Genomic DNA, 247,707 nt, shown 5'->3' with positions numbered 1-247,707 from the left:
TTTTCTGGTATAATCAGATGTTTGGTAATATAAAGAAATGACCAAAACATTTCTCTAAACCTTTAGTAAATCTTTAATAGAGTTTAATTTGAAAAATAAATTTATATTACATGGGATTTTTTAGATCGCAGTTATTTTCAGATACAGATATACCCAAGTAAACTTAGTTCTAATTTACATTGTGGATGAGCTGAAAAATCACTTAGTGTTGTGGGTTTTTTTTCCTGTCTGGTCGCACAGTGTTGTTTCCAAAATTCAGCTTTTCAAGGCTGAACCATATTGGCTTCCTTCAATGTGATGATGTAATTCAGGATGAAAGCTCCCCCATGAGTACGAGCTTGCTTGACTGTTCTTTTCCATAGTTCTGTCATATCTGAAGAAGCCAATGTGGGCACATGCCAGTTTTAGAATGGAATTTCTGGCACAGCCCACAGTACACAGCCAAACACAAACAAAAGCTGAGAAGATAATCAGATAAGAAACTACCATTGAACTTTCTGTTAATCTATTCAGAGGTGGAGACTCCTCAAATCTCTTGTGACTAATTATATATATAATTTTGTCTGCACAAACTTTAATAAGGCAACATTGGAGAAGGCTGCACTGGTTATTTCCGTATGTATTGGAATTAATTGTTTTATTTTGTGTGTTTTGTTCTTTTCTAAGTGCAATTAAACAGGTTCAGTATATTTTTCAACAGGCTCTTTGCATTAGCGAATTTTCTTTTTAGTGTGTATGATGTCAGCAGGTGGATAAAATGTGAGAACTGTGGCAGACTCAATAAAAGGAAACAAATTGAATTAGAAACTTTCTATTAAACTGCGGTATAAAGCCACTTTGTAGCAATTTGCAGTATATTGTATCTTTCTTCAAAATGTAGAGAAGGTATTACTGATGATATGAATGGTAGGAAGATGTATTTTACAAGTATACAAAATTGAATTGTAATTTAGCATTATGGGCCAGGTGGCAGTAGACAGATGAACCTGCTGAGATTTTTGAAGGTTCCGATTTTTGAATTGCCTTAAAAGCAAGAGCGCTGAAGTTACCATGGCCACCCACCAAATCACATACCATACACCACACCTAACATTGGCCTCATTTGGTATAGATTTTAGTTACCTTATATCTTGTCCATTGGCACAAAACCATTTTTCCAATTTCAAATACAGTGAAGCCCTCTAATCTGCCAATTCCCGTTTGTATGTCATATCTAGACAGTCTGTTTTTATCTTAAGTTATTGGGGGAGAGGAGGGGGCAGGTAGAATGTCTGTGCTCATCAAGATATAGATTGCCAGTCCTGGGGAATGCAACTCTTTTTTTCCACTTTTGAGACCATTGTTAAGACCAAACACACACAATTGAGGTGTATCATGGATTAGATGTAGATCAGTAATGTGCCTTAACAAACCCTCTTCCCATCCTTGCAATAGGATTCTCCATTTCCTGCACTATCCATCATTAATGCCTCTCTCAGTGAGATGGCAAATGTGTCAAATTATGGGTATTTTCGTGCGTTGGGCCCATACCTATTAGAGGATTGGGCTGAGATTGACCAAATTATTTCACATAGGATCCCTATCACCAGCATCAAAGCCTTTATTCCTATAGTTTTAAAAAAAAAAGCTATGCTGGATTCAAAGCTAGAATGCAGGTGAAAGGGCAGTGTACTAAGAAGATGGGAGCATTTAAACAATGAGACAGAATATTTGTTTCCCTCTCCTCCACACACACACTTTAATTATCTATAAAATAAAGGAGGCAGGATAGAGAGCAGGTGCTAAGAATTTTCCTGTGATCCAACAAATTAGTATTTGGCATGCTGTTTGAAGTCTAGATCCCTGGGAACGGGTGTTTGAAGACCTATAAAAGATTCTTCCTCATTCATGTATACTTCACATACAAATTAACAGGCTGCTATCCAATTGAACATTGTCACCTTGAGCCTTTTTCATCTTGAAGCAGTCATGGAAGTCCTATGATCATCCCAAACCCCTGCTGCATATAATATCCTAATAATTCTAGTTCTATGCTTCAGTTCTTTTTCAACACTAGGATAAAAGCTCTTCATTTCACTGTTAATTTGGGCCTTTGCAATGGTTAAGCAGCAGTTAGTTACCTACTTAATCCTGCAACTCTTTTTAAATCTGTTCTTTTAAGTCTTTTTTTGTGGTGGTTTCAAACCAGCAGTCTTGGTGTCGGTACAATGATTTTGGAGCATGGCTTATTTTAGTCAAGATGTGCATCTAATTTTGTTGCTGCTTCATTTGAAGTTACTTTGGCTTCAGTCAGTGTCAACAGCTGTCTTTTAAAAGCAGAACATTTCTGTAATCAGCTTTTCTTGTAACCTGTACCCGCCAGTGGTACTAGACTTGTCTTCTTGTGTTGCATAGGCTTTTCCTTGAAATTCTTAAGAGGACTCATTGTGAATTCTTGAAATACTGAAAAGTCATCTTGAAACAAATGAGTGTCTCACCTGGCCTTCCACACAATGCAGATGAGAAGTGGAATTAGTTTTGTACTCAAAAGACAAAAACATAAGCGCTCCAGGTCGGATAGAGTCACCCTTAGGACATTGTGGCCACTCCTTGGATCATGCTACCCCAAAGCACCAACCAAGTCGAATTGTATGTGGACATAGGGTTGAAAAGAGGGTGTTCTACTATTCATACAACTTCTCCAACTCATCATAAATCTTCAATGTCCACTCAAACTAGCCTCAGTGCTGAATTTAGTTTGAGCAAAATTTCGTTCTGTTTTGTAATTAGATATTTTCCTACTAAAAACTGCTTTAGGGGTCTGAGCATCTTTATTTGGGTACATGAACCTTAACTAGCTGCAAAGTACTGACTGAGACTTAAACTAATTGATGCAGCCCCAGATATAGCAGTGATTTCACCTCCAATTGGTGAGTTTTTAACCATCACTCAACCATACCCAGGTCCCATGTTCTTGTGTGAAGCTTTTGATGAATACCCCTCTCCTCTGAAAACCTTCTAATGGGACTGCAACACCATCTTCAGTATTGACATCACTTTCCTTCTGCCACCCCTCAGACCAGTAGGTCATTATTTCTACTGATACGGCTACTGGAGAGGCTCTTGGCTGCTATGATGAAATAAAATACGTTGTCCTTATCCCTCTAGTGCTAAAAACAAAATTCCTCTGATGAATATAATCTCCTCAATGTGGAAAACTTGCTGTAATGATTCCTGCATACCTCGCCATGAACTGAGTCTCTGTCCTGAACCTATTAGACCTTCCTTGATCGCCAGCAAAATGAAGTGAACAAGTCTGAGTCTTTTTCTTGGCACAGATCAAGGCTGGCTTAGTTGACCAGGGCTGTATAGTTCCTATGCCTATACCTATACCTGTGTCACTCTTTTGACTTCCTGTATAATTTTCCAAATGCTACTAAAGTGTGACAAGATGCCTGTTCAAGACAAGAGCTTTGTTTCTTCTTATCCAAAAAGTTGGACACTTGAGGAGGAGGGGTATGCAGTTAGCTACCTGCCTCTGTCTGGGACAACCTACTTATATATAATATAAAATATCTGGTAAGTTAATGACTGTTTTAGGCTATTAAAAATCATCTCTTCCCTCACCCCTTTTTGCTTGTTTAATTTCTCTCCCAGTTCTTCTACCTTCTGAATGTTTTCACTCAGGCATGGGGCTGGATTTTCTGCGCACTGATTGTGAGTGGGTCGAAAAGTAGCCCAAAGTTCCATGGTACTAGCGGCATTCAATACTCCAACTAAATTGCCATTATTCATGTGTGAACCTTGATAGTAAGTGTTGGCAGGGCATTTGACTGCAGGAGGGCATCACGGTCTGTTTTCACCTGATGTCCATGCATAGGCACTGGTCTGTATGGCTCAACTACTCTGTGACTAAAGTCACTGAGCCATTGGGAGAACTAAAGTAATTCTAGGTCTGTTGTAATTCATTGGTCTCAAACACCACTAAAATTGTAACTGAAAATGTTATGTACAATACAGCAATTCTATTCTCCAGTAGTTGCATTGATGGGTGAGGTTTAAAATAGTTTCAGAACATTGCATGTGGCACAGACCAATGTGACTAGTGAAGGCTGCCTGTATACAAATCCTGTTTGTCCTGAAATTCCTAGTGAATCACATCATCTCCAATACAGTTGTGCTCATTTATGAGGAAGTTGTATTTGTTTGTAGTTGCCTTTTGTTCTCCTACTGTATTCCCGAGGCTGCTCCCTAGGCTGCTCAGCTGCTGATGCCAATCACCAGTTTCAGAACACAGTACTGCTTCTTCTCCCTCTTACTGTCTTTTGAAAGGAAGCAAAGGAACTCAAATAGAGACAGAGCTTTCCCAACGTCAGTAGTATGAGTGAAAAAGTTACATTAAACTATAGTCCTATTATAAAAAAACTAGAAAGATCAGCAATCAGTTATACTTGTCTTTTATTTGTCCAATTTTTTAGGAGTATTTTCGTGTTACACTCACTGCGAACCAGCCATCAGTTTTACTGTATCTGTACACTCTAAACATCTGATTATCGAATTGAATAGTTCAATCTGACAGTGTCAGCCCAAAATTGAATTATCTGATTAGACTGTTTAAACATAAAACAGAAACTGTCCATTTCCAGGTTGGAATGTTAATGAGAATAGAGGGGGTTTCACTTGTGATGGTGTAAGGGATTTTTTTAATTTATAAGAATGGCAATTATGTCACTTTTAGGTTTTTGGTGAGAGAGAGAATGTCTGGAATTCAGATCTCCCCTGATCTGTGGAAAGGAGATCATGCTGAGTGTGCCTTTTAAATGAAGTACATTCTAGAGCACTGTGCTAGACAGCTACCATGTGTATCGCCATATTTATCGTTCAGTTCAGTGACAACTCCCAATTGGCAAAAGCAAGTTCAAGACCTTGAATTTACACTTTGTTGTTCCCTAAAGTAAGTATTTCTCCAATTTGGGCTAGTTTTTCTGGGGAAGAGAGGGGGTTGCTTATTCACAGCATTGAATGTGCCTCCTGGTCAACAAGGAGTGGATTTATGGTGGAGGAAGGTTGGGTGAATGGCAAGGGAGGAGGCCTAATTTTATAATTGTTCAGCATTACTGAATGCAGAAAATAATTCACTGTAATAAAATGCTGGTTATTCTTTGATTTGGCTTTTCAATTCTAATTCCCTTAATAAATTGCATATGTCAGGCGATCCCTGGCTGTAGTCAGATCACATACCTGCAATGGACATGCTGAGTGTTGGCCATATTGATTATGACTGTCACGGCTAGTGGAGGCCTTGTGTTCAGGGTTCAGGTAAAGTTTGGGAACAGGAACTCAAATGTCAGCAACATATTGGAAAGCAACATCACAGGAAGAAGTCGCTCTTTTTGGAAGGTACTGAAGTACTTTATATCTTAAAGCCCACTGGACAATTGAATATGGCATTCTCAAAAAAATTGCCAATAAAATGTTGCCCCAATTTCTTTCTGCCACACTTCAGACCTTTAAAGCTATCAATGTATTTTCTGCGATCCAAGTGCAATTGTACGAATACCAACTGCTCTTAGGTCTGTCACTGCCCATCATGAGAATTGCAAAAGGGAAGCAGTTTTGCAGATGTTTCATTTTGCATTTAGCTCAACTGGTAAATAGAAAATTCCGTTTGTGAATGAGTCGTTTGTGACTTATATAGTCAAGGATGGATAAGTACACCTCTGTGAGTTGGGTGTGAACCATTTCAGACTGTAGGTGAAACCCTCCCCCACCCCATGATGGCTGTAAACAATTCTGTATTAAACAAAGTTGTGCGCACTTTTTACCGATTTTCCCAATTTGGTGGGCTATTCGACTGTACAAGAATTCCATTTTTACTACCCAACAAATGAACAGGAGCACCATACGCTATGCAGTACATACACTAAGGGTTAAACTCTTGAAGTAAAACCCCTTCTTTATCAAAGGACCACAGCTCTAAGTATATACAATGACCTGGATAATGCAGTCTACTTCTGATAATTCAAGTCACTTTGATTAAATTATCTAATAATTCAATTTTTTTTAGCCCAAACAACAATTTTGTGAATTATAGGAGTAGACTGTAGCTGGAAGCTTGTGCTTTGTACACAATTATCTGGTTAAGGATCCAATGATTTATTCAAATCTGTTGCCACATTCTTTTGATATCCCACGTTAATAATTATACAAATTGTATTATCACTTTTGCACAATCTTTTTCAGTCAAGAAAGTGGGATGTGAGTCAATCTCCTGGGTCTCACTGTGAACACCACTTATATGTTTCATGGCCACAGTCCATCCCATATTGGCCTGATCCAACAACTGGTGTTTCCTCCACCCGATGGAACTGGCAGAATTAAGTGTCCTAGGATTGAAATCTGTAAGCACAGGGCTCTTAAGAGACCAGAGCCGGGAATTTCCTTGGAACTGCTCCTGCTCCGCCATTGTAACTTTGCTGGAAGTGCAACGCAAACCGTGTTTATGCACGTAAACGGGATTACCGATGTACTTCCGGCAAAGTTACAGCAGTGGAAAGGGACCAGCTCCGAGGAAATTCCCTGCCCAGGTATTCATTTATAAAAGATGTCACTTCCCATATATTTGAATCCATTAGCAAACAATTAAATGCAAGCAGCCTTTATAGTGAGACACGTTTCAGTATCCTGCAGTAACCCACTCATATTTAGGGGAATATTATTCTGCATTATATTAATCTAAATTATGAAGAAGTATTTGAGAAATGGGCATCACCGCATTTGTCTTTCATTTTGCTGATTTTATGAAGCTCTATTATGTTCATTAGAGGAACCTTACCTCTGTTATGAGGGGTGTATTCTCTCAACTCCTTCTTACACTGCAGAACTTAGCTGATGCCTCATAGTTCTAGTATGTTAGAGAATGTCTCAAGAATACAGCCTCAAATTAAGATAAGTGCCTCTGTCAAACCATCTGAAGGTATGTTCGTAGGAAGATGATGCGCAGACATGGTGTTAACAGGACCCATTCTCCTTTCACTGCTTGTACGGCACCAATGCATTGAATTCAGTTTCCTTCACAGAATTCTGGCCAAGATGACCAGCCTGATGGCAGAGCAGTTTGTTGCCTTTTGTTAACCCTTAATATTAAATTAAAATCATTTGTAGGATTTTTGTTTTTCCTTTTCCAGATAAAGAGTGTGTGATGTGATTAATGTATTTTGCAGTTAATTGAGGCACTTGTAATATATTTGTTGTACCAGTTTGTAACTCAAAATTACATATAGTTTTGAAAAACAAAACAAAAATCTGTGCTTTTGTATGTAATTATAATCTTTATTACACGTTGCATTAATATTGGGTGAGTTGTGAAAAGAAAATGATTATTTGATATATTTGTTTCTGAACCATTATGGCCTTATTTGTTGGAACTTTAGTCTTGAGATAAATCTGTGATATATAGTTGTACGCCGTTCTGTATCGGAAAAGTAAATATTGTATTTTGTATAAACAAAAAAATGCTTAGTTTTGTTGTAAACTGGGTGCTTTGATCAGCTTTTGCTGAACTATGGACCTTAAGAGAAGGAAGCAGTGTTTGAGACTGCGCTGTTTAATGTTGTGATTCAGCTTGGGGTGATATGTAAGCATTTGTAAGAGTGTTTAGTCCTGGTGCAAAAGCTGTTTTCTACTTTTTGTAGTGTTTCTTTTAAATAAAAGAGCAGATATAACACATTAATTTGCTGCTGTCTTTTACTTACAAGCATTTGGAATCTCTGATTTCTAACCGGTGCTGTACCAGCACAAGTGCTGAGGCAGAAGCTGGTCCCATCCCAACACAACAGCTTGTGCCTATATAGCATATTTTAATATATCCAAAATAATGTCCCCAAGCACTTCACAACAGAGAGGAATGTATATCCAGAGTTAGGAGAAATGTTAGAATCATAGAATAGTTACAGCACGGAAGGAGGCCATTCAGCCCGCCGAGTCCATGCCGGCTCTCTGCAAGAGCAATCCAGCTAGTCCCACTCCCCCACCCTATCCCCGTAGCCCTGCAGATTTTTTCCCTTCAAGTACTTATCCAATTCCCTTTTGAAAGCCACGATTGAATCTGCCTCCACCACCCCCTCAGGCAGTGTATTCCAGATCACAACCACTTGCTGTGTAAAGAAAGTTTTTTCTCATGTCGCCTTTGGTTCTTTTGCCAATCACCTTAAATCTATGCCCTCTAGTTCTTGACCCTTCCGCCAATAGGAACAGTTTCTCTCTATCTACTCTGTCTAGACCCTTCATGATTTTGAATACCTCTATCAAATCTCCTCTCAACCATCTCTGTTCCAAGGAGAACAACCACAGCTTCTCCAGTCTATGCACGTTACTGAAGTCCCTCATCCTTGGAATCATTCCAGTAAATTTCTTCTGCACCCTCCCGGAAGCCTTCACATCCTAAAGTGCGGTGCCCAGAACTGGACACAATACTCCAGTTGTGGCCGAACCGGTGTTTTATAAAGGTTCATCATAACCTCCTTGCTTTTGTACTCTATGCCTCTATTTATAAAGCCCAGGATCCAGTATGCTTTCTTAACCGCTTTCTCAACCTGTCCTGCCATTTTCAATGATTTGTGCGCATATACCTCCAGATCTCTCTGTTCCAGCACCCCTTTTAGAATTGTACCTTTTAGTTTATATTGCCTCTCCTCATTCTTCCTACCAAAATGTATCACTTCACACTTTTCCACGTAGAATTTCATCTGCCACGTGTCAGCCCATTCCACCAGCCTGCCTGTGTCCTCTTGAAGTCTATCACTACCCTCCTCACTGTTCACTACACTTCCAAGTTTTGTGTTATCTGCAAATTTTGAAATTGTGCCCTGTACAGCCAAGTCCAAGTCATTAATACATATCAAAAAAAGCAATGGTCTTAGTACCAACCCCTGGGAAACACTACTGTAAACCTCCCTCCAGTCCGAAAAACAACCGTTCACCACTACTCTGTTTCCTATTACTTCGCCAATTTCATATCCATGCTGCCACTGCCCCCTTTATTCCATGAGCTTCAACTTTGATGACAAGCCTATTATGCGGCACTTTAGCAAATGCCTTTTGGAAGTCCATATGCACATCAACCGCTTTGTCATCAACCCTCCCTGTTACCTCATCAAAAAACTCAATCAAGTTGGTTAAACACAATTTGCCTTTAACAAATCCATGCTGGCTTTCCTTAATTGATCCGCACTTGTCCAAGTGACTGTTAATTTTGTCCTGGATTACCGTTTCTAAAAGCTTCCCCACTACCGAGGTTAAACTGACTGACCTGTAGTTGCTGGGTTTATCCTTACATCCTTTTTTGAACTGTTGGCGGGGGTTACTGATGGCATGGTTGAAAATAAAAATTTTGAGGTGACTTCAAGATCACAAGAGATGTGGAGGCCATTCGGCCCACCTTACCTCGTCCATCTGGAAAGACTCTACAGTCCCCCTGCAAAGCTTTGTTTGTTAAATTGCTCCAGGGTTTTTGCCTCCACTCCCCTACCTAGATTCCACATCCTGATCATTCTTTCCGTAAGGAACTTCCAGACATCAGTTCTAAATTTTCCGGTTTACATAGAATTGGTATAACTAAATGATCCAAACTTAGTTTAAAGTTTAAATAATTTCTGGTAGATCTCCCCATCTATTCAATGGTTCCTACACTCCAAAAGGAATTCACTGTATAAGCTGTTTAAACCATTTTGATGTGATGAGATGACTACACTTCATTGGCTTTGAGGCACTTTAGAATATCCTGAGGTCGTGAAAGACACTATATAAATGTAAGTTCTTCCTTTATTTCATATGCATTTCCAAAGATGTGCTTTTCCAATAGTGCTGTGACACCATACTGCTGAAAAGATTTAGAAAGTTTCAGTAACATGTAACAAATGGTCAATTCACCACGATAAATATTTGTAATGGATGTTAATATACACTGAGCAGTGAATTTTCCTGCAGTTCACTATCCAAATTAAGAAGTAATGGTAGCCAACATTTATAATCTGTGAGCTGCTGCATCACATGGCATTCCCACAACATCAAAGAAATCAGTCCCTGGTAGTAATATCAGGCCCTCTGAATTTAATACAAGCTTTTCTTTGAGCTACACAAAAGCAGACAGAATATATCGAAGCACAAAAGCACATTGAAGAAACCTGTTGCTGACATCAGACTGCTCACTAAATATCTCAACTCAAACAGTGAACACTAGACATCTATTTTGGTTCATGTTTAATGGTTTCTGCTTCCAGTTGATGTATCAACATTTTAGCCCAGGTCCACTCCCATTCTCCTTAACTGTCAGCTGTGACTCAGTTGATAGCATTCTCATCTCTGAGTCGGAAGGTTGTGGGTTCAAGCCCCATTCCAGAGACTTGAGCGCATAATCCAGGCTGACACTTCAGTGCAGTACTGAGAGAGTGTTGCATTGTCGGAGGTGCTGTCTTTTGGATGAGAAGTTAAACTGAGACCCGGCCTGCCCTCTCAGGTGGACATAAAAGATCCCACGGAACTATTGGAAGTAGAGCATGGGTGTTCTCTTCGGTGTCCTGGCCAATATTTTTCCCTCAAGCAACATCACTAAAGCAGATTATCCAGTGCAAAAACAAGGAAGTTATGCTAAACCTTTATATATTACTGGTTAGACCTCAGCTGGGGTATTGTGTACAATTCTGGGCACCACACTTTAGGAAGAATGTCAAGGCCTTAGAGGGGGTGCAGAGGAGATTTACTAAAATGGTACCAGGGATGTGGGACTTCAGTTACGTGGAGAGATTAGAGAAACTGGGGTTGTTTTACTTAGAGCAGAGCAGGGAGATTTAATAGAGTTGTTCAAACTTATGTGGGGTTTTGATAAGAGTAAATAAGGAGAAACTGTTTCCAGTGGCAAAAGGGTCAGTAATCAGGGGACACAGATTTACAGTAATTGGCAAAAGAACCAGAGGTGAGATGAGTAGAATTTTTTTTACGCTGTGAGTTGCTATGATCTGGAATGCACTGCCTGAGTGATGGAAGCAGATTCAATAATAACTTTCAAAAGGGAATTGGATAAATACATTAAGGGAAAAATTTGAAGGGCTATTGGGGAAAGGGCAGGGGAGTGGCTCTTTCAAAGATCCGGCAAAGGCACGATGGGCCAAATGGCCTGTGCTGTATCATTCCATGATTCATTATTTCATTGTTGTTTGTGGGACCTTGCTGTACTCAAATTAGCTGCTGCATTTTCTACTTTACAACAGTGACTACACTTCAAAAGTACTTAATTGGCTGTAAAGATGAGATGTCCTGAGGTTGTGAAAGTTGCTATTTCAATGCAAGTTCTGTCCTGATGAGTTCCCTATCCCAGTTTCACTCAGGTGGTTTTATTCTCTCCTCCAGGATGTTAGTATATAATCTAATTGAGGTTTAGGTTTTACTTCCAAATGTACTGATTTAAAGTGCATTATAATTTTATGCAGGGTTCCAGGACCATGCCAAAGCTCTGATACATTGAAACTCAAAGCTGCTTTCTGTGCCCAATCTGCCCTCTAATTCTGTAGCTCTCTCCTTTTCGGGTAGAAAAATCATCCCATCTGCAATCCCTAGACTTTCTGCTTCTGACTGGAACTTCACCTCATTTTCCAAATCTTTGCCAATGTCAATCATATTGCAGAAAATACTGCAGCATCAAGCCGTGCTGAGACTGGCTAAAATTGGTCAAAGATATTCAGGTTGCTAAGTTCTGATTCAGCCTCTCTCTTTATGGCTCTTTGTGTTTTACATCAATGATGCGCCGTACTGCACTCGGGCTCCATCCTGTGGATGTAGCCGAAATTACAGCGGCATGCACTCAGGCGCCTCCTGTGGCTCTCCCCGGTAATACAGCGGTCTGCTCTCAGGCTCCCTCCTGTGGATCTCTCCGATATAGACGGTGCTGCTCTCGGGCTCCTCCTGTGGTTCGCCCTGGTATTCCAGCGCTCCTCCTGTGGCTCTCTTCGGTACTGCAGCGCCGTGTTGCCGGCTCCACCTTTGGCTCTCCCCAGTATTCCAGTGATCTGTTGGCGGGCTCCCCCTGTGGCTTTCCCCGGTATTACTACGATCTGCTGGCGGGCTCCTCCTGTGGCTATCACCGGTATTACAGCGCATTGCTCTCGGGCTCCTCCTGTGGCTCTCCCCGATATTACAGCGCCTTGCTCTCAGGCTCCTCTTGTGGCTCTCCCTGGTATTACAGCGATCTGTTGGCGGGCTCCTCCTGTGGCTCTCCCCGGTATTACAGCACCTTGCTCTCGGGCTCCTCCTGTGACTCTCCCCGGTATTACAGCACCTTGCTCTCGGGCTCCTCCTGTGGCTCTCCCCGGTATTACAGCACCTTGCTCTCGGGCTCCTCCTGTGACTCTCCCCGGTATTACAGCACCTTGCTCTCGGGCTCCTCCTGTGACTCTCCCCGGTATTACAGCACCTTGCTCTCGGGCTCCTCCTGTGGCTCTCCCCGGTATTACAGCACCTTGCTCTCGGGCTCCTCCTGTGGCTCTCCCCGGTATTACAGCACCTTGCTCTCGGGTTCCCTCTTGTGGCTAACTCCGTTATCGCAGGTTGCGGCCCGCGTGTGCCCTCTCGCGGGGCCGCGCTTGTTTTAAAGCCGCGCGCCAGGCGCGCTCCCTCACTCGGTTTTAAAATGGCCACCACGGTGTTCCCGGGCGTGCGGCTGGTGTCGATCGGGGATCAGAACGGCGAGATCCAGCGGCACTCGGATCAGCAGCCGCTTAAACTGGAGATTAAAACCACCCAGGACAGCGCTTTCATCAGCCTGTATAGCAGTGAGTAGCGGGAGAGGCCGGGGCTCGGCCCCCGGAGGGAGAGGGCCTGCAGGGAGAGGGAGCCGGGCGTAGGGGGGGTGCACAGAGCGGGAACATTAATCAGGTTAACCCGGGGATTGGATGGGGCCTCGATAACCGCGACACAAAGAGCGGCCTCGGGCTGGGGCTGGGGATGGGTCCCTAGCAGCGCTGGGAAAGCCCGCGGCCTGGGCCGTTTGGTCGGAGATCCGCCGGCGGGTTGGTTCGTCCCGAGTTTCCGGGTTCGGGAGCCGCGGATTTGAGGCGCGCCGAAGCCCGAGGGTGAAATTGGGGCCCGGAACCCTCCCCAAGGCATTGAGGTGCCCTGCTGGCGGTCCGACCCCCCCCCCTCCCCGGCTGCCTTTGGACTCCGGAGCCCCGGTGATTTGTCCAGGTTCAGGGTGTCCGCCTGAACTCAGTCGGTAACTCTTTCCCCACTCATAGTCGGAAGGTGTGGGTTCAAACCCCACTCCAGAGACACATAATCCAGGCCCACACTTCAGTGCGGGGCTGAACGCTACATTTTTCGGGTGGATGTAAAAGATCCCTTCGGTTCTATTCAAAGAAGAGCTAGGAATTTCTCTCGGTCTGTTCATCCCTCAACCAACATCGCTAAAAGATTATCTTGTCATTCATCTCATTGCTGTTGGTACCAGCTGCTTTTTGGTTACATGTCACTTGAACTCCTGGGCCGCAGGAACATGCTCTACTTGGTCAGTTTTTCACACTTCCCATTCGACTTGTCGATCCCTCTGTAGCTCTTTTCGCATTCACTGTGCCTTTTTTTATTTCTTTTATTTCTTTCATTGTCTCCTGTGCATTATCACTTCTGCCGTTTTCTGATTCCCCACAGTAGCACTTTACAGGTCACACTATGTCTTTTTCCCCTGTGTGTGGTCCTTATATCTGTGTGTTCCCTCTCCCTTGTTATGTTTCTTAAATGCTGTTCATCTGTAATATCTTGGTTCTGAGGAAAGTTTTATATTTGAAATGTCAACTGTCGTGTTTATTGGTTTTACCTGACCTGCTGTGTATTCCCAGTGTTTTTTGTTTTTGTTTCAGGTTTCCAGCATCTGCAGTATTTTGCTTTTTGTGCTTATAGATTGGGTTTCTCCTGAACACTTGTAGGAGTTGCTGCAATTTGTAATTGTGGTTTGAAGGTGCTAGCTCATTCTAGTAGATTGTCATATTACATATGTAATAAGTACCAGGGACTAAGCTTCGAAGCTGTAATTGGGCTGAGTGTTGGTGACACTGTAAGCCAAGAGAGGAAGGCATGAATAATTTAAAAAGCTACTAATGTTGAGGCTGAGTTTTGCGATGTCCCTGTTATCGGTCCTATGTAGTGCTGCTTTCGTGTCAACTTTTAGCAGCTCTGATAATTTGCAGAACATATGGAATCCTGACACTATCCAATTGCAGGAGAAGACTGTGATACTTTGTGACAGTTACTGAACATCCTAGCATGATTCACATCTCTGTGAAAAGATTGCCTCCTTCCCCAGTCAAAACAATTGCCCTATTAACTCATACTACAGCTGTAGGTGATTGTTCTACTTTTAGAAAAAGTAAATACTTCTGCATAACCTGGAACTCAGCAATGACAAGATGAGGAACTGGTAGGATGGCCTGGATAGTCTTTAAAAACAACTTTGTTGTTGTTTTAACATCACCCAGAGCCTGTAAATGTGTAATGGATCCATTTGTTCTCTGTCTGCAAGCTAAGTGTGAAAACCTGTTCAGTGTAGTGAATGTAAGGAATCTTACAACACCAGGTTATAGTCCAACAATTTTATTTTAAAATAAAATTGTTGGACTATAACCTGGTGTTGTAAGATTCCTTACATTTGTACACCCCAGCCCATCACCGGCATCTCCACATCAGTGTAGTGAAGGCAGCAGATTCGGGCTACCCAGGGCGCTCTCATTGATCAGCTCCTCGACTAGATTGTCCACAGATAGAACTGCCACACGCACCACTTGTTCGATGCATGATCTGCATAGGTATGTGTTATAGTACACTGCACTGTCCGCCTGTCCTGTCCTTGCTAGCCTACATCGGCTCCTGGTCCCCCAACACTTAAAATTTTAAATTATTTGTCTTTAAATATCTCCATGGCCTTGCCCTATCTCTCTAACCTCCTACATCCAGTTCCATCCTGTCCTTTACTCCAGACTTATGTGGCCCCCACCCTCTTGGCCCACTATTAGCCGCTGTGCCTTCACCTGCCAATGTTCCACTCTCTGCAACTCACTCCATAAACCTCTCTATCTTCCATAAACCCACCCTTTTGACCAAGCTTTTGGTTACTTCCTAATTTGTCCTCCTTTGGCTTTGCGTCCATTTTTCATATGCCTCTGTATAGTGCCTTGTACTGTTTTTTCTATATCAAAGGCACTATATAAATGCTCACTCTGGGGCTGTTTTATAAGAAAACTATTGCAGGGCTGAGCTGCCCAACCTTTTTAAAATGGAAGGGATTAGTAAAAATTGAGGAAATTGTGATAGTGCTTCTAACATGATGCTCAAAAGTAGAAGTTTGCTGTCTTCATGGAAGGCAGCTGTCTGAAAATCTCTGCCTGTGTTCCTTTGATGATCAGCCTTTGGACTCTTTCTGTTTGAGAGAGAACCTGGCAGCAGTAACAGATCCACAGGAAAGCCCATCCAGAGACCCTGCACTCTGACTTCTGTTGGCCTCCTGTCCCTTCTTCACTTAAGTATTAAGTTTGTCAACGTTTGTGGGTTGCAATTGTGCTATTGCTGAGAGTGTGTCGGTCAGGAGTGCACTTGTACCATTTCCGAATGTTCCAACAAGATGTATAAGTCGGCCACAGAGCTGAACTTTGATAGATGTGACGTCTCTCAGATATGTGGGCACCTCTGCTATAGTAGTGTGTAGAGCTGCCCCAGTGCTGCCTTTGTTCATGTCAGACTCTGATTCTGTGTACTTGGAAATGCCGTTCAGGTGTGTGGAGTAACTAGTTCCCCTTTCCTTGCTGGTGTGCTTTGAGCCAGATGTGAACTCATCCTGTTCTGACTTTAAACTGGAAAGAACTTACATTTCTATAGCGCCTTTCACAACCTCAGGATGTCCCAAAGTGCTTTACAGCCAATGAAGTACTTTTGAAGTGTAGTCACTGTTGTGATATGGGCAACATGGCAGCTGATTTGTGCACAGCAAGGTTCCACAAACAGCAATGTGATACTGACCAGATCATTTTTTCTTTGTGATGTTGATTGAGGGATAAACATTGGCCTAGACCAGGGAGAACACCTCTGCTCTTCTTTGAAATGGTGCCATGGGATCTTTTATGTTCACCTGAGAGGACAGAGGGAGCCTCAGTTTAACCTCTCATCTGAAAGACAGCATCTCCGACAATACAACGCTGCCTGGAGTGAGTTGAAGCCACGACCTTCTGCCTTCGAGGCGAGGTTGCTACCCATTGAGCCACTGCTGACATGGCTAAGATATAGAACCGAGTGCATCTGCAGTTCTATATCCTAAGAGGTCAATTTGAGCCCAACATAGGGTTGGCCATTTCTTTGTGACACTTCTCTGAGGTGACCCAACTGAAACCAGTGACTGCTCTAAGCAGTGTGCTGCTACCCTGAGTGGTGTCACTGGGACTCTTGAGGGGAGAGTTTCTTTAACTATTTTGGTCTCAAGTGGCCATGAGCTTTCCCTGGGAGTTCTTGCTGTGTCTCTACTGGCCCCCTTAACTCCTGTGTTGAGCTTGACGCTGTGCTGCGTATTTTGTTTTTAACTCTTAAAAATAAAACATAATTTAAACTTGGCTCTTAATGCTTCATTGAGGAGCCAGATGTTCCCAGACAAAATGAGTTCACTCTGTAGGATGGCCAAGCAAGCTGCAGAATTGGTATATCGACGGGATGAATTATTACACGTTTTGCATGCTCAGCACTCAAGTGCACATTCATTTATCTTTCAGGCTTGCATATTCCTCACTAGACGTACTAGTTACTGTCAGTATGCTGCCTGCGGACAAACCTTTTAAAACGGTTGTAAATATTCATGTTTTTTTTCAGAATTGTACAAAGTCTGGCTCCATATTACTGGGGAATATTTTTATTACAGCTTCATATTACTGGGGAGGGGGTTTGATTGCAGGTCTATTACTTGGAGGGGGGTTTGTTACAGCTCTATTACTGGGGGGAGGGGGGGTTTGTTACAGCTCTATTACTGGGGGGAGGGGGGGTTTGTTACAGCTGTATTACTGGGGGGAGGGGGAGTTGTTACGGCTGTATTACTGGGGGGAGGGGGGTTTTGTTACAGCTGTATTACTGGGGGGAGGGGGAGTTGTTACAGCTGTATTACTGGGGGGAGGGGGGGGTTTGTTACAGCTGTATTACTGGGGGGAGGGGGAGTTGTTACAGCTCTATTACTGGGGGGAGGGGGAGTTGTTACAGCTCTATTACTGGGGGGAGGGGGAGTTGTTACAGCTCTATTACTGGGGGGAGGGGGAGTTGTTACAGCTCCATGACTTGCTGCAGATACAGATCCTTAATTCCAAACACGGGTGTCTTGGAATGTAGAACTGTGAAAACTAACAAAATTGGTCCTCATGATGATATGATGGGTCCTGACCAGTCTCCATTCACATGAAAAAAATGCTCTCCTGGCCACTTGTAATACTTGTGGTTCTTAGTGGGAGTATTTTATAACGTTTTTAAAAATATGTTTCTCATTTAATGTATATTTTGTGCAATTTGTTGTTTCTCCACATGAGACACCTAGTCTAACCCCACTGATTCTCCACACCCTTTAATGTTCCTCTTTCTCAAGCAATTATCTAGTTCCCTTCTTAAAAGTAGTCTTGAGATGTTTAAAGAGGACAGTTGGGGTAATTTTGAAGTATAGTGCTGTCTCCTTTTCAGCAAGTGATGTGCCTTTCTAAGGGATGTTGTAGAGGCAGCTTTGCTCTGCTTGTAACCCTACTGTACCTGACTTGGGTGTGTTTGATGCTGACATTGGGTGAAGGGTGTGTGCTTTTTTCCCCCCCCAACACTGACATCCCTCAGCTTGAAAAGCGGAAAAAATTTAAAAAGCAGGGAATGCTGTACATGGAATGTTGTGTTACAGGGTGAATTGCATTTCTCTTACTTGAGTGTGTTCAGTGGATGCTTCTGGGGGCAGTATTCTATTAAAAAGACCTGATTTGGTTGGCTTTATTTAAATTTTATATATGCTTGGATGGTGCAGGAGACGTAAGTGATATTGTGGGGGACAAGTTCTATAAAGTTATTTGTAGATTATTTCTTTGTAGTTGCTGCCTATCTCTGTGCAGTTTATTTATTTGGGGGGGAAGGGTTGTGTTAATAGTTGGGGAAAACTTCACCAACCAGTTTGAGAAGGCTGCGCCCTTCCTCCTAATGGGCAGGTATTTGCTAGGGGCAGTCAGACTGGGTGAACCTGTACCTGGTGCAGCCGGCAGCCCTGAGTGTCCCAATGGTTGATGTGTGTCTCAGGGTCTCGGAGCCACTTGCCTTCTATGTCTGGAATGGTGCCTTGTGGGCAGGGCATTTTAAAGATGAAAAGGGAGCTTGCACTTACCTGGCACCCAATCATCTCTCTCCGAAACATCCTAAACACTTTGCATATAATGAATTACTTTGAGTGGTGTCACTGTTACATGATCTATTTCTCATGGTGTCCGTTGAGGGAAGAACGTTGGCAAGGACAGCAGGGGAATTCCCTGTTCAGAACAGTGGCAGGCAGGCACTGTCTTGGCTTAACATCTCGTCCTTACAGCACTGCAGTGTCAGTCTAAGACCTGGAGTTGGTCTTGAACCCATAGCCGTCTGACTCAGACGGAAGAGTGCTACCAACTGAACTAAGCTGCCACATGCATTTGGGGAGGTGTAGACCCTTTTTTAAAAAAAAAAATATTTCTAGGTATGTTTTTATAAACTTTATTCTCTTTGGGGGCATAAGATCATGTTTGAGCAGACGGTAAGAACCCTCGCTTCCCTGACCAGACTACAATTCATTTAAATCTGACATTCACCTAGCCAGTCTGAGTCAGCTCCCCTTCTGTACTCCTCTGGTGCATTCCAGCAAGATAGTGCTTTTGATGGTCCACAGGCTCGACCATCCAATGCTCTCCTGGCCAGCCTCCCACCTTGCACTCTCCGTAAACTTGAGCTCACCCAAAATCTGCTGCCCATATGCTAATTTGCATCAAGTCCCGTTCACCCGTCACCCCTGTGCTTGCTAACCTACACTGACTTCTGGTCCAGCTCGGATTTTAAAAAAAATTCTCATCCACGTGTTCAAATCCCTCCATGGCCTCGCCCTTCCCTACCTTTGTAATTTCCTCTGGTCCTACAACCCTCCGATCTCTGCGCTCCTCCAATTCTGGCCTCTTGCGCATCCCTAATTTTCATCGCTCCACCATTGGCGGCCGTACCTTCAGCTGTCTAGGCCCTAAGCTCTGGAATTGCCTCCCTAAACCTCTCCGCCTCTCTACCTCCCTCTCGTCTCCTTTTAAGACGCTCCTTAAAACCTACCTCTTTGACCAAGCTTTTGGTCACCTGTCCTAATATCTCCTTATGTGGCTTGGTGTCAAATTTTGCTTGACAATCACTCCTGTGAAGCACCTTGGGACGTTTTACTTCATTAAAGGCACTATATAAATGCAAGTTGTTGTCTAAGCATGTGCGAGGACTTGAAGCTGCAGCACCCTGACCTGGTCCCTTTTGGCATCTGCATACAGCTTTATTTAATCCGGCCCTGCAAACTAGCATAGCGCGACCACAGGCTGTGTGTCGGTGCAGGTTAATCGTAGGCCTCTTAGTTCATTGGGGGAGGGAGGTGATCAGAAATGGAGTTTTTACAAAAAAAACCTCAAATGTGATGCTACCTTTGTAGGAACAGTCCTGGAGCATTACACATATTGGACGTGACTGTACCTCTCCTGGGATTGAGAGAGAGAATGGACAGACAAACTCCCTGTCTTAATGTTGTTGCTCAGTGGTGTAAGGTGACTAATTAATTCCACATGTGTAGAAGTGTGTTGAGGCTGCACCACACTTCAGGTAACGTTACAGCCTGGTTTTTAAAATCAACATTCAGGAATTCCTACGCCAGCACAATGTTACTGTGAGTATGGCAGAAGCAGGATAGTCCTGTCCTCCTTGGGTTGGTGAGAAGAAAGGTATGTGGGAGGTTTTTTTTTCTCTCTGTCCTACAGACATAGGTTAGAAAAGATTCGAAGTCAGTGAGCAATAGGTGGTGGTTAGTTTGTACAAACTGATTCATTATATTTTCCTCCTCTTTTTAGATGGTGAGTTTCTGACTGAGCTGGGCTCTGAGGTACAGCTGACCAGCTTACACTCACTGTGCCACTAGATGTTGCTGGTGTGTTGGAGCTCTCGCACTGTATTTACACAATAGTGGATTTGGGATAAAGGTGGCATTTTTTTCTCCATTTTATCTCCTCTCCTGAAGATGCAGGTTCCATCCGCACCCACAATTACCGTCCCAAATTAGCCATTATTATGTGTGCCCTGATGGTGAGTGCCAACAGGCAGTCCACTGCAGGGCTGTCAGATAGGGTCACAACTGAGCCCTATCTTGTCTTCACTCAATGCCTGTAGGCATGGGCATGAGTGGAAACCATGGCTGTGTTTTTCTGCTGATGCTGAGATTGAGGTTAGCTAACTCTGCAGACTAGGAGAATCAAGCTATATTTATTTGGTGAATGGCACCTGGTTATTGCCTCCTCTTAACAATTTCCCAGCATAAAGCCCCTGTAGCTTTTACCAGTGACGTGTGATTTGATTCATATTGTGCTCCTTTTTATATTTAAAAAAAAAACACAGATTAGCTGGCCATTATCACATTGCTGTTTGTGGGACCTTGCTGTGTTTCCCTACATTACAACATTGACTATACATCAAAAGTGGCTGTAAAGCGCTTTGGGACATCCTGAGGTCGTGAAAGGTGCTATATAAATGCAAATTTGTTGGTTCTGTGTACCTGGTATCTCTCAGCCCCTGATAAAACCCTCCTCCGGGTAGTTGCTGCTCTTCTGGTGAAGCAGTGGACGCCCACCCTGGAACTATGATCATAGGCTCATTCCAAGATTCAGGATGAAAAGAATTGAGTATCAGGAGTCAAGGTCAACAGTACGGACCCTGCGGAAATATTTAGATTTCCAGGTGTGTGCAGTTTGTAGTAATACTGCAGCCAGGCGTGGGATAAACTTGGTGAGGAACAAGGTAGCACAGTGTTTACAAGCCCAGTCTATTGTCTTCTAGAAGAAGAAATGCGCAGTAGTGGTTGGGACGTTGGGTAGATACTAAAAGTATGAGTTATAATAGTTGGTGGGGGGTGTGGACCGTGGCTTCCTGCGAGATTCTGGGAAATCGCTTTAAAATGTTCCGCAACTGCGACTTATTCACTTGATGGAAGTGCAAATCGATTTTAAAAGAGGCTTTGTCTCCGATGCACTCTCCGCAAAGGGGCTCACGCAGCTTCTGCTGAGAGTCACTGAGCACTTTGTTCCACTCTGTGTGCTACTGTATAAGCGGAAATTGAATGAGAAGCCAGAACTAAAGTTAATATTAGGTGGTGTCCTCTGTGTTATGTCAAACTCCCATGATGATTTAAAGTACAATCAGTGATGGTCACCAGCTCCTGGTATTTGGAGGCTCCTGTTTCACCGCAATGTCTGATGAGCCATTTGGTGGGCTCCATGCCCAAAAAAAAACTTCCTTTTCCGATCAAGGGCTATTATCTGATGTGTTACCTGCTAAAGTTTTATTTTAATGTTGCTTTTCTCCTACACTCTGAAAAGCCCCCATAAGACCCTTTTATCAGCATCTTTCCTTCACAGTCCTTTTAGGATCAGGAGCTGATTGACTGAGTGGAGATTGTGTGTGGATGAAAGCACATCATTTGTTTCCCTGCTCCAGCACCTTGAACTCGGGAATTAGTGGCCTTATGTTGACTCTGTTTAGGAATAAAATACCAGACTCCTTTTTCATAGGCCTTGCCAATGTTTGTATAAATCTGCTTCCCAGACGCACATCTGTTCACTCAAGGTTCCTGATCACAGATTTCAAAGATCATTCATTGTGTCACTGTGATTACCACACATCTATTCAAAAGGGCAGCGTTTCTCAAACACTGCACAATGGTGACTGGAGGGTGCTGAGATTTCAGGATCTCCTGGTTAAAATGCAACGTTTATTACCTTGGGGAATCCTGTGTACTGGGATCCTTTTTGAGAACCCATTACAAAAGTTCAGAAAGTAATTCAAACTTGGGTGAGAAATTGATATTTATCATTTTAGAAGTTTTGTGGATTCCTAATCTAACATTGAAGTGAGAAGCCTCTCGGATTCCTCTAAAGCAGAGTGAATAGTCCTTTTATTTTCATTCTTCACCAACCCCCCCCCACAAAAAGCTCTGATGTGAGCTAAAGACTCGACCATGTGGCAGCTGTGTCTCCTCGATTATTCTCCTTTTATTGTCCTTTAGAGAATATAGTTTCCTTCCACATCTGTTGGTCTTTATTCAGAGAGAACTACAGGGCTGGCAGCCTGATTATCCTGAATGTGAACATTTGCATTTAATGGCTGTCGAACAGTTGGCTGCAATGAAGTACTGAGCCATGGGTGGTATAGCCAGGAGCAGGGAGTCTCGAACCACACTCTTTCATGCAATTCCAGACAAAATAGTTTCTCTAAGTGTAATCATTGGTAGCAGCGTGCACAGCACCAGTTTGGGAATGCAGTGCAGAGGTGCAGACTCCCTCTCCCAGCCAGTTTGGGACAGCAGTGATGCAGTGCAGAGGTGTAGTTTTCCAGTGTCTTATGCAGTGCATCTGTATCTATCACGTATACATGAGCAGTGCAATGGATTGTTGGGGCTTTCTTTGTGCGGAGTTGCTCTTCGATCGATCTCTCTGCAGAACCAACTAGTTTATTATATGGTGCAGGAGTCTGTATAATAACATTAGCCAACACTCGGTTCTTTTAATGATGCCACATAAATCTTATTGATGGTTAGAAGCAGAATATGGAGAAGGAGATGGCCAATCACTGGGTTAGCCTGCTACAGGGGATAGCACAAGTAATTTCAAACTGCAGTACACCCTCATTCCTCTAAGTCCCAGAGCAGTGATAATGGAGCTTGTTTTGGGGAATACTTGCTTTCGAAAGAAACAGTGAAACTAGGAAAGCTGCATATTGAGTCAGATAGATGATTAGTCTGTCACTCGGTGATAGTCTGCTCACAGACTGCTGATATCCTGTATATTGAACACTGTTTGCCAGGGTATTTTTTTTTTCAGTGTTCTGATATTCATAACATTTCTGTTTTTTTACCATCTGTAACTTATGAGCAGAAACCTGTGGCCTCTTGTAAATATTGGGCTGGACCTTGCTGTTTTGGGGCATCTTGCGACATACCTCGTTAAACTTTTTCCTGCATCCTTCAGCTCGAAAAATGTTTGCGCTGGAAGTGCGCGCCTCTAACTGCGTGGGTGGCGAGGGCAAGGGGGTATCTGGGCCCTTAGTGAACGACGGGACTAACAGTCTATCTCCTTACCAATCAGATTTAAGGATTAAGAAAGAAACAGAGGAACAACGGAGAAGGAGGGTGAATTAGAGTCAAATCAGGTACAGAAAGAACTAGAGAGAGGGGAAGAAAAATTGGATTGTGAGAAAGAGACAGGAAAAGTAGGAAAAAATTTAAAATTTGACATTTTTAAAATCTCTAACAACAATTCACTACATGCAGGAATAAGATTGAACAGTTTAAATTGTCCCCTATCTAGACCAGAGAGGTTGTTTTGCATTGCATTAACAATTATCACCTCATTAAAACAGTTGCACTGTTAAATTCCAGCCCTAACTTTCTGTGGCAAGTTTAATGGGCAATTAATATGCAAATCCACCAAGTTCTTAAAAATAATGGGGAGGTTAAGAGTGAGAGGCCGTTTTTGCGAATTGCAAGTCCTGAAGATTCACAATTCATGGCATATCTCAATCCCCTGAATATGCTGGCCGATTTTGCATTAATAATTGCGTGCATCATTAACACGTCATTTTTCGAGCACGATCCAGCCCAATGAATCACTATGTGTCCGCTGTCCTTGTATTGGAATAGCTGATGCTAGCCTATCTGAAGTGAAATGCAGGTTGGCACTGGGCATCAGTGAACTAAGAGCACCAAGGAGCAGGAGCAGGTTGGAGTGCTGGCAAGGGCACCTCCTAGGGGAGGGAGAGAGACATCCCCCTCCAGTGCTTCCCAGCTGTTGGCTATACAGGCATTGACCTGGGAGCAGAGGGGTATGCCTGCTATCTTGACTGCAGGAATCATAGGAACAGCAGGAAGCCATTCAGCCCCTTGAGCTTCTTCCACCATTCAATTAGATCATGACAGATCTGTGTTTCAGCAGTCACGAGCACTCAGTTCATGCTCATTTCTAAAACTGGGTGAAAGAACAGAAGAAAAAGGATTAAAATTGAAGGGACTGACTTGCCCAAAGGTTTGTATTAAAAATAGTTTTTTTAAAAATCTTGAAACGAATCAGCCCTCCAGGGATTTAGAGAATGAATTCTGCATTGATAGTTGGCTTTGCATTCGCTGAGTGATTGGATTTAACCTGGAAATGTTGTATTTGTTTCTGAGCTAGGTGTCTGGATTACAGAAACAAATGAGGAAATTTGGGACCTCGCACTGTACGTGGAATATGGCAAATGTCTTTCCTCTGATGCGCTTTCTCTTTCCCCCCCCCCCCCCCCCCCCCCCAGCTCCTTTTTGTACATTCAGTCCCTACTGTATGGGTGTCTGAGGCATTGCCGCAAGACTGGCCTTCCTCAGCATTGCCCGTCTTCAGTGGGAGCTGTGGATAGTACACCAGCCGTTCATGCTGTATGTGGATATCCTAACTGCTGTTCGGGTCCCGAAGTTCTAATTATGCGCAGATTAGTGCAGTAGCGCTATTGGGGCTGAGACTCTTTAGTGTTTGAAAGTAGCCAAGGGAACATCTGTACTTGCCGGAAAAATGCATGCTTCATACTCTCAATGCATCAGTTCCTGAAATATTTCAAGAGCAGAGTGCCCCCATTAATGTTGTACTACAAAGTGAAGTCCGAAGTTAAATCGCAATAAGTAGTTCTGATGATGTAAGTTTTCAATGGTCACTTTTATTTGTATTGTGTGTGGGGGTCACTCTTTCCCCACTTTGTCATGTAGCTGAAAATTTGAGTCTACTTGGGAGCGAACAATGTGGAGCCAACAGTATAAATCTCTGCTTGGTGTCAGCTTAACTCAGTTGGCAGCATTCTCACCTCTGAGTCAGAAGATTGTGGGTTCAAGCCCCACTTCTGCAGATGAGTACATAATCTAAGCTGATGCTCCAGTGCAGCACTGTCTTTGGATGGGATATAGATATTTGCGTATTAGAAGAAGAGCAGGGATTCCTCCTGGTGTCCTGGATAACATTTCAACCTCAAGCAAAGACAGATTGGGCAGGGGAATGGGACTAATTGGATAGTTCTTTCAAAAAGCTGGCACAGGCAAGATGGGCTGAATGGCCTCCTTCTGTGCTGTACCATTCTATGATTCTAAGTCTAGAAGAAACTGTTTTATTGCTCGTACTGTTGAGGTGATTTTCATGTAGGAAGTGCTCCACCCTTGGAGGCAGGAAGGGCCATCATGTGCTTGCAGAAATTAGGCTGCCATTTTACTCTTGCAGTGGCTTGTACAGGTTGACAATGCAATATTTTTGTCTCCCTCCCCCTCCAAGCCATTGCACTGCACAAAATGACAATGTTGAAAATATGGCTTCGGAGCAACTGAGCATGTCCGGTTTTATTGCTTCTGAAGTCAGAATGTATGGGGCTGGATCCTGTTGTGGGGAACATCAGCAGAGAATAGGCCCAGAAAAGTACAGCTTCTAATCAATGCTGAGATTCAGAAACAGTCAGTCTGGGTAAATGTCATCACAATCACCTACCCTTCTGCTGTTTGACTACCTGTTTATCAGAGAGTTACAAAGGCCCATTGATTGGGGCCTTGCCTCACACTATTGATGGCACTTAAGTATAAGGGGCCCACACAACTGACAACAGCAGAAGCTCACTATTTATGCGGGTTTCCTGATCTGCCTTTGGAAAAGGTTTGCAAAACGCCTGGAGTCCTTTCAGGGCACTGGCACAAAGCAGCATCATGCACTGATACACCTGATTGTCAAAATCAGTCGTGGGATGCCTTCTTATTAAAAAATAATAATAATACATGGCTGTTGCTTTTCAAATCCAAATTTATAAAGTTTCCCCAAGTATTTAGTGCATTCAGCACATCTGTGAAACTACATCAGGCCCACAGCATGGCACAAAATTATAGGTTTGAAATTAAGAATTGGGAAATCAGTTTGGGGCAGTCAACGACTTGCGCTGAAATCTGTTAACAGGCTCAATATGTCTTATAAATGTGATGGGTTATATCTATGGATCAACAGAGGGAAAGAGAGTTGGAGGGGTGGAGATTTTAACAGATTTCAGTTATGTTTGTGCAACACTCCAGGATCTTGTACAATGTTCTTGCACATTTTATGGAGTTGAGCAAGGCTTAAACAACTTACCTTTACACGGGCCCAACAATAACCGTAGAACACCCCCTAGCACATGATTGGCACATACTTGGTTTTTGTATAATGTATATTTATATATTTTTTTCCCTCCTGGTATTCTGAATAGCTGGAGATGGTCAGCATGTGATCCGTCAGGAATAATATCAGATTTATTTTTCTGGCCGATAGAGATGGTAACTTAGATAATATGTATCTGGGAGCCCGGGTTAATTCTGTTTGGGAATATCTTCTGAGAGCTGGTGTTAATTTTGTAGTTGAGTTCATTTTACCTTCGCGTGATTTAGGGTTTGATTTTGTTCAGAGGGCGGGTGGCTCACTTAAGGAACAAGAGCCACATGTCCCCTATTGTCAGTTGTCAGGTACCTTACTACATGCTATCCACTCATTATAATTGAGCTTGGGGCAGTGTTTAAAGAAACCAAGGGCTCTGGGTCTTCCATGAAACTCGCATTTAGGATCAGGGAAGAGCTTGAGTTTAGGTTGAGAGCACGTTCGGGAGTGTTCCAAGAAAGATGTGGCAGCTGAGTTATGTTTCTCTACTGGCTTCTGTAACTGGAGATGAGAACATCAAGAAATGTATTTAATCTTCTGTATGTGCCCCTCTGCTTCCCCGGGTATGTGTATGTGTATCTGGCAGCTGGAGTCCATCAGTGGTATTGATGTTTGGCAGAGTTATAAAACATTATCATCTATATGGTGTAAAACCACCTATCAGTCTTTGGATCCAAAGCGTATGCAATGTGATCGATTAGGAACGGAATACATTCCAGTTAAAACAAAGCTAGGACCAGTGCTGATTACAGTAACATCTGTGCTAAAACTGATAGTTTTAGACAGTACAGAATATTGTTACTGCATTTCTGTAGGTATGGGAACATCTGCCTGGGGGGAGCTTTTAGATGGTAAAAATTGTCCTCTGCTGTTAACCAGAGTGGTATTTCACTGATGCTGTACTGTGCGTAGCCTTTTTAACCTTGATGTGGTCTCTTTAATCCTGCAGATGAGACGATTTGTGTGTTTAAATGTGCTGTGAATAGGGAGACGGAATGCAGTCGGGTCGGCAAACAATCCTTCATCATCACGTTGGGATGCAGCAGCGTCCTCCTGCAATTTCCATCACAGAATGGTAAGGGCTGTGTCTCGTCTCTTGTCTTGGGCAATGAAACCTGTAATGTGTTGGTTCAAAACATATAAAAGATGTAGCATGTGGCTTGGAACTGGTGGGAATGTTTGTTATATGAACTTGTCCATTGGTCATCTCCCCTGCTGCTGTAATAACCGTGCCACTTGTGGACAGGCTGTAACATTGCCCTAGCACGGGGAGTTGCCCAGATGACTTATTAATCAAGACCATTTTTAATCCAATGGAATTGTGTTGAAAAACATTGAGAGATAAACAGAATTTCAAATTTTTACCATTTTTAACATTCTTCCTGAATTTCAACCTAATTTGTTGGGCCTGGCTGTCGGCCTAAAACACATCTGTAGCTGGGAGGCGGCCAGCAACCCAGAGGACAAGTTCAAATCCCATCATGGCAATTGAATTCAATATTAAAAATAAATCTGCTAATGTGTGGACTCTTAATGCCCTCAGGGCAAATGGGGATGGGCACTAAATGCCAATGTCGCCCACAACCCAAGAACAATTTTTTTTTTAAAAACATGGTAAATATCAACCTATTGGTGTTTAAAACCAGCAGACTCTTGAGAGGTGAGAGAGGGAAGATCCCTCTGTGGCAGGCGGCGGGCTGTTACACCCAGTAAATAGGAGGCACTTACTGTATAGTATGTTGGAGACTAGTCCTTTTTTCCATCCAATCCTAAACTCTTTTTCTCTTTCCCCCCCACCCCCAGACTCTCTCCATCATTTTGAGGGTCATCCATTGGCTGGAAGGGCCAAGGATTTTGGTGCTGTCCTGTAATCCGTTTAGTGAGAGGAGAATGTCCAGCTGCTCCTGCCTTGCTTCAGTCCCACAGCTATCGAGCAGCACAGCTGAGAAGTGGCCATGTTTGCACAATCAGGTCTGGTGGGATTGAAAGGCCAGTGGTCAAGGCTGGGATTTTAACTTTTTGGTTCTGGTGCCAGAGCTGCTGGACTTTCCCTGAAGCGACCCCAAAAAAATTCAACTAAAATGGCATGTGTTTCTCCCTCAGTGTATGCAATAGCTGAGTGTTTGTAAACATTGTTTAAATGTTCTGGCTGTGCTCAGTTCCATTTGTACTGTCTCTCTAGAGTTCTACTCCTTTTTTAATATTCTGAAAAACTGCAGAGGTCACAACCTTGAACGATCTGTCTTCAGTGACCGAACAGAGGAATCTTCTGCTGTGCAGTATTTCCAGGTACTGTCTCCTAGTCTGAGTGTATTTTAGTTGTCTTTTTTTAGGAAAGCTCATGGCAAAGTTCTTGCCTCAGTTCTCACCTCCTTTTAGTTATCAATATTTTTGTCTCTCTTCCACCCCCCTGTGCCCCAGTTTTCTTCCCTTCTCTCATGAAGACACTGACTTAGTGGGGTGTTCACTCTGGTACTTTGCCCATAATGCTGTTTTTCATTTGTAAGCCTAGATAGCCAGTGTTGTTTGACTGTGGAGGGCATCATAGTTCTCGCCTGATGTCCCCATTTTTACATTTTCCATCCATCACAGGATCATGCCAAAAATGTAGCTACAGAATGTGAGAAGAGAACATGCTTATCAGCAGAAGTGTTCTACTGGGCTGCATACTTAGAGCTTGTCAGCACAATGACTAATTTCTTGTTATAAAGTAATATTCCTAAAAATAAAAATTACATATTTACTTCAGGCTGTTTAAGTCTCTGTCCTCTTCCAGTTCTATGGATACTTGTCACAACAACAGAATATGATGCAAGACTACATACGAACAGGCACCTACCAAAGGGCAATACTCCAAAACCATGCAGATTTTAAAGACAAGGTAAGGACTCTAAGATTGTTTGTGTGGGGAGTTGAAATGAGCAGCCTGTCTTTCATGCCATTCTGTGCTGTACCATGAGTGTATATCTTGCTCTTAGTGCTACTTTGAAATGAACATTGACATACTGCATCTGTTCATAGAACGATGCAGCACAGAAGGAGGCCGTTCGGCCCATCGTACCTGTGCCAGCTCTTTGAAAGAGCTATCCAATTAGTCCCACTCTCCTGTTCTTTCCCCATAGCCCTCCAAATTTCCCCCCTTCAAGTATTTATCCAATTCCCTTTTGAAAGTTATTATTAAGTCTGCTTCCACCACCCTTGCAGGCAATGCATTCCAGATCACAACTCATGTTTTTTTTTTAAAAACTTCCTCATGTTGCCACTGCTTTTGCCAGTGACCTTAAATCTGTGTCCTCTGGTTACTGACCCTTCTGCCACTTGAAACAGAATAAGGAGAAACTATCAAAAACAAACATGATTTTGAACACCTCTATCCAATCTCCCCATAACCTTCTCTGCCAATGGAAAGTGAGTTCTGTCGAATTGCAGTTTACCCATGTGGTAAGTTGAGGTAATAACTACTACTGTGGTTTTTCAGTTTCTTTATAATCTTGTGCAACGCCTAGTCAAGCAGCGTTTCCCCTTCCTTAAAAAATAATTAATCTAAAACTGGATTACGTTTAAAGTGGGGGGAATAGAGACTTGCCAGACAGTTCAGTGAGTAGGCTATTTAGCCTCTTGAGCTTGTTCTGCCATTTAATGAGATCATGGCTGATTTGTGACCTAACTCTTATATACCTGCCTTTGTCCCATATCCCTTAACACCTTTAGTTAACAAAAATCTGTCAATATCAGATTTAAAATGCGGTGCATCGGGTAACATATTTAGTCATTGAACTATCGGGTCTGTGCAGAAAGCTGATCTTGCCTAGGGAGATGGGCTGTGCTGCAATGGGCCACAACATCCTGCGAGGAAAGGGGGGCCAGAGGCAGGCCACAGTTGGAGCTCCATGCTGGTATTAAGTGGCTTCTGCTGGAAGTGTGTGTAGATAGAATTATGGTGGAGCTGTGATGCTCCATCTAGTTGAATAGTCTCCTGGGGAACTCTGGCTGGCTATGGAACAATACCCAGCGTGCTTCGCTGCCTTTAGGAGTACTGGTGGGGATTAGAGAATTCTTACAGGGAGTGTATTTTATACTACATGGAACGCAGAATGAACTGTTTTGCCCATGGTGGGGGGAGAGAGGGTGAAATGCAGCACTGTCTAAAAGGTGCAACTGCAAATGCTTCTTTGCTCACTGAGCACCTGTGATTGTTGGATAACCTTACTGAATGGCTAACAGTTAATAAGTAAACACTGATCTCTTACAGGTTGTATTAGATGTGGGCTGTGGCTCTGGGATTCTATCATTTTTTGCAGTGCAAGCAGGAGCACGAAAGGTGTACGCAGTGGAAGCGAGCACCATGGCCCAGCACGCTGAGGTAAGCACACCATTTCTACCTCTCTGCCGCTTGGTGCTATAAGATGTAACTGCAAAATTATTAATCTCTGCAATTCTCCTCTGAGCTGTGGTTCGTTTGTGCTCATGGAGACTTGATGTATCCGAGTCTGGAAGTGGGAGCTTTTGTTGTCTGTATTTTTTGTTTACTTGATTGGCCCAGTAAAGACTGAGTTTGTGTGGTTTTGGTTGTGTTCCTAAAATGCAGGGCATTTTAATGGTTGTCGATATTATTGATCCACAATTGGGCGAACTCTGATTTTCTTGCTGTACCAGTATACATCTTTGTAGGGGAGGGAATGGTTCTCTTCCCACCCTTGTGTGCTGTGATGTCAGAGTTGCTGTCTTTCAGATAAGATCTTAAATCGAGGCCCCTTCTGCCTTCAAGTGAATATAAAGGATGCCATGGAACACTCTGTAGATTTGTCTCTCAGCCAACACTAATAAAAATAGATCAACTAATCATTTACCTCATTTGTTTGTGGCTGTTCCTGTCGGATGACAGCTCTTCGGAATTTCATAAGAAAAAGAACATAAGAAATAGGAGCAGGAGTAGGCCAATCGGCCCTTCGAGCCTGCTCCGCCATTTAATAAGATCATGGCTGATCTGATCCTAACCTCCAATCTAAATTGCTCGGGGGTCGCGTAACTATTTCGTAAAAGTTCAGATAATTACATTTCTTTCTCTGAGTTATTCACCAGTGGTGCTGTAAGTCTGTGATCCTGAAATCGTCAAACTTTGAATCCTGATCATAGTGACTCATTGGCTGTGTTTGAGTGCTGGGGAGGTTTGCATCTACACAGTGCTTTAGCTTTCCAAACTCTGCCAATTAAGACCTCTTTAAGCAACCAAGCAAGTTTGACTGGGCTGAGTCACCCACCCCTGTGGCACTGGGAGTGGCTGCCATTCAGAGTCTGCGATACCTTTTGGTTATTGGGCAATTTAGGAGTTGAAGAGTGATTAAATAATGTCATGCCTAACCCAGTCTTCCGTGAGATAGTATTTGTTCTGGAATAAACACACCAAGAACATGAAACATGAATGTGTTGCAATAAGCCAATGGTGATAGATCCCTTTTTAATAATCACAGTGTAATATGTGTTCTTTAGAGTCTGTGGGTGAGACCTCCCCTGCCAAGAGAACCAAGTTTTATTCAAATACTGGGTCAAACACGCTATTCTGTTGGTCTCTAAAGTTGACTTTGCTCACGTGTCACAAGTTAGCGTACTGAATTGGAATAAATTGTGTATGGGGTAATTCTGTAGGTCTGCAGGAAAATGTTTTGTCAACCCTTTTTCCACCCATCCAAGAAACTACTTCCCAGTGATTTTGACCATGAATAATCAAAAATGGAAAAATGTTGATTTTATAAAGAGATGTTAGATGCAGCTCCTCTACTAACCTGCACCTACTGTTCCAGACAATTAATCTCAAACTATGGAAGTCTTGAAAAATGGAGTTACATTTGGCTGACTTTAGTGCTAATGTATGTTAGAGAGAGCTGACCTACTGATTGTTACCCTTACTTTTTTTTTTCCTTTTCCCTCTGTTTTGTTTCCTCCCACTCCCGTCCATGACAACATTTACGCATGGACTGTCATGGATTTCTGACTGCAGCTCTATGCATCCAGCCACGAGCTTTGTGCTGAAGTCTTGCAGCCAAGCACGTCCCAAACAAAAGGCCCGTGCGACCCATTGCTAGACGCAGTTCACTATTTGAGATGCCCTGCTGTGTAATAATTGCACCTTAATACAGAGCAGGGAGCTGCTTGCTTTGAGTGCAAGAAAAGTGGGGGAAAGTCCATTCGGCCCACTGAAGCTTAACCCTCTGGAATGTTCTTTTAACTGGTTGTCATTGCACAGTTTATAGTTTACTATATGGGGGTCAACAAAAGTCTGTGTGTCTCTACAATTGTTCTGTTTTAAATATTTTCCCTCCAGTAAATCCTCTTAGTATGGATTTAAATAATATCGTGACCAGGCTCCGAGAGATTCCCTGTAGAAGGTTGTATCTATTGCTGTGCATCATCCAGATGGTGCATATTTTGGGGATCAACTGGATGTTTGAGATTTAGAAAGCTGTTCAATACAACCTCAAAGTAGGGGAGGAGGAGGAGGGTTTATTTTGGAAGGTGAATGTAAACTTATTACCATGTTGTTAGATATATAAAATGGAGTGAAATGGGTGGAATCATAAAGATATGCCAAGTCCCTATAACCAGCAGACTCATTACAGACAAAAGTATGATGGGCTTGTCTAAAAGTTTTGTTCGGTCAGCTATTTTTGAACGCGGGTTTGTACTGTCCTTTTACTGTATATACTTGTAGACCATTAAAACAAAATGGTGAGCGTCTCCAAATGGATTCCAAAGCTGTTCCTCGTGAGGTCAATTTTATTTTGATGATTTGCTCACGTTGCCTCCATCTTTGATACCGCCACATGGCTTCATCACCACTACTCTTAGCTAATGGAATGATGTAACCGTGCAACATGTGCCTCTCGGGGCCAGGAATCCCTTTACACCCTGCATTTAAACTCTGATGCAGATGGTGTTTGAGTCAGTAGGACTTAGCATGTAATTGAGATGAAAAGTCAGTCTCAGCTGGCCTGTACTCCCAAGACAATGGCCACAATGTGCTGCTTATTTGGCGCTATCACTGTGGATGCAGGAAATCGGTAGAATCATATGATGTTGCTTAGATGAATCCCCATGGAGCTCATGACAATTCAGGCACCACTTGGCCACAACGATAGCTTACCCTTATGGTGGTCATTTACTGAATTAACTCCATCAAAACTGAATCTTGAAAAATATGAAAGTGAGAGAGACCTGGCAGTATGGGCACACTTACTACTAGCCTGAAAGCATACTGTGGTATGTAACTCAGTCTTTATAATAACCAAGTTGTTTATTTCCTCTGATAATGGTATACCAGGAGTATTATGTTCACATTTTGATCTGGCCTTGTCCACATCCTGGTTCTTCCACCAGTCTTGATGCCAAGCACTGAAATGCATGTTATGCACTCAATCCTAGGTTCGCAACCATGCTGTTGGAAAAATGTTACTGGGGTGAGCTTGTTCAGTGATGGCAAACCCATCACTGCTACTGAGTCCGCAATAAACCAGGAGGTTCTGGTGTTTTCCTGTCCCTGTCTGCAAAAGGTGGGGTGGGCGGTGGGCTTTGAGAAATTTAGTAAGAGAAATCAGCTCTGTCCCCTGCATTTGTAACCTGGTATTGGGGTAGAGTACTTACTAAGAAATGACAGATTTCCAGACATTGCCTGGCACTAATGAGGATGATGGTTATTTTTCTTTGGCAGCTGCTGGTGAAGAGCAACAACCTATCGGATCGCATCTTCATCATCCCAGGCAAGGTGGAGGAAGTTAATATCCCGGAACAGGTTGATATCATTATCTCCGAGCCCATGGGCTACATGCTCTTCAATGAGCGAATGCTGGAGAGTTACCTACATGCCAAGAAATGGTTGAAACCGAATGGTAAGATTGATTCTGGATGTGGAGAATGGGTGAAGTAGGTTGGTAAATGGAGTGGTAGAGCTACACTACGGTTTATTTAAAAGTCAGAGGCTTCATTTCGGCCCCGCTCTCCTAAAATCTCAAGTTTTGAGTGCATTAAGCCTCTGTTTAAGCAACTTCCAGCTTCATGGCTTTATTAAATGGAATAATGTTTTGAAAATTAATTTTAATCATTTGTGCGTGTGTTTTTGATTCACTGTTGTTGCTTCTATTATCAATGGACCACTGACTTACAATGTGATTGGTCAAATCTTTGCCCGTGCTCCACACAACACATTACAAAATGATTCTTATCCAGAAAGGAGCAGCATAATTTTTCTGAGTGCACATTTGATTCGAACTTTGTTCCTTTCCTCCCTCTCCTGCCCTCTATAGAACCAGCATGTTTCATCCCCAGTGAAGAGAAGAGGATGGCAACTTGCTCCCAGTGCTGTGTTAATACATGTTTTGCTGCCTGGTCGTTTATCTTTGATTTAGGGAGGGAGGGAGACAAGAGAAAGAAACCAACCAACTGCCAAGAAGTCTATCCATGCAACACATCAAATTGGCAACATTTCTTGACCGTGGTGCAGGTGAAACCATTCTGAAGACTGGTTTTACCCATGTTAAGTAACATGGCAAGGAATCTCTGTCAATCTGACTGGCAGTGCGGCCAGTCAGCAGGACGAGTACTTGCTACATATTTTTCCCCGTTTCTCAAGTTACTATGGTGGTTGGAAAAGGTGAGGGATAGAGATTGAGTCGTAAAAGCATTGAAATGTGACCTTTTTTTTTCCCCCTCAAGATTAATTGCCCGATTTATCCAGCCATGCTGCTTTAATGCCTGTCCGAATGTACAATCCATTGGATTCCTGGCCCAGCTGCTACAGAGACCCAGAAGACTGCACATTGTGCTTTTTCAGTGTTCTTTCTGTAGTTTGGGAGCATGCTGGGAAGTGTTTCACGTTCTGACAGTTCCAGTGTTAAACACTTTAAAATAAAGACTCTCTACCCCCCATGAGCCCAGCTTCATTAAAAGCAGTCTATGGGCTTGACTTTTGCAAAAACAATATTTGACCACAGGACTTCTGCACATTTAATATACATGTGTTATCAGGGCCTCCCATCACTGAAGGTGCTGAAAGGTATGTAAATGAAATGCAAGGACTGTTCTGTAGTCAGGTGATCTCTTCACACCTAGGTTCGTAAATTTGGTCTGGTGTGGATAGCTGCACAAGGTTTTTTTTTCTGGCTATTTCATATTTTAGTTTTTCACATGAATAGCTGGAGTGCTTCCTCCCTTCGTGTACCTCAAAGTGGAGTGCTGTTGCTGACACGTGTTTGCAACTCAAATAACCACCTGATATCTGTCTCCCTTGGAAATCTGTGAGGTGAATCATTCTCTGTCAAACTGCATGCATTCTTGTCGCCACTGCTGCAGGGTTTATGTAAACCTATTTCAAAAGGGCTGGGAAAGTTTGCATCTGATGGGTGGGCCTCAAATTGTGCATTAAATTTATCTTTTATAAAATAGGAGACCATCTGATATTGGCTCCAAAAACTTTAGTGAGTGGAAGGTGACGATAGAGATGGTAATAGTCAGTTATTGAAATGCTTTGAAAAACAGTTGCACAAATTATATATTGTGTGATGGTCTGTATTAATGCAATAATGGCATAATGAAGAATCACTGCAGGTAGGAGAATTGTTTTGTGCAGGAGTGCAGGACCGGTTGATAAAGAAGATTCAGTTATCCAAGTGTGATAGTTAATTTATTGGCTGTAATCTGTGCCTATAATTGTTCCTTGTCTGATCCACAAATATTATTAGTCTCTTATTCAGGGCTGTTTTTCACTGAAGTATTTGATGTAAGTTATGACTACTGCTTAAAGGAATACTCCAGGAGAGACCCGTACAAAAATCATTCTGCTCTTCCTGCACTCACTGTTGGAAATAATCTAGGATGACGGGAGTGCTGGGAGTGTGAAGAAATATAAACTGACTGCCTGCTGGGAGGGATATATTAAACAATTGGCTCAGCACTGAAGCCAGTGAGAGAACAGGGACTCTGGATTCAGCACTGCTATGAGGTCCTCTAGTCCTATAAATGAGCATAGAAATATTGTGGCTAATATAGAGGGCAGCTGTTAGTGTAACTGATTGTAATTACAAATGGAGCCCAAGTTTTTTTTCTTTGCCTTTTGTTTATGAAAGAACCTGCAGTTACCAAGTTTAACAAAAATACAATTTGAGTGACTTTTCTCTTTTTTTAAAAAAAAGTGTTGGCAAATCTGAAACATTTGCCCCCAACGTAGATGCAAGATTATGACTTGTCATTCTGATTTTGACTGTATTTGGGGCTTGTGCAGCTGTGCGTTTTATTGTCCAGGTTTATGTTCCACATCTGATTTCTGTGTGTAAAAATGTGGTCTGGAACATTTCTTATTAACACACTTTTTAAGATTTGCACATGTATGTTGCAAGCATGAGTGGATGATTTAAACAGTCAAGGAATTAGAGTTAAAGCAATCAAAAATACAGATGGACAACTGACTGGCCCAAGAAAGAGATGGCAAGAATATGTTGAACTGTATGCCAAAGAGAAAGGGCCAGTTGATATTGAAATAGGAAAGGAAGAGGAGGTGGAAGTTGATTTGTATGGGCCCTGACGTCCTTGAGTGTGACGTGAGGAGGGTCGCAATAAGTGAGCTCAGGAATGGAAAGGCCACAGGTGTTGATGAGATACCGGCAAAATTAATTTAAAAACAGGAGAGAGGAAGCAACAGACAAACTTGCTGATTTGTATAAAGCCATGTACTTGAAAGGGGAATGGCCAGATGATTTCATGAAAATCATGATACCTGGAGGGGAAAAGCTATGTGCTAGTAAATGTGACAAGTCTTGTACCATCAGTTTGTTTCCCTATGCCTCAAAGATTATGCTCAAATTACTTACAAAAAGGTTAAGAGCAAATGCGGAACAATACTTTGGCAAAGATTAATTTGGGTTTCGCAGAGAATGTGGAACAAGCGAGGCATTAGGGATAATGAGAGTTCTGTGTGGAGAGGGGTATAGAACATAATCAGGAGGTGTAAGTTGGCTTTGTAGATTTTGAAAAATCCTTCAATAGAGTGAACTGGATCAAACTAATGGAGGTACTAAAGCATATTAGTGTGGATTGGAGAGAGAGATTCCTGATGATAAAGGTTTTATATATGGGACAAACTGCAAGTGTTACGGCAGCAGATTGAGAGTGATTACAAGAGGAGTGCGATCAGAATGCTGCTTGCCATCTGTGGTGGTCAATGTGTGTGCAGTAGCAACGGTAAGAGAAGTGCTTAATCAGGTAGAGGAAGGACTGAAAGCTGTCAGATTTGCTGATAAAGCCTTGAAAGCAGGTACCATAAATGGACTACAGTTGGTAGATGGCGTGGATGCTGCAGTAATGGATTATGGAATGAAGATCATTGTGATTAAGACCAATCCTGAAGGTTTCTAGGAATGCAGATGAAAGAGTGAGCATTTTAATAAACAGTTGGACCAGGTGAGACAGTTTAAATATCTGGGAAATATAATTATTAAAGATCGCAGATGTGCCAAGGAGGTGAGAGCAAGGATTACAATGGGAAAAGTTGCATTTAATAGAAGGAAGAGGATATTGACTGGACAACTGAACAGTGAACTGATTAGATAAGAATTTGATATGGAGCAAGGTGGTGTATGATGGACACTGAAAGAGGAGGAGGTCAGGCTTCCATAGTGATTTGAAATGTGGGTTTGGCGATACATGGAGAAAGTAAAGTGGATAGACAAAAGTAATGAAGCATTGGCAGTGATGCAAGAAAATGTAGTTATCAGTAAAAAAGCAAATGAGTTGAATTGTGCATGTACAGAAAGAGGTGTTGGAAGGGCAAATGAAAGGATAAAGACCAAGAGGGGGAGAGAGGATGCTTCTGGATCACCTGGAAAATGGGAGATTATGTGGAGAATTGAAGAGAGAAGCAGAAGACAGAATAGTTTGGAGAAGGGAGAATGAAGCCGGAATCTGCTTTAGGCAGACTAGTATGATGATGCAGAAAAACAAAGTGCCTGAGGAGAGAGAATCAGGTCCCACTAATGTCATGTGGTGGTGCTGTTACTCTGCCACTCTTGGCTTCATGTGGGCATTGACAAAAGCGACAGTATAACTTGATTCTGGTCCCAGTCTCCTTCCTGAGCACGTAGTGCCATTTCCAGGAAGCTACATCACACTAGGTTCAGTATAACCCCAGCCTAAAACAGCACCGTTCCGGGCAGATGGATTTACCTGTTCCTCCTCCTGTGTCTAATAGACATATTGAATAAGTAGCAAATCTTTGTGCTTTGTTCTGCCTCCAATCATCTATCATAATTTGGGATCCACAGCAGTATTTAATTGGCTGTAAGAGGCTTGCCAGGGGGTGGGGGGAACGTGGGTTAGCTTTCTGGTATTTCATTGGCTACAGGTTTTTTTTCTTGGTTTGCTCGTTGAGTTCAGTATTTTCTATTTTATATCAAAGCTTCCCTCATTAACAACTGTGTCACAAGAGTTAAACCGACAGGGGCAGCTAGCTTTGTGGAATCATACACTAGCCATTTAATGATATTTGACTGATTTCAAATTGCTGTGATTTAGCTACATTTTCCTTCCTCAACACCATGCCTAGTTGTGCCCATTGCTGATGGTGAGTTCTGTTTGTCTGTTGGAAATTGTGTGTATGAAAAAGGGCAGGGTATTCCACCAAATGGAACACGGATGGGAGGTGTGACTATTGTTTTTTAAATTAGTATGTGCCATAGGCTGGCACAGGATAAGAGACCAGTGCTTAGATATATGTTCCATGGCTAGATGGAATGAAATTGATTTTGCTTTTGGGAATGATGAACCTTGTGTGTGCCCATTCATGTAATTCACTCTGCAGGAAATGAAAGCTAATGTCTTTGTAAGGGAATCTCCGATGGGGGTGCCATCAGTATTGGTTGGTGATTCCCATCTCAGTTTATCTTTACCTTGAGAAGCAAGAAAATCTTATTAACTGGTTCTGTATTGAAGATGTGGATTGGGAATTAGAAGGGATTACAACTGAAAGATGGTTAAAGCCATCATTAGAAGAGCTTCAAATTAAGTGTCACTTGTAACACTTAGATCTTCTGATATAACCCACTGTTTACAGCCCCCTTTCAAGCAGAGAAGTGCTGTTGATATCTGTATTTATAACCATCTTTCACCCTCTATTTTCTAGATTAGGTAGTAGGTGTATGTATAACCTCTTCACTTTTTTTAAAATTCTAAAGTTGTAGATTAGCTTATATTTTTGAATGTTATAACTGAAGGTAGCAATGCGTTTACAGGTGACTCAAAACTTTTGTTTTACCCAGCGCTTAGTACTCTAAAACCATTAGAGCTTACCTGAGAGTAGAGGTTTTGTGTGGAATCAGGAGGTCTCCAATGGTGTCATAAATTGGAAGCTTGGCCTGTGACATGCTCTCTCCCCTTCATTCAAGCTTTAGTTCAGATGAAGTGTTTTCTAATGAGATTTTGTGTATCTGTGTATTTAGAGCATTGGAAGGATTTCTGTGTTCATTGTTGTGTGCTGTTTATAAGTCGTGTGTGTGTGTATATATGTGTAAAGCATTTGAGCTTTGCAAGAGGAGCCATTAAGTGGGCTGAGGTACAAATTTTTTTTTAATGTTTTGTTGATCTTCTCAAACCTTTAACAAAAGTTCAGTGTTATTCAAACGTCAAGTGAGAGACAGCCACCTAGATTTATGATGCATTTTATTAGGGTCTGAGAGTGGTGGTGGTGGGGGGGGGGGGGGTGATGGGGGATGATTCTTTTTGTTCCTCTTTAAGGGCTTCTGTCCCTGTGGAGCTGATGGATGGGTGGTGGAGAGCATCTGAGTCAGGCTTTGCCAAGTGCTGTTGATAACTCTGTTACTGGCTGACAGGCTGTGTAATTGAAGTTGATTGAGCCAGTTCTTTTTTGTCCCCATCTCCAGATGTACAGAACAGTAAAATGCATTTTTAATTTCTTTAAATGCACCGTCTAGTCTTTAATCTGGCCAGACAGCATGATTAAAGTGCAGGCTCCAAGATGAAGGGCAGTAATATATCAAAGCCATGTTGCTGTTTTGATCCCACCAGACTCACCTCAGCTGTATCTCCCGAGAGATTAATTTAAAGGATGTACCTTTTTATTTGGAATGATTTATCTTAGCAGCATTGCTGTTGAATGCTGGCTTTTGATTAGGATTTGGATTTTTCTCCCTGCCTCCTACCTGTGCACAGTCCAAGAAATTGAAGCTGTCACACACTGCGTAGCCCTAGAGCATGGATGCTTCCTTACCTCTTATTGATAGTTACCAATCGAGCCCATTCTTGCCTCCTCTAAAGCAGCTCCATTTAAATAAATATATCGTGCTCTCTCTCACGTGGCCCTTGTGAGGTGTCTGTCATGTGAAGCACTAAGTTAGAGTTCACCTGGTGAAAGCTTGTTGAATTAGCTAGCTAAAGTCTTTGCCCTAATGTGTGGTGTTCTTGCCACTGTGACTAGTTTAAGAGAAAAATGCAGTGATGTAGTGTGTCCTTTTTTTTTTAATGCTCCTCTTATTGGGTTTGACAAAGGGAGGGGTGAGGAAGATTCCAGGACAATATTAAAACAATGCCCTCTGGTTTAATTCAGGCTCCTAGCACTGGATGTCAATAGTGAATTTAATGATGCTGCTGTCTTTGGGGGAAATTACTGCAGCAGTTTGTTTTTAAGCTGTTCCTAATTGTAACGGTGTCTTTGAGTGTACATGTAGTGTGTATTATGCAAACACTGGTGAATATTTTTAAATTCTGATGCAACTTTTGAATTTGGACCAGTAGCTTTAATGAGACTTGGGTTTGGAGCTGGATTCTTAGCCTTGACTGATGTTCAGGCTTGATGGTAAGGTGTGCTGGTTCTTGGCTAATTGACCTGATCAAGCTCTGTTTGACGTTCAATGGTATTTAATCCTCTTTTCCCCTCCTAGTTGGTTGCTTCTTAAAATGCATTGGTTTGAATTTTTTTTGAAGTTGATAACTTGTTCCAAGATAAGGAAGTTCTACCCATTCTTCAGTCCACTTGGGCATGAGCTTCTACTGTCAAGACAATGGTTGGAGATCTGGCTACAGGCTACCTGCCAGTGTGCCATTTCGCCATTCAGTAGGAGGTGTGAGTTACTGAGGCTGGACTCCCAATCTCTCTACCACTGTCCCCAAAATGCCAGAACGTGCCACAACCTCTACTTGGCATTCCTCCCTTGGCATGGCTCCGATTGGCATTTGAACATAGCTAGGCATGGAATCAGTTTCAACCTGCTCCTGGTCACTGAGTGTTCCTGCTTGGGTATTCAGCTGTCCAATTTGACTAGTTTTAAATCTTTCAAAACTTGAGAAGTGTCTGCCCCTGGTTGTGCATACCCTGTAGCCTCTAGCCTTACCTTGGGCCCCTCTGAGTGTGGCATTGGGCTAGTGATAATTCCCCTGTTTTTTTTTAATGGCTTTAGCGCAGTGTGCCACCAAAGTTTTCCACAAGCTGCCCAAACCTATTTTACCAAGACAAACTGGAGATTGTTTTATAGCAGCATTGAGTTTAGTCCAACTTCTGATGCACTACTGTACTCTACTCTTTCTTTCTGGCTTCATCATTCTGTCCAGATTAATTGCAGTTTGACTTTTGTCCTAACTCCCCTTCCTGTCACTTGTTAAGGTCTGGTTGAGTGGATGGGCAGGTGACCAGCTCCCACATGGTTGCTGCCTTTGCTAGAACTGGTTAACTAGCCCAATTTTACCTTGGTAATAGGGCATGTGGCCTTTGTTCTACAGCCCATGTTGTATTACCAGAGGCACAAATACACACGTTGCTAATGCATTGTACTGGCCTAAAATAGCTAGACCTACTTGGGTTTGTTTTTTGCCATGGTGCTGTAGGACTAGAGAAAGAGTTGAGGATGAATTTGGTGGCAATGATTAATGAATACTTGTGTTCTTTCCAGGTAACCTGTTTCCAACCTTGGGTGACGTTCACCTTGCACCCTTCACAGATGAGCAGCTTTACATGGAGCAGTTTACAAAAGCAAACTTCTGGTGAGATTGCTGTTCTCGTGTGGGGGGAAGGGGTAGTAATGAGACATTGTATAGTCCGTTTCCCTCAAGTAATTTTTCTTTCTAGTTGCTTTTGACTGAAAGCTGTGCACAAGATGCACATTTTATTTTGGAATAAAATGTTAAAATAAGTAGCCTGTGAAATATTTAAAGTATTTTATACCCGAAGCTGTTTCTGTAGACAGTGAAATATCTGTTTTCATCCTGCTGTATAATTTAAGAGCTCCTTTTCCAGCATTAATAGCTGTGCATTTTACCCTTCCTGTTACTCGTCCGCTGAGTCTATCAGGGTACCCTTAAATGTCCCATTGTATTAAGAATTTAGTTGAACCTCGATGGCATCCCACACTGGAGATATCGTGTTTTTTTTTTAAATGCTTCCTTTTAACTTCTCTACACTATTCTGCAACAGTGACTGTCTCCTAGGCTTCAGCCTGCACCATGTTGCAACTCGTTAGAACGATGAAACCTGTATAAACGAACACCTATGTTTGATGCCAGGTATCAACCATCCTTCCACGGTGTGGATTTATCAGCTCTGCGAGGCGCTGCAGTAGACGAATATTTCAAACAGCCTATTGTGGTGAGTGTGTTGGAAAATAGCATCATTATTTGGTGCCAACTTAAAATATTTTTAAGCCCGTCTAACCAGGTCACCAGGTTTGATTTACAAGTCTTCAGTTAGCTGACTTCCGATGGGCAAAAAGCTGGGATACTACATCTGGCCTTGATGTCTTGGGCTTGTGGGGCAGAGGGGAGACTATCCAGTGACCAGAGCTCTAAAATATGTATGTGAATGTTTGGTGAGGACTTGGCTGCGCTACTATCCAAAGTCAAATACCATGCCAACATTGTGCTGTCCAGGCTCCCCCATGATGAATAGCCATCTGGCTTATCCCAGACTGCGTTGGCACGTCCAGAATGGCATGAGAGAAGTTGGGGTGTGGGGGACATTTATAAAATTTTTAAAAAATCTATGCCATGGGAAGGTTCCAGGCAATCTAAGCCTGTAACCCAACTATACTATGGAGTAATTAAACGCATACGGGCCCTAGATTGGTTTATGATGTCTCTTGTGGCCCCAGGCTGTGTGTTAGTGTGAGCTTGTATCTTTACAAGTAATACTGACTTCTTCTCTGGTGTTTTTAAGGACACATTTGATATCCGGATTCTAATGGCCAAGTCGGTGAAGTACACAGTGAACTTTCTAGAAGCCGAAGAGAATGATTTGCACCGGTAAGATGTCGAACTCAGAGTGAACAGTGCTGATGGAATACAAGTCCCAGAGAATCGTCACACAACTCCTGTGTCTGGGGCTGGAGTCACAATGAACCGGGCTGACGGAGCACCAGTCACACAGAATCGCCACACAACTCCTGTATTTATTGGGGCTGGAATCAATTGGCTGAGATCAGGATTTGCTTGCAGGACCGCTAAATTTCCTGATTATTGCAACAGCCAATCCGTTAATGTTATTACAAGGGCGGAAGTACTGTAATTTCACGAAAATAACCCAGAAGGTATATCTTAAAACAAAATGATAGATGCAGTGAGGGTTATGTGGGCGACTTTTGTTTGCAGAAGGCCTGACCAGTTCGATTACCCTGCAGTCACTGGTAAGTTGATGTGAGAATGGAGATGGCTGAATCTTGTATCTGTGTGTAAACAGGCAATTGTGACAAATGTACACGTTATTAGGCGTTTTTAACCAGTGAGTTTGTATAGCACACCTTGGGTGAGTGACATTGAGCCAAGGAGTGCACGCAGTGTACTGTGGCTTTTTTCTGTCCTCATTTACAAAAATGAAAAATGTGGAAGGGTGAGATTTTCGTGAAATTACAGTAGGTCTGCTCTGATCTACTTCTGCCTAGATCCACACCGCATCCAATGCCTGGTTAATGTGGCACATGGTGATGCTGGCCACGCTTACCTCCAGTATCGACCAGGTGTTCTGCAGTCCCAACTCTCTCGACTCCATTTTAAGTGTTTTCACTGTGATCTCCTTCTTCACCAGAAAGAGTCATGGAAATGATGGCTCTTTCACAGTGTCAAATGGAGAATGATGGATATCTGGGAGTGACAAGGCAGTAATCAAAGGGGATATAAATTACTTCATAAACTGTGAGCAAAGCATCTGAACCCGAGATATGCCATGTAATGGCTCCAGGGTGTACTTTTTGTGTTTTTAATTTGTGCAACATATTTGAGATGGCTTTTAAGAAATGTTTTTTGTCACTGGCAACTTTGTGGGCACAGCCAGTCTGCTACACACTAGTTATCACTGCAGTAACAGCTGCGTTGTAATTACTGCAAGATGAAGAAATATTGGGGTTGATTACTGCCCATATTACTAACTGTTGTATGTTATGGAAGTACAGCCAGTTATGGTCTGTTGCACAAGTGAAACAATGCCCCAGACCTTGCTATTGTTGCTGAGGTACCTTGTCTTGTGCTACTGATTATTTACCGTTCCACTTTTATACAGTGTGTGCGGATCTTGCAGACAGCTGCACTCCTAGAATAAATGCTTCTGAAAACCATTTATAGATTCCACAGCAATTTTTTTTAATTACCTTAAATGCCACAGCTTAATTACAATAAGGTGATAATGTCTAATCATTGCCATTTTAGGCAATTGCATGGCATTGCCTGCAGTCTCCCCTGCAGCAGTTCCATTGCCAAGAGCAGCTAGGCCTAAATTAACGGTGAAGGAGGAGGTGTGGAATGCTTATTTCAGATAACTTTTGGACCTTGGAATTTCTCTGCCACTTCAAGGCTAGAATTAAAATGATCTCTAGAGCTACTTTTGTAGAAACTAGACCCAGACTCTGTTTTCTAACTTTTCTCCTGTTTTATAACAGCTCTGAGGTACTTTGTGTGTGTGTGATGCAGGAAACAGAGTGTCCTTGTACATGCTGCCTGAAACGTGAGCTACAATAAAAACAAATTGGAGTCAACTCGTCTCTTTTTTTCCCAAGTGTTTTCATCTCTTATTTCTTGTTACAGGATAGAAATTCCATTCAAGTTCCATATGTTGCATTCAGGGTTAGTCCATGGTTTGGCATTCTGGTTTGATGTGGCCTTCATTGGTTCTCAGTGAGTATTTTTTTTAAGTTCTAAGTTGTATAAGTTGCTGTTAATTTAGTTGTTGCGAGGAGTGGATTGAAGTTTATGGGGGCTGAAAGTATGTATGTTGCCAGGACCATAGACGTGTTTTTTGTGGAAAGCAATGAGCCAAATTTGAGTAATAGGAACAGGAGTAGGCCACTCAGCCCTTCGAGCCTGTTCACCATTCAATTAGATCATGGCTGATCTGTATCTTCACTCCCATCTACCTGCCATGGATCTGTAACCCTTAATTTCCTAGCCTAACAAAAATCAATCTCAAGGTGAAAGTGCAGCTCAGTATTAGAGGCCCAACTATCATTGGAGGTCAGATGAATTTTTGTGAGACTTTACCATGGGTCAGGAAATTGTGGGATAGAAGGCAGATTGGGCATGATGTAGACTTTTCTTAATCCATGCTGTATGTTTGCCTCACAGCCTGCATTGATATTGTTTAAAGGAAACCAGTTAGTGAATCTAAGTTCGATGTAGGTTCTTCTGATCATGAACTAAGGTTTTGTTTCCACGTTAACTTTGCATTTGTTCTGTTAGCATGTGCTGACTTTGTTCTATCTCTTTCAGAATGACCGTGTGGCTCTCGACTGCTCCAACAGAACCGTTGACTCATTGGTACCAGGTTCGCTGTTTGCTTCAGTCACCACTTTTCACCAAGGCTGGTGACACACTCTCTGGGACTGCTGTGCTAAATGCCAACAAAAGGTAAATTATGCACGTGTGAATTTTTTTTTTAAATCTGGAAATGTTGACACTTCATTGTGATGGGTCCTTATTTTAAAAGTTCTGTAATTTGAGACATGGGGGGGATTATATTAAATAAGGCAAGCAACCTCTATTTTTAAAACTTGCACATGTTTGGCTATAATTTTTATTGACCTGTAAGATCCGAGGTTTGTAACAGAGATGGGAATAGAATAAAGTTAGATGACTGAAACCTCCGTAGACTCTTGACACTGCACAGGATGTGAAACCACTGCTGTCCATGAACCTCATCACTAAATTGCTATCTGTTCTTTTAGTCCCTGAGCCTAATGGATCTTGTACTTTACTCTTTTTCTGTAGGCAAAGTTATGACATTAGTATTCTAGCCCAGGTAGATCAGACGGGTTCGAAATCTAGTAACGTACTCGACCTGAAGAACCCCTTTTTCAGGTAAGTGTTGCTGTCCGATGGTTCTTTCATCATCGTACAAACTGAAGAAGTAGTCACTCTTATTCTTATATTTTTCTCTCGTCTCCTTTTTCTGTTCCCGCCCCCAACAAAAAAAAAGCAAGCATGCCTCCACATTGTCATTCCCATGCTGCCCAAATGTGTTTTCTGATCATTCAGCTGGACAACATCCAGGCTTGGGCTGATAAGTGGCAAGTAACATTTGTGCCAGATAAGTGCCAGGCAATGACCATCTCCAACGAGAGAGAGTCTAACCACCTCCCCTTGACATTCATTGGCATTGCCATCGCCGAATCCCCCACAATCAACATTCTGGGGGTCACCATTGACCAGAAACTTAACTGGACCAGCCACATAAATACTGTGGCTACAAGAGCAGGTCAGAGGCTGAGTATTCTGCGGCGAGTGACTCATCTCCTGATGCCCCAAAGCCTTTCCACCATCTCCACTTGCCTGGATGAGTGCAGCTCCAACTCAAGAAGCTCGACACCATCCAAGACAAAGCAGCCCGCTTGATTGGCACCCCCTCCACCATCCTAAACATTCACTCCCTTCACCACCGGCGCACCGTGGCTGCAGTGTGTACCATCCACAGGATGCACTGCAGAAACTCTCCAAGGCTTCTTCGACAGCACCTCCCAAACCCGTGACCTCTACCACCTAGAAGGACAAGGGCAGCAGGCACGGGAACAATAACACCAGCACGTTCCTTCATCGTCGCTGGGTCAAAAACCTGGAACTCCCTTGACATCACTGTGGGAGAACCTTCACCACACGGACTGCAGCGGTTCAAGAAAGCGGCTCACCACCACCTACTCAAGGGCGATTAGGGATGGGCAATAAATGCTGGCCTCGCCAGCAACGCCCACGACCCATGAACGAATTTTTTTTTTTAAAAAGTACCGTTGGCTGCATCTGTGAGGATATCCACTACTGAGAAAGATAATGCGAATCTCGGGGTGAGTCGGGGGAGGAGAGAAATCAAACCACCCTCTACTCCTGCGTGGAAGTAAACGGTTTCTGAAAGGGGGATATGAAACCACCAAATATTTTGTTTAACGCACATTCCTCAAGAACAGAGTTGAATTATAATCGTTGCCTAATAATAGACATAGATAAATTATCGCAGCAATTTAAAATCCTTTGAATATCATTAAATGTTTAGTATATGATTCCACAAAGCTGGCCGCCCCTGGCTGTTGAAATCTCATGACCCAGTGGTTAATGAGGGAAGCTTTGATTACAAAATAAAATAGAAAAATGCAAAATAATGGGCTCAACGAGCAAGCTAAGAAAAAGAAACCAACAGCCAGTGAAATACAAGCAAGCTGAAAACCCCAAAAGCTAATAAAATACTGCTGTACAAAAGCAAAATACAGCAGATGCTGGAAATCTGAAATTAAAACAGAAAATGCTAGAAATACTTAGCAAGTCAGGCAGCATCTGTGGAGAGAGGAAGAGTCAACGTTTCAGGTCGATGACCTTTCATCAGAACTGGAATATGTTAGAGATGAGCAGCTTTTAAGCAAGTAAAAGGGGCAGGAAAAGAACAAAAGGGGGAGGTCTGAGATAGGGTAGAGGGCAGAAGTGATTAAATGTAAAAAGTGATGATGATGCATGGCAAAAGAAGGTGATAAATGAGACAACTATAGGAACAAAAGATGTTGGTGTAAATGGTTACAGCAGAATGGCAGAAGAGGAGGGAAGCATGGAAAATCTGGCAAAGAGACAGTTCCCATGGCCCGGGTATGTGGCGGAAGAAAAGCAGATAGACCCCAGGGGGTGCAATAGGGGATCACCAGTCCACACCACCTCCACTCCCAGTGGCTCTGGTCCAGCCATTCTCCATTACCAACACCAGCGGTCCGATAGAAAATGGGAGCAGTGGTTTACGTCTAAAGTTAAACTCAATGTTTTGACTATGAACATTGAGCTCCTCTTCTGAGCTACAAATCCTTTAGGGTCTCAATTACACCACAGCAGCTAATTTTGGTTTTGCACTTTGCATTCATTTTAACATCCCCTTTTCTGTCTTTATGCTATTTTACTTATCTTAAATATTGAATGGTAATAGCACTGGGGCAGAAGAACTGGACTGCAGCAGAACTGCATTGGGTGCAACAATTTTGTCATTTCAATTCTGCATGGTAAATAGATGCATTATGTCATGCCCCCTCTCCTGCCTCTCAAACAGAAATCAGCAAGTCTGAATAGTTTATAATTCCATGTGGCTGACTATTTTTAAAGGGGATACCGATACTGTCACTCAAAGTATAGTTGGCTATATGCAGAGCCACCAGCACATGTCCGAAAACTATCCTTGTATGTTTTAACAGAGTCAGCTGCTATAGATATGAATGGTGGAGGAGCAAAGAAAAGTTGGGGGTGGGGGGGGTCATAAGTGACAAAGTAGTTGGTGTGGTGGAAGGGGAAGGAGAGTCCAGGAAAGAACTTGTTCAAAATATTCCCCCATTTTTTTTAATAAAAGAAATGGTAGTTCACCTTAAATTTATTTTACTTTTTTTAACCTCCCATTATCTTGCTGACGTAGAGATGCTCTTTCAACTTGTTGGAGAGTCCAAAACTGGGGTTATAAATGTAAGATAGTCACTAATAAATCCAATAAGGAATTCAGGAGAAACTTTTTTTTACCCAGAGAGTGGTTAAAATGTGGAACTTGCTACCACATGGAGTAGTTGAGGCGAATAGCATTGATTCATTTAAGGGAAAGCTAGATAAACACATGAGGGAGAAAGGAATAGAAAGGTATGCTGATAGGGTTAAATGAAGAGGGGTGGAGGAGGCTCTTGTGGAACAAACACCGGCATAGACCAGCTGGGCTGAATGGCCTGTTTCTGTGCTGTTAATTCTATGACGCAGTTTGCCCAGTACGACCACCTCCTCCTTGCTAAGCATTTAGTGACGTCAATTACAGGGACTGTTCCCATGTGTCCTGGAGTAGTTTCATCACAAGCAGCGGGGAGGGCTTTGACCATATTGCATTTGGAGCTGCCTGGTCCTCTTGGGAAAAAATAGGCTAGGAAGCAGTCAAAGAAATTTTAAAGTGAGACTTTTTTTTGTAAAAAGGGGCATACTTTAAATAAAAGGTACTCCACCCCCTGCCCCTCACTGCTTGTGATGAAACTGCTCCAGGACATATGGGAACAGTCCCTGTAATTGACATCACTGGAGGAGGAGGTGGTCGTACTGGGTAAACTGTGTCATAGAATTAACAGCACAGAAACAGGCCATTCAGCCCAGCTGGTCTGTCCCCTAACTTTTCTTCCCCTTTAATAGCATATATTTGTGTATTTTATGTGTCTTTTCAAGAATAGATAACCTGTAAGGATTAATTTTGTTTCCTGCCCCCAGGTACACAGGAACAACTCCCTCACCACCCCCAGGTTCACATTATACATCTCCGTCGGAGACCATGTGGAACACATCTGCCTCGTACAACCTTAGCTCAGGATTGTCAGTGTCCGGTACAGTACACTCCTCCTCCTCACTCTCCGCCCCGAAAAATATCAGTAACTTTAATTCAGATCCCCGAATTTAGTTGTGTATTGCATAACTCATGAGGTGTTCCTATATTCACCAAGGGCCAATCTTCAAATTTGGACATATTAAAAGTGGTAACTAACAGACTGCATTTGGTCTATATCCTGGAACACTACCTGGCTGCAAATGTTAAAAATTCAGCTATTATTCAGTTGTCTTGAGTATTCACTGATCCAGCTTATCCAGTTGGCTGTTTCAAAACTCTGGGTTGCCTTCTGCATCTCGTTTTTGTTTTCATCATCTTTGTTCATCCCTTTCTTTTTCTCTGTGATACGTGGAGGATGCTACAATGGATTAGGTGTCCAAGGAAGTGGGACCTTGTTCCATTCAGTGCTACTGTTCACCCTCTGATCCTGTGGGCTTTGATTCTGTAGATGAGCCCTCTGGTCATTGTCCAAGAGGTCACCATCCTGATGTATAGGCAGTGTTTCTTCTCCAATAGCCAATTTATGCCACCATGTTGTGGTTTATAGATGTTTGTTTTGGGCTGACTGTGGGATTGTTTTATTTCCCACAAAGTTACTGCTTTCTCTCGCTCCAGAGGTCACACCAATTTGTTGCCAAGCACACGTTCTTCTCGATCCAATGGCAGTAATCATTTTTTTTTAATTTTCTTCATCTCCCTGCAATTAAATTTCTCCCTTTTTTTCTTAATGCTCAACATTGTCAATTGGTGAGATTACACCAGGAATCTTCTATTAAAGGCTTGTTGCTTCTGCGGTTCTTCCCGTTGGTAAACTGGGTTTATCCCAGTTATATATGGAGGATGCTTTCCATTAGAGGGAAGAATCCCTGCTGGGTAGGTGATGGTTGTTTTTTTTTTAAACGCACAAATTTTTAACATCCTAAATCCAGCGTTCTGAACCAAGAATTTTCAAAGTAATGGCACATCCTCTTCATGGAATTGTTAACAGTGTACAGTAAGATGCTGCTGGTTCTGTGTGCTGAAATGTAGATGGAATGAGTTTGTTGAGGGATCTAATGATTTTTTTTATAATCCATGCCAAATTGCCATTGCTGACGGGCAACAATGGAATGAATGATGCTCTGCTTTTTACTTTTTAAGGAGTTCCGACGGCATATGACCTTAGCAATATAATTGCCAGTGGACCTGCAGTCAGCCACAACAATCTGATTCCATTAGGTAGGTACAGAATAATCTCCTGTTTTTCAGTTTTGTAAGTCGTAGTATTTTCACAGTTGGGTGGGAACGTTAATAGTCAAGCCTAGAATTGATCAAACTCCAAACCAAATTAATTTCAACGTAACCCTCCTCCGCCGTCTTGGCTTTTCTGCCAAAGGGGCTTCAAGCCTTTAAGTAGCACTCACCTGTGTTATGATTCAAGAGCATGTGTTCACCCAGGACTGCAGGTGGCAACATTTCTCGTTTCTCCTACAAATTAATGCAGCAAACTTGGTCCTCAAGAGCTTCGTCTCTGGGTGGAAGCTCAGTTCACAAGTGCTAAGTTTCGACTTGGTACACTTTGTGTTTGTGTTTCTGTCGATCACAGTCCTATGCGGCGCTGACCCAAATTCTAAATTAGCTTGCACCAGAAGGGGAGCCACTGTGCCAGTCATCACAGTAGGTTTCCATTTTCTCAACCTTTAACATCTGGGTTTGGGAGGTTATACTTTGGTTTGGGGTTTGTCTGTCTCTATCCCAGTTGTGTGATCACCTGGCAGCAGGTTTATAACTATTCAGTTATCTGATTTGGATAGCTTTAGATTTGAATAGGTTAAAATAAACTCTAGATTTGTGATTGCAAAACACTAGTGCAAGTGGAAGCAAAATCCAAAGTATATTTAGAACCCATCTTGAATTGTATCCTATTGAAGGATTACTCTGTGACTTGTACTGTAAGCCTGAAATATATGGCATCAGAAATAATTCTGCCATATTCCCATGGCCAGATTGCTCATGGATCTCATCCAGCACAAGAATCCCATATTCCCCTGGCTAATGAATGCTGACCTGAGACCCTGTATGGAAACATTGAAGCAGCCAGATGCTTCCCCACAGGATTGGGGGTGGTGGGAGACAAAGGAGGGGTCATTCCTGAACTGTTGTGTACTTTCTGGAGGCATGGGACCAGATTGCCTGCCTCCTGGCCTTGAATGAGACACAGAACTGGGCATGGGGCCAGAAGTAACTTGTAAGGGTAATATTCTATCTTAAAATGAAAATAAACCACCTAGGTACAACTCCATTTCACATTCGAAGAGGACAGGCAAAAGATCCATGTCCAGTGTTGTGCTGACGTAGTCCAGCCTGGTTCTCCGTCCAATTGTCCCTTCCTCACTACAGGAAAATGCCTGATGAGTATCCTGTGCCTCTTCATGACAGCCAGCTCACATGGTGAGAGTCCCAAATGTAGATAATCTGTGATGGTATGTAAACATAAGAAGCTGCTAGGTGTTTCCAGAAGTGTCTATTTAACACAGTTGAAGCCTGTTGGCTTATTGGTACACGCTAGAACACAGGATGAAGGGAGACGTGGAAGAATCCTGGACTGCTTGTAGTTTGAGGACATAGGATTACGTCAGAGGTTAGCGGTCGAAGTTGTAACTAATTGCAGAATATTTTAAGAGGGAAGCTGTCCTTTTGATCTTTAACTTGTGCTTCCTGCAGTGCACCATGTAAAGGTTAAATAGTGGCCTGTTCTGTTGAGTTTTTTTAAATTAGCCCACCCTGCTACACCAGTGACAGTCTTCGATTCGGTGATATGTTAAACATGGTGAACAATCATATTTGTTACTTTCTAATATTAGTGGGAGGGACAGGGTTGAGTGGGTTTGTGCACCCATATGATATCTAATGTCGGACAGAGGAGTCCCAGTCGTTAAAGGTACTGCATAAAATGGTGGGTATGATCTAAAGCTTCACTACTTTTGCTGATCTGAGCAACTTTTATTTTAGGTGTTCTTAGCTAAAGTGATAAATGGGGCATAAGAGACGATCTAAAGTTTATTTCAGTTTAGCACAACTTTTGATCTCTCACATTTTGCAGTATTTCTTTAGCCCTAGTGTCTTTCCAATCCCTCATTAATGTATTTAGCTTGGACCCAGAGGGAAATGAGCAAAGCTAACCCTCTATGAAATACAAGCTAAATAACTTGGTGTGTGATCTGATCAAAGATGAAAAATGGGCAGGTGGCACATTGGGTTTGTGTATTATCCTCTAACCCCTGGGCTTGAGTTCAAATTTAGTCAGACCCATTTGTGCCACTGTTTTTGTTAAAAGAAAAGACAGGGCAGTGTCCCTACAGCTCTGTGACTGAAACGCTTGGAAAATAAGTGCATTACTGGAGTATAGATTAGAAGTGTGCCATTTTAGCGGGTATATTGCAGCCACTGGTGTGGAATGGGCATTCGGCAGTTATAACACTTTTATATAGAATTTACAGCACAGAAACAGGCCATTCAGCCCAACTATGCCTGTGTTTATGCTCCACGTGAGCCTCCTCCCACTCTATTTATTTCATTTCACCCTATCAACATATCCTTCTATTCCTTTCTCCCTCGTGTCTTCCCCTTAATTGCATCTATGCTATTTGCCTCAACCGCTCCATATGGTAGTGAGTTCCACATTCTCACCACTGAGTAAAGAAGTTTCTCCTGAATTCCTTATTGGATTTATCAGTAACTGTTATATTTATGGCCACTAGTTTTGGACTGGACCCCTCCCCACCACCCCCCCCCCCTCCCCCACTTGTGGAAATGTCTTCTCTACATCTACCCTGTTGAACCCCTTCATAATTTTAAAGACCTCCATCAGTTCACCTCGGTCTTCTCTCTTCTAGAGAAAAGAGCCCCAGCCTCTTCAGTCGTTCCTGATAGTTGTACCATCTCAGTTCTGCTATCAACCTTGTAAATCTACCATGTAAATTTAGATTAGAGATTTTTGTAAATCTTTCCTCTGCCATATTGTTTAGCTGGTCACTACTTAGTCTAGTTTCGCGCACTCTGGCCTTTATTAATCCAGCAGTCAGTTGTTGCTGATGCACCTTTTTATGTTTTTATTGTGTGCTGCCTATGTTTGTGTAGCTGATGGCCTAATTTGCCATGTGTAGGCTGTTGCTTTCTTTTTTCCATTCACTTATCCTGTAGTCTTGGGAGTTTGGTTCTCTGCCATGATCTAGATTGATTCTGTGCCATGATCCATGTTCACTAGATTGATTGCTGGGATGAGAGGGTTGGCCTATGAGGAGAGATTGCGTACAATGGGCCTGTACACTAGAGTTTAGAAGAATGAGAGGTGATCTAATTGAAACATACAAGATTCTGAGGGGGCTTGACAGGGTAGATGCTGAGAGGCTGTTTCCCCTGGCTGGAGAGTCTAGAACTAGGGGGGCATAGTCTCAGCATAAGGGGTCAGCCATTTAGGGCTGAGATGAGGAGAAATTTCTTCACTCAGAGGATTGTGAATCTTTGGAATTCTCTATCCCAAAGATCTGTGGATGCTCAGTCGTTGAGTATACTCAAGACTGAGATCGATAGATTTTTGGACTCCTAAGGGAATCAAGGGATATGGGGATCAGATGGGAAAGTGGAGTTCAGGTCAAAGATCAGCCAAGATCTTATTGAATGACAGAGCAGCATCGAGGGGCAATATGGCCTATTCCTGCTCCTATTTCTTGTGTTCTGATCTCCTCCACCATGCTCCTTATCAGTGAAATCTACACGTCTTCAAAATGAGAGTTGAACAGTATTGGCCTCTTCTTCTGCCCCAGCACTGATGAGATGGAGCCTTTCCATTGAATCTTGTAACTCTAAGAATCTAGAACTGGTGAACGCAGACATCTGTAGCAGCCCGAGTTTGAGTGATGCACAGCACTTTTGTATAACCCTAATACTTATCGGATAAGCTTTGTAAAAAGCTCCCAGAAGTCGTGATTAATTTTTTCAAGCCTCGTTTTGGGAGGGCAAAGGGAAAGAGGGGATGGAGACTCTGACATCTTACAAGGAGATCCTGGAGACTTCTGTTTCTGGGTGCCCAAACCACACTAAGCTCCCTTCCTTAATGTACAAAATATATTGTCAAAGTATATTCACTTTGAAACTTTCTCAGCATGTAAAATCCTTTATGTATATATGCATGTGCTCTTTCAGTCGATGGGTTGCAATACCCACAGTTCCAGATCATAGAGTAAGGTTTTTTTTAAAATTATTTCTTTAAAGTAGCTTTCATGATCCCATCCAGTTCTCTGCCAGTTCATTATTCTTCAAGTAAAATTGTACTATGGGAAAGGACAAGTGTGTCCATCATCTTTGGAGGGGGATGGTGAGGTTTTCCCTTTTAAAAGGGAAAAACATTGAGGATTTTTTAATGGTACCTTCATTGGAACTTCTGACTAACACCAATTTGCCTCAGTTTGTGAGTTATGTGGAACAAGTTTCTTCAACACTGAACCAGCTGTTTATAACTAATATATAAACCAGAATATGTATCACATATAACTTTTGAGCAGTTCCTCTATTGTCTTCCCTGGCACTGGTTTGTTTTAGCATTGGTCCAGGAAGAGCTAGCTACTACCAGTTAAATATTCCACAGCAGCTGAAGTAAATCAAAATCTCCTTTTTAAAATTTGTGGTGCTTAAAGGATCTGCTCAACATGCCAGATAAAACAAGAAAGGCTTGGTGATGGAATCGAAAGTTTAATCCAGAGCACCACTTCAGGTTAAACCAACATTTTAAGACAAGGAGGCATGGAAACAGAGGTAAAAGGCGTCAGGAAGCACTTCAGAGTAATGAGTACCTGGAATGGTCGTGGTAGGAAAGTGAAGGCAAAAGTTGTTGAAGATGCAGTTAGATGTTGTGATGGAGAGATCTTGGCTTTCTTTAAAAGGTTAGATGGACTGAATGGCCTCCCTTATCTTGAACCAGCGTTCTGATGTCAGTAATAGATTGACATGCCATGTGTTTACATGGGTAATTTGAAACTGTAAACGCATGACGACTGTTTGTTTTGATTGGCGGGATGGGGGGTGGGATTTACCCCAAATCTGATGCTGGTTTTAGCAAAAACGAGTGGTCAGTTTATGGTGCTCTTTATTGAATCTTTTTTTCTGGCATTTGTCAGTTTGGGTGTTGCTGATAGTTGTATTTTTTTCAACCTGACTGATAGGAAAGTAATTGGAAGTCATTGTTTCAACACCTGCTCTCCCATCAAGTTCTGGTGAAAGTGTCAGACTGCATGATTTAGTCGGAGGAGAGGATAAACTAAAATAACTTTGTGAAAATGCTTCTTTTTTACCTACGACATTTGCTATATAACTAGTACAGAATTCTACAACTACACTACACAGTAACTTTGCCCAATAAACCGCAACCCATCTCCCCTCTATCCCCCCTCCCCCCTGTTAATTCCTGATTTTATTTTCCTCTATTACCCCCCCCCCCCCAACACACACAATCCCATTCTCATGTTTTTAAAATTTAGAACAATAAAGTCCAATAGGGTCAACGGTCTGTCCTCCCAACCACAAAATAAATAACTCTAATTTTGGGGTGTAAGCCTCTATTGATCCTGAATCAAAATATGTACCTTTTTTATTTTGTATTGAACTTGGATAGACTCTAACCTATTCTGCACAAAGTGAGAATGCTTGGTTTTAGGGTTGGTCTAACTCCACTTTCCTATAGTGTCATTGTAACCTCCATTTGCATATAGGGTTGGTGTAATCCCAGTTATTTTAAAAAGACTCCACTAAAATGCTAAGAACAGCATTTCTGTTAGTTCTTCACCCCAGGGCAACCATAGTATTGGATAGTGACTGGGATTTGTTCTACACTATTACCCATGTGTATGTCAGTGATATCACTATTTCCAGTCTTCACTGAAAGAATAAATCACCACTGTGTTGTCTACATTCAAAAATTCTATTTTCAGAACAATATAATGCAGTATGTGTTGTAACTCATATGGTGATATGTTTTTCATGTTTCTTTCATGCTGTGATGGCAAGCTGCTAACTTAGAGGTGACTGATTTTTTTTTTTGTTAAAAAAAACAGCAGGTGTAGTTTGAAGTCCCCCATGACCTGCCTGTTTCTATAATCTTGTCTGGCAAAGTTGGATTGCATTTGATCAGTTTGGTCTTGGCCACGAGCAGGACGACCACGACGGCAGAGCATTTCATCTAGTAAATGCTGTGGGGGGAGAAGAGTTGTGATACCATATTGTCTAATTCGTACCTATTGGCAGTCACGTGCAGAGAAGTCTGTAGACTTGATGTCTGCTTAAACAGGGTTATGTTGAGGCAAAATGTGTGGTTCCATTGACCCTGTAAAAGGGGATGAAGGAAAATGTAATTGGCATCCTTGATTGATTGTGTATGGGCAAATACCAAGTTCCGTCTAGTCTCTGCTGAGTTAACTGATTTCAGTTGAAGTCACAATACTACAGGGGGTTAGAGACACATCAGCACAGTTTCTCTTTCCCAAGTGCTGTCCAGTGACCTGTGTGTGTGGACTTTGGGACTGGGCTCAGTTGTGATTCTGCCCACCCTTCCCCATCAGAAAGCGTGCAGACACTTACTGTCTGGGCTTACCTGAAGAAAGACCACCTGGATCAGTTTCTGGCAGGAACCGGATCCATGTTGAATCGTATCCCGGAAGGAATCAGCACCTTTAGCAAGAGGAGAGGCGGACTTTTCACAAGTTAATCTGGAAGTGAGAACAAGTGATTTTCCACACTTCTCTAATAGTGTGCAGCATTGCAAATATTCATGACCCTCTTTTGCACAGCCATGAGCAGGAAGATGTGTGATTCTTGAAAGCTGTAATAAAATCTTGTTTTGAGTGATTTTAATGGACTGGGATATTGTAGTACAGATCTGCCTTCCACTGTAGAAAGCCCACTACCCTGAAATTATGATTTAATTCCAGTATCACTGAAGTACCTTCCACTTACTGCCTGTCAAATTCAAGGGCATTTCATTCCTTCTCGATACATAGAAACCCTGGTCTAAACATAACTTTTATTGATGATCTAGACATGTTGTCAACATTCTGTTGTACTAGTCTGACTGCTGTGGGCATTATGGTGAACACAGCACTGGCACCAAACATTGTTGACCTTTAGTGATGCATTATTGAGGAATGAGCTTTATGCTTTGTATGGTGCTTTTCCCTCCCTTTGTTGTATTTTACTGGAAGGTTTCTCTCTCCTCCTCTCTTCACAGCCAACACTGGGATAGTGAATCACACTCACTCAAGACTGGGATCCATTATGAGCACAGGATTTATACAGGGTAAAGACGTGGCCCTGAACCCCTCTGAGGCTTGACCGGTCCAATGAAACTTGCCAATGGAAACGCAGCTGCTTGGCTCCAGGCACCCCTAGCAACCTGTAGCCAATCCAGTTCCTTCTGGGAGCAGGATGGGCAGACTGCACCCAGGAGCCGAATGTGCAATGAAGGGTTTGGCTGGTCTGCTTGAAACGATACACTTTGCACAGGGCTGAACTGAACTATCAGCTGTTGAATGGTTAAATGCATTATCTGAACACCAGCTGTGTCACAAGTTTAACTGTGCACACTCTCTACCAGTGCACTTCAAGTTTTGGTGTCCACGTTAATCCCTGAAACACTGCAAAACAAAAAAAAAATACAATATTTCTCTCCTTTCTCTTCCCCCCCCCCCCCCCCCCCCCACACACACACACACACACACACACACACACACACACACTTTTTCATTTATATATGGCCTAACTCTAAATTGAGGTGCTAGACCTAATAGTTCAAAGAACTGCAGTTTCAGATAATCTACCTGGACACCATAAGTGCCACTTCTTAGAGAATGGCAGGTTTGTTGTTTCAGACTATGTGGGCATGGGTGGACAGTGCTGTCAGTTCCTGCTTTAGACAGGAGATAATTAACTGGCATACTGAATTATGAAAGCTGAATATTGCAAACTGAAATGCTTGTACAGCTGTACACTGCTGGGGAGGGAGGACTCCAGGCTACTGTCATGTTGACGTAACCTTTTCATGGTGAGCAGAGGCTGATTCTGCCATGGCTCTAGGAATGCTGTTTTACATTATCCCCCAATGCATGGTTGTTTCCTGAAGCTTGTCTTGGCAACCAGGCTTGTCTTTGCTTCTAATCTGTGCAGTAAAACACAAATTGGGTAATCTGCCATTTAATGGAATCTTAAATGTTCCTCCTACCAGTCAGACCCCATTTCCCAGGTCTTGGTCAATACCACTGATTGAAGCCTGGGATTTATTTTGATTGTCTGATGCCCGCTGTATTACCCCTGCTACTTAATGGTGTACAGGTAGTGACCTTGGGCTTTTAATTTTATCTTAAACCACAAGTATCGCAAATTTATTCAGTATGGTGTCTGCATCCATTGTGACATTGAAGTCCTCCCTCAATACTAAAGTGGTAAATGGGTAATAGATTAAACTCTTAAATTTGGATTCTAAACAGAATATGCTGAAAATACACAGCAGTTCTGTCATCCCCCTGAAAGGGGACAAGATAATTTGACATTTCTGGTGTAGACCATTTGTTAAACCGAAGTGTTAACTCGCCCATTCTCATCATAGAGGCTGATGGGTCTGCTGTATATTTCCAGCATTTGCACCTTGGCCTTCTATCTCTGAAATTTGTGTTGATCTCCCTGTGCAAGTGTATCTCTATCTCTCTATCTCTCGCTCTCTCCTGCGATACAGACCAGCTCTTCAGTGTTACAGCTATAGTTCCAACCCTCCCAGGGGATCCTCGACACTGAAGATGCTGTAACTCAGAATTGGTTGGTACTTTTTAATAATGAAGTGCCAACTTCTGCCACTCGATGGGTCTGGTGTGCTTGGTAAACTCTGGTAAACTTTTGTTAACAAAGCATGCCAGAGACCTGGAAGTGCCAGAAAAATCAGTACAGTAGAGTCTTTCTCCTTTTTTGACTCCTCCAGTACTGTATTGGATCCCCTGCAGAGGAAAAAATGGCTTTGAGTTGGAATCTTGGCTGTAAAGTTGGCTGTTTATGACGTTGATGGGATTGTTTTGTTCTCCGCATGGCTCATCATCTTCCAGACTCCCTTCCCTTTAGGAATTCCATTGGCAGCAGGCTGCTACGGGTGCCTGGAGCCGGATTTCTGTCAGTAAGGTTCATAGCATGCTGGTAACTATGCAGTGTTGATTAAAGGCCCTGTGTCTTCCCGTAGCTCATGGTGGGTATATGCGTCGCTATTGGAAGAGTCTGGGCTTCCAACAGCGACAGGAAACAGTGAATGGGTGTGTCCAAAAGACATGATCCCCTGAGCATTGGTCCATTTTGGGCGTTATTTTTTATACTAACAAACAAGATGACAGCACAGGGTCTTTAACACACACATCTTTGTTTTTGGCTTAGAGAATTCATCTCTCTGTTTTTAAAAAAAAAAAAGAAAAACAGTGCAGAAAATAAAATAAGGTGTAGTATTGCTTGCCATTTTAGTAACTGGATCATCCCATCCTTACCTAATCTGGCTTGGGGGAGTCCTTTAAAATCTGAAACCAACTCGACCATCAAAGATGTCTTGAGGTTACCCTCTCAACGAGGAAACCAGTCACACATCAAATACTAGAAGGTTGTCTTTTTAAGCTGCTGAATAACAGGATAATTTTTGTAGGAGACACATAGGTTTCTCCCCACCCCCCCTCCCCCACCTTCCCTCCTTAATCGAAATGTTGAAGCTAATTGTAGCGTTTTTTTTCCCCCTACCTAACAGTACAGAACAGGAATTGATCAGCACGACCCACTGCCGCACTGTGCCTTGCCGTTATCCTATGAGCCACTGAGAATTTTTTTTTAACATAACTATCGGGGCCTGCATACTGACATTTGAAACACGGGACAGATATGCAATTTCATAGTTGCTGACATGGCACTGAATCTGAATACTGAAATTTCCCCATCTCCCTTCGCCCCACCCACACTACTGGCAAAATAATTAATTTATTACAAGCATATTACTGTGTGTGTCCATGCAACTTCATTGCAAGTGGATGCACCAGCAAAATAGCTTGGGGGGGGGGTGGGGTCTCAATGCCTCTTAGTGCTCTTGGATGACAGTAGCATTCCTGCAGCATTCAGAAATGGGATTAGATTTATTTATTTGTTTTTCATGGTGCTGTTAACAGAAATGGCTGCATTATTTTGATATAATGGGACCTGGTTATAAATTTACACCAGCTCTCTTCCTGACCCCCCAGCACAAGCTACATTACAGTTTGACTCTCCCAGGTTGGTGTACGCATGATAAGTTCTTCCGTGACTGAATTAGATACTCCATTAAACCCCTTGGCCCTCAGAGGTTTACTTTTCATTTATCTTCAGTCATTTCACAAGTGGCAAAGCTTGGCACAAACTGTATGTTTCACATCTGATTGGGATTAAAAGGATGTAATTTAACCCAAATGGAAGAGGATCGTTCTGTCAACTTGTTCAGAGAAATGCTATCTTGCCATAACCCTTCGAGACTTCAGTGTTTCTGCACCAAAACACAATCCAGCATGACTTTGATTTCCCAGCTTTCTAAAATAAATTGTGAAATACTCGTGCTCAATCTGTTGTTCCATGTAGTACACCCTCTTTTTAAAGCTGCATGTCCACAGAAGTACTCCTTAAAAGGGCTGCTGGGAAGAAATTGAATCAGTTTGCAAAGCTTGAACTTTCATTTTTTTTTAACATTAATGAGCATTCCCGCAGTGTCTGATCCTGTAGCTTTCACATTTTCACTGGCCAGTTACCCTGTGGAATCACAACCTCATGGTTATAGTGTTCTCTAAATGTTGCTATTTCCAGTAACTAACTTGCTAAAAATCGTTTTTGAATTGCATGTAGTTTGTGTATTTTAATCATAAGTGTTAAGATTTTGTTTAAAACCAAAGAGGGTTGGGTACTATAGTGGACCTCTGGGCTAGGGAGGGGGAAATGACCACAGTTCCTGCTCCTGTTCACTTGAAGTGACCCCATTTGGAAGTGCGCGTGCAATGCCGAGGAGAACAGGAATCGGCTCAGCTGTGATGTCCATCTTTCTCCCCTTCGCTGCACCCCTGCAGACACTCTGTCTCAGACTGCACGTTAATGAGTGCTCGGGTAAGGTAGTATAGAGCAGCCAATTCCCAATGAATCGAACCTTAGCCGGAGTCAACTCTCGAGGGAAAAGAGAAAATTGGCACAAAAATCTTTTTCAAAAATCTAGGTTTATGCCATCTGGGCTTCATATTGTTGACACCTAAATCTAGCTTTGTGCTAGTAAGGGGGTTAACAGTGTTCAATATCACATGGACAGGAACAAATTTATATACCAGATATGCATCAACTAAAAATGTAGCCCTGAGTGGGATTGAGTTTTTATGTTTTTCTGAAGGGAATAGTGTAAAGGAATGTGCTGTCACTGGTGCCTTGTGATCACCATTGGTTTTCTGCAGCAAAGGCCTTCTCTCCATCTTCTCCCCTGACTGGCAGGATTGTCTCAGTCTTGATTCATCTCTATGGCTGTTTTCAGTGCTGTGTCTATAGGCTCAATTGGGATGGCTTGTTTAGTCTGGTGATTCGCCTGACCCATCCACTGTCCCAGCCACGGTAAATGGGTTGAGAGCTGCAGACAGTCCTAGAGGGACATGCGCTTGGGAATCCAGCCGCCCTACTGCTTGAGCAGTCAGCTAGCTGTCTGAATCTAGGAGTTTGCTGCAAAAGGGGATGTGTTTTGAAAGTTGGGTAAGGACATTAGTACTCAAAAGGATTGAGTTGCCTTTAAAATGTAAGGATTCTTACCTAGAAGCCCTGTGTTTATGGCTGTTCTTTGTTCTGTTCTGTTTTAGGGTCTTCAACTGGTGGACAAGGTGGAGTGATTGCCAGTAGCAGCCACTATCCAATCAACAGTCAGTTCACCATGGGTGGCCCTGCCATCTCCATGGCTTCTCCAATGTCCATAAGCACCAACACAATGCACTATGGGAGCTAAGAGTTCATGACACCGCCTCCGACCTTTTGAACTGACACTTCTGAGAGAAAAAAAACCAAATGCAGATTCAGTTCCCTCTCCCAAAAAAACAATCTCTATGAACTGTCCAAATTCATTGTCCATGGATTTAGCAAAGCCTGGGGGTGTGTGAGTGTGAGTGTGAGTGCGTGTGTGTGTTTTGTTTTTACCATGGAAGTGACAAACATGCAAATTCTTTGATACCAGACTTGTAAAGTTTTATATATTTAAAAAAAAGGGGGGGGTGAGGGGGATAATAAATGCTGTCTGATCCTGCGATTAGAGCCTGTAGTCAATAGATTTCCTCCCTAGTTTGTCTTCTAAAAGTGCTGCAGATAGTGATATTAACACATCTTCCAGTACAGATTTTTCAGTGTGATGGGGCAGATGGCTGATGGGAGGTTTTTTTTAACCTGGTATGACCTTGTCTCTCCCCTCCTTCTCCATTTTCCCTAACCCCCCCCCCAAAATAAACAGATCACTTAAGGGTTTTAGGTTATTAGAGACCGTCAGTTGGAAGTTTTGAAAATGACGATTACTGAGTTTGGGTGTGAACGTACTAAATATTCTAAATGTTTTGGATATTTAGACATTTTTGGTTTAAAGTTTTGGGATTTATTTTTTTAAGAAAGACAAGTTCCTTAAGTACCAATAGACTGGGTGGGAAATGCTCTTCCGAACTCCCTATGAAACTGTAATGAGTGAGAAGCTTCCAGGTTCCTTTTGTGGAGGAACAGTGTTTTTGCAAAACTGGTGGGAGTTTTGTAGCTGTAGTAAAGGAATGGAATCCAAATGTTTGAGTTTATTTTCCTGTTCTTGGTGCCTGTCGGATTTGCTTTTGCCTGCCTGCTTTTTTTTTCTTTTTGACAATTTTGCAGGATCTCCTTAAAACCAACAATGCTAGCCTGGTAGAACCAGTGCTGTTTGTGGAGTAGCTGAGAACTTCACAGCGGCAAACTGTTGCTTATCAGTGTGAAGAGCAACGGTGCACCAGCCATCTCTCCACTGGATCCAACACGAATGGGACTCGGTAACACTTTGGTTCTATTCCGACATGCTGACTTTTATATTAAAGAGGGACTGGCGGTCACCACTACGTCTTTGCCTTTCTGTCTGACCGTTTTATTTCTCAGTGCTACACGTCCGGCGCTATTTTGAAACGCTAAAACTAAAGTGGCGAAGCAGTTTTGAGTCTTGAGTTGAAACTGAACTGGCAGTAGGCCAGTGACCTGTGGTGCCAGTACTGCTGCTGCTGCTCTTGGAATGGTAGGTGCCATACTCGTGATGAAACGGATCTGACTGCTTCGGTGCAAACTTTTCTGTGTACACGTTGGGTTTTGCCTCCCTATACATGTCAGAGATGCTGCTGAATTGGGGTAGACGTGCTCTCTAGCAGTGGGACACCATGGTTAGGATATGGGATGTTGTACTCCACGCTCCAGGTAAATTTAACTCTAGTTGCGCGCACCCTCCTATAATTAATTTCCAAATTTGTAGATTGAAGGGAATGAATACTTCGCTTTTCTATCAGGTCTTATAGGGAACGAAACTGTTTTGCCAGCATTTCCTGATTGTAACTCGCAACAATGTCTGTATATTTCCATTGAAATAGTTGTATTATTGCTGGCAGCAATCTCTGATAGACGGAAGAATTTCTTTAAACTCTGCAGATTGACTGTAGATTCTAGGTGTCTTGTCATACAAGATGTTTTACTTGGAAGAGGTGATTCAAGCCAACCTGGTTCCTTTCCTTTCCAAGATCTTGTGCCCTGACTCTGGTGAGTTCTTCGGCTGCTTTCAGGTTTCAAATGTTCATTAATGCTTTTGCTTTGTGCAAAAAATATCCAGCAACACAAACAATTGAATTGAATTGGGGGGGTGGTGGGGGAGAAAGGTGGGGAGAAGGGAGAAAAAGACTATTGGTTTCCCTGTATGGTTCAGTGTGTGTGCAAGGGGACTCAAAGTTGCTGTAAACGCTGATGGTCCTGGCAATTTTGTATTTGATATAGTGACTTAAGATATTGAGGAGCAGGGTAAAGTTGAGATGAACTGGTCAGCTATAGCTTTAGTTGTGTGTGCGTGTGTGTGTGGAAGAACTTCTGCAATAAAACCTTGTCTTAAGTCATCTATTTTCCTTGATGCCTTAATACAACAATTGAAGGTGTACCCAGTAGGAGGTGTTCCTTTACCTGCATTTTTACCTGCAAATCTAGTATATGACACAATTAGCAAGAGCCCCCCCACCACCCCGTGTGGACTGGAGTGGGGGAGAAAAGAGAGGTATTGGTTGTGCTTCTGTGCAAAGTGAGTTTACTTATATTGCAGAAGTTTGTGCGGGATATCTGGCCAAAGGCTGAATTATCTGTTGCTTCATGCACAAAAGATTGACTGTGTTTCTGGCCCATTTTTAAAAAGCTTCTGGAGCTCATGAGTGCCATTGAGATTCCAGTTTTATTCTGTGCAGGTGACCGTTTCATTGTTCACAGGATGGATGTTTAAGTTTTCACTTATGTGAAGTGATTGTCAACTGGGACCGTAGGTTTCATATTTTAACCTGAGCTTAAAGTTCAACAAGGAGCTAGACATCCACAGAACACTCTCAGGCTTGCTTTTGGAGGGTCATTTTAACAAATTTGCACCTAAAAGTGCATGAATTATGGGTCTCTTGCACTGTTACAGTAACCCCTGGGGAGACAGTGGTTCTTCAAGGAGGGTTGACTATAGGAAGTGTGGGATCTAGTCTATCAGCATAGAAGCATTGCTGTACAAACATCAGCAATGACACATGTGAATGTTCCTTTAGGTTGATTTTTATTTTTATTTTTGGAGCAGAGGAGTGTTAACTGTTTACAGTCTGGAGAAACATTCTGTTCTATCGTTTGCATCTCACCGGGTTGAATCCTAAGTAACTCTTCACTTCAATTCTAAAACACTGCATGCAGATGCTGCTGATTATTTTGAAGGCTATGAAGAACAGTCCGGTGAAGTGAAGCATCTCCCTCCCTCCTGGCCCCAGTAAGATTGGCACTATTGACTTTGTTGGTGTGGTTGCCTGGGACTGAGGTATTAGTGTCTGACTGTTAACACAAGTACTGAGAGCAGTTTGGAGCAACATGCTGCAAACTTTCTGCTGTTTGAGCACCTCTGTAAAGGGCGTAGCTGTGTCGATGCCATCTTCTTGTAGAAGGATCGTCTGATGAGTTAAATTGAATTTCTTTGCACTATGTTAATATTCACTGCTAGTCTAGCACCATCATTATTTGCTTTAGTTTCTCTTTTTCCTCCCCACCCCCTTAGTAATGTTCAACCAGTGACTGTTTTTACCCGCCCCCCCCCCAAAAAAGAATCAATTACTACAGCTCCCAGAGAGCAGAACATTTGGATTTTAGTGCATACTGACTGAGCACTGCCTTTATTGCACAATTGTAAACAATTTTACAACACCAGGTTATAGTCCAACGATTTTTATTTGAAATCTACAAGCTTTCGGAGGCTTCCTCCTTCCTCGGGTAAATGTCAGGAGCTCCTTGAAGCCTACGCATTGAGTATATCAATGTGTAGGCTTCAAGGAGCTCCTGACATTTACCTGAGGAAGGAGGAAGCCTCCGAAAGCTTGTAGATTTCAAATAAAAATCGTTGGACTATAACTTGGTGTTGTAAAATTGTTTACAATTGTCAATCCCAGTCCATCACCGGCATCTCCACATCATGGCTTTATTGCACACTGACAGGAGCCCGAGAGAAGTGAATCGTGCCTCAGGGCAGCTAATGCATCCCACAAGTGAACTGTAGTACCATCCATTAATGACTAGTGGATAAGACGATTGTAGTCTCCCTGCCCCCCCCCCCCCACACACACACACTCTTCTAGTCCTAAACTATGACCTGAATTGCTAGTCCTGTACGTGAGTATATGGAGTGCCTGTATGTAGAGACCAGCCACACCTATGCAGTGTCCAGATTGATCTGATGCGAGGTAAATATGCAGCTATCAGTACGTTTTCGGTTTTGTGGTTATAGGATCTTTCAGTTGATACCACACATCCTCCAGTCACCTGGGGGGTTGTTTGTGGGGGTGTGACTTTTTCCTGGATTTAGTTTTCAGTTTAAATCCCCATATGATATAACTTGTCTTTTTTTTGCAACCTGGAATGACTTCTGTACAGTCGGGTGGTCCTAAGCTATTTGATGCATAATGTTTCTACTCCTAAACCACACACCTCAGCTTTGCCCATCATGTGCTTGCTTGACCTGGACAGCAAACATTATTGTAGTGCTTCTTCTGATGGGTCAAACCAGCATTAGTCTATTAAGGGCTGCCTGATTTAGACTGTTTGTGACTTCTTAACCCATGCCAATGGGGAGGTGGGAAGGGAGAAATATATAAAATTTATATTCAGACAAGCCTGAAACTAAACATTGGCATCCATTGGAATCCAAAATGCTCTGCTCAATATATAGAGAATACTTCTTATGTGATGGTCAGTTATTGGAGTTCTGTGGTGTGGAACTCTCGAGCTATATAGGCACGATTGAGTTGTTGACTGTGCACAGCTGAAGGAACACTTGCAGTGTATTGTCAGGTTTATTGGAGTGAACGATTGCTGAATCTTGGCACAATGTGTGCAGCCTGTAATTCTACAACTCTTGCGCCAGTGGTCCTGTGTCAGTGTGATCCCTAATTGAGTATTACAGAGCAGGCATGACTTCAACAACATCAGCCGTGACCTCCTCAATTAGGCAGCTTTTGTAGAATATTTCTACAGTAAAAAGGTTTTAAAAAAATTAAGAGTGGGTAAGGGTTTAATGTGATAAATTATCACAGCGATGGCTGACAGCAAGGATAATTGATCTGCGATTAGCTGGGCAGGTGTTACAGTGTAACTGGTGAAACTTGAATGGAGCAGTTCAGAGTTACTAATGTGGATCCCATTTGAAAGCTTGGGATTATCCTCGTGTAATTGGTCCCTTTTTGTAGTCCTTGTACAACCGCTTGCAGCTGGGCTTGTGGGTAAGCGAGCTGTGAACAAATACTTTGGAGAGTTGTCAGCACCGCTTCACACTCGCCTGACGAACTGGACTCTGGTGAGACTGCCCTTGTAAATTTTTTTCCCTGCACCATTGGTATAATGTACCAGGCAGAATTTTTATTCTGCATTTGAACTTTTGTGGTTTAAAATCTTCTCCTACTTTACAAATGAGGCTTGTTATTGACCCTGAACTATTCTGGTTAATCCATTTACAGCTATCCTGATCCAACCCTTGCTAGAGGATTTTACCAACATGTAGTTTAGTGTTTTAGTGTAATCTAGAAATGTTTCTGTAGAATGGGTAGACCTTTGTTCATCTGTGTTGTGTGTAGATTTTATTACAGCGACATGAGATTGTTAGACCATGTTAGAAAATCATAATCCTGTAATACATGAATTATCAAATAAAACACTAATATTACATGGTTTGTGAGTGTTCTTTATTTGATTTTACTCTTCCCCTGCCTTCACGCTAACTCCAAATGGGAGAATGCAGTGTTCTGGGTGGGGTTTCTTCTGTAGCTGCTGATGATGCTGATCTGTGATCAGTCAGGAGATATGTCTTTACAAACCAGGATCGCTCGTGGCCTGCATTTTGCGAGGGAAGACTAAATCGCCTCCATGTGTAGCACTACCAGAGACTAGTGATGTCAGAACGGCCACTAAGGGGGGGTGGCATTTGAAACTTACGCCCTAACTCTCCTAAACCTCTGATTAGATGGCCGAGTGGGTAAATGGGCTATCCTGTGTGGTACTGAGCTTCACAGATGAGGATGGTTGCAGGTTCGATCACTGCTCAGCCATAGTTGCAGAAGAGACATGGTTGACTCCAGTGCCCCTGGGTGAAGGGTAAGAAGTTTGGCCATGGTTTCCAGGATTTCCATTGACTCCTGTAAAGTGGACACTAGGTAAGGACAGGACGATGCTTACTCCTCTCCTTACTTCCTCCCCTACCCCTCCATTTCCCCCCCCCCCCCTTTCTTCATGCATGAGGCTAGACAGTAGCTACCACAGGGATGTATCCCAGCATGAGTTGGTGCCCTAAGGATAAAAGACATGGGTGCCTGGTAACAGAGCACATAATTTACTAATGTATGCCTTGTACAGCAAATCTGTATTAAATTTCACCTAAATATGGAGCTCCTGAACTTGTCTAGATCCCCCTGTGAGTAAGACTCTTACAGCAAGAGAGGACAGTGTTAATGTAAGTCACTGCTGTGCCAGTTAGAAAAGAGGGCCCAGTACATGCTCTACAGGCCAAGCGCTGCTTATGAGCTCCCTTTTTAGATGGTGCACACAGTGCCTACCAGGCCCTGAAAAAGGCTGCTCCCTGATAGTTGGATTTTGACTGATCATGTATAAAACTTGCTTCAAACTGGTGGTGTCCTGAACAGAAAACTAACTGAGTAACCTGCTCAATTCTGTGAAATGAATAGAAACTCAGCTTTGGCAGGCCAGGCCATTTTCAGTGAGTTCTGGAGATTCTCAGAAGCTATTTTGGCAATTTAGCAAGTATATCAGTCTGTGACTGGAGCTTAACTCTCACTTCAGCAATAATCAGATCCCAGAGCTGTCAACTTTACAACCTCCTTATGCTGATGGAACCAGTGCACTAGCTACCACTACTTTCCCAGCCACTGCATGAGGGTATGGCAGTATAGTAGTAGTATGATACTGGACTAGCAACCCAGAGTTTGAGTTCAAATCCCACTGTGGCATGTTGTGAAATAGAATTTAATAATTTGTGGCTGCCATGCTTTTCTTTTAAATACCTGGTTCACTGAAGTGCCACTCAAATTGTGTGTGTATGGGGGGGGGGTCCAGTTTCTCCACCCCCCCCCCCCCCCAAAATGGCTATGGGGATAAAGTACACCCAATATAGACCTGAGCCATAAACTACAGGAATGTTTTATGTTAAAGTGCATTAGGCTGTTTCTCAACATTAAATGTGCTTTAGAAACACATAGTTTAATGTTTAATGAGCTGACTATTATTTCTAACTGCTCGTCATGCCTTGCTAATGGATAAAAATGTGCAGATATGGAGATCTTGGCTGTGATGCTTCACCCAGCTGATTGGTCCTGGATAAGCTACTAAAATGGCTGGTAATGCAATGGCAGCCAAGCGTGAGTCAGAGAGAGACTTTATCAATAATCGTGCAACAAGTAAGGTCAAAGCAGGAAAAAAATGGCAAAAAGTTAAAATTAAAGGCTCTTTATCTGAATGCCCGGAGCAATTGTAACAAGATAGATGAATTAATTTCACAAATAGAGATAAATGGGTTTGACCTAATAGCCATTACAGAGACCATTGGACAGAGTATTAATCATGAAATAATAGGAGCTTGTAACAAAGGAAATTCAGTCATCATGGGGGACTTTAAACTGCAAATAGACTGGACAAATCAAATTGGCAGAGGTAGTTTAGAAGACTAGTTCATGGAATGTATTCCAGACTGTTTCCGAGAGCAATATGTCATGGAACCAACCAGGGAACAGGCTATTTTAGATCTTGTATTATGCAATGAGATAGGGTTAATTAGTAATGTCACAGTAAAAGAACCTCTGGGGAACAGTGATCATAATATGATAGAATTTCACAGTTTGAAAGTAATGTACTACAGTGAAAGTAACATACTAGAGTCTTAAACTTAAATAAAGCCAATTACATAGGTATGAGGGGTGAGTTGTCTAAGGTAGATTGGGAAATTAAATTAAAGGGTTTGACAATTGAAAAGCAATGGCAAACATTTAAAGAAATATTTCAATATTCTCAACAAACATACATTCCATTGAGAAATAAAAACTCCATGGGAAAAGTGATCCACCCGTGGCTAACTCAAGACGTTAAGGAGCTTATTAGATTGAAAGAAGAGTAATAAGCCTGGGGATTGTGTGAGTTTTAGAAACCAACAAAGGATGATGAAAAAAATTGATAAAAAGGCAGAAAATAGAATATGAAAGTAAACTAACAAAATATAAAAATAGATTGTAAGAGCTTCTACAAGTATGTAAAAAGGGAGAGAGTAGCAAAAGTAAATGTTGGTCCCTTAGAGGCTGAGATAGGAGAAATTATAATGGGAAATCAGGAAATGGCAGATGTGTTAAACAAATATTTTGTATCTGTCTTCATGGTAGAAGACACAAAGCATACCAAAAATAATGGGGACCCAAGGGGTGAGAATGAGAAACTTAAAACAATTAATAGCACTAAAGGACAAGGTACTGGACAAACCAATGGGACTAAAAGCTGACAAATCCCCTGCACCTGATGGCCGACATACAAGGGTTCTAAAAGAGGTGGCTGCAGAGATAGTAGATGCATTGGTTATGATCTTCCAAAATTCTCTAGATTCTGGAACGGTCCCAGTGGACTGGAAGGTAGCAAATGTTACCCAGCTATTCAAGAAGGGAGGGAGAGAGAAAACAAGGAACTGCAGGCCAGTTAGCCTGACATCGGTCATCAGGAAAATGCTGGAATCCATTATTAAGGAAGTGGTAACAGGGCACTAGAAAATCATAACCTGATCAGCCAGAGTCAACATGGTTTTATGAAAGGGAAATTGTGTTTGACATTTATTAGAATTTCTTTTTAGGATGTAACTAGCAGGGTAGATAAAGGGGAACCAGTGGATGTAGTATATTTGGATTTTCAAAAAGCATTCGATAAGGTGCCACATAAAAGGTTGTTACACAAGGTGAGGTCTTATGGGGTTGGGGGTAATATATTATCATGGCAAGAGGATTGGTTAAAGGACAGAAAACAGAGAGTAGGAATAATGGGTTGTTCTCAGGTTAGCAGGCTGAAACTAGTGGGTTGCCACAAGGATCAGTGCTTGGGCCTCAGCTATTTACAATCTATATTAATGCCTTAGATGAAGGGACCGAGTGTAATGTATTCAAGTTTGCTGATGATACAAAGCTAGATGGGAAAGTAAACTGTGAGGACATAGAGTCTGCAAAGGGATATAGACAGATTAAGTGAGTGGGCAAGAAGGTTGCAAATCGAGTTAAATGTGGGGAAATGTGAGTTTATTCACTTTGGTAGGAAGAATAGAAAAACAGAATATTTTTTAAATGAGAAATTATTATATGTTGGTGTTCAGAGAGACTTGGGTGTCCTCGTACAAGAAACACAAAAAGTTAGTATGCAGGTACAGCAGGCAATTAGGAAAGCAAATGGCATGTTTGTCTTTATTTCAAGGGGGTTGGAGTACAAGAGTAGGGAAGTCTTATTACAGTTGTACACTGCTTCAGTGAGACCTTACATGGAGTACTGCATACAGTTTTGGTCTCCCTGTCTAAGGAAGGATATACTTCCCTTAGAGGTGGTGTAATTTTTTTTTTTTTTTTATTCGTTCATGGGATGTGGGCGTCGCTGGCAAGGCCAGCATTTATTGCCCATCCCTAATTGCCCTCGAGAAGGTGGTGGTGAGCCGCCTTCTTGAACCGCTGCAGTCCGTGTGGTGACGGTTCTCCCACAGTGCTGTTAGGAAGGGAGTTCCAGGATTTTGACCCAGCGACGATGAAGGAACGGCGATATATTTCCAAGTCGGGATGGTGTGTGACTTGGAGGGGAACGTGCAGGTAGTGTTGTTCCCATGTACCTGCTGCTCTTGTCCTTCTAGGTGGTAGAGGTCGCGGGTTTGGGAGGTGCTGTCGAAGAAGCCTTGGCGAGTTGCTGCAGTGCATCCTGTGGATGGTACACACTGCAGCCACAGTGCGCCGGTGGTGAAGGGAGTGAATGTTTAGGGTGATGGATGGGGTGCCAATCAAGCGGGCTGCTTTATCTTGGATGGTGTCGAGCTTCTTGAGTGTTGTTGGAGCTGCACTCATCCAGGCAAGTGGAGAGTATTCCATCACACTCCTGACTTGTGCCTTGTAGATGGTGGAAAGGCTTTGGGGAGTCAGGAGGTGAGTCACTCGCCGCAGAACACCCAGCCTCTGACCTGCTCTCGTAGCCACAGTATTTATATGGCTGGTCCAGTTCAGTTTCTGGTCAATGGTGACCCCCAGGATGTTGATGGTGGGGGATTCGGCGATGGTAATGCCGTTGAATGTCAAGGGGAGGTGGTTAGACTCTCTCTTGTTGGAGATGGTCATTGCCTGGCACTTATCTGGCGCGAATGTTACTTGCCACTTATGAGCCCAAGCCTGGATGTTGTCCAGGTCTTGCTGCATGCGGGCTCGGACTGCTTCATTATCTGAGGGGTTGCGAATGGAACTGAACACTGTGCAGTCATCAGCGAACATCCCCATTTCTGACCTTATGATGGAGAGAAGGTCATTGATGAAGCAGCTGAAGATGGTTGGGCCTAGGACACTGCCCTGAGGAACTCCTGCAGCAATGCCCTGGGGCTGAGATGATTGGCCTCCAACAACCACTACCATCTTCCTTTGTGCTAGATATGACTCCAGCCACTGGAGAGTTTCCCCCCTGATTCCCATGGACTTCAATTTTATTAGGGCTCCTTGGTGCCACACTCGGTCAAATGCTGCCTTGATGTCAAGGGCAGTCACTCTCACCTCACCTCTGGAATTCAGCTCTTTTGTCCATGTTTGGACCAAGGCTGTAATGAGGTCTGGAGCCGAGTGGTCCTGGCGGAACCCAAACTGAGCATCGGTGAGCAGGTTATTGGTGAGTAAGTGCCGCTTGATAGCACTGTCGACGACACCTTCCATCACTTTGCTGATGATTGAGAGTAGACTGATGGGGCGGTAATAGGCCGGATTGGATTTGTCCTGATTTTTGTGGACAGGACATACCTGGGCAATTTTCCATATTGTCGGGTAGATGCCAGTGTTGTAGCTGTACTGGAACAGCTTGGCTAGAGGCGCAGCTAGTTCTGGAGCACAAGTCTTCAGCACTACAGCTGGGATGTTGTCGGGGCCCATAGCCTTTGCTGTATCCAGTGCACTCAGCCGTTTCTTGATATCACGTGGAGTGAATCGAATTGGCCGAAGACTGGCTTCAGTGATGGTGGGGATATCGGGAGGAGGCTGAGATGGATCATCCACTCGGCACTTCTGGCTGAAGATGGTTGCAAACGCTTCAGCCTTGTCTTTTGCACTCACATGCTGGACTCCGCCATCATTGAGAATGGGGATGTTTGCAGAGCCTCCTCCTCCCGTTAGTTGTTTAATTGTCCACCACCATTCACGACTGGATGTGGCAGGACTGCAGAGCTTTGATCTGATCCGTTGGTTGTGGAATCGCTTAGCTCTGTCTATAGCATGTTGCTTCCGCTGTTTAGCATGCATGTAGTCCTGAGTTGTAGCTTCACCAGGTTGGTACCTCATTTTTAGGTACGCCTGGTGCTGCTCCTGGCATGCTCTTCTACACTCCTCATTGAACCAGGGTTGATCCCCTGGCTTGTTGGTAATGGTGGAGTGAGGAATATGCCGGGCCATGAGGTTACAGATTGTGGTGGAATACAATTCTGTTGCTGCTGATGGCCCACAGCGCCTCATGGATGCCCAATTTTGAGCTGCTAGATCCGTTCTGAATCAATCCCATTTAGCACGGTGGTAGTGCCACACAACACGTTGGATGGTGTCCTCAGTGCGAAGACGGGACTTCATCTCCACGAGGACTGTGCGGTGGTCACTCCTACCAATACTGTCATGGACAGATGCATTTGCGACAGGGAGATTGGTGAGGACAAGGTCAAGTAAGTTTTTCCCTCGTGTTGGTTCGCTCACCACCTGCCGCAGGCCCAGTCTAGCAGCTATGTCCTTCAGGACTCGGCCACCTCGGTCAGTAGTGGTGCTACCGAGCCACTCTTGGTGATGGACATTGAAGTCCCCCACCCAGAGTACATTTTGTGCCCTTGCTACCCTGTGCTTCCTCCAAGTGGTGCTCAACATGGAGGAGGACTGATTCATCAGCTGAGGGAGGACGGTAGGTGGTAATCCTAGATTAATCCTAGGTGGTAATCCTAGATTAATTCCTGGGATGAGAGGGTTGTCCTATGAAGAAAGGTTGAATAGAATGGGCCTATACTCTCTGGAGTTTAAAAGATAATCTCATTGAAGCATATAAGATTTTGAGGGGGCTTGACAGCGTAGATGCTGATTGTTTCCCTGGCTAGCGTCTAGAACTAGGGAGGGTATTCGCAGGATAAGGGGTCGGCTATGCAAGACTGAGATGAGGAGGAATTTCTTCACGTGGAGGATTGTGAATCTTTGGAATTCTCTAGCCCAGAGGGCTGTGGATGCTGAGTCATTGAATATGCCCTACTCCTGCTCCTATTTCTTATATCCTTTTGCTTTCAGGAGAGTAAAAGGGAGAAAAATGCAACAGTGAAAGTTATGCATATACACAACTAGGCTTCTTTAAATACCAGTGTACAAAATATTTAACAGCTCCTGTACAAATCTGCTGTTTGCGCAGATTGTTGTAATGCAGTGGTTGTGAGGTGATTGGCGATGGCCTGGGGACATGTAAGGTGTAAATGCAAGTTCTCTCCATCCAACTCACAATAGCCAAGCCCCTGCATTTTGCCACAGGTAAGTTATTTACTGATAGATCACCAATGCTGCATCACTTCTACGTGCAATAAAGCCGACTGCGAAGGCAGATGTCACACCAAGAGCCCCTGATTCAGATAGTAACTTCCCCTTTAACAACATTTACGCATGCGCATTACGTAGATGGGCTTGGTGTAGCAAGGAGATCAGTCCGACGGCGAGAACATTTCCAAACTGAATGAATAAAATAATGTTTAAAACCGGTCGCCCGGGCCAGGGGTTTTATTAGAAAACAGGACGGTATCCCTGATGCGTCTGTGTTTAGTTCCCCCCCCCCCCGCCCCCCGTTCCAGGTCACGAGTCGAGTTTTGTGGGGCGGAACGTTTCGCGTGGCTTCAAGTGGCGGCCGGAGCGCGGAGGTGGAAACAGATCAGACATGGCGGCCCTGTGGAGGCGGTTCTGCTCCTCGGCGGCGGCGGCGGCACCTGGACGGGGACCTGGTCCCACCCGCGCCGGGCTTTGGACCCGATTCCGAAACAGCAAAGTGGGTAAGAGGCCGGGGCCCCGGATCGGGGAGGAGCCGTTCGCAGGAGCGATGTTGAGAATCCAACTCGCGACATTCGCCCCCCCACCTCCCTCACACTCCCCGCCCCCCCTCCCCTCCCTCACACTCCCCGCCCCCCCTCCCCTCCCTCACGCGCCCCCTCCCCTCCCTCACGCGCCCCGCCCCCCCTCCCCTCCCTCACACTCCCCCTCCCCTCCCTCACACTCCCCCTCCCCTCCCTCACACTCCCCGCCCCCCCCTCCCCTCCCTCACACTCCCCCTCCCCTCCCTCACACTCCCCCTCCCCTCCCTCACGCTCCCCCCCCCTCCCTCACGCTCCCCCCCTCCCCTCACGCTCCCCGCCTCACACTCCCTCACACTCTCCCCCCCCCCCCTCCCTCACACTCCCCGCCCCCCCCTCCCTCACACTCCCCGCCCCCCTCCCCTCCCTCACACTCCCCGCCCCCCCTCCCCTCCCTCACACTCCCCGCCCCCCCTCCCCTCCCTCACACTCCCCCCCCCCCCCCCTCCCTCACACTCCCCCCCCCTCGCTCACACTCCCCCCCCCTCCCTCACACTCCCCCCCCCTCCCTCACACTCCCCCCCCCCTCCCTCACACTCCCCCCCCCCCCCCCCTCACACTCCCCTCCCCCCTCCCTCACACTCCCCTCCCCCCTCCCTCACACTCCCCCCTCCCTCACACTCCCCCCTCCCTCACACTCCCCCCTCCCCCCTCACACTCCCCCCTCACACTCCCCCCTCCCCCCTCACGCTCCCCCCTCCCCCCTCACGCTCCCCCCTCCCCCCTCACGCTCCCCCCTCCCCCCTCACGCTCCCCCCTCCCCCCTCACGCTCCCCCCTCCCCCCTCACGCTCCCCCCTCCCCCCTCACGCTCCCCCCTCCCCCCTCACGCTCCCCCCTCCCCCCTCACGCTCCCCCCTCCCCCCTCACGCTCCCCCCTCCCCCCTCACGCTCCCCCCTCCCCCCTCACGCTCCCCCCTCCCCCCTCACGCTCCCCCCTCCCCCCTCACGCTCCCCCCTCCCCCCTCACGCTCCCCCCCCTCACGCTCCCCCCCCTCACGCTCCCCCCCCTCACGCTCCTCCCCCCTCACGCTCCCCCCCCTCACGCTCCCCCCTCCCCCCTCACGCTCCCCCCTCCCCCCTCACGCTCCCCCCTCCCCCCTCACGCTCCCCCCTCCCCCCTCACGCTCCCCCCTCCCCCCTCACGCTCCCCCCTCCCCCCTCACGCTCCCCCCTCCCCCCTCACGCTCCCCCCTCCCCCCTCACGCTCCCCCCTCCCCCCTCACGCTCCCCCCTCCCCCCTCACGCTCCCCCCTCACGCTCCCCCCTCCCCCCTCACGCTCCCCCCTCCCCCCTCACGCTCCCCCCTCCCCCCTCACGCTCCCCCCTCCCCCCTCACGCTCCCCCCTCCCCCCTCACGCTCCCCCCTCCCCCCTCACGCTCCCCCCTCCCCCCTCACGCTCCCCCCTCCCCCCTCACGCTCCCCCCTCCCCCCTCACGCTCCCCCCTCCCCCCTCACGCTCCCCCCTCCCCCCTCACGCTCCCCCCTCCCCCCTCACGCTCCCCCCTCCCCCCTCACGCTCCCCCCTCCCCCCTCACGCTCCCCCCTCCCCCCTCACGCTCCCCCCTCCCCCCTCACGCTCCCCCCTCCCCCCTCACGCTCCCCCCTCCCCCCTCACGCTCCCCCCTCCCCCCTCACGCTCCCCCCTCCCCCCTCACGCTCCCCCCTCCCCCCTCACGCTCCCCCCTCCCCCCTCACGCTCCCCCCTCCCCCCTCACGCTCCCCCCCTCCCCCCTCACGCTCCCCCCTCCCCCCTCACGCTCCCCCCTCCCCCCTCACGCTCCCCCCTCCCCCTCCCCCCTCCCCCCTCACGCTCCCCCCTCCCCCCTCACGCTCCCCCCTCCCCCCTCACGCTCCCCCCTCCCCCCTCACGCTCCCCCCTCCCCCCTCACGCTCCCCCCTCCCCCCTCACGCTCCCCCCTCCCCCCTCACGCTCCCCCCTCCCCCCTCACGCTCCCCCCCTCCCCCCTCACGCTCCCCCCTCCCCCCTCACGCTCCCCCCTCCCCCCTCACGCTCCCCCCTCCCCCCTCACGCTCCCCCCTCCCCCCTCACGCTCCCCCCTCCCCCCTCACGCTCCCCCCTCCCCCCTCACGCTCCCCGCCCCCCCCCTCACGCTCCCCGCCCCCCCCTCACGCTCCCCGCCCCCCCCTCACGCTCCCCGCCCCCCCCTCACGCTCCCCGCCCCCCCCTCACGCTCCCCGCCCCCCCCTCACGCTCCCCGCCCCCCCCTCACGCTCCCCGCCCCCCCCTCACGCTCCCCGCCCCCCCCTCACGCTCCCCGCCCCCCCCTCACGCTCCCCGCCCCCCCCCTCACGCTCCCCGCCCCCCCCCTCACGCTCCCCGCCCCCCCCCTCCCCCCCTCCCCGCCCCCCCCTCCCCCCCTCCCCGCCCCCCCCTCCCCGCCCCCCCCCTCCCCCCTCCCCGCCCCCCCCCCTCACGCTCCCCGCCCCCCCCCTCACGCTCCCCGCCCCCCCCTCCCCGCCCCCCCTCCCCCCCTCCCCGCCCCCCCTCCCCCCCTCCCCGCCCCCCCCTCCCCGCCCCCCCCTCCCCCCCTCCCCTCCCCGCCCCCCCCCTCCCCCCTCCCCGCCCCCCCCCTCCCCGCCCCCCCTCCCTCCCTCCCTCACGCTCCCCTTCCCCCCTCCCCTTCCCCCCTCCCCTTCCCCCCTCCCCGCCCCCCCTCTCCTCCCCCCCTCCCCGCCCCCCCCTCCCCGCCCCGCCCCCCTCCCCGCCCCCCTCCCCGCCCCCCCTCCCCGCCCCCCCCTCCCCGCCCCCCCTCCCCGCCCCCCCTCCCCGCCCCCCCTCCCTCCCTCCCTCCCTCCCTCCCTCACGCTCCCCTCCCTCCCTCCCTCACGCTCCCCTCCCCCCTCCCTTCCCCCCTCCCCTTCCCCCCTCCCCTCCCCCCCTCCCCTCCCCCCCTCCCATCCCCCCCTCCCATCCCCCCCTCCCATCCCCCCTCCCATCCCCCCCTCCCATCCCCCCCTCCCCTCCCCCCCCTCCCCTCCCCCCCTCCCCTCTCCCCCCTCCCCTCTCCCCCCTCCCCTCTCCCCCCTCCCCTCTCCCCCCTCCCCTCTCCCCCCCCTCCCCTCTCCTCTCCCCCCCTCCCCCCCCTCCCCTCCCCCCCCTCCCCTCTCCCCCCTCCCCCCCCTCCCCTCTCCCCCCTCCCCCCCCCTCCCCTCTCCCCCCTCCCCTCACACTCCCCTCCCCTCTCCCCTCACACTCCCCCCACTCCCCTCACACTCCCCTCACACTCCCCCCCCCCTCCCCCCCCCCCTCCCCCCCTCCCCCCCCCCTCCCCTCCCCCCCCTCCCCCCCCCTCCCCTCCCTCCCCCCCTCCCCCCCCTCCCCCCCTCCCCCCCCCTCCCCCCCTCCCCCCCCCTCCCCCCCTCCCCCCCTCACACTCCCCCCCTCACACTCCCCGCCCCCCCCCTCACACTCCCCGCCCCCCCCCCCCCTCACACTCCCCGCCCCCCCCCCCTCACACTCCCCGCCCCCCCCCCCTCACACTCCCCGCCCCCCCCCCCCCTCACACTCCCCGCCCCCCCCCCCCTCACACTCCCCGCCCCCCCCCCCTCACACTCCCCGCCCCCCCCCCTCACACTCCCCGCCCCCCCCCTCACACTCCCCGCCCCCCCCCTCACACTCCCCCCCCCCCCCCCCCCCCCCTCACACTCCCCCCCCCCCCCCCCCCTCACACTCCCCCCCCCCCCCCCCCCCCCTCACACTCCCCCCCCCCCCCCCCCCCTCACACTCCCCCCCCCCCCCCCCCTCACACTCCCCGCCCCCCCCCCCCCTCACACTCCCCGCCCCCCCCCCCCCCCCTCACACTCCCCGCCCCCCCCCCCCCCCCCTCACACTCCCCGCCCCCCCCCCCCCCCCTCACACTCCCCGCCCCCCCCCCCCCCCCTCACACTCCCCGCCCCCCCCCCCCCCCCTCACACTCCCCGCCCCCCCCCCCCCCCCTCACACTCCCCGCCCCCCCCCCCCCCCCTCACACTCCCCGCCGTCTGCCCCATCCTTCCCTCCCTCGCACGTGCCGCTCCCTGTCTGCCCCCCCAACCCCTTTCCCCCACAATACGCACCTCCCATTCCCCCACTCCTGTAAGGACAGTCAGTTACTTTCAGTTCTCTTGTACACAATTTCATAAACGTTAAAGATTTAGGAAGTCTGTGGATGAATTGGGACAAAAGCTGAAAACTTCGTTATAAATGTTATTTTATCCTCTTGTAGGTTTGTGGACAGGGAGTCTCATTAATGATTACAAAGAGGCCTGTAAAGAGATTGTAGTGGGAGCCAAGGATCATCCAGGGAAAGCAGCTTTTTACTGCACGCTCCTCGCAGGGTCGTGTGTTTGTGGATACAACAACCCATGTGACCAATCCTTTCAAGCCACTCTATTGGAATCGTCCAATCTTCTTCTTATCCTGTCGCCTTGGGTCCGCAACGGCCGTTCGGACCAACACGTCCAGAGTCTGGTGAAGGTCAAAAACCAGGGCCGACTCCGGTACCAGAACCTGCTCATCTTCTCTCTGGTGTATGCAGCTCCTTACGACACAAAGACCAGTATATATGACGCACAATGTGAGTATTTGAAGCCGCGGTGGTCAGACTTTCCAGGCAGGGTTTTAGACATTGGTTTTTTTGGCAAATGGTGGATCCTTAGTTCAAAAATGAGAGACTGGGACATTAATGACGAGGAGTTTGCTTACTTACCTGCTGAGCTTCGAACAATCACACCACAGAACCTCCACTCTACTGAGAATGAAAGACTATTTGAATTAAAATTCCAGCCCGTCATTCTTGAAGAAGAGCACATACAGGAGGGGGGAGGCGGATGACGGACACTAAACAGTCTGCCGCACTAGGAACAAAACACCTAAAATTGCTGAGGATGGAAACCCATCCACATCATCTCGCAGATTTATCCCCCCCCTCCCGGCTGCTTTAAAGTTCTTCTTAACCTTTGCTGTGCTGTTGTAAAGATGTTCAACAATTTAAATAAATACAATCCCCAAAATGATGTTATGTACCGCGTACAATGCTGTGTGAGCCCATTACAAGCATTTTGGTTGAAGTGCTCTAGTGATGCATTGTATTGATACAGAAATACAAGCAGGACGTGGGCTTTTTCTTGTAACTTCCCCATGCTATGAGACAGACTGTTGTGGTGTCTTTTTCCCACCCCCCAAAAGGGTAAGAATATTGAACGTCATCCCATTGACACTCCATGCACTCTTTCCCCCCACCCCCTCACCGTTTATCTTTCTCCTCCCTTTATACAGACTGTTCCTGGGGTACCATTCCGTGGGTGCTGGTAGCCCAAGCGTGAAGTTTGTGAACGTTAATTGCCTATTCAACCATGGAGTGCATCACAGCTGAGCTCGTGCCCTCCCAATTTCCATGCTGCTTTGACCATCTTCCAGCTGCACTTACAAACGTCCGTCTGCCTTTTAGTCAGGGCTTGGAGACTAATTTGGGAGGGGTCTCAAAAGGGGCAATAAAGAACACGGTCATGACTTTCTATTTGAGGAGCTGATGTCGAAGGGTTTCTTGACTCCAGCCAGAAGTTTGTGAGTCTGAGCTCTGAGACTGCTGGTAGGTTGGTTGGGTTAGTTTAAGCCCTGAGATTTCTGGTTTCGTTTGTGGTTTTTTATATGTTAGGAGTTACCCTTTCTGGTCTTCCCTAGTGGCTCTTTTGGTCTCCTTAGTGTGAGCCCTATAGACCAGGGAGGCCTCAGGTTCAATCCCAGGCCTGTGCTGAATTTGCTGATCTCAGCCAGGATGATAAGTAGAATTGGCATTGGTGTCTCTGGTGGGATGGGGAGGGAATCGATAAGTCAGGGTTTTCACCTCTGACTGCCGTCTGGTGACTCCCCCTGGTAAGTGCGTGTGTGATGAGGACAGACTTGGGGCTCCACTGTGACAGCCCCCCATTTGGTTAAACTTGTATAGGATCTTGGTTAGACCACACTTGGAGTACTGTGCTCAATTCTGGTCTCCATATTATAAGAAGGATATAGAGGCACTGGAGAAGGTGCAAAAAAGATTTACAAGGATGATACCGTACTGAGAGGTTCTAACTATCAGGAAAGTCTGAACAGGCTGGGACTCTTTTCTCTAGAAAAGAGAAGGCTGAGAGGTGACCTGATAGAAGTCTTTAAAATTATGAAGGGTTCGATAGGGTAGACGTAGAGAAGATGTTTTCATTTGTGGGGAGACCAAAACTAGATAAGTACATGAGGGAGAAAGGAATAGAAGGATATGTCGATAGGGTGAGATGAAGTAAGGTGGGAGGAGGCTCGCGTACAGCGTAAACACCAGTATAGACCTGTTGGGCCGAATGGCCTGTTTCTGAGGTGTAAATTCAATGTAATTTTTAAAAAAACTCCCCTGCTCTTTGGTGCTATGGGATCTTTACATCCACATGAGGGGGCAGACAGGGCCTCGGTTTAACGTCACCTCCAACAGTGCAGCTTTCCCTCAATTTTGCACTGGAGTGTCGGCCTGGATTTTTGTGCTCAATTCACTGGATTGGGACATAAACCCACAACCTTCTAACTCAGGCGATCGTGCTACCAACTGAGCCACAGCTGGTAAATGGAATGCTGTATGCAGAGGCTAAGCTTTTAGTCTCAGATTTTCCCTTTAATTATGCGTTCTGGTGTGGGTCGAGTGGCATTAACAGAGAAGGTCACAGCCTGCACGTTCCAGGAAGAAGCAGCAGGGAGATTTTTCAATTGATATAATTAAATGTAATTGTGATCCTAATTTTAATATATGGCATTAAATTACCTTCCAACGAATAAATTGCCCCTGATCTCCTAATCTCCCAGAGAGGTGGAATGTGGCGCTGTTCTGAATGGTGACTCATTAACACTGGCTGTTTAACCCAATAATAAATTTGACTACCAAGTAATGCACTTTCTGCCTTTGATGCTGAGGCTTTGCAATTCAGGATAAGGGGCATTTGTCTCCTGGATGTGGTGTACGGCACTTTGCATTAATGAGTTGTGCTTTAGAGTGATTAGAATGTAATATTTCTCTGCACACATCTCTGCTGTGTCAGGCACAAGGTTTGGTGTGCTGCTACCTGCAGTGGGAGGCAGGTTAAATTGAAGTGAGGAATCATCAGTGGCACTCTCATGCCATCAAGTGGCGGTTTCAAGTAGTGATAGTAGAAGCCTGGAAACTAATTACCTGATAGTCAATTCAAGCTAGAATTTGAAGAACCCGTCTCACTGACTCTCCTAATGACTCCATGGGCCAGTGTACAGCCCTATAGAGCAGGAAGAGCCCAGGTACGCATTCTGACCTGTGCTGAGTTAGCTTGTCGCTAACCAGTGGCCCCTGCGTGTGCATGACGATAGGATCAGTTATGAGTGGAATAGAAAAGATTGGGCCGGAAAAATATCCATTAGAGCAGGGTCAGATTTCCTCTGTGTAGAAAATCATTTAAACCCGTTTACAAGGAACTGGTTGTCAAAAAGTACTGGGAAGAAATCATCGCATTGTGTGTGTTAATTATCAGATGCTTTAGCTGAGTATCTATGACACTTTAAGCGTTATAGACTTGCATTTATAGAATGCCTTATCACCTCTCAAAAACATCTTGAAACACTTCACAATGAATTGCTTTGAAGTGCAGTAACTGTTGTTAAGTAGGTAAGTGCACTTTGCACACAACAAAATCCCACACACTGAATTGAGATGAATGATCAGTTAATCTGTTTTTGGATGAGGGAGGAATGTTGGCTGAACTCCCTGCTCTTATTCCAATGGAATCTTTAACATCCACCTGAACAGGCAAACTGGCCTGGGTTTTGTGTCTTAGCTGAAGGATGGCACTACTTCTGCACTGCATCAGAGTGTCAGCCTACAGTATGTGCTCTCAAGTCTAAGAGTGGGACTTAAACCTACAACTATAGCATTAAACTTTTCATTAAGACATGAGAGTTTCAATCCTATCTCCGACTAGGCTTCACCTGCAGGGGATTTCTCTCTATTCAGCCCTGGGTTTGAGACAGTTCTTCACGTGTCAGTCTAGACGGTGTGTCAGCAGGCTGTTTGCACATTGTCACTCCTTCCCCTTGTCCAATGTCCACAAACATGCACTTTTCCAGCTGTGGCTAATGGACAGTAATCTGGATTGGGAACCATCCCTTCATGTAACCTAGGGTGCTGAGCTCAGTTACGGCAACCTTGCTGCCGCCCTGGCTGAAATTAACTAACCCAGCACACATCAAGAATTGAACTTGGACCTTCCTGAGCTGTATGGCTCAGTAACACACCAGCTGAGATAGAATCTTACAGCACAGAAGGAGTCTATTCTACCCATTGTGCCTGTGCCGGCTCTTTAAAAGAGCTATCCAATTAATCCCACTACCCTGCTTTTTCCCCAATAGCCCTGCACATTTTTTCCTTATCAAGTATATATCCAATTCCCTTTTGAAAGTTTAGAGATCCGCTAACTCAGCACAGACCGGGATCGAATCTGGGACCTTCATGGGCTGTGTGGCTCAGTACCATACTGGGTGTTGCATTTATTAACGGAGCTAATAAGGCGTTCCAAATGATTTTTAGTTCACTTTTCTTCCTGCTGCCCATGTTGAAATTCATCGTACACTGAATAAGAACATAAGAAATAGGAGCAGGAGTAGACCATACGGCCCCTCGAGCCTGCTCCGCCATTCAATCACATCATGGCTGATCTTCAACCTCAACTCCACTTTCCTGCTCGATCCCCATATCACTTGATTCCCCTAGAGTCCAAAAATCTATCAATCTCAGCCTTGAACATACTCAACGACTCAGCATCCACAGCCCTTTGAGTCTTAAATGGCCGACCCCATATCCTGCAACTATGCCCTCTAGTTCTAAAATGTGATTGACTGTGAACTGGCCATCACTTAGCTCCAACTATTTTCAGCTCTGTAGAGTAAATGCACTAAGTTTCAGGTTTACTATTTGGTTTTCATTCATTTAGCAGAAATATTCATTTATGTAGAACAGGCAGTTTAAGTGCAGATTCTTAGAGCATTTCAACCTCCTGCAGTGTGACTGAATTGATAACTAATTTTAGGCAGAAGTCCAGCCATTATGTGTGGGACAAGGGCACATGCAGTTTCTTGGTTAATATTTTTCCACTTCTCGCCCCAGCTCCCCTGCAGGTGCTGACTGATGCCAATTTATGGGTTCGAGGGCACCAGTCCCTGGTGTTCAGTCTTCACGTGTGAGGGCAGACAGCGAGTGTCTGTTTGAACATGCTGTTTGACGGTGTGGGTGGTGGCGCAGAACCATGACTGATTCTGTCCCCTCTTTCCCCCCACCCTTCAAACGTCTACAGACCATGAAACTTTCCATCAGGGCCATCGGCCAGCGATCGGAATTAGGAAACAACTGCGATCAGCTAACAGTTTGCATTTTATTGTTCTGAACCTCAGTAGAGTAGATCCTCTTCGTCAGAATTGGTGTAAAAATGTGCCCCCAAAAGGTCAGCTGGTTCTTGGGGGAAACTATGAACAGTTAAAATAACAATGCTTGTCACCAGGATTTTAATGAAGTATGACTCCATGGCCTCGCCCCGCCCTATCTCTGTAACCTCCTACAAGCCTCCGAGATCTCTGCGCTCCTCCAACTCCGGTCTCTTGCGCATCCCCGACTTCCTTTGCCCCACCATTGGCGACCATGCCTCCAGCCGTCTAGAATTCCCTCCCCAAACCTCTCTGCCTCTCTCCTCCTTTAAGACCCTACTTAAGACCCAAGCTCCACTCCCCAGCAAATGGAAGTCCAGTGTCACTTCAGAAAATAATTAAATAAAATCATCATTGAGGAAAATTAAATGGTCAGACAAAGAAATTAAGAATTCCATTTATATAATGCCTTATAAGCCTTTCACGACCTGAGGACGTCCCAAAGCACTTTACAACCAATTAAAGTGGTGAGATGAGAGTGACTGCCCTTGACATCAAGGCAGCATTTGACCGAGTGTGGCACCAAGGAGCCCTAGTAAAATTGAAGTCAATGGGAATCAGGGGGAAAACTCTCCAGTGGCTGGAGTCATACCTAGCACAAAGGAAGATGGTAGTGGTTGTTGGAGGCCAATCATCTCAGCCCCAGGGCATTGCTGCAGGAGTTCCTCAGGGCAATGTCCTAGGCCCAACCATCTTCAGCTGCTTCATCAATGACCTTCCCTCCATCATAAGGTCAGAAATGGGGATGTTCGCTGATGACTGCAGTGTTCAGTTCCATTCGCAACCCCTCAGATAATGAAGCAGTCCGAGCCTGCATGCAGCAAGACCTGGACAACATCCAGGCTTGGGCTCATAAGTGGCAAGTAACATTCGTGCCAGATAAGTGCCAGGCAATGACCATCTCCAACAAGAGAGAGTCTAACCACCTCCCCGTGACATTCAACGGCATTACCATCGCCGAATCCCCCACCATCAACATCCTGGGGGTCACCATTGACCAGAAACTTAACTGGACCAGCCATATAAATACTGTGGCTACGAGAGCAGGTCAGAGGCTGGGTATTCTGCGGCGAGTGACTCACCTCCTGACTCCCCAAAGCCTTTCCACCATCTACAAGGCACAAGTCAGGAGTGTGATGGAATACTCTCCACTTGCCTGGATGAGTGCAGCTCCAACAACACTCAAGAAGCTCGACACCATCCAAGATAAAGCAGCCCGCTTGATTGGCACCCCATCCACCACCCTAAACGTTCACTCCCTTCACCACCGGCGCACTGTGGCTGCAGTGTGTAGCATCCACAGGATGCACTGCAGCAACTCGCCAAGGCTTCTTCGACAGCACCTCCCAAACCCGCGACCTCTACCACCTAGAAGGACAAGGGCAGCAGGCGCATGGGAACAACACCACCTGCACGTTCCCCTCCAAGTCACACACCATCCCGACTTGGAAATATATCGCCGTTCCTTCATTGTCGCTGGGTCAAAATCCTGGAACTCCCTTCCTAACAGCACTGTGGGAGAACCGTCACCACACGGACTGCAGCGGTTCAAGAAGGCGGCTCACCACCACCTTCTCAAGGGCAATTAGGGATGGGCAATAAATGCCGGCCTTGCCAGCGACGCCCACATCCCGTGAACGAATAAAAAAAAAGAAAAAAAAGTACTCTTGAAGTGTAGTCACTGTTGTAATGTAGGAAACACAGCAGCCGATTTGCGCACAGCAAGGTCCCACAAACAGCAATGTGATAATGACCAGATAATCTACTTTATTGGTGTTGGTTGAGGGATAAGTATTGGCCAGGGCACCGGGGAGAACTCCCTTGCTCTTCTTTGAAATAGTGCCATAGGATCTTTTAAGTCCACCTGAGAGGGAAAACGGGGCATTGGTTTGATGTCTCATCCGAAAGTAGGCACTTCTGACAGTGTAACACTCCATCAGTACTGCACTGGGAGTGTTAGCCTAGATTTTGTGCTCAAGTCTGTGGAGTAGGACTTAAACCCACAACCTTCTGACTCAGGTGAGAGTGCCACCAACTGAGCCACAGCTGACGCTCAAGAATTACAGACCCAGCTCAATCCCCACTTTAATTATTTTATGAGGCGTTTCTGGCGCTCGAATGGGAAGAGGAATTGAGAAATTGTTTGAAATTGTTTTTTCCTCTGTACCGCCATGTCAGTCATTGAGAGAAGGGCAGCACCATGGCACATGGCTAGGTACAGGATCAGGGGTGGACGTGTGGATGCCTGGTCATGGTTCTGGGTGGAGGGTTAAGGCTGGTTTAGAGGCTCGGGGTGAGCCAGTCCTGGCCCCAGGATGTTGTGCTCAGTGCGGCAAAACCAGGTGGAGAAAAACCTGAGGATACAACAGCAGCTGGCCATTTGGCCGCGTTCCAGTACAGGCAATGATGCCTGACTTGCATCAACATTACTAGGGTGAGTTCTCCCTGTGTGCTTCCTCCACCAGGATACCGTAAATATAAATATCATAACTTTTCCTCTCCTTTTTTCCTCTGGGGAAGCGGGCAGAAAGACTCCCTATTCTTCAGCTATTTGGAGAGACTAAAGTCCAGGGAGAAGTATTTTTACGCAGCGAGTTGTTATGATCTGGAATGCACTGCCTGAAAGGGTAGTGGAAGCAGATTCAATAGTAACTTTCAAAAGGGAGTTGAATACATACTTGAAAAGGAGAATTTTGCAGAGCTTTGGGGAAAGAGCAGGGAGTGGGACTAATTGGATAGCTCTTTCAAATAACCGACATGGGCACAATGGGCCAAATGGCCTCCTTCTGCGCTAAGATTCTATGAATGAAAAGAGCGACTATTGAGTTCGGGAGAGAAGAGAGAGTCCCTGTTATGGGCTGGGGGAGGGTGAAAATGTTTTCTGGGAGCCACCATGTCTTTCAATTAGCATGGGGAGGGTGGGGCAACAGAGTGCAATTACATAGAGGACCAACCCTGGGTACCTGAGCAGTATGGCTGGGTGTGAGTCTGCAACCTCTAGGTCAAACAGATGGGACAGACGTCCGGGCTTGGAGTTGGACAGCACAGTCCAGCTGTGGTGTGGTCTCGTGAGAAGGTGCTTCAGCCACAAATACTAAATCCTTCACTTGAATCCACAAAACAGCAGGTGGATTACTGACTCGGTATACAGACGACCAAGAGAGAGAAACAGAATTACAGAGTCATAGAAGAACAAAACACCATTTTAAAAAAATAATTCTGTGAGCAACATCTGGGGAGATTGCTATTTATATATTTTTACAGTATTGATTTAGATATTGAAATATATTTGATCTATTGGGGATAGTATAATTTATGATATTGGAATGATTTATCCATTCATTTTCTACATAAATATTTTGTCCACAGTTGGCTCTCATGACCTGCTGATTGGATTGATTCCTCCTATCCATGTGAAAGTTAATCATCGTTCTCCTGATTACCAGGGACTAATTCCTACATTCCTGACATAACCATCAATCTCGAGCCAAATACATGCCTCTCCAAACCAATGCCTCCCTTTTATCTCTGAACCCCTAGCCGAAGCCACCCGCCATCACTTCTTTCCAGTTATTTCTACATCTTTGAGCAGGTTGGAGCCCTGAGTTATTCTTCAGGTCTCCATTGACAACTGGGAGGAAAAGTAGAATGTAGGCATACAGAGAAAGAGGAATTATGTGAGACATACAGGATGCCAGCAATAGAGAAAGAAACTGACAAATATAGAGAGAGAGTACAGATACACAGGAGACACTTAAAATCATGGACAAACAGATAGAGTCGACAAGAAAAAGTGTGGGAGGCATACAAAGAGGGAGATAGAGCGTGAGACAAAAAATTAGAGAACAGAACACAGAGACTTATCATAGAATGATATAGAAGGCAGCCATACGGCCCATCGTTCCTGTGCCGTCTCTTTGGTAAAGCTATCCAATTAGTGCCACTCTCCTGCTGTTTCCCCATAGCCCTGCAATTTTTTTCCCTTCAAGTATTTATCCAATTCCCTTTTGAAAGTTATTATTGAATCAGCTTCCATCACCCTTTCAGGCGGTGCATTCCAGATCACAACAATTCGCTGCACAAAAAATGTTTTCCTCATGTCGCCTCTGGATCTCTACTCAATCAAAACCTTTCATAATTTTGAACACTTCTATCAAATCTCCTCTTAACCTTCTTTGCTCTCAGGAGAACAACCCCAGCTTCTCCAGTCTCTCCACTTAACGGAAGTGCCTCTCCCCTGGTACCTAGTAAATCTCTTCTGCACCCTCTCTAAGGCCTTCACATCCTTCCTAAAGTGTGGTGCCCAAAATTGAACATAATACTCCAGCTGAGGCCTAACTAGTGTTTTATAAAGATTTAGCATAACTTTTCTTGCTTTTGTCCGTTCTTCATTTGCCAGCCTTCACTGAACGTCATCAGGCTATTTGCTTGTGTACTCTTTGCCTCCATCTATAAAGGAGAGAAAAATAATTTGCCCATTAGCATTTCTGCTGGAGATGGAGTTCGGGTAGTGAGCTGATGGCAGCATCTTTTACTGTGAATTTACTTGGACTTAACACATTTCTAATATTGCACCCTGAACACATACTACGTTCCTTGGAGAACAGGGCTTTCTATAAGAGACCTCTAATTTAACAAATACATTTTCTCCAGACTCTACTAATACTTTATCCCATCTTTTTTCTTTCAATTTTTTTCTTCCTTCTCCTCTCCTGAAGATGTTGACTTCTTTCTGGGCCCCTGTTCCACGGACAGTATCTCACCCAAGTGGCCATTCTTCATGTGTGAGCCTCCACAGTGAGCGTGCAATTACGTAGAGGACTGGGCTGGGCTACCTCTGAGCAGCAAGGCTGAGTGTGGGTTGTGGGTCTGGATGGAAGCTTCAACCTCAATGTCAACCAGATGGGACAGATGTTAACCTGGTGGGTTGATCACAGCCAAACAAGACATGATTCTCCCCCTTCACCCAACCTCCATACCTGGACACTTCCAGCAGGACCATCGGATACCAATCAGAGATAAGTACTCTTCCCAGACCTGTGCCAGTTGTAGAACCCCTATCATATCCCTGCTTGAGATCAGCACAGGCTAGGGATTGAGCCCAGGACCTTGTTTTGTACGGCTGAGCTACTTGCTAGCTGAAGTATCAGTGGCGCCCTGGATTCATCTTTTTAATCCTACATGGATTTAACTGAAAGAAAATGCAGCTTCATTTTCAAGGACTTTTCAGAAGATAAAATTTATTGTTCAGTCAGAGATATCAGTGTGTCGGGAATTTAATGCTTCCTTCTCCCCCCTCTTGTTTCTGCTTTACTGAATGGTTTGCCTTTAATCTTTTTACTTTGCTGCTGCTCGGGACAGAATCTGATCTGTATGCAAACAGCAGAGAGAGCCCCGATTGGCTAATGAGACACTGTAATCCATCCTCATTATTCTCCTCATGTCCTTGGTACTGAATCAGCAGAGAGGGGAGTGGCTGCACTAGAAAAGCACAGCATCACTTCCCCCAGTCAGCAATTTTGCATTTCTCGGGCTCTGGTCATCATGTTCTCTCTTGGCCAGATGGTCACCTCTTTTGATTTCGGAGGGAAGTGAGGGAGCAGAGAACTACATACATCTCCCCAGCATTCCCGCATGCCCCAACTATTCTACCCCTACTCCACCCTATCTCATCTGTTCGATAGTGACAGAAGTGAGCATAGCCTATCCTCTGACTTCTAAGTTGATTATGTTAGACACCATAATTACAGTGTTTTAAACCTGATTAATGTAAAAGGCTGTTACAAAGTAGTCACCTGTTCCACGGGAGCATTATCCAAAAGCTGCAGTTTTGTTCTCTGGCTACTTACTTCAATTGCAACATTTTATTCCAACTATCAAATTCAAGCATTTGAGTGAGACAAGTGATTCAATTCTAGGAGGGACTTAACGAGATTACTCCCATCCTAGGAATGATGTTTCAATGTAAAACAGAAACAGTGAATTTCTTTGGGCATTAGATCTTTTGTTCTCTACTTACCCAATGGAATCTTATTCAGCAGCATCAGTTCATGTGCAATTTTTCTCTAAGTCTCCTTCCCTTTCCTGGGCCACAATGATTTTATTTCCATTCACAGCCTCTACTGTCCAATTCATTTAATATATTTCAATGAAAACTGGCCTAGATACAACAGTGTCAAAACCCCTTCTCACTATGCTCTTACATATCCTTCTGTTGTACTCCCTCTTCCTTTCCATTTAGTTGCTTTGAATTTTTTTTTCCTATTTCAGCAGTTTCTTATTCCTCTAGGGAGACTATTCTGTGCTCACATATCAGGCCACTTGGGTTGTCATGTTATCTTTTCCTGTTAATTACTGGAACATGATTTCATTTTGTAAAACCTACTCCCTCCCCCCACCCCATATTGATATTTGTAAAGGCTTACTCCTTCCAACATAATGGGCCAAATCTTGCTGGAAAAATAACGACATGTTAACGAGGCACGCTATTATTAATGTGCAAACCGGCCAGCAAGTTCAGGGGATTAAGAGATACGTTGCAAGTCGTAAACCTCCAGAACTTGCTGGTCTTTGCTTTGCACAAACAACATCTCACCCTTGGCCTCCTGGTATTTTTAAGAACTTGCTGGATTTGCACATTAATTGCCTATTAAACTCGTTGCAGAAAGTTAAGCCTGGTAATTAAGAGCATAAGTACCCTTTTAACGATGTGATAATTGTTAATGCAATGCCAATCAACGTCTCTGGCCTAGAGAGTGAGCAATTTAAACTGTGGGGTCTCATTCCTTCAGGTAGTGAATTGTTCTTTGAGATTTAAAATTTTTAAAAAATGTTTTCTTTTGTCTTTTTTTCTCCCTTAATTCAATCTTTGTTTCCCTCTCTTTATTTCTCCTTCTGTACCTGATTTGACTCTAATTCACCCTATTTCCTTCTCTGTCATTCTTGTTTCTTTCTCAATCCTATAAATCTCATTGATTAAGGAGATACCGTTGGTCCTGACGGTCACTAAGGTCCCAGATGCATGTTGCCCTTGCCACCCCGTTATAAGCTTGCACTTCCAACAAGTTACGGTGGAAACATTTTTCAAGCAGAAGGGTGCAGGAGAAAGTCTAACTAACGGCACACTGCGAAATGCCCCGGGAAAGCAAGATTTGGCCCATTCATGTTAGTTGATCATCACCAAATTTAATAGTGACTTCCTACCATCAGGAATAGCTCATTAAATCCAAATTGGCTGCTTCAGTTTTCCTGTGATCCACAATAATTTTGAAATCGTTTAGTCATTTGATAACTATTACGCTTCGTATCATATCCTAATGTGGCTGTGTCACGTAAACAGCTAGTCCATTCTTGGTGAGTGGGCCTGGCCCTGAATTGATGATTCAACCATCTGTCAGTCCATAGGCTGATGCTCTCATGTGGTTTGTTAACAAAATTTGGTTGTTTTGAATCTTTCCCAAAATCTGTTCCTTCAGTCCTATAATTTGCAATTTTAATATATCTTGAACTTGCCACCAAAACTGGATAGCACAGTATAATTTCCCAATTATTTGCTCCCAGATCTCCACTCCTTCAGCTGTTTCCATCACACCCTTTCTACAGTTTGCCTATTGTTGTGTGTGCCTTAGGGTTTACCATTAATCGACCAATTGTGCACTGTTGTTCATACCCTTATCCAATCTTCCTCCACAGTCTAGTGGCTAAAGTCCATAACAGGCCTGAATTGTGCAGTTTGTGTGGGGGAAAATAGTCCTGAAACTTGGCACGATACTCTGAGGTACTCAACATTTTTAGATTACACAGGAGAGGGCCTTGGTGAAACGTCCCCTAGTGGTTGGAAAGGGTTAATTACGGCCAGCGGGTGATTTGTCCGCACGTGTGATCATTTTTTTTATTCGTTTATGGGATGTGGGCGTCGCTGGCAAGGCCAGCAATTATTGCCCATCCCTAATTGCCCTTGAGAAGGTGGTGGTGAGCCGCAAGATAATGTGGAAATGATGTTGGTGAAAGCAAAACTTGACTCAACTTGTACATTTGAGAAATTATACTTAATCAAGGAAATATAGCAAATGTGGCACCATCTAATTTAATTGCTGTGTGCTGTGTGCAGAAGTCTCATTGGAATGATCAGCGTTTGAAAATTGTACTGTCCCTTTTATATACTTTTATCAAATTTGGCTGCTTGAAACACTGCCCACAACACGATTCACCACAGAATAGATGTTAAGACTGCTGTGCACAGATCAAATTCCTATTCTAACATATGGCCAGCTCCTCTACCATTTAGCAAACAATTACAATGGAACTCACCAGACAGATATGGAGAGAGCCATTTCATGATCGTGCTAGGTGGAATGGTAGAAATGATAGTTCTGAAAGCAATTGGAACTTGAATGGAGGGCAGTGGTGAGATTAAAGCAAACCTCTCCAGTGCAGGAATTGCACCGGCTTACATTGCTGCTCTGTAGTTACTGCTGTGTGATGAGGAGTTACAAAAATACCTCACCATAGATGGGTACAGGCTGGTTCGAAAGCACTCGTATGTACCTACCCCTCTCCATCACTGCAGTAGTAGATCCTTACCCTAGTAACCTGGCACCAGCGTCATAATTTTTTATGCAGTACTATTGACTCACTCTTCCCCAACTACCCAATACTGTTGCAATTGTCAATATGCATGCAAATGATGAGCCATGGGTGGACTTTGATATGTACCGCCATGGGCCAGCTCAGCAGAATCGGAGCACTGGCTTGACCTTTGAATTCCCTGTGGTAGGGGACTTCACCATGTGCACTGAAACTTTAACCCAACTTGTCTTATTTTTTTTTTGTTAGATCAAACGAACTACATACACTGATGTCCAAAGGCCATTAGAAACATAGGGAGTTCGGTTGATAAGCATCCAGGTGGATGCCCAGAATTTTTGGCAGGTAACTTTTTTCAAAGACCGATTTTCTGGACTACCAATCAGCTAAGTGTATGAACAAAATAATGCCTTTGTCAAGAGATGTGGGGGAGCAGTTGGTCACACTGGGAACCCAGGTGCTGAGAAATTTGCTGGCCCAGAAGTAGAGAGGCCGATACATGAATTTGAAGAAGCTAGCTGGAAATAAATTGACTAAGTAACTTGAGACACATCATCATGAACAGGTACATGTTTCCTTTCCCAAGGAAATATCTTCCTGTGTTTGAAGCTGACGAACATGAGAATCCATTTAAGGAGGTATGGCTTGACACTAAGTCATGGATGAAGCTGTAGTATTCTCTGTTCAATGCATCGTTGAGATTAGTCTGGACCAGTGCGGCGGATTCCTAGGAGTAAACTTGATAGAGTCCAGGCTGATGACTGAGCCAATCTCCAGAAAGAAGCTTCCCCTCTTCAGTCCCACCCCAACAAAAACAGTCTCAATGCAAAAGCTTCAGCTAGCATCAATGAACAGTGACTGTACACTCTTAGGATTTTACATTACGTGCAAATCACACAACGATGACGTAGATGAATTCTTCAAGCATGAAAACCAAACATGTCTCCCATCTTTGTCCCCAGTGGACAAGATAATTCTAGGAAGCAAAGCCAACCTTTTGGAATGTTTCCAGATAGCAGAAATAGCGACACCCAAAGCAGTAGTTGCGGTGTCAAGATCCTACAGTGCTGTAGTGGCGCATACACCACAGCCTAATGAGGCAAAGGCATTCAAAGCCTACACAAACTATTTGTGTGTCCTATTTGTACAACCTCAGCTGAACAGCACTCAAAAGAATAGATGTTTTCTGGGATGTGTGTCTCCCGACATGGTGAATACATACACCAACATGAAACTGGCACAGCGAAGGAAATCGGAAGGAGTTTTGGAATAAAACACAGCTATTCAGCAAATGATGGAAACCTGAAACCAAAATAGAAAATGCTGGACATACACAGGTAAGGTGAAAAGACAGATTCATGTTTTGGGTATGTAATTCTTCCATCAACTGAAAATTAAAAGATAAGCAAGTATTTTAGTGAGGTTGGAAAAATACAACAACTAAACATTTATATAGTGCCTTTAATGTTGAAAATGTTCCAAGGCGCTTCACAGAGACATATTTCAGACAAAAATAGACCCAAGCCAAAGGAGATATTAGGAAGGGTGACCAAAAGCTTGGTCAAAGAGATGGGTTTTAAGGAGGGTCTAAAGAGGAGATAGAGTGGAGAGGCAGAGAAACTTGGGGAGGGAAGTCCAGAGAGTAAGACTGAAGGCACGACCACTAATGGTGGAGTGAAGGGATGTACAGAGGGCGAGAGTCGGAGGAGCCATTGCTGGAGATGCTCTGGCTACGATAGGTAAGAGTGGAGCCAAGTGAGGGCAGACATACTGAGCTGGACAATGGAATGGTCAAAGGCTGCGGAGAGCTTGAAGAGAACGTGGAGGATGTCAGGTATGACTTTGATTAGGGCTATTCGGTGGTGTGGCGGGGCGAATGCCTGATTGAAGAGATTCAAACATGGAGTTGCTGGAAAGATGGGCACAGATTTCAGAGGTAACAACTCGTTTATGGACTTGAGATGGGATGGTAGTTTAACAAGGGATTGAGGGTGAGTTTTTTTGAGGAGAAGTGATGACGCTGTTTTTGAAAGAGGGAGGGGGAACCATTTACAATGTTGGCTACCATGGGGGCCAGGAGAGGAAGTTGCGCGGTCAACAGTTTTGTAGGATTGGGGTCAAGAGAACAGGAAGTGGGTCTTGTGGGCAAGAAGAGTTTAGAGAGGGCATGAGAAAAGATGTGGGATCAGAGCTAGTGCAGAACGAAGCATGGATGGAAGGTTTGACATGATGGTCAAGGGAAGGGGGGGAGCCACAGAGCCAACTGAATGAATGGGCACGATCTTAGTGACAAAGATGTCCATGAGCTCCTCACACTTGTTGGAGGTGAGAATGGATGGGAAAAGCGAAAGGAATTTGAGGAGATGGTTAGTAGTGGAGGAAAGAAGCCAGGGGTTATCTTTACTCTCCAGGATGATCCTTGAATAGTGGGTGGTTTTGACAGAGGAAGTGAGCCTTGGTGGCTCTTGGTGTGGTGCAGCTAGATCAAATATAGTGAGAAATAGGAAGATAGAGAGAAACAGTCCAATCACAGAGAGGGAGTTAATAAATTACATAGAATCTACAGTACAGAAATCGGCCATTCGGCCCAGCTGGTCTATGCCAGTGTTTATACTTCACATGAGCCTCCTTCCAGCCCTAATTACTTCCCCCCCCCCCCAATCCCTCTATTCCCTTCTCCCTCATGTATGCATCAAGTCTCCCCGCTTCAACCACTCCGTGTAAAGAAATTGCTCCTGAATTCTTTATTTGATCTGTTAGTGGCTCTCTTGTATTTATGTCCTGAGCCTGGACTCACCCACAAGTGGAAAGTTTTTTTTCCATGTCCATTAGGGTTGTGAACTATGGTTGGACGTATTACAAGACGTTGATCATGTGACACTTGCCCACAGTTTGTAGATATTATTGCATTTACCTTAATTATAGCAGACCCAACCTTTGCGTGGTCTGCTCATGGTTTTGTGCTAGCAGCTGTCACGCAAGAGTTCAGAGAACCAGAAGGCAGCCTGGGAGCAGTCAAAGAAAATACATGGGTGTGAACCACAAATGGAAAGTACGAACTCCAATTTTCTCCTGGGTTGTCAGCAGCAGTGCCCAGGAGATTCATCTTCCATGCGGGAGGGTTGGCGACCCTACTGCAGGATCAAATGAGCTGTCAACATTTACTGTCCAGGTTTATTCAAGAGGAGACAATATTTCCAACAAATGGGGTTAAGAGTCAACAAGAATTTGTGTCTCTGGTGTTATTAGTGCAAAGACAAACCCCTGCTATCAACTGAGATTAAATACACATTCAATATATTTAAGAAATTACACACACATATATATCTATATATAAAAAATGTTTAATATTCTCTTTCAGTTGCTCTTAACAGGAACAGGCTACACTTAATACCAAACAGCCGGCCACACAGTGCATGCAATGAAAGCAGTTGAATATACCATTGTACCTCCACCCTCTGTGCCTACCTTTTTCCTGCAGGACAATGTGCGTTCTTGTTGGTTCATCTCTGCACTTTTATTTTTAGTTTCTGAATGTGAACAGGTACTTGAGCCTGAACGCAAAGTACTTTTCTCCTGGGTTGCTAGCAGCAGTGCCCGGGAGATCAGTCTTCCATTCCGGGAGATTCCTGGACAAACCAAGAAAGTTGGCAACCTTAATGTCCACCCTATTGAACCCCTTCATAATTTTCAAAGACCTCTATCAGGTCTCTTTAGTTCTTTTTCCAGCCTACTCAGTCTTTCCTGCAGTGGTTCAAGGCAGCGGCTCACCACCACCTTCTCAAGGACAATTAGGGATGGGCAATAAATGTTGGCCTTACCAGTTATGCCCATATCCCATGAATGAATAAAAAAAGTTACATCCTCTCAATTCTGGTAACATCTTGTAAACCTTAACATTTAATGATCTGCAAATTGCTCAATAGAAAACTGTTCAATGACGTAAAAGATTACCAGTGAGAAAATGGAAAGACACGAGAACAAAAGAATATGTAAATAGTTAAGAGGGTGAGAAGACATGGGAGAGACCCACACAAACTGAAAGGTGAGAAAAGAGGCAGATGGGAGGTAGCCGGAAATGTAGGAGGTCTTCAAACATAAAATACAACAAACACAGGCCGACATCATGGGCTCAGGTCAACACCATGGGCACAGACACTCTCCCCACAACACCCGCGCCTCCTCCGTGGTCAAGGATCAACAACTGAAACATCAACTTGCCACTCCTCCCACCAGCTACCAACTCACACTCCACTACCCCCGGACCCTTCCTATAGACAAAATGGGGGAGGACCCAAGGTCTAAAGTCACTGTTCAGACCAGAGAGCTGCAGCAGGCCAAGCAGAAAGCTAAGATACTTTTAATTAATTCTTGGGATATGAGTGTCACTAGCAAGGCCACCATTTATTGTCCATCCCTAGTTGCCCTTCAAGTTCCTGAAGCTTGCATTGAGTCTGTTTAAAACAGTGCAGGAGGCCAAAGACAGAGGTCAGGGTGGAATGGGGAGGGGTAATTAAAATGGTGAGTCACATGGAGCTCAGGGTCACACCTGCAGTCAGAATGGAAGCGAGTGGCATAATGGTCACCTATGGAGAAGTTCTGGAGAAGAGACTGCACCGTGAGCAGTAAGTACAGCATACTAGATTAGAGTAAGTACAACCAAACTACGGTCTCAAATGGAAAGTGTGATTCGGCCCTGGATAAGTGTGGATGGAGATGAATGGGCACGTGTTGCCTTTTCTGTGATTGCATGGAAAGGTGCCGAGAGAAGGGGTTTGTGAAAGAGTGAACCAGGGTATCCTAGAAGCAACAATCCAACCAGAAAGCAGGAAGGGGCGGGGAAGATCAGCTTTGTGATAGGGTCATGTTGTCGATGGCAGAAGATAATATGGTAAATGCAGAGGATGTGGGGTGGAAAGTGACAACAGGAGGCCCCACTTTGGAAGGGACATGCAACAGAGACGGAGAAAGAGAATGACACGTTCACAGGAAGCAGGGTGGGAAGGGAAGAAGTATAATCCACCGAGTCACTGGGCTTGTAACAGATGTTGGTGGAAAGAGAGAGAGGAGTAGTCCAGGAAGGGAAGGATCAAAGCTTTGGACTACGTACAGGTGAGGGATGGGTGGAAACTGGAAGCGTAGTTCATAAAATTCTCAAGATCCAGGCAAGAGCAGAAAGCTGCACTGACACTGTTGTCAATGTAGCAGAGGAGGTGGTCAGGGAGGGACCCTGAATAAGATTCATAGTATCATAGTAGGTACAGGACAGGAGGAAGCCATTCGGCCCATCGTGCTTCGGAATCCATTTAATCCTATTCCCCTGCTCTTTCCCCAAACGAAGTGTTCCACAAACTGGACAAAAAGACAGATTTTGCTAGGACCCATGCGGTTTCCATTGCAATGCCTTTTTTCTAGGGGAAGTGAGTGGAGAGGCCACTCTAAATCCTCCTCCTCCTCCTCTTACCTTTAACTGGCACCCACCTGTGCCATATTCTATGGCCTTATTTTGTATGGCTATGTGCATAACTGTGCTTTTCTACATTGAAAAACATTTACTAGTCTTGACTTGCCTTCCCAATCAATCCAAATCCAGTTGGAATTTATTTCCCTCTTCCAGTTCACTAACTCTGCCACACAATTTGATATCATCTGCAAATGTAATTATTTTGTTACCTGTGGCCTCCAGATTATTAATGAATATAATGATTAGAAGGGACCCAGCATTGAAACCTGGGACATCTCACGTGACTGGATTCATTGGGAACCTACCGCATTGAAAATAACCCTTTGCTGATGGGCCCTTAGCCAATTTTTAATTCATCCTCTCATTACTTCCCTCCACTTGCAGACACACCATGAGACACAATCTTTTCACATGGTTTTCTGTTTGGCAGATCCAACCTTCTACAGTTTAAAAACAGATGAAGTATCTGTTCAACTCCTCTGCCATGCCTTTGTCAGGTTATAGTCCAACAGTTTTATTTGAAAATCACAAGCTTGTGATTTTCAAATAAAACTGTTGACTATAACCTGGTGTTGTAAGATTCCTTACATTTGTACACCCCAGTCCATCACCGGCATCTCCACATCATGCCTTTGTCAGCATTTATAATCCTCCCCAAATTTGCAGGGCCATGGGGAAGAGCAGATGAGTGTGACTAATTGGATAGCTCTTTCAAAGAGCTGGCACGGGCACGATAGGCTGAATGGCCTCTTTCTGTGCTGTATCATTCTATGAAGTTGTATCTTGCAATGGTCCTATTGTTCCCAACTGACCTGAAAGATGAAAGAGCTCTTACCATTTCCCATGAGGAGGCAGATGCCTGCCTCTAACTGCACACCACTGATGCAAAAAAAATGGTGAGTACAGTTGACCAATGTTGTGCTTTGTGATCAGTGCTGAACTTTGGATTGCTCCCCTATTGAAAGGAACTTCCAGTATCTAAGTGTCCATGACAATGGCAGGATGTTTGGCCCTCAAGTCCTCGTGTTTCATGTCTTCACAGAGTAGGGGCAGCCTCCTGTTTTACAAGTAGGTACAAGACAACTACTTGAAATGTTTCCCTAGAGATGAATACCACTTCTCTTCACCTTTTCCTAACACCACGGGAAGTCACAGATCTGTTGTACTGGTGTATAACAGGACCAGTGATATCAAAGCAAGAGGCAACTCTTCACAAAAAGGTTCACATTCGAACCAAGGAGGCACTTAATCAGATGAAAGTGTTGTCAGGCTGACCCCACTTAACTAACCCTGGTGATTGGGGACAAAAACACACAACAGAAGGACTAGAAGCAGTCTGTTCCACTTTGGCCAAGGCCATGAAAGCATGTCATAAATTGTAGTATTACATTGGAACCACAAGTATACAAAGGCTGGAAGTGTGCAGCCTGTGCTGGCAAATGCATCGTAGAGTAACCTGCCAGTAACTGGTGGCAGCCTTGGCTCAGTGGTAGTACTCTTGCCAGAGTCAGAAGGTTCTGGGTTCAAGCCCCACACCGCAGACTTCAGTAATCTAGGCTGACACTTCAGTGCAGTACTGAGGAAGTGCTCTTTCACACCTTAATTGGAGGCCCCGTCTTCCCTCTCAGGTAGGTGTAAAAGAGCCCATTGCTCTATTCAAAGAAGAGATGGGGAGTTCTTCTGTTGTCCTGGCCAACAATGATTCCTCAACCAACACTACTGAAAAAACATCTGGTCATTTATCTCATTGATGTTGTGGACCTCCCGGTGAACAAATTGGCTGCCACGTTTCCTACGTACTTCAAAAAGTTCTTAATTGCCTGTCAAGCGTTCGGGACATCTTGAGATCCTGAAATGCAAGTTCTTTTACTGTGTGCAAAGTTGAGTTGGATCTGAGTGCCACCACACCACCAGATTTTAATATCGTTTGACAGGCCTGAAATTGCATTCCGTAATTTGTCAGATATGTGTCTGGATTATATGTAACTGTTTTTGCATTGGAATATGTATCATTTTCAATTGTGCTAGGGCTTTAATTATATAAAATGAAGATATCATGTGTATGTGTAATGGTTCATGGATTAGATAGCCCAGTATTTTTCACCCTTCCCTTACCTCATTCTCCCTTCCTCTTTTCCTGTTCACATTTTCCTCCCTCCTCATCCCTCTCTCCCCCGACATTTCATCCCCTCTCTCCTATTTCTCCCCTAAATTTCACTCCTCTCCCTTCCAACCCCCCCTCCCCCTCCACCCAGTTCTCGTCCCGCCCCCTCCACCCAGTTCTCGTCCTCCCCCTCCACCCAGTTCTCGTCCCGCCCCCTCCACCCAGTTCTCGTCCCGCCCCCTCCACCCAGTTCTCGTCCCGCCCCCTCCACCCAGTTCTCGTCCCGCCCCCTCCACCCAGTTCTCGTCCCGCCCCCTCCACCCAGTTCTCGTCCCGCCCCCTCCACCCAGTTCTCGTCCCGCCCCCTCCACCCAGTTCTCGTCCCGCCCCCTCCACCCAGTTCTCGTCTTCCCCCCCCTCCACCCAGTTCTCGTCTTCCCCCCCCCTCCCTCCACCCAGTTCTCGTCTTCCCCCCCCTCCCTCCACCCAGTTCTCGTCTTCCCCCCCCTCCCTCCACCCAGTTCTCGTCTTCCCCCCCCCTCCCTCCACCCAGTTCTCGTCCCTCCCCCTCCACCCAGTTCTCGTCCCGCCCCCTCCACCCAGTTCTCGTCCCGCCCCCTCCACCCAGTTCTCGTCCCGCCCCCTCCACCCAGTTCTCGTCCCGCCCCCTCCACCCAGTTCTCGTCCCGCCCCCTCCACCCAGTTCTCGTCCCGCCCCCTCCACCCAGTTCTCGTCCCGCCCCCTCCACCCAGTTCTCGTCCCGCCCCCTCCACCCAGTTCTCGTCCCGCCCCTCCACCCAGTTCTCGTCCCGCCCCCTCCACCCAGTTCTCGTCCCGCCCCCTCCACCCAGTTCTCGTCTTCCCCCCCCTCCACCCAGTTCTCGTCTTCCCCCCCCCTCCCTCCACCCAGTTCTCGTCTTCCCCCCCCTCCCTCCACCCAGTTCTCGTCTTCCCCCCCCCTCCCTCCACCCAGTTCTCGTCTTCTTCCCCCCCTCCCCCCACCCAGTTCTCGTGTCTCTCCCACTCTCTCTCCCCCCCCCGCCGTTCCCCACTCTCTCTCCCCCCCCCGCCCGTTGTTCCCCTCTCTCTCTCCCTCCCCCCCCCCCCCCAGTTCCCCTCTCTCTCCCCCCCCCCCCCCAGTTCCCCTCTCTCTCCCCCCCCCCCCCCCAGTTCCCCTCTCTCTCCCCCCCCCCCCCCAGTTCCCCTCTCTCTCCCCCCCCCCCCCCCCCAGTTCCCCTCTCTCTCCCCCCCCCCCCCCCCAGTTCCCCTCTCTCTCCCCCCCCCCCCCCCTCTCCCCCCCCCCCCCCTCTCCCCCCCCCCCCCCCTCTCCCCCCCCCCCAGTTCCCCTCTCTCTCCCCCCCCCCCCCCAGTTCCCCTCTCTCTCCCCCCCCCCCCCCAGTTCCCCTCTCTCTCCCCCCCCCCCCCCCAGTTCCCCTCTCTCTCCCCCCCCCCCCCCCAGTTCCCCTCTCTCTCTCCCCCCCCCCCCCAGTTCCCCTCTCTCTCCCCCCCCCCCCAGTTCCCCTCTCTCTCCCCCCCCCCCCCCCAGTTCCCCTCTCTCTCCCCCCCCCCCCCCAGTTCCCCTCTCTCTCCCCCCCCCCCCAGTTCCCCTCTCTCCCCCCCCCCCCCCCCCCCAGTTCCCCTCTCTCCCCCCCCCCCCCCCCAGTTCCCCTCTCTCTCCCCCCCCCCCAGTTCCCCTCTCTCTCCCCCCCCCCCCCCCAGTTCCCCTCTCTCTCCCCCCCCCCCCCCCCAGTTCCCTCTCTCTCCCCCCCCCCCCCCCAGTTCCCCTCTCTCTCCCCCCCCCCCCCCCAGTTCCCCTCTCTCTCCCCCCCCCCCCAGTTCCCCTCTCTCTCCCCCCCCCCCCCAGTTCCCCTCTCTCTCCCCCCCCCCCCCCAGTTCCCCTCTCTCTCCCCCCCCCCCCCCCAGTTCCCCTCTCTCTCCCCCCCCCCCAGTTCCCCTCTCTCTCCCCCCCCCCCCCCCCGTTCCTCTCTCTCTCTCTCCGCCCCCACCCCCAGTTCCCCTCTCTCTCCGCCCCCCCCCCAGTTCCCCTCTCTCTCTCTCCGTCCCCCCCCAGTTCCTCTCTCTCTCTCTCTCTCTCTCTCTCCGCTCCCCCCCCCCCCCCAGTTCCCCTCTCTCTCTCCTCCCCCCCCCCGTTCCTCTCTCTCTCTCTCCGCCCCCACCCCCAGTTCCCCTCTCTCTGCGCCCCCCCCCCAGTTCCCCTCTCTCTCTCTCCGCCCCCCCCCCAGTTCCCCTCTCTCTCTCCGCCCCCCCCCCCCCAGTTCCCCTCTCTCTCTCCTCCCCTCCCCCCCAGTTCCCCTCTCTCTCTCCGCCCCCCCCCCAGTTCCCCTCTCTCTCGACGCCCCCGTTCCTCTCTCTCTCTCTCCGCCCCCCCCCCCGTTCCCCTCTCTCTTCCCCCCCCCAGTTCCCCTCTCTCTCTCTTCCCCCCCCCAGTTCCACTCTCTCTCTCCGCCCCCCCCCCCAGTTCCCCTCTCTCTCTCCGCCCCCCCCCAGTTCCCCTCTCTCTCTCCGCCCCCCCCCCAGTTCCCCTCTCTCTCTCCGCCCCCCCCAGTTCCCCTCTCTCTCTCCGCCCCCCCCCAGTTCCCCTCTCCCTCTCCGCCCCCCCCAGTTCCCCTCTCTCTCTCCGCCCCCCCCCAGTTCCCCTCTCTCTCTCCGCCCCCCCCCAGTTCCCCTCTCTCTCTCCGCCCCCCCCCCCCCAGTTCCCCTCTCTCTCTCTCTCTCTCTCTCTCCGCCCCCCCCAGTTCCCCTCTCTCTCTCTCTCTCTCTGCCCCCCCCCCCCCAGTTCCTCTCTCTCTCTCTCTCTCTCTCTCTCTCTCTCTCTCTCCACCCCCCCCCCAGTTCCCCTCTCTCTCTCCGCCCCCCCCCCCCCCAGTTCCCCTCTCTCTCTCCCCCCCCCCCCCCCCCCAGTTCCCCTCTCTCTCTCCTCCCCTCCCCCCCAGTTCCCCTCTCTCTCTCCGCCCCCCCCCCCAGTTCCCCTCTCTCTCTCTCTCCGCCCCCCCCCCAGTTCCCCTCTCTCTCTCCGCCCCCCCCCCCCCCCAGTTCCCCTCTCTCTCTCCTCCCCTCCCCCCCAGTTCCCCTCTCTCTCTCCGCCCCCCCCCCCAGTTCCCCTCTCTCTCGACGCCCCCGTTCTCTCTCTCTCTCTCCGCCCCCACCCCCAGTTCCCCTCTCTCTCCGCCCCCCCCCCCAGTTCCCCTCTCTCTCTCTCTCCGTCCCCCCCCCAGTTCCCCTCTCTCTCTCTTCCCCCCCCCAGTTCCCCCTCTCTCTCTCCGCACCCCCCCCCAGTTCCCCTCTCTCTCTCCGCACCCCCCCCAGTTCCCCTCTCTCTCTCCGCCCCCCCCCAGTTCCCCTCTCTCTCTCTCCGCCCCCCCCCCAGTTCCCCTCTCTCTCTCCGCCCCCCCCAGTTCCCCTCTCTCTCTCCGCCCCCCCCAGTTCCCCTCTCTCTCTCCGCCCCCCCCCAGTTCCCCTCTCTCTCTCCGCCCCCCCCAGTTCCCTCTCTCTCTCCGCCCCCCCCCAGTTCCCCTCTCTCTCTCCGCCCCCCCCCCCAGTTCCCCTCTCGCTCTCCGCCCCCCCCCCCCAGTTCCCCTCTCTCTCTCCGCCCCCCCCCCCAGTTCCCCTCTCTCTCTCCGCCCCCCCCCCCAGTTCCCCTCTCTCTCTCCGCCCCCCCCCCCCAGTTCCCCTCTCTCTCTCTCTCTCTCTCCGCCCCCCCAGTTCCCCTCTCTCTCTCTCTGCCCCCCCCCAGTTCCTCTCTCTCTCTCTCTCTCTCTCTCCGCCCCCCCCCCAGTTCCCCTCTCTCTCTCCGCCCCCCCCCCCCCCCCAGTTCCCCTCTCCCTCTCCTCCCCTCCCCCCCAGTTCCCCTCTCTCTCTCCGCCCCCCCCCCCCCCCAGTTCCCCTCTCTCTCTCTCCGCCCCCCCCCAGTTCCCCACTCTCTCCGCCCCCCCCCCAGTTCCCCTCTCTCTCTCCGCCCCCCCCCAGCTCCCCTCTCTCTCTCTCCGCCCCCCCCCCCAGTTCCCCTCTCTCTCTCTCCGCCCCCAGTTCCCCTCTCTCTCTCTCCGCCCCCAGTTCCTTCTCTCTCCCCCCCCCCCCCCAGTTCCCTCCTCTCTCCCCCCCCCCCAGTTCCCTCCTCTCTCCCCCCCCCCCCCCAGTTCCCTTCTCTCTCTCCGCCCCCCCCCAGTTCCCCTCTCTCTTCCCCCCCCCCCCCCAGTTCCCCTCTCTCTTCCCCCCCCCCCCCAGTTCCCCTCTCTCTTCCCCCCCCCCCTCTCTCTCCCTCTCCCCCCCCCCCCGCCCCCCGCTCTCTCTCCCTCGCCCCCAATTCCTCTCTCTCTCTCTCTCTCTCTCCCCCCCCCAGTTCCTCCCTCTCTCCGCCCGCCGCCCCCAGTTCCCCTCTCTCTCTCCGCCCCCCCCCCAGTTCCCCTCTCTCTCTCCGCCCCCCCCCCCCCAGTTCCCCTCTCTCTCTGCCCCCCCCCCCCAGTTCCCCTCTCTCTCTCTCTCCCCGCCCCCCCCCCCCCAGTTCCCCTCTCTCTCTCTCCGCCCCCCCCCCCCCAGTTCCCCTCTCTCTCTCCGCCCCCCCCCCCAGTTCCCCTCTCTCTCTCCGCCCCCCCCCCCCCAGTTCCCCTCTCTCTCTCCGCCCCCCCCCCCCAGTTCCCCTCTCTCTCTCCGCCCCCCCCCCCCCCAGTTCCCCTCTCTCTCTCCGCCCCCCCCCAGTTCCCCTCTCTCTCTCCGCCCCCCCCCCAGTTCCCTCTCTCTCTCCGCCCCCCCCCCAGTTCCCCTCTCTCTCTCTCCGCCCCCCCCCCCGCAGTTCCCCTCTCTCTCTACGCCCCCCCCCCCCCAGTTCCCCTCTCTCTCTCCGCCCCCGTTCCTCTCTCTCTCTCTCTCTCTCTACGCCCCCCCCCCCAGTTCCCCTCTCTCTCTCCGCCCCCCCCCCCCAGTTCCCCTCTCTCTCTCTCCGCCCCCCCCCCCGCAGTTCCCCTCTCTCTCTACGCCCCCCCCCCCCAGTTCCCCTCTCTCTCTCCGCCCCCGTTCCTCTCTCCCTCTCTCTCTCTCTCCGCCCCCCCCCCCCCCAGTTCCCCTCTCTCTCTCTCTCTCTCTCTCTCTCTCTCTCTCCGCCCCCCCCAGTTCCCCTCTTCTCTCTGCCCCCCCCCCCCAGTTCCTCTCTCTCTCTCTCTCTCTCTCTCTCTCCGCCCCCCCCCCCAGTTCCCCTCTCTCTCTCCGCCCCCCCCCCCCCCCCCCCCCAGTTCCCCTCTCTCTCTCCTCCCCTCCCCCCCAGTTCCCCTCTCTCTCTCCGCCCCCCCCCCCCAGTTCCCCTCTCTCTCTCTCTCTCCGCCCCCCCCCAGTTCCCCTCTCTCTCTCCGCCCCCCCCCCCCAGTTCCCCTCTCTCTCTCCTCCCCTCCCCCCCAGTTCCCCTCTCTCTCTCCTCCCCTCCCCCCCAGTTCCCCTCTCTCTCTCCGCCCCCCCCCCCCCCAGTTCCCCTCTCTCTCGACGCCCCCGTTCCTCTCTCTCTCTCTCTCCGCCCCCCACCCCCAGTTCCCCTCTCTCTCCGCCCCCCCCCAGTTCCCCTCTCTCTCTCTCCGTCCCCCCCCAGTTCCCCTCTCTCTCTCTCCGTCCCCCCCCCAGTTCCCCTCTCTCTTCCCCCCCCCAGTTCCCCTCTCTCTCTCTTCCCCCCCCCAGTTCCCCTCTCTCTCTCCGCACCCCCCCCAGTTCCCCTCTCTCTCTCCGCACCCCCCCCAGTTCCCCTCTCTCTCTCCGCCCCCCCCCCAGTTCCCCTCTCTCTCTCTCCGCCCCCCCCCCAGTTCCCCTCTCTCTCTCCGCCCCCCCCAGTTCCCCTCTCTCTCTCCGCCCGCCCCAGTTCCCCTCTCTCTCTCCGCCCCCCCCCCAGTTCCCCTCTCTCTCTCCGCCCCCCCCCAGTTCCCCTCTCTCTCTCCGCCCCCCCCAGTTCCCCTCTCTCTCTCCGCCCCCCCCCAGTTCCCCTCTCTCTCTCCGCCCCCCCCCCCCAGTTCCCCTCTCTCTCTCCGCCCCCCCCCCCCAGTTCCCCTCTCTCTCTCTCTCTCTCTCTCTCTCTCTCTCTCTCCGCCCCCCCCAGTTCCCCTCTCTCTCTCTCTCTCTCTCTCCGCCCCCCCCAGTTCCCCTCTCTCTCTCTCTGCCCCCCCCCCCAGTTCCTCTCTCTCTCTCTCTCTCTCTCTCTCTCTCTCCGCCCCCCCCCCCAGTTCCCCTCTCTCTCTCCGCCCCCCCCCCCCCCAGTTCCCCTCTCTCTCTCCTCCCTCCCCCCCAGTTCCCCTCTCTCTCTCCGCCCCCCCCCCCCCCCCCCAGTTCCCCTCTCTCTCTCTCCGCCCCCCCCCAGTTCCCCACTCTCTCCGCCCCCCCCCCCCAGTTCCCCTCTCTCTCTCCGTCCCCCCCCCCAGTTCCTCTCTCTCTCCGCCCCCGTTCCTCTCTCTCTCTCTCTCTCTCTCTCTCCCCCCCCCCCCCCAGTTCCGCTCTCTCTCTCCGCCCCCCCCCAGTTCCCCTCTCTCTCTCCGCGCCCCCCCCAGTTCCCCTCTCTCTCTCCGCGCCCCCCCCAGTTCCCCTCTCTCTCTCTGCCCCCCCCCCCCCCAGTTCCCCTCTCTCTCTCTGCCCCCCCCCCCCCCAGTTCCCCTCTCTCTCTCTCTCTCTCTCTCTGCCCCCCCCCCCCCAGTTCCCCTCTCTCTCTCCGCCCCCCCCCCAGTTCCCCTCTCTCTCTCCGCCCCCCCCCCCCAGTTCCCCTCTCTCTCTCCGCCCCCCCCAGTTCCCCTCTCTCTCTCCGCCCCCCCCAGTTCCCCTCTCTCTCTCCGCCCCCCCCAGTTTTCCTCTCACTCTCTCTCTCTCTCCGCCCCCCCCCCCCAGTTCCCCTCTCTCTCTCCGCCCCCCCCCCAGTTCCCCTCTCTCTCTCCCCCCCCCCCCCCAGTTCCGCTCTCTCCCTCCGCCCCCCCCCCCCAGTTCCCCTCTCTCTCTCCGCCCCCCCCCTCAGTTCCCCTCTCTCTCTCTCTCTCTCCGCCCCCCCCCCCCAGTTCCCCTCTCTCTCTCTCTCTCCACCCCCCCCCCCCAGTTCCCCTCTCTCTCTCCCCCCCCCCAGTTCCCCTCTCTCTCGACGCCCCCGTTCCTCTCTCTCTCTCTCTCTCTCTCCGCCCCCCCCCAGTTCCCCTCTCTCTCCGCCCCCCCCCCCCGTTCCTCTCTCTCTCTCCGCCCCCCCCCCCAGTTCCCCTCTCTCTCTCCGCCCCCCCCAGCTCCCCTCTCTCTCTCTCTCCGCCCCCCCCCCCCAGTTCCCCTCTCTCTCTCTCCGCCCCCAGTTCCCTTCTCTCTCTCTCCGCCCCCAGTTCCCTTCTCTCTCCCCCCCCCCCCCAGTTCCCTCCTCTCTCCCCCCCCCCCAGTTCCCTCCTCTCTCCCCCCCCCCCCCCCAGTTCCCTTCTCTCTCTCCGCCCCCCCCCAGTTCCCCTCTCTCTTCCCCCCCCCCCCCCAGTTCCCCTCTCTCTTCCCCCCCCCCCCCCAGTTCCCCTCTCTCTTCCCCCCCCCCCCAGTTCCCCTCTCTCTTCCCCCCCCCCCCCCCCAGTTCCCCTCTCTCTTCCCCCCCCCCCGCCCCCCCCCTCTCTCTCCCTCTCCCCCCCCCCCCGCCCCCCCCTCTCTCTCCCTCTCCCCCGCCCCCAATTCCTCTCTCTCTCTCTCTCTCTCTCCCCCCCCCAGTTCCTCCCTCTCTCCGCCCGCCGCCCCCAGTTCCCCTCTCTCTCCGTCCCCCCCCAGTTCCCCTCTCTCTCTCTCCGTCCCCCCCCCAGTTCCTCTCTCTCTCTCTCTCTCTCCGCCCCCCCCCCCCAGTTCCCCTCTCTCTCTCTCTCTCTCTCTCTCTCTCTCCGCCCCCCCCCCAGTTCCCCTCTCTCTCTCTCTCTCTCCGCCCACCCCCCAGTTCCCCTCTCTCTCTCTCTCTCTCCGCCCCCCCCCCAGTTCCCCTCTCTCTCTCCGCCCCCCCCCCCCCCCCCAGTTCCCCTCTCTCTCTCCTCCCCTCCCCCCCAGTTCCCCTCTCCCTCTCCGCCCCCCCCCCCAGTTCCCCTCTCTCTCGACGCCCCCGTTCCTCTCTCTCTCTCTCCGCCCCCACCCCCAGTTCCCCTCTCTCTCCGCCCCCCCCCCCCCAGTTCCCCTCTCTCTCTCTCCGTCCCCCCCCCATGTTTTCGCCTCTCTCTTCCCCCCCCCCAGTTCCCCTCTCTCTTCCCCCCCCCCCCAGTTCCCCTCTCTCTTCCCCCCCCCCCCAGTTCCCCCTCTCTCTTCCCCCCCCCCCCAGTTCCCCTCTCTCTTCCCCCCCCCCCCCAGTTCCCCTCTCTCTCTCTCTCTCTCCGCCCCCCCCCCAGTTCCCCTCTCTCTCCGCCCCCCCCCAGTTCCCCTCTCTCTCCGCCCCCCCCCAGTTCCCCTCTCTCTCTCTCCGCCCCCCCCCAGTTCCCCTCTCTCTCTCCGCCCCCCCCCAGTTCCCCTCTCTCTCTCCGCCCCCCCCCAGTTCCCCTCTCTCTCTCTCCGCCCCCCCCCAGTTCCCCTCTCTCTCTCCGCCCCCCCCAGTTCCCCTCTCTCTCTCCGCCCCCCCCAGTTCCCCTCTCTCTCTCCGCCCCCCCCCAGTTCCCCTCTCTCTCTCCGCCCCCCCCCCAGTTCCCCTCTCTCTCAACGCCCCCCCCATTTCCCCTCTCTCTCCGCCCCCCCCATTTCCCCTCTCTCTCCGCCCCCCCCAGTTCCCCTCTCTCTCTCCGCCCCCCCCCAGTTCCCCTCTCTCTCTCCGCCCCCCCCCCAGTTCCCCTCTCTCTCTCCGCCCCCCCCCCAGTTCCCCTCTCTCTCTCCGCCCCCCCCCCAGTTCCCCTCTCTCTCCGCCCCCCCCATTTCCCCTCTCTCTCCGCCCCCCCCATTTCCCCTCTCTCTCCGCCCCCCCCATTTCCCCTCTCTCTCCGCCCCCCCATTTCCCCTCTCTCTCCGCCCCCCCCATTTCCCCTCTCTCTCTCTGCCCCCCCCCCCCCCCAGTTCCTCTCTCTCTCTCTCTCTCTCTCTCTCCGCCGCCCCCCCCCCCCAGTTCCTCTCTCTCTCTCTCTCTCTCTCTCTGCCCCCCCCCCAGTTCCCCTCTCTCTCTCCGCCCCCCCCCCCCCCCAGTTCCCCTCTCTCTCTCCTCCCCCTCCCCCCCAGTTCCCCTCTCTCTCTCCGCCCCCCCCCCAGTTCCCCTCTCTCTCTCCGCCCCCCCCCCAGTTCCCCTCTCTCTCTCTCCCCCCCCCCCAGTTCCCCTCTCTCTCTCTCCTCCCCCCCCCCCCGTTCCTCTCTCTCTCTCTCCGCCCCCACCCCCAGTTCCCCTCTCTCTCCGCCCCCCCCCCAGTTCCCCACTCTCTCTCTCCGTCCCCCCCCCAGTTCCTCTCTCTCTCTCTCTCTCTCTCTCTCTCCGCTCCCCCCCCCCCCCAGTTCCCCTCTCTCTCTCCTCCCCCCCCCGTTCCTCTCTCTCTCTCTCCGCCCCACCCCCCCCCCCCAGTTCCCCTCTCTCTCTCTCCGCCCCCCCCCCAGTTCCCCTCTCTCTCTCTCCGCCCCCCCCCCAGTTCCCCTCTCTCTCTCCGCCCCCCCCCCCCCCCCCCAGTTCCCCTCTCTCTCTCCTCCCCTCCCCCCCAGTTCCCCTCTCTCTCTCCGCCCCCCCCCCAGTTCCCCTCTCTCTCGACGCCCCCGTTCCTCTCTCTCTCTCTCCGCCCCCCCCCCCGTTCCCCTCTCTCTTCCCCCCCCCCAGTTCCCCTCTCTCTCTCTTCCCCCCCCCAGTTCCACTCTCTCTCTCCGCCCCCCCCCCAGTTCCCCCTCTCTCTCTCCGCCCCCCCCCAGTTCCCTCTCTCTCTCCGCCCCCCCCCCAGTTCCCCTCTCTCTCTCCGCCCCCCCCAGTTCCCCTCTCTCTCTCCGCCCCCCCCCAGTTCCCCTCTCCCTCTCCGCCCCCCCCAGTTCCCCTCTCTCTCTCCGCCCCCCCCCAGTTCCCCTCTCTCTCTCCGCCCCCCCCCAGTTCCCCTCTCTCTCTCCGCCCCCCCCCCCCAGTTCCCCTCTCTCTCTCTCTCTCTCTCTCTCCGCCCCCCCCAGTTCCCCTCTCTCTCTCTCTCTCTGCCCCCCCCCCCCCAGTTCCTCTCTCTCTCTCTCTCTCTCTCTCTCCACCCCCCCCCCAGTTCCCCTCTCTCTCTCCGCCCCCCCCCCCCCCCAGTTCCCCTCTCTCTCTCCTCCCCTCCCCCCCAGTTCCCCTCTCTCTCTCCGCCCCCCCCCCCAGTTCCCCTCTCTCTCTCTCTCCGCCCCCCCCCCAGTTCCCCTCTCTCTCTCTCTCCGCCCCCCCCCCAGTTCCCCTCTCTCTCTCCGCCCCCCCCCCCCCCCAGTTCCCCTCTCTCTCTCTCCTCCCCTCCCCCCCAGTTCCCCTCTCTCTCTCCGCCCCCCCCCCCAGTTCCCCTCTCTCTCGACGCCCCCGTTCCTCTCTCTCTCTCTCCGCCCCCACCCCCAGTTCCCCTCTCTCTCCGCCCCCCCCCCAGTTCCCCTCTCTCTCTCTCTCCGTCCCCCCCCCAGTTCCCCTCTCTCTCTCTTCCCCCCCCCCAGTTCCCCTCTCTCTCTCCGCACCCCCCCCCAGTTCCCCTCTCTCTCTCCGCACCCCCCCCAGTTCCCCTCTCTCTCTCCGCCCCCCCCCAGTTCCCCTCTCTCTCTCTCCGCCCCCCCCCCAGTTCCCCTCTCTCTCTCCGCCCCCCCCAGTTCCCCTCTCTCTCTCCGCCCCCCCCAGTTCCCCTCTCTCTCTCCGCCCCCCCCCAGTTCCCCTCTCTCTCTCCGCCCCCCCCCCAGTTCCCCTCTCTCTCTCCGCCCCCCCCCAGTTCCCCTCTCTCTCTCCGCCCCCCCCCCCAGTTCCCCTCTCTCTCTCCGCCCCCCCCCCCAGTTCCCCTCTCTCTCTCCGCCCCCCCCCCCCCAGTTCCCCTCTCTCTCTCCGCCCCCCCCCCCCAGTTCCCCTCTCTCTCTCTCTCTCTCTCTCTCTCTCTCCGCCCCCCCCAGTTCCCCTCTCTCTCTCTCTGCCCCCCCCCCAGTTCCTCTCTCTCTCTCTCTCTCTCTCTCCGCCCCCCCCCCAGTTCCCCTCTCTCTCTCCGCCCCCCCCCCCCCCCAGTTCCCCTCTCCCTCTCCTCCCCTCCCCCCCAGTTCCCCTCTCTCTCTCCGCCCCCCCCCCCCCCCAGTTCCCCTCTCTCTCTCTCCGCCCCCCCCCAGTTCCCCACTCTCTCCGCCCCCCCCCCCCCCCAGTTCCCCTCTCTCTCTCCGTCCCCCCCCCCAGTTCCTCTCTCTCTCCGCCCCCGTTCCTCTCTCTCTCTCTCTCTCTCTCTCTTCCCCCCCCCCCCCCCCAGTTCCGCTCTCTCTCTCCGCCCCCCCCCAGTTCCCCTCTCTCTCTCCGCGCCCCCCCCAGTTCCCCTCTCTCTCCGTCCCCCCCCAGTTCCCCTCTCTCTCTCTGCCCCCCCCCCAGTTCCCCTCTCTCTCTCCGCCCCCCCCCCAGTTCCCCTCTCTCTCTCCCCCCCCCCCCCCAGTTCCGCTCTCTCCCTCCGCCCCCCCCCCCCAGTTCCCCTCTCTCTCTCCGCCCCCCCCCTCAGTTCCCCTCTCTCTCTCTCCGCCCCCCCCCCCCAGTTCCCCTCTCTCTCTCTCTCTCCACCCCCCCCCCCCAGTTCCCCTCTCTCTCTCCCCCCCCCCAGTTCCCCTCTCTCTCGACGCCCCCGTTCCTCTCTCTCTCTCTCTCTCTCTCCGCCCCCCCCAGTTCCCCTCTCTCTCCGCCCCCCCCCCCCGTTCCTCTCTCTCTCTCCGCCCCCCCCCCAGTTCCCCTCTCTCTCTCCGCCCCCCCCCCAGCTCCCCTCTCTCTCTCTCCGCCCCCCCCCCCAGTTCCCCTCTCTCTCTCTCCGCCCCCAGTTCCCTTCTCTCTCCCCCCCCCCCCCCCAGTTCCCTCCTCTCTCCCCCCCCCCCAGTTCCCTCCTCTCTCCCCCCCCCCCCCCCCAGTTCCCTTCTCTCTCTCCGCCCCCCCCAGTTCCCCTCTCTCTTCCCCCCCCCCCCCAGTTCCCCTCTCTCTTCCCCCCCCCCCCCCAGTTCCCCTCTCTCTTCCCCCCCCCCCCCAGTTCCCCTCTCTCTTCCCCCCCCCCCTCTCTCTCCCTCTCCCCCCCCCCGCCCCCCCCTCTCTCTCCCTCGCCCCCAATTCCTCTCTCTCTCTCTCTCTCTCCCCCCCCCAGTTCCTCCCTCTCTCCGCCCGCCGCCCCCAGTTCCCCTCTCTCTCTCCGCCCCCCCCCCAGTTCCCCTCTCTCTCTCCGCCCCCCCCCCCCCAGTTCCCCTCTCTCTCTGCCCCCCCCCCCCAGTTCCCCTCTCTCTCTCTCTCCCCGCCCCCCCCCCCCCAGTTCCCCTCTCTCTCTCCGCCCCCCCCCCCCAGTTCCCCTCTCTCTCTCCGCCCCCCCCCCCCAGTTCCCCTCTCTCTCTCCGCCCCCCCCCCCCCCCAGTTCCCCTCTCTCTCTCCGCCCCCCCCCCCAGTTCCCCTCTCTCTCTCCGCCCCCCCCCCCCCCAGTTCCCCTCTCTCTCTCCGCCCCCCCCCCCCCCAGTTCCCCTCTCTCTCTCCGCCCCCCCCCCAGTTCCCCTCTCTCTCTCCGCCCCCCCCCCAGTTCCCCTCTCTCTCTCCGCCCCCCCCCCCAGTTCCCCTCTCTCTCTCTCCGCCCCCCCCCCCAGTTCCCCTCTCTCTCTCTCCGCCCCCCCCCCCGCAGTTCCCCTCTCTCTCTACGCCCCCCCCCCCCCAGTTCCCCTCTCTCTCTCCGCCCCCGTTCCTCTCTCTCTCTCTCTCTCTCTACGCCCCCCCCCCCCCCCAGTTCCCCTCTCTCTCTCCGCCCCCCCCCCCAGTTCCCCTCTCTCTCTCTCCGCCCCCCCCCCCCGCAGTTCCCCTCTCTCTCTACGCCCCCCCCCCCCCCAGTTCCCCTCTCTCTCTCCGCCCCCGTTCCTCTCTCCCTCTCTCTCTCTCTCCGCCCCCCCCCCCCCCAGTTCCCCTCTCTCTCTCTCTCTCTCTCTCTCCGCCCCCCCCAGTTCCCCTCTCTCTCTCTCTCTCTGCCCCCCCCCCCCCAGTTCCTCTCTCTCTCTCTCTCTCTCTCTCTCCGCCCCCCCCCCAGTTCCCCTCTCTCTCTCCGCCCCCCCCCCCCCCCCCAGTTCCCTCTCTCTCTCCTCCCCTCCCCCCCAGTTCCCCTCTCTCTCTCCGCCCCCCCCCCCCCAGTTCCCCTCTCTCTCTCTCTCTCCGCCCCCCCCCAGTTCCCCTCTCTCTCTCCGCCCCCCCCCCCCCAGTTCCCCTCTCTCTCTCCTCCCCTCCCCCCCAGTTCCCCTCTCTCTCTCCTCCCCTCCCCCCCAGTTCCCCTCTCTCTCTCCGCCCCCCCCCCCAGTTCCCCTCTCTCTCGACGCCCCCGTTCCTCTCTCTCTCTCTCCGCCCCCACCCCCAGTTCCCCTCTCTCTCCGCCCCCCCCCCAGTTCCCCTCTCTCTCTCTCCGTCCCCCCCCCAGTTCCCCTCTCTCTCTCTCCGTCCCCCCCCCAGTTCCCCTCTCTCTCTCTCCGTCCCCCCCCCAGTTCCCCTCTCTCTTCCCCCCCCCAGTTCCCCTCTCTCTCTCTTCCCCCCCCCAGTTCCCCTCTCTCTCTCCGCACCCCCCCCAGTTCCCCTCTCTCTCTCCGCACCCCCCCCAGTTCCCCTCTCTCTCTCCGCCCCCCCCCAGTTCCCCTCTCTCTCTCTCCGCCCCCCCCCCAGTTCCCCTCTCTCTCTCCGCCCCCCCCCAGTTCCCCTCTCTCTCTCCGCCCGCCCCAGTTCCCCTCTCTCTCTCCGCCCCCCCCCCAGTTCCCCTCTCTCTCTCCGCCCCCCCCCAGTTCCCCTCTCTCTCTCCGCCCCCCCCAGTTCCCCTCTCTCTCTCCGCCCCCCCCCAGTTCCCCTCTCTCTCTCCGCCCCCCCCCCCCAGTTCCCCTCTCTCTCTCCGCCCCCCCCCCCCAGTTCCCCTCTCTCTCTCTCTCTCTCTCTCTCTCTCCGCCCCCCCCAGTTCCCCTCTCTCTCTCTCTGCCCCCCCCCCCAGTTCCTCTCTCTCTCTCTCTCTCTCTCTCCGCCCCCCCCCCCAGTTCCCCTCTCTCTCTCCGCCCCCCCCCCCCAGTTCCCCTCTCTCTCTCCTCCCCTCCCCCCCCAGTTCCCCTCTCTCTCTCCGCCCCCCCCCCCCCCCAGTTCCCCTCTCTCTCTCTCCGCCCCCCCCCAGTTCCCCACTCTCTCCGCCCCCCCCCCCCCAGTTCCCCTCTCTCTCTCCGTCCCCCCCCCCAGTTCCTCTCTCTCTCCGCCCCCGTTCCTCTCTCTCTCTCTCTCTCCCCCCCCCCCCCCCCCAGTTCCGCTCTCTCTCTCCGCCCCCCCCCAGTTCCCCTCTCTCTCTCCGCGCCCCCCCCAGTTCCCCTCTCTCTCTCCGCGCCCCCCCCAGTTCCCCTCTCTCTCTCTGCCCCCCCCCCCCAGTTCCCCTCTCTCTCTCTGCCCCCCCCCCCCCCCAGTTCCCCTCTCTCTCTCTCTCTCTCTCTCTCTCTGCCCCCCCCCCCCCCAGTTCCCCTCTCTCTCTCCGCCCCCCCCCCCAGTTCCCCTCTCTCTCTCCGCCCCCCCCCCCAGTTCCCCTCTCTCTCTCCGCCCCCCCCAGTTCCCCTCTCTCTCTCCGCCCCCCCCAGTTCCCCTCTCTCTCTCCGCCCCCCCCAGTTCCCCTCTCTCTCTCCGCCCCCCCCAGTTTTCCTCTCACTCTCTCTCTCTCTCCGCCCCCCCCCCCCAGTTCCCCTCTCTCTCTCCGCCCCCCCCCCCAGTTCCCCTCTCTCTCTCCCCCCCCCCCCCCCAGTTCCGCTCTCTCCCTCCGCCCCCCCCCCCCAGTTCCCCTCTCTCTCTCCGCCCCCCCCCCCCCAGTTCCCCTCTCTCTCTCTCTCTCCACCCCCCCCCCCCCAGTTCCCCTCTCTCTCTCCCCCCCCCCAGTTCCCCTCTCTCTCGACGCCCCCGTTCCTCTCTCTCTCTCTCTCTCTCTCCGCCCCCCCCCAGTTCCCCTCTCTCTCCGCCCCCCCCCCCCGTTCCTCTCTCTCTCTCCGCCCCCCCCCCAGTTCCCCTCTCTCTCTCCGCCCCCCCCCAGCTCCCCTCTCTCTCTCTCCGCCCCCCCCCCCCCAGTTCCCCTCTCTCTCTCTCCGCCCCCAGTTCCCTTCTCTCTCCCCCCCCCCCCAGTTCCCTCCTCTCTCCCCCCCCCCCCCAGTTCCCTCCTCTCTCCCCCCCCCCCCCCCCAGTTCCCTTCTCTCTCTCCGCCCCCCCCAGTCCCCTCTCTCTTCCCCCCCCCCCCCCAGTTCCCCTCTCTCTTCCCCCCCCCCCCCAGTTCCCCTCTCTCTTCCCCCCCCCCCCCAGTTCCCCTCTCTCTTCCCCCCCCCCCCCCAGTTCCCCTCTCTCTTCCCCCCCCCCCCAGTTCCCCTCTCTCTTCCCCCCCCCCCCCCAGTTCCCCTCTCTCTTCCCCCCCCCCCCCCAGTTCCCCTCTCTCTTCCCCCCCCCCCGCCCCCCCCTCTCTCTCCCTCTCCCCCCCCCCCCCGCCCCCCCCTCTCTCTCCCTCTCCCCCGCCCCCAATTCCTCTCTCTCTCTCTCTCTCTCTCCCCCCCCCAGTTCCTCCCTCTCTCCGCCCGCCGCCCCCAGTTCCCCTCTCTCTCTCCGCCCCCCCCCCAGTTCCCCTCTCTCTCTCCGCCCCCCCCCCCCCCAGTTCCCCTCTCTCTCTGCCCCCCCCCCCCCCCAGTTCCCCTCTCTCTCTCTCTCTCCCCGCCCCCCCCCCCCCCAGTTCCCCTCTCTCTCTCCGCCCCCCCCCCCCAGTTCCCCTCTCTCTCTCCGCCCCCCCCCCCCCAGTTCCCCTCTCTCTCTCCGCCCCCCCCCCCCCAGTTCCCCTCTCTCTCTCCGCCCCCCCCCCCCCAGTTCCCCTCTCTCTCCGCCCCCCCCCCCCAGTTCCCCTCTCTCTCTCCGCCCCCCCCCCCCAGTTCCCCTCTCTCTCTCCGCCCCCCCCCCAGTTCCCCTCTCTCTCTCCGCCCCCCCCACAGTTCCCCTCTCTCTCTCCGCCCCCCCCCAGTTCCCCTCTCTCTCTCCGCCCCCCCCCCCCAGTTCCCCTCTCTCTCTCCGCCCCCCCCCCAGTTCCCCTCTCTCTCTCCGCCCCCCCCCAGTTCCCCTCTCTCTCTCCGCCCCCCCCCCAGTTCCCCTCTCTCTCTCCGCCGCCCCCCCCCAGTTCCCCTCTCTCTCTCCGCCCCCCCCAGTTCCCCTCTCTCTCTCCGCCCCCCCCCCAGTTCCCCTCTCTCTCTCCGCCCCCCCCCCCAGTTCCCCTCTCTCTCTCCGCCCCCCCCCCCCAGTTCCCCTCTCTCTCTCCGCCCCCCCCCAGTTCCCCTCTCTCTCTCTCCGCCCCCCCCCAGTTCCCCTCTCTCTCTCTCCGCCCCCCCCCAGTTCCCCTCTCTCTCTCTCCGCCCCCCCCCCCCCAGTTCCCTCCTCTCCCCCCCCCCCCCCCCAGTTCCCCTCTCTCTCTCCGCCCCCCCCCCCCAGTTCCCCTCTCTCTCTCCGCCCCCCCCCCCCCAGTTACCCTCTCTCTCTCCGCCCCCCCCCCCAGTTCCCCTCTCTCTCTCCGCCCCCCCCCCCCCAGTTACCCTCTCTCTCTCCGCCCCCCCCCCCCAGTTCCCCTCTCTCTCTCTCCGCCCCCCCCCCCGCAGTTCCCCTCTCTCTCTACGCCCCCCCCCCCCCAGTTCCCCTCTCTCTCTCCGCCCCCGTTCCTCTCTCCCTCTCTCTCTCTCTCTCTACGCCCCCCCCCCCCCAGTTCCCCTCTCTCTCTCCGCCCCCCCCCCCCAGTTCCCCTCTCTCTCTCTCCGCCCCCCCCCCCCCGCAGTTCCCCTCTCTCTCTACGCCCCCCCCCCCCAGTTCCCCTCTCTCTCTCCGCCCCCGTTCCTCTCTCCCTCTCTCTCTCTCTCCGCCCCCCCCCCCCCAGTTCCCCTCTCTCTCTCCGCCCCCCCCCCCCAGTTACCCTCTCTCTCTCTCCGCGCCCCCCCCCCCCGCAGTTCCCCTCTCTCTCTACGCCCCCCCCCCCCAGTTCCCCTCTCTCTCTCCGCCCCCGTTGCTCTCTCCCTCTCTCACTCTCTCTACGCCCCCCCCCCCAGTTCCCCTCTCTCTCTCCGCCCCCGTTCCTCTCTCCCTCTCTCACTCTCTCTACGCCCCCCCCCCCCCAGTTCCCCTCTCTCTCTCCGCCCCCACCCCCAGTTCCCCTCTCTCTCTCCGCCCCCACCCCCAGTTCCCCTCTCTCTCTCCGCCCCCCCCCCCCCAGTTCCCCTCTCTCTCTCTCCGCCCCCCCCCCCCAGTTCCCTCCTCTCTTCCCCCCCCCCCCCAGTTCCCTCCTCTCTCCCCCCCCCCCCCAGTTCCCTTCTCTCTCCCCCCCCCCCCCAGTTCCCTTCTCTCTCCCCCCCCCCCCCCCAGTTCCCTTCTCTCTCCCCCCCCCCCCCAGTTCCCTTCTCTCTCCCCCCCCCCCCCCCCAGTTCCCTTCTCTCTTCCCCCCCCCCCCCAGTTCCCTTCTCTCTTCCCCCCCCCCCCCCCAGTTCCCTTCTCTCTTCCCCCCCCCTCCCCAGTTCCCTTCTCTCTTCCCCCCCCCTCCCCAGTTCCCTTCTCTCTCCCCCCCCCCCCCCCCCCCAGTTCCCCTCTCCCTTCCGCCCCCCCCAGTTCCCCTCTCCCTTCCGCCCCCCCCAGTTCCCCTCTCCCTTCCGCCCCCCCCAGTTCCCCTCTCCCTTCCGCCCCCCCCAGTTCCCCTCTCCCTTCCGCCCCCCCCAGTTCCCCTCTCCCTTCCGCCCCCCCCAGTTCCCCTCTCCCTTCCGCCCCCCCCAGTTCCCCTCTCCCTTCCGCCCCCCCCAGTTCCCCTCTCTCTCCCCCCCCGCCGTTCCCCTCTCTCTCCCCCCCCCGCCGTTCCCCTCTGTCTCTCCCCCCCCCCGCCCCCCCTCTCTCTCTCTCTCCCCCCCCCCGCCCCCCCTCTCTCTCTCTCTCCCCCCCAGTTCCCCTCTCTCTTCCCCCCCCCCCAGTTCACCTCTCTTCTTCCCCCCCCCCCCCCCCCCAGTTCACCTCTCTTCTTCCCCCCCCCCCCCCCCAGTTCACCTCTCTCTTCCCCCCCCCAGTTCACCTCTCTCTTTCCCCCCCCCCCCCCAGTTCCTCTCTCTTCCCCCCCCCCCCCCCAGTTCCTCTCTCTTCCCCCCCCCCCCCCCAGTTCCTCTCTCTTCCCCCCCCCCCCCAGTTCCTCTCTCTTCCCCCCCCCCCCCAGTTCCTCTCTCTTCCCCCCCGCCCCCCCAGTTCCTCTCTCTTCCCCCCCGCCCCCCCAGTTCCTCTCTCTCTCTCTCTCTCTCCCCCCCCCCCCAGTTCCTCTCTCTCTCTCTTTCCCCCTCCCCCCTCCCCTTCCCCCTCCCCCTCCCCCTCCCCCTCCCCCTCCCCCCCCAGTTCCCCTCTCTCTCTCTCTCCGCCCGCCCCCCCCTGTTCCCCTCTCTCTCTCCGCCCCCCCCCAGTTCCCCTCTCTCTCTCCGCCCCCCCCCCAGTACCCCTCTCTCTCTCCGCCCCCCCCCCCGTTCCCCTCTCTCTCTCCGCCCCCCCCCCCGTTCCCCTCTCTCTCTCCGCCCCCCCCCCAGTTCCTCTCTCTCTCCGCCCCCCCCCCCCCCCAGTTCCCCTCTCCCTTCCGCCCCCCCCAGTTCCCCTCTCCCTTCCGCCCCCCCCAGTTCCCCTCTCCCTTCCGCCCCCCCCAGTTCCCCTCTCTCTCCCCCCCCCCCCCGTTCCCCTCTCTTCCCCCCCCCCCCCCAGTTCCTCTCTCTTCCCCCCCCCCCCCAGTTCCTCTCTCTCTTTCCCCCGCCCCCAATTCCTCTCTCTCTCTCCCCCTCCCCGCTCCCCTTCCCCCTCCCCCCCTCTCTCTCTCCGCCCCCCCCAGTTCCCCTCTCTCTCTCCGCCCGCAGTTCCCCTCTCTCTCTCCGCCCCCCCCCCAGTTCCCCTCTCTCTCTCCGCCCCCCCCCAGTTCCCCTCTCTCTCTCCGCCCCCCCCCCAGTTCCCCCTCTCTCTCTCCGCCCCCCCCCAGTTCCCCTCTCTCTCTCCGCCCCCCCCCAGTTCCCCTCTCTCTCTCCGCCCCCCCCCAGTTCCCCTCTCTCCGCCCCCCCCAGTTCCCCTTTCTCTCTCCGCCCCCCCCCCAGTTCCCCTTTCTCTCTCCGCCCCCCCCAGTTCCCCTCTCTCTCTCCGCCCCCCCCCCCAGTTCCTCTCTCTCTCTCCGCCCCCCCCCAGTTCCTCTCTCTCTCTCCGCCCCCCCCCCCAGTTCCTCTCTCTCTCTCCGCCCCCCCCCCCAGTTCCTCTCTCTCTCTCCGCCCCCCCCCCCCAGTTCCTCTCTCGCTCTCTCTCTCCGCCCCCCCCCCCAGTTCCCCTCTCTCTCTCCGACCCCCCCCCACTTCCCCTCTCTCTCTCCGCCCCCCCCCCCCAGTTCCCCTCTCTCTCTCCGCCGCCCCCCCCCCCCCCCCAGTTCCCCTCTCTCTCTCCGCCCCCCCCCCCCCCAGTTCCCCTCTCTCTCTCCGCCCCCCCCCCCCCCAGTTCCCCTCTCTCTCTCCGCCCCCCCCCCCAGTTCCCCTCTCTCTCTCCGCCCCCCCCCCAGTTCCCCTCTCTCTCTCCGCACCCCCCCCCCCCAGTTCCCCTCTCTCTCTCCGCACCCCCCCCCCCAGTTCCCCTCTCTCTCTACGCCCCCCCCCCAGTTCCCCTCTCTCTCTCCGCCCCCGTTCCTCTCTCTCTCTCTCTCTCCGCCCCCCCCCCCAGTTCCCCTCTCTCTCTCCGCCCCCCCCCAGTTCCCCTTTCTCTCTCCGCCCCCCCCCAGTTCCTCTCTCTCTCTCCGCCCCCCCCCCAGTTCCTCTCTCTCTCTCCGCCCCCCCCCCCCCACAGTTCCTCTCTCTCTCTCCGCCCCCCCCCCCCCACAGTTCCTCTCTCTCTCTCCGCCCCCCCCCCAGTTCCTCTCTCGCTCTCTCTCTCCGCCCCCCCCCCCCAGTTCCCCTCTCTCTCTCCGACCCCCCCCCACTTCCCCTCTCTCTCTCCGCCCCCCCCCCCCAGTTCCCCTCTCTCTCTCCGCCCCCCCCCCCAGTTCCCCTCTCTCTCTCCGCCCCCCCCCCCAGTTCCCCTCTCTCTCCCCGCCCCCCCCCCAGTTCCCCTCTCTCTCCCCGCTCGCACCAGTTCCCCTCTCTCTCCCCGCCCCCCCCTCTCTCTCCCCGCCCCCCCCTCTCTCTCCGCCCCCCCCCTCTCTCTCCGCCCCCCCCCCCCTCTCTCCGCCCCCCCCCCAGTTCCCCTCTCTCTCTCTGCCCCCCCCTCCCCCCTCCCACCCCCCCCACCCCACCAACCCCCCCCCGAACTCCACTCCCCCCCCCGAACTCCCCCCATCCCCCCCTCCCACCCCCCCCCTCCTCTCCCCCTCCCCCCTCCTCTCCCCCTACCCCCCTCTCCCCCTGCCCCCCTCTCCCCCTGCCCCCCTCTCCCCCTGCCCCCCTCTCCCCCTGCCCCCCTCTCCCCCTCTCCCCCTACCCCCCTCTCCCCCTACCCCCTCTACCCCCTCTACCCCCCTCTCCCCCTACCCCCCTCTCCCCCTACCCCTCTACCCCCGCTCTCCCCCTACCCCTCTCCCCGCTCACCCCTCTCCCCGCTCTCCCCGCTCACCGCTCTCCCCTTACCCCTCTCCCCGCTCTCCCCTCTCCCCGCTCTCCCCTCTCCCCGCTCTCCCCTCTCCCCGCTCTCCCCTCTCCCCGCTCTCCCCTCTCCCCGCTCTCCCCCCTACCCCGCTCTCCCCCTACCCCGCTCTCCCCCTACCCCGCTCTCCCCCTACCCCCCTCTCCCCCTACCCCGCTCTCCCCCTACCCCGCTCTCCCCCTACCCCCTCTCCCCCTACCCCCCTCTCCCCTACCCCCCTACCCCCCTCTCCCCCTACCCCCTCTACCCCCTCTATACCCCCCTCTCCCCCTACCCCCTCTCCCCTCCCCCTACCCCCCTCTCCCCCTACCCCTCTACCCCCGCTCCTCCCCTCTCCCTACCCTCTCCCCGCTCACCCCTCTCCCCGCTCTCCCGCTCACCCCTCTCCCCGCTCTCCCCTTACCCCTCTCCCCGCTCTCCCCTTACCCCTCTCCCCGCTCTCCCCTTACCCCTCTCCCCCGCTCTCCCCTCTCCCCGCTCTCTCCCCCGCTCTCCCCTCTCCCCGCTCTCCCCCTACCCCGCTCTCCCCCTACCCCGCTCTCCCCCTACCCCGCTCTCCCCTACCCGCTCCCTCCCCCCTACCCCGCTCTCCCCCTACCCCGCTCTCCCCCTACCCCGCTCTCCCCCTACCCCGCTCTCCCCCTACCCCGCTCTCCCCCTACCCCGCTCTCCCCCTACCCCGCTCTCCCCCTACCCCGCTCTCCCCCTACCCCGCTCTCCCCCTACCCCGCTCTCCCCCTACCCCTCTCCCCGCTCTCCCCTACCCCTCTCCCCCTACCCCTCTCCCCGCTCTCCCCCTACCCCTCTCCCGCTCTCCCCTACCTCCTCTCCCCGCTCTCCCCTACCCCTCTCCCCTCTCCTCCCCCTACCCCTCTCTCTGCTCTCCCCCTACCCTCTCCTGCTCTCCCCTACCCCTCTCTGCTCTCCCCTACCCCTCTCTCTGCTCTCCCCCTACCCCTCTCCCTGCTCTCCCCCTACCCCTCTCTCTGCTCTCCCCCTACCCCTCTCTCTGCTCTCCCCCTACCCCTCTCCCTGCTCTCCCCCTACCCCTCTCCTGCTCTCCCCCCTACCCCCTCTCTCCTCCTCTCTCTGCTCTCCCCCTACCCCTCTCCCTGCTCTCCCCCTACCCCTCTCTCTGCTCTCCCCCTACCCCTCTCTCTGCTCTCCCCCTACCCCTCTCTCTGCTCTCCCCCTACCCCTCTCCCTGCTCTCTCCCCTTACCCTTCTCTCTGCTCTCCCCCTACCCCTCTCCCCGCTCTCCCCCTACCCCTCTCCCCGCTCTCCCCCTACCCCTCTCCCCGCTCTCCCCCTACCCCTCTCCCCGCTCTCCCCCTACCCCTCTCCCCGCTCTCCCCCTACCCCTCTCCCCGCTCTCCCCCTACCCCTCTCTCTGCTCTCCCCCTACCCCTCTCTCTGCTCTCCCCCTACCCCTCTCTCTGCTCTCCCCCTACCCCTCTCTCTGCTCTCCCCTACCCCTCTCTCTGCTCTCCCCCTACCCCTCTCCCTGCTCTCTCCCCTTACCCTTCTCTCTGCTCTCCCCCTACCCCTTCTCTCTGCTCTCCCCCTACCCCTCTCCCCGCTCTCCCCCTACCCCTCTCCCCGCTCTCCCCCTACCCCTCTCCCCGCTCTCCCCCTACCCCTCTCCCCGCTCTCCCCCTACCCCTCTCCCCTCACTCCCCCTACCCCTCTCCCCTCACTCCCCCTACCCCTCTCCCCGCTCTCCCCCTACCCCTCTCCCCGCTCTCCCCCTACCCCTCTCCCCGCTCTCCCCCTACCCCTCTCCCCGCTCTCCCCCTACCCCTCTCCCCGCTCTCCCCCTACCCCTTCTCCCCCTACCCCTCTCCCCCTACCCCTCTCCCCCTACCCCTCTCCCCCTACCCCTCTCCCCTTACCCCTCTCCCCTCACTCCCCCTCTCCCCTCACTCCCCCTACCCCTCTCCCCTCACTCCCCCTACCCCTCTCCCCTCACCCCTCTCCCCTCACCCCTCACCCCTCTCTCTGCTCTCCCCTTACCCCTCTCTCTGCTCTCCCCTTACCCCTCTCTCTGCTCTCCCCTTACCCCTCTCTCTGCTCTCCCCTTACCCTTCTCTCTGCTCTCCCCTTACCCTTCTCTCTGCTCTCCCCTTACCCTTCTCTCTGCTCTCCCCTTACCCCTCTCTCTGCTCTCCCTTACCCTTCTCTCTGCTCTCCCTTACCCTTCTCTCTGCTCTCCCCTTACCCCTCTCTCTGCTCTCCCCTTACCCTTCTCTCTGCTCTCCCCTTACCCCTCTCTCTGCTCTCCCCTTACCCTTCTCTCTGCTCTCCCCTTACCCCTCTCTCTGCTCTCCCCTTACCCCTCTCTCTGCTCTCCCCTTACCCCTCTACCCCGCTCTCCGTCCTTTCTGCCTGCGAGTCCCAGGCCGCCCATCCCCCACTCCCGCAGTCCCGGGGCCGCGCATGCGCCGTTGCTGCCTGTCCCGCTCGCTCCCAGTTACCGGCGGCTCTCTTTGTTCCATAAACCCCGAGCGGCGCCTCCACTCCAGGTAACAACCATCTCGCTTCTTTCTCCGCCGCGGAGGCCAGTGGCGCGCTGCAGGTTGGTGCTTGTGGCGGTAGCGGCAGTACAGCTTGCCCGGTGTAGCTTCGCCGGCTCCGGGGCTGCTTTATTGTTTAAAGCCGAGTGTGCGCTGCAGGCCCCGCCGCCCGATATGGTGGCGCATTCGGACTAAAATTAATTAGTTTATATTGCGATTAATTCAAAATATATTGTTTAGCCGGGTCAGAACGCGAACAGGGTTGCCTTGCTTTATTGTGCTGATCGGATCATGTATCTTATTCTGTGTTTCTCACATCGGGGCTGTCTGCGTGGGTAGCTGCTGAACAAAGCATTGGAGACTGCTGTCTGCACAGAGATGTGTTTTTTGTTAATTCAAGAAAAAAACTTTTATTACTGTATATGCAGTACTTTTAAATATCTCTTTAATGTATTAGAATAAAATACATTTAAATAATATATTTATGGCAGTTTTATTTTTTGAGTTTAAATTATATATTAATAGATCATGTTTACAGTTTTTTTCCCTTCTGTATTTTCTGCTCCCAACGTGAAAATACAAATAGTTGTTTAGAAGTTTTGTTATGATGATAGTAGAGGAGTCTGTTCCGATTTGATTCGGTGGCTTCATAAAATATGACAAATTGTTGTTTATATTTTTTCTTTAAATCTTTCACAAATGTTCCCGTGAGCACAGAGGTCAGGGTCTGGTTTGTTTATAATTTATGGTTTCAATGATGCCGCGATTTATTGTATTTGAATGATGTGGGTGTTTAGAAACAAAGCTTCAAAGGCTGGGCAAGTTGTATATTACATTTATTTTTAAATCATTCCGTTTGTTTAAAATATCTGTATTTCCCCCTGGGCTGTTGCTGTTGAGTAAATACATTCGGTAGTTTAGAACTCAGGTAGTGTTTAAAGTTTTTTTTTAAGATCGTTTAAGTACAGTGCTTTTAAACACTACAGCATTGCCTCTTGTCTGGAGGACTCGGGTTCAGCGAGGCTCCCTTCCCACCACTGAATGAGATTTTCTATTAGCTGCTGGATGGTCCGTTCCCTCCCCCCAAGTCTCTGGGGGAGGGGGAATTGGAAGGCAGATCTATTATAACTTGCTTTGCAGAACCTGCCTCCTGTTGGGTGCTACTGGGTGGCATTGATGGATGCAGCAGTTCACAGTTCAGATCATTCTGCCTTTCCTGTGGAGATGATGAGAAAGTCAAGAAAAGTTTTTTTTTAAATCACTTTTCTCCCACCCCTATAAAGTTGTGAACTTTTGCTCAAGTGCGGTTCTACAGACACCTCTTCCTGTGGGAGCCCATGTTGGCAGGCTATTTGACTGTGGCAGGCATTACAGCTGAACCAATCCGGTCCTCTCACAAGCTGGATAGCAGTCAGGAATGGGAAGCATGGCCAACTTTCCACTAAAGCCATCTGCTGGTCTGACTTGAGATCAGCAAACTCAGCACAGATCAGGAACGAACTGCCGACCTTTCTGGTCTGCGTGGTTCAGTTGCACATCATGTGGAGCATTTATCCACAATGGATCCCTCCAGATGTGGATTTTTTTTTTGGAAGCATAGCATGTAAGTTTAATCTAGAAAGGACAGTGCCTGCAGCAGTACAGTGTCCTTGTAGTGATGCTCTGGGGAGTCAGTATTGGGCATAAACTTAAATCATCAAGGCAGGGTTTACAATCCACAGCATAGTTCAGAGTTGAGAGCACTGCCGGCTGATGTCACAACCAATTGTTCCGAGAGTGAAGCGCAGGCTGAGTTTCTGAAATGCGATCACTTCTACAGCTAATGGTTAAAAGGCAGAGGGACTTGTCTTCAGTTTGCATTCTTTCAGTAGAAGGCCGGGTTAGAACAGCTCAGTCGTATAGCAATGCCAGCACTTGCTTCACAGTACAGAGGTCACAAGGGTCAAGCTTCAGAGCTGCCTGTCACTCAGATCTGCCAGTCTCATTCGGCATGAATGTTATCTTCTTGTCAGCTGGACCATTAATTGGAGGGGAGACTCAATGGGAGAAGGGAGGAAACTCGTTCTCCTGTTTTATTTAACTTGCTATTTATAAGAATATATTGTGGATGGATATATTTTCCTCCCTGTCCTGCCCTCACCCATCCCCACCCCCCCAAATGTTATCGCCTTTATCCATCTGACCTGACACCCCTACAGAGCTGGCGGGAGCACGTCCTACAGCAGGAGTAGCCAGGGAGTGCCCATGTACAACTCTTGCTCTGGCTTTCCTCCCGGCCCATGTTTTGTGGGAAGACACACTGACCTTTACTTAGCACTTCCTTGCTCAGTATGGCACCCCGGGGGTTAAGAGCTATGTGGAGCATAATTTGAAGCCGCGTTCCTCCTCATTTACCCTTTCTGTCATGGCACCAACACCAACAATGTTGGACGATTCCAGGGCAGTTCGTTGAAGCCCCTGTTTCCTGGGCAGTCTTGCCTTCCAGTTAGGAGGAGGTTGTGCTGTGATTAGTGAACATCCCTTGCCTGCAGCACAGGGATGAAATGTGGCAAAGTTACATTAACCGTAATAGTTTCTTCATCCGAATTTTTAACCGACAACAACTTGCATTTATATAGCGCCTTTAACGTCCCAATGCCCTGCACAGCGTAATCAGACAATATTTTACACCAGAGGTAGAGGTCTAAGACAGAAAAAAATGACTGCTACTCTTCCCCTCCCCCCGTTTTCTCTCTTCCCCCTCCCAATCCCCCGTTTTCCTCTCTCTCCCCCTCTCCCTCCCTCTCTCCTCTTCCCCCTCGCCCTGTTTTTTTATCCGTCCCTCCCCCCGTTTTTTTCCCCTCTTTCTCCTTCTCCCTATTTTTTCCCTCTCTCTCTCTCCCCCCTGCCCTGTTTTTTTGGGAGAAGTCACTGTGTTGAAGAGTTACCGGATCATTGTCTCCAAGCCCAAGCTGATTGAACCTGTTCAGTTTGATGTGAGAATAATTACCATCCTGCTGTCGTGGGAATAATAAATGAAGTTTAAAGCCCTAGATTTGGTTGGAGAGGAAAGACTCGCATTCTTCATGTACACTACAATGACCGGCTCTTCCGGAGTACAGTCTCCTAATAATTCAAAGTGGTCTTTTATGCTTAAAAATAATTTGAATGATCCAATAATTTGAATGGAGGCGGAGACAGCACTATAGATGAAGGGGTGCGGACAACGGGAGCAGCTCTCGGCACAAAGTATCTGATTTGTTTAACAACGGTGTGAACGCGATCCCAGAGATCGCTGCTGACAATATATTGTGATATGTAAAACACCATGTGTGTGTTTTTATCTTGTGGTGGCTGTTGCTGTGGCAACAGGAACATTGGTTAAAGAGATATAAGAGGCTTGCTAGACGTCTAATGTGGCGCATGTGTTCTTAAATGGAAACTGTAAGATGCATCGATAAATTGTAACATTGCTCAGGGTGTTCGCTGGGAGCACCCAGAAGTTGCGGACTCATGCTGACACAAATCACAGGTACCAACATACAAATGAAATTAACTGGCAGGAAAAGACCAGCTGGTCCATCAAGCCTGCCCCACACACATGATGGCTGGAGAATCCTGACTAACCCCCCCCCCCCCCCAGCCATGTAATCCCCTTGGAGAGACACAAAAAACAGTGAAAAACCCAGGGCCAATTATAGAATCGTAGAGTGACGCAGCACAGAAGGAGGCCATTCGGCCCATCGTGCTTGTGCCTGCTCTTTGAACGAGCTATCCAATTATTCCCACTCCCCTACTCTTTCCCGATAGCCCTACAAATTTTTCCCCTTCAAGTATTTATCCAGTTCCCTTTTGAAAGTTGTTATTGAATCTGCTTCCACCGCCCTTTCAGGCAGTGCATTCCATAACAGCTCGCTGTGTAATTTTTTTCCCCTCATGTCACCTTTGGTTCATTTGCTAATTACCTTAAATCTGTGTCCTCTGGCTACCGACCCTTCGGCCACTGGAAACAGTTTCTCCCTATTTACTCTGTCAAAACCCTTCACGATTTTGAACACCTCTATCGAATCTCACCGTAACCCTCTCTGCTCTAAGGAGAACAATCCCAACATCTCCAGTCTCTCCACATAACCAAAGTCCCGCATCCCTGGTGCCATTCTAGTAAATCTCCTCTGCACCCTCTCCAAGGCCTTGACACCTTCCTAAAGTGTGATGCCCAGAATTGGCCACAATACTCCAGCTGGGGCCTAATCATTGTTTTATAAAGGTTTAGCATAACTTCCTTACTTTTGTACTCTATGCCTCTATTTATAAAGCCAAGGTTCTTTTTGCCTTTTTATAACAGCCTTCTCAACTTGTCCTGCCACCTTCAAATATTTATGTATGTGCACCCCCAGGTCTCTCTGTTTCTGCACCCCTTTTAAAATTGTACCATTTCGTTTATATTGTCTCTCCTCATTTTTCCTACCAAAATGAATCACTTCACACTTGTCTGCGTTAAATTTCATCTGCCATGTGTCTGCCCATTTCATCAGTCTGTCTGTGTCTTCCTGAAGTCTGTTACTATCCTCCTCAGGGAAAAAATAATCTGGAAAATTCCTCTGAGACCCCCCCCCCCCCCTCAGGTGATCATAACCAGTCCAGGAGATCACATGGACCATGTTTTATCTATAAAGTCACTTACCTTCTATATGATGTGATTTTGGCCCCAGTCAGGAACTGGTCCAGCTCCCTCTTGAAGGCAGAGAGTCGGCTCCCACCACATCAGCTAGCAACACATTCCAGAGGCTCACTACTCTCTGGGAAAAGAAGAACCGTCCAACATCCAGTCTATTCCTACTCTTCCATAGTTTAAACTCTCGGTGCATGGAGCTGTTCAATGTTGCTGGTCTTCCATTATCAGTATTTGTGTGCACCATTTTGTTCTCTGCTGCTTCTCCCCTGAAGGTGCAGACTCATGCTGGAGTACAGTTCCCCAGCCACTAGCATCCCTCTGGTACTGGACTCATGGGCCATTCCGCATGAGCTAGCTAGTTGCATATCAGCAGGCTATTCAACCGTGAGACATCACAGCCTAGGCTCCGAGGCGCTGATTAGCCTATTCCTATGTAGATCACTCCTGTCCCACGCATGGGACACCCAGGATTCTGAGGCCAATTATAGCACCCCTTGGTGCTGCCCCTAGCTGAGATTAACTTGCTCAGCACATACCACAATGTGAACCTGGCATCTTTTGAGCAGTGTGAATTAGTGCTAAACCCAGGAAGTGCCTTCACTCATTTGGCCATCAGGAAAACTGCATGCAGCAGCACGGATTTCCGTTCCAGTTTGTTCAGAGCATTCTGTTCCAGTTTGGGCCTAATCTCAACACTCATAAGCATCGTGTAGACCACTGTTTCTGTAAACAGAGCACGTTCCTGTGACCTGGAACTTGCTCTTCATTCCCTGCAGTATTCGGGTCAGTATAGACCAGGTGTAGCAATCACAGTAATCATTTACAACCAGTTCTTCCTGCTGACCAGCCTTAGTGAATCTGGCAAGTTTATTTTGAAGTTTGCTGCCAGCTATGTGAGGCAAGCATGGCAGGAGCTGGCAGCTGAGTACCCCATTAAACCACGTTTAAAAGCAGCTCGAAAGGAACAGAATCTGAGCAGGGCAACATCCCTGGTATCTCCCGGTAGCACCCTCAGAAGATTGTGAGTTCAGCCCCGCTCCAGGGACCTGAGCACATAATCCAGTCTGACACTCCTGTGTAGTACTGAGGGAGTGCTGCACTGTCAGAGGTGCCGTCCTTTGCATAAGATGTTAAATTAAGGCCCTGTCCATGTGTTCAGCTGGACGTTACTGATCTTCTGTGGAAGAGCAGGGAGTTCTCTTGGTGTCCTGACCAACACTGGCTGCTACTAAAAGCAGTGACTAGTTCAAAAGTAATTCATTGGCCGTGAAGTGCCAAGTGCGAAGGGGTTCTGAGGATGTGAAAGGTACAAGTTCTTTCTCCTCGGTGGTGGGCGCACCTTTTCAACTAAATTGTTTTTAACATCTGGCAACAATTGGAACATGCATTTTTAGGCGGTCACCAAAACAAACAGCCCAGCGGAGGATTGCAAGGACACAAACAATGGGCTGTGTGTTGGGTAGCCAGACATGGATTATGAAACCACAACAACAACTACTTGCATTTATTCAGCGCCTTGAATGTAGTAAAACGTACCAAGGCGCTTCACAGGAGCATAATCAACCAAAATTTGACACCAAACCACATAAAGAGATATTAGGACATGTGACCAAAAGCTTGGTCAAAGAGGTAGGTCAAAGGAGCATCTTAAAGGAGGATAGAGAGGCGGAGAGATTTAGGGAGGGAATTCCAGAGCTTAGGGCCTAGGCAGCTGAAGGCACGGCCGTCCAGTGGTGGGGCGATGAAAATCGGGGATGCGCAAGAGGCAAGAATTGGAGGAGTGCGAAGATCTTGTAGGGCTGGAGGAGGTTACAGAGATAGGGAGGGGCGAGGCCGTGGAGGGATTTTGTTCTGAAAGTTGTTGAGGGCTGATTGCATTGGAGCCCACAAGGAGGTTTGGCCATTTGCAGAATAACTTTACAGTAGAACAAAGAGAGAACTCACCATTTAAAACCAAAGGTAAAAAGACCCTAGTTTGGGTCAGGCATTCGTCCCGATGGGCTGCTTATTAACAGTTCAAGCGGGGCTCAGGGTTTCCCAGTTCAGAATTTAGACACTCCTCACTGATGAAGTTGGAAGTGACCTCAACAGTAAACCAGTTAATCATCAGCACATTCAGATGGGCATTGAAGAAGAACAGGGAGTTCTCCCGGTGTCCTGAGGCCAACATTCCTTCCTCGACCAACACCACCAAAAACAGATCCACTGGTCGTTCATCTTGTTGCTGTCTGGGGGATCTTGCTGTGCACAAAATGGCTGCTGCGTTTGGTTACATAACAGTACCAGCCTTGCCTTTTTCCAGACATCACACTTTTGCTAATTCCAAAAATGAATAATATGATCTACGATAGAGAGGATAGTCTAACCTATCAACATCTTTTCTACGTCAGCAAATATAATCCTAACTATCACTTTACGAATATATCTCCACCAGTGGAAACTATGGGGGAGAGTTTCCGTGAGGGGGAAGGGGGCGTCTCAATCTCCCGCTGTAACTTCACCGGAAGATTGGCGGAAATCCTGGAGAAGTGGCATGACTGGCTGTTTCCACCCTTTCTCCAGGTTTTCCCACCAACCTTCCGTCAAAATTATGGAAGGAGAACCCCTGTGGAAATACTACCCCTATATCTTTTGTAAATATCTGATGGATGTGCATCTGTATCAGCCTCAAATAAAAGGGTGGATTACCTCCTGTAAGAGTCAAGTGAGAATGAATTGTCCAGCGTGGTGACATCACATCCTGTCCAATGCTGTGATGTCATCCCCTCTTGCTCCCTTTAGTTAGTTCCCACTCACTGGGGATTCTCCTAAACCATCTAAATAAACGTTTTTGAAACTTTACTGTGTCCTGTTTTTGTGTGAAAGGAAAGGCTTGTGTTGATATAGTGCCTCACCATGCCTCTCAGAAATGTCTCAAAACTGTACAGGTTCATTGTGTTACTTAGAAGTGCAGTGACTGTTGTTATGTAGGCAAACACTGCAGCCATTTTGTCCACATTCAGGTGAATGACCAGTTAATCTGTTTTTGGTGATGTTGGCTTAGAAGGAACGTTGGGGAGAGCTGCTCTTCTTTGAATGTTGCCGTGGGATCTTCGACGTCCACCTGACCAGACAGACAGAACCCTGGTTCAATGTCTCATCTCGAGGATTACGCAGCGCCGACAATTCAAGGACTCCCTCAGTGCTACAGTGGAGTGTCAGCCTAGACAATGTGCTCCAGTCCAGTTGTGGGTAGCCCGTGTCTAGATTCTGTAACAGGGATCCAACCGAGGTCCTAGGGCTGAAGAATGATGCTGCAGCAGTTTACGAACCTCATCTAACCTCTCGCTGAGTCCTAGCCCTATAAATTCACATTCATTAGGATATACCAAGTGGTACTGATAATAATCCAGAGCACAATCAGACCAGCCTGCTCTCATTCAGTTCTTAATGACCAATTTACCGTGGTAGGGAACTGGGCTCAGGTTTCGTGTCTCTCCACTCCACCGGGGAGTATTGTGAGGCAGAATTGGAGCTAAAGACGGGCAAGAATAACTTTTAATAAGCAGGGTAAAAATAGGAACCAGCTGGAGGGATGGCGAGCAGTCTACTGATGTGGAATCTGGGGTTCGTTTAATTAAAATTTCCATCTGAGCGGCCACCAATTTGCGTTCAACAGGCAAATTCTTCTCCTCTCTGAGTCTTAATTTATTTTCTTGCCTGACGGCAACTCGTTACAATGGCAGCGAGTAAAACAACCTGGGTATTTTTAGTGCCCGTCGGGAAAGCGCAAAGCTCGGTCAGCCCACGCTGGCTAAACCACACTCGGCCCATACTTCCTCTGACAGCTGGAGTTGTTTGCTGCAGGATTGGATGGCTGAAACAATTAGTTAAAAAAAGGAACGAACCGGTTAACTAACTCCCCCACCGGCATGGCTTGCACACCAGCGCACGAGCACTTTTTGCAAAAGGCTTAATTATCTTTTGAATGGATCTGCTGCATTTGCTGTGACACTGTGATCTTTTTGAAATTAGTAATCTGCAGTCGGGAATAAAGCTAAGAATATCTTGAGTGAAGGAAAGGGAAGACCGTCCAGAGGGGAGCTTTTGTTTAGCTGCGAAATGCACTGCTGTAGGAAAAATTATTGAACTGAATGCCTTCATTTATTTATCCGTAGAGCAGGAGGGTAGGGGTCCTGGTACACTGAGACACTGGGGAGAAGAGAGCTCTTCACTATGCTTCCACATACTCTCAGTCCAACCATTGGGGATGTGGCAAATTGGGGAACGTGTGACTCTGTCTGTTTGCAGCTGGTATTGAGAGAGCCTTGGAGGGGGGGCAGATTGCCTGCATCCCCTTTTTCGGGGAGTGCACAAGGAGGAGTGGTGGGGGGGGGGAGGGAAATGATAGTAAATAGAAATATTAGCTACATGAAACCAGAAGGAACAAGGCACAGAGCTGCCTGTGTCACTCCCCTGAGCTTCAGAGTCACCATTGTGCTGGGGTGCAGAAGTTTGCAGGCGATGAGAAGGAGGTTTGTGCCAGCTCAATGTTAGTGTCCAGTCCTGTGTTTGTAGGTGGGATTGCTGTGTGTGAAAGTAGCACTCTGGTCATTCCTAAACATCTTTAAGTCAGTACCCAAAGTAAATGCAACTCACAACCCCAGGGCCCAACGTGCCATTGGGGCTGATGGGCAGTTATATTATGAAACTATTTGTTAAATAAAACACCCTTATTTTGCCTCAACCCTCCCCCTAAAGTAATGACAGTCTCCTAGATCCAGTTATATTCCTGGCCGTTGTGCACCCTTTGATACCTCTTGAGGAGATCTTTGAACCATTGAGTGTGGTAGTGTAGTGGTTATGGTACTGGACTGCTGGATTGTCGTAAAAACCCAACTGGTTCACCAATGTCCTTCAGGGAAGGGAACCTGCCACCTCTACCCAGCCTGACCTACATGCGACTCCGGTCCCACACTATTCCCTCTGTATGAACCAGAGTGCCCACCACCACTACCTTCTCCTTAGAAAGCCTTCTCAGGCAGCTAGAAACGGGCACTAAATGCGGCCTTGCTAGTGTTGCCCACATTCTGCGAACAAATATGCGAGGGAGCTTGGGTCTTCGCTAACAGTTTAAAATACTCTCCATCCCTTGTATTTATAGAGCACCTTAACACAGCTCCGAGAAGCATCTCAAAGTGCTTCACATGCAATAAATTATGTTGAAATGTCGTACAGTATCTGTGGTTACATTTTGCACGCAGCAAGATCCCACAAACTGACATGAGGTAGCATTGCTCCCAATTTGCCGAGTCTTTGCCACATGAATGACTAGTTACTCTGCTTTTGGTGGCATTGGTTGAGGGAAGAACATTGGTCAGAGCTCACTTGCTCTTTTTCGAATAGAGCCACTAGACAGGCAGGGCCCCAGTTTAACGACTCACCTGAAGGGCAGCTCTTCCCACAATGGAGCAGTCCCTCAGTGCTGCCAGCGTGGATTATGACCTACAATCTTGGAGTGGGATTTGAACCCACAACTTTCGAACGCAGAGGCAATAGTGCTCCCAACTGAGCAACGGTGCCACTTTACACAATGTGCATGGTGTATGGCTCCCTCACTAATAGAGAAACAGAATGAACCACCCTTCCTCGCAAGCAAATGGCTTCATAAAATATACATGTGAATGGAAGCCCTTAAATAAAAACTCCCTCTATAGATCTTAGCACTGTTCACTTTTGTCCAGTTTCTAAAGCTTTTCTAGGACCTTACTTTTTCTGCTCGCCCTAGTTTATAAGATGTTTTGATTCCTTTCTGTCCTATCATTGAGCTGGTACATGCTGCAGGATTCCTGCTAAAGGAAATCCCACCCTAACAGACCCAACCAAAGTGTCCCGTTGGAGACAGCAATGTCACAAGGTCTCTAACAGTAGTCCGAGCTCTCGGAAATCTCCACAATCCTGCGGATGTGTTTTAGTCTCACTGAGTCAGCATTGTCCTGAGGCGCCTGCTTGTATTGTGCAGTGCGAGGACTCGATAGTGTTCTGATTGAAAAGCTGCCATCTTTCTCCCTTGCCCTGCTCCTCAGCAGGAAGCCGGCTCCAGGCTCTGTGTTCTCTTTTTAGTGTTTTTTCCCAACAATTTTCCTCCCCTCTTCTAAAGACACTGGGGGTAATTTTGTCTTTGTGCGACAGTATAAAACGGGTGATATCATGCAAGGTCCACTTCTCTCCTAAAGGACCTCACTCTCCCTGGGGTACTCCTCCCTGGGATGCTCAAATGGCCATTCTTCATGTGTGAGCCTGGACAGCGGGTGGCAAGACTATTAAGCCATGGGAGGCATCGCAGCTGAGCCCAATCCTGTCCTCACCAGTCACTTACTTGGGAAATAAAGGATATAAAGGGATCTGAATAAAAGGGAAATCAGGATTAAGGAGATAAAATGCCACCAGGGCTAATAAAATGGTGGAACTGGCTCAATGGGCAAAATCATCGCTGCCTGTCCTCGCATCACATCCATACACAAGCACTTTCCAACAGGAGTCACCGACCGGAGTGTGATCAGGAATGGGAACCATTCCTCTCCCTAGATTGGGATACTGAAGCCCATTTTAGATTCCCCTCCCCAACCAGTACCCTGGTTGAGATCAACTGACCTCTCACCTCTCTATAGCTCAGCACTGCTGTGTTGGGGGGGGGGGGCAGGGGTGGGGGGGGTTGCTGAGATCCTCATACATGTAGGAAGGGACCTTTCCCCAATCCTAACTCAAGCCACGCTGGATAATTTGGTTGATGGTTGGGCTTATTTTTGGTTTTAATGGGGAAGGCTGTGCCTTGAGAGAGGGTAGAAACCTTCCCATGTTTCCCTGGCCAGCCCTCCCCCTTGATAATGACCGTCAACCAGACACAAATGTTGCATGAAACGTACTTGCCTGCCAACCCACATGTCACTTTCAATTCAGGCCAAGCAGTGTACAGTTGGCTTCACATCAGCGCACACCTAATCTAATCACCGAATTCCAATCTACCAAATCACTTCCCATTCTCTCCCATTATGTAGAATTCCAGTGCAATAAATCATTTCCCACTCAGCTCCTATCACAAATCCTGATCCCAGAACAATGTTTTCTCCCCAATTATTGTGTGCTTTCAGCGCACTGACTATAATCAGTACCCTGTCTAACCTCACCAGACAGTCACAGAATTAGAATCTAATCTCGCACCGTAATGTATTCTTCTGAGAGCTAATGATTGCATATATGGTTAAATAATTGAAGTATTCAGATACACTTTGTACAATTCAAAATCCACATAATTTCTGACACATTTGATCATTTTTAAACCTTTTTCCCCCCATTCTCCCGTTCCCCTCTAATTTTGTCCCCATCTGTCTTGAAGGCCCCAATTTTTGACTGATTGCGCTCCTGCAAAGCGCCTCGGGACTTTTTACTATGTTAAAGGCGCTTTATAAATGCGAGTTCTTGTTGTTGATACGTGCTGGGTGACACTAGGGTGCAGTTCCACTCCAGTACGGTTCCATTCCAGTACGGTTCCACTCCTTTATGGTTCCGCTGGAGTACAGTTCTGCTGGTGCATGGTTGCACAGCTGCCAGCCCCTCTGTGGTGCCATACCCAATTGGTCATTCTTTACGTGGGTTGACAATGAGTGGCTATTCGAACATGAGGGCACATCGCAAATGAGCCAAAAATGGCAAGAGAATAGAATGTCAAGGGAGGTCCATATAAGGGCATTTTTATCCTCCATAGAGTCATAGAAGTTTACAACATGGAAACAGGCCCTTCGGCCCAACATGTCCATGTCGCCCAGTTTATACCACTAAGCTAGTCCCAATTGCCTGCACTTGGCCCATATCCCTCTATACCCATCTTACCCATGTAACTGTCCAAATGCTTTTTAAAAGACAAAATTGTACCCGCCTCTACTACTGCCTCTGGCAGCTCGTTCCAGACACTCACCACCATTTGAGTGAAAAAATTGCCCCTCTGGACCCTTTTGTATCTCTCCCCTCTTACCTTAAATCTATGCCCCCTCGTTATAGACTCCCCTACCTTTGGGAAAAGATTTTGACTATCTACCTTATCTATGCCCCTCATTATTTTATAGACTTCTATAAGATCACCCCTTAACCTCCTACTCTCCAGGGAAAAAAGTCCCAGTCTATCTAACCTCTCCCTATAAGTCAAACCATCAAGTCCCGGTAGCATCCTAGTAAATCTTTTCTGCACTCTTTCTAGTTTAATAATATCCTTTCTGTAATAGGGTGACCAGAACTGTACACAGTATTCCAAGTGTGGCCTTACCAATGTCCTGTACAACTTCAACAAGACATACCAACTCCTGTATTCAATGTTCTGACCAATGAAACCAAGCATGCCAAATGCCTTCTTCACCACCCTATCCACCTGTGACTCCACTTTCAAGGAGCTATGAACCTGTACTCCTAGATCTCTTTGTTCTATAACTCTCCCCAACGCCCTACCATTAACGGAGTAGGTCCTGGCCCTGTTTTTTTAACACTGGAAAGACATTGGTCATCTGTTGGTGGCTGAACTCTGTCAGAGCAGCCAGCCTTTGGGTGTGGAGTTCTTTAGTGATCAGCAAGTTCAAACAGGGGAGCAAACGAGACCATGTTCCTTCCTGCAGAGCTGAAATGCCACGTGGCCCTGTAGAGCAGCAGGTGACAAATAATGGGCAAAGCTCGACTGACCAAGGGGATTGGTCAGCAGATCAAACAGGTCTCGGAAAAGAAGGAAGAAAGAAAGACTTGCATTTATATAGCGCCTTTCACAACCTCAGGCCGTCCCAAAGCACTTTACAGCTAATGAAGTACATTTGAAGTGTAGTCACTGCTGTAATGTAGGAAACACGGCAGCCAATTTGTACACAGCAAGGTTCCATAAACAATGATGAGACAGTGACCACATCATCTGTTTTTTAGTGATGTGGGTTGAGGGATGAATTTGGTCAGGACATTGGGGAGAACTCCCCTCTTAGAATTTACAGTCTTCAAGTCAATTATTCAGATACTTGAGCCAAGGCACTCATGGCGGGGATAGAGGTTAATGCCGAGAGTAATCTGTATCTTTTTATTGAAGGGTAGACGGCCAATTGTCAAAGAGCGCTGCTGAAAGATGTCAACTCCTGATCCTCCGATGGGAGGCACACCTCGTCCAGGCCCCTCACCAGGACCTGGACCATCCCCTGGAGCGATGCTAGGCCCCAGTCCTGGACCCTCGCCTGGCTCTGCACACAGTATGATGGGACCAAGCCCAGGGCCTCCATCTGCAGGTCATTCCATGACTCCCCAGGGGCCTGGAGGTTATCCTGCAGAAAGCATACATCAACTTCATAAGGTAAGGTGGCTTAACTTCGTTGGGGACTTTAATCTTTGTATAGAATGGGCAAGTCAAATTGACGAAAGTAGTTTGGAGGACGAGTTCATGGAATGCATTCGAGACAGTTTCCTAGAACAATACGTTGTGGAACCAACCAGGGAACAGGCTATTTTAAATCTTGTCTTGTGTAATGAGACAGGGTTAATTAGTAATCTCATAGTAAGGGATCCTCTGGGGCAGTGTGTTCATAATATGATAGAATTTCACATTGAGTCCGAGAGTGATGTACTTCAGTCCGAAACTAGAGTCTTAAACTTAAACAAAGCTAATTACATAGGTATGAGGGACGAGATGGCTAAGGTAGATTGGGAAATTAGATTAAAAGATATGATGGTAGATAAGCAATGACAAACATTTAAAGAAATATTTCATAATTCTCAACAAATATACATTCCATTGAGGAATGAAAATTCCATGGGAAAAGTGATCCATCCATGGCTAACTAAAGAAGTTAAGGATAGTATTAGATTAAAAGAAGAGGCTTATAATATTACCAAGAAGAGTAATAAGCCTGGGGATTGGGAGAGGTTTAGAAACCAGCAAAGGATGACCAAAAAATTGATAAAGAGGGAAAAAATAGAATATGAGAGTAAATTAACAAGAAATATAAAAATGGATTGTAAGAGCTTCGACAAGTATGTAAAAAGGAAGAGATTAGCGAAAGTAAACGTGGGTCCCTTAGCGACTGAGACAGGAGAAATTATAATGGGGAATAAGGAAATGGCAGAGATGTTAAACAAATATTTTGTATCTGTCTTCACAGAAGAAGACTCAAAAAACATACCAGAAATAGTGGGGAACCAAGGGTCTAATGACAGTGAGGAACTTAAAGTAATTAATATTAGTAAAGGAAAAGTACTGGAGAAATTAATGGGATTAAAAGCCGACAAATTCCCTGGACCTGATGGCCTACATCCTAGGGTTCTAAAAGAGGTGGCTGCAAAGATAGTGGATGCTTTGGTTATGATCTTCCAAAATTCCTTAGATTCTAGAACGGTCCCAGTGGACTGGAAGGTAGCAAATGTAACCCCGCTATTCAAGAAAGGAGGGAGAGAGAAAACAGAGAACTACAGGCTGGTTAGCCTGACATCAGTAGTCAGGAAAATGCTGCAATCCATTATTAAGGACGTGGTAATGGGTCACTTAGAAAATCATAATATGATTAGGTAGAGTCAACATGGTTTTATGAAAGGGAAATTGTGTTTGACATTTATGAGAGTTTTTTGAGGATGTAACTAGCAGGGTAGATAAAGGGGAACCAGCGGAGGTAGTATATTTGGAATTTCAAAAAGCATTCGATCAAGTGCCACATAAAAAGGTTGTTGTGCAAGATCAAGGCTCACAGGGTTGGGGGTAATATAATAGCATGGATAGAGGATTGGTTAATGGACAGAAAACAGAGAGTAGGGATAAACGGGTAATTTTCAGATTGACAGGCTGTAACTAGTGGGGTGCCGCAAGGATCGGTGCTTAGACCTCAGCTATTTACAATCTATATTAATGACTTAGATGAAGGGGCCGAGCGTAATGTATCCAAGTTTGCTGACGATACAAAGCTAGTTGGGAAAGTAAGCTGTGAGGAGGACATAAAGAGTCTGCAAAGGGATATTGACAGGTTAAGTGAGTGGGCAAGAAGGTGGCAGATGGAGTATAATGTGAGAAAATGTGAGGTTATTCATTTTAGTAGGAAGAATAGAAAAACAGAATATTTTTTAGGTAGTGAGAAACTATTAAATGTTGGTGTTCAGAGGGATTTGGGTTTGTAAACGAAATGCAGGAAGTTAACATGCAGGTGCAGCAAGCAATTAGGAAGGCAAATGTTATGTTGGCCTTTATTCGTTGGAGTACAAGAGTAAGGAAGTCTTGCTGCAGTAGTACAGTGCTTTGGTGAGACCACACCTGGAGTACTTTATACAGGTTTGGTCTCCTTACCTAAGGAAGGATATACTTGTCTTGGAGGCGGTGCAACAAAGGTTCACTAGATTGATTCCTGGGATGAGAGGATTGTCCTATGAGGAGAGATTGAGTAGAATGGGCCTATACTCTCTGGAGTATAGAAGAATGAGAGGTGATCTCATTGGAACATATAAGATTCTGGGAGGGTTTGACAGGGTAGATGCTGAGAGGTTGTTTCCCCTGGCTAGAGAGTCTAGAACTAGGGGGCATAGTCTCAGGATAAGGGGTCAGCTATTTAGGACTGAAATGAGGAGAAATTTCTTCACTCAGAGGGTAGTGAATCTTTGGAATTCTCTACTCCAGAGGGCTATGGATGCTCAGTCGTTGAGTATATTCAAGGCTGAGATAGATAGATTTTTGGACTCCAAGGGAATCAAGGGATTTGGGGATAGGGCGGGAAGGTAGAGTTGAGGTTGAAGATCAGCCATGATCTGATTGAATGGTGGAGCAGGTTTGAGGGGCCATATGGCCTGCTGCTGCTCCTATTTCTTAAGTTCTTATGTTCTTCATGCGAAAATCTTTAATCTTGTGATGTAACTGTTATGTGTGTTAAAAAGTAATCTTAAAAGAAGTGTTTAGAAGCAAAAAAAACTAATGAGGCTCCACTGCTGATTTCTGTTGTTTGTTTGGTGTGAGGATGTAGCTCCAATATTCCTGTTCAGACTATCAAAGAATCATACAGCACAGATGGAGGTCATTCAGCCCATCGTGTCTGTGCTGGCTATTTGAAAGAGCTACCAATTAGCCCCACTCCCCCGCTCTTTCCCCACAGCTCTGTAAATGTTTCCTTTTATCTGACTCCCTGAACCCTCTCTTTTATCAATACTGTTAATGGCCATTGCTCTTCTCAGCTTTCTTTCCTAAGCTCCAAATACACATTCTGGACTCTCCTCCCTGAATCCCACTGTGTTGAAATCACGCCCTCTCCTATTCTTTCCCAGGAGCCTTAACTCTGGAACGCCTCACCTCCCTCAGCATCCCCTCCCTCTCACAGCCTACAGGCTTCTAAAACCCAAGCATGGTGTCACCTAACCACCACCCTTTGCATAACCTCCAATGCTCCCCTACTCTTCCAACTGTGCTGATGCCCTGCACTATACTCCTAATCAGTTCCTAAGGTTTCTCGGTAGGAAAATATTCTTCGGTGTGGCCCTGGTAGCACAATAGCTGCCTCATAACGTGACAGTCACAAACCTGAATACCATAGTATCATAGTAGATACAGCACAGGAGGAGGCCATTCAGCCTATCGTGCCTGTGCCGGCTCTTTGAAAGAGCTATCCAATTAGTCCCACTGCCCTTGCTCTTTCCCCATAACCCTGTACATTTTTTCCCTTCAAGTATTTATCCAATTCCCTTTTGGAAGTTACTATTGAATCTGCTTCCACCACCCTTTCAGGCAGTGCATTCCAGATCATTTCGCTGCGTAAAAGAAATATTTCCTTATGTCGCCTCTGGCTCCCTTGCCGATCACCTTAAATCTGTGTCCTCTGGTTACTGACTCTTTTGCCACTGGAAACAGTTTCTCCTTATTTACTCTTGTCAAAACCGTTCATGATTTTGAACACCTCTATCAAATCTCCCCTTAACCTTCTCTGTTCTAAGGAGAACAACTCCAGCTTCTCAAGTCTCTCCACATAACTGAAGTCTCTCATCCCTGGCAGCCAGTTGCCCACACTTACCTACTGTAGCTTTAAAGTGGGGAAGATGAGAATTGAAGACTATAGTAGATGACATGGCCCCTCCCAGTACACCTGGCGTCTGGTCAGGTTTCAGCAGTGATATAGCCCTAATCTATCCTTGCGGAAAAACATAGAGGGTGGAGATGAGGAGACTTTTTACACAGCGAGATGTTATGATCTGGAATGCACTGCCTGACAGGGCGGTGGAAGCAGATTCAATAGTAACTTTCAAAAGGGAATTGGATATATACTTGAAGGGGAAAAATTTGCAGGGCTATAGGGAAAGAGCAAGGGAGTGGAACTAATTGGACAGGTCTTTCAAGGAGCCGGCACAAGCACGATGGGCTGAATGGCCTCCTTCTGTGCTGTAAGATTCTATGAATAAAGTTTGTTTTATTTTGTATTTTTTGAAATTGTGAGCAATACTCTATACAAGTCAGTTGGATTAGGAATACCTGTCTGTTAGCAGTCTCTGATACAGGGCATCAGAGAGTAATAATCTGAATGCAATGCCCCTTATTACACTTTTTGCGCCCAATCCCCCTTTTTAACATTGTCTCATGTTCCACTTTGCTATGCTGTAAAACCTCTGATACATCACTTCCGTCCCTTATAACACCGTGTTATATCATTGACCTCTCTGATCAACACTCTGATATACCATGCCCCGCTGCGTAATATCCCTATATACAACCTTCTGCATCACACCCTTGTATACAAGTGCTCTCTCTCTATAACAACCTGATATACCGTGCATTTCTGTATACCCTGATATATTGCACCCCTCTGCATAACACCCTGACCTATCACACCCCTCTGTATAGCACCCTGATCTATATCCGTTCCCTCTATATATCACCCTGATATACCAAACCCCTCTGTATAGCACCCTGATATGCCATGCCTCTCTGTATAACATTCTTTGTTACTATGCCTCTCTTATTATAACACGCTCTCTTCATTTTCTGTGGCTCCTAATGTCTGTTGCAGGGACAGTTCCTGCATTTCTTTGTCATTTAATGACATTAAACAGTTAAGTTCTGACTGCGTTCTGCTCCTTATCAATCTATAGCTGGTGTTTGAAAGGGTGACTTTGACATTTCTGCTGAACACTCTTTGAATCCACGTGCAGTAAGCAGGATTCATTGTGTTAATCAGCGTCTGCAGCGTTGCAGGCTGCTGAAGAGCTGGTTCCATAGGAAGCCTGTCAGTTCCACCTTCTCCCCTGATTTCATCAGCTCCCTCGTGTTACATCTCATGTGCAAGTACTTTGCCATTCGCACCAGCCATTTGTAAAGCAGAAACCTTCGAGGCACCTGGCTACAGCTCAGTGCTCGGGCTGCTGGGTTAACGGTGGCTGAAGTCCTCCTCTGTCCGATTGCATCTGTTTCCCCACGTGCTCGGATCACAGAGCGCCAGAAGACTGTGACATTAATGGATTGCACAATCACCAGTACGAGCTGTGTAATTGCAGCTCTCTGCCAGCTGAAGGGGAACGCTGCCACAAACATCTTTTCTCTTTGCAGGCTATGGAATCGATGCATGAGAAGGTGATGCCCGATGACCCACGCTACAGTCAGATGAAGTCTATTGGCATGAGGTCAGGCGGACACAGTGGAATGGGACCACCGCCCAGTCCCATGGACCAACATTCCCAAGGTACGGTCTTTGCACCAAGGCAATGCTTTTTATCTTGCTTCTTTTTTTTTAAAAAAAAAGAAATGATTTGATTGTAAATAATATTTTTGTCACTTCTCTTCTTCGAGCTTCTTCTTCACACGCCCTTACCCATGAGGAAATGGCTGACCAGCAATCTGCTCCTGGCCTCTCAGCAGGGACCGCTGCTCGGAGCCATGGGAGTGCGATCTGGAGGGACTCGCTCCCCATTTGATTTACTTTCATTAATTTCCTGCGGAGGAAGCTCTGCTGCCCGTATCCTAACTCACAGTAAGTCCCGTTCAACCATCACCCCTGTGCTCGCTGGACCAACATTGGCTCCCGGTCCGGCAACGCCCCAATTTTTAAAAATTTTCATCCTCGTATTCAAATCCCTCCATGGCCTCACCCCTCCCTATCTCTGTGATTTCCTCCAGCCCTACTACCCTCCGAGATCTCTGCGCTCTTCCAATTCTGGCCTCTTGCGCACCCCCGATTTTCATCGCTCCACCATTGGAGGCTGTGCCTTCAGCCGCCCAGGCCCTAAGCTCTGGAATTCTCTCCATAAACCTCTCTGCCTTTCTCTCCTCCTTCAAGATGCTCCTTAAAACCTACCTCTTTGACCAACCTTTTGGTCACCTGAGCTAATACCTCCTTATGTGGCTTGATGTCAATTCTGTCTGATGATCGCTGCTGTGCAGCACCTTGGGATGTTTTACTACATTAAAGGTGCTATATAAATGTAAATTGTTGTTGTTTAGTGAGCAGAAAAAAAAGTTAATCTGTAATAACTTCAATTACAGGTTACCCTTCCCCTCTTGGAGGTCCTGAGCATGCCCCAAGTCCAGTCCCTGCTAATGGCCCTCCTTCAGGACCCCCAATGCCTTCCGGACCTGGTGGCGTTCCTATGGACGGCGGAGACCCCCAGACCCTGGGGCAGCAAAATCGAGGACCTTCTCCGTTCAACCAGGGACAGCTGCATCAGCTTCGAGCACAGATCATGGCGTACAAAATGCTGGCCAGAGGCCAGCCTATCCCAGACCACCTGCAGCTGGCTGTCCAAGGGAAGAGGCCCCCTCCTGGAATGCAGCAGCAGATGTCGTCACTGCCTCCGCCCTCTACCCCTGGAACTGGGGCGGCTTCAGGCCCAGCACCTGGGACCTACAACAGGCCACTGGGTACCTACCTCTTCTATTACTGGATGGGTCGCGCTCTTAATTTGCAATGACTATTAGCGTTGGCGAGTGAGCCAAGCTCCAGTGTAAAGCCGACACACTCACGCCAGCAACTGCACGGAAAGACAAGTGTGTTTCTGTCTCTCAAACTCACCAGGATCTCATCTGAGCTCAAGTATTTAATCAACTACAATATCTAGTGCTGCATGCAATAGATATATTTATATATACAGATGGATAGACAGACAGTTAGACAGACAGATTGATTGACTGATTTGTTGCAATAACAAATTATGATGGGTTTTTGATAGAGTAAATAAGGAGAAACTATTTCTGCTGGCAAGAGGGTCGATGACTAGAGGACACAGATTTAAGATAATTGGTAGAAGAACCTGAGGGGAGATTACAAGAATTTTTTTTTGCAGCGAGTTGTTACAATGTGGAATGCACTGCCTGAAAGGGCGGTGGAAGCAGATACAATAGTAACTTTCAAAAGGTAATGGGATAAATACTTGATGGGAAAAATTTGCAGGACTATGGAAAAAGAGCAAGGGAGTGAGACTAATTGGATAGCTCTTTCAGAGAGCCGGCTCAGGCACGATGGGCCGAATGTCCTCCTGCGCTGTGTGATTCTATACAAGTGAAAGCTCGACAGTACCCGTTAATACTGCAGACATCGGGAGGAATCTCTTGGTGTTGTTTTCTCTGGGTGCATTTTCAATTGTGTCTGTGTGGGTGTTCATGTGACAGCGTGCCTGCTGGGGATGGAGCGGAGGTTAACGTTAAAACTGATGCTGGTTCTAGATAAACACACACACCTGGGAACCTTTGGAGTATCCTCTATTAATTACTAAATTGTCCCCTTCCTCCCTTGTTCTCACTTCTCATTCTCCTGGCTTCCATTCTGTGTAGAATGTGGCACCGTGCATTGGGGAAAATGAACACTGCACATTGGGGCACACAGTGCTGGGGCACTTGAATTGGAGCAGTGGGTACTGGGGTACCAGTATACTAGGGCATGGTACTGGGGCACCAGCACATTGGGGTACTTGAACACCATGCACAGTTGTGTAGGGGTCTCAGTTGTGCAGGGGATGCTGAGGAGGTCCCAGGTGTCTCTCTGTGCATGGGGTGAAGGGAAGGGAAGATTAGAGGGAGCAGAATCACTGAATAGGCAGCTAATAAGAGTTTGATTTAGTGATAGTCTGGGACTAGGTGCTCCCATTGCCTCAGGAAGAGGTGTGGTTTGGGAGGGTCTAGTAAAGGGAGGAGAGAGACCTTTGTAACCACACAAATGTCTTGACGGAGGGAATTGGCCATTTCAAGGATCTGCCAAAGTATTTGTGCTCACACGAACTTCCCATTGTTTTGTTTGTCTTTATTTCAACTTCTAAAACCATCCTCACCTGTGCCATTGTATCTATTTGATTCTCCCCTCTCCCCTGTCCTCTTTTCCCCTCACTCCTCTTCTACAGGCATGGGAGGATCCAACATGATGCCGCCAGGATCTGCTGGAGTCAATCAGGGAATGCAGTGCCAGCCTCCTGGTGGCCCATCCAAACCCTGGCCAGAAGGTAAGGCTCTTTGGTGCTCGGAATTATCAGGTAACTCAGTTAAACGGCCAGGGCCTCATAGTGCAGGCCGGCACTGAGGGTAAAAGTGAAGATAAGATAGAACAGGAAGCAGCAACTGTTTGACACCAAGCTTGGGGTCTAAAAGATGATCAGATTAAGGGAAGACTGGAGAGTTGTGAGGAGTTCCACCATTTCTGAGGTCCTGCAAGAGAATGAGTTGGAGTAAGAGACAATGCAATGAGTTTGAAGAAAGTGTAAGAAATTGTCTTTGGAGCTTTGGAGGAACGAGAGAGAAAAGTTCAAAAGAGCATTTTCAAAGGGTTGAATTATGAGGACAGGTTGCTTAAACTTGGCTTCTATCTCCTTGAGTTTAGAAAATTGAGGGGTGACCTGATCGAGGTGTTGAAAATGTTAAAAGGATTCGCTAGGGTAGATACGGAGGAACTATTTCCTCTGGTGGAAGAATCAAGAACAAGGGGACGCAATCTTAAAATTAGAGCTAGGCCATTCAGGAGCGAAATCAGAAAACACTTTTTTCTACACAAAGGGTAGTAGAAATCTGGAATTCTCTCCCCCAAAAGACTGTGGATGCTGGGGGACAATTGGAGCTTTCAAGACTGAGATCGATAGATTTTTGTTGGGTAAGGGTATGAAGAGATACGGAGCAAAGGCGGGAAAATGGAGTTGGGATACAGATCAGCCATGATCTAATTGAATGGTGGAGCAAGCTCGAGGGGCTGAATGGCCTGCTCCTGTTCCTGTGTAAGCACTGATCAGAGTAGTGTTAATTTAAACTTGACAAGAAAGATTGCAATAGAAAGATGGGCTAGAGGCTAATTAGATAAAGATCAAGAGACACCTCGATATTTCCGTTGTAATTTTATGTGGCAGATGTGCAGCCCATTGAGGAAAACGAGCTGATATAGTTTCCAAAAAGCCAATAAACAGAAGAAGGTTCTGTCAGCCCATGACAGAGATGCTGTGATGTGGTTTTTATTGCTAACCTCAAAACACAAAGTAAGGAGTCATGTGGCATTTTGAATGAAGAAGTGTTTCCTAGTGATCTTAGAAACAGCAGGAAGAACAATCGGTGGGGTTTAATTACTTCCTTTCTTTGAAAGTAATGAGCCTAAAACACAAGTAAAATGTAGGTCTGCTGATAACAGAACTTTACACCTGATAGCACCTCAGAATGAAAATGCTACGTCTTTTTGCAAAGAAAAAGAAAGCCTTGTGTTTATGTAGTGCCTTTTCACACCTCTCAAAAAACACTCCAGAGCACGTCACACTCAATGACTTACATTTTGGCGCAGCAGCTGTTGTTGTGTAGACAAGCACAGCAGCCATTTTGCACACAGCAAGATCCCACAAACAGAAACGACCAGTTAATCTGTTTTGGTGGCGTTTGTTGAGGGAAGACTGCTGGCCAGGACACTGGAAGAGCTCCCTGCTCTTCTTCTTTGAATAGGGCCTTAGGATCTTTAACATCCACCTGAACTGGAATCCACACAGACAGGCAAAAGACTTATCCATGGGCTGGCTCTTCCTCAGTACTTCTGGAGTACTTCCTCATTAATCTTCATTCCAGTATCAGCTGTGGCTCAGTGGGTAGCACTCTCGCCTCTGAGTCAGAAGGTTATGGGTTCATAGTCCCACTCCAGACACTTGAGAACAAAATCTAGGCTGATACCCCTAGTATGGTACTGAGGGAGCACTGCACTGTCGGAGATGCTGTCTTTCAGATGAGACGTTAACTTGAGGCCTCAGGTGGATGTAAAAGATTTCAATAGAAGAGCAGATTATCTGGGCATTATCACGTTGCTGTTTGTGGGATCTTGCTGTGCGCAAATTGGCTGACTCGTTTTCTACATTACAACAGTGTCTACACTTCAAAAGTATTTCATTGGCTATAAAGCGCTCCTGAGGTTGTGTAAGGTGATATAGAAATGCGAGATCTTTCTTTCATTATGTTCTGGACTGGGGCTTGAACTCACAAACTTCTGATTTGTGCCAAGCTCTACAGATTTGGAGTGGAGCAGGACTGGGGGACGACCGTTCGCTGGCAAGTACCAACCAGCCTCAGGTAACCCGGCAGAGGTGGTTAGCACTGTTCAGAGTTCCCTGTAATCCTCACGGCCTTTTTCTATTTCAGGTCCAATGGCCAATGCTACTGCTCCAACCAGCGCCCCCCAGAAGCTGGCACCTCCCCAGCCCACTGGCCGACCTTCCCCAGCGCCACCAGCTGTGCCCCCTGCAGCCTCCCCGGTGATGCCACCTCAGACACAGTCACCAGGGCAACCAGCACAACCAGCCCCTATGGTACAGCATCATCAGAAGCAGAACCGGATAACCCCCATTCAGAAACCACGAGGGCTTGATCCAGTCGAGCTTCTCCAGGAACGAGAGTACCGGTAAGAAGAGGTTGACAATATTATACTGTGTATTCTCTGTGTATGCTGTGTGTTCTCTTTATATATTGTGCATACTATGCAGCTTGATGAATCAGATAGCAGTACCTAACATTTCAGACTCCTGTGCAAATATGCTGAGATACTTGGGCTTTCTTACTGTAACCAAAATTCCCTGTTGGTCACATCTCCATCCCGCCCTTTCCTATTTCATTGGTTCCTATATGAGCTGTAACTTCTGGCTGGATCTCTCCTTTTCCAGAACTCATCCTGCCAGCTCTGTTATGTTTCTTACTCTGGCACTTGGGAGGCAAGTACAGGAATGTTTGCAAAATAGGCTGTCCATCCCCTGCAAAATTTCCAAATTTGCAGATGACACAAAACTTGTAAGTGTAGTGAACAGTGAGGAGGATAGTGATAGACTTCAAGAGGATATAGACAGGCTGGTCAAATGGGCAGACACATGGCAGATGAAATTTAACACAAAAAATGCAAGGTGATACGTTTTGGTAGGAAGAATGAGGAGAGGCAATAGAAATTAAAGGGGCACAATTCTAAAAGGGGTACAGGAACAGAGAGACCTGGGGGTAAAGGTACACAAATCGTTGAAGGTGCTAGGGCAGGTTGAGAAAGCGGCTAAAAAAGCATACGGGATCCTGGGCTTTATAAATAGGAGCATAGTGTACAAAAGCAAGGAAGTCATGATGAACCTTTATAAAACACTGGTTCAGCTACACCTGGAGTATTGTGTCCAGTTCTGGGCATGGCACTTTAGGAAAGATGTGAAGGCCTTAGAGAGGGTGCAGAAGAGATTTACTAGAATGATTCCAGCGATGAGGGATTTTAGTTACTTGGATAGACTGGAGAAGCTGGGGTGGTTTTTCTTGGAACAGAAAAGGTTGAGAGGAGATTTGATAGAGGTATTCAAAATCATGAAGGGTCTAGACAGAGTAGATAGAGAGAAACTGTTCCCATTGGTGGAAGGGTCAAGAACCAGAGGACATAGATTTAATGTGATTGGCAAAAGATGATACGAGGAAAAACATTTTTACACAGCAAGCGGTTAGGATCTGGAATGCACTGCCCGAGGGGGTGGTGGAGGCAGATTCAATCATGACCTTCAAAAGGGAACTGAATAAGTACTTGAAAGGAAAAAAATTGCAGGGCTATGGGGATAGGGCGGGGGAGTGGGACTAGTTGGATTGCTCTTGCATAGAGCCGGCACAGACTCGATGGGCTGAATGGCCTCCTTCTGTGCTGTAACCTTTCTATGATTCTATACATTCCAGGCATGTGTGAGTAAGTTAACTGGGCTTCCAACATAGAATTACATAGAATGTACAGCACAGAAACAGGCCATTCTGCCCAACAGGTCTATGCCGGTGTTTATGCTCCACATGAGCTGCCTCCCTCCCTACTTCAACTAACCCTATCATCATACCCTTCTATTCTATTCTCCCTCATGTGTTTACCTAGCTTCCCCTTAAATGCAGCTATGCTAGTCGCCTCAACTACTCCTTGTGGCAGCGAGTTCCACATTCTAACCACACTCTGGGTAAAGAGGTCTCCCACATTCTTTATTGGATTTATTAGTGACTATCTTATATTTATGGCCCCTGGTTCTGGTCTGTCCCACAAATGGAAACATCTTCTCCACGTCTACCCTATCCTTGAGGTCCTCCTTGAGTTATTGAGTTCCCACGTACTCCTTCTAGTGGCAGAAGTTTGATACTGCAGCCTTTCAACGTACTTTACAGATCCAATGGAGTTTTAAATTGACATTTTCTGCATGTTTTGATCTTTAATAAAGCCAGTGAGAAACTTCAGCCCTATGTAATTTGCACTCCCACTAATGTCGCACCTTTCAAACTGTTCAAAAAGTAGAATTACAGTTGCATGTAGTGAACTCTGTGTTTTATACCTGTGAAGTGGCCTCACTGAGTTTCTGCCTCTCGAGGCCCTCCTATGGCCTTTAAGCTGAATATTCAATGTCCGGAATCGCATTGCTGATGTTCGGTTTTGTTGGCAGACTGCAAGCACGGATTTCCCATCGGATACAAGAACTGGAAAACCTCCCCGGCTCACTGGCGGGAGACCTACGCACCAAAGCAACCATTGAACTCAAGGCCCTGCGGCTCCTTAATTTTCAAAGGCAGGTTTGTATCAGTTCAAGGAAGTTTTATTTTTTCCCACATCCCTCCTTGCACCATAACTGTGGCCTCACCGCCTACAATTTAAAAATAAATGTACACAACTGCTTGCAATCCAAATACGGAATCCCTTGTGTGAGTTCTATTTAGAAGCGCTGCTAACAGCTCCCACTGTGCGCTGAAACCTGCCCTGCCAGACACAAGCGTTCCCAACAGCACTGCCATGACAACAGACTCTGCAGTCGCACACAGCCTCTTTTCATTGTCTCACAGAGCCTGTGTTCCTACCCTGCACATGACACATACTCACTCTCCAGCCCTGCTGAGCTGCTCTTCCTGGCCTGCACAGTCTCACTCTCCAGCCCTGCTGAGCTGCTCTTCCTGGCCTGCACAGTCTCACGCCCCGGCCCTGCTGAGCTGCTCTTCCTGTCCAGCTCCGTCTGCTGCCGGCTGCCTCTTGCCTTTTCCCTGTCACCGGTCTAGAAGAGTGTTCCCCTTTAGCTCTACAAAGCATCATTGTCCAATCCAGGACGCATACTCCACAAACCTGCCTCCATTAACTTCAGCTTACACTGTTTTTTCTCCTCAGCCAGCCTGAGCTGAGCTTGCCCCTCACTTACCTCTGCTTTGCTTGTCTCCTACAGATGTCGACCCATACTAGGGTACAGTGCCGTACATTTTATCGAGACTTAGAATGACAAAAACTTTAAAGATACGTCTCCCACTGACGCACGTAAAGCGGAAATGTTGGTCTGAATTTGGAGTCCCGACACACTGGTCACTCACCTGTTGAGTTGTCCCAGTCCCTAAAAGGAATACATTGAGAAGGAAGGACCCTGCCGTATGCCAATACGTGCCGGACAATGCATCATCTACCCCGTCCCCCTGGTGATCATTATAAACCAGAAAAGACCACCAGAAAATGAGGCTACAAAAAATAAAAACACTTAGGCCATAATTTAACTAGAATAAATCATAGAATCTTAGAATCTTACAGCACAGAAGGAGGCCATTCAGCCCATCGTGCCTGTGCCGGCTCTTTGAAAGAGCCAACCAATTAGTCCCACTCCCTTGCTCTTTCCCCATAGCCCTGCAATTTCTTTCCCTTCACATATTTATCCAGTTCCCTTTTGAACGTTGTTATTGAATCTGCTTCCACCGCCCTTTCAGGCAGGGCACCTCCAGATCGTAACAACTCGCTGCGTAAAAAAAAAAATTCTCCATCTCCCCCCTTTGCCAATTACCTTAAATCTGTGTCCTCTGATTACTGACCCTTCTGCCAGTGGAAACAATTTCTCCTCATTTACTCTATCAAAACCCTTAATGATTTTGAACGCCTCTATTAAATCTCCCCTTAACCTTCTCTGCTCCGAGGGGAACAACCCCAGCTTTCTAGTCTCTCCATGTAACTGAAATCCTTCATCCCTGGTACCATTCTAGTAAAGCTCCCCTGCACCCTCTCCAACCTCTATTCTGTAAAACACACCAGAATATCACAAGACCTTTTTTTTCCAGTTTGCTTCTACCTTTCCCGTTTCCCACCCCCCGCCGCCCCCCCCAACACACAAACGTGCAGAGTTGTGCCTGGCTGTGGTTCCACAGGCACTGAGCGGCCCCTGCCCCTGTACTTCACCCAATTGTGTGACCCTTGACAACGAGTGTCAGCAGGCCGTCCGACCATGGTGGGCATCACAATCCAGCCCGATCCGGTCCTCAGCTGATGCCCGCATACATGCACTTTACAGCTGGAGTCACTGCATAATGATCGGGAGCGGGGACCCCAATTGATATCACCCCCCCCCCCAACGTACAGGTGTGAAGGCAAATTGTAGCCCCAACTGCAGATTGGGATATTTTTCAATTCTTTTTTTTCCTTTTATAAAAGGGTGGCAACAATAAAAAGCCAAACAGCTTGTCGAGCTCAGCTCATTGTTTAAATCTTTACAGAGGACTGGTTCTTTCCTTTTTCATCTCCCATGGGCTGAGAATGTGCCCCTCAATTCCCAATGGACTTTACTATGTGTCTGCTTCCTTAATGAATGCTTTAACCTAGTCTGCCTTCACCGCACTAGATACAGTCAGTCTCCTGGATTCTATAACCCTCTCCCACACAGAAGTGTTAGGAACAAAGGGTAGTTGTCTGGTTGATTGGGGGCAATCGTTACACTGTCAGAAGTTAAATCCAATAACTTTTACATTGGTTCTTTATATCAGTGTAAAAGCTTTCCTAAATAATATCATCGGCCTCCTAATTTTCGTGAGCACTTCCATTTCAGAATTTAAAATTATAGCAAATTTGCAACAATTACGTTTAATTCATTCAAAACACAAGTTGCAGGCAGCTGCAATATCTCCATATTACAGCAGGTGTCGACACTGAGCGTCTGGTTGATCCGGTGCTCAGCAGCACCGCCTACATGTCATTACTGGTACTGCAGCCATATTCAGTCTATTGATTAAAAATGAATTCATGCTGGATAGTGCTTGCTTTACATGTTAACATCATAAACCGTACACGTTTATGGTTTAGTCCCAGCTTACTAAAGTCTTACTGATGGAAATTAAATTTTTTTCATTTTCCCCATCTCTTCTGAAGGCGCTAACTCTTGAAATCATAGACATTAACAGCACAGAAGGAGGCCATTCAGCCCATCACATATGTCCTGGCTCGCTGAAGGAGCTATCCAATAAGTCTGATTCTCCTGCCCCTTTTCAAATATTTATACCCCCCTCCCCCCCAATCCTTTTTTATAAGCTCCCTCCACTGTTCCTGGGTGGACAACAACCCTCTGCATATAACACTCTCCGAACTTCTCCTTTCTTACTGGGGTACAGTTTGCTGGCAGCCCACTTGTACCTCGCCCAAGTGGCCATTCCTCATGTGTGAGCCTTCATGTGTTGGCAGGGTATTTGGGCGTGGATTGTACTGAAAGGCAATTCTCTTCTCCCTAGCCTAGAAGCACTGATTGTGTCTCCAAGAAGATTGGCACAGATTGGCGATGGTGCCTGAGCCTTTATAGTATGGTGCAGTAGGCAGAGCCTTTACCCATCGGCTGTCAGAGCAACGCAAACATTAATGAAGAATATGTGTTTCCCGTTGTTTGTAAGGATGTTTCTTGGTGTCACTTAGGTGTGATGTCGGGTGTCGTTGCCTATCAGACTGCTCGTGACGAGCTGCCCCCTCTGTTTTGTTCTCAGCTACGTCAGGAAGTGGTGGTGTGTATGAGGAGGGACACGGCCCTGGAAACTGCGCTGAATGCAAAGGCCTACAAGCGCAGCAAGCGGCAGTCGCTCCGCGAGGCGCGCATCACCGAGAAACTGGAGAAACAGCAGAAGATCGAACAAGAACGCAAACGCAGACAGAAACATCAGGTACCGCAGTCAGAGAGCGCTGAATCTCTGGAATTAAACACATCACGCACCCACCGTCACTGTCACAACAACATACATTTATATGGCGCCTTAAACATAGTAAAACATCCCAAGGTGCTTCACAGGGACATAATCAGACAAAAATTGACACCGAGCCACATAAGGAGATATTAGGACAGGAGACCAAAAGCTTGGTCAAAGAGGTAGATTTTAAGGAGCGACTTAAAGGAGGAGAGAGAGGTAGAGAGGCAGAGAAATTTAGGAAGGGAATTCTAGAGCTTAGGACCGAGGCAGCTGAAGGCATGGCTGCCAATGGTGGAATGATAAAAATCAGATATGCGCTGGAGGCCAGAATTGAGCGCGGAGATCTCGGAGGGTTGTAGGGCTGGAGGAGATTACAGAGGTAGGGATCACATGGCAGTTCAAATACTGCTGGGGACCGAGGGACGGAGAGCAGCAGGGACCGGGGTACAGAATCCAGGAATATCTGACGAACCATTGGTAAACTAAAGATATAACTGGGGCCCTCTTCTGTGCACCCGCCGTTCTCTTTGATCTCGAATGGGAATTGTTCAGACATCATCCGGTATCGGAATTGTGATATTGTCTGGCGCATGTCACAGTACATGCCCTTAATGTACTATAACATCGGGATGGCTGATAACAAGGCAGTTTTTATAGTGAGGCAGTCATAATCTAAAGGAAGGCGAGAGCAAGGGACCGGGCAATGTTCAGCCTTTTTTTCTAAAACCTCTCTCCTCCCCGCAACCCCCCCCCCTCCAACAAAGGACAGAATGGTCCACTGACTCGATATTTCTTGTCCCTAGGAATACCTCAACAGCATCCTGCAGCACGCAAAGGACTTCAAGGAGTATCACCGGTCAGTTACCGGGAAGATGCAGAAACTGACGAAAGCCGTGGCCACGTACCACGCCAACACTGAGCGTGAGCAGAAGAAGGAGAACGAACGGATCGAGAAGGAGAGGATGAGGAGACTGATGGTGAGCTGCTGCCGGTTCGGTCCAATCTCCTTCGCTTGACGTTGCCGTCTGTGGGTGGGGGGGAAACGGCTCCGCGTCTGGCCCACGCGGCCATTCTTCCACCTTCGACCCAAGGCCGTGAGCGTGGGCTGACTTATCAACCGTGGGGTGCATCACCCCCAATCCTGCCCTCGCCTGAAGTCTGCACACAAGCACCTGAGTGATCAGGTGTGGTGGCATTTTTGCCTCCGGGGCCAGCGTGCTTCATCTGGAGAGGGTGTGCAGAAGAGAAGGTGTCCGGGAGACAGGAGGCTTATTTGATTGGGGTAGGAGTAACTAATGATGGCGCTCACCTCCCTGTTCCCCATAAGAGTGTCGGTGACTCTCTCTCCCTCTCCCTCTCTCCCCCCTCCACAGGCGGAAGATGAAGAAGGCTATCGAAAGCTGATCGACCAGAAGAAAGACCGGCGCCTAGCCTACTTGTTGCAGCAGACCGATGAATACGTGGCCAATCTGACAGAGCTCGTCCGCCAGCACAAGGCGGCGCAGGCTGCGAAAGAGAAGAAGAAGAAAAAGAAGAGGAAGGTTAGTGCCAGCCGAGGTTTGGAATAAAACGCCAGCGGTGGGGCTGGGAGGCCGTACGGACCGGTCTCACTCCTAGTTTGAGAGGAGTTGATTTATTCCTGCCCATCGTCCACTCTGGTGTAGTGCGTGATGGTGCACGCTGCTAATTAACTAAGCAGGCATGGAAATGACGCAGAGACTGAGACATAAAGTTACAGCATCGAGAAGCAGGTACAGGCAGTTCGTCCCAAAGTTCTCAGGTCTGATGATAATGAAGGAGCCTGAATATTTAATTCCACGATTGCTTTGTTTGGGAGATGATTCTTCATTCTTTCAGTAGGCGGGGGGAATATGCAGCAATGTAAATTCCCTCGTGTTTTTCTCCTTTCCCTCTGGTGTTCTCAACCTTCCTCCTATCCTCACCCTCATCCTCTCCAGCAGGAGTCACTCGATAGTGAACAGGAGTGCCAGCCCTAGCTGGTCTCTCCCTCCTTAACTCAGGCCAAGTGTAGCAGTGTGACCCGTGCTGCGTGACCCGTGCTGCGTGACCCGTGCTGGATGACCCGTGCTGGATGACCCGTGCTGCGTGACCCGTGCTGGATGAACTGTGCTGCGTGACCCATGCTGGGTGACCCGTGCTGGATGAACTGTGCTGCGTGACCCGTGCTGGGTGACCCGTGCTGGATGACCCGTGCTGGATGACCCGTGCTGGGTGACCCGTGCTGGGTGACCCGTGCTGGGTGACCCGTGCTGCGTGACCCGTGCTGGATGACCCGTGCTGGATGAACTGTGCTGCGTGACCTGTGCTGGATGACACGTGCTGCGTGACCCGTGCTGGATAACCTGTGCTGTGTGACCTGTGCTGGATGACACGTGCTGCGTGACCCGTGCTGGATAACCTGTGCTGTGTGACCCGTGCTGGATGACACGTGCTGCGTGACCCATGCTGGATGACACGTGCTGCGTGACCCGTGCTGCGTGACCCGTGCTGGATAACCTGTGCTGCGTGACGCGTGCTGCGTGACCCGTGCTGCGTGACGCGTGCTGCGTGACCTGTGCTGTGTCCTTTCCCTGCTTCTCTTTATAATATTTCCTTCTTCTCTACAGAAGCAGGAAAACGTGGATGGATTGGGCTCCGCTGTCGGCCCTGATGGTGAGGTGAGTGTTTGGAGATTTAGGGGTACAGCAGCCTAGTGATTTTGGTACTTGACTAGCAGCCCAGACATTGGGAGTTCAAATCCCACCATGGCAAGTTATGAAATTGAATTCAATTAATATGTGGACTGGCATGAAAGTATAAACCCAATGGCTTCACCAATATCCTACAGAGGTGGGAACCTCTACATGTAACTCTAGTCTTACTATCTGTGGTGAACGCCTGATACCCTCTGAAGTAGCCAAGCAAGCCACTGTGTTCATGGCACCTACAGATCAGGAATAAATGTGGTTATGCCAATATCACCCGCATCCTGAGAACAGATATGAAGAATTGCACAGTGGAAGGAAATGAGTTGCTCATCACCTGGAATTAAGCACTGAAGTGGGGGGGAAGGAGTATTAACCCGCCACAAACAACCAACGTCCCAGAATCACTGCTGTTTCACCTTGTTAACCGGAAGGCTGGGCTGGTGCGGACATTTCTGCCAATGCTGCTGAAGTGGCCTCACGTCCAGAATGTTTCAGTCCGAATATCTGTGGGTTTTGAAGTCCTGTCACAAAACTGGAGGAACAAATTGGCCTTTGCCTTTGTTTATTGGAGGTTGTGTATACTGCCTGTCGTCTGCTGTGTCTGGAGCAGCCTGACCTCCCTCCAGGCCTGTACTGTCCTACAGTCAAACTTTACTCGCAGGCGACAAAATGTTTCATTACTCAGTATCTGCAGACCATTGCACGAGCAGGGTGTAACATGACCAACTTTTCAATGTAGATGTTCAGAATATTTTTTTTTCTTCATTCGTTCTTGGGATGTGGGCGTTGCTGGCAAAGACGGCATTTATTGCCCATCCCTAGTTACTCTGAGAAGGTGGTGGTGAGCTGCAGTCCGTGTGGTGAAGGTTCTCCCACAGCGCTGTTAGGCAGGGAGTTCCATGATTTTGACCCAGCGACGATGACGGAACGGCCGATATATTTCCAAGTCGGGATGGTGTGTGACTTGGAGGGGAACGTGCAGATGGTGTTATTCCCATGCACCTGCTGCCCTTGTCCTTCTAGGGGGGTAGAGGTCGTGGGTTTGGGAGGTGCTGTCGAAGAAGCCTTGGCGAGTTGCTGCAGTGTATCCTGTGGATCGTGATGCACTGCAGTCACGGTGCGCCGGTGGTGAAGGGAGTGGATATGAAATAAAACCAAACCCAGGTGAGGGGAAAGGGTGACTTTAAAAAAAAGACTCACAGCATAAGTAACAAATGGATCAATCGGCCGATTTAGTCAGTGGCCTGATGGAGTATAATCTTACGGCAATGAGAAGGTGGTTTATTTATTGAGAAATTTTCCCTCCTTCAGCTCTTGGATGAGACGAGCCAGATGAGTGACTTGCCGGTGAAGGTGATTCACGTAGAGAGTGGTCGAATCCTGACTGGAGCTGATGCACCAAAGGCCGGGCAGCTGGACACCTGGTTGGAAATGAATCCTGGGTAAGTGCAGCACACTGCGTCTCAGCGGCCGGCTTGGGAAAACCTCCCCTCCCCCCACCCCAACCTCGTCTTCCTTCCCCCGTCTCCTTTGGCTGCCCTCCCCGCTGCTGCTTTCTATCGCCAATCCTCTGGGCCAGACATGGCCTGTGAGTGGTGTTACTGCATGGCCGAGTAACCTTCCTGTGTGGTCCTAGCGATGACGCCCTCTGCTCCCGGTATTTGGGGAGGACCGCAATTAACCACCGTGCCAAAATCTGGCAAAAGAAAGAACTTGCATTTATATCATGCCTTTCATGACCTCAGGATGTCCCAAATCGCTTTACAGCCAATGAAGTATTGTAAAAGTGTAGTCACTGTTGTAATATAGGAATCGTGGCAGCCAATTTGCGCACAGCAAGGTCCCACAAACAGCAATGTGATAATGACAAGATAATCTGTTTTTAGATGTTAGTTAAGGGATAAATATTGACCAGGACGAACTCCCCTGCTCTTCCTTGAAATAGTGCCATGGGATCTTTGACAGCCACCTGAGGGGGCCGCGTGGCCTCAGTTTAATGTCTCATCCGAAAGACAGCACCTCCAACAGTGCCGCACTCCCTCAGTACTGCACTGGGAGTGTCAGATATTGTGCTCAGGTCCCTGGAGTGGGACTCTGAACCCACGACTTTCTGACTCTGAGGTGAGAATGCTACCCACTGAGCCACAACTCACACCAAAGCTGAACCAGGAGGAAATCCCAGGTTCACTGGCATAAACGGAAAACCTGGCCCTAGAATTCCTTTAGATTCCTGAGATGCATAAAACTACAGGATTCAGGAGCGGGTCCGGAAACTCAGTGGGTCAAATGCACTGTGGCACTGAGGCGTAGAGACCCGCAGAGGCCTCAAACTCGGATCTGTGCTGTGTTAGCTGATCTCAGTCACTAGAGCAATCTAGTTAGCCTCGGTGTCCCTGGGTTAGGGATAAGAAGAGTCAGCCGGGATTCCTGCTGCCCAGTGAATGTGGAATGAGAGCAGGATTGGGCGGAGCTCCAGCGAGGTGCCCCTCTCCCCCAACCATGAGACACCCGCTGCCTGGACCGGTGCGTCTGGTGGAAAAGTGCCCGTTCTCCGTCTGACGTCTGGGTCGTTTCTTCTGACCAGGTACGAGGTGGCCCCGCGATCTGACAGCGAAGACAGCGGCTCCGAGGAAGAGGAAGAGGTGAGAGCAAAAAGGACACGCACCTGTCTAGACGACAGCAAGCCGGACTCTCGTTATAACGTGCGTCTGGTGGAGCCATGCGTACAGACCACGAGGAGCGTTATAACGGGAGTCATTTTCAGTCGCCCCAATCACCCAAGCCCAGATTGTTCTCGCAGTTCTTTTACGTTGTCTTTTACTTATTTAAGAACTACTGATGTTTGTTAAGCTGCATAGTGCTAAAAGCCATGATCATAATCTAACTGGGCCTCACTCCCTCGTATTGATACAGTGTTTTATCCTTTTGTCTCTGCAGCATCTTAAAGTCGCCATGACAATTTTGCATTTTGTGACTTTAAAATGCTACGCAGACAAAACGTGGAACACTGTTTGGAAAAGTTGCTGGCTGGAGCAGGGCGACTCCAAACTGTTGATTTTTGGATACCGTGCTTTTTATTTTTTTTCATGAACTATCTTTAAAATCACGTCAGGATACGACAGACTGGAGGCTGCTACTCATGTCGGAGGACCGGTCTCGCTCGGGACTGCTGGTAAGCACATTAGAACGAGTGTAAGGTTCCGTGAGTCTTCACTTTGCTTGTGAATGAACTGGCTAATTCGGCACTGGAATAGATGGTCGTGACCCAACCAAACGTCCTCCATTTTTCTCCTCTCCTCTCCCGAGGGCGCTGCCTCTTGCTGCTGTACAGTTGCACGTTCACCAAGCACCCCCTGGTATCTTATCAAGGTGGCTACTCTTTGGGGCAGGGGGAGAGAGACAGGATCAGGATCATCTGTGATGCCCTCCATATGTCGAATAGCTTGCGCTGATTACAATGTTAGACTGGCCTGATCCCGTCTTTTCCCAGTGTACACCCTCATTCTCCAACAGGAACAGGAATCCTAATTGATTTTTTTTCCCCGTCTCCAACCCAGGGCCACTGAGGCTAATTTAATTGCCCCAACTGCCCTATTGGCTGGGATTGAAGCTCAGGTCTCCTGGACTATCGAGTTACATTGAAACTACAGCACGGAAACAGGCCATTCGGCCCAACTGGCCTATGCCGGCGTTTATGCTCCACATGAGCCTCCTCCCTCCCTACTTCATTTAACCCTGTCAGGATACCCTGCTATTCCTTTCTCCCTCATGTGCTTATCTAGCTTCCCGTTTAATGCATCAATGTTATTTGCATCATCTACTCCTTGTGGTAGCAAGTTCCACATTCTAACCAGTCTCTAGGTAAAGAAGTTTCTCCTGAGTTCCTTATTGGATTTATTAGCGACTATTTTATATTTATGACCCCTAGTTTTGGACTCTTCCACAAGTGGAAACATTTTCTCTACATCTACCCTATCAAACCCTTTCACCCCTCACCCTTCTCATTCCTAGAGAAAAGAGCTCCAGCCTGTTCACCCTTTTCTGATAAGTCTATCCTCTCAGTTCTGGTATCATCCTTATATATCTTTTTTGCACCCTCTCCAATGCCTCTATATCCTTTCTATATGGCTGAATACTAAACCAGGCAGTGCAATTTTACATAGAGGCATCAACGGAGTTGGAAAGGACGAGTGCTTTAATTGGATTTATCCCCTGATCCAGCACTGAGCCTCCCGGACAGTTCAGTCGAACCATTAATGACTCAGTTTGGACAATCTTACTTTCAATAAAAGCTTGTTTTTTATTTTCCATTAAGAATTCGCCTTTTGACTCCTTAACCCTTAAACATTCTTCAGTTATTGGCACAGTAACAGTACGTTAGAGCGTGGAGTGGTGGGGTACAGGATTGGACTCCACCCTCCCAGCCCTACCCCATGTCTGTGCTGATCTTAGCTGTGCTACTGGGAGTGGTGAGAATTACCAGTCATGTCCCCTGGTCATGGTAAGGAGAAGGAGTCATCCCCTGGCCAACCTTGTGCGCCTCCTGGTGGCACTCGGCAGCATTGCCTGAGGAGACCTGGAAGCAGGTTGTCCATCTACTTGGCCACAAGTAGTTACATCACCTGGGGAAAGAGGAGAGGGGAGATCGGAAGGCCACACAGCAACATGTTACAAAAAATGTACCTTTCAATCCCTGTGTCTTTTAGCAGGAACTAATCAGAGTCTTGGAGTATTCCCACACTTGTATTACCAAGAGTGCAGACTGTGACCCTGCAGGTTTATTCTGTGATGTGGAACTTGGCAGGGGGTGGAGGGAAGGAGCGTCTGGGTGGCGCAGTGGGTTAGAGACTGACCTTTCACCTCTGGGACCTGAGTGCAAATCTAGCCCAGACTAATGGGATGAGAGCTTATGTTGCCCGCTGGGCTGTAAGGGTCCTTTGGACAAGGGGGAGGGGGGCTGGAGCACAAAACTGGACAGCTGGTGTGGGAAACGGAAATAAAAACTGTCACACTGGCACAGTAAGGGGATTGCTCTTCTGAGGCACGTGATTGAGGTGGAGCAGAGGGAGCTTACACTTACACTTCTACACTTACACTTACACCTACATTTACACTTACACCTACACTTACTCCCACACCTACATTTACACTTACACCTACACCTACACTTACTCCTACACTTACACTTACTCCTACACTTACTCCTACACCTACACTTACTCCTACACCTACACTTACTCCTACACCTACACTTACTCCTACACTTACTCCTACACTTACACTTACTCCTACACTTACACTTACTCCTACACTTACACTTACACCTACACCTACTCCTACACCTACACCTACACTTACACTTACACTTACTCCTACACTTACTCCTACACCTACACTTACTCCTACACCTACACTTACTCCTACACTTACTCCTACACCTACACTTACACTTACACTTACTCCTACACCTACACTTACTCCTACACCTACACTTACTCCTACACCTACACTTACACTTACACTTACTCCTACACCTACACCTACACCTACACCTACACTTACACTTACACCTACACCTACACCTACACCTACACCTACACTTACACGCACACCTGCTTAGAATGGGAAGACTTCTCTTCTGCAGCACTCGTGTCGCTCAGCTTAATGAGCACAATTCTTTTTTTATAAACTGCAACAGGTGAATCCTTCAGTACTTTAGCGAGTGAATTGCTCTACACAAGGAGCCACCTCTTCTTCCCCCTGCCTCTCCCTCAAACCCCCCCCCCCCTCCATTTTCTCCTCTTACAGATCTGCACACTCCCTCCTCCTCCTCCTCCTTCTCCTCTCTGTGGGCTAGTGCTGCTCACACCCAGTTGACCTGCTGAAGATGCTCCTTCTGATTCCACTCCCCTTCTCCCCCTCTCCCGCCCTCCCTCGCAGGGAGAAGCTTCAAAATTATTTATGGAGATATTTCAAGGAAAGAAAGGAGATTCTTGGTTGCGCAGGCAAATGGAGTGATTAGTTTCTCCTGCCTGAGATGTGTTGGTACATATCTAATTATATAATTGCCTTAAAGTCAGGAACCTCACTGTCACAATTTAAGCACTGACTGAGCACAGATTTCACACAGCAGCAGTCAGTTGTGGGTCTTATCACTGGCCAAAAACCACTCACTGGCACAGCCTGGCGGTGCGTGCTGTGTTTGTGCCACTTGTCCTATGGTTAAAAGCCCAGGGGAGGGGTGGCGTGTACATGGTGACGCTCACAGGCAGCCCCTCTGTCGCCGGCTGCCATCACTCACCGAAGATTGGAGCCTGCTGATGTCGTTCGCCGCCGGTTCATGCCTGCTGGGGAGGGGAGGAATCTCCAAACTGCTTTCCCTCACAACCCACCAGCCAGTCGGCACACGGTCTAGACTTTGCTGTGCGTCTTACCAACTCCACTGCCCAGAGGCTGAAAATGGGGAGACAGGATTTCACTAATCCTGTTTCTCTTTTACGCAGTGAGTTATGATCTGGAAGGCACTGCCTGAAAGGGCGGTGGAAGCAGATTCAATAATAACTTTCAAAAGGGAATCGGACTTGAGGGAATCTTGAAGCGGAGAAAATTACAGGGCTATGGGGAAGTGGGGACTAATTGGATAGCTCTTTGAAAGAGCCGGCACAGGCACGATGGACTGAATGGCCTCCTTCTGTGCTGTGTGATTCTCAGATTCTAATCGTTCCTGCAGTATTGCAGCTGATGGAATAGCAGCTTAAAGTGAGACTGTTTCACAGTGCTGTCGCCCCCTCCTCTCCGAGGGGCACAGGTTCAGGATGGGGTGAGCATAAACCTCCCTCTGGTACTCCAACCAAGCAGCCGTTCTTCGTCCGTGATCCTAGACAGTGAGTGTCAGCGGGCATTTCAACGGTGGATCAGCCAGGCCTCGTCCACCAGCCACAAGCAGGCATTTCCCAGCACGAGTCATTGGCGCAGAGTCCCCAGCAGATTTTTAAAAGGATTATTATTTCCCCTTCCCCTAGCCTGTGGTCATTCGTAGCACCCTAACCGCAGCTCGAGCTGGGAGCTCACCCAGCGCAGACCCGGAGATTGAACGTGGGATCTTCCTATGCGATTGCGGCCCACACGAGCCACCGGGCAAGCAGAGTGCGAGTTTAACACCTCCGTCCTGGTTTCGATGCTGTGAATTTACTCGAGCGGGAGACTGACCTCACGCGTTACACCGAGGGTCACTGCTTGGGCCAGGCAGCTGCCTGGGTGAGGTCATCGCCCTGATCCATTTATGGCTCTGCTTTCTGTTCAGGAGGAGGAAGAGGAGGAGCAGGCGGCACTGCCAGCACCGCCTCCTGCACTCGAGGAGAAGAAGAGAATCCAGGATCCAGACAGTGAAGAAGTGTCTGAGCTGGACGCACGGCAGATCATAGAGTAAGTGCAGGGGCGGCGGGAGGGGGGAAGAGAACTGGACTGGAGTAAAATGGTGGGAGAGGACTGGTCTGGAGCAGAATGGGGTGGGGGGGGCAGAGAAATGTAATCTGCAGCAACATAGGAGCGGAGAGATGTCTTTTGTTTGTTACAGTGCCATGACTTGGACTAATTGTATCTTGCAGGAACGCTAAGCAAGACGTGGATGATGAGTACAGTGCACCGCCAACCAGTATACGCGGTCTGCAGTCCTATTACGCAGTGGCTCACGCGGTGACCGAGAGGGTGGATATTCAGTCCACGCTGCTCGTGAACGGTTTACTGAAGCAGTATCAGGTATGGGACAGTGTGTGTTTGGTTTTCGTTTAGTGGCGGCACAGTCATGTTCAAACACTTACCCCCTTCGCTCTGGTTTGTGGCTTTCTCCCACGTGCTGCGCCATGGCGGGATGGGTCGCAGATACGCACCTGTAACTGCCCACGCACCAGCTGTGCCGCCGCTGAGCAAACGCCGTGCGTTTCCGCAGAGAAAACCCAAGAGAGACAGAGGGGTCGAGGGGCTCTTCACCCTTCAGAGTGTGGCCAAACCAGAGGCTTTTATTGAGCAGGTCACCAATCTGACCTGCCTATCCAGAGTCGCCACAGAACAGGAAGGGAGTGAAACACCCGCCAAAAATAAAAAATTAAAGCAGAGGTTCATGGAATCATACAACGCAGGAGGAGGCCATTCGGCCCATCGTGCCTGTGCCAGCTCTTTGAAAGAGCTATCCAATTAGTCCCACTCCCCTGCCCTTTCCCCATTGCCCTGCAAATTTTTCCCCTTCAAGTATTTGTCCAATTCCCTTTTGAAAGTTACTATTGAATCTGCTTCCACCGCCCTTTCAGGCAGTGAATTCCAGATCACAACAACTCGCTGCGTAAAAAATATTTCTCCTCATCTCACCTCAGTTCTTTCAGGAACACCTTGTCCTTGTACTCTGCAAGGATGTTACCAGAACTGAAAGGTTATAACTATCAGGAAAGATTGCTGAGGCTGGGGATCTTTTCTCTAGAAAAGAGAAGGCTGAGGGATGACCTGATAGAGGTCTTTAAGATTATGAGAAAGTTTGATAAGTTAGTCGTAGAGGAGATGTTTCCACTTGCGGGGGAGACCAAAACTAGAGGCCATAAATATAAGATAGTCACCAATAAATCCAATAAGGAATTCAGGAGAAACTTCTTTACCCAGAGAGAGGTTAGAATGTGGAACTCGCTACCACGTGGAGTAGTTGAGGCAAATAGCATAGATGCATTTAAGGGGAAGCTGGATAAACACATGAGGGAGAAAGAAATAGAAGGATATGCTGATAGGGTGAGATGAAGAGGGGTGGGAGGAAGCTCGTGTGGAGGATAAACACCGGCCTAGACCAGATGGGCCGAATGGCCTGTTTCCGTGCTGTACATTCTGTGTGATTCTATGTAATTCTCTGCAGGTTAAAGGCCTCGAGTGGCTTGTCTCGCTGTACAACAACAACCTGAATGGAATCCTTGCCGATGAAATGGGTCTGGGAAAGACCATTCAGACCATTGCCCTTATCACGTACCTCATGGAACACAAGCGCATCAACGGACCCTTCCTCATCATAGTGCCTCTCTCGTAAGTGGAAACCCCGCTCGCATCTCCACCTCCCAGAGGTTAAGGGAGGAATATTGGCCGGGACACAGGGAGAATGCCCCTGCTCTTCTTCAAAGGAATCTATTACATCCTCCTGCACCAGTGGAAGTGATGGAGCCTGAGTTTAACATCTACCCACAGAATGTCAGAGGGAAAAGATTCCACGGCTTTCCCAGAGTCAGCACAGTGTAGAGAATATTCAGCACAGTATCAGAGTTGGAGAGGAGGAGGACACTAGTTAATCTTTTGACTCATTGGCACCTTCTTAACCAAAACCGTGGAATCTTTTCCTCTGACGTTCTTTGGGTAGATGTTAAACTGAGGCGCCATCAGTTCCACTGGTACAGGAGGATGGGAAAGATTTATTTGAAGAAGAGCAGGGAGTTCCCCCAGTGTCCCGGCCAACGTTCCTCCCTTAACTGATACCACCAAAAACTGATTAACTGGTCATTCGTCTCATTTGCAGTTAGTGGGATCTTGCTGTGTGCCTAAAGGCTGCGGCGTTTGCTGCATAACAAATCAGTGCACTTCTAGGTAACTCGTTGCCTGCGAATCTCTTTGAGATGTTTCTGGAAGACATGCTAAGACACTGTATAAAAGAAACTGTGCATTTTTGATTGATTGATGTCACCCTTTTGATCCAGTTAATTTCAGGAAGCAGTTACTGACTGGCCCAGTTCCAAATTGTTCAATGTATGAATGAAATATTTTACTACACCCTGTAACCTGACCCTGTGAGAGGCAGCAGAGTCTCTTTATGAAGCTCACGCCCTGCTCCTTTTATAAATCACCGTCACCCACCAGGACGGGGCACATTGTACCCACGGGCACACTCGAGCGCAAGGGGCACAGGGCCGGCCAGCGGCAGGAGGTGGAGTCTCAATCTCAGTCGAGCCGCTGTGCAGAAACACAGGGTGAAGGTCAGGCATATCCCATGGAGGGAGGAAAGATCAGGAGTGTCACACCCAGGTCATTCTTGGGCTTCCTCGCCTCTGAGTCACAAGGTCTTGGGCTCAAGCCCCATTCCAGAGACTTGAGCACAAAAATCCAGGCTGACACTCCCAGTGCAGTACTGATGGAGGTGCCGTCTTTCAGATGAGATGTTAAGCTGAGGCCCCGTCTGCCCTCTCAGGTGGATGTTAAAGATCCCATGGCACTATTTCGAAGAAGGGCATGGGAATCTCCCCTCTGTCCTGGTCAATATTTATCCCTCAACTAACATCACTAAAACAGATTATCTGGCCATTTATCTCATTGTTGTTTGTGGGACCTTGCTGTGCGCAAATTGGCTGCTGCATTTCCTACATTACAACAGTGAGTACACTTCAGAAAATTGGCTGTAAAGCGCTTTGAGGTCGTGAAAGGCGCTATATAAATGCAAGTTCTTTCCTTTTCTGCAGCTGCCGGTTTCAGAGCAGCTCTGATGGAGGAGAGGGAACGAGCTTTCACTGAGCCTCTCAGACAAGCACGGCCTGGGGAGAAGGTGCAGGGAAAAGGAAAAGTTTTTTGTTAAAATGTATCGAACGTGGAGAAAAGCATAGTTTATGAATGAGAAGTGATAGATAGGAGTGATTTCAAGGCTGTAGTTTGATCTCGGGGCTTGGCTGGGTCAGGTTTTGTTGTCATGACTCTCAGTTCAACCTGATCCTGGAGATAAGCTTCCAGCCCTGTAATCGCAGCCTTCGCTATGTACAATAATGAGCCAGTAAGTGCTATACATTGGTGCTAACCTGCAGTAATGACCCCAATTGTATTTACAGAACTCTCTCAAACTGGGCCTATGAGTTTGATAAGTGGGCGCCATCTGTAGTGCGGATTTCGTACAAGGTAACTACCACCTTCAGGTTTGATGGCTCTAATTCTGTGTACTGGATGTTCTGAGGTGAGCGAGTGATTGATATTCCCAGATGCATTGACGACTTCTTTTTACCGCATTTCCTGCCCTCAGGGTTCCCCAGCAGCACGAAGGGCCTTTGTTCCTCAGCTCCGAAGTGGGAAGTTCAACGTCCTGCTCACCACCTATGAATACATAATCAAAGACAAGCACGTCCTTGCCAAGGTGAGGGTCTCGTTTCTGTTCTTGCAGATTTCTCTTCTTTCCCCTCCTCCCCACTGGAGGTCCTGACTCGTGCTGGGATACCATCTCGTGAGTGTCGTCCCCACCTCCCCTCCAGATGGGATCTTACCTGGGTTACCCATTCTTGTGTGAGCCTAGATAGAGAGGTGTCCTAGTGTCTAACTCACTGGCCCATGTCCCCCAGTGTCCCTAACTCACTGGCCCGTGTCCCCCAGTGTCTAACCCACTGCCCCATTTCCCCCCCAGTGTCTAACCCACTGCCCCATTTCCCCCCCAGTGTCTAACCCACTGCCCGATTTCCCCCCCAGTGTCTAACCCACTGCCCCATGTCCCCCCCCAGTGTCTAACCCACTGCCCCATGTCCCCCCAGTGTCTAACCCACTGCCCCATGTCCCCCCCAGTGTCTAACCCACTGCCCCATGTCCCCCCCAGTGTCTAACCCACTGCCCCATGTCCCCCCCCAGTGTCTAACCCACTGCCCCATGTCCCCCCCCAGTGTCTAACCCACTGCCCCATGTCCCCCCAGTGTCTAACCCACTGCCCCATGTCCCCCCCAGTGTCTAACCCACTGCCCCATGTCCCCCCCAGTGTCTAACCCACTGCCCCATGTCCCCCCCAGTGTCTAACCTGCCCCATGTCCCCCCAATGTCTAACCCACTGCCCCATGTCCCCCCAATGTCTAACCCACTGCCCCATGTCCCCCCCAGTGTCTAACCCACTGCCCCATGTCCCCCCCCCAGTGTCTAACCCACTGCCCCATGTCCCCCCCAGTGTCTAACCCACTGCCCCATGTCCCCCCAATGTCTAACCCACTGCCCCATGTCCCCCCAATGTCTAACCCACTGCCCCGTGTCCCCCCAATGTCTAACCCACTGCCCCATGTCCCCCCCAGTGTCTAACCCACTGCCCCATGTCCCCCCCAGTGTCTAACCCACTGTCCCATGTCCCCCCAGTGTCTAACCCACTGCCCCATGTCCCCCACAGTGTCTAACCCACTGCCCCATGTCCCCCCAATGTTTAACCCACTGCCCCATGTCCCCCCCAGTGTCTAACCCACTGCCCCATGTCCCCCCCAGTGTCTAACCCACTGCCCCATGTCCCCCACAGTGTCTAACCCACTGCCTCATGTCCCCCCAGTGTCTAACCCACTGCCTCATGTCCCCCCAGTGTCTAACCCAGTCCCCACATAAAAATAAATTTCTAATTTGAGAGATCTGCAGCTCCAGTATATTTAGAGATCTGTTCCTCCTCAGAATCATTCCCTTTCCTGCAGACCTCTTCCCCTTGTCCCTGATCCTCGTCCCCCCATCTGTTCCCCTTATCCATTCCTCTGTCTCCTCCCAATAATGCAGTTTCCCCGGTGAAAATTTCTTTCTCCAAAAAACTGGTTAGTTGACGAATTTCAAGTGTTTTTTTTTCCCCTCCTCAGATCCGCTGGAAGTACATGATAGTCGACGAGGGTCACCGTATGAAGAACCACCACTGTAAGCTGACGCAGGTGCTGAACACACATTACGTGGCACCGAGCCGCCTGCTGCTCACGGGAACCCCACTCCAAAACAAGCTACCCGAGCTGTGGGCACTCCTCAACTTCCTCCTGCCGACTATTTTCAAAAGCTGCAACACGTTCGAACAGTGGTTCAACGCTCCCTTCGCCATGACGGGAGAAAAGGTACGTTGCGGGGGGGAGGGGTTCAGAGGTCACCATCGTACGAAGGGGTTCACAGATCTGGGGCATTGCCGATTCAACAACAACAACAACTTGCATTTATATAGCGCCTTTAGCCTCCTCCAGCCCTACAACTCTCCGCAATCTCTGCGACCCAACAATTCTTGGCCTCTGGCCCATCCCCCGATTTTCGCCAACCCACTGTTGGCGGCCGTGCCTTCAGCTGTCTAGGCTCAAAGCTCTGGAATTCCCTCCATAAACCGCACTGCCTCTCCACCTCCCTCTCCTCCTTTAAGACGCTCCTTAAAACCTACCTCTTTGACCAAGCTTTTGGTCACCTGTCCTAATATCTCCTTATGCGGCTCGGTGTCAAATTTTGTTTGAAAATACTGCCTGTGAAGCGCCTTGGGATGTTTTACCACGTTAAAGGCGCTGGATAAATGCAAGTTATTGCTGTTAACATAGTAAAAGGTCCCATGGCGCTTCACAGGAGCATAAAAATCATTTGAGTTGAATCTGGATTAATCCACTCTGAGCCAGAAATGAATGTAAATTCTGACTGGGAGTAAAACGTTTCCAAAATTTTCCCCTTTTTGGTCTGTATTTTTAGTTCCCGGAACATCTCACAGCGAACAGCAAGTCAAGAAAAGTTCCCAAAGGGTTCAGTTTAGCAATTATTAATAAAAGTGGATCTCGTGAACCTTCCTCAAATTGGCCACTGTGTTCCCTACATTACAACGGTGACTATACTTTAAAAGTATGTCATTAGCTGTAAAGCACTTTGGGACGTCCTGAAGGTTGTGAAAGGTGCTGTATGAATGCAAGTTCTTTCTTTCGATAAGGCGGAATTTTAGAAAATGCTTCCTTTTCAGAACAAAGACTGATACCGAATCCGTTGAGCTGCCACCATTGAGTCTAACGTCCCGTCGTCTGTTAATGTAACACAGGTGGACCTAAATGAAGAGGAGACCATTCTGATTATCCGACGCCTGCACAAGGTGCTCCGCCCCTTCCTGCTGAGGCGATTGAAAAAGGAAGTAGAAGCCCAGTTGCCTGAGAAGGTGATGGCCTCTCCCTGATGGGGTGGGGGTGGGGGTGGGGGTGGGGGTGGGGGTGGGGGTGGGGGTGGGGGTGGGGGGTGGTTGGGTGGGGGGTGGTTGGGTGGGGGGTGGTTGGGTGGGGGGTGGTTGGGTGGGGGGTGGTTGGGTGGGGGGTGGTTGGGTGGGGAAGTGAAGCAGTTTAAAGTCCAGTGGGATTGTGTTTGTTGGGGGCTGGGGGAATGACAGACAACTATTTCTGGAGGCTTTTTAAATGGCTGTCAACGTAGCCAACAGTAACTGCAGTGATCGGCAGCACTGACTCTGCTGGACTGAGCTGAGTTCACTGCACTAGGCTTGGATCAGCCTGAGATAGGACTTCCACAATATCCAGTACACTCACTCGAGCCTCTGAAGGGATCACGTGGGACATCATCCCACCCCATGGATAGTGACAGTTCCGAGCCTAGTGACGCCCGTCACTGGGAGTCACTGCAGCATCACATGGTGTGACAGAGTTCCTCTATTACATTCCCCCCTTAACCGTCTCTATTCCAGTGGGGGAAAAAAACAATTTTACAAATCTTTTCTCATGTCTAACCGTTCTAGTCAATCTTCACTGGACCCCCTACCCTTACCATGGCTCTAATGCCCTTACAATATTGGACGCTCACACCTGCCCATAGCAATCCGTCTGTGGCATCATCACTATCTTGTACAGATTTGACACACACTTTTTTATATTCAATGTCAAACACAGAATCCCATTTGTCTTTTTACTTACACTCTCACTTCTGTTACATTTTCTAATTCCTACCAGAACATTCAACAATTTGCAGACACATTCTGTAACGAAATAAGTTCCCACAGTTAATTATGAATGCACAGTAAGCGGGAGTCCCACGGTATTGATAACAGTTACCTGACTGAGTTATGAAATGAAACCAAATAGTGTTGTATACTTGTTGGATATTTATATTGTCATTAATTTACCATGAGCCCACTCGCCCCTCCCCCTCCCCCTGGCCCCTCCCCCCTCCCCCACCACCTCCACCCTCCCCCACTCCATTCCCTTCCCCCTCCACCCTCCCCAAGCACTTGGTTCCATGAAGTAAGTGAGGGAGTGGGGTGAGTTCAGTGGGAGCAGACTGTATTTCACTGTCCACAACAGTTCGTATTTTCCATTCATATCTGGATCATCTTTGCCCCCATTCCCCCCCCCCCACCAACCTTTCCTTTTATTCTCTTCTGTTTGCACTCTGGCAAACAGGAAGAAATATGTCTGAATTTACCAGACTCCAACGACTTTTTTTTTGTGGGTCCACCAGGGATTTGGTTCCTCCGGCCCAGGGAGTGTCATGAGGAAGTGAATCGGAACGCTGACCCACACTGGGTTTACTCTGGTACTCAGTGGGTACGTTCACCTCGTGTGTGGGTACACCTGCTTTGTGTGGGGTATACCTGCTTTGTGTGTGGGTATACCAGCTTTGTTTATGGATATACCTGCTTTGTGTGTGGGTACACTCACCTCGTGTGTGGGTATACCTGCTTTGTGTGTGGGTACACTCACCTCGTGTGTGGGTATACCTGCTTTGTGTTTGGGTACACTCACCTCGTGTGTGGGTACACTAGCCTAATGTGTGGGTATACCTGCATTGTGTGTGGGTACACTCACCTTGTGTGTAGGTATACCTACTTTGTGTGTGGGGACACTCGCCTTGTGTGGGTAAACCTGCTTTGTGTGGGTACGTTTGCCTCATGTGTGGGTGCACTCGCCTCGTGTGTGGGTGCACTCGCCTCGTGTGTGGGTGCACCTGCTTTGTGTGTGGCTACACTCGCCTCGTGTGTGGGTATATCTGCATCGTGTGTGAGTACACTTGCTTCATGGGGCCTAAACGGCTGAAGGCACGACCGCCAATGGCGGGGTGCAGAGAGGAGAGGGACACGCAAGAGGCCGGATCTCAAATGATGTCCGTGATGTAAACTGGCCGACTCCAGCATCGTGAGAAGTGACCCCGTGCTCCGGACCCGGTTGAATTGCTGCTTTATTCCCTCGCAGGTGGAATACGTCATTAAATGCGACATGTCGGCTTTGCAGAGGGTCCTGTACCGCCACATGCAAGCCAAGGGCGTGCTGCTGACCGATGGCTCGGAGAAGGACAAAAAGGTTTGGAGACGGCCCAGTTATCTGCCAGCACTGACCCCTTTGTCGGGGCAATCACGGTCGGTTATTAATCACCATTATTCACCATGCATTGGTTTTGTGCGATACAGTTACTTTACCCCACAGTGTGGCCTGCTGCTGACCGTTGCCTAACTGTGGTAAGTGGCAATTGTATTTGGGTGACCGCCATCTGATGAAGTTTTGGCCAGACTGTTGTGGCTTTGCAAGTTTGGACGCTTGGTCTGGTTGGCATGTGTTGATAGAGGCGTTTAAAATTATGTTGGGTTCAGGCCGGGTGCTGCTGTTTAAGTGTGAGCTCTTTGCCTCTTTCCCTTCAGGGCAAAGGAGGCACTAAGACACTGATGAACACCATTATGCAGCTGAGGAAGATTTGCAACCACCCGTACATGTTCCAGCCGATCGAGGTAAGCAGCTCTGCCCAGCAGGCGCCAGCGTCCCTGGGTGATGGGTGGCACACCACTGTTTGTCACGAATCATAGCTGTACCCCCCGAAAACACATCACCTGCTGCCTGAACTAAGCAGATTCGCTAAACCCCAGTTACTCTCAGTGTGTGGAATTTGTTTTAAGTTTGTAATTCTCCTGATCTCAGTTGAGCCATCGTAGAGAGCTGCAGAGTGGGAACGAGGTGCTCAAGCAAAAGGGAGCAGGTATGAACCTCGCCAGTGCAAGGTAGGGCGAAAACGGGCCAGCTTCCTGATCCTGCTCACTCACCCAGGCACCGCTGCTGGAAAATGTGCACGTGCATGCATGGTTGTGCATGTACACGTGCATGGTTGTGCATGTACGCATGCACGGCTGTGAGCGTGCACATGCATGGTTGTGAGCGTGTGTGTGCATGGCTGTGAGCATGCACGTGCATGGTCGTGCAAGTGCATGGTGGTGAGCGTGGGTGTGCATGGTTGTGCGTGTCCACCTGCATGGTTGAGCGTGTGCGTGTGCATGGTGGTGAGCGCCTGCATGCATGGTTGTGCGTGTGCACCTGCATGGTTATACATCTGTCTGTCTGGATGTAGACAGCGGGTGAGGGCTAGTTTGGGTTGAGTCCCAATTTTCTCCCCTCCTCTTGGGGTGCTGCCTTTCGCAGGTTTACGCTCTGCATGCACTGATGGCCCTCCGGTCCCTAACCCAAGAGGCTATTCTTCATCTGTAAGACGAGTCACTGGGCTGTTTGACTATGGAAGGCATCACACAAAATCTCAACCTTGTTCTTGCCCAAAGTATCCACATGCGCATGCATTTTCCAGCAGAGGTCCCTGGATGGCAAACAGGAGCATGAGCCCCCGCCTGATTTTTGAATTTCTTCCTACCTGGCACAAGCATGTGGAGGGCAATCGTAGCGCAGTAACTGCTGCCATAGCTGAGATCAGCAAACTCAGCACTGACCAAGGATTCAACCTGATCCCAGTGGCTCAGCACCATACTGGGCGGTGCATTTATGCACTAACCCATGGACGTTGACTCGGTAGATAATTTAACGCTGAACTCACATTGAGATATGCAGCTGTGCCCAGCTGGTGCCATACTCACAGTAAGCATTCATTCCTGTCGTCTTTGTACTTCTTTAAATTGAGAGTCTGCGCAGTAAGTCTGCTGCGTAAAGGGTGTGTGTTAGCTGTTGAACCATTGCAGCAGTAATACCGTGTGCCTGCAAGGGCCGGTGTCCTCGGCATTACATCAATTTTCAGCAAACTACCGAGTGTGGAGGTGTGCTGGTTTAAAAGCCCTCTGTGTGGCTGCTCTCTGAGCAGGAGATGGATGATCAGCTCTGCTTCTGTTTCTAATTATTAATGGACATGACCTGGTATGGCTGTGGATATGCAGTGTGTGTATGTGTGTAATGAAGCCTGTTCCCATCTTTCCCAACTTAGGCCACTGATCTATGTATTGTGTTATGGGAGCTGTGCTCTGCTATTAATTGGGATGCAGCGTTTTTCCTGAGCTGATTGAAATTTGAATTACAGTTGAGGGTGTTCAGAATTCCCACCTTGGGAGTGGGAAGTGGAAGTCTGTTTGTGTGATTGATTGTGAAAATCTAAACCATCCATTCACACAACCAGTGACAAAAATCAGACTGTGCGATGGGCTGTTTTGAACGTGATTCTGTGGCGGGGTTAAGTGGATACGGGGTACAGGCCTGCAATTCTCCTGGAGAACTTGGGATATCGCAATGTTTGTGTCCTTCGCATTTACCGATTCATCCCTTTTTCTTTCCCAACCAGGAGTCTTTTTCAGAACACTTGGGATTTACCGGAGGCATTGTACAAGGGTAAGTCAGACCAGGCTCTGTACGCCTCACCACAAAGCAGCACCCACCTGGATCAAGTGTGAGTCGAGTGTGCAGTGAGTTTAACCGGCTGAGTGTGTATGGCTGAGTTTCACTGAGTGTGAACAATGAGTTTCACCGATCGAGTGTGCAAGGTTGAGTTTCACCGGTCGAGTGTGAAGGATGAGTTTCACTAATCGAGTGTGCATGAGTGACTCTAGTAACCAGTAACCTGGTCCCAGCACAGGAAAGAATCACGCAATCAGCTGCTTAAGATCCTGCTCCATCCTGTACAGGCCGTTCTGACCTGAGGTAATTCCCTAATCACGGACTGTGTGATAATTTGTCAGACGGCTGAGATCAGGAGTTGAAAGTGTCTGTGGCCCAAGGGTGGGAACATACAGAGAATCTCCATCTACAAACAGACCTGTAGAAAACCAGAAGATCACTCCTTACCGTTGTCTGATTATGGGGTGCCCACTCTCTGATCAGCATTTCAAATACTAGAGCGATTTCATCACCTGATCATCACTGGCAACAGCGGAGCACCACTGTATAGTTTGCAAGTGATGCTCTGAGTTTGTTAGTTGCCGTGACAGCAGGGTATAGGTGAGGGAGGGCAGATGCCTCGTGAGCTGTTGCCTGGTGATTGCTGTCGCCGCATGCAGACCTGGAGAATTGGTGCTGAGCTATGAACAGGCAGCCCAGAGCTTTCCAATGGCCTAATACCAACCCCAAGGACCTGGTGTGTGGACTCGAGCCTTCTCAGGGTATCTCCAATCAGTGGGGTTGTATAAGAAAAAATAAAGACTTGCATTTATATAGCGCCTTTCACAACCTCAGGACGTCCCAAAACGCTTTACAGCCATTGAAATACTTTTGAAGTGTGGTCACTGTTGTAATGTAGGAAACGCGACAGCCAATTCACGCGCAGCAAGATCCCACAAACAGCAATGTAATAATGACCAGATAATCTGTTTTTAGGTTTAGGTTGAGGAATAAATATTGGCCAGGACGCTGGGGAGAACTCTCCTGCTCTTCTTCGAATAGTGCAGTGGGATCTTTTACGTCCACCTGAGAGGGCAGACGGGTCCTCGGTTTAATGTCTCATCCGAAAGACGGCACCTCCGACAGTGCAGCGCTCCCTCAGCATTGCACTGGGAGTGTCAGCCTGGATTATATGATCAAGTCTCTGGAGTGGGGACTTGAACCCAAGGAGAAACAAATAGTAATTGTTTAGAATAAATGCTAATGCTGGGTTGGAGTGCCATTGCTGTGGGCTGCCTGATGTGCTGTTTATCTAGTGCTGAGCGGGGAGACCTGCGCAGAGTGCGGTTAAATTGTGTTGTTCACTGGCAGGGCTGACCTCTACCGAGCCTCGGGGAAATTCGAACTGCTGGATAGGATTCTCCCCAAACTACGGGCCACCAATCACCGAGTGCTGCTCTTCTGCCAGATGACCTCGCTGATGACCATCATGGAAGACTACTTTGCGTACCGCAGCTTCAAGTACCTCCGATTGGACGGTGAGTGTTCAGCTGGCAGTTTCAACTCCTACCCGCTCCCCCCGCCCCGATCCTGAAGGTACTTGCTCTCACTGTGGGTATAGTTCCACATTCAGCACCCCTTTCCCCCCTCCCCCACTGTACCTCATTCAAGAGGCAGTTCTTCATTTGGGAGGCTAGACGCTGAGAGGGTCATTTTAACATAACCCGGCCGTCGGGAAACTGACAGGATCGGGTGCAACGCTGGTTTTACACCCCGCCCGATATTGCTCTCCGTTGAAGTCAGTTGCACCCAATCCCGTCAGTTTCCCGATGGGCGGGTTAGGTTAAAACATCCCCCCACCACGAGTGTCATCAGGAGAACCTCACCTGGTATCCAAACACACCTACACTTTCCAACAGAGGATGGGGTAATAATCAGGAGTCTGGTTGACTTTGCCCCCCTACCTCGTCCCCTCTCCCTAGCTCAGAGGTGCTGAGGCCAATTATAGTGGCCATACGGGTAACCTGACTAAGATCAGCTAGCTCAGTAAAAAAAGGTTTGGAGCCTGAAACTTTACACCTCATTACAGCACTTACTAAGAGAGCCACCAGGGGGAGCCCCCGGACCCCTCCATATTAAAGTCCGGTGCGGAGAGATTCCTGGCTCCCTGCTCCACGCCCAGTGGGGGCGAGACTTCACCTGACCCTGACCTCGTCCCGAAACCTGGGGGGGGGGGTTCAATAAGAGGGGTGGACAATGGTGCTGCTGGGGTCCTGGAGCAGCACCCTGCCACGCTGTCGGGAGCAGGGGGCGGGAGGGCACATAGTGCCCAAAGAGAGAGATTCCGTCTTCATGGAAATCCGCTCCCTTCCCCTCCCACCCACCAAAATATAGGCGAGCTAACCAGACAGGAGTGGAAACCCGACTGTAACAGGGTCCACCCCAAAATTCTCCCCCCACCCCGATTACGATAATTCTACACACAACACCGGCTGAAATTTCTCCGCTCAGTTATCTAGGACACTGCGGCTATGGGACTGGGCTCGGCCTCTGTTCCCACACTAGGGTTGCCAACCCCTCCACGATTGTCCTGGAGTTTCTTGGACACTGTTACGAGCAAACACCCGGGAGGAAAATCACAGAGGTGTTTAAAAAAAATTGTATTCCTTTTTATCATTTTCTTTAAACCCTTTACTTTATTAGTTTAAAACAAAAATTGGCGATGGAGGGAGAAAAAGGGCTGTTTGACTGTTAGAGGCAGGAGGGTCTTGTGATGAAACCTCCAGGAATACGACCCCCTATGGTTGGCAACCCTAATTCCCACACAGCACCCTGGCTGAGGATTCTCCCAGTTTGGGCTGGTGAGTTTCATTGTCCTTCAGATTGGCGGTTCATCGCAGTACTGGCAGAGCGTTGAAGACACAGTGAGATGATTTACGAGCTGCCACTGATGCCCTGGCTCCTCTGTGCCTGTTATGGAATTAATTTACCACCAGATGGTGCTGACTGTTACGTTCTGAACATCACTGATTATACCCAACAAATCGGCCACCGATGTTTATTTTAATTCATGTGGGCATCATTGACAAGGCCGGCATTTATTGCCCATCCCTACTTGCCCTGAGAAGGTGGTGTTAGGGGGCTTCTTCTTGAAACCAGAGGGCAGTTAAGAGTCCATACACATATCGGCCAGTCCGGGTAAGGATGGCAGGTGTCCTTCCCTGAAGGACATTAGTGAACCAGTTCGGTTTTTACAACAATCGGACAGGTTCATTGTCATTTTTACTGATACCAGCATTTTTTATTTTTAAACAGAATTCAAAATCTCACACTGCTATAATAAAATTTAAACTCGTGTTCTCTGGATTGTTAGTCCAGTAACATAACCACCACTATTACCATACCCAGGATATCTTTACACTGCACAAATATCGCTGAGGTAGCTGGATCATTTTTCTAATTTAAGATTCCCCTTTCCGCCCCCCCCCCACTTTGGGCTTCTAAGGACAATACCATCGAGTTACATCGAGTCTACAGCACAGAAACAGGCCATTCGGCCCAACTGGTCTATGCCGGCGTTTATGCTCCACGCAAGCCTTCTCCCTTTCAACTTCATCTCACCCTATCAGCATATCCTTCTATTCCTTTCTCCCTCATGTGTTTATCTAGCTTCCCCTTAAATGCATCCATGTTATTCGCCTCAACTACTCCTTGTGGTAGCAAGTTCCACATTCTCACCACTCTTTGGGTAAAGAAGTTTCTCCTGAATTCCTTATTGGATTTATTTGTGACTATCTTATATTAATGACCTCTAGTTTTAGACTCCCCCACAATCGGAAACATTTTCTCTACATCTACCCTATCAAACCCTTTCATTATCTTAAAGACCTCTATGAGGTCATCCCTTAGCCTTCTCTTTTCTAGAGAAAAGAGCCCCAGCCGCTTTAGTCTTTCCTGGTAAGTATATCCTCTCAGTTCTGGTATCATCCTTGTAAATCTTCTTTGCACCTTCTCCAATGCCTCTATATCCTTTTTATAATATGGAGACCAGAACTGTGCACAGTATTCCTAGTGTGGTCTAACCAAGGTTTTATACAAGTTTAACATAACCTTTCTGCTTTTCAGCTCTATCCCTCTAGAAATGAATCCCAATGCTTGGTTTGCCTTTTTTAAGGTCTTATTAGGCAAACCGAGCATGGGTTCAGTCAGGAGCCTGGCACTCGTGCAGTGAGCTATCGGAGATGATGGAAGGGCAGGAACTCGGTTCTGCCCCATGTGCCGTCTTAACAACGCTGTTCTTGTCCTCTCCCAGGGACCACCAAATCTGAGGACCGTGGGATGCTCCTGAAGACGTTCAACGAGCCCAACTCCCATTACTTCATCTTCCTGCTAAGCACTCGGGCCGGGGGCCTGGGCCTGAACCTCCAGGCCGCGGACACTGTCATCATCTTCGACAGCGACTGGAACCCACACCAAGTGAGTCCCGCCGGAATCCGACACATGATCTCCTCCCCCCACCCCCACGGTTCACTTTGCCCTCAGTGCCCCACCCGGCCACCATAAGCCCAAGATCTTCACAGCAGCAGAGGAACATAGGAACAGGAGGAGGCCATTTAGCCCATCGAGCCTGTCCCGCCAGTCAACGAGATCATGGCCGATCTGTATCTTAACTCCCATCTGTTAAACAGGCATAGAGACAGAAACTGCTGGAAACACTCAGCAGGTTCAGGCAGCATCTGTGGAGAGAGAAACAGAGTTAACGTTTCAGGTTCGATGACCTTTCGTCAGAACTGGGAGAAGGTAGAGATTAACAACTTTTAACCAAGTACAGAGCAAAGGAAAAATGGGCAGGGAAAAAACAAAAGGGAGAGGTCTGAGGCAGGATGGAGGGCAGGAGCGATTAAAAGGGATTATAGTGCAAGGCAACAGGGGGTGGTAATGGGACAAACATGGAACCAAAAGATGGGTCCCGAGGAGGGGCGAATATGTTAACCAGGCAGCTTACAAGTGCCTCCTAGTGGTTGGGTGAGGAACAGCGGTGAACCAACAGTCGCTGACTCAGGTTGGTAGGCCCATTGGCCGGGGAACGGCAAGGAGTGGGTTGGGGGGGAGAAATGGAGGGAGAAGAATGAAATATGCGTGGGACAGTTTTGTGACAATTCTAATCTGGAGCGTGTCTCAGTTACCCCTCTTACACTACCTGTTGCCCCTTTGGGGGTGGGGTCTGATACCATGAATGAAATCAGTAGAGTTTATGGTGCTGAAATGTCTCGGGGTTGGGGTGGGGGTTACTTTGGTTCTCCGATGTTTCCGACTTGCCCTGAAAGGGGGGCCGAACCTCCGCGCTCCCCTGACATGGAATGTATCAAGAGCACAGATTCTCCATGCCAGTAGTTCCCACACCACTGGCCCATTTCAGACCCAGCGTGCCTGTGGGGTCCAGCAGTCTGAGTGAGGTGAGGCTGCTGGGGATTCTGGCCACTAGGGGGGCAGACAGGTGCTGGAGGTGTGCCCATAAGGGCGCTGGCCCCTACCTGCCCCGTGCAAATGAGGTGCCCACCCACTGGCCCTACAAACCCCAGCGGGTTCAATGCCAGTGGGGGCGAAACCACTGGGATCACACCCAGTGGCATTTCGGCCTCTCAGTCTGAGGCTGCCGTGCTGAAGCTCAGCTCAGGCCATACGCTGACCACTGCGATCAGTTCTGGTCACCGAGCCACAAGGGATCTCAAGCCTCGGGGAAGCGGTGGGGAGAATTCCGCAGTGTTGGGAGGGTGGAGACACGAGGAAAGGTTAGACAATCTTGAACTGTTGAGGGTTTGAAAGGAGGCAAAGGACTTTATAAGGGGTATGAAACACACTAAATGGTATAGAAACGGTTAATCCTGAGTCACTACTTCAAGTTCTGGGAGATGGTAACTTCAGGACTGATGTCAGGAAGCATTTCACACACATAGGGGTCGATTGTAACTGTTAGACCACAGCTTGCTACGGGAAGGGTGAGCTGCACGGGTCTTCCTCGCCTGGTCTAATCTTTCTGACCCCTCACCCCGCTGGAGGTGCGAATCGGGTCGGTATGAAGACACGGCTCTGGCCTGGGATTCGCATCATTGTGAGGACTTGCTGCTCTAATACTGATCATCGTGTCTGTGTGATGGGGTGCCGTAAGCAAGGTTAACACAGGCCTGCTTATACAGCCATAATCTGCTCTGTGTCTCTCTCGATAATAAGGACTCTGGTGTCCTTGATCTGTGCCTGTGGAATTGGACAGAGCCTCCAGATCTTCTCCGAGCACCGGCATATGGCTGACAAATTGTTCCTAATCAGATCTTTCAGAGACTGTCTGAAAAATGTTGCGAACCCCACCTGTTGGGTGTTGTACTCACAGTCTGTCTGCGAAACCAAAAATCTACAGGTGGCAGGTCTGCACTTAGAAGTGACTATTCGCTGAATGTTGCACTGTAACAGTTTCACAGCTGTTAATTTCTATAATTACAGCGACCAGAAATTAACCTAAAGAATTCTCTTTATGGGTCTGGCTTTGGAACATTAAACCATTACCCCCAGACTGTTACAATCCTGAATCCTGAGGCAGGCTGGAATCAGAATATCCTTCCTCACTTAGGCAGCTGATGAGGTTATATACTCAACACTCAGAGTTCCATCGGGGTGCAGTATTTGGAGGTCCCCCCTTCAGTTCCTCCCCCCCACACATTTCGGTTGCTCACGTGGATGGTGTGGAATGGTCCTTTTAACTGCAGAAGCCACCAGCTCAAAGGAAACGGGGCCCAGTGTCACAGTGCACTGTTGCTGTGCGACACACCGTAGAGTGGCACAGAGAGGATATGGGGGTGATGGCGACGCCCCATTTATCACCTGTCCCCATGTTGCCCAGAGAAGGTCTTGAACCGTTGATGCCAATCAACCACCTATAGAATCATGGAAAGTTACGGCACAGATGGAAGCCACTCGGCCCATCGTGCCCGTGCCGGCCGAAAAAGAGCTATCCAGCTTAATCCCACTTTCCAGCACTTGGTCCGTAGCCCTGAAGGTTACGGCACTTCAAGTGCACATCCAAGTATTTTTTAAATGAGTTGAGGGTTTCTGCCTCTATCACCCTTTCAGACAGTGAGTTCCAGACCCCCACCATCCTCTGGATGAAAAAATTTCTCCTCAGCTCACCTCTAATCCTTCTATCAATTACTTTAAATCTATGCCCCCTGGTCACTGACCCCTCTGCTAAGGGAAATAGGTTCTCCCTATCGACTCTATCTAGTCCTGTCATAATTTTATATACCTCAATTAAATCTCCCCTCAGCCTCCTTTGTTCCAAAGAAAACAACCCCAGCCTATCCAATCTTTTCTCATAGCTAAAATTCTCCAGCCCTGGCAACATCCTCGTAAATCTCCTCTGTACCCTCTCTAGTGCAATCACATCTTTCCTGTAATGTGGTGACCACTGTACGCAGTACTCAAGCTGTGCCCTAACCAATGTTTTATACAGTTCTAGCATAACCTCCCTGCTCTTATATTCTATGCCTCGGCTAATAAAGGAAAGTATCCCATCTGCCTTTTTAACCACCTTATCTACCTGCCCTGCTACCTTCAGGGATCTGTGGACATGCACTCCAAGGTCCCTTTGTTCGTCTACACCTCTCAGTATCCTCCCATTTATTGTGTACTCCCTTGCCTTTTTGCCCTCCCCAAATGCATTACCTCACACTTCTCTGGATTGAATTCCATTTGCCACTTTTCTGCCCACCTGACCAGTCCATTGATATCTTCCTGCAGTCTACAGCTTTCCTCCTCACTATCAACCACACGGCCAATTTTTGTATCATCTGCAAACTTCTTGATCAAGCCCCCCACATTCAAGTTCAAATCATTAATATATACCACAAAAAGCAAGGGACCTAGTACTGAGCCTTGCGGGACCCCACTGGAAACAGCCTTCCAGTCACAAAAACACCCGTCAACCATTACCCTTTGCTTCCTGCCACTGAGCCAATTTTGGATCGAACTAGCCACCTTCCCTTGGATCCCATGGGCCTTTACGTTTTTGACCAGTCTGCCATGTTGGACCTTGGCAAAAGTCTTGCTAAAATCCATGTAGACTACATCAAATGCGTTACCCTCATCGACACTCCTTGTTACCGCCTCAAAAAATTCGATCAAGTTAGTCAGACACGACCTTCCCTTAACAAATCCATGCTGACTGTCCTTGATTAACCCATGCCTTTCTAAATGACGATTGATTCCAATAATTTGCCCTCCACCGAGGTTAGACTGACTGGCCTATAATTACTCGGTATATCTCTTTCTCCCTTTTTAAACAACGGTACAATGTTAGCAGTCCTCCAATCCTCCGGCACCACGCCTGCAGCCAGGGAGGATCGGAAAATGATAGTCAAAGCCTCTGCTATTTGATGACCCTTCTAACAGATCAACCCTCCTCACAGCTGTAATTGTTCCTTTAACCAATATTGCCACCCACCCCTCCCTTTTTATCCCCCTCTCTATCTCGTCTGAAAACCCTGTAACCAGGAATGTTGAGCTGCCATTCCTGCCCCTGTTTAAGCCATGTTTCAGTAATAGCTAAGATATTGTACTTCCATATGTCTATTTGTGCCCTTAGCTCCTCTGCCTTATTCACTATACTCCTTGCATTGAGGCATATACCATTAAACCTCTGTTTCCTCTGCTTTCCAAACTCACTTACTAATTTTCTGCCTTCCATTTCCAGCTCTGCTTCTGTCCCTTCTGAATCTACGCTCAGGTTCCCATCCCCCTGCCAAGCTAGTTTAAACCCTGTCCAGCTGCACTAGCAAACCTCCCTATGAGGATATTGGTACCGGCCCTTCGAGGTGCAACCCATCCGGCTTGTACAGGTCCCACCTCCCCCGGAACTGGTCCCAATGCCCCAGGAATCTAAAGCCCCCCTGCACCATCACTCCAGCCATGCATTCATTTGCTCTATCCTCGCTATATTTTTATACTCGCTAGCACGTGGCACCGGGAATAATCCGGAGATTACTACTTTTGAGATCCGGCTTCTTAATCTCTTTCCTAACGCCTTAAAATCTGCCTGCAGGACCTCATCCCTCTTTCTACCTATGTCGTCGGTACCAATATGGACCATGACCTCTGGCTGTTCACCCTCCCTGCAGAATGTTCTGCAGCCGCTCAGTGACATCCTTGATCCTGGCACCAGGGAGGCAACATGCCATCCTGGAATCATTTAGGGTGGGACTGGAGTCACTTATAGGCCAGACCGGGTAAGCACAGCAGGTTCCCTTCCCTGAAGAGGCATCAGTGAACTGGTCGGTTTGTACGACACCAGGCAACTTTCACAGATCACTTTATCTGGAGCCTGTCCACAAATTACCAGATTTATTGACTTCAATTTCCCAAGTGGGATTTGAACTCATAATTTCTGGGTTGCTGGTCCAGTGCCATAACCACTGCAAATCGGAGAGCGAGTCTGCCCAGTTTGCTGTCAGGGCCCAGGGGTATAAGATCCGAGCCCTCCCTCGGATGCAGGGGGCAGCATGGGGTGGAGGGGGCAGCAATTATTGTAAATCGTGTGTGGGTGGGGGGGTGCAGACATCATCTGTTGACCGCTCTCACTTTCACCCAGCTGCAGTTGGATAAAGGCTAACAGGATTGCTCGCTGTTTGTCCCTCACCCTGTGCTATCTGTTTGTGGGTTTATGGTCCTGCTGTAAACAGGCGGAAGTAATTAACCCACCTATCTCCCCACCTATGGCTGTTCATTAACTGTTGATAACTGTTATCAGTAATTTGCTGAGCTGCTGCTCAATGCAATTGCTTATCCAGGTCTCTTAATCCTCATTATGTAACCTCCTCCGGAACCAGCCGTTTAGATGTTATGACAAGGTTTTATTTTTCCAGTGTGATACCAGAACATGATAAAAAGGGATGAGGGACTTCAGTTATGTGGGGAGACTAGAGAAGCTGGGGTTGTTCTCCTTAGAGCAGAGAATCAGTAGAGGTGTTCAAAATTATGAAGGGTTTTGATAAAGTAAATAAGGAGAAACTGTTTCCACTGGCAGGAGGGTCGGTAACCAGAGGACACAGATTTAAGTTAATTGGCAAAAGAACCAGGCCCCAGATGAGGAGAATGTTTTATTACGCAGCGAGTTGTAATGATCTGGAATGCACTGCCTGAAAGGGTGGTGGAAGCAGATTCAGTAGTAACTTTCAAAAGGGAATTGGATAAATACTTGAAAAGGAAAACATTTGCAGGGCCGTCGGGAAAGAGCAGGGGGAGTGGGATTAATTGGATAGCTCTTTCAAAGAGCCAGCACAGGCACGATGGGCCGAATGGCCTCCCTCTGTGCCGTATGATTCTATGATCTCCAGGGAGGTGGCAGGTTTCTACCGTTGGCCTCAGTGTCCCAGAGTTTAGAGAGGGAGGGAAAGTTAGTCAGGGTTCTTGCTTCTGATCAGTAGGCAATAACCCTCTGTCTAAGCTCGCACATGAAGAATGCCAATTTGGTGGGGTATCGGAGGGCATCAACATTTACAGGAGAGGAGGGGGAGCCATGTACCCAGGGGGAGTCATTGCATTCAGGAGAGGAGGAGGAGCGTGTACCCCAGGGGGAGTCAGTGCCTTCAGGAGAAGAGGGGAGGAGTGTGTACCCCAGGGGGAGTCAGCGCCTTCAGGAGAAGAGGGGAGGAGTGTGTACCCTAGGGGGAGTCAGCGCCTTCAGGAGAGGAGGGGAGGAGTGTGTACCCCAGGGGGAGTCAGCGCCTTCAGGAGAGGAGGGGAGGAGTGTGTACCCCAGGGGGAGTCAGCGCCTTCAGGAGAGGAGGGGAGGAGTGTGTACCCCAGGGGGAGTCAGCGCCTTCAGGAGAGGAGGGGAGGAGTGTGTACCCCAGGGGGAGTCAGCGCCTTCAGAAGAGGGGAGGAGTGTGTACCCTAGGGGGAGTCAGCGCCTTCAGGAGAGGAGGGGGGAGTGTGTACCCTAGGGGGAGTCAGCGCCTTCAGGAGAGGAGGGGGGAGTGTGTACCCTAGGGGGAGTCAGCGCCTTCAGGAGAGGAGGGGGAACGTGTATCCCAGGGGGGGTCATTGTTTTCAGGAGAGATGGGGACAGTGTGTACTCAGGGGAGGTCAGTGCCTTCAGGACAGGAGGAGCAGCGTGTACCCCAGGGGGAGTCGGTGTATTCAGGAGAGATGGGGACAGTGTGTACTCAGGGGGAGTCAGCGCCTTCAGGACAGGAGGAGCAGCGTGTACCCCAGGGGGAGTCGGTGTATTCAGGAACTGGGCACGGTGCCCCATAACGCTGTAGTGCTGCTTTTGTGCTGAGATGCTCCTCACAGTTTAACCATAATCTCAGCCACAATATAGGACGGAGGGTGACATGTGGAGGACAGCTGGCATTCGCTCCAGATTAGTCGAATCAGGGTGCTCTTTTCCTCCTCCTGCTGGTCAGTTACAGAACAGCAGCGATAGAGGCAGGGGAGCCAGGGTGCCAGCCTACCTTCTAGGAGGGGGGGAGGGGAGGCTTATCACTGGGGACAGGACCAAAAGCCATCATTTCTGATCCTTGTCGTATCTTTGTCTCATTTTAGGATTTACAAGCTCAGGACCGCGCGCACCGAATCGGACAGCAGAACGAAGTGCGGGTGCTGCGTCTATGCACCGTGAACAGCGTGGAGGAGAAGATTCTGGCAGCGGCCAAATACAAACTCAATGTCGACCAGAAGGTCATCCAGGCCGGCATGTTCGATCAGAAGTCCTCGAGCCACGAGAGGCGAGCGTTTCTACAGGCGATACTGGAACATGAGGAGCAGGACGAAGTGAGTGTTAAAGGAAATGCAGTCTCACCTGAACCGTTGTATCACAGTAGGTACAGCACAGGAGGAGGCCATTCGGCCCATCATGCCTGTGCCGGCTCTTTGAAAGAGCTATCCAATTAGTCCCATTCCCCCGTTCTTTCCCCACAGCCCTGCAAATGTTTTCCCTTCAAGTATTTATCCAATTCCCTTTTGAAAGTTACTATTGAATCTGCTTCCACCACCCTTTCAGGCAGTGCATTCTAGATCATAACAACTCGCTGCGTAAAAAAGATGTTACCTCATGTTGCCTCTTTTGCCGATCACCTTAAATCTGTGACCTCTGATTACCGACCCGTCTGCCACTGGAAATAGTTTCTCCTTATTTACTCTGTCAAAATCGATCATGATTTTGAACACCTTGTCAAATCGTCCCTTAACCGTCTCTGTTCTAAGGAGAACAACCCCAGCTTCTCCAGTCTCTCCACATAACTGAAGTCCCTCATACCTGACGACCCCTTCACCGCTAAAATGTGCACAGGTTGATATATAACGTGCATATGTTCCATATAACAGGCATGCCTCACTCAGCACCCCTGGGCTAGGTAGGGAGGGGGAAAATCAACCTGGGTTCCTGCTCCTGATCGTTATTCAGCAATACCTGCTGGAAGTGTGTGTTTTCTCAACCTCATGTTCAAATCCCTCCATACCTCGTCCCTCACTATCTCTGTAATCTCCTTCAGACCTATAACGCACCGAGAACTCTGCGTTCTTCTTGTGCATCCCCGATTTTCATCGCTTCACCATTGGCAGCTGTGCCTTCAGCTTTCTAGGCCCTAATCTCTGGAATTCCCTCCATAAACCTTTCCGCCTCTCCACCACTCCTCCTTTAAGACACTTGTTAAAACCTACCTCTTTGACCAAGCGTTTGGTCACCTGTCCTAATATCTCCTTATGTGGCTTGGTGTCAGATTTTGTCTGATAATGCTCCTGAAGCGCCTTGGGATGTTTTACTACATTAAAGGCCCTGTATAAATGCAAATTGTGTGTGCACGTGCGTGTGAATGTACTCGTGTGAGATAGAGTATGTGAAAGCTCATTGAGGATCAGGCTCACCTGTGATACCTCTCACCCCTGAGTCAGAAGGTCGTGGGTTCAAGACCCACTCCAGAGACTAGAGCACAAAATCTAAGCTGACTCTTCAGTGCAATACTGAGTGAGTGATGCACTGTCGGAGGCCCCGTCTGCCTTCTCAGGTGGATGTAAAACATCCCGTGGCACTATTTCGAAGAAGAGCAGGGGAGTTATCTACGGCATCCAGGGGCCAATATTTATCCCCCAACCAACATCACTAAAACAGATTACCTGGTTATTATCACATTGCTGTTTGTGGGAGTTTGCTGTGCGCAAATCGGCTGCCACGTTTCCTTACATTACAACAATGATTACACGTCAAAAGTACTTCATTGGCTGCAAACGCCTTGGGATGTCCTGAGGTCGTGAAAGGCGCTTTATAAATGCAAGTCTTTCTTAAGGTGGGTAATCAGACAAAATAATTGACAGCGAGCCAATGAAGGAGACATTAGGACAAGTGACCAAAAGATTGATTAAAGTTAACCCATCTTTCGCGTCAGACCTGCTGCATATTTAAAGCATTTTCTGCTTTTAATTCATAAGCTCAACGATGACCCATTTCGTCCTCATAAAATGGACAACATCTCACTGCCAATGGCGACCAAACTCCCTCCTCGTAATTAAACTGCGTCGCTGGCAGATGTTTCCTCAATAAAATCTCTGTCTTGTGGTTGTGATTCCATCTGGTTTTTTTTAATCCAACTCTTGGACATGGAGCTCTATTATAAAGATTTGATGCTGAAAATGCCACAACCCCCTTGCCCCAAAAGCAGATTTGACCAGAAGTTGCCACAGATTTCCACTGGCCCCGTCAATAGCTGGGACGACTTCTAAATAAATATGTTTTTTGTTTCAAATTTTCCATGTAATCATTGGTGACTAAAAAATGAAGTAATGGGATGTTTGTTTGTTGTTTTTTTTTCCCAATAAACATAGTCTGAGGTTGTGGCAGCGGAGGTGAAAGGATCGGAAGGACATACTGTAAGTAGACTAGTTTGTAGTCCGACCTGCATCTGCCCCTCTTATTCTCAGGCTGTGCTGGAGAGCTCCTCTTGCTTCGGGTCTTTGGCAAAATGTCGCTAAACATTGTGCACGGACCATGTTATAAAAGGGCTGGAACAATGGCAGTGTTTTCCGCCGATGTGAACACTTTTTCCAAAAGATTTTTCCCATGTGTTGGGTGAGAGATCCGGAATGCACTGCCTGAAAGGGCGGTGGAAGCAGATTCAATAGTAACTTTCAAATGGGAATTGGATAAGTACTCGAAAAGAAAAAACATTTGCAGGGGCTATGGGGAAAGAGCAGGGGAGTGGGACTAATTAGATCGCTCTTTCAAAGAGCCATCATGGGCACGATGGGCTGAATGGCCTCCTTCCGTGCTGAAAGATTCTGTGAAGAGCTTTTATTTAAAATGTTACTGATTTTTTTTTGTTTTAAGCTGACCTCAGGCCATTGTTCTGCTGAACCATCGGTGATGGATTGACAGCTCCCAGTAGGATTGATCCTGGTATCAGGTTCAAGGGACCGAGACTTGTCCCCATGGGCAGGGAGAGTCAGGCCCACCTCCTCTCTGCGCCTTGCCAGCAGAAGCCTTTGCAGCCAGCTCAGGGAATGGTTGCTGGGGCAAGGCTGGAGAAATGATAAGTTATCTAGGGCAGAATTTTAACTTTGAAAAACGGGTGGTTTGGGGATGGGGGTGAGGGGGGGGGCATTGAAAATCGCATCAATTTCATACTCGCACCCGACCCACCCATTTCCAGGATGGGATGAGGGGCGGGCAACCAACTCCCAGGAGGCGGGTTGGTGACTAAAACCTTTCAAGGAGGCTGCGGGCCTCCATTTTGAAAGGTTTTTCAATTTCAACCCATGGGGGTCTGGATTCCCGGGGCTTCTCCTTCATGCCATGCGAAAGGAGGCGAGAAGGCCCGAAAGTGCTGGTAAGTGCCTTTCTGGCACTGCTTCTGGGTCCGGAGGAGCAGGAGTGCTTCTCCCCAGGCCTAATGAGCCTACCTGCAGCGACCCCCCCCCCCCCCCCCCCACAACGATCGTGGACCCCCCTATCTCCGATCCCCCCCCGCAACGATCACAGACCCCCCCTGATGACCCCCGATCCTCCCCACAACGATCGCGGACCCCCGATCCCCCCCCTGCGATGACCCCCAATTTCCCCCCCCTGCGATGATCCCTGATTTCCCCCCAACCATCACAGACCCCCGCTATGACCCCCAATACCACCTACAATGATCACGGACCCCTGCGATGACGCCCGATTCCCCCCCTCCAACGATGACCCCCGATTCCCCCCCCATCCATCGCGGACCACAGCGATGACCCCCAATCCCTCCTCCGATGACTGACCCCCCCCCGCCGTGAACCCCATGCCCACCGGTACCCCATGCCTATCAGTGCCACATGCCCATTGGTGCCCCCGTGCCCCTCATGCCCCCCCTCCCCATCCATACAATGAAAGACTTACCTGAAGATTTACCTTTTCACGTCCTCTTCCTTGCTCTGCTCCTGTCCGACTGAGCCCAGCCTGTCAATCAGGCCAGCCAGTTGGACGGCAAACTGACAAAAAAAAATAAAAGACATCCTTACGTCAAAATCATAAGGACGTCTGCGAAACCAGTACTTCTGGGTTTCCCGACCGCGATTCGACCCCCCCTCTTTCCGGCTCCGGGTTAAAATTACCCCCCTAATTTCAGGAATAAAAATAAGCGATTTAAGAACAGAAAGGAAATGGCGCCCCTGCTGGGGGCGGCAGCTGAATCATGCGAGGAGGTGATTAAATATGGTTCTTGTCTGAGGCACATTCACACCATCAAATCACTGACCCCCCCCTCTGCCTCTTGATTCACACCACCGATTAGCCACAGTTGTACTGAGATCTTTCAGGGCCGAACCCTTGGAGACCAGCTGCCTTGTTCAGCCAACGGTGGCGTTCTTGTTCCTCCTGAGGGCAGACGTTCCCGGTCTCAGTCCCTGCGAGCAAGGGGCCGTGGGTCATTCCTTCCCCTTCCCCCTGGGCTGCAGTTATCTCTCCTCCAGATAGGATGTGGGGAATAATTGGTAAGAAATGGCAGAGCAAATAAAAAGTACAGAAAAAACATTGACTTTGTCCCTTCTTTTTTCTAACTGATTTCTTGCATTGTCTGTAACTGCATGCCCAGGCACCTGATGTTTCACTGCGTTAAATAATGTTTTGGATCACGGGAACATAAACAGACTTATGGCGTACACCCCGCTCTCATTATAAAACTCCCAGTTATAATAGTCTCTCAGTTATAACACACTGTCTGTTACACACCCCGCCCTCAGTATAAGGCAATCAATTATAACACACTGTCTGTTACATTACACACCCCACCCTCAGTATAAGGCAATTAATTATAACACACTGTCTGTTACACACCCCACCCTCAGTATAAGACTCCCAGCTATAACACTCTGTTACACACACTGCACTCCATATAAGGCTCCCAGTTATAACACTCTGTTACACACACCACTCTCATATGAGGCTCTCAGCAATATCACTTTATTAACTTTGCTGTGTTAAGTATTATCCAGTGTCCCAGGACACTGAGTTATATCTCCTTATAATAGTGTGGCGTGTATTCCCTAAAATGGTCTACAGTGTAAATCCAAAGCTCATTTTGTTGTTTGTGCTGTGTTTTGTGAAGCTGACTGCAATTTAATGTGAATTCAGACCGGAAATGAGAGTCATAAAGCAGCCTTAAGTGGAATGTTCGCCTCATGATTCCCGCTTCATGTCAATGTCACGGTTGCAGATTGTTAAAGATCTGTTCCGCATGGCGCCCTGTTGCCCTCTTTTATATATGAATGACCATGAGGGGAGGGATTGTTTTGCTGACTTTTTTCTTCCTCCGTAGCCTCCTGTGCTGTACTGGTTAGAGTCTCTCCGAGAAGCTGGGTGGGTGAAAGCAGGCATCTCCTCAGCCAGTTGGTTGAGAAAGGGGTGCAGAAGCATCGTACGTCTTTGATTTATTGATCTGATATTTGGTTTGTCCTGACTGCTGTTGGATGCAGCACCTCATGCCTGTTAGCCACTTGGCTCAGACTGCAATCCTCTACTGACCAGAAACCAGGTACAAGTGACCACTAAGTCTGGGGTGGGTTTCCAGTCTGTGGCCCCTGGCACTGGAATGGTAACTTTGGTTACTCCCTTACTCACCACATCTGATCAAATATGCCGTGTCGAAAATATACCATGGCCAGATTTTGGACCTGCTGAAGAGCTCATTTTAAATGTTATTGCCTGTTTTTCTTTCTTAGTGCCTTGTACTTTCTTCCCAGACCTGCATGTGCCGTGCACTGTACCCTGGCTGATGGGCATGGCGGTGCCACTTTGGAGCCAGCTGCCTGGTGGTGTTTGACAGGCTGACGATCCTCCCCGACCCAAAGTGAGGAGGGATCAGCCTTGACTCTCAGTGACCTGGCCAAGCTTGGGAACTCAGAATGGGATGTAGGTCCTCGAGCTCTCAACCCGCGTCTGAGGACTCTCTGGCACCGTGCTTTAGGGTATTGTACCCCCCCCTCCTCCCTTCACTGTCCTCTGAAGAGCGATACCAGTTAAAAGAAAAGCGATTTAGAATATTTATATTCCAGAGGAATCGGCTGCATTGCCTCCAGCCCCCACTCCCTCCTCCCTGCTCCCATCGTGCGACCTTTAACCTGCAACTGGTTTGATTGCAGGAAGAAGATGAGGTTCCTGATGATGAGACAGTGAATCAGATGATAGCCAGACACGAAGAGGAATTCGATCTCTTCATGGTGAGTAGTGATGAATGCACAGTCGAGGTTTCCACTGTAACTGCGTTGGGCCATTTTTTTCCCCTGATTTCTTTCTACCCTACTCTCCTGAAGGCCCTGACTCATGCTGGTGCACGGTTTCTATGGGCCCTTAAGCCCTCTGGTACCTTGCCCAAGTTGCCATCCTTTGTGTGTGAGCCTAGACAGTAAGTGTCAGCCGCATATTCAACCTTGGAATGCATCATAGCTGTCCTTGCCCACTCTCCACAGATGCACTTTCCATCGGGAGTCTCTGGATAGTGATCAGGATCCCTAGCCGATTTGCCCCCTCCCCACCCCACCCCTCTCTAATCCAAGGGTGCTGAGGCCAATTATAGCAGCCCTACTGCTGGCCTGGCTGAAACCAGCTGATTCAGTAGATTGAGAATCGAAGCTGGGACCTTCAGGTCTGCGTGGTTTAGTGATACAGTGGTTTCTGTACTTACCTACTGGGGCACCAGGTGGTGTCAGCCGTGGCTCAGTGGGTAACACCTCTCGCCTCTGAGTCAGAAGGTTGTGGGTTCAAGTCCCACTCCAGAGACTTGAGCACAAAATCCAGGCTGACGCTTCAGTGCAGTACTACCGTCCTTCAGATGAGACGTTAAACCGAGGCCCCGTCTGCCCTCAGGTGAACATTAAAGATCCCATTGGAACTATTCAAAGAAGAGCAGAGGTATTCTCCCAGTGTCCTGGCCAATATTTATCCCTCAACCAACACCTAAGACAGATTATCTGGTTATTATCATATTGCTGTTTGTGGGACCTTGCTGTGCGCAAATTGGCTGCTACATTACAACAGTGACTACACTTCAAAAGTTCTTCATTGGCTGTAATGCACTTTGGGGCTTCCCAGGTTGTGAAAGGCACTATATAAATGCAAATCCTACCTTTCTTTTGCTGAGTACGGTATGAGCCTTTCCTTCAACGTGGGAACCCCTCGCTCTACATCCATAGCCTGAACAGGGGTCTTGCAGCAGATGGGGAAATCCCGCAATTGGAGGCGGGGAGTGGTGGGTGGGGGGGGCTTATTCGTCCTGCTGGGAGGTGGATCCGTGTGTGATTGACAGCTCATTGAGCCAGCGCAGGAAGTCCCACTAACCCAGAAATTAAAGGGGATGCCAATGAGGAGATCCGTTGAGTTGTCTCTGCTTGGTTTAGCGCATGGACCTGGACCGTCGCCGCGAGGAGGCCAGGAATCCAAAGCGAAAGCCACGGTTGATGGAGGAGGACGAGCTTCCCAACTGGATCCTGAAAGACGACGCTGAGGTGGAGAGGCTGACCTGCGAGGAGGAGGAGGAGAAGATGTTCGGCCGAGGCTCGCGGGAGCGCAAGGAAGTGGACTACAGCGACTCCTTAACCGAGAAACAGTGGCTCAAGGTAGGAGTGTGAGTGCGTGGGAATGCAACCCTTCCCTTGGGCACTTTTACACATGAGCAGCACTGACCAAACACGACGCACCATCACACAAGGGGGCACCAGCCTTCCAGAGGCAGTCTTCAGGTCCACAAAGATACGGTCGTGACAGGAGCTGTTGTATATGGTCAACGAAACCAGGATAGCTGAAGCAGCGAGTTATCGACTGTATCTGTTAGTTGAATTCCATGGCAATGGAAGCACCTCATCTGTGTGGCCCTCAGTGAGTGAACCGTACAGAGGGAACGGGATAAATACAGAGCAAGAGGACAGCTGATCTATCCCATCACATCAGAAGTGCACACACACATACACATTGCAGGTCCACTGGCTGAATAAGGTACCAAAAAGGATGGGTTTCATTGTGATCTTTTCTCTCCAACAGGCCATAGAAGAGGGCAACCTCGAGGAGATTGAAGAAGAGGTTCGTCAGAAAAAAGCCCGCAAGCGAAAGCGGGATGTCGACCCTCCCGTGGTCATGGCGACCACCAGCACGCGCAGCACCCGGGACAAGGACGATGATGAGAAGAAGAAAAAGAAACGAGGGCGACCGCCGGCTGAAAAATTATCGCCAAACCCTCCAAACCTCACCAAAAAAATGAAGAAAACCGTGGAGGCAGTGATCAAATACAAGGACAGGTTAGTGAGAGGGTCACCGGGGGGTTAGTGAGAGGGTCACCGGGGGGTTAGTGAGAGGGTCACCGGGGGGGTTAGTGAGAGGGTCACCGGGGGGGTTAGTGAGAGGGTCACCGGAGGGGTTAGTGAGAGGGTCACCGGAGGGGTTAGTGAGAGGGTCACCGGGGGGGGGGGGGGGGTTAGTGAGAGGGTCACTGGGGGAGTTAGTGAGAGGGTCACCGAGGGGTTAGTGAGAGGGTCACCGGGGGGGTTAGCGAGAGGGTCACCGGGGGGGGGTTAGCGAGAGGGTCACCGGGGGGGGGTTAGCGAGAGGGTCACCGGGGGGGTTAGCGAGAGGGTCACCGGGGGGGTTAGCGAGAGGGTCACCGGGGGGGTTAGCGAGAGGGTCACCGGGGGGTTAGTGAGAGGGTCACCGGGGGGTTAATGAGAGGGTCACCGGGGGGTTAGTGAGAGGGTCACCGGGGGGTTAGTGAGAGGGTCACCAGGAGGGCTAGGGGTGGGATACAAGGATAGGTTAGGGAGAGCAATGAGCTGGGAGAAAGATACTGCGCACACTGAATACAGTTGTGTTACAGGTGTCTGTCTATCTGTTCTTACTGCTTTTAGGCCCCTTTTCTTTTGCTGGTATCTAATTTGGATTGATTTGGCCCACGTGAAACTGGTCAATTCAGGGTGTTCACTCTACACCACCTGGGCAGGGAGGAAGGGCTTCACTCTACACCACTGTAATGAAGATTTGAGTGTTTCCCCCATGTAATACCCACCTCCTCAGGTTCCACAGATGTTGCCTGCCTTCCAGTCACTCATCCATGTGACTATTCTCCAGGGGTTGAGATTAGACGTTGTGTTCCAGGAGGCTGCTTGATCATGGAGGGCATCACAGCTGAGCCCACTCCCACTCTCAGCCAAGGTCCACACAGGCACTCTCAGCAGGGTAGGGATCAGTGGCTGATACCTTCTCCCCTTCCCTAGTCCAGGAGCACTGAGGCCAGCTATGTTGTTCCAACTGTTGCCCTGGTGAGCTGCAAGAGATGCGCAGACCAGTGAGGGAGCCTGGGATCTTCTGGCCTGTAAAGCTCAGTACCACACCGTCACCCATTAACCCAGTGGGGATGCTCCACTATATCTTCTTCAAACTGAAGCCCAGGATTCTGAAGTCTGAAATAAGCCCAGACACTAAGACAGAGTGAGCACGTACGTTACTGCTAAAGGCCGGTTAGTGTGCGTTGTATTGTGGGTGAGAGGGTAATGTTATGCTACTGAGTTTATGCATGTGCCCGCAGACACCAGCTCTTTATACCTCGCTGTACTCCTTCTGTGAGGAGAACCGCTGATAATCGACATTTTTTTCTGTTTTAAAGCAGTACTGGCCGACAGCTAAGTGAAGTTTTCATTCAACTTCCATCTCGCAAGGAGCTTCCAGAGTACTACGAGCTTATCCGCAAACCCGTCGACTTCCGGAAGATCAAGGTACACTCCCTCTGTGTGACCACGCCCCCTCCCGTGTGTCCAAGCCCGCAACTCCCAAACCCATGACCTCTACCACCTAGAAGGACAAGAGCAGCAGGCACATGGGAACAACACCACCGGCACGTTCCCCGCCAAGTCACACACCATCCCGACTTGGAAATATATCACCGTTCCTTCATCGTCGCTGGGTCAAAATCCTGGACCTCCCTTCCTAACAGCACTGTGGGAGAACCTTCACCACACGGACTGCAGCGGTTCAAGAAGGCGGCTCACCACCACCTTCTCAAGGGCAATTAGGGATGGGCAATAAATGCTGGCCTCGCCAGCGACGTCCACATCCCATGAACGAATAAAAAAAAGTGTGCTGGGTTTTGCGGAACGATCCCCTGTGCGCAGCAAATGGGCTTCCGAATAGGTCACATGGACAGTTCCAGCGTTTAAATAAAAATGTCCTTCCCTGCACCCTCTCTCCTTTCATAGGAGATCTGTAGCAATGCTGCATGTGAATTGGGCACAGGAGGTATGAGGCAGCCTAGTTCTGTCAGGTTGACACATTTGAGGAATAGTGGGTGAGAATTGGTGCCCCAGAGCTTAGTGCCCCAGTCTGATGTTATGTGGCACATTGTGATGGTACATGCCCGAGTATGATGGTATATGGTGCAGTCCAATAAATAGTACATGCCCCAGTCTGATGGTATATGGTGCAGTCCAATAGTACATGCCCCAGTCTGATGGTATATGGCGCAATCCAATATTATATGCCCCATTCAGATGGTACGTGCCTCCTCTGGAACCAGTATTGCTTATTTTCATTACCAGCCTTTTGCCTTGACCCAATGCTTGACATGGCTTGGGCTGAAGTCTCCTCTCCTGCTGCTTTCAGTGCAACTTTGCGCTTGGTTGATGGGAAGTGCGCTCTGTGGAGAAGCACTGACCATGGCAGCTTTTCCTTCCTTTGGGCAGCTGTTGGAGCACTTTGTTTCCGCAAACTGTTCCATGTGTTTTGCCCAGCAGAGAATCAGCGAAACCCCCCCCCACAGTTTGAGTGAGCTGTAAACCATATTGAGTGACAGCAGGGGCGTGTGCTAATGAGGGGTCACTGTGCATTCTTGGAAGAATGGTTTAGATTTGTGGAACTTGTGCTGGAGACCGAGCTGACTGCCATCTTTCTCTCAGTAGGAGCGGATCCGTAATCACAAGTACCGCAGCCTCAATGACCTGGAAAGGGATGTGATGCTGCTGTGTCAGAATGCACAGACCTACAACCTGGAGGGATCACTGGTGGGTAACAGAGAATACTTATCATAGACTCATACAGCACAGAAGGAGGCCACGCAGCCCATCGTGCCTGTGCCGGCTCTTTGAAAGAGTTATCCAATTAATCCCACTCCTCTGCTCTTTCCTCATAGCCCTGCAAATTTTTCCTTTTCAAGTATTTATCCAATTCCCTTTTGAAAGTTACTATTGAATCTGCTTCCACTGCCCTTTCAGCCAGTGCATTGCAGATCATAACAACTCGCTGTATAAAAAAATTTCTCCTCATCTCCCCCTGGCTTTTTTGCCAATTATCTTAAATCTGTGTCCTCTGGTTACCAATCCTCCTGCTAGTGGAAATAATTTGTCCCTGTTTACTCTATCAAAACCCTCATAATTTTGAGCACCTCCATTAAATCTCCCTTTAACCTTCTTTGCTCTAAGGAGAACAATCCAGCTTCTCCAATCTCTCCACATAACTGAAGTCCCTCATCCCTGGTACCATTCTGGTAAATCCCCTCTGCACCCTCTCCAAGGCCTTTCTAAATTATGATGCCCAGAATTGGGCACAATACTCTAGCTGAGGTCTAACCAGTGATTTATAAAAGTTTCCAGCACTTCTATGCCACTGTTTATAAAGGCTTGTGTGATTTATGTTTGAAATCAGATACCACAGTTCATCAATTTTTGGCCTATTCAGCAATTAGCATCCCCGCGCCCCCAAAGAAATATTAATAAAGATTACCTGTTAGCGCCATGAGAAAGCAAAGGATGATCACAAGCTGCTCAGCCATCGGACGTTCATTGCTTCCATAGACCTTGCACCCGATTCCACCCATTTAATCTCCTGACAAAAGCTTCTCTGAAACACCTCCCTTACCCCGGAGGAGAAAACCAGCAATCAGTCCAGAACCCCGTCTGACCTTCCACCCAATGCTACACATCCCTGACCAGTTGACACTGTTGCCGTTGCGTTCCCACAGCTGATAAAAAAGACTCTTTCTGTCACCATTAGATCTATGAAGATTCGATTGTGCTTCAATCCGTTTTCACCAGCGTACGACAGAAAATCGAAAAGGAAGAAGACAGCGAGGATGATAGCGAGGAAGGAGAGGAGGAGGAGGAGGAAGGGTCCGAATCAGAATGTAAGACTTGCAGGGAGTTTGATTTCCACTTTGTCTTGGAGCTTTCAGTTCTGTTCCCAGATCTCCATGCTGGAGCCCCTCCACTTCCACACAAACCCCCCTCAACTGGAGGATGGCTGGGAAATGGTTTGGGGGTAAATAGTTTGGTTTAGACGGAGGTGTTCAATGTTTTTCATTGATCCACTCAAGGGGAGAACATCTCAGCATTTTACTTCCCTTTCATCAGTCTGTCCAGTTCCATCGATCCGACACAGCCTAATGCTGACTTTTTTTCCCCCATCTGTTAGCTGGTTACGACTATCCTGCCATGGATACAGAATGGCATGAACAGAACTGCAGGGAAAGTCATCTCGCTGCTCCCCCAGCCAGAGTAGGGTCCGCAGGACTTAAGGGGAAGAGGAAACCCCAATAATGGTCTGTCCGAAGAGGGTGTTCATGGGTAACACACGCCCAAGAGCTGCCGTCTATCAGAGCAATCAGGGAATGAGCATATCAAAGGCCGAGGGAACACACTCGGGTCAAGGAAACACACTCGGGTCGAGGGAAGACACTTTGACTCTGATTACTAGATTGGGGAATGAGGCTATCCAGGGTCAAGGGAACACACTCGGGACTCCGATTACTGCATCTTCTTCCTGGTTGTGATGAGAGTGAATGTACTTGGATTTGGTGCACTCTTTGTAATCCCATTTCTCTCTCTCTCTCTCTCTCAGCTCGTTCAGTGAAAGTGAAGATTAAGTTAGGCCGGAAGGAGAAGAGCCAGGATCGAATTAAAGGGCGGAAACGATCGAGCCGTACCTCCAAGTCCAAACCCATTGTAAGCGATGATGACACGGAGGAGGAAGTGGATGAGGTGGGACCCAGTACCTGAGCCCGATATTGCAGAATTTTACGTTGTACAGAGTTTGAGTTTAAGCCAGTGATACGGGACCTCCAGTATTGGGTGGCCAGCAGCTTCCTCCATGTTGACCTCACATATTCACGGTCGAAGCTTCGAGTGCTGCTACTGCCTGCCATTCAATTCACCAGCTGCAGTGAACGAGTTTCTTGAGCTTTTATATAAACAGTACCTGCACCTTGCAATAGCAGCACTGGGAAGGACAAAAACCGCCAATGTATTCCATCCCCGCCATTGCTCCCCCTAACCCCCCCAATACCGCTCCAGTTACCAGCCTGAGATCAGGAACTCACATCCTACCTCTGCAAGATGCAGTGTGCTGATAAAGCAAACTGCTGCACCTCCCTTAACTACAAGTTTATTTGTCAATTTACTCTGCGCTGACCCCAATCACAGTGGATATATGGGCCCTACAACAGATCTCCATGTCCCCAGGACCAGGGAAGGGAGGAAATCAGCTAGGCTTCCCACTTACAATCGCTGTCCAGAGACATCTTCTGGAAACTGCACACGTGTGGATGTCAGGAGAGGAGAGGAATGGGCTGGGTCATGGCATCTCCCACTCTCCCCCCATGGCTGAATAGCCTGAGGCCCACACGTGAAGAATGGATAATTGGGCAAATTACCAGATGGTAGCCAGCACCCACAGGAGCAGGTGTGATGGGAGGGAGGGAGGGGGTGGAATATCACGAATTTCAAAGCTGTGCAATAGAGTGACCACAATCATTTGTCCATACATTGCCACTAGATTTACCGAATTTAAAATGTGGCAAAAGAAACAGCTTACTACGCTGAAAAGGAGAGAACTGAAGGAACAGGAGTGGGGGTGGAGAATAACTTTTTTTAAACCATGAGTATAATCAGATGGAATTTACTTTATTTTATTTTTATTTTTTTTTTTGTTTGTTTTGTGCCTTGCAGGAACGGTCAGGAACTGGTAGCGATGAAGATTAATCTCAGGATAACATTCCGTGTCGGAATCTACACTGGGGCTTTGTCCATCCTTCCGAAAGTGACTGTGCGATGTTCTCGTGTCCGGCTAGCAGTGTAGTGTACGTTTTTAGTATACGATGTAAACTTGCATATTTATAGCAGGAGAGGAGAAGGCATGTAGGATTATCAACTTAGTGTGTCGCCGTTTTGATGCCGATAGTGTTCACAGTGGCATTAACTGTGCAGGTCTTTTCCAAGCTGCCATTTTTGTGCAAAAATAAACCGTTAACTCTGACAGACAACATTCACAGCTGCTAACTGCAGGCATCCCACGATTTAATTCCCCCCCCTCCCCCGCCCACCCCCCGCCCCGACCTTTCTGTTTCCCGCAGAGTTTCGTCGCACTGTGTAATATATATAATCCGTCTGGTTAATCGTTACATTAATTAAATTAACCAAACGGGGTTGAATCGGGGACTTTTGACACTAACCCGTGAGTTAACCCTTTGCTGGAGGGTGCGTATTCTGTACAACAAATGACAACTTGAAAAAAGTCTGACCAGGGAAAGAACAAAAAACTCATTGAATTTGGGAATACTTGATTTTTCTAGACGTTTATTTTGTTTCCTTTCTCCGTGCGAGCGCAGTTGGTCACATGCAGTCTTTGCCTCATTGTATTGTGACTTGTGTAAGCATGTGCGTAGGAATTCACTCCCATTCCTGTACTGTATTTTAAACAGGTCAAGACCACCCCTCTTTGCAAGGGAATTATGTACTGTCATTATCACTGGACTACAATAAAATAATTACTTGACTGTGTCTGATGTGTGTGTGCAGGTTTGTCTTTTACTTCAACAACAACAACAACGTGCATTTCACGACGAACAATTATAATTTTGGAGGAGGGGACCGAGTGTAACATATCAAAGTTTGCAGATGATACAAACATGGGAGGGAAAGTAGAGAGTGAGGAGGACATTAAAAACCTACAAGGGGATATAGACAGGCTGGGTAAGTGGGCGGAGACTTGGCAGATGCAATACAATATTGGAAAATGTGAGGTTATGCACTTTGGCAGGAAAAATCAGAGAGCAAGTTATTATCTTAATGGCGAGAAACTGGAAAGTACTGCAGTACAAAGGGATGTGGGGGTCCTAGTGCAAGAAAATCAAAAAGTTAGTATGCAGGTGCAGCAGGTGATCAAGAAGGCCAACGGAATGTTGGCTTTTATTGCTAGGGGGATAGAATATAAAAACGGAGGTATTGCTGCAGTTATATAAGGTATTGGTGAGACCGCACCTGGAATACTGCATACAGTTTTGGTGTCCATACTTAAGAAAAAACATACTTGCTCTCGAGGCAGTACAAAGAAGGTTCACTCGGTTAATCCCGGGGATGAGGGGGTGGACATATGAGGAGAGGTTGAGTAGATTGGGACTCTACTCTTTGGAGTTCAGAAGAATGAGAGGCGATCTTATTGAAACATCTCAGATTGTGAAGGGTCTTGATCGGGTGGATGCGGTAAGGATGTTCCCAAGGATGGGTGAAACTAGAACTAGGGGGCATAATCTTAGAATAAGGGGCTGCTCTTTCAAAACTGAGATGAGGAGAAACTTCTTCACTCAGAGGGTAGTAGGTCTGTGGAATTTGCTGCCCCAGGAAGCTGTGGAAGCTACATCATTAAATAAATTTAAAACAGAAATAGACAGTTTCCGAGAAGTAAAGGGAATTAGGGGTTACGGGGAGCGGGCAGGAAATTGGACATGAATTTAGATTTGAGGTTAGGATCAGATCAGCCATGATCTTATTGAATGGCAGAGCAGGCTCGAGGGGCTGATTGGCCTACTCCTGCTCCTATTTCTTATGTTCTTATTAAAGAGTAGGAGAGCAGACAAATTCAATCAGGAAGCGGTGATTGATGCCAGTCTTGCTTTTTAAATGTGTGAAGGTTATCGAGACAGGGAGTTACAAAAGCGTCTGGCAAATACCTCAGTACACAGTAGTATATCGTTGTGCGGTATAGCAGCCTCGATGTGAGACCTCGCTACTCCAGATAACCCGGGATTTATCAGCCAATGTACATCAATATCCCTCTGCACTGACGTGGCCTATGAGTCAGACTTATTGGAACTGATATGTGTGAACCCCCTTTCTCCCCACTGACGTCAAGAACTCACTGTGTGAGGAATAATAGAACAGACAACAACTTGCATTTATATAGCATCTTTAACATAGTAAAATGTCTCAAGGCGCTTTACAGGAGCGTTATCAAACAAAATTTAACACTGAGCCACATAAGGAAACATTAGGACTGGTGACTAAAAGCTTGGTCAACGAGGTAGGTTTTAAGGAACATTTTAAAGGAGGAGAGGTTTAGGGAGGGAATTCCAGAGCTTAAGGTCTAGGCAGCTGAAGGCATGGCCGCCAATGGTGCAGCGATGAAAATCGGGGATGCGCAAGAGGCCAGAATTGGAGGAGCACAGAGATCTCGGAGGTTTGTAGAGCTGGAGGAGGTCACAGAGATATGAAGGGGCAAGGCTATGAAGGGATTTGAAAACAAAGATGAGAATTTTAAAATCGAGGCGTTGCTGGACTGGGAGCCAATGTAGGTCAGTGAGCAGAGGGGCGATGGGTGAACGGGACTTGGTGCAAGTTAGGATACGAGCAGCATGGTTTTGGATGAGCTGAAGTTTATGGAGGATGGAAAATGGGAGGCCGCACAGGAGAGCATTGGAATAGTCGAGTGTGGGGGTAACAAAGGCAAGACTTCTTCAACCTAAGATATCCGAGAAGGAGATTTACAGTTGTTCTCTCCCTGTCTCCAGGGAATGACCTCAGTGCCCCACACTGTCCCATTTATATCTTGCTGGATGCAGCTCTCCTTAAGGCTCCGATGTGAATGAGGGAGACACCCAGTGCCCCAGAAGCTAAAACAAAAGCGAAATACTGCGGATACTGGAATTCTGAAATTAACATAGAAAATGCTGGCAAACACTCAGCAGGTCAGGCAGCATTTGTGGAGAGAGAAACAGAGTTAACGTTTCAGGCCGATGACCTTTCACAGGAACTGAAAGATGTTAGAGGCGAACAGCTTTTAAGCAAATACAGAGCCAGGGAAAGAGGGGGCTGGCAAAAAATAAAAGGGAAAGGTCTGTGATAGGGTGGAGGGCAGGAGTGATTAATTACAACAGTGATGATGGTGCAAGGCGGGGTGGTAATGAGGCAAGTATAGAAACAAAAAAATAGGAACAGCAGAATAGCAGCGGGGGGGGGGGGGGGGAGGGGAAGCATGGAAAATCTGGCAAAGAGGAGAAGGTTCCTGTCAATCGAGAATGTGGCGGAAGAAAGGCGGGTCGACCCCTAGAAACTAGTTAATGAATGAGTAAAACTGGATGTTTGGAGCTGGTTTCCCGACTATTAGATCATGTCCTAAGGGAGAGAGGTACTTGATGAAACTCCATGGAATAAAATCTAAATGCTACCATCAGTCATTTGTGTAGCAGATTAGAGCAGTGCCAATGTGTAGGGCTGGTCCTGCAGTCTCGAATGTAGACCTCCCTCAAGATAATGCAAGCCCCACAAGGGTTTTTCAGTGTCCTGAAATGGTTGTCAGACTGTTTTTTACTCTCTCCCTCCTTTCCCCATCTGTCTCATTCTCTTGAATTTTATTGCAACCTTCAGTCTTCCTGTTTTACAAACCTGTGAGCTTTTACGAACATACGTAATTGATGGGCAGGAAAAGGCCATCAAGCCTGTCCCAAGCTTGGAATCATCTATCCATTGCTTCTTGATTTACTTCATTTTCTCTCCAATTCTTTTCAAGCTTGCTGGTGCACTGCACTGGGGACCTTGCCTTTTGCCCAGGTTTCTCGACACAACAAAGAAATTAAATGATCTAAGCCAAAGATACGGCCACTATGTGTGAGAACCTATAGCCATGAGATTGGTATAACCATCAGTCGCTGATGTCAGATTACAACTGATAGGCCAAGCCAGATTACAGCTAATTGGCTGAGCCTCACCTGCATCTTTGACTGACAATTTAAAGGGAGGGGCAAGTCAGGGTATGCAAAACCCGGGATGGGATACTGGTCAACAGGTGCAAGCAAACCAGCATCATTCAAATTATCCTGGCAAGAATGATGGGGCAGAATTGCCTCACTTCCAACTCCCCTTTTGACTAAGAATATAAACCCAGACTAACTTTTATCTTTTTATTTTCCATTTTTATGGTGCAATTTTTCTTTGTAACGTCTCTCTCCCATCCCTTTCCTGAAGGCGTTGACTGTCTGTTGGTGAGTTGCCCGATGGGTGCTGGATGCCCTCTGATACCTTGGCCAAGCACCCGTTCTTTTTACCGATTTTCACCGATAAATTCACAGCTTTTTTCAGTTTGGCCCGATTTTGACCTTTCAAAAAGTAGGGAATTCTCCTGCTCCTAGTGGATCCTGAAATGCATGTCACACTGTATGCATGCGATGTGTATGTGTCCCGGGACTGATTTTCAGTGCAAAAATCGTGGCAGTGAAGCTATTTTAGGTAAGTTCACTTGTTGACATGGCTAGCCATATGTTCACAATTAGAGTTCTGTGCTCAGTTCTGGATTCTATATTATAAAAAGGATATAGCAGCACTGGAGAAGGTGCAAAAAAGATTTACAAGGATGATACCAGAACTGAGAGGTTATAACTATCAGGAAAGACTGAACAGGCTGGGGCTCTTTTCTCTAGAAAAGAGAAGGCTGAAGGGTGACCTGATAGAGGTCTTTAAAATTATGAAAGGGTTTAATTGGCTAGATGTAGAGAAGATGTTTCCACTTGTTGGGTAGTCTGAAACTAGGGGTCATAAATATAAGATAGTCACTAATTAATCCAATAAGGAATTCAGAAGAAACTACTTTACCTGGAGTGCTTAGAATATGGAACTTGTTACCACATGGAGTAGTTGAGGTGAATAGCATAGATGCATTTAAGGGGATGCTGGATAAACACATGAGGGAGAAAGGAATAGAAGGTTATGCTGATAGGGTTAGATGAAGAAGAGTGTGAGGAAGCTTATGTGGGGCATAAATACTGGCATAGACCAGTTGGGCCGAATGGCCTGCTTCTGTGCTGTAAGGGACTGACTGGCCCGAATGGACCAAAATGCAAAACATATTTGTGCCCTGAATGTTAGTCTAATTTTGAAGTTTTGATTTGATTCTTGTTCCTGAATAACAGTCATTTCCCACCTTTAGATTTCAGGCATTTCAGTTGATTTCTGACATGGGGGGGGGGGGTTCTCAGCTGTGTGTGAGCAGCAGAGAAGACTAAACTATCCAGGGTATAGTCTATCCTGACATTGAAGCCACTTCCAAGTAAAATATGCATGTGTCTTGTTGTGTGCCAGGGTCCTACTGAGAATCCAGATTCCATCTTTCTCTAAATCGATTTGCCCATCCCTATCAAATGAACTAATGGCACCAAACCATTCAATTATGTGTGTTGTTATGGTAACAATGGCATGGGTTCGTGGAAATAGAGGCCTAAATGACCAGGCCAAAGGATGGAGCCAATTTGGGGGGGGAGCGATGAAAATAGAAGAATTGATTTCCTTTCAGAGCAGATTGGAGACCAAGAACTTTTAAACAATCTTAAACTGAAGATCTAGATGGGGATGTTATTCTTTGCAGATCAGCGTTATTCTTGACAGGGAAGAAGATATATGTCAGGCTCATAAAAGGGGTGTCTGAATTGTGCAAATAAGTGTGGTTCTTCTGTGCCTTGTTAGTTCCTTGCTTGTTTTCTTGAGGTTTAGTGATGTTCAAATGAAAACTCTGAATTTACCCTGTTTTAGGCTCTCGATTTTCTCCCAGTTTTTGCTGCTAAACATAAAAATTGAAAAACATCCAAAAAGATACCTGTACTCTTCGATCAGCAACAAAAACCTACTTTCAAGGTCCTTCTTTGTGTGTGATCAATGACAGTTAGTGCTGGCTGACTATTTGACTGTGGAGGCCATCACAGCCACCTGGCCTCACCTGATATCCACAAGTACTTCCACCTGGGGTCACTGGATGGGGATCATGAGCAGGGACTCTGAATGATTGTTTCTTTCCACATTCCTAGCCCTGTGCACTGAATTTAATTTTAATGCCTTTACTATCAGCTAGCTCAGCACAGACCAGGATCAAATCTGGGACGTTTGTTGTTTGTACGACACTGGATAAATCTACTGAACCATTGGGGAGCCCTATATTATATTTCAAGGTTATTTTGGAGTCTGCTATGGGATTGATTTATAACTAATTATGATCTGCAGAAGCTGATTTTTTTTTAAAAATTTGCTCTCAGGATGCGGGTGATATTGGCAAGGCCGCATTTATTGCTCATCTCTAGTTGCACTGAGAAGGCAGTGGTGGTAAGGCCTTCTCCTTGAACTGCTGTAGTCCTTGTGGTGATGGTGCTCCCACAGTGCTGTTAGAGAGACCCAGCAACAATGAAGTAACCTTGAGTTGTTACAGTGCATCCTGGAGATTGTACACACTGCAGCCCCAATGCGCCGGTGGTGAAGAGGGTGGCTATTGAGTCAGGGGCACTGATCAAGCGAACCGTTCTGTCCTGGATGGTGTCAAGTTTTGTTGTGGCTGCACCCATTCAGGCGAGTGCTAAGTATTCCATCCCACTGCTAACTCGAGCCTTGGAGATGGTGGAGAGGCTTTGAGAGGTCAGGAGGTGAGCAATTCGTTGCCGAGTATCCACCCATTGCCTAGCTCTTGTACGGCTGGTCCAGTTCAGCTTCTGTTCAGAGTGAACAGGCTCTAGGCCGCACAATTATTCCTGGCCTGATCAGCATTGCATCGGAATTAAAAAATTTAATACATTCTGAATCTCTGATCTATTACCGGAAGAATGAAGAATGAAGAAGGCCTGTGGTTTATCAGTTGAGTGCTGTCATTATGCAATCAATAGTTGCGGACAGTTACTGTAATTTACTTTCCTGAACCGGCGAGAAGGCAGTGTGACTTTTTGAACTTCCAAAAAACAAACCCGTTTTTGATCTCAAATGTTTCCTCAAATACGAATTCGGAGAGCTGCCTCATAGTGCGGTTGGTAGACCAATAAACTCCTGGCCAGAAGGTGCTAGGTTTGATCCTGGGGGAAGTACAGCCCTTTCCCTCACTTCACCTGCCTGATTTAGTGAAGCTGGGAGGTGGCGGGGTTGAGGGGGGGAACGTGTTGTGTAATATCAGGTTGGTCAATAAAAACCTGCAGGGAAGGAACAGTGAGCATTGCTTAACTCCTCCTCACTTAAATCATAACTCATAAGTTATCATCTTCCAAAATTCTATAGATTATGGAACAGTTCCTGCAGATTGGAGGGTGGCAAATGTAACCCCACTATTTAAAAAAGGAGGGAGAGAGAAAACAGGGAACTACAGACCGGTTAGCCTAAGATCAGTAGTAAGGAAAATGCTAGAGTCTATTATAAAGGATGTGATAACAGGACACTTAGAAAATATCAACGGGATTAGACAAAGTCAACATGGATTTATGAAAGGGAAATCATGTTTGACAAACCTACTGTAGTTTTTTGAGGATGTAACTGGTAGAATAGACAAGGAAGAACTAGTGGATGTGGTGTATTTGGATTTTCAGAAGGCCTTTAATAAAGTCCCACATAAGAGGTTAGTGTGCAAAATTAAAGCACATGGGATTGGCAGTAATATACTGGCATGAAAACAGAGAGTAGAAATAAATGGGTTGTTTTCAGGGTGGCAGGCTGTGACTAGTGGGGTACCGCAGGGATCAGTGCTTGAGCCCCAGCTAGTCACAATATATATCAATGATTTGGATGAGGGAACCAAATGTAATATTTCCAAGTTTGCTGATGACACAAAACTAGGTGGGATTGTGAGTTGTGAGGAGGATGCAAAGAGGCTTCAAGGCGATTTAGGCAAGTTGAGTGAGTGGCCAAATACATGGCAGATGCAGTATAACATGGATAAATGTGAAGTTATCCACTTTGGAAGGAAAAACAGAAAGGCAGAGTATTATTTAAATGGTGATAGTTGGGAAATGTTGATGTACAAAGGGACCTGGGTGTCCTTGTACACCAGCCACTGAAAGCAAACATGCAAGTGCAGCATGGTATGCAAATGGAAGGCAAATGGTATGTTGGCCTTCATTGCAAGAGCATTTGAGTACAGCAGCAAGGATGTCTTACTGCAGTCATACAGGGCCTTGGTGAGACCACACCTGGAGTATTGTGTGCAGTTTTGGTCTCCTTATCCGAGGATGGATGTCCTTGCCATGGAGGGAGTGCAGCAAAGGTTTACCAGACTGATTCCTGGGATGGCAGGACAGTCGTATGAGGAGAGATTGGGTCGACTAGGCCTTATTCATTAGAGTTTAGATGAATGAGAGGGGATCTCACTGAAACGTATAAAATTCTGACAGGGCTAGACAGTCTGGATGCAGGGAGGATGTTTCCCCTGGCTGGGGGGGGTCCAGAACGAGGGGTCACAGTCTCAGGATACGGGGTAGGACATTTAGGACTGAGATGAGGAGAACTTTCTTCACTCAGAGGGTGGTGAACCTGTGGAATTCTTTACCACAGAAGGCTGTGGAGGCCAAGTCACTGAATATATTTAAGGAGATAGATAGATTTCTAGACACAGAAGGCATCAAGGGGTATGGGGCAAGAGCAGAAATATGGTATTGAGATAGAGGATCAGCCATGATCAAATTGAATGGCGGAGCAGGCTCGATGGGCCAAATGGCCTACTCCTGCTCCTATTTTCTATGTTTCTATGTAACTCATGTTAGCCAACTGGCAAGTTAGATGAAGTAGGGAGGGAAGAGGCTCATGTGGAGCATAAATGCCAGCATAGACCTGTTGGGCTGAATGGCCTGTTTCTGTGCTATATATTCTATGTAATTTATGCAAACTTCGAGGAGGATGTACGATCGATAGCTGTAAGAACAACTAAAAAGGAAGAACGAGAGAGAAATTTCATTCCTTCTTTTCCCTCTTCCCTAAATTATGTTTTTGCTCTGTTCTTGCGGAATTTTAAGAGCAATGAATAGAGGTGGAACTAGAAATTTAAAAAGCTGAGAGTTAGTTGCCATCTGCCTTTCTCCATCAGCAGACAGACTGTACTACTGTCCCCTGTGTGTCTATCACACCTAATAAAATAAGGCCAAGCTCCATGGTACTGCTTGCGACTCGATAATTAAATCAACACTTCCTGCCTTAGACAAAGATCTATTTATGTAAACCTTTGAGGGCTCCAGATGTGTAAAACACCAGCAAATCATAACTGAATCGTCCTTTTATTACAAAAAAATGAGCCAGTCATTTCCTGCTGTTTTTTTCTGACTTTGAAATAACCTGGAGAGGTTGTGGAGATAACAAGGGGAGGAGCCAAGCAGCTAGCAATCTGGAGAAACTTCCAACAACAAGAATTAGCTTCTAATTGACCTCCAGACCTCGGTCCCAGCTGTGCTCCAGACCTTGACGACTGTGAGCAATCCAACAGGAAATCTGCTGGTACCAAAAAAAAATTTAAATCCCAGACCCTTTCAAAAATCAGCAGTCTTAACAGCTACAATTAATATTTGCTTTAAAACCCCTTTCGAATGGTTTTTCAGAGATTTTCTGAAGGGATCACTCACTGTTTCATTGAATTTTTTTTTACAAGATTTTAAAATATAATTATATACACTTCAGGAACAATTCTTTCGGGTGAAACTTGATAAGGGCCTTGAGACCCCTGATAATCCAAACATCGCTGTTGAAACAGCTTGAGTAATGGTGTGGGACAATGCCACTCCCTCCTGTATCAGTCAGAGAGCCTTTGACAGACACTGAGTGGCGGTTCCTTTATGCTCTTTAAATCCTATGTAAATCGTTAGCAATGGGCTGGGCTAACAAAAGTGGCCTGATGAGTGAATCAGAAAGTCACGCCCACATTACAACCCCTCCAACTCCGTGCTTTCCTCGAAGCACAAGCCCTATTGACACCTAGGAATTTCAGGAATTTACATTATTTTTCATGGAATTTGGATAGGGGAAGAGTTTAGTTCGGCAGCTCAGCGAAGGGTTTAACCAAAAGTCGGTGACCAGCTTGTAAAACAATTAAATAAATAACGAGGCCTGCTCCCCCCCCCTCCCCCATCTAAAACAGCTAACCTCCCCCGCCATAAATTTCCTCAGGCTCAGTCTCAGATGTTTGTACCTGCACCCCCAGGGTCTGCCTGATATCTCTTGGGTCCCTGGCTCTGTCTGTTTTCAAAGGTGAGTCTGAAAGGTTGATTTTGGGTGCCACTAATTAGTTGAGCACAAAGTAAACTTTATCCCCTCTCGCACTGAATTTTGATTTCTCTGTCCTTGAGTTGTTCCATACCTGCACGACTTTGAAAAACTGCTTGCAACATAAAAAGCCACCAACCAAACAAACGTTGATTAAACTTACTGAGTATTGCCCTGCCTAACCATCCCTGTGTACAAGGTGACCATAGCTTTGGTTTTGTCGCTGTGCGCATTAACAAATCACACCAGTGAAGGTGAACAGAAACTTTGTAGTCCCTGATTCTAGTACCAGGTCCGGCCCCTTCACCTCCAGCCACGCCAATCAGTATGACCCTGGTGTTGTACAGCAGGTACCATGAAAGCTAATGGACCCACCTTCATGCTCTGGGCAATATAACAAGATTGTGCCGTCAAACGACACATGCACCTTTACGACTGGATTCTTCCAGTTGCACCATGCCCCAATGTACTTGGAGCTGGCACAAGACCAACACCCCTGTGGTACCCAGAGCCCTTTCCTGAAGCTGATGTTGATTACTAGATGGATAGAACAACAGGACAAAGGGTAAAAAAAAAACCTTGATTTGAGTCCAAGGTTCTTTTATAGTGGGAAGGTCAGGAAACATCGTATGATTTGTGCAGTCACATAAACCATAAAGTACATAGCCTTGTGCATATGAGATTACATATTAGCAGCCTATTGGATGAGCGCATATGGCCAGCTTAATCTAACCTTCCTCTTTGAGCAATAATGTTTGATTATAATAACAAGGGAGGGAGGAGCCCAGCAACATTGAACCCTCAAGAAAGTAATGTATACAGGCTGGTTTCATTGACCCTGAAATGGGGACATCTTATGGGGGTCGGGGGCAGGAAGTATTGGGAAAGCGGTGATTGTGGGGTCACTTCTATGATGTTTATCAGCAGCAGGGTTAACAGAAGGTGTTATTTTCACAAAACATCATTCAACTGTGTAATAGGAATAGAAACACTCTGGCTTTGAAAGGACACTTTGTGCTTATGAATGCATGAACACAACATATTTGCATGAAATTGGTTTGTCGCTATTTTGGCAGCCATTCACCCACTCACTAATGCCTCGCTAAAATAATGGACAAAGGCATTTCAAAGTGTTTGTACTGTAATATTCACACAGCACACTCCTTTAACTGTGATTGTTCCTAATGTAACTTTTTTATGGAGACCTTTTCCTCCTTTATCTAACCAAACACACTTAGTTTTACCCATCTTGGACCATTGGTGGAAGGAGATCCCTGCTCAAGTTCACCACCTGTTGACTTGACCAAGGGATTGGGAGAAGGGACAATTGGAGGGTGAATCGCCCATGCAGCTTTACGTAGGCAGAAGCCTAGAGTCAGGGTTACTCTTTGACAATCCCCATGATGTTGGACCTGCCCTTTTACCGACCGAGGAGCCAGGGGCTGACTGGTGGTGATTGGCGTAAGGAATAAATTAGAAGAAACACAGAATGTTGTTACAGCTCCTCTGAAAGGAACATCTCAAGTGTTACTTTAATTCTTCATCCCACTCTCACTCTGACCTCTGTCCTCAGCATCCTACACTTTTCCAACGAAGCTCAACATAAGCTCGAGGAACATCACCTCATCTTTTGATGAGGAACTTTACAGCCTTCCGGCTTCAACATTGAATTCAACAACTTTAGATAACCACTGCTCCCATTTTCTCAGGCAACAGGTGCTGGTAACGGTTCTGCTGTTACTGTTCACACCTCTTTGACCCATCTTTTTGTTTCATTACATGTCCCATTATTACCTCCTTTTGCCTTGCACCATCATCCCTTTTGTCATTTAATCACTCCTGCCCTCCACCCTATCACAGACCTTCCCCTTTGCTCTTTCCTCCTCCACCCCATTTTCCCTGGCTTTGTACTTGCTTATAAACTGCTAAATCTCTAACTTCTTCCAGTTCTGACAAAAGGTCATCGGCCTGAAACGTCAACTCTTGTTTCTTTCTCCACAGATGCTGCCTGACTTGCTGAGCTTTTCCAGCATTTTCTATTTTTATTTCAGATTTCTAGCATCTGCAACATTTTGCTTTTGATTTAAAGAATAACTGGACGTTGTATCCTATAAAAGAGCTCGGCCTGACAGCTTGGCTCGGTTGGTGGCTCTCACCTCTAAGCCAGATTTCCACATCGTTCACCTGAGGAAGGAGGTAGCCTCCGAAAGCTTGTGAATTTAAAATAAAATTGCTGGACTATAACTTGGTGTTGTAAAATTGTTTACAACTAAGCCAGAAGGTTGTGGAATGGAACCCTGTACCAGGCCTTATATAATCTAGATAATCTATATAACTAGTGCAGTACTGTTGCACTGTCGGAGGTAACAGTCTTCAAATGAGACATTAAACTAAGGACCTACCTGCCTGTTCCAGTGGTTGAGGCAGATGTGAAAGATCCCATGATGCTTGCTATTCAAAAAACAGCGTAGAGTTCTATTGGTGCCCAGGCTAACATTCCAATTCCAGCTTTTTGTGGGATCCTGTTGAGTGCAAAATGATTACCATGTTTGCCCATAGAACAACAGTCATTCTATTTCAATGTTATTTGTTCAATATGATGTGCTTTGAGATATTTGAGATGTGATGAAGCACTACATTAGCACATGTCATTCTTTCCAATTGGGGGGTGTTAAAGGCATGTTTAGTTGCTCTCTTGGTGGGTGAGGATGCCTGGTATTTAGCCCCAAGACAAATCACTGTGACCTTGCTAAGCAGCCAGAGGCCTTGGTTTTAATCCACCCCTGGAAGAGATGTCAAGTCAGTGGTTAGCTAGGGATTCCTGTATTTACTTTCCCCCATTTCTTTGCCCTCTCACTGAGCATGGGATCCATACAGTGAGAATAATTTCAAATATTATGATGCATTACAAAAGGAATATTTGGGATTTAAGAACTAGGCTAATCTGGAACATTGGGTGTAATAAGTGAAGGTGAATTAGATTGAAATTGTAATTTCCAAAATGTTGATATTGCAAAATCCAGAACAGCATATGTTAGTATTAACTCATTGATTTCAAAATGATCTTTTAATATTAAGAGCCTCTCCTCAAATGCTATTGTAATGTCGGGCTGTAATTTAGGCAAATACCTCAGACATTCTGTGCAACCCCGTCCCACACACAGCCACTAGATGATTGATTAATTACATAGAATGTACGCCACAGAAACAGGCCATTCGGCCCACCTGATCTATGCCCACATGAGTCTCCTCCCACCCCTCTTCATCTAACCCTATCAGTGGATCCTTTTCCACTCCCTTTCTCAATTGCTCTGAGTGCCTCACAGGGAGGGGACAAGTTGGAAAATTTATCTGACAAAAACAACTAAACTATCCGCAGTAGAAGGCGGGGCCGGCCCCTTTAAAAAGGGGCGGGTTTTGGGAATCACACCACCGGCAGCTCGCGCCCCGCTCTGAAATACCCGGATGGGCGGGAGGCAGCTTCACAATCAGTGAGCGAGAGGAGCTCGAGCACACGGAGCGACATGGGGAGAGTGATCGATCTACTGCTGCTCGCCGCCTGCTTCCTGCAGCCCGTCGCCGCCAATGGTGAGTGAATCCGGGGGAGAGTGTGTCCTGTGTGTGGGGGGGGTATCGGCCATAATCCCCCCCCCCCCCCCCCCGTGGGATGTCTTTTCCCTCAGCGGGATCTGCCCCAGCCCCTACCCCGCGGGGTGTCCCCTTCTTTCCCCTCCCAGCCCGTGTCTCTCTTCTGCGGGGTGCTTTCCCCTTGTCCTCCGGCCCCTTCCCCACCATCACGGGGAACCTTTCCCCCGCGAGGTATCTCCCCGTCCCCTATTTTTCTCCATCCTCTTCTCTTTCTCCCCCCCCCCCCCGTGTTTCCCTGTCCCCCCGGCGGGGTGTCTCTTCCCCCCCCCCCCCCCCGGTATCTGTACCACCGGGCGGAGTGTGTCTCCCTGTCTCCTCCGGTACCTGTATTCCCCATCTCCCGGGCGGGGGGTGTCTCCCTGGCTTCCCCGGTACCTGTCCGCCGGGTGGGGTGTCTCTCCCGGTACCTGTGTTCTCTTTCCCCCCCCCCGGTGGGGGGGTCGGTACCTGTCTCCCCTGGGCGGGGGGTGTCTCTCCCTGTCTCCCCGGTACCTGGCTTCCCGGGCGGGGGCTGGCTCCCTGGCTCCGTCCCCCGGTGGGGGGTCGGTACCTGTCTCCCCTGGGCGGGGGGTGTCTCTCCCTGGCTTCCCGGGCGGGGGCTGGCTCCCTGGCTCCGTCCCCCGGTGGGGGGTCGGTACCTGTCTCCCCTGGGCGGGGGGGGGGGAATGTTTCCCTGTATCCCCCGGGCGGGGGCTGGCTCCCTGATATCCGTCCCCCGGTGGGGGGGGGGGGTCGGTACCTCTCTCTCCCGGGCGGTGGGGGTCTCTCTCCCGGTACCTGTCTCCCCCGGGCGGTGGTGGGGGGTCTCCCCCGGGCGGGGGTCTCTCTCTCTCTCCGCCCCCCCCCCCGGTTTAATTCTCTCCGCGCTCTCAGGAATTCCTGATCAATGGAGCTCGCGCGGTTATCTGTGGTGACTGCCGATTGGTCCCTAGCCGAACAGGAGATTCTGTGGCTCCGCCCACCAGCCAATCGGAGCGCCGCTGTCGGCCGCACGCGCTCCGGGGTTTGTGACCCCGCCCCCCCCCCCCGTGGTTGCGCGTGGAGCACTCTGGGAGTTGTAGGCATCTACCAGCTGCTTTGATACTTCAGCTCTCAGCAGTGAATGCTGCTAAATATAACCCAGGTCTACAACCCCAGGCATAACTTTACAGCCCGCTATTCCTAAAATAGAAATATATTTAGGTGTCACGCTATGGCTCGGTTGGCAGCACTCTTGCCTCTGAGTCAGAAGGTTGTGCATTCAAGTCCCATTCTAGAGACTTGAGCACATAATCTAGGTTGACACTCCCAATGCAGTACTGAGGGAGTGCTGCACTTTTTTTTTGAGGTGCCGTCTTTTGGATGAGACGTTAAATCTGGGCCCTGTCTGCCCCCCTCAGGTGAATATAAAAGATCACTTTTTTAAAAAGGAGAACAGAGTTCTCCCTGGTGTCCTGGCCAATATTTATCTTCGATCAACATCACTAAAACAGAGTAACTGGTCATTTATCTCGTTGTTAGTGGGATCTTGCAGTGAGAAAATTGGCTGCCATGATTGCCCAAATTACAACTGTGGCTACACTTCAAAGTACTTTGTTGGCTGTAAAGCATTTTTGAGATGTCCTGTGGTTATGAATACAAATTCATTCTTTCATTAGCTCCCTCCATTTAGTAAAGGCAATGCCCAATGTTTAATTGAATGATGCAGACAGGAAAGGTCCCACTGCCGAGCTCTGGCTGTGCTGAGTTAACTGCTTGTGGTGTGCTGCAACTATTGTCAGTACTGCTGTTTTGGCGAGGGGAGAAAGCAGCAACGGCTAAGTGTTGTCGCATTGGGAAGTTTTGTTTGGTGTGGGCTTCAGTTGAGACATTAGTGCTAGCTGAGATGCCTCTTGATGAATAGCCTATTGCCCATCACTGCCTCAATCCACAAATTAAGAATGGTCACTTGGGCAAGGCACTGGAGGGCTTGGGGTTCAATTTCCTTGCTTTGCTGGGGAGGGGGTGTAAATGCCTTTAAATCTGATATTTGACACTTGTTTGCTCCGGGTTTAAGCAGACCCAGCTTGTTATGTACATGTTACGCTGTGAGTCATTACGATACCTTGACTGGGTGGAAAATGGAGGGACACTTTTTTTTAATCTCAGTACTGCTCAGTGATTCATCTACAAAATTTTTTGTTTTTACAAATTAACTTGTTAATCTAAAACTGAGCAAGGAGTGGATTGGAGGTGAGCAGTACGTTTAATCAGAATGGTACTGCGTGGTATGAGTTCACCTTTCCCTAGGATTTGCATTTGCTGTCGGCATCTTTGTAAACCTGTAAATCTCTAGGTTGTATTTGCTCTCTTCTGGGAGTGGTGAATTCCCTTAACTATGGTTACAATCAAAGAAGGACTTGAATCAATCAAGCCACTCCCTTTTTAAAAAAACATATGTTAACAGCTTGTGCAAAGTAGCTTCTGATTGGCTAATTCTCATGGTATGATTAGGCTGTCTCCTGGTGTTGAAGTTCCTGTTGACAAAAGTCCTAGTTACACTCTCCCACCTTTTTGAGTGTTGGTGAGATGGCAGTGGGAAAAATTAAGCTTGCTGATATGCCCAGCCCAAACAAACTGAGTAACGAGTTCCCTAAACTAGGACTGCAATAATCCTTCCAAGTAGACTTTTAAATCCTATGCTGCAGTGTTAAGGGGTGTCGTAAGTGCTGTGCCTTTTCAGTTGAATTCAGCTCTGCATTATCTGTAACATATTGGATCAAATGTTTTGGGCATGTAAACATAACTGAGGAGGATTGACGATTCTGGGCAAAGTATCAGGCACTTCAGAAGTAGAAATGAGCAGTTGTTACAGCCACTAACTGGCCACAGCACCCCTCTGTATTAAAGGGCCTCTTGTAGTGGAGGTGATTACAGGGTGGAGCCTACCATGATGGTCTTCAGAAAACCATTGGCTGTTGCAGGGGAGGTGAGTGCCCCAAGTTTGATGGTCTTCTGCTATCCTATGGAAATAGGCAGTCATACAGGAGTACTAGTGCTGGATGCTGTGGAATTTACTTTGGAATGAGATTCCATGTTGTGATGCCGGGTACTCGAGTGTGCACAAAATTGCAGTGTTTAAATGTGAGGTCTATTGAATATCTCATCAGATGATCATGCAGTTAATGATGTCTGATCTAACTGCTATTGTCTTCAGTTGGTTAGGGGGAATTGCAACCTGGTCCCTTTTTTTGCCCCTCTTTGGCACCAACCCAAGTAAAGCTGGGTCTTGTACCACTGCTAAATGTCTGTGGGGCCCGAGCAATCGCTTAACAGCTTCAGACTAAGTCTGTTTGAATAACAAATCTGTTTTAAAACCCATTTCTCGGGTATGGAGAATTTGAGGTGTTATTGGGAGCTGGTAACTGGGGTAGTATCATGTTTGGCTGCATCAGTGTCATTTGCATTCACTGCCATGTCAGTCCCCATGTTTCAGACACATTCAGTTTGTAGTCAGTTCTTATTCATGTGATCCATGTATAATGCAGCTAAAACTGGCACAACTGCAGCAGGCTGCCAGCAATGAGTGCCAGGCAGCTTGGACAGCTCTGAATTCAGTGTCTCATGCCACATAAACACACAGGAGGTGAAGCCCCACCTGTAGTTGGGTGAGGTGGTGCCATGCCTTCAAACACTGTTTGACTTTAAGGATGAGGTTCCTTTGGTGTGTCCATCACTCACCTACTTTTCCATCTTTGGTGAAAAGCCATGCAATTTGTCTTCTGGAAACTTCTAATGGTGCAGCATAACTAGAGCTCCAAATGTCTTGTTACTGCTCACATTTTTTAAAAAACCTCTTGTTCACACAGTATGAAGGCTCACCCTAGCTGAGATTTGGCCCAACCAGTCAATGTTTATCCTCCACAGGAGAGGTAGTTTCACTGCCTGCCCTGTTCCCATCTCCCTTTCCTTCAACCATCTCGCTAACCTAACAAATGTTTCTATTCTACACATCTCATTCTGGAAATAATCTGTTTCTATCTACTGTCTTTTAACATCTTATCAAATCACCCCATAATCTCCTCTGTTCTAACAAAAACATCAGGATTGTCTTAAATTCCTAGCCTTGGGCTGTTCCGACAACAACTACTTGCATTTATATAGCACCTTTTTTAACGTTCCAAGGTGCTTCATGAGCGCTATCAAACATAATTTGACTCCAAGCCATGTAAGGAGGTATTAGGACAGGTGACCAACATTTTGGTCAAAGAGGTAGTTTTAAGGAGCGTCTTAAAGGAGAAGAGTTTTAGGGAGTGAATTCTAGAACTTAGGGCCTAGGCAGCTGAAGGCACAACCGCCAGTGGTGGAGCGATTTTAAAATCGGGGGTGCACAAGGCAAGAATTTGAGGAGCACAGAGATCTCGGCGGGTTGTAGAGCTGGAGGAGGTTAGAGGTAGGGAGGGGCGAGGCCATGGAAGGATTTGAAAACAAGGATGAGAATTTTAAACTCTCTGTTCACGGAGCAGGAGCCAATGTAGGTCAGCGATGATTGATTAATGGGGTGAGCTGTGTAGGCTAGGAAGGTCCCAGCTTCAATCTCTGCTCTAGGCTGCATCAGCCATTACCTGGGTAATGTTAGCAGTGCTATAATTGGCATCAATTCCTCTGCGTTGGAGGAGACAATCTGTCTAAGTCCTTTGTTTCTTGACCGTCCGTAAAGGATGTGTAAGTGAGAGAACTGGATCAAGGTCAGCTGTGACTCCGTCTGTAGTTGAACAGCCTGTTTTACTATCTTGTGCTCATGTTAAGAATGACCACTAGTGAGATTTCAGAGGATGCCCAGTGCCAGTGGCACTCTACCCGCTGAGAGTCAGTACCAGCATTGTGGTGTTTTTCTGTGTGGTGATTCAATAGAAAATCTGAGTGGCATTGGTCTAGAACACATGTGGGCAGCAGTGTTTGGGGTTAGGGCTGCTGTCTTTACACGTAAACTATTATCAACTAGTTATAAAATGGGATATTGCATATTATGTTAAACAACCTGGTACTTCCCCGCACCATATTAAAAATCTGCATCTGACTCAAAAGCATGAAGGGGGAGCTGATGGTTGGGCAGATGGGAGTCCTGTTTACTTGGATTCTGATTCCAGGGGTGGGTTGAGAAATGTTTTGTGGTGTAACTGGTGCTTCAACAACCCCCCCCCCCCCCCCCCCAAAATTGCCACCAGTGTGCTAGATGGTGTAGTGCTAGTAAGATGAAAAGGGGTCATCCTTTGACCCCAGTTACATGTCTTACCTGAGTGCTACATATGGACTCCTGATTGATCTTCCCCCTCCAAACCTTGTGTTAAGCTGCATGTTTTAAGATTGACCAATCTGCTGGAGATTAAACAAATTGTTGGTCTTGGCTTGAATTGGTATCACTCATCCCTCTGAATAATAAGGTTGTGGATTCATGCCCTGCTCCAGATATAGGATCAGGAGCTTTCCATATTAACACTAGCTTGATTGTGATTTGAAACCAATAAATGTGTAGTAAGAGTAGACATGAGATTGGGAGCTGGAGATTTAATAGTGACTGGCTGTGTGATTTAGCCATTAACTGGTGCAGCACTGACCTTGAATGCATCCCTTTCCCCTCTGCTTTATGTGGGCATCTATCATGCCCTCCGACCACCCTCCCCAAGCTTGGTATGTGGCTCCTAAGGACAGGAGTTTTTAACCTAATGATACTGTGGCTCTACCCTATTGCTTGTGCCCTGCCATAGGGCTTGCTGTAGGAATGCGATTGCATTATTACAATGACACTGGTCCTTTGCAATCCATTGCACGTCCTGTTAATTTCCGTACTCACTTCCTGGTGTGATTGTGGGTGGAGCCATAATGTGGTTCATTACTTTTTTGAAATGTGCAGTGATCAGTAAGCCAATTGTGTCTTAAACCAGTCAGCCCACTTTCAGCAGCCAATGAGTGATGTGGGTCACAGCTGGCTGAACTTTCTGGGTGAGTCACAGTGTGAGTAAAGTTTCTACCATTAAAACTGTGTGTGGGGGGGGGGGGAACACCCCGCCTGGAATTTCCGCTTGAGCTGAAGTAATTTCCTTCTCAAGGGGGAAGGCAAGTCTGGGAGTACTTGAATCAAAGTGCTGTTTTCTATTACATTCCCCCCACAGATATGTTACAAAAACATTTAAGCTAATCTTATTAATTTTTTCCTCTGGATGTGAAGTTTTGGGCTTTTCGGCCTGGAAAGGTGGTGTCTTGGGTGAGTTTATAGATGATTAAGGAAATGGAAAAGATATATCTGGAGAGTATTACTTTAAACTGAGGGCCAGGGGACATGGGTTCAAACTAGTAGAAGGATCTTCACAAAGGCAATGATGGACAGATAGCAGAGGCAAAAAGCTTGACATCATTTAAGAAACAGATACTGAAATGGGGAGACTGTAGGGTCTTTCTGAATGGACTCCATCTTTTGAATAGGTCTGGCACTCTTAACGTTTGAGGGGAGTGTCCTGAGGTAGTTTCATTGCAAACTGAGGGGGAGGGAGAGAAAAGGCCTAACCACATAACTGGCCCAAGACCTGCCCCAGCCAGGAAATCACATCATAGGCTGCAAAACACTTATTAGAGGGTGTGATGGCTTTTCTAAGCACACAGGATCTCCTCCATGGTGAACCAGACACAGCTGGCTGGCTGTCAGTCTATGTGAATGGATTGGGATTCAAACTGTAATCATCCAAGGGTCTTTAGTGTTGGATTAACCTTGTTTTCATTATCACTTTCTTTTTTCCTCCCCCCACTCCCCAAGCCTAACCAACCTGTTACAGTAAAAGTGACTTTTTATTTTCAGCGTCTGGACTTTGTGATCGGGACCACTTCAGGTGTGGTGATGGGAAATGCATTCGAGTCCACTGGCTGTGTGATGGGCAGTCGGAGTGTGAAGATGGTTCAGACGAGTCACTAGAAACATGCAGTGAGTGGAACTTCATTTTATTTCTTAAGTAGTGGGAGTTGCTCACTGACTTTTTAATCGCAGGAGTGGGTTTGATTTCCCCTCTGCTGAATTAAGCTGATCTTTGAGGTCAGTGTGCTGCAGTTGGTGTTCCTGGGACAAGGTTCCCACACCTGGATGTGTCGAAGGACCCCTGCTGGAAAGTGGATGTTTGGGGAAAGACAGGATCAGGTGCTGTGACTCCTGCCATCACTTGCTGTTCGTGTTATTTGAGTAAGAGCCAGAACCAGTTAGTGCCTACTGAACTGTACCACAGCTAGGGTTGGTGCCGAGGAGGAAACTAAGTGGTGTGGGGAGAGTGTTTACAGTAGTCTGGTGTGAGGGGAGGAGTGGAATGGTTACACGGTGAAAGTAGGATTTTGATATCCAAATGTTGCAAATCCTACAACCTGTGTGCTCTGTAACTGAGAGTATGCAGAGGTGACTAACCTGTAAGGGTAAAGAGCTTTCTGAGCACTAGGACTGAGACTTTTTTTTCTCCCAGGGAATAAGACCTGCACCTCCCTAGAGTTCAGCTGTGGTGGGCGCGTTAACAAGTGTATTCCAGCATCTTGGCGCTGTGACTCCCAAAACGACTGCGAGAGTGGTTCAGATGAAGTGGACTGCCGTAAGTAATCCCTATCCTCTGATTCTCCTCCTGATCATTCAGTTTGATGTCACAGCAAACTGGGAACAGGAGCCGTTTCTAACCACTTGCTGGAATACAAACTAGTCTGTTTTAACAATTGCTCTCTTGTCCCAACAGCTGCTCATATCTGCAAAGACGATGAGTTCCAGTGCCATGACGGAAACTGCATTTCTCTGAAGTTTGTCTGTGACGAGGACAAGGACTGTGCTGATGGCAGTGACGAGGTGGGATGTCCAGTACCGACCTGTGGGCCTCAGATGTTCCAGTGCAGTAATAATATTTGCATCCCAAAACTCTGGGCCTGTGACAATGACCCGGACTGCCCTGATGAGTCAGATGAGTGGCCGCAGAATTGTGGTGCAGTGTCTGCAACTGACCTGCCCAATCCTTGCTCTGCCCTAGAGTTCCACTGTGGGAGTGGCGAGTGCATCCACATGAAATGGCGCTGTGACAGCAACACAGACTGCAGGGATAAATCTGACGAGGAAGGCTGTGGTAAGTGTGTATCACGGTGTCCATTTTGAGCACGGCCAAGTTTCACCCCACCACCACCAAAGGTGCAGCTTTTGCTTTAAGATTACAAATGGACAGATCAAATGGACCCAGATACAGGGTTCCCTGTCCCAGGGCTGCATATTGTGAATCTATGCTCATGGTCTGAAGGTACTGCCTTGAGTGCCTTCTGCTGCTCAGATTGGGACCCCAGCAGTGTAGAGATTGAAGTACAGCTGAGTTTTCTGCTGGATTTGAGGGGAGGTGGGATGGAGAGGAAGTCAGCACAATGGGTCAAATGATCTTGTTCTGTGCAGTATAATTCTATGATTGATGACCCATGCACTGCCAGACTCCAATACTAGTGGGAGTTTTTATTTTCAGATGTGCATGATAAAGGCACTTGGGACTAACTTTTTTAAAATCCTTTTTTTAAAGCTGTGACTACTTGCCGACCAGATGAATTTCAGTGCAATGATGGGACCTGTATTCATGGAAGCCTACAGTGTAATAAGGAATTTGACTGCCATGACCTGAGTGATGAAGTTGGCTGTGTTAATGGTGGGTAGCTTTCTTTCAAAATGGGTGGGAATTGCTTATTGCCATGTGCTTGGTTGAAGTATTAGCATGGGGACTATTTTGAAATGTGGCATACTTGTCGATCTGGTTGAGGTTTAAATAAGAGCTGAGCGATTACCTTTCCCCACCTCATGTTACTGTAGGACAGTAGCCTGTACCTAGTACAGCCAGCCTGCTGATGAAACAAATACTTAGTGGATTCCCTCTCAGGCTTGGGGTTGGTGGGTCTGGTCCACATTGCTCTCCATTCCACATTAGCTACACTGAGTATGGCGCTACTCCATATAATGAACATCCTTAGCTCATCCTCATTTAGCCTTTGTACTCGTGCAATTTCAGCAGGGGTGATTGGTAAGCCAGCAGGCATGGGGATCCTGGCTTTTCCACCCTCTCTTCCTTTAGCCTGGGGTGTTAAGACCACATGTGTCTCTACCACTGCTCCTGTTAATATCAACTAACAAGGTACAGACTGGAGAAGGAAGCCACGATCTTTAAAGTTGCTGAATCAATAAGAGGTGTTGTCCTATCCATTCTGCACCCAAGAATGTCATTTGCCCCTCAAAGCTTATTTTATTGAGTTGCAAACTGTGTGGCTGTAACCTGCTGATGAATGTGAGCAGCTTGGTCGTTAACTTGTTGCCCATCTCTGAACAGTGACCAAGTGTGAGGGTCCCCACAAGTTCAAGTGCAGGAGTGGCGAGTGTATCCTGCTGGACAAAGTTTGTGACAAACACCGTGACTGCAGAGACTGGTCGGATGAGCCCCTGAAGGAGTGTGGTATGTCCAAAATTTTAACATTGGTTATGATTTAAGATCCTTATTGGGCAACCTTTAGAAGAATTAAGAAATTTGAGTTTTGGTTCCTGTAAATTATCTAGTGATTTGGATAGTAGGAGAGATTCAAGTTGCAGTTAAACCAAGTACTTGCCAGAGAGGGCTTTAATTTACTGAGGGTTTTGGATTGGAGCAATAACATCAATCTACTGGGCCTTTGCTATATTGAAGAATCTCTAGGTAATTAACAAAGTGGTGGTATCTGCTAGTGAGCAGAGTGGGAGAAGTTTTGGGCAGGTTTTGTGGCTTTGATGATGGGGGAAGAATAGTGAAGTGAAGAGAATTTTATAATGCCTGAATGTGATGGTTGAAAACTGTCACTGATTGGAGAGGAGGAAGTGCAGTAGGCTGGACTCCTGAGCAGAAGGCCAGAGGGAGGGTAGGATGAGGAATCCATTTCTGTATTGGGACATGACTGATCAGGTGAGGATCAATGGGTTAAGTTAAAGCTAATGATTTGGTTTCACTGAACACTCTGATCTCTCTAGATGAGAATGAATGCCTGAATGAAAATGGCGGCTGCTCGCACGTCTGTAAAGATCTAAAGATTGGCTACGAGTGTCTCTGTCGACCTGGCTTCAGACTAGTTGATAATACCAAATGTGAAGGTATGAATAACTTTCCTAATCTTATCCAGCATCTGTTCTGTCACTAGGCTCTGCTGTACTGGAGCTGATGAAAGTGGACGGAATGTTCTAATGTCACTTGTGACTTTCAGATATCGATGAGTGCGAGAACCCAGACACATGCAGCCAGAACTGCATCAACTTGGAAGGTGGATACAAGTGCGAGTGTAATGAAGGCTATCACATGGACCCAATGACCAGGCAGTGCAAAGCTGTTGGTAAGAACCACTTTGAGATTCTGTATAGCTTTGTGTTTGAGTTTTAACAGCTGTTGCAATCTGTATTCTTAATGGTTGGACCCTTGCTTGTCTGGATGCCATTAAGTGCAATCTGACCCATTCCCTAATGCTTTGCTGCTCAGATTGCATCCACTGTGTACCACTGTTGGTTATTGGCATCAATTCCTGGTTAAGAGATAGCACAGGCCACCTGCTCCCTCTCTCCTGATAACTGGTTTTGTAACCAGCCACAAGGATGTCAATAATTTTTTTTGTTCCCACCCAATAACCAAGGTCAGGCACTTAGAGTTAATCTGTGTTTTCCCATTACTGTGGTTAGTATAGGGTTAGAAAGTCAACTTGCTGGTTCGTTAGAGGTCAGCACTGTCGCAAGCCTGTACATGTTTAACCTTTTTAAATAAATCCGCACTGTCATTGGTGTATAACCTGGAGTTGAATATTTTTAAAAAATTATATGGGCTTCCTCCTTGATGTGTTAAAGGGTTGGGAACTGGTTGAAACTTACTCATTTGTTTTCGTGTCTCAGGTACAGTTGCATACTTGTTCTTCACAAACCGGCACGAGGTCAGAAAGTTGACCCTTGATCGGAGCGAGTACACACAGCTGATCCCCAGGCAGAAGAACGTGGTGGCACTGGACATGGAGGTGGCTGCAAACAAGATCTATTGGGCTGACCAGTCTCAGAGAAAAATCTACAGGTGAGAAACTGGCAGTAGCTTGGGTGGGGGGGGGGGGGTTAGGGGATGGCAATGACCAGTAATTCCAATGGAACGTGATCCTGACTGAATCCATGAGTCTCTGCCCTCTCGTTCCACCGCAAGTCTTTCTGGCCCATTGGGCACAAAGCATTCAAGAGCCTGAACTATATTCCCCTGAAAGGGCCTTGCACAAATGGTGGAAATCCTTCACTCTGCAGGCTTATTAAAGGGCTTCTGGAGTGAATCCATTTCCTGTGGAATAAAATCAAAGCACCAACTCAAAGATTCAAATAAATTAAATCCCTGGCCTCCGGTAACCTGGACCTTGTTTAATAAACATCCTTTTTTCTTGGGTTTTGATCGTTTTCTCTTTCGCAGTGCCCACATGGACAAAGCAGAGAACTCTTCGCATCATTCTACAGTGATTGAGACTGAAATTAAGGCACCAGATGGCCTGGCTGTAGACTGGATTCACCAGAACATCTACTGGACAGACTATTTCACCAGCACCATCTCAGTAGCTAACACAGCTGGAACAAAGAGGAAGACCCTGTTTAACGAAGAGCTTTCAAGGCCCAGGGGCATTGTGGTGGATCCAGTTCATGGGTATGTCATTTCAGGAACAAAGCTTGATGGGGGTTGAGAATCGAGGTGTCTATAAATGTTGGGTGTCTTTGGTCTAAGTGGTAGGCTGGTGGCACCATATGTTGATGCAGTAACTTGCTGCGTGGGTTTTTCCCTTGCCTAGGGTTGCTATTAGTTAAGCCATTGGACTGATCTCGAATTGAAAGATAGAGGAACAGAGACCTGGAAATGGGTCACCTGGCTGTTTAAATTTGTAGCAGTGGGGGAAATCAGAGGAACCAGGAGAAGCTCAGCAAAAAAAAAAGCAGGGTTCTGATTGGGTTTAATGGGTAACAGTAGCCAGCACTGAGTTACAATAACTTCTTGTTCGCCCCTATCTTCAGACTGCAGATATATTTTGTAGGGGGTGGAGAAAAGGGGTTAGGTGACTTGATTTTTGTTGTGGTTGGATCGTCAGTGCTGTACCAAAAATGCATCTTCTTTCAGTCAGCAGGAGGTTTTAATTACTGATTCTTTTCTTGCCAGCTTTCTGTATTGGAGTGATTGGGGAACCCCTGCCAAGATTGAGAAGGGTGGTTTGAATGGAGTGGACCGTGTGCCTCTGGTCACTGCAGGGATTGAATGGCCAAATGGAATCACCCTAGGTAAGTGTGGCACCATGGGTTTTTATTTTAGAGCTTGATTAGTGACTTCATTTAAAGCAAAGGAATGTCAAGGGGTAGGTGGAAGCAGCCTCAATGTGCAGATCTTCCAAGTTGAGTTCAATTATTGAGTGGTGTCTCTAAAGTTGAGCTACATAGCTGGGTGACTTTCCTAATCATGACCGCTTCCAGTTCTGCACTGCAGGCTTGGGTGAGGTGCTTACTGGCTATGATAATTCTAAAAATGTGATTGTTACATGGGCATGTTCCCCATTGGTCTCTAGTTTGAACCGTGTTGGGGCTGTGTCTGACCGTGCTCTGCTTGTTTCAGACTTGGTGAATCAGCGACTGTATTGGGTGGACTCCAAGCTGCACACTTTGTCCAGTATCGGTGTTACAGGAGACAACAGGAAGACCTTGATCATCTCTGAGGACAAGCTGGCACATCCCTTCTCTGTGGCTCTGTTTGAGGTGAGTCGACTGGGATGGAGTTTAATGTGAGCTTCAGTTCTTGATCATAACACTGATCAGAATTGATAAAGATTTATGACGAGGGGAAAAATACCAAAGGGGGCAGAGCAACAGGGATAGGTTAGTGGTTGTTACTGGACTAGTCACCCAGAGACCTAGACTAATAGACCAGAGAATGCAAGGTCAAATCCTATCATTACAGTTTGAGAATTTGAATTCAGTTTTAAAAAGCTGGTATCAGTAAGAATGGACATGAAGCTGGCAAATTGTTGTACAAACTCAACTAGTTAACTAATGTTTTAGGGACAAACCTGCTGTCCTTACCCTGTCTGGCCTATGACTCCAGTCCCACATTGATTCTTAACTGCCTTCCAAAGTGGCCTAGCTAGACATTCGATTGTATCAAACGCTACCACCAATTCAAGACAGCTCACCACCTTTGGGCGACGAGGGATGAGCAATAAATACCAGCCTTGCCACCAATGCCACATCTTGAATCTTTTTTAAAGCACGGGTTTATGTAATGAGTGGGTGGTTCTGACATAGCATGATGGATGAGGTGGCTGCCTCCTGTACTGAAATATTTATTTTGTTTCATCCTGCTTTTAATTTTGATCTGCAACTGGTTGAGAAGTAGTTAAAACTAGCCCTCGTTGCATGGGGCTGATATGACAAGTCTCACTTGGTGTCACTTAGAAATGTATCTTCTCCGCCATGGGCCCTGGTGCATCTGGCTTGTAATGTGATTTATAGTGAAATTGGACATGGTTTAAAAATGTCATTGAAAATGGCTTTGGCTCCTGTTCAAGTGGGTTTGCAATCTGGCAGTGCGGTCATCTCTCCAATGACAACTCTGGATATGTTGATTTACATCTTCTTGGAGATGGTTGGCTGCATTTTGCTGATTTTTTTTTTCCTCCCCCTTTGTTTTTAGGATAAGATCTTCTGGACTGATACAGAAAATGAGGCTATCTTCAGTGCCAACAGGCTTACGGGTGAAGATATCCTAACGGTCATCGAGAACCTGGATGGTCCTCAGGACATTGTCCTCTACCACCATCTCCGACAGCCCAAAGGTCATTATCTACTTAAGGCCATCTCTTGTTTTTTAAACTGTGAGCAGCCAGTTGCTCGCATTTGTGCAAGTCCAATGAATGAAATGACAATTCTTGCAGCTTACCTCAAGCATATCTAACTCAAATGGTTTCAGTGCCAATACAGCTGCAAAATTCAACCCTTTAATAACTGGGCTTTCAATACCCACTTTGCTTTTCATCAACTTCCTTCAAATAACACTTAATAAAGAACCTAAAGCAAAAGATTGAGACAGTATGTCGTCTGCTCTCCTATGCACTCAGGTTATTGCTCTAGATGTCCAGTTTGTTTAGATGCATGTGCACCTGTGGTACTTTCTGTAAGCTCCATATGTGACCAGTTTTTTTTTCTTCCAGGTGTTAACTGGTGTGAGCAGAACGGGCAGGTAAATGGTGGTTGTGAGCACCTGTGCCTTCCAGCTCCTCAGATCAATGCTCATTCTCCAAAGTACACCTGTGTTTGTCCCGATGGAATGCAACTGGGGCCAGACATGAGGAGCTGCATTGCAGGTTTGTGGCTCTGATCTGTAATTGGGCTGTTTACTCCTTGTTTGAAACTGGGCTGTTTCACGTTAGTTTGGTCAAGGGGCCTGTACTAAACTTGCATTTATATAGTACCTTTTTAATTCGGAGGGAAAGAAGTCGTCAAAGTGCTTCAGTGGCCGAAGGGGAAAAAATGGACACCGCCATAGAACATTATATTAGGAGGGGTGACTAAAAGCTTGGTCAGGTGGGTTTTAAAGGGGGCCTTGGAGAGGGAGGTTGGAGCAGCAGAGGGGTTTAGGGAGGAAAGGGAGAGATTGGGTGGTAACTTGCCAGGACAGGAGGTTAAAGGGTGTTTTGAGGAGGGGGACTATCATTACCATTTTGAAAGGGGAGTGACTAGTTACTGAGAAGGAACCATTTACAGTGTCAGTACTGCTTGTATTCTGGAGTAGCTCAGTCTGCCTAGAGCATTCTTCTCCCTAAGGAGATGGTTGTGGGGTTTAGAGTCAATGAGCTTGTCTGGTACTGCTGGAATGAGTCCAGTTGATTAAAGTGTCAATAGCTGCAGTCTGCATTGCCCTCACTCCGCTGAAGAAACTACATAGAGGCAATGGGCCTTTGAGATAACAGTAAAGAAAGAACTTGTATTTATGTAGCGCCTTTCACAACCTCAAGATGGCTGTAAAGCACTGACAATTAAGTACTTTTGAAGTGTAGTCACTGTTGTAATGTAAGAAACTCAGCAGCCAATTTGTGCTCAGCAAAGTCCCACAAACAGCAATGACATAATGACAAGATAATCTGTTTGTGATGGTACAGGCAAGGAGGCCATCTGGCTTATTCTTCCAGGGATTTATGATAACCCCTCCCATTACTGCATCCACCCATTTTGAGTTTGTGCCCACACCACATGCTGATCACTGCACTGCTTCCTGACATCTGTCCTGAAGGGTGTTTTTTTACCAGTCTGTGTACTGGTATCCCCTTGTCCAGCAATGTTTTTTTAACTTTGCCGTGGTTCTTGGTTGACCCCTTCTAATTCAACTTGGTATTGTTACAGCCTATGAAGTATTTTTCAAAATGTAAAGTGCTTTTGGGACATCAGGTCATGAAAGGCACTATATAAATGCAAGTTCATTCCTTCTAACTCGGTCCCTCTTGATACCAGGGTTCAGCCTCTTGACCATGAGAAAGGAGAGAATTTTTTTTCACTAGAGCACTTGTGATGTCTGTTTATCCTGCAGTAAAGTGTTGGTATTTTCAGTGAACTGGGTCATTAAACGGAGGGGGAGGGAGTAATTTGATGCATTGCATCTGGTGATTGTAGAGATCAGACTGTTGTCACTGTACCTACTGACCAACATTTATCTTTAGCTGGTGCCAAGTCAAGCACAGCCAAAACCTTGACCGGTACTGAGACCACCACGACCAAGAAAATGATTGTCCCGACCTCCCAAGCCACCAACATTCCTTCAGACCATGCTGAGCCCACCACACTCTCCACCTTCCATGAAATGCTCACCATTTCACACCAAGGTACAACTCTTAAGCTACTTTTCCTGAATTAATTTTAAAAAAAAAACAAGGCTTGCTTTGAACTTCTAATAAATCTCGTGTTCAGGCCACTTATTGTTTTGTTTCCTCTTTCAGCGCGCAATGATGTCGCTGCTGAGGCTGCTACAGAAAGCCACAAAGGAACAAACGCATTGTGGATTGTTCTACCGCTGGGTAAGCTGTTTTCTTTCGGTCATATAAGATGAGGGCTATATGAGAGGATTGCCGCTCTGATAGCCTGTATGTAAATCCCAATGAAACTGCCACGTTTGAGGGCAGGGTCTTCTCCGAGCTCCAGTGTTTTGTTATCCAGCTCTTGACACAATGGGTACTGCCTACTTCACCTTAGCTGCAAGTGCCAGCCTGCCAAGATGGGCAAAAAGAATGTGTCCAGGAATTGATGTATAGAATGAAGGGTGAAAAAGGATGGTCAGTGCTCACCCTGTCCACTAGGCTGTGCAGCCTCATTCCCAACTGACTCCCTCCTGGGAGTGGGGGAGCAAAAACTAGAAGGAAAAGTTCTTCTCCCTGTGGCCCTGCTGCAAACAGGAATATGTATTATGAGTGCTCATCCCACGGTGTCCAGTCAGTACTACTGCCCTACCCTGCCTGGTCAGCAGAAGTTTGTTCAGTATTGGCCTGTGCAGTACACTGATAAACCTCCTGGGCAGGCAATGATTTAAACTGTTCTTCCTTTCTCCAGCAATCCTCTCCCTGCTCTGTACTGCTGCCTATTTCGTGTGGAAAAACTGGAGATTGAAGAACACAAACAGCATAAACTTTGATAACCCTGTCTACCAGAAGACCACCGAAGATGACGAGGTCCACATCAGTCGGAACCAGGTCGGCTACACATATCCTACGGTGAGTATCCGGAGCGGTGAGTCACCACTGTGTCTAATCTGTTTGCGTTAGCTTCAGAGACCCCAGTCCTTCAGCAGAGCTTGTTTTTATGCCACATAACCCCCCCCCCACTCTGCCCAACCCTGAGATAGCTAAAATAAGCAGGTGTCGGGGTAACCTGGCCACCTCCCATGGCAAAAGCTGCACATTTGTCAATCGGGTCCTATCTGAGCTGAGCCTGAAAATCCTTCAATGTGCACAATTAGAGGAGACAGTCACCAATCGGTTCTCCCATGCCTGGGAATCTTCAATGAAGAATTATTTATCTCCAGTGGCGGGGTGTGGCAATAATGGCAGCCTGGCTTCTGATCATCCTGTGCCACAGCAGGGTGGAGATCAAACAAGGAGGGTTGGATTTCCATCGTACTGCATGTTTCTTTGTGCATTGCACAAAGTGCAGTGTTATGATTGTCACATGGTTGATTTGGCCCATTTAATCTCATCCATCCTGCACATCAATTATATCATCCACTGCAGGCATTTGGAGCACCTTGGTCTAACATCTAATCTAAAGTGCAGCATCTGACACCAGAATGTTGGCCTAGATGGTGTGCTCAAGTCCTGGTATGGGTTTGAACCTGCAACCTTCTGACCCAGAGATGGGCGCACTGGCAACTGAACCCAGGTAGCACAGTGACCTGCCAACCAAATTTTAGTCACTTTTTATTCCATGTTAGAGGTAGCTTGGTACAGCCTCTGAGATTTGACTGTTTCCCTTTTTTTTAAATGCAATAACTTATTCCTTACCCAGTTTTCATGCAATAACTAAAACCCCCTTCTCTTGCAGAGAGCGGTTGTGAGCCTAGAAGACTATGGTGCCTGATGCAAAGTGCCTCACTGGAGCGATGCTGCTTTTGGATGTAGAATTTCAATTCTCCTGTTTCACCTGTGCTGAGCTCCCAAGTTTTTTTTTTTCCCACTCCGTCTATCCCAACCCTACAGCAGAGCCACTCTATATATACACAGGGTGCTGATTAGGGTGTTAGAATATTTTGCACTCTGTGCCATTACTGTGGACATTTTATTGTGAATGGGTTTTTCTAAAAACCCAAATGCCAGAAATGACTTGAACACTCTCTCTTGTAAAGTACAACAAACTTTCTTTGGGTAAAGTCTTTTTCATAAAGACTCCAGACTGAAGGTGACTGATCTCTGCAATGAAGTCAGAAGTGGACACTGATCTGAGATTTAAAGGTCCCTGAATGACTGACTGAAAAGGAGAAGGGTGATTGAAGATGAAGTATCCTACAGATTGTATATGTTGGTCTGAGACTCATGTTGCCTAAAGTTGTACATTTTGTAAATTGCATGTTGTGTATACAGAAAGGACTAGAGCGAGCTGGAATTCTGCTCACCCTGACCATTTCCTTCCCCTTGTGCCTCGGGCCGGCCAATGCATGGGACTGCACTTAAACCGTTTTAATTTTTTCGATTATCGTTGTTGAAATAAACTTGCCTTCTCAAACTGGCCAAATCATGCCTTTTTTGAGGTGATCTTTTTATATTAAAAGCCCAGTTTTTGGATCTGATGCGGGTTTTCAACTCCCTTGTACCCAGAATTGAATTTATTTTAATTTTTAAAAAAAATGCTACACAACTTTTTTAGTTTACTGCTAAGGTTATGTAGAACTCTGCATTGGTCAGAATACACTGGATGTTCCTGAAGGCAGTGTCTGCCAAACACTGCACCTGGTGCCCTCCCTCTTGATGCTACTAGTGGGACACTGCCTCGGAGTGTCCCTTCACTACTGAGCCTGACCCTTTTGCAAAGGGTTAGTGCCAGCCCATAAGCTTGGGGCCCAGCTCGCTCTGATTTTTGATTTGTAAAAAAAGTGTGTATAGTGTACAGATTTTGCAGAAGGAAATGTTTAATAATTGCAGTGTTGGTGTATGTTTAATGTATCTTATTTATTCTGTATCCAGGAGCCTTGAAGACACTAGTTACTTTAAAGCCCCAAACTCCATTCACACAGCTGACAGTGCATTTGGGGTACATTCAATACCAAAGTTCCAATTGAACTGTGGAATGCTGGGAAGTCCAAATGCCACATGCACTGGGTTGAGTTTAAATCTGTACATCTTGTCCTGTACGTAACCCAATTTATTCTGTCCTTTTTTTTTCTGTTTTTTAAAAATGTAAATGTTTACAATGGCTGCTTTCTGACAGCACATTTTGCTAAATGGTTTGTCTTTCTACTTGTTAAATTTACACTCAAAGAACATATATTTATTTATAAAAAGAAATAAATGTTTAAAAAATTAGTGTTGCTAAAGCGAATGCCACTGGACCCAAGAAGGTGACTCTATCTTTGAAGGCAGCATCTCTGCCTTACGGGGTAGATGAAGGCAGGGCCCCATCACTGGCTGTAGCCAGAGTCTGGAATCTGACTTGTGCACCTTCCTCACCTGGCATTTTGAAGGAGACTGGTGTAGGATTCTGTATAATGTCAATGCTGTAACTGGGTAATTGGCCATGTTGTGACCTCCCTTCATGCCCCATTCAGCATATGTGTGTATGTGAATGAAGTTCTTGTGGCATGCAGTAGTTCAAATGCCAAAATTTGGAAAGGGTGGGAGGTGGCTGAGAATTGTTGGCAAGTCCCAGACTTCCTGTACCTGTCTGTGTGCAGTGAAACTTTACTGACCAAGTCAGTAATGTGGGGCATATGGATAAATTGCCTCCCCTGCCCTAGGGCAGAAGCTGAAGTGGATGTCTGCTAACCTTCGAGGGGTTGAGTGGTCCAGTGACTCTTAACAGGATGTATTGGCGAGTCTTGTCTATGTTCTGTGCAAATGCCTTGCTACCTCTGCTGCCATATCACTGGTGTCACACTTGATGTGAACTTGTCATCTTGTTTTTCTGAGACTTTACTATCTATGGTTATTAAATATGATTTAATGGGTATTTATAAACCCTGAGCCAATATTGTGACTCAATCTTACTGCACTCCATTCAATTTCTTAGTGTGAAAGAATATGACTAGATGTCAATTTCCTAAACCCTGCGGTGAGTGTGTTTAAATTTCACCCCCTCCACCTCTTAAAATGGATTTGGAGCCATGTCTGTTGTGTCCCAGCCAGACTCATGGTGACTTTTTTTCTTGTATTTGTTTCTTTTGGTAACTTTCCAACAATCAAATGAATAAAGTGATTTTTGAACTCAAAACCTGCCGTAGGTATTCACTTTTGCAAAAGTTTAAAATACTTGCATCTACTTAACCTTGAGCAGATTTAAGAGTCCTGGGTGCAAGATTTTTGAATGTTAACCTATTATAAAGATCTCCTGTCCCATGTTGCAATGGAAACCCCACACCATATCTCACACCATATCTAACACCATGACTTTACTTCCATTTCTACAACATCACTTTGCACAGCAGTGGGGTGAGAACTCATTCACACTTACCTCTACACTTGTTGTTTAATGTCCTTCCTTGGCAGCCTATTTTCAGTGCATAACCCAATGGTAAAGGGATTCATTGTTCACCCAGAGGTTGCTATCCTAGGCATTTTGTGCACAAGGTCAAGTTCAAAGGTGCTAGCCTTGGGTCTGGTAATACACTCACCCTTGCGTTGGAAGGTTGTGGGTTCAAGCCCCCACTCCAGAGACTTGAGCAAATAATCCAGGCTGACACTTCATTGCCGTACTGTTGGAGGTGCTGTCTTTTGCATAAGATTATTAAACCAAGGCCCAGTCTCCCCTTTTGGGTGGATGTAAAAGGTCCCATGGCACTATTCAAAGAAAAGCAGTGGTGGTCTCCCAATGTCCTGGGTAAGATTTATCCCTTAACCAGCATCACCAAAAACTGGTTATCTGGTAGTTTATCTCATTGTCATTTGTGGGACCTTGTAGGGGAAAACTAGCCACTTGGGCAAGGTATTAGAGAGTGCCTGACACTTGAAAAACTACCCAGCCAGGTATTAGATAGCATCTGGCACCTGTAAAACTACTCAATGAACTGAGAGCTGAATGTTGATGGGCCTGGGAGAGCTAGCCTGGCCTGGTGTGGTTATTGAGAGGGGCCGGGCACAATGTCATTTCTCTCTTTCCCACCACAATTGTGGGCAAATTATCCAACTGCCATTCTGAGGGATATTAGACTTAATGGTGGTGCCTGCTGTAAATGCAATCTACAAGCTCATCTCAAAATTTGTTGCAAGGAAACTGAACTAATTGGGAGAAATTTGGAAACTTGCCAACTCCTGTCCATGCCAGGAACAAATAATTCTTCTACTTTACTGTGAGCTGCAGCACAATCACTTGAAGCAAGCTTGGTGTAAGAAAGCTGCTCTGCTTCCCCTGTCTCCGTTTTGAAGATATTTTCCATTGCCTTCTCTTTGTGTTGTGCTTTCACCCCTCAATAGAGAGAATGTGGGGGAGTGGGGCTTTCTTTAAAATTCAGAAACCTGGATAAAGGCCTAACACCACAATGGTTCAAGGGAGTGATGACGACTCAGTAAAGTGAGATATACCTGAGCCACACAGATCAGAAGACCCCAGATTCAATCCATCAAAGCTCATCTGACATGATCACAGTAGGATTGCTACAATTGGCCTCAGTCTCCCAGACCAGGCAAGGGAAAGTTAGGTAGGATTCTTGCTGATGATAGCTAACCCAGTGACTATTGAACCATACTCCAGTCAGCACCTTCAGGTGAGGATCAAGGCAGAAAAGATTTATATGAGGACCTTTTATGCCAATTAAAAAGAGAGAAGGAGAGAAAATAAATTGGATCAGGAAGTGGTGATTGATGCCAATCTTGGCTTGTGTGAAGATTGGAAAGAGAGAGAGGGACGGAGAGAAGTGGGAAGAGGCTCGTGTGGAGCATAAATACCGGCTCGTGCGAGTTAAGATACGGGCAGCAGAGTTTTGGATGAGCTCAGGTTTATGGAAAATGGGAGGCCGGCCAGGAATAGTCGAGTCTAGAGGTAATAAAGGCATGGTCAAAATCCTGGAACTCCCTACCTAACAGCACAGGAGAACCTTCATCACACGGACTGCAGTGGTTCAAGAAGGCGGCTCACTACCACCTCCTCTGACTGGAGGGATTCAAACATGGAGTTGCAGGAAAGATGGGCACGGATTTGGGAGGCAACAGCATGTTCAAGGACTTTGGAGAGGCAAAGGAGTTTGGAGATGGGGTCAGTAGTTTGCAAGAACCGAGGGGTCAAGGTTGGGTTTTTTGAAGAGGTGGGTGATGACGGCAGATTTGAAGGGGGGAGGGACAGCACCTGAAGAGAGGGAACTGTTAACAATAACAGCTAACATGGGGGCCAGGAAGGAAAGTTGGGTGGTTAGCAGTTTGGTGAGAATAGGGTCGAGGAAGCAGGAGGTGGGTCTCATGGGTCACATCCCACACCAAAGAGTAGCGTATAAACTTGCTATATAAATGCAAGTTGTTGTTGCTGCTAATGTTGTTGTAATCTGTCAGCTATATTGCCTCGTGACAAATGTGAGAATTTAGACACAGTCCCTTCACACCAATAGCGGCTGTATCAGTGTCGAAATTAAGCAATTTGATTCAGATTGGAGTGAGTCGGTCAGTCTGTAAGTCATGATGTGGAGATGCCGGTGATGGACTGGGGTGGACAAATGTAAGGAATCTTAAAACACCAGGTTATAGTCCAACAATTTTATTTTAAAATCACAAGCTTTCGGAGATTATCTCCTTCGTCAGGCGAGTAGTGAATGAGAGGTTCTCAAATCGCATATCTTATATTAGGCTGGGACACCATCACACCAATCAAAGGTGTCGGTGTTCAGACAGGTTAGCCACGGAAAACAGTAGGTCCCAGTATACTGAATACACAGTGTGTCAAATTACACAGACAGAGAGAAAGAGACCCGAAAGGCAGAGAGAGAGAATTTCCAGTTGTATTAAAAACAGATAACTTTTTTTTCCCTGCTGGTGGGGTTACGTGTAGCGTGACATGAACCCAAGATCCCGGTTGAGGCCGTCCTCATGGGTGCGGAACTTGGCTATCAATTTCTGCTCGACGATTTTGCGTTGTCGTGTGTCTCGAAGGCCGCCTTGGAGAACGCTTACCCGAAGATCGGTGGCTGAATGTCCTTGACTGCTAAAGTGTTCCCCGACTGGGAGGGAACCCTCCTGTCTGGCGATTGTTGCGCGGTGTCCGTTCATCTGTTGTTGCAGTGTCTGCATGGTCTCGTCAATGTACCATGCTCCGGGGCATCCTTTCCTGCAACGTATGAGGTAGACAACATTGGTCGAGTCACAGGAGTATGAACCACGTACCTGGTGGGTGGTGTCCTCTCGTGTGATGGTGGTATCTGTGTTGATGATCTGGCATGTCTTGCAGAGGTTGCCGTGGCAGGGCTGTGTGGTGTGGTGGACGCTGTTCTCCTGAAAGCTGGGTAATTTGCTGCGAACAGATACTGCGCAACAATCGCCAGACAGGAGGGTTCCCTCCCAGTCGGTGAACACTTTAGCAGTCAAGGACATTCAGCCACCAATCTTCGGGTAAGCGTTCTCCAAGGCGGCCTTCGAGACACACGACAACGCAAAATCGTCGAGCAGAAATTGATAGCCAAGTTCCGCACCCATGAGGACGGCCTCAACCGGGATCTTGGGTTCATGTCACGCTACACGTAACCCCACCAGCAGGGAAAAAAAAGTTATCTTTTTAATACAACTGGAAATTCTCTCTCTCTCTGCCTTTCGGGTCTTTTTCTCTCTGTCTGTGTAATTTGACACACTGTGTATTCAGTATACTGGGACCTACTGTTTTCCGTGGCTAACCTGTCTGAACACCAACGACACCTTTGATTGGTGTGATGGTGTCCCAGCCTAATATAAGATATGCGATTTGAGAACCTCTCATTCACTACTCACCTGACGAAGGAGATAATCTCCGAAAGCTTGTGATTTTAAAATAAAATTGTTGGACTATAACCTAGTCTGTAAGTCAGCAGTGAGTTGGTGATTCTGAACTATAATAAATCTAATTGGTTTTCCTTTATAATTAGGAACCCGAACAGTATAACATAAGAACAATATTGCGACTTCTCCCAATCAGCCGCGGTCACTTCAGCAATAGATCGCCAGAAACCCCGTGGTGTATTTGGAGTTTCCGCCGAAGTTACGGCAGCCAATCGGGAGAACCCCTTCTCCCTTCCCGAGGAAACTCCCGGCGCAATGGTGTCATGCATGCTGAATGAAGGGAAGAGAAAGTGAAAATCATAAATCTCAGTAAGTGACTAAAAAAAAGGAAAGATCCCCGTGAGTAAAGGAAATATATCAAATTAGACAAATCGCCACCTTAACTCAGTCTTTAGGTGACTGGAAATCTTGTAGGAAATTGGAAAAAGGTTTAAACAAAGGTTGAAAGTGTATTTGGCAAATGTTGGAACAAATAGAAAGTAAAATAGTGATAAAATGAAAGTGAATATTTTTCTACGTGTTATTGGGCTAGAAGTCATTTCAGCTTTGAAGGAGTGAGCCTGGTTCCAGATGTGGTAATGAATCGGATTGAGAGTTACTGCAATTTGATTTATGAAATGCACAGAATGTTCTGTGCACAGAAAGCAGGAAGAATCATCAATTATACTTGTATTCCCTTGAGTATAGAAGATTAAGGGGTAATCTAATTGAGGTGTTTAAGATGATTAAAAGAGTTGATAAGTTAGATAGAGAGAAACTATTTCCTCTGGTGGAGGGAGTCCAGAACAAGGGGGCATGACCTTAAAATTAGAGCTGGGCCGTTCAGGGGCGATGTCAGGAAACACTTCTTCACACAAAGGGTTGTGAAAATCTGGAACTCTCTCCCCCAAAAAGCTGTTGATGCTAGGGGTTAATTGGAAATTTCAAAACTGAGATTGATAGAATTTTGTTAGTAACCAAGGAGGGTAGATGGAGTTTAGATACAGATCAGCTGTGACCTAATTGAATGATGGAACTGCCTCGAGGGGCTAAAGGGGCTATTCCTGTTCCTATGCTCCTGTGTCTGAGATCGACTACCTCAACACAGACCAGGGATCGAATCTAGGACCTTAATGGTAATGGCTCTTTCTGTGCAGGTCAGTGCCACACTGGGTAGTCCCACACTGGTCGGTGCCACACTGGGTCAGTCCCACACTGGTCGGTGCCACACTGGGTAGTGCCACACTGGTCGGTGCCACACTGGGTCAGTGCCACACTGGTCGGTGCCACACTGGGTAGTGCCACACTGGTTGGTGCCACACTAGGTCAGTGCCATACTAGTTCAGTGTCACACTGGGTTAGTGCCACACTGGGTCAGTGTCACACAGGGTCAGTGCCACACTGGGCTAGTGCCTCACTGGTCGGTGCCACACTGGTTCAGTGCCACACTGGGTCAGTGTCACACAGGGTCAGTGCCACACTGGTCGGTGCCACACAGGGTCAGTGTCACACAGGGTCAGTGCCACACTGGGTTAGTGCCTCACTGGTCGGTGCCACACTGGTTCAGTGCCACACTGGGTCAGTGTCACACAGGGTCAGTGCCACACTGGTCGGTGCCACACTGGGTTAGTGCCTCACTGGTCGGTGCCACACTGAGTAATGCCACTGGAGGAGACCTTACCACTTTTATAATGAATTCAATGTTATAATCACATCATTGCCTGTATCAGCAGCCAGCACCCGTGCATTCCAGTGTTTGTATTGACCTGCAGTCTTCGTAGGGTTAACTGAACTCGCTTCGTGAACATGTCTGAAGCTGCGTGAACTGGGCCTAGAATAATCTGAAGGACCGCTCGATGATCTTCACGTCCTGGGACCATGTACCACACCTGGAACAGCGCAGGTGCAATGACATCATTTGCAGCCCAGTTGATGTGATGGTGTGGACACTCTGTGCAGACACTGTCTCTCTGTTTCCTCCACCAGCTTCATCCCTGCCCGTGATTAAAGTTGAGAAACCCTGGTCCTACCCCACCCCCACCCCCAAATCTCCCCACCCCCCGCCCCTCCATCCACCCTTTGCCAGTCCTTGTGTATTTGGTTACAGTTACAGGCTTCCTTTGGCTGCCCCTCACCAACCCTCTGCCCAACCCTCCATTGAATGCTCCCTGGCAAATGGCCCAGGCTCAGAGACACAGCCTCAGTGGAATCCCCTATCACTGGCATCTTGCTGGGTTCACATTGGCACCAATCCATTGATAACTGGTTTGAAGGAGTTTCTGGATTGCTGGGATACCATTTGAACTCTGTGCATTTCGCACTCTCGTGTGGGATATTCCGTGGGATGCAGGAATCCCAGGGAATCTCACCAGTGAATTCTGGATTGCCACTACCCTTTGTGTGAAAAAGTGCTTCTTGATTTCACTCTTCAACAGCCTAGCACTAATTTTAAGATTATGCCCTCTTGTTCTGGATTTCCCCCACCGGAGAAAATCGTTTCTCTGCATCTACCCTGTTGAATCCCTTTATCATTTTAAATTAATCGATTAGATCACCCTTCAAAACTCAAAGGACTACAAGCCAAGTTTGTGCAACCTGGCTTCATAACTTAACCCTGTAAGCCCTGGTAGCATTCAGGTGAATCTGCGCTATATCTCCGCCAAGGCCAATATTTCTTTCCTGAGGTTCGGTGCCCAAAACTGAACACAGTACTCCAGATGAGGTCTGATCAAGGCTCTGTACAACTGAAGCATCACTTCCTCACATTTGAATTCAAGTCCCCTTGAGATAAAGGTCACCATTCCATTAGCCTTTTTGATTACTTTTTTGAACCTATGCACCAGCTTTTAGTGATTTATGTACATGGACACCTAAATCCCTTTAGTCCTCCACAGCTCCTGGCCTCTCACCATTAGGGAAATGCTCCAATTTGTCTTTCTCAGATCCAAAGTGGATGACCTTACATTTCCACACATTGAACTCCACCTGCCCATGACTGATGTGCACCTATGACACACTGGGGCAGGGGACAGCATGTCTGATGGGAAGGTGAGGCGGGCACTTCTTGACACGTTGATGCCACCTGTCGATGGGCCTGACCAGGTGACTCCTCGTCTCTGAGGGGGTTCAGTGCGGATGGGGAGGAGAAGGACAAAGTGAGTGTGGATCCCAGCGGTGAGTGCGAACGACGTTGACGTGAATCGATTGGCCCGAAAGGGATGCTTTTTAATTTTTCCCTGTTTGGTGGCTTTGAGCTGTGGTATCTCAGCCACTGTTACTCCCACACCTACTGTTTTGACACCATCAAACCCTATTTTAAATTTAGGATACTCGTGGGTTGAAGAACAGCTTGTCCTTTCCGTGTAGGAAGCCCGATATTAATATGTGCTGATTCAATTGACTGACAGGCACTGTACGTTCACAGCACAGCCTACAATGCGTCAGTCCTCGCTGGCACAGTGTCAAACATTAAACTTACTCTTGTAAGGCGGTATCTAAAACAAAATTCCTATTACAGAAAGTATTCTTGTCGGCAATGTACACTTAACTAACCAACTCACTATAACCACCCTATACTTTACCGCATAATCCAAAACCTAACTATTAAATCACCCTATACTTAGTTCATTTACGATGTCACCCTATATTTAAATAACTAGTTACTATAAACGCCTTGTCATTGAACTCGCTGAGGTGTTATAATTTAGGGTGAGGTTCAGACCCATAAAGGGATTAAGCTTGGAATGTTGTAGCGGAAGGCCCTGGATTGAAGTGGAGGTTTGTTTTGCAGGTTCTCCCCTCCGTTCCCCTCGTCGTCTCTACGTCCCACGGGAGCTCGTTTCAGTGCACTCCAACTCCTCGTCTCTCCGACTGTCTGTTCTTTATGCATCTGATATTAAAAGAAAGGCTTGCATCTCTACAGCACCTTTCACGACCTCAGGACGTCCCAAAGCGCTTTACAGCCAATTAAGTACTTTTGAGGTGTAGTCACTGTTGTAATGTTGAAAACGCGGCAGCTAATTTGCGAACAGCAAGATCCCACAAACAGCAATGAGATAATGACCAGGTAATCTGTTTTAGTGATGTTGGTTGAGGTATAAATGTTGCTCAGGAAAACTGCCCTGCTTTTCTTCAAATAGTGCCATGGGATCTTTAACGCCACCTGAGAGGGCAGGCGGAGCCTCGGTTTAACATCTCATGTGAAAGACGGCACCTCCGACAGTGCAGCACTCCCTCAGTACTGCACTGGGAGTGTTAGCCTGGATTTTGTGCTTAAGTCTCTGGAATGGGGCTGGGTCCCACAACTTCCTGTCTCAGAGTGCTACCCACTGAGCCATGGCTGACACCTTTGGACATGTTAGGAGAGTGCAGACAGGAGGCTCCACTTTATCCTGACAAAAGACATTCCAGACAAAATTCTGAGAGTCCCCAGGACTGCCTGGGCAGTTTTAAGATTCATCGATACTCCAGACCGGAGTCATACTGCAGCGAGTGCAAACTGGAAGCCACGTGACGCTGCCTCTAGGGGAGGGTGTCACCGCGCTGGCTTTAGTGTGCTTGACCATTGGATCAGGACCTCGTTCCTGAGGTCAGCCTGCTGACACCCTCTCCTGATCCAGGTGTCATTAGAAAAGGTGCCCAGTCCTTGATATAGGGACTCTCTCTCTCTCTCACTCTCTCTGTCACTGCTGTTTCTCTTGGCCTACAACAGCCAAATCCAGCGAGGAGGCATAAGTGCCCAGTGGCTGGAAATAAAATAAAATGGCAGCAGTCTACAGGTGGCCAAAAGCTGCTGCTCGGTGTTCCGGCCAAGCCCCCAACCCCTGTGGCGCCCCCAGAACGTCAGGCATGCTGCTAAAGTATTTTACTCAGGAAGTGTCAGTGCCTGGTGCATTATTGGCCCCACAGTGTCACTGTATCAGTAACAGGCGCACTGTGCCACCCTCAGTGTGTCAGTGTCAGTAACAGGCGCACTGCGTCACTGTCAGTGTCAGTAACAGGTGCACTGCGTCACCCTCAGTGTGTCAGTGTCAGTAACAGGCGCACTGCGTCACCCTCAGTGTGTCAGTGTCAGTAACAGGTGCACTGCGTCACCCTCAGTGTGTCAGTGTCAGTAACAGGCGCACTGCGTCACCCTCAGTGTGTCAGTGTCAGTAACAGGCTCACTGCACCATCCTCAGTGTGTCAGTGTCAGTAACAGGTGCACTGCGTCACTGTCAGTGTGTCAGTGTCAGTAACAGACGCACTGCGTCACCCTCAGTGTGTCAGTGTCAGTAACAGGCGCACTGCGTCACCCTCAGTGTGTCAGTATCAGTAATAGGCACATTGAGCCACCTAAAGAATACCTAGTGTGTTGGTAAGAGATGTAATGTTTTTCCACTCCTCCAGATCCTGCAAAGAGGAACTATGAAATTTATTATCAAGGAATATAAAAAGAAATAGTGAAGTATTCTACAGACACATAAGTAACAAAAGAAAAATCAGGATAGGGATAGGGCCACTAAGGGATACACACGATGAACGCACAGGTAATGACAGTGAAATGGCTGAAATATTAAATAATTACTTTGCCTCAGTATGTACCAGGGAGACTAACAAGGTGGGCATGACATTAGAAGAAGAGATCAAAAAAGATATTAAAACATTTAAGATAGAAAGGGCAGATAATTGATAAACTAATCAAATTTAGAGAGGATAAAACCCCTGGTCCAGATGGATTGTATCCATGCATATTAAAAGAAGCTAGGGAAGAGATAGCAGAGGCACTATTCCATATATATAAAAAATCATTAGAAAAGGGAACAGTGCCAGAGGACTGGCGGACAGCGAATGTGATTCCTATATTTAAAAAGGGAGATAGAACCAGTCCAGGGAACTATAGACCAGTTAACTTAATGTCGGTGGTAGGAAAGATAATGGAATCCATACTCAAAGATGTAATAGAAAAACATCTAGAAAATGAAAAAATAATAAAGAATAGTCAGCATGGATTTCAGAAGGGAAAGTCATGCTTGACAAATCTTATTGAATTCTTTGAAGAAATAACAGAAAGAGTAGACTAGAGTAATATATTTGGATTTTCAAAAAGCCTTTGATGAGGTATTGCATTGTAGACTAAGGTCAGAGCATGTGGAGTCAGGGGACAGGTAGCAGACTGGATAGCAAACTGGCTACAAAACAAAACAGAGAGAGTAGAGGTTAAGGGTAGGTACACAGAGTGGCAAAAGATGGGAAGTGGTGATCCACAGGGATCAATGCTGGGACCATTGTTGTTCACAATTTACATCAACGATTTGGACTTGGGAATCAGAAGTACGCTTTCAAAGTTTGCGGATGACACCAAATCGGGGGGTGCAGTTAACACAAAGGAAGGATGCGTCAAAATGCAAGAGGATATTAATAATCTTGTAGAATGGGCGTGCCAAATAAATTTCAATATAGATATGTGTGAGGTGGTGCATTTTGGTAGGAAGAATGAGGAGGCCACATACTGCTTGGATAATAAGAGTTTAAATGGGGAGGAGGAGCAGTGGGATCTCAGGGTACAGGTACGCAAATCACTAAAAGTAGCGACGTGGGTTAATAAGGCCATAAAAAAGGCAAATCAAGCAGTGGGATCAGGAAAGGCTGAACAGGCTGGAGCTCTTTTCTCTAGAAAAGAGAAGGCTCGGGGTGACCCGAGAGACGTCTTTAAGATAATGATAGGGTTTGATAAGGTAGACGTAGAGAAAATGTTTCCATTTGTGTGGGGGAGTCCAAAACTAGAGGTCATAAATATAAAATAGTCGCTAATAAATCCAATAGGGAATTCAGGAGAAACTTCTTTACCCAAAGAGTGGTGAGAACGTGGAACTTGCTACCACAAGGAGTAGTTGACATAAATAGCATAGATGAATTAAAGGAAAGCTAGATAAACACACGAGGGAGAATAGAAGGGTGTGCCAAAGGGTTAGATGAAGTAGGGAGGGAGGAGGCTCATGTGGAGCTGGCATAGACCAGTTGGGCTGAATGGCCTGTTCCTGTGCTGTAGACTCGATGTAACGCTATGTAACAGAAACTGGCAGATTGAGTTCTGATTATTGTTGTGTGATCACACACAGCTAACACTCACTTCACAAGTCAGCAGTTTCTTCATCTCAAATCTATTTCAAAAGTAGTGGTACAGCCCCTGCCAGATGTGCTGAGATCTCCGGCCCTGCTCCTGGCTCTCACTTTATTAAAGGGATCTCGCTGCCGAGCTTTACACTCCTAACCCAGCCAGAGTTCCTGGGATATCCTTCTCTAGTCGCTCTGCTCCAGGTTCCCCTCGTGTTGGCTGCTGTGATGAGTCTGCCTTGGGATATAAATCTGCAGCGTAAATAAGAGAAATATGTTGTCTTTCACTCCAACATATTTCTCTTATAGTGTCAGCTGTGACTCAGTGAGCAGCACTCTTGTCTCAAGTCCTGCTCCATAGACTTGAGCACAGAATCTAATTTGTCACTCCAGGTGCAGTACTGAGGGAGTGCTGCACTGTCGGAGGTGCCGTCTTTCACATGAGACATTAAACTGAGGCCCCGCCTGCCCTCTCAGGTGGATGTAAAAGATACAATGCCGCTATTTGAAGAAGAGCAGGGCAGTTGCCCTGGGCAACATCTATCCCTTAACTAACATCACTAAAACAGATTACCTGGTGATTATCTCATTGCTGTTTGTGGGATCTTGCTGTGCACAAATTGGCTGCCCCGTTTTCTACATTACAACAGTGACTACACCTCAAAAGTACTTAATTGGCTTACGTCCTGAGGTCGTGAAAGGTGCTGTAGAGATGCAAGCCTTTCTTTTAACATCAGATGCATAAAGAACAGACAGTCGGAGAGACGAGGAGTTGGAGTGCACTGAAACGAGCTCCCGTGGGACGCAGAGACGACGAGGGGAACGGAGGGGAGAACCTGCAAAACAAACCTCCACTTCAATCCAGGTCCTTCTGTCACAACATTCCAAGCTTAATCCCTTTATGGGTCTGAACCTCACCCTAATTTATAACACCTCAGCGAGTTCAATGACAAGGCGTTTATAGTAACTAGTTATTTAAATATAGGGTGACATCGTAAATGAACTAAGTATAGGGTGATTTAATAGTTAGGTTTTGGATTATGTGGTAAAGTAT

At 48.5% G+C, this 247,707-nt stretch overlaps 4 protein-coding genes and 2 long non-coding RNA genes across 15 annotated transcripts; 4 read left to right on the top strand and 2 right to left on the bottom strand.

Annotated features, from left to right (window-relative positions):
* Window positions 1-12,653: 12,653 nt before the first annotated feature.
* carm1 (coactivator-associated arginine methyltransferase 1) lies at window positions 12,654-66,843 on the top strand. 2 transcript variants are annotated; one of them, XM_067973104.1, is made up of 16 exons: window positions 12,654-12,803; window positions 27,451-27,576; window positions 28,684-28,790; window positions 29,278-29,382; window positions 30,754-30,864; window positions 34,207-34,384; window positions 42,443-42,533; window positions 43,053-43,134; window positions 43,702-43,787; window positions 45,558-45,647; window positions 46,239-46,376; window positions 46,737-46,826; window positions 50,217-50,329; window positions 51,472-51,549; window positions 58,589-58,657; window positions 63,225-66,843. In XM_067973104.1, exons 1-16 carry the CDS (start codon window positions 12,662-12,664, stop codon window positions 63,365-63,367), a joined length of 1,749 nt encoding a protein of 582 aa, XP_067829205.1. In that variant the 5' UTR covers window positions 12,654-12,661; the 3' UTR covers window positions 63,368-66,843. The 2 variants fall into 2 exon arrangements, with proteins under 2 accessions (XP_067829205.1, XP_067829206.1); XM_067973105.1 differs by lacking the exon at window positions 58,589-58,657.
* Window positions 66,844-76,073: 9,230 nt separating this feature from the next.
* LOC137304294 (mitochondrial import inner membrane translocase subunit Tim29-like) lies at window positions 76,074-81,529 on the top strand. 2 transcript variants are annotated; one of them, XM_067972842.1, is made up of 2 exons: window positions 76,074-76,428; window positions 80,740-81,529. In XM_067972842.1, exons 1-2 carry the CDS (start codon window positions 76,194-76,196, stop codon window positions 81,345-81,347), a joined length of 843 nt encoding a protein of 280 aa, XP_067828943.1. In that variant the 5' UTR covers window positions 76,074-76,193; the 3' UTR covers window positions 81,348-81,529. The 2 variants fall into 2 exon arrangements, with proteins under 2 accessions (XP_067828943.1, XP_067828944.1); XM_067972843.1 differs by having other exon boundaries at window positions 76,258-76,432.
* A 6,087-nt stretch (window positions 81,530-87,616) lies between these two features.
* Window positions 87,617-125,550, bottom strand: LOC137304487 (uncharacterized). Its single transcript, XR_010958585.1, has 3 exons — window positions 125,352-125,550; window positions 98,034-98,194; window positions 87,617-90,428 (listed from the first exon to the last, which is right to left on the bottom strand). It is a non-coding gene; the product is annotated as an uncharacterized lncRNA (long non-coding RNA).
* Window positions 94,821-202,041, top strand: smarca4a (SWI/SNF related, matrix associated, actin dependent regulator of chromatin, subfamily a, member 4a). 8 transcript variants are annotated; one of them, XM_067973096.1, is made up of 36 exons: window positions 94,821-95,902; window positions 139,144-139,396; window positions 144,602-144,734; window positions 145,535-145,909; window positions 147,382-147,480; window positions 149,633-149,891; window positions 151,918-152,044; window positions 155,237-155,410; window positions 156,238-156,411; window positions 156,808-156,975; window positions 158,062-158,112; window positions 159,454-159,584; window positions 160,727-160,784; window positions 161,255-161,314; window positions 165,446-165,567; window positions 165,750-165,900; window positions 167,036-167,199; window positions 168,978-169,044; window positions 169,166-169,276; window positions 170,724-170,966; window positions 171,911-172,024; window positions 174,060-174,167; window positions 174,503-174,589; window positions 176,407-176,453; window positions 177,810-177,976; window positions 180,751-180,914; window positions 188,034-188,261; window positions 190,308-190,352; window positions 194,088-194,165; window positions 195,342-195,560; window positions 195,982-196,235; window positions 197,594-197,702; window positions 198,882-198,983; window positions 199,972-200,101; window positions 200,815-200,954; window positions 201,921-202,041. In XM_067973096.1, exons 2-36 carry the CDS (start codon window positions 139,175-139,177, stop codon window positions 201,951-201,953), a joined length of 4,914 nt encoding a protein of 1,637 aa, XP_067829197.1. In that variant the 5' UTR covers window positions 94,821-95,902; window positions 139,144-139,174; the 3' UTR covers window positions 201,954-202,041. The 8 variants fall into 8 exon arrangements, with proteins under 8 accessions (XP_067829197.1, XP_067829198.1, XP_067829196.1 ...); XM_067973097.1 differs by having other exon boundaries at window positions 139,139-139,396; window positions 197,597-197,702; XM_067973095.1 differs by having other exon boundaries at window positions 139,139-139,396.
* Window positions 179,704-216,752, bottom strand: LOC137304486 (uncharacterized). Its single transcript, XR_010958584.1, has 4 exons — window positions 216,613-216,752; window positions 214,628-214,747; window positions 191,848-191,939; window positions 179,704-181,174 (listed from the first exon to the last, which is right to left on the bottom strand). It is a non-coding gene; the product is annotated as an uncharacterized lncRNA (long non-coding RNA).
* On the top strand, window positions 215,701-235,842 carry ldlra (low density lipoprotein receptor a). Its single transcript, XM_067973103.1, has 18 exons — window positions 215,701-215,813; window positions 222,685-222,807; window positions 223,331-223,453; window positions 223,592-223,969; window positions 224,405-224,527; window positions 225,200-225,322; window positions 225,868-225,987; window positions 226,098-226,223; window positions 226,771-226,942; window positions 227,321-227,548; window positions 228,053-228,171; window positions 228,500-228,639; window positions 229,574-229,715; window positions 230,091-230,243; window positions 231,594-231,755; window positions 231,870-231,947; window positions 232,477-232,637; window positions 233,464-235,842. Exons 1-18 carry the CDS (start codon window positions 215,750-215,752, stop codon window positions 233,497-233,499), a joined length of 2,571 nt encoding a protein of 856 aa, XP_067829204.1. The 5' UTR covers window positions 215,701-215,749; the 3' UTR covers window positions 233,500-235,842.
* The last annotated feature ends 11,865 nt before the right edge of the window (window positions 235,843-247,707 follow it).

Source organism: Heptranchias perlo, chromosome 37 (genome assembly GCF_035084215.1).
Source record: "Heptranchias perlo isolate sHepPer1 chromosome 37, sHepPer1.hap1, whole genome shotgun sequence".
NCBI lineage: Eukaryota > Metazoa > Chordata > Chondrichthyes > Hexanchiformes > Hexanchidae > Heptranchias > Heptranchias perlo.
This window is presented reverse-complemented; position numbering and strand designations above follow the sequence as displayed.

What these genes read in the sequence shown, in the direction of transcription:
- ldlra (XM_067973103.1), top strand. Translation starts at nt 215,750, where the DNA reads ATGGGGAGAGTGATCGATCTACTGCTGCTCGCCGCCTGCTTCCTGCAG. An exon ending in TGATAATACCAAATGTGAAG is followed by an intron (nt 225,988 to 226,097) that starts GTATGAATAACT and finishes TGTGACTTTCAG; the next exon opens with ATATCGATGAGTGCGAGAAC. An exon ending in CAGGCAGTGCAAAGCTGTTG is followed by an intron (nt 226,224 to 226,770) that starts GTAAGAACCACT and finishes TTCGTGTCTCAG; the next exon opens with GTACAGTTGCATACTTGTTC.
- carm1 (XM_067973104.1), top strand. Translation starts at nt 12,662, where the DNA reads ATGGCCACCACGGTGTTCCCGGGCGTGCGGCTGGTGTCGATCGGGGAT. An exon ending in CCATGGCCCAGCACGCTGAG is followed by an intron (nt 30,865 to 34,206) that starts GTAAGCACACCA and finishes TTTCTTTGGCAG; the next exon opens with CTGCTGGTGAAGAGCAACAA. An exon ending in CTGAAGAACCCCTTTTTCAG is followed by an intron (nt 46,827 to 50,216) that starts GTAAGTGTTGCT and finishes TCCTGCCCCCAG; the next exon opens with GTACACAGGAACAACTCCCT.
- LOC137304294 (XM_067972842.1), top strand. Translation starts at nt 76,194, where the DNA reads ATGCGTCTGTGTTTAGTTCCCCCCCCCCCCGCCCCCCGTTCCAGGTCA. An exon ending in CCCGATTCCGAAACAGCAAA is followed by an intron (nt 76,429 to 80,739) that starts GTGGGTAAGAGG and finishes ATCCTCTTGTAG; the next exon opens with GTTTGTGGACAGGGAGTCTC.
- smarca4a (XM_067973096.1), top strand. Translation starts at nt 139,175, where the DNA reads ATGTCAACTCCTGATCCTCCGATGGGAGGCACACCTCGTCCAGGCCCC. An exon ending in CTGTCGGCCCTGATGGTGAG is followed by an intron (nt 158,113 to 159,453) that starts GTGAGTGTTTGG and finishes TCCCTCCTTCAG; the next exon opens with CTCTTGGATGAGACGAGCCA. An exon ending in AAGCCCAGTTGCCTGAGAAG is followed by an intron (nt 172,025 to 174,059) that starts GTGATGGCCTCT and finishes ATTCCCTCGCAG; the next exon opens with GTGGAATACGTCATTAAATG.